Raw genomic sequence first — 277,817 nt, forward strand, 5'->3', positions numbered from 1 at the left:
CCCTGCTGTCCCCCTCGGCCTCTGTGCTGGACTAGAGAGCAGGACCTGCTCTCACATCTTCCCAGCTGCTTCCAGCTCTGCTGTTTGTCTGTGAACTTCCATGTTGGGTTAAGAAGCAGCTGGGTGGTGGAGCAGGAGAAATGACAACCCAAACACAACTTGCCAGGGAGCTGACTCCCTGTCTGGAGATGTTCCCCAGCCAGGGCCTGGCTCGTTTCACGTGCAGCAGGTTATTTTTATCTTTCTCTCTTTTCTGAATCAGTGTGCTGCACGGTACCAGACCAGCATTTCCAGGGCAGCTGGCCACAGAGCTGCTCTGTCACTGGCCAAGCTTCATCCTCTCCAAAAACATGTCAGAGCAGCAGAAGGAAGCCAGTTTGTGTCAAGTGACATGGACTTGTCTCCAACTCCTCATTACATGGCTCCAGCAGCCCTTGGCTTTGCCAGGTCTGGTGTCCAGGGAGCAGCCCAGCAGCACCAGTTCATGCCTGTTCCCTGCTCCAGCTCCTGCCTATCCTGCTCCCTCTCACAGTTCAAATGTGGGGCTGTGAGTGCAGCTGCTTGGACGAGGCTCACGTGGCCATGCTGGCTCTCCAGCCTTCATCCTCCCTAAGTGTTTGGCCCCTTTTCAGCTGAATTGGACAAAACAGTCAGAATCTGAAAAGTGGTAAGAATTTTTGTGAAGTTTAGCTCAGTAAAAGACCCAAATTGCCAAGGAAATGCTGTGTGAAGTCACCAGGACCTCTAGGAGCACCACCAGGCCAACCAGTGTGTGCATGGCCACCCAACCAGCACCACCAGAGATCCTGCCTCAGGTCCTGCAGGTAGGATGTGACAGGGGCAGGAATGGGAAGGTCTCAGAGCTGGGGAAGTGGGTGAATGCATCCTGTGTGTCACAGGACAGAGAGTGCAAAAGTCAGCTGGGAAGAGATTGGGATGTAAACCCAGGACAGCAACTGCTCCCTCTGTGGCTTCCTCCTCTTTAGAGAAACCAAGCAACTGCTCCCACCTTTTTCCTCTTTTCATTTTTAGAACCTCTTTTGCTGGCCTCTGAACCTGATTTCCTCTTTCCCTGGGTGGTAAAAGCATCCCAGACAGGTTGCAGGGGCTTTTACCACTTTTCTCCTGCTGACTTTTAATTTTGTTCTTGTTTTTTCAGCTGTGAGGGGCTCACTCGCAGGTTTTGGCGCTCGCAGCGTGGTGAGGACTTTCCCAGGCGGGAAAGCGACAATTTCAGAGCCTTTTGTCGCTGTTCTCTCCCTGGGTTGGTGTTAATGGCTGTTGAAGGCAGCGCAGAGTAACCCGAGATGGGGCGGGACCGGCGGTGCGGGGTCACTGCCAGGTGTCGCCGCTGTCGCCGCTGTCGCCGCACGGAGCAGGAGGGGCTGCGCTGCCCGCACAGCGCTCTGCTGAGCTCCTGCCTCCCGCTGGCCAGGGACCCGCTGGTCGCTTGGGTGATGGAATTTTGGGTGGAGATACCTGGCAGGTGCCAGACACGGCCAGGAAACCGGGGCAGGGAAACAAGGAGCACAGGCTTGAGTGTGCAGCTGGCAGGGGACACGGAGCTTCCCGGCTCGGCTGGATGGAAGGGGGGACAGAGGTGCAAGTGCTCATCTGGCTCCTCTTGTGGCTTTGAGACTGACAAGCCCCTGCACAGGTGGGAATCAGCACATGGAACAGATCCCTGTGTGTGGCTGGGATCCAGCAAGGACAGTTCCTGCAAGGAAGGGAGATGACACCTCTGCCTGGTCCCTTGTTGGAAAACCAAGCTGTGAGCTCCAAGCACGGAGGGGAGGGCAGGGTGAAGATCAGTTTTCAAAGGGGTCTGGGTATTTACTGGGCTGGTGAAAAGAACTTTTTCCCAAAAGAACAAGTGTGGTGAGATCCATGAGGCAGGAGGGTGCCCATGGCAGCTGTTCTTCAGGGCAAAGAGAGGGAACATCCCAGCAGGAAAACAGCAGGGTCAGCTCTGGCTGCAGCCAGAGTCCTGCAGACTGCTGGCTCCACTGAATCATGGAATTGTTTGGGCTGGAAGGGACCTTATAGATCATCCCATCCCACCCCTGCCATGGGCAGGGACACCTCCCACTGTCCCAGGCTGCTCCCAGCCCCATCCAGCCTGGCCTTGGACACTGCCAGGGATCCAGGGGCAGCCACAGCTGCTCTGGGCACCCTGTGCCAGGGCCTGCCCATCCTCAGGGGGAATAATTTCTCCCTATTAACTAATCTTAAGTGAAAATGGCCAGGCCACCAAGCACAGACCACAGCTCAGTCCTGGGCGAGTTTTGAGGAGAAAGGATCAGCAAGCCGTGGAAAGTCCTGCCAAGGGGAGAGTTATTGGTATGCAAGTCACATGAAATGCTGCCAGCCAAAGACCTGTGGCTACCAGGACATCTGTGAAAGCATTTGACAGTGATGAAACAGAAGATCAGATGGGTAAAAATGTTCCAAATCTCTCTGTCCAGGATAATCTCTTGGAAGACATGGCACAGGTGATGATGTGCCAGGTGAGCTGGATGGGGAAGGTGCTGACTGGGTGCTGTGCAAAGCCCCTCACAGCTCCTGCACTCCTGGAGGGGTTTAGAGAACAATCCCCGAAAAGAAATGCAAAGCCAGGCTCTCTTTCTGAGTCATTGAGCATTTCCTTATCCATCCTGTTACTGCATTTGCTGGGCAAGTGCACATTCTCTGGTGCTCTCAGTTGCCCAGATTCAATGTGAAATACCTCTGGCCACGTGTTTGATACAGGTACAGGATAGAGCAGCCTCACACTAACAGAATGGAGACTTTAGCTTTCCATTTTGTCTTACTCAGATCATTGTTTCAGCCATTTTTGCTCAATTTGGAATTGAGGGCACCTTGATCAGAATAGTTCATGTTTTTTGGAATTACTGGAATTACTTTCCCCTTGAACGCTGCTGTGCTCATTCTTCCCCTCCATTCTTCAGGGTTCCACACCCAAATTAAGATGAGATTTGCTGCTGTTTTGGAAGCTGCTCACAGATCTGCACATCTGTTCTTTGGGGCACCTTTGGAAGCTGCCTGAAGAGCAGGAGCCTCCTGCTGCTCTGGGCCAGCCTTCCTGTGCTCTATCCCTCTTGTGATCATTTGTACATGTTCAAAACAAACACGGGTTGGGATGAAGGGTTTGGCATCCCAGTGCCAGCAAGGCAATCAGAGAAGCTGCAAGATTCATGACATGGAGGAAGTCACTCTTTTAGAGCCTGATTCATGAGGTTCTATCACCTCTGACAGCTGATGCTGTGACTATTTTTGCTTCTGCTCTCACCTTCCCACGTTTCTGGGATAATTTTTATTCCACAGATTACTTTAACTCATCTGCCCTGATTCCCAATGGTCCTTAGTTGGTTAAAAAATACAGAATTAATCCTTCTATAAATGTTTCACGTTTTCAACACTTCCATCCCCTCTGTCCATAAGCAGAGAGCTCACCTCTGCCAGAGCAGTGTGGCTTTTGGTAACTCAGCCACTGAACTTTCTGATTACATTTCTGTGCAACACTCCCTCCAACCACCCTGGGTGCTGGAAACCAGCTGGGAATCACCTGCATGTCTTTGCCATGTTTTCCCTGTGGACACACCTTTCACTGGCATTGCTGGCTGACAGGTTCCTGTCTCCCAGACAGGTTTTAGCTGTGTTCACTGCTCAGCTTGGTGTTATAAATAAGCACTACTATAGATATTATCATTCAAACCCAACAGGAGGAGGAATATGTAGCTTATTCTGGGATTTAAACTGCAATTTGCTCTGATTGCATAGAGTTTTTGGCATGAAAAATGATTGAGATCACTGATGTTCTACATAATGCTCCCTTTTCCCAGCTGGAGGACTCCTCTCCCAGCCCTCTCCTCCCTGCCCCACTGGCTCCACTCCTCTGTTCCCGTGAGCATTCCCAGCCCCCTGCATGGAAATGTCACTGCCTGTGCTTTGGGGACTTTTCAGCAGCTGTGGCAGTGAGGGAGATGTCCAGCTAGTCCTAGCCAGTGCCAGGGATTTCATGCCTCCTTTGCTGGAAAGTTTTCCTTGCAACTCCAGTGAATTCAGAGGAAATGAGAGCTTTGTCTTGCTGAACTATCCCATCCCATCCCATCCCATCCCATCCCATCCCATCCCATCCCATCCCATCCCATCCCATCCCATCCCATCCCAGTCCTTCCATACTGGAGAAAGGACAAAGCTCTCCACAGTCACAGCAGCAGCACTCTGAGCCAGGAAATGCCCCCAGGTTTGGGGAGATGTCTGGCCCAAGTTTGGGATCTGGGCAGGAAACTGGTGTTTTGTCACTACAGAGCCCATACACAGGTGTTGGTTAAGTCTTCTCTCTGCAATGGGTGTGTCCTACTGGAAAACTGGAAATTTCCTACTGGAAATTAAATTGTTCCTGTGGCCCCACCAGTGACCAGAAACAACCATTTCCCATTGTCAGCTGGAATCTGGAGTACAGCTGAGACCATAAAGCAGAAATATCTACAGAGAAAGAACCAGATCTTGGCCTCCTATGCACCTTCTTTAAATTCTGTCCTCCAACCTCCACAGGAGCAAGGGAAGGCTCTCCCCCTCCCAAACAGCCCTGAAGGTGCCTGCACAGGTCCAGGAATGAAGACTGGGCTGCTGCAAGACTCAGGTTGTTGTTCACTGTCAGGGTTGAGCTGGTGACAAGGTGTGTGTGTCACCAATGGCTGCTGGCCTGGAGCTCCTTGGTCTCTGGGAATACATGGATAATACTCCAAGCAGCTTTCCATTGGAAAGACTCCAGTTCATGCATCACTTAGTAGGTAGCTCCCCAGAGTTGGTACAACAATTCCAAGGTTTTAAATTTGTGTTAGAGGATCTCTAAAGATATTGGAAAAGCATCAAAAACACAGGCCAGGTGAGGGGACTGGACTTCTTGGGTATCATCTGAAGGAGTAAGTGGTTTGTATGTACCAAGTGTTTTCCAGCCCAAGAAATCTCCTTTTCAAGCCCATTTGAACAGGAGGAATGAAGAAATTCAAGGGAAGAGAGTGTCCATCACCTTTTCTCTGTTAACCATAAGTGCCTGCTTCAGAAGGATGGTAAAACAAATGCACTTGCTATGGCTGTGATGTCCCACAGCACCAAATTCAGCCAGGATGAAGAATTCAGGGTGGTGGAAAGAAGAGGAGGGGAGAGGAGAGAAGGGGGAGGTGATCTCCATCAGAGGAGGAGAGAGACTGTGCAGCCACGGCCCCAGTGCCCAGCCCACTCCTTGGTCCTGAGCAGCACCAGCAGCTGGGCTGGGGCTGGGGCTGCTGCATCCTCTCCCAGGTCTGCTGCACCTCCAGCCACGCCCTTGGACAAGCCCAGCTGTCCTCCTGCCTCTGCTGTGGCACCACCCTGTGTGACAGCTTTGTGGCATCATTAATGTTCGTGGTGTGGAGCTCCTTGGGTTGGGAGAGCGTGGCCGCTGTGGGGCTGGGAAGCAGCAGAAGAATACAGCAACACAACCCTTTTTCTAACAGCAAGAAGAGATTTATTGAAAAGCTATGGCATTTATATAAGGGAGATAATGAAAAACAAAGTAGAAAAGACTCACTGGCCAAAGAAGGCAGCACCTCTTTGAAAACATGCTTTGTGCAAAATATCACGAGACGCTCACATGACTCGGTGGTCAACACCAGGTGTCCGTCTGTGTTTTCTTTCTACCTTTCCTTGTTTTGTCTCTGAGAAAGATTTCCATCCTGGGAAAGATCCTGGATGGAGCTAAGAAAAGTCAACAACCTGGGAAAAAACATTATTAGGTTCCCCACGAGCCCTCAGCAGTGTCCACCAGAGCAAAGGGCTGCTGTTTAATGGGCATCTCTGGATCGCTGGAGGTGCCAGCACACACCAGCCCTTTGTCACTTCCAGGACATCCAGGACCCCTGGCCCTGCTGGGCTAACGTGTTGCTGCCGTGTTCCCCCTCCCTGGCTCACTCCCCCTCTCTCCTCCCGGCTCTGTAGCAGTTTCCTCGGGAGTGTTCAGCTAGCTGACACATTTGCCACAGATGGATGGTGCACACGGAGACAGCTGTCACTCCCGATTTGTGGCCCACTGCGTGACAGCAGGACTGATGCCTTGTGAGAGGCCGTCTCGAGGAGCACATGCACTCTGACATTCTTCGAGATGAGCCCTGCAGACACCTCTCAGTGGACCTCAGGAGGAGCTGGCAAGCGGAGCCTCCCCGCTGCCCCTCCCCGGAGCAGCCTGCAGGCTGCAAGGCAGCACACACACACACACACAGCTCCTTGGGTAGCTCTGTGCCACTGCTGGTCTGCCAGGTCCCAGCCCGGCTGCTTGCTCCTGGTGCTGGTGTATGAAGTGAGGCGGGCTGAGATTTCCAGGAGGGAAAGGTCACCAGCCAAGCTGCTCTTTTCCCCTTTTCCGCCTTTTTAATTGCAGGAGGGAGGGATGTGGGCTCCAGATTCATTCTGTCATAGCAGCTGCCTCCAGCCTCTTGAGCTCCTCTGTCACAGCAAAAGCTGATGGACTTTGCAGCCACAGCCCCTTCAGGCCTCTGTCTCCCCCATCACCTACGAGGGTCTGCATCACCTCTGAGCCACACTGCAAAATGGAAATCCCCTCTTGGCAGGGGTTTCCTCCCAGCCTCCCACCCCAGCACTGCACAGGGCAGGGGGGCAGCTGCCCCAGCAGCTCCCAGGGAGCTCCTCTGACCAGCTCCAGAGCTGCAGAGGCAAGGCTGGCTCCTTGGAGGACAAGGCTCTTCCCCTCAATCAGCCTCAGGTCCATAATTTCAGGCCCCAACCACACATTGATGTGTAGACACCTGAGTTTTCAACTCTGACACCTTCAGCAAAACCCTTCTGATGGGACTTTCAGCTGAATAGACAAAGCAAAACAGGAAACTGTCTTTAGGTCTTTAGGCAGAAGAAAAAAGCCCTCCAGATTCAAGACTCCATGGGAATGGGAACTGGTCCTTCCTTTGGTCCTCAGGGAAACAAATTCCTTCCAGAAAACAGATATGCACAGCTGTTAATTGTCCATTTGATTTGCTGAAGATTATGATCAAGGGAGTAGGTCTTCCTAAAAGAGGAAATGAACTAATTCTGGAGAATATCATCTGGGTCCCTCTGGAACTGGCCTGAGACTTCCCCATCTTCTCCAGTGTCTGAACCCACCACAGGGGGCACAAGCAGCTGGTGACTGCACAAGGTCATGAAAAATTCCTTCTAGCAAGGTCTCAGGTGGTGCTCAAGAGTGAAAAGGGAGAGGACACAGGCAGAGCAAACTCACAGGAGACTTCTCCTTGTCACTCTCCAAGCTTCCCACTGCTCAAAGCTGGGAGACTTTATGAGCCAGGTGTGATTTCTCCATATCCAGTGACCCCTGCTGGAGCTCCCACCTCCCCAGTGCCTGGCTAGGTCTGCCCATCCCTCCCATTCCAAAGTCCTTGTGAGCCATTCAGCTCCTGAACGTTCCCAAGTACAGAACCACAAGGACATCAGTTTTCCTGGTTGCTTCCATCCCTCAGCTCCTGTTCCCATCCCCTGGGAGCAGGCTGAGTCTGTCAGCAGGAGCTGCTCAGCAAGGACAAGGTGTGGTTTGCACCAGGACTCAGATTCCCTGGATCCTGCAGCAACAGGAACAGAGTCTGGGGTCTGAGCTGTGCTGCCTTCGAGCTTCCCAGATGGATCTGTTATCTGAGCAGGGACACCTCCAGCCTGGTGGGAGGTCATGTCAAAGTGGCATCAGCATGAGAGGAGGGTGGTCCTGGCAGGGGGGATGGGGCCCTTACCCAGCCCCAAAGCTGGGAAAGCATGTTTGTGTATGGCAGAATATTAGGATAAGCGTGGATCCAGTAAGAAATTCCATGATCAGAACCACAAATTCAAGATTGCTGAAAGTCACTGAGAACCTCAGGAAGAGGCTGAATTGGAACCCAAGTGAAGCTCAAACTGAAGAAAAGGAGCAGTGCCATTTCCCTCCTGATGTCTCTGGAATGATTTCCCTGGACTGCTCCATCAGTCCATCCCTGGAGAAGGTGGGACTGACCTGCCCTGAAGATCAGAGCTGTGGCTGAGAGGAAGAGTCCCAGCTGTGCTCCTCAGCTGGAAAGAGCTGTGAGCTCACACAGCCTCAGCAGGTTCTGTCTGACACAGCAGAGTATCCCTGGAGATGGAGATCCAGGGAAGCATCCTTTGCTGTGGCACAGCTATATTAACTGAGGCTGGGAAGGCCAGAGCTCCTGCCATAGCCCCTCTACAGCACCACCACAAAGCCCCAGAGCACACAGAGACACCAGAAGCAATTCTGCTGTGAGAATGTGGCACTCTGAGGAAATCCTGATCCATGTGGACAAGGCATGCTCAGACAGGTGTTGGCCTCTCCATGACTTTGCCTCAGCATGATGAGAAGTGGTGAGGCTGAGTTTTAGCAGGATGGAGGTGAGCTCAGCTCAGCCCAGCTCTGCTGAACCCAAGGCAGTAGACACAATCCCAGCTGGAGTTCTAGGTGCAGTTTTGGGTACCACAACATTAAAAAGATCTAAACCCATTAAAAACCCACTGGGAGAGGGCCACAGGGATGGTGTAGAGGGGAATAAAGCCAGGTGAGGAGTGGCTGAAGTAATTTGGTTTGAAAAGAGGAGACTGAGGGGATATTCACAGGGGGCTGCAGCTCCTCCTGAGGGGCAGCTCTGATCTCTGCTCTGTGTGACAGGGACAGGACCCAAGGGAATGGCTTGAGCCGTGCCAGGGGAGGGTCAGGCTCCAAAGGTTCTTCCCCAGAGGGTGCTGGCACTGCCCAGGCTGCCCAGGGAATGGGCACAACCTGAGGCTGCCAGAGCTCCAGGAGTGTTTGGGCAGCACTGCCAGGGATTGTTGGAGTGTCTGTGCAGGAACAGGAGCTGGACTCATGATTCTTTTGTGTCCCTTCCAGCTCAGGACATTCCATGATTTTATGACTCCAGATGCCTTCTGCCCAGAAAGACTGTTCAGTGCACACACATCACCAGCCTGGCCCTTGGCCCTTCAGCTCCTCAGGTGTTAAAAGGAAATCTCTGCTCATGACCTCACGGGGCTCAGCTCCAGATGCCTGTATTTAGATGGTCCCACCAGATGCCTCCTCAAATTCCCCATGTCTGTGCTACCTGGAGATGGGAATCCCTCACCCAGGTTCAGCTGTGAGTGTACCTAAGTTCCAGAATTGCTTCAATTAAGTAGTGTAACACAAAATTATTTTTCCCCTAATATTTCTGAAGAAGGTAGAAATGCAGTTCAGAAGAAGATGCAGGTTTGTGGGCAGGGTCTGGGACCTTGGGAGCACATTGTCAGGTCAGCCAAAGTTGGAATGTTTGGGAAGGGAGCAAATGAAATTTTTGATGAAAAACTCTTAGGTTTTGAACCTTAAAAACATTAAAAAAATCCCAAACCCCATCACACAAACCCCCCACCATATTCATAATTAAAACAGCAGCCCATGATTACAGACAGAGAAATGACCCATCTGTGCTGTATCTGACCAAGAGCACCAGAAGACATCAGGCTCTGGGTTTGGGAGGGACATCATCACCTGGTGTCCCCTTTCAGAGGACAGGAAGGCCAAGGTTTTCCCAGAGGAGCTCCAGCCAGGAATGCCCCACCCAAAACAGGAGAGTGATGTGCCCTGCTGGGCTCCCAGCCGAGAGACACAGGAGGTGGGCAGGAAAGCAGGACCTGCACATTGCCCTGGGGAGCTGCTGGGGTGGTGGCACTGGTACCAAGGACTGAGAACCACCAGGTAAAACTTGGTGCAGAAGATGGTGAAACTGGGATTTCTGCAGCCTCTGCTCTGCACAAGCAGCTGTGCACCCCTGCTGGGGAGGAGAAAAAGGGGAAAGGGAGGAAACTCCTGCTTCTCCTGGAGAAATATCCTCAAACCATTAGGACAGCTGGCAGGACAGTAGGTGCAGCAGCCTCCTGCCTGTCCCCACCGTGCCTGGCTGTGCCAGGAGCTCCCCATCAGCCCTTTCCCTGGGATGGGTGAGGGGAGCAGCCCCCATGCCAGGCACCACACGGAGCTTTCCTGGCCAGCACCCCACTCCAGGAGATCCCATCTCAGTCACTTTGCACGTGTGATGGCCCTGGTGCCCCAGGATATGTTTGGGGCAGGATGGTCGGGATGGGAGTGCCCCACCCCTGCCCTGCCCGGCAGCACTGGGGCATTGCTGGGGAGGGTAAATGCTCAGCGCTGGAGAGCAGCACTCGGCAGAAGCTGCAGCCCCTCACCTGCTCGGAGGCGAGGCGGGAGAGTGATCAAGGTGAAGGCGCCTTCACATCTCCCAGCCTTGAACAGCAGCTGAAGGAGCCAGGGATAAAAAAAAGGAGAGCAGGGAAAGTTCATGTCAGGCAGGGATTTCTGCCTGGTGGGTTTTCCACTGAGAAATTCTCCCTGCCTCTTTCATGGTGATGAAGATCCTTTTAATTTTTTTTTCTTCCCCCTTTCTCCTCTCCTTCTTTTCCTCTTTTGCCAGGCGGATAGCTGGGAGCCGTGGAGCATGTGATGCATCTTCCATATAGGGGCAGGAGCAAAGCAAGACCAACTGATGGACGCCCTAGGGCCAGACTTGCAGACAATATATAACCTAGTGCATGATCTAAAACGCTTCCCACTTCCACAGAGCGAACATCAGGCAGAGCAGAGCCGCAGCGAGGGCAGAGGAGTCCTGCGTGCAGGTGAGTCCCCCTCGTCTCCTGCTCCCGGAGGGAGTCCCGGGGAGGGGGAAGGTGCGAGGGACGTGCTCCGTGCCCGGCTGCGTGCGGGCAGGTGCGATGGGGCAGTTATTGCTCTTATCAGCGGGGATTTTTAAAGCCTTTTTGGTGCCAGCGGAGTTCAGGACAGTGGTGGAGAGAGTGGGAAATAGAATTTGGCAGAGCCCAGCCACAGCCTCTGTCCCTGCAGACAGGGACACCACGAGTGGGAGAGGGTCCCGGGCCAGCCCACGCTCCTTTACTCGCATGAATTGCTGTCGAGGTCCGCCTGGGCTCCGGGAAGCGCCTGGCTCCTGCCGGCTGCTCTCCGGCATCTCCCGCCCGTCACCGGCCCGTCCCACCCGGCCCCGTCGGGGGTCCCTTTGCCTTTGACAAAGCAGCCAAAGGAATCCTCAAACAACTTTAAAAAGCACTTTTGCTCAGCCCGCCGCCTCCAGCGCCTGCCTGCCTGTCTTCACCTTCCTGCACTGGAATTTCCTTTGCAACTTCCCAGCTGGGACCGAAGGGGGACGTGGGCTGAGACATCGCGGAGGCAAAACACAAACCGAAGTGTGCAGGCGAGGGTTGGGCGGGTGTGGGGGGTCTGTGCAGCCCAGCTGCTGCCGCGTCCCTGTAGCACACGCCCGGCCCCACGGAGGGGACCAGGCTCCGCGCCGGGGATAGCTCGTGTCCTGCTCCGTGGAAAATCATCCTAGCAACAGCTCGGAGCTCCGCGGGGCCTCGCCGAGCTCATGGCAGGGAGGGGTCTGCTCGCTTCGGGGAACCGCCCGCGCCTGGTGCTGATGCGGGGGTCGAGGAGCCCTGGCTGTGTTTGGGGCTGAGGAACCTCCGAGAATTGCCAGAGTCTTGGACAAGCCCTGGCAGTCCCAGGCAAAAGGGGAATTGGAATCCGTAATTGTAATCGGGATAAAGATGAACAAAATCGTTAAAATGAATGTTTTGGGGATTTGGGCTTGTACGCCCGCAGCAAGTGCAGAGATGATAAAACTGCTCTGTGGGTGCAAGGCTGAGGATGTTCCCTTGCTCTGTGCCTCAGTTTCCCCTCTCTGCTCTTCCCTGGGTTCCTGGGTCAGCCCCGTGCAGGGGCAGCGCTCGATGCAGAGCCGCAGTACACGGAGGAAGGGCCAGCCCAGGGGACCATCGGAACTCAGCCACTGAGTGTAATTAAGATTGTGTGTGGTACGGGACTCAGAGAACCTGCAGCACCTCTGTGAGCAGAGCCGGGAGGGAGGAGACAGCTGGGACCCAGCCTGGCACGGGGGCCACACGGCAGCACCTGCACCCTGCTGTGGGCACCGAGGCTGCGGGGTGGCTGGAGATGCCCGTCCCGAAGGCAAGCAGGTGTGGTCAGGCTGGGAAATGGACCCAGGGTGTGCCACGCAGGGCCAGGGATGTGCTGGGCTGGCAGGGAGTGCAGGGTCTGTGCTGGGCGTCCTGCGTGGGATGGGTGACTCGGGCCAAGCTGTCTCTGCTGCCATGAGCTTCTCCTGCGTGAGGGGTGGAAATCTGAGGGCTCTCGGTAGCTCAGCATGGCCGGGGTCAGGCAGCGCAGGAAGAGCCGGCAGGGGCTCGGGGAGTCCCTGCGCCTGGCTCGGACCACAGAGGACGAGAGGAGAGAACACCTCCTCCCCTTGGCTCCGGACCTTTGAAAATCCTTCCTGGTGGCAAGCGATCTCAGATTTCTGTACTAAAATGGGGACAGCTCAACCATTCTCCAGCTTTTGTGAGCCCCCTTGGTTGTGTTCACACCCCAAAACCCCAGCTCTGAGCAGGACACTGAGCTGCTCCCCACGGGTGCACAGGAACGTGGCAGGAGCTGAGCGAAATCACAGCTAAATCAGGCCAAGCTGGAAGTGCTGGGTGCCACATCCTGCTGCCACTGAAAAGCAGGAGGTTACCAAAGCCATACACTAGTGCCCAGCCAGAGGAGGAGGCAAAGATATCAGGGATTTTTCCCCCCTCATGGGATAAAATGATCCCTTTCTCCCACTGCTTTTCTCTTCATTGCTTTTCTCCACTGTTTTTCTCCTCTCCCACCCTTCCAAATCTCAAATTTTGGACAAATTTCAGGGCACTTTCAGCCAAGGCGATGCCTAAAATCAGCCCCTCAGGTTCTCCCAGGCTTCAGAATGGTTTTGGCTAGCAGTGCTGGGTTTGGTGGGGGAGCATGAAGCGTCCACTCCAGCGCCATTTCTTGATGTTCCCATTTCGATGAGCACCATCTGGAGAAGGTTTTACCCCTGCAGTGCCTTGCCCTGTTCCACGGATTGTACCCTGGGTTTCTCAGTGACACAGCTGCCAGGGAATCCTGTGGGAAGCACCAACCCTGCTAGGAGCACCAGCTCCGCCGGGACCAGACAAAGCACAGCTCCTAAGCTGACAGCAGGACTTGTGTCCCTGATGTTCTGCCAGCAGCAGCTCTTGCTGGACCTGGAGATGCCTCAGCTTGCTCTTCTTGGTCCGGGAGGTGGGCTGGGTTGCCCATTTTCATGCTTGGTTGCCTGCCTCGGAGCCCACCCTCGAACGTGGGCTGTGTCCGTGTTTGCATCAGGCTCAGGATCATTATTATTTGCAATTACTATAATTATTTCTGATTAGAGAGAAGTGGGGAGGGCAGGAGGGGTTGATAAGCATATAGGGCAGAGCTGTTGCTCTTCCACAGATCCTCCTTATGGTCCTGTGGAGCTTGGGAGGAGAATCCTTTGGGTCTGGGGGAAAAGGGACCGAGCCCGAGCTGCGAGCCTGGATGGAGGGAGCCGCACACAGGGCAGGGATTGCGGAGGATCCGCTCGCTCTGCGGGATCCAGGGCGCTTTCCTGACACTGAATCCCAAAGCCGGGGCAGGCTCCGAGCCTGGCACTGGCGCTGCTGGAAAGGGCTGGCAGAGGCATCCGATGGCTGCAGCACGGGCTCCTCTCCGGGATGCAGGGGGGTTTCCTGGGCGCAGCATCAGGCGCCCCGTCCCAAAGGCAGGGCAGGCACCGAGCCCGGCCCCGGGAGCGCCGGGAAGGGCTGGCAGAGGCAGCGGGGCTGGCACAGCTGTGTGGCTTTCAGAGATACTTGATCGATAGCTCCTTCCTCTCGCTCCCCCCGCTCCCCCAATCCCCACATGCATTTTTCATGCTAACCCCTCCTGGGCAAAGACTGTCTGCATAGGAAAAGAAACAGAAAAAAACCACAAAACACAACAAACCGCAACCAAAATCCACGTTTGTTTCTCTGCTCCCCAGAGATTGTTGTAGTTTAAGGGCCAATCTATAGATTCAGTGCTGGGAATATCTTTGCTCCACGAACAAAGAGGGATGAAGAAGCTCCCCGGGGCTTTTCTCAACCGTGTTCAGGTTGGCCCAGAGCTGGAAAAAGCTGTGTACTGTGAGGGGTGCAGCTCTGCCTGGGCAAACTGGGGAGGCTGGAAAGGGGAGCTGGGCTCCTCTGCAGCCCCTCCTGGGCTCCCAGCCCTCCCAGGACATGCTGGGATGCTGTGAGTGACAACGCGGGTCCCTCTCTGGGGTACAAAGGGTCTCCAGGGCTCTTTGTGCAGCTGAAAGTCCACCCACGCACGCAGAGCTGAGGCCAGGGTGATCCCAGGCCACAGCGGCTCCGAAGGCTGGTGGATCCCTGGGCTGATCCTGCCTGGTCCTCAGGAAGAGCTCAGATGAAGGTTTGGGTATTTCTCAGAGTTAGGCAAAAAACTGCAGGGTTTGAGCAAAGGGCAGTTTTCAGGGTGAATCCCTTTTTCGGTCTCCTGTTGTCAGTGAGAGGTGTTCCCTTTTCGCTCCCTACTTTTGGGTGGCAGCAGCAAGAGCCGGGAGCATCGGACAGCCCACGCTTCCCCAGCGCTGGGATGCTCCCGGGACTCTCCTTCCCGCCGCCGGCTCCTGCCCGGCCTGGGGAGGGAGCAGGGAGCTGCCCGTGTGTCTGCGCTGAACCACCGGCCCCGGGCGAGGTTCCCGGGATCCCTCCAGACCCACACTCCCGCTACATCCCCGGCACCCCGCTGCAGGCACAGAACAGCCCCGCTGCCCCGGGAGCGCGCCTGTGCCTGTCACACCCGGGGCCAGACGCACCTCCTCCGGGTTTGTAGGGCCGTTATTCCCGCAGCATCCCCAAATTCCCATTATTTCCCCGTGAAGCCGATGGCACACTGCTCCCCCGCCCTCCAGCGGTTTCTCTGGTCCGTGAAGAGCCCGGGCGGCGTGGGCAGGCACAGAGCATCCTCCCCGCAGCTCCCACCGCCCCCGGGACCAGCGCCGGGGACGCGGCAGCACCGAGACGGCGCGTCCGGGGTCCGGCGCACGGGAGCGCTTCGCGTCTGACGGCGAAAGGGCACGGGCCAGAAATAGAAGGGGGAGGAGGACGCCGTGACCTTTCCAGCAGCCGGTGACGAATAAAACTTTCCGGTTACCTGTAGGAAGGCGCATGGCAGGCTCCGTTATCGGCTCATCAAAGGACGACGTCCCCTGCGAGCAGGACAGCCACAGCCACGGCGCCCGGGGGATTCCTGGGATGAGCCTGCCGGTGCCTGGCTGCAGCGGGTGTGGGGCTCCAGACACGCGGTGCGCTCCGGCCGGGAGCTCTCAGGGTGCTCCGAGCTGGGCAGGGAGGGAGGAGAGGATGGTGGCCGCCACCAGCGCCAGCAGGAAGGCAGAGATACCTCTCTGCCAACAGGTTCCCGGAGGTCCTTTGGCTTCTCCCCTCGGGACACCCTTGGACAGGAAGGGATGGGATGTTCCCATGCTCAGCCATGTGCTCAGTGCAACGGGGTCCGGGTTAAAGACACCCTCAAAGACCCACCCGGGATCCACCTCCGCGTCCCTGCACCAGGGGACACCCGGAGGCAGAAGGGAGTGGATGCTGCAGCCAACAGGGGCGGCCGGGGTGCGCACTGTCCCCACTAAAGGGCTCAGAAATGTCCCTGCAAGCCCCCCGGCAGCAGATCCCAGGAGGAACCTGTGGGGGGGCTGCCCCCATCCCCTCCTCTTCCCCTCTCCGGGATGCAGTGGCACATCCCCGGCCGGAGCGAGGCAGCCGCGCTGCCCCACCACCGTTGTCCCCCTGCTCGCTGACCCGGGCGGGGGGATGGCGGCCGCCCCCCCGGTCTGCCCCTCACAGATGGCGTGGGCAGCCAGCACAGGTGGCCCCGTGCCACGGCAGATTGGGGCCGGCTGCCTGCGGAGTGCCCGGGAAGGGCCGAGGCCCTGCCACACTTCGGAGCCCAGAGCAGAGCCAGGCCCCCCACGGCACGGGGGGTGCAGAGCCCAGGGGGCCCACAGTGCTGTGCCCAGTGCTGGATCCAGCACTTCAGCACCAACACCAGAGCCCTGTAAAACAAAAAAACGAGGACAGGGATGGGTGACAGAGAGCTGCTGGGTCATATGTGAGGGAGGACACAGGGTGTCCCCTCTTGGCCCCCAGAGCATCGGGAGGTTTTGGAAGGGTCCGATTTTAAGGAATTGCATTAAACAGTGCCATGCAGGGACAGCCCAATGCAGATGTCTGGACTGGATCCAATATCTTGTGAGGAGATTCTCGGCATATAGCTTCCCACAGTCCTTCCAACAAGGGCAAAGACCCTGCTGGGTGCCAGACACCCCAGCTGGATGGTCTGGGACTAACTTCTAGGAGAAAAGGACCTGCAAGGGGAGAAGAGAAGCACCCAAGCTCCGAATCACCTGTCCCTCTCTGTGGATGATGGTGCTCAGCCCACGGGCCCGAGCACCAGGGTGGGCACTACCTGGCAGTGATGGTACCAGCTCCAGGGTGGGCACAGGGTGGGGAAGATCGCGGGACTGTCCCAGCTCGAGGGGACCCATCTCGTGGCATAGAGGGGGATCTTGAGCCGGAGATGTGGTACAGGAACTATCAGGGCAAGGGTGGTGGCTGGAGCAGGTAAATCATTAATTCCGGAGAAAGCCAGGCTGGCATCCTGCCCATCACTCGTCGATAGGAAAAGTTGATGTTGGAAGGAGAATTTTCACGTGTAACCTTCCCCTCCCTTCTCTGCCTTCCCTCCGGGAGCGGAGGGCTGGAGCAAGGAGCCAGCCCGGAGCCACGCACGCACCCAGCCCCAAACCAGCCTCTTGCCGAGCACGTTCTCTTCCAGCCCAGCTGGTTTTGCTCCCAGCCTGCTCCGTCTGTGCACATTAAAGCTTTTTCTAGGTCTGAACTGCTTTTGGCAAGCCAGGCTCCTGTTGGTCCCCACCACCCTCCCCACGGCTGCTACCCCCCCGATCCGCTCCCCGTCTGGCTCCCGCTCCCCCTCCCCGGTCGAAGCCCTGCCAGGGACATGGCAAATCAGCGCGAAGCCTGCGGGGCAAATCGGTACAAATGAGACCAAGCAAGAGGGTGGGGAGGGACGGCGAGAGGGGGGGCGATGACTCCTGGGTTGGCGCTTCTGTTCCCGAGTTTGATGTTTCCTGCAAACAACCCTGTAAATGCTCAGGAGTGGCCTCGGACATCACCTGCCCCCCGCCTCGGCGGGGTTTGGGGTCGCTGGGTCCCAGACGGGGGGACAGCCCTCACCCCGCTCCCACAGCCTCCCGCAGCCCCCCGGCCCCGAGCAGGGACCCAGCCGGGACGGGGGCCGAGCTGTAAGTCCTGACATTTCAATCTGTTTTGGGGAGGGATGCGGTGGGCGGAGGGTGGAAGGTGCTGGAGGCAGCAGAGGGACTCACTGCGGGTCTGGGCAGGGAACAAACCCCACCAAGGACCTGGAGCAGAAAAAAAAAACCCTGTTAAAAGCTGCCTGCTCCTGCCAGTTTTACCCTCTTCCAAATAGATTTCCAGGCATCTGGCGGTGCCCGGGGAAGCCCTGTGCCACGCCACAGGCAGAGGCTCTGCCGGGAGCAGAGCTGGTACCCGGAGCGGGGATGTGCAAACCCGCTGGGAGCCGGGAGCCGACTGCTCCCGAGTGATGCTCTTTGATCCCGCTCTCCGCTCTCTTTGCAAGCCGTCTAACTCCTGATTATTAAAGGCACTCGGCACCGGGGAGGTCATATGGGGCCTTTCTGCTTGGGTTGCTCTCCTAATGACACGTCCGACTGCCTTCACCGAGGATCTGCTCGCGCGCGTCCCTGACAATAGAAAGTTTGGGGAGGATTTTGGATGTTTTCCCCGTGACCGCGTGGTGGTTGCAGAATCTGACTGCTTTCCCCACTGAAAAATGAAAAGATACACCGGGAAAAGGGAAGCAGCCTGGGAGGACACAGGGCTGATTAATTTTAACGTATTTACCTCTTTGCACTTGGGTAATAATCAAAAAGATCAATGGTTTTCTGCAGGTTTGGAGATGTGATGAGTATTTGCAATTGTGAAAAAATACAAACCAGGGAAAGGGGGAAATTTAACAGTAAGACAGTATTATCCTTGTCATCCATATTTTTTTTTCCTCTTAATCTTTCTTAAAGGAAGTGAAAACTAAACAGAGTTGAATTGCCAGAGGAGGTGAGTTACTGAGATGCTTAATGGTGTCAACTAGGAATATACTTCCTCACGCCAGGGAGTGCGTGTTTGTAGGAATTTTGGCAATTAAATCAAAAGGTCACATAACAAGTAACAGTTCACAGCAGTCAGGGGCTTCTGTAAGGGAAGGTAAGGGAATCAGGTCACTGAGGACCAGCTGTGCATCGGGGTGGTGGCAAATCCTGGGACTGGCACGGGGAGAAGTTTCTGGCACTCACTGGGTGTTGCTGCCCTGCCCTCATTCCTCCTCCATGGTGAGGATTTGGGTTCCCCTCTGTGAAAACCTGGGACAGGAGGTTGTGGATGTGTCACTCCTCATTCCCTTAGGTCTTCACATTCTTTCCTGGAGAACCCAAGGAATTTCAGGGCGCTGCCCCACCCAGAGGCAGTGGGGGGACCCTGGTTTGGAGGAGGGATGCAGACAGACCCCTTTCCTGCGCAGGCACTCCGGGGACTGTCACAGCGTCTGCTCCCGGCACCGTGTGGCCATTCCGCCCGGTCCTGCGGCACAGCACGGGTTAACGAGCTGCATTCCCCTTCCTGCGCCAGCTAATAACATCCCTGCCTCCTCCCGGTGGCTTTGCCTGGGGCCCTTGTTACTCCTCCTGGTCATCCCTCGGCCAGTACAGAGCTCGCTGGGCAATTTGGTGGCCAAGCGCTACCTGCCCGCTCGGCGTCCCTGCCTCCAGCTACAGCAGCATCCTCGGTTCCCATCCCCGCGGTGCGGGGCCGGGGGCTGAGCAGCTCAGACCATTTTTGGGGTGCAATGGAGCTGGAAACACAGGGAGGATCCCAGCAGGCAGCACCACCCTTGACCTGCGTTAAAAGCCCAACCAACCACCACCACCAAGGACCAGGCAGAAGGCAGAGAGCTGCCTGCTGCCCACGGGTCAGCCACAGCACTGCAGAGATTCCTGCCCAAGAATAAATAGGTAAATAATAATAATAATAATAATAATAATAATAATAATAATAATAATAATAATAATAATAATAATAATAATAATAATAATAATGTGGTTTGAAGAAATATCTGCCTGCAAAGAGATCTGATGTGCTCAGGGTGTGATGTGCTGCCTGATGTGCTCCATGTCCCTGTGGAGCAGCCTCCTCCCTCCTCTCTGCTGGGAGCAGGGTATTCCCCAGGAACAATCCGAGTTCCTCTGCTGAAGGGTTTATGGGTGTCCCATTCCTGTGAGAGGGTTTCTGCCTGGCAGAGCTCCTCCACATTCGCTGGAGTCCATCCCAATCAGCTTTTCTGCTCTGCAATTTCCTTGCTCTTCCGAAGCTCTCTCAACCAGCGTTGGACCATTTCCTCTTTAGGTTTTTATTTAGCAGGTGGAATTGTTAGAGCACCTCTAAGGATGGGGAGGGAGAAGCAGGGGATGTTCTACCTAGGACCATTTGGAAATGAGTTTTACAGTTGGCTGGATTTCATGGATGTGCTCACAAAACTGCACCAGTGTTGCTGGTGGATCAGCATAACAAACCCCCCTCCGAGTTTCTTTTATTTGCTTTAACATCAAACATACTGAGTCCTTCACAGGTGGCAGTTCCTTGGTGGCTGAATAGAACTTGTCATGGCTCCATCCCAAAATTGGTGGCTGGAGCCAGTGCTGGGAGCTGGCAGGCAGGAGCAGGGATAAGCCCATGTCCCAGCCCCCCTTTTCTAGGAGTGCTTGAAATCAGGGCCCCATCTTGGCCATGTTTTGGCTAAAGAGACCTGTCCTGTAACTTAGGGGAGGGGGGGATCTTTGGGGATTACCCTGGGAGAACAACATCCCAGCCAAGAAAAGGAAGGGGTGTACTGTGTGTGAAGCAAGGTCTGCTCCCTGTGACCTGTGGTCCCCTTTCCTGCTCTCCCCTGCCCACCTGAGCTGGCAGGAGAGTCCATCAGGAGGGAGGCAGTGATGAGTGTGTCTGCTGGCAGGTCTGTACCCTGAGGCTGTACTGAGCAAAGCTCTTTGGCAGCGTGGGGTGAACCCAAATGAGGGCTGGGTGGCTGCCACCAGCAATGCCCTGCTTTGCAAGCCCTGGGGACACTGACCCACGTGAGAAAGCCCCAAGAGGGCCAGCTGTGGGCACTGCTAGCTCCCTCCCAGCCTCTGCTGAGATGTGCAGAGGCCCCTGCAGGGACACAATGGCCCTGGCCCTGCAGCACACATGGCTCAGACCCATCAGGGAGCACCCAGGGTGAGCCAGACATAATCATGGTTTCTAGGACAGCTGTGAGCCCTCCTTGAAGTCCTTTCCATTCTCAAGGATGGCAAGAAAGTGCCAGGGTGAATTTACTGGGGGCAAATCTTTCCAGAGCAGTACAACTGCCCACTGTGAGGGGAGGACTGGCTGCCAGAACAGGGGAGGGGGAGAAAGGGATCCTGTTTAAGTGACCTTAGCATGGCTCCTGACATGGTCTCCTGCAGTGTCCTCATGGCCACTGGAAATGTTAAGACAAGTGGGAAAAAAACCTGACTGGATTTCCAGGCTCAATTGGCTGTGCAAGGTGCAGCTCCCAGCTGGAAAAAGGGAATGGAAAAGTCCTGCATTTGGGATAACCCCAGTAACCCCTGCAGCAGGGCATGTCCTGGCAAATGGGCTAAAAAGCAGCTTTGCAGGAAAGGAGTCACATCCAAGACACATGCAGAGCCAGAATCTTGACTGCCAGGAGCTGGACCAAGAGAGGAAAGTATGGGAAAGGCTCTGAAGAGAGCAGGAAGAGTGGAGACACAGAAGGGTGAGGGAAATGCTTGGGATGTCCTTGTGTGAAGCTCCTCTCCTGTAGCAAAGGATAAGTGAGGACACAGCAATGGACACATCCAGGAGCAGGAGAGGGCTGGGCTGCAAGGCAGGAGGGGGCAGGCAGAGAAGGGGTGAGCACTCCTGTTCCTGTCCCCAGAGGATATCAGGTGGATCTGAACTGCACGAAGGTGCATCTGCTGGTGGGAAGATGGAGAGTGATTTGGTGGAGCAGGACACCTGAGCAGCAATTACAAGAACAGCAGGTGGGAGAGAGCTCGGGGTGTGAGCAAAGTTGTATCAATATGGGAACCTTTGGTCATCTTTGGTGTGTCTTAGGAGACACAAAAAGAGCTGGGCTCTGCCAAGCCAGGAAAAGCAAAGCAGAGATCTCTTTCCTTCCTTATCATTCCCATCCCCAGGGCATTATGGAACGTGAACTGCCCAAGGATGAATGTAAAGTGGAGGAGAACATTTCCAGTATGAGGAACTGGGCTGTAGAAGTTTGGGGAGCCTCAGGGAGCCTTCAAGTTGGTCAAGGGGTGACTAAATGCACCTCAGTGTCTGATAGAGCTCATTGCTCTGCAGGGGAGGTGACAGAGGAGGTGGAATCTTGCCCATAACCAGACTGGGGATCTGTGCTAGTGTGGGCAGAGAGATGACCTAACCTCCACGTCCACTCTGAGGACACTCATGTGGTTTGGTCTGTGGGGGTGGGATAAGTGCATTTTGGTAATCAGAGCAGAGTTGAGCCCCACATTGCCCATCCTGGACTGCTGCATGTGTGCCACAGCTTACAGAGGGGACAGGTGCCAGTGACCAGAAAGAGCTTCTGTAGATTGCCACCATCCCCAGAGCCCTCCAGATGGAAGACTGAAAGGGAACCTCCCAGTGCAAGTGGTCACAGGCAGTGGGATCCATCCTCAGCTGTCACACCAGCAGCAGAAGGAGAAACTTGTAAATGGGGAAAGGAATTTCAGAGGTCATAGAAACTGGAAGAAGCCATGGAATTCTTTTCTGGGAACAGGAAAGCCCTGCACCTTACAGGCATAACACAGACTTTAGCACAAAGGATGGCTGTGCCTACATTCCTCTTCCAGCTGCACACACTTCTTAAGCCCCCCAAGTTCTCTCCAGCTATCCATCATCTTCCCATGCTCACCATGCCAGCCTGGGCACCACCTCCCCTGCACATCCCTGTGTGCCAACCACACTGTTGATCCTCCTGAGTTGCACAGACACCTTCCCTCTCTCCAGCTGCACGTTGTCATTCGGACACTGATGATGTCTTTACAAATTTGGAGATCATTTTGCCAATGAGCTGCTGACTCCAGGGCTGGGAGCCTGTGGTCTCCTGAGGCTCCATTAGCAGGTAGAGTGGAGGTGGAGGAAGATGCAGGAAGCTCCCACAGTGGGGCTGAGGCAGAAGCTCGGGTGGTTGATATAATGTGGAGAGACAGTCCTATATCTCCTCACCAGGACCTGCCTCTTCCCCTGAAGGGTTCTCAGTAAGAAAGGCTGTGGGAGGAAAGCCTTTTGCGGTGGAGGACCCTCACGTCTCTGCAGAGTAGCCTGGAGGCTGTGACGGCCTGATCTCATCTCTCAAGGAGCCTGTGAGTTGTGCTGTGAGTGTCACAGGCAGACGATGATGACTCCAGCCCATTGCCGCTTGCTTGAATGCTTTTCACGGGGTGCTGGGGTTGCCACAGGGAGCCTTCAGGCCAACTTTTCGTGGGTGGAGGCTAGATGAGAGGTCAGAGACATAGAAACACTTATTGAGCAAGTGCACAATGGGAGGAGATTTGACCCAAAATGAGGGAAAACTTTACATGTGGAGTCGCTGTGACTACAGGGAGTAGGTTCATCATCTGGCCGAGGGACACCACAAGGCCAGGCAGGAGATGCCAGACAACCTGCACATCCAAAGGCAGCAATGCTCACAAAGATGGACTCACCCCATGTGTGGACAGGGGTTTGGGTCTCACCAAAATCCACCTGTGAAGAGAGCTAAGCTTCCCAAACTAGAAACTCCAGATCCCTCCAAACACTGGAAACCCAAAGGCTGGGAATCCTAATGCTGTCAAATTTGTAGACCATGACTCTGTCTTGACCCTTGGGATGTGAAGCATCCATATGGATGCTCCCATACGGAGACACAGAAGAGGTGATGAAGAACCCTCTGAGCAGCAGAGCCACACTGAGCTACAGGGCATGGGCCACAGCCTCTGGCCCTGGACACAAAGGTGTGCTGGGTAGGCAGACATGGAAAGATTGACTGCTTGGAGGAGACAGGAAACCCCAGCTCTTCTGAAGATGCAGTTTTGGGAAGAGATTTTGGTGCAGCAATTGAGAACAAGCTGGAGGAAGGCACAGCTCGAGGTGGGAATAGTTTCAAAGCTGCTGATGGAGGGACCAGGGGCAGAGGTGGTGGGGTGGCCTCACACAGTCACTCACACTGCGGCTGTACATCGAGAGGCTGGAGAGGTGAGAGCTCCCAGCCCCACCAGCCACGCTCCCCTCCTCTTGCCGAGCGCCTGCTGCTTTGCCATGGCCGATTGCCTTCATCCCAGCTCCGATAAACGCTTAAAAGCTCAAATCACACAACTCCAGGCTATGAAAACGAATAGGGACCCGATAGCCGCTAATAGCCGAGCAGCCCCTGCGGCAAAAGCTTGTAGTGTAGGGAAAGTGGTTTGCATTGATCAGTGGCTCCCGCCCCACCGCTCCCCTCCCGCAGCGCTGCCCGGCTGCTCCAGCCACGGCGCTGGGGAAAACGGGATAAAACCCCACGGGAATTTCCAGAAAGGCAGATGTAATTTCCAGGGCAATGGTAGGAGCAGGAAGGTTTGTGGGGTTGGTGTGACATGCCACCAAAAGGCCATCCTTCTGCTCCACACTGTCCTGTCCTGGCACAGTCACCAGGGCAGCGCATCCCTGGATGACAAACAGCAAAGGCAGAGCCACTCAGACTGGAGAGATGCTGAGCCCTGGGAAATGAGTGGCCTGGACAGTCTGGAAGGAAGCACTGGTGGATGTAGGAGCAGGGAAGAGTTGTCCTGTGGTTGGTGCTGGGTGTGCAAGGCACCACCGATGAAATCCCACCTGTGGAGGGTGGGAGCAGCTTGTAAGAGACCACAGGAATCCTCAGCTGCAGGGCAAGGTGCAAGGCAGGAGGTTCATCACCACAACACTGAATGGAGAAGAGCTTCAGTGCCTTTCTTGAGCCCATTCCTCCATGCCGTGTCCTACAGCCATCTGGGAAAGGCTGAGGGCAGCCAATTTCCTCGGGAGCGTTGCAGCTCCCTGGCAGCCTCCCAGTCAGCACTGGAGCACTTGGAGGTCAGCAGCAAAGAAAGGACTTCAGTTTGAGAGACGGGCTCTTTTTTCCAGTCAGAAAAGCTCTTGGGAGTCCACAAAAGCAACCAGGGCAAGTTGCCATGTCCACCTACAGGGGGAGAGGGTTTGTATTGGTACAGGAAACCCACTGGGCTGAGCCCCTTCCTGCAAGTGGCTGCCACACCCCAGGAGCAGGCTTAGGGAAGGGGATGGGATCTGGAAGAGTTTGGCCCTGTGTCCAGCTTCAGCTGGGAAAGGAGATGGTGAAGCAGGGGTGTGGTGGTGAACCATGAGCCTGGAGAGGGGACAGGGACCGTGGCTGCTGATTCTACCACAGAATTGGGGGGTATCAAATGAGACTCGTGGGGACAAGCTGGAGGATGAAGCTTGGGTGGTGTGCCAAGAACTCTCTGCTGCAGAATGCTTCAGGGGCTAAACATTTCCACAGCTTCCAGAGAAGCTTCTGCAGATTCAGAGTGGGGATGTGCATTCTTTGTGCTGCATCCAGTGGCACCCAGTCTACTGGGATGGCTGATGGGTTAGGAACATTGGAGCGGTACCATAGATGCCTGTCCTCCACCCTGGAAACCGAGTTTTGGCTATTATTCGAGACATGAGCTGGATGGACAACTGAGGTGCTGTGGCTCAGCTGCCCCAATGGCCGCGTGCCCTTCCCTGCGTGCCTGTGCCTGGAGATCAGGCTGGGATTTTTTAAGTACTGAAGCACCAGGGACTGCAGATCCCTTTGGTGGGCATCTCTCTCTTTTTCCTTCCCTTTGTCTCTCCTCCTCTTTCTTCTCCCCTCGCCGCTCGGCTCCCTCCATCGGAGCGTGCCCCTCTCCCCTCGGCGGTCCCGGGGCTGCCGCAATTCCCAGGCACAGGTGCGCGGTGCCCGCCGCGCGCTGCCCCCGGGCACGGCCCCCGCCGCCGCAGCTGACAGCCCACTGGAAATAATGTGTTGTGGCAGAGAGAGACTCAGCAGACCACGAAGATCTGCTGGTGCGGGAACTGCTCAGCAACCAGGAGCCACAACGCCTGTCTCCCGACTCCGCAGGGCTGAGCCGGCTCTGGGGATGCCTCCGCTCTGCCTCACACGCAGGGCACCTCTCCACTCTCTCCCATTCTTTCTCTTTGCTCTTTCCCCTTTTCCTCCCTTGCTCTTCCTCTCTGCAGCGTTAAGGATGTGGAAGCAGCTGCCTGTCCCTGCACCAGGGGCAGCTCTCCGCCATCCTCTGCACCACCGGGCACAGGAGGGGAACAAACGGCTCTCGCAGCAGCCTTGGAGGAGGAGGATCAGGTGTGCAGGAATGGAACAACCAGTTCCAGTCTTCCAGCAAAGATTTAATCTGCCTCTGGCATATAAACAGCAAATGTTTGTTCAACTGACCTGCAAACAGGGGACGTGCATCGCAGCGGGGCCGAGGCGCCCAGCTCCCCGCTCCGCCACTCTTGGTTTCTTGCCCTCTAGCAGGGTGACACGGGGCAGGGTACCAGGGACAAGCAGGTCCAGGATGCTGAGGGCACCCCAGGCTCAGTGGCTGGAGCCAGGGAGTAATGCTCGGAGGGGCCCCATCCTGCGCAGCTGCTGCTGTATCCCTTCTGCTCCCCTGGGCAGCGCAGCGTGTGTGGAGCTCTCACAGCTCCCGGGCGTGGCGCACACACAGCGTGACTGAGGGCTGAAGGACGAGCGTGTCCCCGCGGGCAGGCTGGGAGTGCTGAGGTGAACCTGCAGCAAGCTCTGCCTGCACATCCCACTGTGATGGGAGAAATCAGCCTGGGCTGCTGCAGGTCAGGGCTGCACCCCGGGGCTCACCCCCACATCCCAGTGGATGTGGGTTCATTACAAGGGGACATTTTTGCCTATTTTCTGCATGAGCAGATCTTAGTGGCAGGGTCGGCTACCAGCTCAGCCCACAACATGGGCATGCAGGGGACTGTCCCTCAGCCCTGCCTGCAGCTCAGCCTGGCCCTGGGAAAGCCATAGTATGGCTCATTCCCTGTCCCCATGGCAGGTGGGAGATACCCCACTGTTAGACGTCAAACCTCAGAAATAAATTTGAAAGGGTTTTACGCAGATAATTCTATCTCACAAATACTCTCACCATGCTCCCAGGGGAAGGGGATGCCCCTACGTGCCCATGGTGAGGATAGAGGGTGCCAGAGCATGGGAACGTCCTTCAGCTCAGCACAGCCACTGCATGGGCACGGGGCTGGTGGGACTGTCCCCAGGGCCACTGGTATTGCAGGCTGCAGCCAGAGCATCCCTGTGTACCTGGAACAAGATAATCAGGGAAAAAAGCATGGGGCCATGGGGCTGCAGGGAGAGAGGCCAGCCCCAAGGTGTGGGCTCACCAAGGGGAGCAGCAGAAACGTGGCAATCCATCCTCTGGTGTGCTGCTGCTGCAGGAGCCTCTTCCCTGCCCATCCCCCTCTGATCCCAGCCCCTTGGCACTGCTGTGCTGATCCCTCTGCCCCAGGAGCTGCAATGGTCCCCCCCAGCCCGCAGGGAAGCCCCCCAGACCATGTGCAGAAGGATGTGGGCTATGGCTGGCACACTCCAGGCTGCTGGGGAGCAGGGCCCATTGCAGGGGCTGTCAGGCTCTTGAGCCACTGCCTGGACCTGCCCCCAGGCAACTCTCTGTCCCAGCTGCCCAAAGTTGCAGAGACACACACTGTTTCCCTTCTGATCCTCCAAATCTTGTCTCCTTCTTCCCAGAAGCCAGAGAGCAGATTTTTTCCCCAAATGGCTCCAGCTGCCACGTCGGTGCCAATCTGGAGCTGCTTCTGGCCTTCCCCTTTCTGGGCTCTGCATTCCCACACCAGCCTGGCTGCAGGGTCTCTGGGGCAGAGCTCTGCTCTGGCACCTGATACATGGGAGAAGGGTTTGGCCCCTGAGAAATGAACACCAGGCACACAGAATGAGTCCTCAAATTCACTGCTCTGCCCAGGAGAAGCTGGCAAGGTCCTCCAGAGCAAAGCAGAGTCTGGAGGGGTGGCACAGACATTTGAATCAGTGTTGGGTGCCCCATGACTGCTTGGCCACCTGTGAAGGAGCCTAATTTCATGACTGTGGTGCCTGTGCACGTCCGGCTCCTCTGTGAGATGAGGAGTCAGGGGGCTGTACCCATGCCCATCTCAGTGCTGGTGGGGGCCAGGCTGTGGGACAAGTATGACAAGGCTGTCCCCAGGGAGGTTGTGGTGGGAAGCCCAGTGTCAGGGTCCCGTGGGGGATATTGGCTGGACTTTCTGATCTTGGCACCACCTGGAAGTAGGGGAAGTGTAGTTTAGCCTGGATTGGTTTTCCAGGCTAGCTTATCCCTGTTCTGTCACAGGACAGTGTCAGTCCCACAGGGTCAGGGAGGCTGGGCTGCTTTTCCAGCAGTAACACTAGCTTGCAGGCAGTCAGTCTGCAGCCTCTCCCAGCCAGTCTATCCATCCCACTGCCCTCTTTGTACCAGGATCACACATTCACGTGCAGGGTATCAAAATGAATGCAGGTATCAAATTCAGCCCAGCTCTGCAGCAGTTTTGGTGCCAGAGCTTTGGAACACCTTGGTAGGCTCTGTCACTGCTGTACCCCAGGAGATGGCAAAGCCAAATGAGTCTGCACCCAACACAGTGTTGGGGCTGCTGACTCTTTTCTCTTTTTTCTTTTCTCTTTTATCCCCTGCCTTCAGCAGGGAAATGCTCCCTGAGCTGGGCTGGGGCTGCCCCAGAGAGGCTCTGGCTGGCCAGGCAGGTCACCTGGGCACCTCAATGTCAGTTTGAGGTGGTTTAGCTCCAACGCCTTTAATAGTGTTTGTTTTCCTTTTCCTCTGGGGTGGTTTGAGAGAAGAGGGTAGATAATGGGATCAGCGTAAACAGGCATACCTGCAGGCTTTAGCAAAAAATTCCATCACTGGCCTGGGTTTAAATCTCAAAGCTGGGAGCTCCATACTGAGGTCCCAGAAGCTCTACTCTCTGGGGCTTCACTCTGGGGCCAGGAGGTGCCCACAGAGCAGAGCCATCTCCCCAGGAGCTTCAGGCACAGCTCACCACCTCCATGCTGTCCCTCTTCCAGGGCACACTGCGCTTCCCAGAGAGGTGTGGGAAGATCCACCTGCTGTGCCCCTCCATTCCCACCAGGAGCCATCACCAGGCAGCCTCCACCATGTCCAAGGACGACGGGGGCTGCAAGCTGACCTCAGTCTACAAGCACAAGGAGAGGAAGCCGAAGAAGCCTCACTATATCCCGAGGCCGTGGGGCAAACCCTACAACTACAAATGCTTCCAGTGTCCCTTCACCTGCATGGAGAAGTCCCACCTCTACAACCACATGAAGTACAGCCTGTGCAAGAACTCCCTGTCCCTCCTCATCGAGTCTGACTGGCCCTACAAGAAGGGGAACCTGCTGCACCCGGAGCTGCGGCTGCTGCAGGCGGAGAGCTCCCGCCTGCGCGGGCGGCGCGACGAGCACGACACCTGCGACCCCACTGCCCCGGGAGGCTCCACCCGGGCCAAGCAGCTCCCCACCAGGGATGGCCACCAGGAGAAGCCCATCACAGGGGTGGAGATCCTGCCTGCTGAAGGGGCTGCTGAGGAAGGTGGGCAGTTCCAGGAGGAGGAGGAGGATGTTGCTGGCCTGCTGAGGGAGATGGATGCGGGGGAGAAGAAAGAGAGAAACGAAGAGCCAGGTTGCCAAGGTGACCCAGCTGAACCAGAAGTGAACACTTTGGTCTTCGGCTTCAAGAACAAGAGAGACAACAAGCCTTGCAAGGAGGTGGAGCCCGACTTTATCATCACAGATGTCTTCTCCCTCAAGAACCATGTCATGAAGAGCAGGGAAATGGCCTCCCCCGACCTAGATGCAAAGCCAAAGCATTGCAAAGTGCCAAAGAAATGCCTGGCAAGCGGTGGGATCTTGATGGAGCAGTGGAAACTGGTGGCAAATGGGCAAAGGAGGAACACACCTGAGGTCTCCCCACCTTGTACCGACAGCAACATCATCCCGTGCTATCCCCCTCCAGCCTACAGTGACTACCATGAACCTCAGGGCCTGAACCTCTCACTGCTGGGTATTAACTACCCTTTGAACCCCAGTCTCTTCTCCTACCTGAGCCCCACCATGGCCAACAGCACGACAACACACCCTCACTTGGCTCAGCTGCCCTTCCTGGCCTCCACAGCACAGCTGATGCACCCCCATGCCTCCCACTTCCAGCCTCTGCAGAGCCCCGAGCGCTCAGCTTTCCTGCCCCGCTTCTACTACCCCCTGCTCTTTGAGCACACCTTCGGCTCCACGGAGAGCAAGATGTCCTCCAGCAAGCCAGACCCCCAGCAGCTGGTGGGCTCAGTCATGCCCACGCCACCCCAAACCAAACCTTCCAGTGAGCCAAACAAACCCGGGCTGCTGAAAGTTCCTGTGCTAAAGACAGGTTTTCCTTGGTCCAAAGGTGTCCGGGAGGAGCCAGGCTCTGAGCTTGGCCACTCTGCCATGCTGGGGCAGGAAGAAGAGGAGAAATGGCTGTCTCAGGAGAAGGACAGCAACCCAGCTTTGGGCCTCAGCAACCTACACAACAAGTCAGCCACTGATATCTACCAAACCATGGTGGGGATGAAGGATGGTGCTTTCACTCACAGCAGTGTCAGGAAGACAGAGTTGCCAGTGGTGACCTGTCTGGAGACTAGCAGCCCTCCAGGAAACCCATTGAAGAGGAAGTTCCCTGCCAATGGGCTGGATTTGATAGGACCCGAAAGGATGATGCCTGGGAAGCTCAGCTACCAGAGCAGGTAAGGTGCCTGAGATCTCTCTGCCTCTTCCTCACTTCAGGTTGACATTGTTTATCTTCATATCTTGTTGCTTCTCTGTTCCCCTCACTAACCCTGGGATGAGCCCCATGGAGCTGAGCACTCTTCAGACTGGTGGTCCACACCAGTGCCCACCCAAGCAGAGCTCCCTGCCCTCCAGGGCCTCAAAAACCCCCAAGTGCATCCAAGCACCTGGGCTATGTCACACTCACTGTCCCTTGCCTTCCCCAATCTATAGAGAACCAGAGGTGATGAGGTGGACTTGTGCTCCCCAGGCACCAGGAAAGCACCTCTTGTGTCCCCAAATATCCCAGGTTTGCTGGAACAATCGTTGTCTATTTTTAAACATGCACATTTGCATTCCTTTGATTCACCTTCTGGTTTCAAAGCCCAGAAGGAGGGTCACGTTCCCAAACATTTCCTTCTACCTGGGGCTAGAAAAGTGCACAGCTCCTTTAAAGAGAATTTCAATTCCTCCCCTGGTTGTGCAAGTCCAGCTGTGGCTCCAAGAAAAATGTCACAGTAAACCCATTGCTTTGACACTCAGAGGAGCTTTCTCTGGAGTAGATCTCCATGGTTTTCTATCTTCACCTGCCCCTTCCATGCTCCCAGGCTGGCTGGGCAGATTCCCTGCAATTGGGCCTTCAGGACTGTGGGATGGTCATTTCCATTAACATTGTCCAGTGCTCCAAGAAGAAGGGGAATCCAGGCTGGGCTAGCTGAGGTGGAATCAGCACCATCTCCCCAGACTGGCCTCTCCTTTTGTCAGTGCCATGAAACATTGTGTGTCAGGATCAATCCTCCTCTCCTGAGCAAGGAGCAGCTCCAGCCAGGGCTCTGCCTGCTCTGACCAAAGCCCTTCCTAGAAGAGTCTCACGCTGGCAGCAGCCAGTGGAGGAAACCTGGCTAATCTGGTAATGCTGGCCCTGGGCATAAACACGAGGATTTTCCTCTTTTTTTCCCTACTGATTGTATCCACCTCTTCTCTGCAGTGGTTCAAGGGCCAACCCTGGCCACATCCCCAAGGCCCTGGACCACTGGCACTTGGATGTCCTCACAGGCCAGCCTGAGGAGCCAGAGAGAGGCAATGACACTGAAGTCCTTCCCTCTGTGGGTGCTGCCCTGGACCATGGCCCCTGCAAGCAGAGCAGACCCCAAGAGACTTCTGCCATGACAGGCTCTGAGGCCACAACCATGCTTATCGGGGATCTGTCCAAAACCCTGGAGGAGTACCAAGAGGTGGAGAAGAAGCTGTCTGATCTGGCAAAGGAGGACACCCCTGGGCAAAAGGAGCTGAGGGACCAGCTGGTCAAAATCCGAAGGGAGCTGTACCACATCCACCAGGCACTGGAGAAAGCTACAAAACCCCACGAGGGGCCGCTGGACCTGTCGGTGAAGAGATCCTCGGAAGGCCTGGAGAAGGTCCAGCAGGCCAAGAAGGAGCCTTGCAACGCGAGCCTAGGAAGCGAGAAGCTTCACGGCAAAGACCAAGGGCCCCTCAGCAAATGTCCTGCGAGCGGGGAGGCCGCAGACGGGGAGGGGCTGCCCAGCTGCCTGCTGGAGGCCGAGAACAAAACCATCGACCTGCTGATCAAGATGAGCCGCTCCGAGGGCCTGCGGGCGGGCTCCTCCGAGGCCGCGCTGGGGGCCGTGATCAAGGCGGAGGTGCTGCCCCTCAGCGTGCCCCTGGAGCTGCGGCACGCCATGGAGCCCTACCTCAGCCGGCCCACCAAGTGCGAGGCGGACTCCAGCGTGCTGCTGTGCTCGGACGGGCGGGCCGGCGGCGCGCAGGGCCCGCAGCTGCCGCTGGGCGCCGAGGACGGGCCCCGGGGCTGCCGCGCCCTGCAGCGCTCCCTGTCCTGCGGCCTCCCCGGCGACACCGACGCCGTGTGTGTGCACAGCCCCCTGCATGCTGACCCCTAAAGCCACCTTCCCCAAACCTCCTGGATCTCACTGACCGCCTCATTTTCACCTTCCCGATATCCCGCCTCTCCACTCCTCTTCGCCATGGCTGAAAGCATTGCCTGGCTGGGACCGCTGCTGTTCCAGCGGCTGCCCCAGCTGAATCCACCGGGTGTAAAAATCCAGTCCCTGTGCTCCCCAGTGTGTCATAGACAGCGTTGCTGGGCTCTGCATGCTCCCAGCTCAGCACCCCAGGCCTGGAGCTCCCTTCGAAAGGGAAGTCACCAGCAGGCTCCAAGAGAAAACTGCTAAAAGCACCGAGACAAAACTGCCTAAAGCACCAAGCTTTCATCAAAAGGCTCACCCAGCCCTGTCATCAGGGACACTCAGGGACATTTGCAACCCAGTTCCCATAATCTGTGAACAGGGGAGGGACTACAGAGGACCAAGCCTTGCTCCAGGTTGTGCTCAGACTGTCACCTTGTACAGAGTAAAGACACAATGGTTTTGCCCCATGGAGGGTCACAGCCAGGAGCCAGATGCCCAGCTGGACTGACCCAGAGGCCAAGAGTTTTCTGCACTGTGGAGACAAGAACATCCTGCCAGTCACAACAAGTGCGACACAGGAGCCACCTTGCCAGCTCCACACCTGGGTCCTGAGCTCTCTAGCCCGGGCCATTTGCCATGTGTAGGGAATGCTGGGCTGTGGGCATTTGTTCCTGTCCACTGACCATCCAGCGTGCTGGTCTTCCTTTTGCCTTTACACAGAAAGGACCTTCCCTCCCTCTCTCCCCATGCAGACGTGATGCATGTTCCTCACCTGATCCTGCAGAGTTCAGCTCCCAGGAGCTCCTGCCCACTAATCCTTATTCCCCAAACGCTGGCACATGGGACAGCAAAATGGGTGAGAGGATGCTGCTGTGAACCACAGAGCTCAAGGGACACAAACTCCCAAAACAACTGTGAAGAGACAAACTTGTTCTGGCCTAAGCTGGAACAATGCCAAGCAACCACCCCTGAGCCAGAGCACTGGAGATCAAACCACCCAGGCAGGTGCCTGCTGCTTGTGGGATCAGCACTGGCCTTCCCAAAGGCCACGCTCTCCCTGTGTTCACTGGGGACTCCTGACTCTGTTGGGCAGACTGGGACCCGCTGCAGGGCAGTCACATGTCCCTGTCCCCACGACCCTTCTGAGAAACATCTGTTCTGGTTCAGCATAGCCTCATGCTGGGCTCAGGAACTCACGGAGTCCCTCCCTGTAGTGCTCTCCTGGAAAAGCATTTTCTCTCCCATCCACACTCTGTATTCAGGACATAGTGGAGTGTGGGACCTGGGACTCCCAGGTGCTTTGATGGACCCAGACAATATGAAGAATTGGCTCGTCTCACCTGATTGCTCTCTGGACAAAGCTTCCATGTCATCAAAGGGGTTTATTTCTCACTGCAAAAATTTGCTTGGGGCACAGGGCCCTGTGGGGTTATTGGTCTCTTCTCTCTGGAGGAAAGGGTAGGGTGGGGAGGAGGGGGACATTCAGAAGGAAAGATACTCAGCTCAGCAGTATAGCCCTTTTGAGCCAGTTCCAGACCTTCCTGATGGGCCATGTCCTGCTGCTTCCCAGCATGGCATTGGTCCCACAAAGGAAGGTGAGAAGACCCCATCAGAACACAGCCCAGAATCTGGGTGGAAGTTCCTCAACTCCAGAGACCAGGGAGGTGGCATTGCCCAGCCTCTCTGGGTGTGAATTCTGCTGTCCTGGATGCCAGAACACCATCAGCACAGCAGACCCTCCACATTAAGCACCTTGCCCACATCACCCTCCCCCAACAGCCTCCCACTCTCCCTTCAGCCTCTTGTGCCATCCTGTGCCCCTCTGTCACCCCATGCCCTGCTGTCACCTCTTCTCCTGCAGCTCCCTCACTGCCTTGGCAGCCCATAATCCCCCTTGAGCACCTCCCTGTTCCCATATCTCAGGGCTCCCCATTCTTCCCCCTCACCAGCTCCTCTTTCCATGCCTGGACCTTCACCCCAGTGACAGCAGGAAACCCACAGGCACAGCCAGGAAGTCAGACTCCCATTTTCCCATGACATCCTTCTCTGCCCCACCCAGCCTTTACCTCCTCTGAGGAACAGCAAGTCATATAGGTCTCTCTGCCCACCTGGAAACCACATCTCCTCCCAGTTCCAAGCATCATCCCATAGCTCTTAGCAGATCCCCATCTGAACATGGGCACCTTTGAGGTCCAGGACACCAGAGGGGTAGCTGAGCTCTGGGACCATCAGCCCTGAGCTTCAGCAGGAGATCCACACCCAGATCACCTGGCAGTGCTGACCTTCACCCCTTTTTAGCTGCAATGTTGCCTGCACACTGTCACCTCTCTGTCCCCAGACCCTGACTCCATCCTGCTGCCAGAGCTGGGATACTGCCTAGCTCTGTGGTGCCCATGCTGTGAGCTGGGCACCTCCCATGAGTAGAGCAGCCCTTCCTGTGTCACTCACTGTGTCCCTCACCTCTGCAGAAAGCTGGGGGGGCAAGTGGAAGCTGGGGGCCGATCACACAGTATTTATTGTTCACAGTTTTACGAATGTACAAAACAAAAACCAAACCATTAAAGGGAAAACCTTCAAGTGGGAGTTGCTGCTGGCTCTTTTGTTCTTTCCTAGGAGTTCTGCCTGCTCTGGCTGAATCCTGCAGCAGTTTCATGCCACAGTTCCTATCACAGAGCCTCTGTTTTTGAGGTGTCAGGTGAGCCACCAGCAGGATGTGACAATGGCTGAGTGTGGTCTGTGTTTACATGGGTGGGCTTTTATTCTTTCATTCTGCTGGATCAACAGGAGGATCCCACTGGCTTGTCCCATGCTGGGGAGAGGGGCTCCCCACTGTGTCTGACAGCAGAAGTCAGGCTGAGATATGTCGTCACAGAAGCCAAGAGTGTCCTAATTCATAGAATCCCAGAATTCAGAATGGTTTGAGACAGAAGAAAGCTTAAATCTCATCTCTTTGCACGCCCTGCCATGAACAGGGACACCTTCCACTATCCCAGGTTGCTCCAAACCGTGTCCAGCCTGGCCTTGGACACTTCCAGGGATGGGGCAACCTGTGCCCAGCTTCTCTGTACAACCTGTGCCAGGGCTTCACCACCCTCACAGGGAAGAATTTCTTTCTAGCCAGTAATCTAAACTTACTCCCTTGAGTTTGAAATAATTCCTCTTGTCCTATCATAATGCTATTTGCTCCTGCAGAAGTCCCTGCATACACACATGGCCTTTTCCTTCCATCTCCTTTACAATCCACCATGGCTGGACTTTGGGACCACTACACCAGCCCCTGAGTTTTGGTTCAGGGAAGAGCAGAGAGAGGGTGTAGGGTCATATCCCATGTCCCCAGTTCCACCCTGTCCATCAGCCTTTGCACCTGGTCCCCAGGGGTGCAGGTAGCACCCCCACAGAGGGGATGGCTCCCCTTCTCTGCCCTGCCATGGCTGTCCCCAGAGCAGTCCCCTCTCCAGGGACTCCTGCCTGCAGGCCACCAGGGAGGTGGCTGAGCTGGTGGCACCATTCCAATTGAAAAGATGAAAGCATTTACCCTTACATTTAAATAATGGATGGGAGTTGAACTACCACGGTGGCTTATCCGGGCTGCAATCTGCACCCCCAGGGCCCCCAGCCCACTCCAGCACAGGACCCATTACACGGCTATTTGGTCACCCTAAAGGCATCTGGTGTGGAGCCATTACCCACCCTTAATACAAAGGCCCAGCGATAGCCATCGTTCTTGGCCATGGTTGACCACACTCCCCCTACTTGCATGTCCCCCCTATTTTCCTGCCATCCAAGCCCACTCTCAATCAACAGATGGAGGACCCAGCCAAATCCCTCCCCTGCCCCGATGAGGCAGCAGCCCCCCTGCTCCTTGGGCTGGGGGGATATGGGGTCACAGCAGGTCCCTGCACAGCTCAGAGCCCAGCAGCTCCTGGTCAATGGAGCTGCACGATGTTTATGGGTTTCTAACCCCAGGTGGGTGCAGCTGCTCCTGCTCAAGTATTCCTTCTCCTCCAGCTTCAAGAGCAATGGAGAGCTCAGGGATTGGGAGGGAGGGAAATTTCCTAATAAACAAACCCTGAGGGAAGACTTATCTCAGGCAAAGCAGTGGAAGGAACCAGATTCCAAGGTTGCTAGTGAAAGAGGAGGTTGTTACACTACCCCATCCCATTGGTACAAGGACGTGGCCCCAGGGAAGCGGGGAGTGGAGGACACAGAGGGTGGGTTTGCTGCATCCCCAACCAGTTTTCCAGCCACGTTGGAGTGACTGTGAGCTCTGGCTGGATGCCCTGCCAGGGTCAAAAGCAAGGGGAGAGAGTATAGGAGACACCCTGGGACACAGGGATGGGACCAGAGCTCCTGGGGAAGGGTGGCAGAATGCCACATCAGGCTGCTCACCATGAGCAGGGCAGCCCTGAGCACAAGGTGGGAACATCCCAGAGACCCCTGAAAATGCTGCATCCCCAGATTTCCCTGGCTTGGTGGCAAAGGGCCAGTGACAAAATTCCCATGCTGGAAGAGCACATTTGCTGCAGAGGTACAGTCAGCAGGAGCCCCAGGAGTCATTCATCTGCATGGAGGATGGCTGGGGCTGTGCTGGGCATCACCTCTTCCCCCTGCATTCCAGCCTGGCAGGGAAACCATGGTCCAAGGATTGGAGCTGCAAACTCCCTTGGGTTTGCCCACAAGTAAAAGATGTGGTAGAGCCAATGCCATGTCCAGAGTTGGATGCTGCCAAGCATCAGCAGAGTGCTGGATGTGACACGAAGAAATGGGGACACGTTTGTTGCCAGGGGAGGTTCACACTTTGCACACAGCGATGTGCAGCTGGATGGGGGAGATCCAAGTGATTTGGGACCACACAAATCCGGAGGCCGTGGCTGAGATGACCAGGAGGGTGAGTGCTGAGGTGCCCCCACCCCACTGTGCCAGGGCACCCCAGGCCCCACCTGCAGCAGTCTGGGGAGCTGGGCACTCACTCAGAACTGTGGGCTACCAGGTGGAACCAGCTGGGGATGAGAAGTGGTTCCTGCCCAGCACAACCAGTTTTCTCTTACCCCAATGTGGGCTGGCCAGACTCGGAGCAGTGGAAAGTTACCAAACATGGGCTCAAGAAGGGCCAAGGTCGGCCAGGAGATTTCTGAGCAGACATGTGAAGCTGCTAAGACAACGTGGAGCAGAATTGCTCCCCGGCCATGCAGCAGGGACAAAGCAACTTCAACTGTGAGCCAAGGGCAGGGAAAGACACCAGGCTGAGAGGACTCTGGAGCTGGGAAGACCCCAAAGGGGTCTCATCACTGCAGAGGGCCTGTTCCAACCCACCTTGCACCTCCCACCTGGGGAAAGGCTGGGGAGGTTTTCTTTCTGCCAAATGACTGCATGTTGTGGGGTAGTTTCCCCATGAACTTAAGTAAGGACTAGTGTTGTTCTTGGGAGCTCCAAGTAAAGTGTCCTGGAAGGTACTAACAGTGCCAGGAGAACACCATTCTCTTTGCTGCTTCCTCAAGCCTCTTCTCAGCATTGGTCCTCCCTTTGCTTGTGTAAGGAAAATTAATCCACAAACACCAGAGGTTTATGTCCAAAAAGGAGACAGAGGAGTCCTTTTTGCTTTATTCGAATAAAGGGAGAGGCCATGGGGCATTCCCCTGGGATCTCTCGAATTTTTGGAGGACGCAGCCTCCCTTTTTATCCTAATTTCCCGGCCGCTTTTCCCTCTCTCTTTCCCCATTGGCTGAGGTACTCGAGAGGCACAGACTTCCCGGAACGCCTGACACCTGACATTCCCCTCTAATGTATAACCCTCCCTTTTAATTTTTAATTCTTGTAGAATTCATAGTTTCCCCCCCTGTTGCTTCTTTCATCTTCTGTTACCCAGTTTCATTTACCAGCAAACCTACAGTTTGTTTGTAAAGGCAAATCTCTTTTTCCATTCACCAATCAGTGTAATCCCTCCCATTGTTTCTTTTATCTCTAGGTGCTAACTTTATCTACCAACAGATTTACAATTTATTTGTAAAGACAAATGTAACATTCCTCTCAATCCCTCCTCTTTTTTATTTTTAGTAATTGTCTTTACAAACTTTAGCTATCATTGTCTTAATTTCTTGTTCTTGTGTCTTTTTTGGTTTTGCAATTATTTGCAATGACATCAATTTCTGTCCTTTTGTAGCCACCTCTGGGTCAGTAGGCATGGCTATAACCTGCATCCCCTTGATCACATGTTGAATAAGTTGTACTAAGCAAGGAATCATGCATGGTAAAAAGATTAGAGTTGCTACAGCACATAAGAGGAAAAAAAAAGCAGTTGTTTAACCCACAGTCCAGCAGGTAGCCATGAAAACATGTCCCATTCCCATCCTTTCCATGTTTGGACAGGTACATGAGCTAACTTTCTTATTCCTTTTGCTATTTGTTTCACCACTTTTCCATTGTCATCTATTTGCAAACAGCAAATTGAGCAATTTAATTTGCCACACACCCCCCCTTCTTCTGCTAATAAATAGTCTAATACCATCCGGTGTTGAAATATTGCATTTCTCATCTGAGTAGATTGGTCAGCAAGAAGGTCAAGAGCTGTAGCTGTCTGGTTACTTACTATTTCAAAGACAGCTTGTAACCTAATTATTCGATTTAAATTATAAATGGGCTCTCTGGCACCTGATATTAATTTATTAGGATTTTAAGTGGCTGGTCCATAGTGTTGTATGGTTTGTTCAGGTGGCCACTCATTATTACCCACTTTTGGGTGCTACCCCCAGCCAGGGATACATCAATTGACCGCTTTTCCCTAATTAGATTATCATATACCTTGATTTCTAATTGGTTTCCCTGAACCTGTGGTAGCAGAAAGAACAGAGGTCTGATATACCCCACATAACATATCCCCAACCAGTTTGGGGGTAACCTGTGATAGGCGTGTTGGCCACAAATCCAGTAATGCCCCTTTAAGGCCCAGGTCCCATTGGCAAAGGGACCTTCCCAATTTTCATGATCTACTGGGGGGTCAAAATAGAGCTTGCTTCCTGGGCCTAGTGGTCCCCCAACAATAGTTGCCCCACCATAGGAATCACAGTATTTGCACTTCTATGCTCCCACATGAGGTTTCCAGCTGCAGTTACATCCCAGATCTGTCTTATTATATTTGGACCAGAACCTGATAAAAAGAGTTCGAGTTCCATTCCAGTGTTGCCAGTTCCACTGATAAAGTCCAGTCACAAACACTTTTTCCCACGGATTTGCTTCCTGTTCTATTTAGACAATAAGTTCCTCTTTCAGAAGAATGAAGCTGCCATGGACTTCCTTCTTCATCCCAGAATCCTGTTCCATTATGGACCTCACTCAGGGTGCTAACCTACCATTTAGGTTCGACTGGGCTGGCCACCCATGGCCAGTTTTCAGATCCCCCTGGCCCCCCACAGACCCAGCAATTGCTAAGGTTAAAGGTTTTTGCTACTTCTTCTCCTAAAGTTAAAAACTTATTTTCTCATTCCTGGCCCCACACTAACTGACAGTATAAAGGTAAGATTATTAAGAGAAACATTCTGATGGTGTTATGTAATTCCCCAAACCAATTTTGACTTTCACGTTGTTTTCTGCACCTGTGGTTAGTGAAGGCACAGAAACAGCCCAACACAAAGAAAACAGTGACAGCAAAGGGCTGGCCCCCAGCCAGACTGGAGATCCGAGAGGAGGGATGCCCACACAAACTGTTTCAGCAGGCAGTCCGTGGGTGGGCATACGAGGCTTCCCTCGATGTCGACGCACTTGCTACTTCTCCAGTCCGCCCCTGCGGAGTGTTAGTTGCAGCTTCCCGTCCCTCTCCTCCAGCTGAGATGTCCAAATCTCTGGGGCCTCAGAGACCTTGACCTGAGTGTGATGGGTCCACCCGTGATCAGCTGTCTTGACGGCTGTTTCTGTGGTCAGCAACACCTGGAACGGTCCACGCCACTTCACCACCAGCGGTGCTTCTTTCCACTCCTTAACTAGGATCCAATCTCCTGGCTGGATGTTGTGAACAGCAAAGTCCAAAGGCAGGGTCTGTGCCAGCTGAGCCTCCTGTCAAAGAGATTTCACAACAGACAGCATCCAAGCCACACAATGTCTCAAATACACATTACTTATCTCTACCCCCCCCACTAGGCTGAGAATTACAAGGGTAAGGAATTCTAAACATTAATTCAAAGGGAGATAATTGAATATATTTCCTGGGTCTGGCCCTTATTCTTGCCAAAGCCAGGGGCAGGAGCCGTACCCACGGCATCTTGGTTTTTATTACCAGCTTTAGAAGGTGTTTATTTTTCCATTCATTCTTTTAACCCGACCCGAACTCTGGGGGTGCCAGGGGGTATGCAGGTTCCATTGTATCCCTAAAGCAGCCATAGCTCCTTGAAGAATTTTTCCTGTAAAATGAGTTCCCCTATCTGAGTCTATTGCTTCCACAATTCCATATCTTGGAATTATTTGTTCCAAAAATACTTTAACAACCGATCCTGTAGTTGCTGAAACAGTAGGGAATGCTTCTGGCCACCCTGTTAATTGACATACTATTACCAGAAGATATTTAAACCTTGCCACTCGGGGCATCTCAGTAAAATCTACCTGACATCTCTGGAAGGGACGTACAGCCCAAGGCCTCCCTCCCCGGGCAAGTTTCTTTGTAACTTTGTTATTGGTTCTAGCACAAGTCAAACAACCCTCAATAGCCCGTTTTGCCAAGCTAAAAAGACCCACAGCAGCATACATTTTTAGGAAGGCTTCTGCCAACCCTCGAGAGCCCCAATGACTCCCTTCATGAAGTTGTTTTAACAATTGCAAGGCCAGAGCTTTTGGGATCCACTGCCTCCCATCCCTTGCAAACCAATTTCCCCCTCTTTCTTCTGCCCCACTTTTTTTTTTTTTAATTATCTCAAGTTCTTCTGGTGGGAAAGACAGTTTCTCTGGCAGCGGTGCAGTTACTGGGAGTAAGGGGAGGATCTTAGAGATTTTTTTTTTTTTGCAACAATGCAGCTTTCCGAGCTTCTTTATCCGCCAGTCGGTTTTCTATTGCCTCCTCTGAGTACACTGCCTGATGCCCCTTAATGTGGATTATTGCCACCCTTTTTGGTAAATTCACCACCTCTAATAGGTGAGAGACTAAGTTCTCATGGGCTAACATCTTTCCCCCTACAATTTAATAAACCTCGTTCTTCCCACAGTTTCCCAAATGCATGTATCACCCCATATGCATATTTAGAATCAGTAAAACATTCACTGTCTTATCCCGGTATAACTCTCAGGCTCTGATCAGAGCATACAGCTCAGCTGTCTGAGCTGACCAGGTGGGAGTAACCTCCCCCCTTTCTTTAATTGTTTCCCATTCACGATAGAGTATCCTGTAAAACGCTTCTAGTTTATTACTCTTGACGACCCATCAATGAACACATTCTCTCCCTCAGGCCAGGGAGTATCTCTCAAATCTTTCCTAGCTCTAGTTTGAAGATCTATAACCTGGATACAATCATGGCTTTTCTCCTGTCTCCCCCTTGGCCATTCAAACAGGAGGCTGGATTAAAATTTTCCCCATTTTTAAATTCTAAATCTTCCTGTTCCATTAAATAAGATTCATACTGTAATAATTGAGTGCTCGTCATCCACTTAGAGGCTCTCTCAGTTAACAAAGCTTTAATCTGATGTGAAACCTTCGCGATCAGATATCCTCCCCTTGTAAGCTTTCTTGCCTCAGCCACCATCAGAGCTGTGGCTGCACAGCTGCAGACAACGGGGCCAGCCTCTGCCCACTGGGTCTAACAATGTAGAAAAACAGGCGACAGGCCTCCTGTCCCTCATTCTTTTACACCAAAATTCCTCTAGCATGACCCAGCTCAACACCCACATGTAGTTGAAATTCCCTTTCTGTGTCCGGAAGAGCTAAGACCGAGGCACTAACCAATCTATCCCTTAATTTTCCAAAGCACTGCTCCACCTCTGGTGTCCACATCACAACACCAGGACCGCTCTGGGTTAAAAGTTACACAAAGGTCTAGCCACAACAGAAAAAATCCTCGATCCAAGCTCTGCAGTACCCTACCAACCCCAAAATTGCCGTAGCTCCTTTTCAGCCTGGGGAAATGGTGTTTGCAAAATCCCTTTTATTCTTTTTGGATCAATACACTGTAACCCCTCAGTCAGAATGTGTCCCAAATATTTGACCTTTTTTTTCTTTTTTTTTTTTTTCTACTAACTGAGCTTTCTTTTTGGATACTCTAAGTCCCTTTTTTTGCAAGGAAATTAAGCAGTTTAAACCTGTCCCCCACACCGATTAACAGTGGTTGAATAAAATACACTCCCTCATCCTTTCCACTCACTCCTTGAATAACCACAGATCTTTTTGACAATTTTCCCCCCCTAGGTATAAAATTTAAGGTGGACTGGGAGGCCCCTGTGTCTACTAAAAAACACACCTCCCCTCGATCTGGACCCACCTTAAAAGTTATCAAGGGCTTCTGAGTAGTGGGTCCTTGATATAATAGGAGCCCCTGACACCCCTAACAATCCATTTCCATTATCCTCTGGACTTCCTCTTCCTGAGGGTCCAGCTATTTCTGCGGACACTCATTTTTCCAATGCCCTTCTGCCCTACAAATAGCAAACTGGTTCCTCCCCAGCCGCGGTTTGGGTTGGCTTTCCCCTGCCGAAGAGGGGATGCCTCTGCCACTTCCCTGTGGCCAACCCCGTCCCCTCTGTCCCGGGGGACCCCTTGGACCCTGCGGTTTATTCCTCCGGGGCTGCAAAAACTCTGCCATCATCTTTGCCTTAGCCTTTGCCTTTTCCTCATCCCTTCTCACATATATCTGCTGTGCTTTTCTAACCAATTCTTCCAGAGGCTTATTTTGCCACTTTTCATCTTTTTGTACTCCTTTTCTTATATTAGGCCAAGCCTTAGTAACAAATTGCACTTTCAGCAATGTGTCAAAGGCTGGCCCCTCAGGATCCATCCCCCCATGTTTCCTCAAGGCATCCCTAATCCTCTCCAACCAATGAGAGGGACTTTTCTGTTTCTCCTGTTCTAGCGACATAGCCTTAGCTACGTTGTTAGCTTTGAGAGCCGCTGACTTGATTGCCCTGATCAGATAAGCACGGTAATCACGGAGGTGAGCCAGACTAGCCTGGTTATTTGGGTCCCACTGGGGGTCCGCCTGGGGGACGGCACCATCCACTGTAGGTGCATTGGGTACAGCCCCCCCGCTGCCCACGGACTCCCATCCCCTCACAGCTGCCGAGCCCCCCGCAAAACCATTCGTCTCTCCGATGACCCAAACAAAACTCCCAAAAGAAAATTCCAATCCTTCCATGTATAATCCGCATTTCCCAAATATTCCTTTATTTTTGTTCTCCTTTTCTTTATCACACACCGTATACCAGAACCTGTGCCTGTCCTGTCACAGTCCAAACACTTCTCCCCCACCGGTGCTCCCAGCGAGCACGTCCCGCAGCCTCACGGGCGGCTGGGCACCCCGAGCCCCACGGGGACCAGCGGACACTGCCGGCCCTGCCCGGGGGTGTCGGTGTCAGGCACAGCCCGGCACAGAGCCCCGGCAGCCCCACAGTCCCCAGCCCGTGTTCTCGTTCCCGCAGCTCCGTGCCCGGCCCTGCCGCTCATTGCCTCACCCATATCTATCACACACTCCTCTTCAATTCTGTTCTAACGCACAAACACTCTCCATCCACCCGCCGCTGTCGAGACCCTCTCTTGACTCCCGTTTTTGCCCCTCAGGCCATGGACTATCGAGTCCCCTTCTCGATTTCCCTTATTGCCCTCCCAGGGCATCTATATAACATGGCCTTAATAAGCCCCTTTGACAACTTATACTCTGGCCACACAAAATAACAATATTTTACCATAATTTTCATAGTTACCTCTGAGTGAATATACAATCTGTCCCAAGACCCCAGCACTTTCCCCAAGGGAGTCTCCGGGGGTCCTTTCCCGGCTTCACCCTTCCAACCCTCCATGGGTGTCCTGTTTCACCTGTGCAACCAACCCTCCATGGCTGCCCTCCCAGGTGTACCTGTGCGGCCCTCCATGGGTTCCCCGTTTCACCTGTGCTGCCCTCCATGGGCGCCCTCCCAGGTGTACCTGTGCTGCCCTCCGTGGGATCCCCGTTTCACCTGTGCTGCCCTCCATGGGCGCCCTCCCAGGTGTACCTGTGCTGCCCTCCATGGGCCCCCTCCCAAGTTTGCTCCCCGAGGATCCCATTTTACTCACCGGTGAGATTTTCACTGGTCCTTCCCTGCGGACTCTTCACGGACCCCTGGTCCGCCACTCGTCTGTCTCCTGGACAGTCTCGGGAACCCAATCAATCGCCCGGGGCCAGCCGGCACCCAGAGGAGCTGATCACCGAAACTGGGTGAGGCGCGCCTTCAGCTCCACCGCTGCCTGCTGCCCTGGACGGTGGAAATATCCCGGACACGAGCCCCCAAATTGTAAGGAAAATTAATCCACAAACACCAGAGGTTTATGTCCAAAAAGGAGACAGAGGAGTCCTTTTTGCTTTATTCGAATAAAGGGAGAGGCCATGGGGCATTCCCCTGGGATCTCTCGAATTTTTGGAGGACGCAGCCTCCCTTTTTATCCTAATTTCCCGGCCGCTTTTCCCTCTCTCTTTCCCCATTGGCTGAGGTACTCGAGAGGCACAGACTTCCCGGAACGCCTGACACCTGACATTCCCCTCTAATGTATAACCCTCCCTTTTAATTTTTAATTCTTGTAGAATTCATAGTTTCCCCCCCTGTTGCTTCTTTCATCTTCTGTTACCCAGTTTCATTTACCAGCAAACCTACAGTTTGTTTGTAAAGGCAAATCTCTTTTTCCATTCACCAATCAGTGTAATCCCTCCCATTGTTTCTTTTATCTCTAGGTGCTAACTTTATCTACCAACAGATTTACAATTTATTTGTAAAGACAAATGTAACATTCCTCTCACTTGGAAGCTTTAGCACAGTAGGAGCAAGCAGGGGAGGCTGTGACTCCCCTCGAGGCACAAATGTTGCCCCCAGGGCTGGTAGCACACCAGGGAAGCAGCACAGATGTGCTGAGACCTGGCAGGGGCTGATCTGCCAGAGCAATGCTGATCAGAGGGACAGCCCAGCCCGGGCCTCCGCCTGCTCCCACCCAGCCTGCAGCTCCTGGCGAGGAACAGCGAGTCCTCCTGATCCTCCTGGGAGCTTCTCCGTGGGAGGAAGAGGAGCAGAGGCAGCCAGAAGCATCACTCCACACATTGCCTGTGGCTTCTCTTGGATCCTCTGCTCCCAAGCTGTTTGTGGGAGCAGCACTACTGCTCCACACTGCTCTCCCCACCATAACCCTGTGGTGGCATCCCTGCCTTGAGCCATCTCGCTGTGTGCAGGTCACTGTCCCCTGGCTCTGACGGGAACACTGCTGCTGTACTTCGAGTCCCACATGAGCTCTTCAACCCCCTGAAGTGCAGAGCAGTCCCTGAGACTGCAGCTCCCAATCTGCTCCGGCAGCAGCCGTGTTCTCCATCCCCCCACAGCGTGTAACCACTGTAGAGGAGCAGCTATCCCATCTCCTCAGCTTTAAATGAGGAAAAACAGTACAAAAGGCTACAAAATTTCCCTGCTGCGTTTTCCCATCTGTTATTGCAATTGGAGGTTTCCTTTCCCTGATCCTAGACGCCTCCGAATGGATCGTTTCCCTGGGTATTTGCCCAGAGCAGAACCTTTCTAGCTTTGGAGCTGGATCAAAGGCCCATGGAGGGAAGTAGTGAGGGTTTAAGTACTTAAAAGAGCTGGGGCGGGTGAGAGCAGTGCTCTGGCTCTCACCAGGGCTGATGCTTCCAGAGGCAGCCAAGGTGAGCAGAGACAAGGCTTCCCTCGGGCTTTGCAGGCTAAGGCAGGGTAAGATCCTGGCTGCTGCTGCTGCTGTTTGATCAGCCCCTGCCTTCCTGCCCACTTCCCTGCCTGGAAGGGGCCCATGCCTGCTGGGACTGGGGCAACACAGGAGATGCCAAGTGGTACCAGGGCACCGTGGCTGCGTGTTCCCCATTGCTGCCTCGGTGTGCAGGAGATCCTGAGGGTCGAATGATGGAGAGGGAAGGAGCAAACATTCCTGCAAGGCAGAAGCTTCCTGAAGACCCAGGAGCACCTGTGCAGCTGGGTGCTGTGCCTGGGCAGCCCTGGCTCTCCCACTCCAGGCAGCAGCTGCTGCAAAGCCAAAGCACCTACATCACTTTCCCAGATCCAGGGCTTAGGGAGTCAAAGGACTCAGGCACTGTCATTTCCTCCCTGATTTTAGGTGCAGGGTACCCGAGGATGTTGACGGTTTGTGGTTTGGGTGGGAAGTGGGAACAGAAAGAGCAGGTGCAGATGCTTCCTTGCCCACCTGTAGCCAATGGGCACAAGCCTGTGGCACAGCAGCAGTGCCAGCCTGCACCCTTCCTCTCCAGAGGAAGAGCCTGAGCAATCCCTTCTGGAAGACCAATTGGCTGAGTACCATCCATAAGGGAATGTTTTCGGGACATCACTTTGCTCCAGTAACAGCCATGCCCCTGAGATTCTACAGAGCTTCTGGATATCCAGAGCCCTCCTCAGAGGGCTGAGCATGGAGCTGTGTTTGCAGAAAGCTTCTGTTCGTTTCCCACTTCCTGCACAGCCTTGGGATGCTGTTCCCTGCCAGGACAGGAGGATGCTTCTCTTTCATCCCATCACCCTTCCAGACCAGGTGGAGAGGCCAGGATGGAGTGGGGAGACAGCCTGGTGGGACCATTTCCCAGCTCCCATGGCCTGGGAACTTGTGCCCCTTGGGCTTGTGCCCCGGCCAGGGGGAGAAGGGGTAGCAATGGGGACAATCCACCAGCACAGGGATTCATCCACAGAGCTGTTCCTGGCATGAAAGGGGCTTTGTGGCAGTGCCCCACTATGCTTCACAGCTTCTGGCCCTTCCCAGCAGGCTCAACAGCGAGCTTGATGTCCCAAAGAGGATTAACTCCCTAATCCTCTTGTGAGCCCTGTGAGCAAGGGAGGCTGCGGAGGAGGAGGGAGAAAGGGAGAAGCTGAGGCGTCAGCTGAGCCCTTGTCAGACTCTGGAGAATCTTTCCCATTGGTTAGCTAACCTGCAGCAGGGACTCCGGGGTGTCCATGCCGGCCAGGTCAGTTTTAGGGACCAGAGAACAGCTTTCCTTTCTGGAGGGATTTCTGTGAGTCTGAAAAGGAGCTGAGTTCTTGCTCTCACCTCCATGGAACCAAGTTTAGGAAGCCTTAGCTCAGTCTCAGTCTGCGTGGGGGATCAGACTCCAAGAGGTGTGTCCTCCAGTGTCCCCAAGTCCCTGCATGTCCCCAGCTGGACACTGCAAGCACTCCATGGGCAGTGGGGGACCACAGCCAGGACAGAGGCTCTGCTCAGGGTGGGGATCGTGTTTTCTGTGTGGAGATGTGCAGTGGATGCTCCAGCTTTCCACCGAAACCTCTTGGACGGTGCTGGGGTACGGCTTTCCCTTGCGCACACACACACAGACACAGACACGGCGCTTTCCAGCTGTTTGACGGTCAGTGCCAATCACTGCCGGTTGCTCGGACAGACGGGGCCGCCTGGTGTCCGCGCAAAGCAACGACCAGCCCGACACCCGCTGGCTCCCCGCTCCGTTCCCTCATCTCCCTTTCGGTCCCAGCAAACCACCACAGCCCCTGCCGCCACCTTCCTGCGCTGACAGTGGTGTGGAACAGGCTGGAGACTGCTGGGATCCTCGGGGCTGGGATGTTCTGGTGTCCAGCAGGGACCAGAGCAGGCTGGGGACTGCTGGGATCCTCGGGGCTGGGGTGCTCTGGTGTCCAGCAGGGACCAGAGAGCCACAGGAGGGTTTTGCAGTCCCACAATTGACACTGGGCTGTCACATCCCGAGGTGTCTCCTTAGACCTGAGATCACCTCTGGAGGACATGCAGGTGGTTTGGAACCCAGCTCGTTCTGATGCCTGCCGATGAGAGACTGCAGGAGGCTGTTCTTAGAGGTTTTCGTGGTTGTTTATTGTTTCTTATCTCAGGAATGCTTTGTCCAGCGAACAGCAGTCTGCTCGCCAGACGTCCAAGGCAGAATCTGCCTGGCAGAGGCAGGACTGATCTTTTATAGTCTAAATTATGTACTAGGTATTTACAAATGACCCCCAATACACTTCAGTCTTATAGCATGATACAGCTCTGTCCTCATCCAATCTAAAAGTGCCAGCGTGTCACCCAGCATGGATGGCATGGAGAAGAAGGAGGAAGAGGTATCCACACCCCCAATTCTCCATGTTGGCCACGTGTCCCTTATCACAAACATTCCCAAAAGTCTATTTATCTACGTTCTAACAGTCTAATTTACACTCTATTTATTTTTGCGGCTTGCATTTCTTCTCTCAATGTGGGTAAATTGTTCCAAAGAGCTAAATCCAGCCCCTGAGACACCTGGGTCTCATTCGAGGGTCTTTGGGGACCCTGCCAGGGGGGTCTTAAACCTTCCAGGGAAGCCAGAGGAATACTGGCTGACACTGTGGACTTTCAGGGTCTCACCACACTCTCCCCAGTCACAGAGCTGTGCTCTAGGTGGAAAAATATCCTCAGTGGATGGGTTTGGGTTGTTTTCCCACAAGTCTTGTCACTTCCCACAAGTGACTTGGTAGCAATGACCTTGGCTCCTCCTATGGGCTCTCCTGCTGGCTCCCTGCACACTTGGAGTGTGCCAGGCAGGCACCGTGCCTGTCTCCCTGGGCACAGGAACTGGCAGAGACCCAGGGCTTGTGTGTTCCTTGTGGACACACAACCAAGAGCTGCTGACTCTGTGCCAGGGGAGGAAAAGCCACAGGGGTGAAGTTTGCCACTTATACCTGCAAGGAATGTGCTCCAGGAAAGCCTGAACTGAACCCAACCTCTCTTTCCCTTGGTTCATCTCTGGCAGCAGCAGGCTGGCTGTGCTCATGTCCTTGAACCCTGCAGCTGCCAGCAGGCCCAGCTGGCGTGGGCATGGGCTGTGCCAGGCTCTGCCATGACACAGGCCTCTCCTGGGGTCTGGGGTGGCTTCTGAACAGGTTGTGACAGAGCTACGGTCCTGGAAAGGTGAATAGGAGCCCCAGGGCCAGGCAGTGTTTGTTTATCCTGGTGATGGAGCACACAGCAGTGAAACAAAAGGTCAGACCCTGTTGCCCTGGGAGATGGTTTTTGAAGCTGCCTCCCGTCCTGCTGGGGCTAGGATAGAGCGGCCCCAGCACTTATCATGTCAAGTTATTTTTGTAATTTTGGCTGGTAATAGGTCTGAGGCAGGCAGTGTGAGGTTCAGGGATACATTGATCCAGGACCAGAAGGGCCCTAAACACCTGGTGAGAAGAGCACCCAGACCTGGGGCTTTGGAGGCAGATCCCCATCCCACAAGTCCTGCAGCCAGACGGGCCCCAACCTGCTTCCTTATTCCTAAGGGAGACACATGCAGTCCCTCCAAGCATCCCAAAAGGTGGCTGAGTCTGACCAAAACTTCACTCACATTTGGCCCATCTGAATAATGAACAGATACAAACCTCTTCACGACTTGGCCAGGTTTAAGGTGGGTGTTTGAGCTCACTGTGGGCAAAGGTGGAGAGGGCACTCTCAGGAAGCACTGTCAGGAATCAGTGCCAGGGAGGGAAGGCAGGCTCTGAGCAGGCCCTTGCAGGCTGCTCTTGCTCACTCTGCTTTTACTCCTGACCCTCTTTGTTGGGGCAGAACTAATAAATGCCACCATCAACCCCAAGCACGGTTTTGTCCAGTTGTGGGGAGTCTGGGTTGAGCATGGAGATGGAAAGGGGGGCTGTTCCAGCAGTCCTGGCTGATCTGCCTCTTCTAGAGATGCTTCTCCATCACTGCACCTCAAAGCCTGATGTGGCAAAATTCACCAGTCCCCTTTTTGTAAGGGAGGAGACTGAGGCTCACACCTGCACCATGCCCAGGCTGGGGCACATGGGAAGGCAGTGGTGAAGCTGTGAGGAGCCCTGATTCACCATGTGAACGTCCCTGTCTCACCCCAGCAGCTGCCAAGGGTGAGGAGCAGCAAATCAGCCCTTTTGCTTCTACATACAAGCCCCAAATCCCCAGTGCAGCTGGGTACCTCCCTCTGGCAGGATCAGACAGGTGGGACACAGATTGATCCTGGGGGAAAGGCACCTTGTCTCTGGGCAGGAGACCAGTAGGGAGTGAAAACCGTGTGGATCAGCTCTTGTCTTGCTGCTTCTGGTTGTCAGCACAAGGAGTTCTTGTGTTTACCCAGACTTCAGGGCAATCACCCGTCACTAACAACACAACATCCCTGGGTCCCATGCCCTGAGCCCGGCGAGGGAGCAGGACGGAGCTGGTGGGAGGCCAGCACTGCCAGGAAGGACAGGCAGCCCCCAGGACAGCAGGACTAAGGTACAGGAGCTGTGCTGCTGGGCTTGTATCCACGGGTCGGGGACAGTGTCAGAGCTCTCTTCTTGGGTTTGAACCCCAAGCAGCTCAAGCTAGGCTCAGGACACACCATCAAGGGTTTGATGGCAGCTTTGGGTGTTCAGTGCCCAGGAAGTGAGGGGGATGCTCCTGATGAGGGGTGTGGGGCAGACGGCACATAGTGTCCCTGCCAGTGACTCAGTTTCCCCATCTGTAAAATCCAGCTTCTTGGATTGAGGACTCTGTCCAGCTCTGAAGGACAAGCCTGACAAGCAGCCCTGGGATATGGAGGGCTCATTTCCACCAAGCAGATCTCTGCTGCTGGAGACACAAGGCATAACCACCATGGAAAAGATAAAGCTGTTCCCAAAACAGCAGAAATTGGATTTCCATCTGTATTCTCTCATCTCCACAATTGTATATTTGCATTTGGTAATTCTGCAATTATTCAGGGATGGCTTTTAGATAACTGCAGAATTTGCACAAGAGAAGGACCATTTGGCACTGTATGAGCTACCTTTCTTCAGCTGTGGTCTGGAGAAATGTCACTTTTGTAAGCAACATAGGGCACATGATCCAGGCAATCATGGGACATGGGGCAATAAAAGTGGAGTGATGGCTTTCAAACAACTCAAAACAGCCAAGTGTGGCCATTATAATACTAATTATAATCACATTTAAAGCAAAGTAAAGCTGTGCCTCTCCAGGAGCTTTAATGAGGTAATATTTTTTTGACATTTCCCTTGCCAACTCCTGGCTGTGTGTTATAAGCCATGCTCCAGCCAGGCCTGGGGAGAACATAGCAAAGCTGGGCTACCTTCACTGCTGGATTTTAAAACAGGAGAGTGTACAAAAGAGAAATTTGGGTTCTCTTGGTGGCTCTCTGGCCTGAAAAAATGGTGAAGATTGAATGTATCTTTCACAGCAGAACCTCCTTTTTCTTCCTGACAAGTTCTTGGCTACTTCAGAAATAACTTGATCAGCACAAGCTGATCTCTGCTCCCTGTGACAGGACCTGAGGGAACAGCTGGAGCTGTGCCAGGGGAGGTTCAGGTTGGATTTCAGGAAAGGTTCTTCCCCAGAGGGTGCTGGCACTGCCCAGGCTCCCCAGGGAATGGGCACAGCCCTGAGGCTGCCAGAGCTCCAGGAGTGTTTGGAGAGCACTGCCAGGGATGCACAGGGTGGGGTTGTTGGGGTGTCCTGGGCAGGGTCAGGAATTGGATCCAGTGATTCTTGTGGGGCCCTTCCAACTCAGGATATTCTGTGATTCTATGAAACTATTTGGATGGGAAAGGGCTGCCCTGAGGAAAGACATGCACTAACCACGCTGTACATCTGACATGTGGGAGTTGAGGAATGGTCACCCTGAGTGACTCAAGTGTTATTATGGATTGAGCTTGGTTTGGAGGCTCAAAGAAAATAGGGGTAACAAGTGTTAAAGACCTGAAAGAAACCACTGGCTCAGGAACTGGAGAGTCTGAGGTTCCATTCAATATGTTCACACACAGGACTCACCTTTAGACTTAAATCTTCAGGCCACATCTGACAGCAGTTGAGCCGTTGGAGCCGTTAGACTTTTTTGGCTTGCTCCTCCAGCTGCAGATCCAGCTTGCTGACCCTTTTATTTCTGTGCCATGGTCCTTGTTTGTCTTTATTTCTTAATTAGGTGGCAATAAAGTGACGTGGTCTCTCTGGCATGAAGTGAATCCAGACTAGCACCAACACCTTGACCCTGGGTAAATAGCAAGCACCATAGCATGGCCCCAGAGGTGGGACATCATGGTCCTAAATGCTTCCCCCAAACAGGGACAAGAGATTTGTCATGGACTACACGCTGGAGACCAGCCAGCTAAAGCAGAAGCTTCTGAAAACCATCTACAGCCTCCAGCTGAAGTCATTCAGCACACTGCAGTCAGCCAGCCCACTGCTGCACAACCAGCCTGGCATGGGCATGGTGACCCAGCAGCAGGTCCACCAGCTCGCAGATAAGGCCAAAAGCCTCTGTGGAGATCTGGACAACATCAAGAACCTCCTCCACTATTGCCAGGATGCCTTGGTCCGGCAGATTCCCAACCCCACCGGCAGCCGCTATGGAGGTGTCAGTGGAATCCATTGCTCCCTGGATGGCTCCATCTATGTGATAGCTGAGAGTGCTCCCTGGGTGCACGTGCTCAGCAGCACAGGCCACACACTGCACTCCCTGCCCTGCCAGCAAACGGGCAAGGGAGGCAGCATTTTCTTGCCGGAAGATGTGACTGTGACGAGGATGGGGATGGTGGCTGTAGCTGACATGGTGAACGAAGCCATCTGGGTCTTCAACCCTCACAGCAGCCTCTCCAAGGGGGAATGGGTAAAGATCAGGAAGGTTGGTTCCCCCAGGGCTATTGGAGTAGACTCCACGGGCAAGATCCTGGTAGCAGACTATGCACAAGGCCAAGTGCACAGCTTTGCTCTGGACCATGCCTTCAGGACCCTCAGTGCCCACTCTGTCCCCAACCTGCAGGGACCTCGCTACGTCAGTCCGGTGCCCGGTGGGGGCTTTGTGGTGAGCGAGGAGTGTGGAGACGTCAAGGTCTTCATGAGCAGCCGTAAGCTCCTCTGCTCCCTCAGCAGCAAATATGGACACCAGTTTGGCAACCCTGCTGGGGTCTGTGTGGACAGGGATGGCAGCATCCTGGTGGCAGATGAGCAGCGCCGTACAGTCCACTTGTTCCCAGAGCATGGAGCTCCCGTCTGCCTGGTGTCCACAGGGCTGCAGAGGCCTGCTGGCATGGCTTGCTCCTCCTCTGGGCACCTCTTTGTGGCAGACACAGTGGAGAACTGTGTCAAAGTCTTTAAGTACTGTGTGAGGCCCCCATACAGACCCACCAACGCTGGGGCATCATGTGCTGAGCCCAACCAAACACACAGGAGGGGAGGGGCGGTGGTTCCCCTGCAGCCCCGCTGAGCTGTGCATCTGTTGGCAGGCTGAGTGCTCCACTGCTCTCATAGATTCATGGAATAGAATCATGGAATGGCTTGGGAGGGAATGTAAAGACCATCTCATGGCAGGGACAATTTCCACTGTCCCAGGTTGCTTCAAGCCCTGTCCAACCTGGCCTTGGACATTTCCAGGGATGGGACATTGCTCCAGACCTGACTGCCTGATGGCCCCCAGCTTCTCCAGGACTAGACCATCTGTGAACCCACCAGAGTATGTAAAGGATGACCCAGCTACTCAGAATTTGCCTCGCACTGGTGCCTTGGCAAACTTGTTATCACCACACCCTCGATTCCTTGTGTGTTTTCCAAAGCTAATATAAATATGTCTCCTCTCTCCATGTAATTTTGATGTCCCACTGTCCCATCTTCCTGATGCCAGAGCATGACCAGAGGGGTTAGGCCATGCCAGAAGTCCATGGTCTATCACAGAATCGTGGAATCAAACAATGGTTTGGATTGGGTCCTTAAAGATCACCTAGATCTACACCCTGCAAGGTGAGTAGGGACACCTTCCACTAGATCAGGTTGCTCCAAGCCCTGTCCAGCCTGGCATGATTGAGCCAACTGCCCTGTCCTAATTCATACCCAGGCTGTTAGGGAGGGTTTTGCAATCAGAGAACAGCACACTGGGTCTGCAGCAGACTTCAGAAAAGGGTAAGAAGAAGGTAACTCCTTCTGTGCTGCATTCCTGACCTCTACAGGGAAGCAACAACTACTGCACGGAGTAAATTCCATACGAAAACATGGAACTCCTCAGGCTGCCGGAGCTGCCCTGCTGTCCTCGGGAGAGGAGGACTCGGAGATGGCGCCGCCTTTATCGGCAGGGGCCAGGGGCAGGCGGGCAGGGTGTGCCGGCTCAGGGACGGGCGTTCTCCTCTCCCCGCTCCCGCCCTCAGTGTGGGCACGGAGCTCAAGCACTCCTCCGTCTCTGCTGATGTCCCAGACCCAAGTCACCGCCTCTCATCCCAAATGATCCCTGGAGAGGGCCTCGCTCCTCCTGGCCCTGGAAGGGGCACTGAACACAGCAGACCCGCCGGGGTGCCCTCCAGGACCGCTCTCCCTGCAGAGCGAGGCACCAGCAGGGAGCAGAGCTGCATGGTCTGCAGGAACGGGGGGATCAGCCTGCCCCATCCCAGGAAGCTGAGCTCCCTCACACAAGAACAAATCTTCCCCATCTTATTTCCAATTCTGTGCCATCCAACAACAAAAATAAAAACCCCAACTTTTTCTCTAGCTCACCCCCACTTACGCACCCGCTCTCCCTTTCCATGTGGGACCTTCTCATGCTGCCCAGCATCTTCCCAAGCCACTGCCGGCTCACAGGACAAAGCTCTTGGGGCTCTGCTGGGCCAGGCACCAGTCAGGATGGGGGTCAAGAAGCACAGCCGAGCCCCTCGTCAGTGGGATGGGGGACAACAGGGTTCCCCGAGGAAAGGCGAGTCCTTGGACTTTGGGGATGAAGGACAATGGGAAGCGAGTGCCTGGCCTGTGGGATGAGCGACAGCAGGGTCCCATGAGAACAGCGGAGCCACTCGATTTTGGGAACAGAGGCCTGTAAGGACAGGTCCTGTGAGGTCCCCCTGGCTGTTGGGATGGAGCCAAGAGCGTGCCGTGAGCACGGCCGAGCCCCTGGCCCCGCTCCAGCCCGGGCGGCGGCACGGCGGGCGGGAGGCACGGCCGCTCCTTATCGCACGGCTCAGGCAGCCCCGCCGCTCTCGGGGCCCGCGGGAAGGCGCCGGGACGAGCCGGGGGAGCGGCGCTGCCGGAGCGGGGCCGGCGGGGCCCGACAGGCGGGGAGCGGGGAGCCGGGGCACGGCGGAACGCGGGCGGCGGGTGCTGGCGCCGGCCGGGCCCGTCCCGCTGCACGGCCCGGCGGCAGCGGCGTCTCCGAGCAACCGCGGGCGGAAGCGGCGGAGCGCAGCGGCGGTAGGAGCGGGGCGGGCCGGGAGCGGGCAGCGCCGGGGCCCGCGCCGCGCTGAGGGGCTGGAGCGTGTCCAGGGAAGGGAACAGAGCTGGGGAAGGGGCTGGAGCACCAGGGGAGGCTGAGGGAGCTGGGAAAGGGAGAGAAGGAGGCTCAGGGGGAACCTTCTGGCTCTGCACAACTCCCTGACAGGAGGGGACAGCCTTGGGATCGGGCTCTGCTCCCAGGGAACAGAGATGGGATGAGGGGAAATGGATTTAAGTTGTGCCAGGAGAGGTTTAATAGGATAGATGGGAAATTTCTTCACTGTCACAGGCTGCCCAGGGCAGTGGTGGAATGGCAGCCCTGGAAGTGTTAAAAAAGCCGAGTGCATGTGGCACTTGAGGGCCTGGTTCAGTGGTGGTGGTGCTGGGGATTGTCTGGGTTTGATGGTCTTAGGGGGCTTTCCCGACCTTAGCAATTCCACGGTTCTGTGATTCTTTATCCTGGCCCTAACCCCCTGCAGGGAACATGGGATGCTGAGGTGTGGATCTGCTGTGGGGTCACTTCAGTCCCTCTTGGCACCCTGTGGCCACAGGACACCCTCTGGGGTGAGACCATGGCCACATCTCGCCATTCACCTTTGCTTTTCTAACAAAAATTCTGGAATTCATCACTCCTGGGGTCCTGTGTTCACTTGTTGGTCGCATTAACACATTTTAGGTGGTTATTTTGTTTGTTTTGGTGACTTGAGATCATTGCATTTGTACTGCCAGGGAAAAGTGAATGTTTTCAGCAGAAATAGGCAGATATAGAAGATTTTAGGCACTTGATGAACTGGGAACTGCATGAGCATTAGTAAGATTTTTCTGTTAAAATTAGCAGCAGTGAAGCAGTTGACTGTGATGACATTTGATATTTCAGTCTATTGAAATGAATGAGGTGGATGCATGACAAGTCGTGGATTTGGGAATATGAGACACATTAACATAACAATAGCTGATCAGCCAGGTTTTCAACTATCAAGGTATTTTGTACAGCCTGAAAATCATTTCAGAATCTTCTTTGCTATGTCTCCAGCAGCCAAAGGGCAGATCATTTTACCTAAGCTATAGCCGGAGTGGTTGAGTGCATAAAACTATCTTAATTTAAAAAGTTGGGGAAGGTGTAAGAGGAAAAACTCCCAAACTAGAGAAGATAAGGAAGTGTTTCTGCTCCATGAGAAGTTTTCCCAGAGGATTGTGGCTATCTTTAAAAACAATCTCAATGAAAAATAAATATGTGTATGAAGAGTCAGTTGACAATTCCTCTCTGAAATGTCCAGTGGATGACAGACCCTTAAGGACAGCTGTGCACAGACACTGAGAGTCTCTTGTAGCAATACTCACAACAACTTTCCCCTCTTCAATAGGAAAAACACAATGGGGCTGTTTTTGGTGTTTTTCCTTGGATTGCATTTTCCCTTTTACTGCAGAACTGCAAAGTACATCCCAAGGCTTCCCTCTCCTGAGGGGTTTTGTTGGCAGTGTGGTGCTGGAAGCACAGTGTTCGCAGGTGCTGAAAGCAACCAGCACTGGCTCTTGCTGCTCCAGAGATCCTCTAACCCCCAGCAAGACCTGGAGGCCACAGAGGGACTTCATTTCTCCCTCTTTGACCAGAGGGATAACCTCAGAGACCTGGAGGCTGTGGGGAAGCAGGATCTCAGAAGAATCATCACACATCATGGAATGGTTTGGCATGGAAAGGGCCTTACAGATCATCTCGTTTCACCCCCAGCCATGGGCAGGAACACTGACTTCCACTGTCCCAGGTTGTTCCAAGCCCCATCCAAGCTGGCCTTGGATGGCTCCAGGGATGGGGAGTCCACTGCTCCCCAGATTACCTCACTGTGAGTGATTAAAACCCGAGGTTAATCACTCCCCATAGCTGCTGCTCCATCCCTCTGTGCTGTAGGAAATTCCCAGGTGCTGAGCTTTACTGGCTCAGCTCTCCTCTACTAAGGGAGAGGAGAACAAAGCCAGCAGGCCCTTCCTGCTGTGCATCCTGTCTCTGTGTTGTAAATACCCTCTGTGTTCCCTTTCCAACTGACTGGGTCCCTCGCAGAGGAGCAGCCCCGGGGCCCTGCGGAGTTTTCACATCCCTAACAAAGCGCTGAAGGACAGGAAAGGACAACGGGCGCCGGTGCCGCCTGTTCTGCGCCAGCGCCCTCCTTACTGCAATTATATTCCTCTTAGAAACCTCCACCTTATTTAAAGAGACACTGTCAACTGCCTCAAAGCTCCTTTCTGGAAAAGTCTCCCAAGGCCATTGAGATGTGTTCTTAATGATGGGGAGAAAAGCACAAAGATAAAGAGCACTGATAAAGCAGAGATGCTTCTCCTTTTTTAGGCTGTTGAATCTAATGAATTAAAACTACTTCAATTAATCACTATAGTTCCTTCTGACAAAATGATCGTCTCAGTTTCCAGATGAGAGGAGTGAGGCAGGAGGAGCTGAATGATGGGATCAAGGTTGCTCTGTGAGTTTGCTGTACAGCTGAGCTCTGGGTTGTAAGGTGGTAAAGGAGACCGAATGGCATGAACCAGTGTTTGATTGTTGGTAGCAGCAGGAAATACTCCCCAGAGGCATCACAGTCACTGTGATATAGTCACTTCTCTAGGAAGTGCTCCAGCACATCCAGTGTGGGATCCAGGATCTAAGGCTGGGTGAACTCCAGATCTTGGCTGGTCTGATGGGCTGTGCTTATCTGTGTACCACCATGAAAGACCTTTCCAGGACTGGGAGAAGGGCTTTACTGGGAAACTCCATGCTCACCTTCCCTCATTTCAAGGACTGCAGATCATCAGGAACCTCCTGAATGTGTGTATGGCTGTTGGCTGTCACTAATGTCATTACTCAAGTGGTTTGGCTTAGATTTTTTCAAAAATGCTTAGTTCTCCTCTCTGGTAGCTTTGGCCAGCTCAGATTTTCCTTGTGTTTACTCAGCATCCTCAAATTTAATTTCTGTGTTTACTGGCAGGTGCACGTGCTGCAGGGTCCCTGCCATGGTCCTGAAGGTGTTCTTTCCATCGTGCTGCTCCTCAGCAGACAGCGGCATTCTGATCGGCCGCTGGATCTCCGAGCAGAACTCTGCTGTCATCCTTGCTGTGGTGCACTTCCCCTTCATTCCTGTCCAGGTGAAGCAGTACCTTGGGGAAGTTCAGCGTGTTACTAAAGTCAGTGTTTCTGTGCTTGGCTCATGGAGCAACAGCAAACAAGAGAAAGAAGAGAGTCTCAGTGAGTTCTTGGAAGACCTTGGGACCATATTCTGCCATGAACCATGGATCCAGATAAGCAAAGAGGGAGACAGCAAATTCTGGAGCTGTTCTACCCTTCAGAAACACTCTAAGAACCCTCAGGAGGAAGAAATCATCTTGGTGTACTATGACCAGCGCAAGGTCATGCTTTCCCATCTGCACCCCCCTTTGGACACAGCTGGCCAGGGGGCAGAGGATGCCTCAAAGCTCTCAGCCATCTTTGACACGGTGGCCAGGAGCCAGGTGCTGTTCATGACAGACAGGTACGACGAGGGGCCCATCAAGCTGACCCACTGGCAGTCGGATGGGGTGGAGGCCAGTATCATCGTGGAGCTGCTGAAGCAGGCCTCTGTGCCTGCCTGCATGCTGCTGACATTCCTGCTCTCTCTGCTCTCTGGGATCTGCAGGAGCAGGTAGGTGATGTGACATCACCCAGCTTTTGCCTGGAAATGTAATTTGTGTTCAGGCATTGCAGGACTACTGCTCAACCCCCAGTGAGAAATATGATAGAAATTGTTCTGTTAGAAACAGGCTGCTGCGAGAGGTCCTGGTGGGGCTCCACTGAAAACACAAGGCCAGAGACTCCCTCAGAGCTCTTGGTGGAGCTGGGAGGTTTTCTGGGAAGGCATTAATGTTCTCTCCATTTGCAGCAGGGATAGTTCAGCCCTGCTTCAGTTTCATCACAGCTGAAACAGTGGATTTCCAGCTGTTCTGTGGCTGACAGAATGACATCAGGCTCTCCTTAATGGCTCAATAGCTGGGGACTCCCTCCTCCCTGTTTGCTGTGAGTCCCTCTGCAGCTGTGAAACATCAGCAAATACTGTTTCTAAATCCATCCTCTCTCTGAGACACTGTGGTGCTGCAACCTTGGCACTTTATAGAAGTTTAGAGGGATTGCTTCTCATCCTGAATCCTTGATGAAATCCTGTTCTCACAACCATGAGCCTGAATAGAATGCTTCAAATGTAACACGTGGCAAGTGCTTGGACTGAAAACCAATTCTGAGCAGATTTGAAGGGGAGAAACTTAGAATAAAAAGCCACTCTAAGATCATTGAGTCCAGCCATTCACCCAGCACTGCCAAGGCCACCACTAAACCATGCTTCCAAGTGCCACATGTGTTTTGAATAGTTGCAGGGATGGTGATTCCACCACTGCAGCTGCCTGGAGAGGTTGTGACAGAGAAGGGAGTGGAGTTCTGGTTCTAAGCTGCAAGGAGACACTATAATTGATGAAATTTTGATAACAGCTACTACTGTATTCATGGATAAATCTTTTTAAGTACAGCCTAAGGGAATGAAGGTTTTTAACAGATTTCTCATTGTGTGATATGGTTGTAAAAGAATTACAGCAAAACTCATCCCATGCAAAGATTTTCTGAGTAGCAGAAAATTTCTGTGCCTTTGGTACACAAAGGGAAAACTGTCCAGTTTTGGATTTTTGGAAGAGATGGAGGTTCAAACCTGGTATCATTGAGGACCCCTGTGTCCTGGGACTGCTCTGTAGATACTGTGTGTTACTGGTTCTTAATGGTGATTAAGTCACAACTTTGTGGTTGGGCAGAAGATTTGGAGTCAGCTCAAAGGTCCTTTTTCTCTCTGTGTGCCACCACCAACAAACATGATTCTTTTCTGCACAGGCACTTGTTCTCACTTGGTCCCACCTCAGCTTGTGCCAGTACTCAGGCCAGGCTTGGAGTTAGGTTAAGCCCAAGCCTTGCTGGCTTCCAGGAGGCTGCAGTCTAAGCATAAGTTGGGAGCTCAAGCTCAGCTGGCAGGTTGGGCCCAGATAGCTGCTACCCAGCTTGTCAGGAATTCTGACTTCAGCTTTTCCTAGGGCCAGGATGGATGTTTTGAGGTGGAGCAGCAGCCAGCTGTACCTGGCAGCAGGCAGAATGCAAGGCTTGCTGTGCATCAACCTTCACTGAGCCTGTCCTTAGCCTTGGGAGGCAGAGCTTTCTCTCTCCTTTGTTTTATTCACACACACTATCAGCTTTATATTTGCTTATCTCATATGTGTTTTAAAACATCAGTCCTGGAGAGCAGAGATTAGTACCTGGCTTTATAGCAAGTCTCCTGCTTGACCTTTTCTAAGTCATTTAAAGGAATTTGGTTCCATTTTGCACGTGGTGTGTAGTACAACCTCCCTCATGCCAACATAATTGATGTCACATGCAGGTGTCCTTCTAGTCACCTCCTCCCCATGCTGGGACAGGACATCCCATAAAATAAGATCTACTGGGTTTTTTCTCCTTCAGGTCACAGGACTTCTTTCTTTCCGTTTTTATATGATGTTAAAGGATAGTCAGCTTTGAAAGGCTAAAGAAAGAGATCAGCAACGCCCTCTCAGGCCAGGGAGCCTTGGGGATTTTTGGATATGCCCCTGTTGTGTTTTGGCAGAGGAGAAGCAGGGCAGCAGTGTTGGAAATCTCAGGGGGTGAGTGGCTGCCATCCCTCCAAGGTCCCCCAGTGCTCCCAAGTCCTTCACATCCCTAATTAAGGCATTTCTTCAGCACCACCGTGTGCTAAGGGGTGGCCATTGCGATTCTACTTCAGAGGAACTTGGGGCAGCATTCCCATTATCCCTGTATGTCTCTGCTCTTGGGGACATTAGGATGTTTTAGTCTTGAGGCAATAAATTCTGTGTGCTCCTTTTAAAAAGTCTGTTTATAAGTACCTCCAGTTCCTCATGCAAAGGGAGACACTGCTCCTGCAGTTTCAAGCAAGGAGCAAGAAAACATGCAGGAGCTCTGGTTAATGGAGCTTAATATTTCCATGTGATCCAGATTTGGAAAGATTGCTTTTCATCTGATATCTGAAAATTCCCCTCTCACTCTTAGGAAAAAACTGAATTGGAAAATCAAGACTTACTCATGGAGGCTATGTTAATTTAGTGCTAAAATTCCATATATTTGGAAATACCCCAAAGATCTCCTGCTGCTTAAATAATGCAATGACACAATGTCACTGGATCTTTCTTGGGTTTTTTTAATCTGGTTGGTTTTCCATTGAAGTTCTGAAAATTGTTCTATATACTGTGTGGTAAACAAGTGGGAGTATTTCTGGCAATGCACATCCATGTGCAAAGGGGTAGGAGACCACGCAAGGAATATTTTTTTGCTTTCTTCCTCAGTCCTCACAGAGAGGAGAGCTCCCACAGCACATCTTGCAGCTGCTCTGTTGAGCTTTTTGCAGTGTTTGTATTTTTATTTCAATAAGTATGTGTATGTATTTCCTTTCCAAAGAAAGTATGTGAGTGGAATAGAGGTTGTGCTTGTGGTGGTGAGTGAAAAGGGAGTCACTTGTAGCACAGACAAGGACATCCCTCTGATGTGTTTTTGGGCCCATGGTGTCCAGCTGAACCATTGCAGGCTGCACAATCTTGTGGTGCTCTGGGGGTGGGGCTGCTTTGGGAATCATTCTCACTTGTGGAAGACATTCCCCAACAGCAGCCTGTCCTTTCCCTTGGCCTGGGGTGTCAGACTGGGGGTGAGCCAGGGGCTGGCTGCCTCCAGCTTGAGGAGCAGCCATGGATGGTGGGAGACACCACTGCTGAGAGGATGGGACTATCACCCTGTGAGTGTGTAGTGTAGCACAGGGACCCAGAGCTGCTGCTTTCTGCCTGAGCTGACAGGGTCTGGCAGCTGGTGTTTGACCCATAATTCTTCACCTTCAACCATCTGTAAATAATCCCACAGGTAGAGCATTCCTCCTTCCCCTTCTTTACATTTCAAGTGCAATTCTCTGCTCTAGTCAAGTTTTGCCACACCAGAGTTTGTAACCACTGAGCTGGGGTATAATTGGAAGGGAAAACTGGTCTGCTCTCGTGTCTTGGTGAATCTGTGAGCCCAGGTGTGTGTGATCAGTGGCCAGAGCAGTCACCCCCCTGTCCCTCCCCTGCACGGTGCTCTTTTCTCCACCGCCTCAGCTCCCTCCTGACAAGTCAGCTGAGGAACAGTGCATTCATTTGTCTCCAAGGTGGGAGGCTGTAGCACAGAGCTGAGTAACTCAGAGACCTCAAATTAAGAATGATTCACAGTACACTGCGTGTGCTTCAAACCCAATGTGTCTGAAATTTGAATGGAGAGGGAGGAGGGAGGGAGGGGGAAGGGAGGGACTTCAACACTCAGGTCCTTAAGCTGACAAACTATGCACGAAGTGGGGTTAAAAGGGCTCAGGAGCATGCAGGGAGGAAAGGGACAGCAGCCCCAGGGAGCTGAGCAGGGTTTGGAGGAACTATCTATCCCCGTGTGGTTGGTGTGAATTGTGTAAATAGCAGTGGGCACCCCAGTGTGCCCATGCTGGCCAGTCCTGGAGCTGCTGGGCACGGGCTGGCATGCTCCAGGTGGAATCCATGGGAGGTACACACAGTTTGCAGGGATGTCCATCTCCAGGCCAGGGAATGATCCAAGCAGCTGTGCAATTTCCAAAGTGAAGCAGAATATAAGGAATAATGGTAGTGTGTGAAATGAATGTAACTTGAAAGACCCTGCTGAAGCAGCACAGGGGAGTAGGTGAAGTGACTAAAAGTGACCGTGGGTTCCTGGACCTGTAATAAAAACCAGTGAAACGCTGTGAAAGTAGTGCAACAACTGCACTGGCTGGTGTAGGGTACTCCTGTGTACGGGAGAGAAGTGATCCAAATCATGTCCACATCAGAATTTATCCCCCAAACCAAACCTGATGCCTTGTGTTGCTGTGGTTTTTGTGGCCTGCACCCAGTACTGTGTTACTTCAGCCTACACAAATCACCAGCTGTCCTTGCTTTATAGGTTGTGTGGTAATAAAAGTAACTCCTCAAAATAATTAAGCATCATTTAGTGCTTTTCTTCTGAGTCATAAGAAAAGAACCTTGTGATTGTTTCCTCCCCTACAAGCCTAATGTGGATGTTAACTTTGAAACCTAATTAAATGCTAAATGTTGTGTTGTGTACATAATGCTGGTCACTGCAAGGCAGTGGAGGGGAGGTAGAAGTGAAGACCCTGAAAAAGGAATTTGGAAGTAATAAAGAAAAAAAAAGAAGAATCAAGTGGAAGAAAAAAGAAAAGATGGGGGGAAGGGACTGCATGGAGGGCACTGCTGTTTGTTATACCAGGCTCACACCACACAGAGACTTGTGATCACCTCTGCTCTGGAGCCAGGCTGGGAGAGCTGGGGGTGCTCACCTGCAGAAGAGAAGGCTCCAGGGACACCTCAGAGCCCCTTCCAGGGCCTAAAGGGGCTCCAGGAGAGCTGGAGAGAGACTGGGGACAAGGGATGGAGGGACAGGACACAGGGAATGGCTCCCACTGCCAGAGGGCAGGGATGGATGGGATATTGGGAAGGAATTGTTCCCTGGGAGGGTGGGCAGGCCCTGGCACAGGGTGCCCAGAGCAGCTGTGGCTGCCCCTGGATCCCTGGCAGTTTCCAGGGCCAGGCTGGATGGGTCTTGGAGCAGCCTGGGATAGTGGGAGGTGTCCCTGCCCATAGCAGGGGGTGGAATGAGATGAGCTTCAAGGTCCCTTCCAAGCCAAACCATTCCATGATCAATGATGAGTGACACTGGGGTTTGTGCAGCACTTACACTGTGTCGTGTTGTTGCACTGAACACGACTCTGCCCTCCTGGAGATGGGAGCATTGTGCAAGCCCAGTGATGTATCCAAAAGCAGAGGTTGCAGTCAGGATTGCCTTGTGGCTTCCTTGGAGGAATGAGGAGTGGTTTGACAGAGTGCAAATGAGAGCTTGGGTTCTCTACATTCATGTCTTGGTCTGGCAAAGCTGCCTTAATTCTGTTAACCTTTCAGAGAGTCATTAACATCTAATCACCAGCTCTGGTTGCACAACCTTAACTTAACACTGTCTGTTTTGCGTGGATGTTGGATGCTGGCCTGCCTGCTGCATGGCAGAGGCAAGAGGAGACATTCCCTTGTGTTTCTGCAGGGTGCTGAAGTTTTGGCCTTTGTCTTTCTTGTGGAGCAAACTCTCAACTTGTGAGCAGCTGGGACATCGCCTGCAGCACCTCCAGGTCATCAGCAGCAACAAGAAGGCTCAAAACCAAAATCAGCTGATGAGGTATGAAGTACATGTAAAGTTTGGTGTGTCTTGTTCCTGTCTCCTGTGGGAACCCAAACCATGGATCCCATGCCTGGACAGCACTAGGTTCTCACTGCACCCTATCATGTTGCTCTACTCCCTGCTAGTTGACACATCTTTACTCTGGACTCTATTCATATGCATTTATATTTGTATCTTTATATGTTAATTATACCTTTTGCCAGATACCTGACGTTTTCCCTAGCCCAGGAAGGGCAACTGGGATATTGCACCCCAAAAACCTGTACTGCACACATGTGTGAGTGCTGTCACTGCTCCCACAGACTCATTGCTTTCACGTGCTGCTGTCAACCATGGCCATCCATCAGTGTTCAGTGGCACTTTCCATAAGAGCAGAAAGGTTTAAATGCTCCCCTCTTTCACTCTTTTGGGGAAGCTTTTTGTGGAAAACTGCAGACCAGAGACTCCACTTACACTGTTAGAACAGTAACAAAGTGTAAGAGAAAAAGCAAACATGCAGCACAGTGAGAGGAACAGAGAAGAGATCTGAGACAGATATTGGATGCCCTACAGCTCTTCCACAGTCAGTCTTGTTCTGTGGTTCTCTGATCCTGCAGTAATAGACTCCCAGGGAACACTTAAAATAGATTAGCAGATTTGAAGGCCAAAAGTAACTGATGGTTCAGTCTGATTTCCTGAAGAACTCATGTCATGGAATTCCATTCAGAAAATCTAGCCAGGAAGGGGCAGCTCAGCAGCCCTTCTGGCTTTGTGTATGAACCCAAAACCCCTATTTATTTATTTATTATTGCCTTGTCTGGGAAAGCCATCTGATCTCAGTGTGGCTGCACCAAGCACTGGTGCCCTCAGTACTGGTAACTGGTAAATCTCCCCTGAGTATTTTTAAACCTTTCTGTCTAACATTCCTCTTTGGAGCTTCAATCCCCTCTTTGCTCCCTTCTAAGAAAGGTTTTGTGGTGTTGCAGGCTCTGAGTGGCTCTGAGTTTAGAATCATGGAATCACAGAATATCCTGAGTGGGAAGAGCCCCACAAGGATCATGAGTCCAGCTCCTGTTCCTGCACAGACACCCCAACAATCCTACCCTGGGCATCCCTGGTTGTCCAAACAGTCCTGGAGCTCTGGCAGCCTCGGGGCTGTGCCCATTCCCTGGGCAGCCTGGGCAGTGCCAACACCCTCTGGGGAAGAACCTTTGCTGATACCCAACCTAAACCTCCCCTGGCACAGCTCCTGCCATTCCTTTGGGTCCTGTCCCTGGTCACAGATGGGAGCTGCTGCTCAGGAGGAAGCTGTAAACAGCTGTGAGGTCTCCCCTCAGTCTTCCCTTCTCCAGGCTGAACAAACCTGTCCTGTGCTTGGCTACAGAAGGAGCAGCACACCAGTGGAATTGAAAGATTCCAACATTGTTCTTCTTCAGTGAGTTGTCCTGGTGTCCCTGGGACATTAAAGGTGCTACATAAGCAAAGCCAACGACTGTCATTGAAACATTAAACACTGTCCTTCCTTTTTCTCTAATTCTGTTTCTCTCTTCCCTGCCTGCAGGAAAGCAAACATCTTTGTGTCTCTGCTGGTTGATGTGGCCCTGGGGATCCTGCTGATGTCGTGGCTGTACAGGAAGAACTGCATTGGTCACCTTGCTGACACTCTCATCCCTGTGGCTGATGTAAGTCTGGCCAGATCTGATCCCTTTCACCTGCCCTGGGCACTGCCCAGCTCCTGCCTGTGGTGGTTGTAAGGAGGCAATGCCTCACACACAGGGTTTCAGAGAGACCTGTCTGAAGTCATGCAAATTAAGTCTCCTCAAGGACAGTGAAATCTTCAAATCAAGCCTGTTGGGGCTGCTCAAAAGAAACTCAGCTCTGCTTTGCATGTGCTGTGAATAGTAATTAGATGTTTATGGGAGGGCTTCTCCAGCTTCTAAAGGAGCAATTATGGCTTGGACAGAGCTCTGCAGCTGCAGGTTGGGTGGTTATGGAGCCACAGGGCTTTTATTTTTTTCTGGAGTCAACAGAAAGTGTCTTCAAGTTGTTGCTGTATGGGTTGTCTGTGGTGAAAAAAAGCTGTAATCTGGGTTAAATCTGATAAATGGCTGGAAAGTCAAACATGATAAGCAGTGCAGCTGTGCTTGTGAAAGGGGTTTCGTGGGGAAGTCCAAAGGCTTTGCTGGTCAGGGTACAAACACCTGAAATCCTGCTGAAGAGCTCTGGGGTATAGATGCTAAACTAGGAAATCTTGCTGTGTCTTGTGATTTTCTTAAACATAACTCCTCTTGCCCACTGAGATCCTTCAACATCAGCAGAAATTCACAAATAGTGAGCATGACTCACACTGTCCTGCTCTTCTGGTGGTTCATTTTAGGTGCAGAGCTCCAGTGTATCTGTTTAGTGGCAGTAAGGAACATAAAATGTACTTCAGAGGCTGAAGACCAGACCACTAATCTGAGGTCAGCTCTGTTTTAAGAGCTTCTGTGTCGTGGGAATACATGTGCAGCCAATTTTGAGCTGTGCCATGCAGCTGCACAGCCTAATCCTTTCTCTGCCCACTTTTCTTTTGTTTCTGAATGAGTCTTTCCGCTGGTTTCTTTCTAGCAGCTGGAGAATGTCTTCTCTTTCTCCAGTTTCTTGGTTGGGCAGAATTTGATTTTGATCAGAGAATTCCAGCAGTGGTTTATTTTTCCTACTTAGGCTGCATTTACTGGGAAGAGCTCACATTTCTCTTGACAATGATCTTCTTGATCCATGTCTAGCTCTTTAATTATTACAAGGTCTCTGGTCATTATTGCACAGGCTGGACTTTTCAGAAAGCATGTATAGAGTGTCCAGCATGGCTGTGGATCAGGATTATTGCTGATTTTCTTATCTTTCATAGTCAAACTTTTAAGGACAGCATGTTTGTTGCAGACACTACTCAGCAGCCCTGGTGGGTAGGAAGAACCACACTTGCTGCAGGACAATTGCTCTTGTGTTTGAGCTATACACTGCAAATATTCTTCTAAGTCTTATTCCTACATCTTTTCCCTTACAGATATTTCAGCTGGAGAAGTTTAAGTTCTCTAGAGCTTTCCCTTTGGGATTACTAGAAGTGCCCAGCTCTCAGAAATCTGATTTCTTAGCAAATCTGCAGGGAAGTGGCTTTGGCTGCATTCCTGGTTGCACAGGTGGCTTTGGGAGGGATTCCATCTGCCCAGTGTCTTTGGCAGATGGACGCTCTCTGTGCTCAAGGTGTGTCCACCCCCAGCACCTGTCCTGGACAGGCTTCCTTGTGAGGGTTGCTTGTTTGTTCCCCTTTCAGTAATTTAGCTCATCTGTCACTCAGCTTTTACATCACAGTGACAGCTGTGTTCACCACATCTCCTCCATGTGTGGACTCTGTTACCTGGCTATCACCAGGAGCTGTTTGCTTTCTTTCCTGGAAGTGCTGACTCCTCCATGTCTGGAGGGGCTGATAGCCAGTCAGTGCCTTTCTTCCCTGTTTTTCCAGGCTTATCAGTTCAGGCCACTCACAACTCTTCTTTTTTCCACCCTTACTTTCTTCTTTCAGGCCTACAAGATTGTGGACATAAAATCATTTGGAGTCTTTTTACTCCCTTTGCTGGCCATTGATTGATATGCATTATGTGCAGGCCTTAAAAAATGCAGATCTGAGTGATCCCAAAATATACCAATGACTTCAGCATGTGGTGTGCAAGCCAGCACCACTTCTTTTCCAGTATGACAGCAAAACCTCCCCTCAGCCATTCAGCACTAGGTTTCCTCTCTGCTGCTGAGTGTCCATCTGCTCTGCATTATTCCCATCACTGGGCTTTCTCAAGTGCTTGTGTGTTGCCAAGTTCAGTAACTCAGCATTCCCTGTGTGCAGAGAGCTCCTGTTCCTTCCCTAACACTCTTCTGCTTTGAGCTGTACCCAGATATGCTGATAACATTGACCCTACACCTCTGTGTGTGTTGGCAAACAGAACTTTGGATATCTCATTTGCCCCAGAGGGTGCTGGCACTGCCCAGGCTCCCCAGGGAATGGGCACGGCCCCGAGGCTGCCAGAGCTCCTCCAGGAGTGTTTGAACACAGCTCTCAGGGATGGCCAGGGTGGGATTGTTGGGGTGTCTGTGCAGGGCCAGGAGTTGGACTGGGTGATGCTGATGGGTCCCTTCCAACCTATATTGCTCTTATAATAAGATTGTTATGTGTAATAAGGCTATATACATAACCTCACTTTAACCTTATTGATTTTCATATTGACAGGCTACCCTTATATAACACATAAGCTTATTGGTTTGATTGATTGATTTTTACATTGACAAGATCCCAGCTGTGTGGGGCCTAGATACAGTGCTTGGGTTTTTTCCAGCCAGCATCTCTCTGGAAGGAAGGTGGGTTATTGTGACTCTCAGCATTGCCAGGGTCACAAGCTCAGCGTGCTGCCAGGAGTGCAGGCTGTATTCCTTGGCCATCCCTTGTCATCCTCTGATACAATGGATCTCAAATCAGTACTTGGGTGGCAATTGATGCTGCACAAGCCATCACTGAGTGCAGCTCCCACTTTCCCAGCGTGGTGAGCTGTGCTGTGCTGTGCTGGCTGTAATAACAAGTTGCTTTTGTCACTCAGTGAGGCAGATGTGATTCAGAGACACCCAGGGACTAACTGGCAAGGAGCTGTTAGAAAGGACTGATTTTTTGAAGCAGGCTTTCAAATCCAAAAATGGAAAACTTGAATAATCCTCTCTCTGTAGGTGCCCTCACAACTCCTACCTTCCTCCTCCTCTTGATCCCACCAGGCTTCCCAATGGTTGTCCTTGCTTTTGCCTTCCACAAGACACCCTTCTTTCACAAATACCTGAATCAAAGCTCTGCACTGGGTTTTAAACAGAACTGCTTATAGACCATCTCCTTTTTTTTCCCCCTTCATCTCTTTTATCCTTGCCCTGTCTCTTTTTCCTGAGTTGCAATCTATTTGAAACAGTTACATATTTATCATAGATTGTGCCTGTGAAAGCTTTACTGGGGTTTGGAGATAATTGGATGTGTGTTCCTACTCAGTCTTGTTCCACTGATCCATAAACAAAGCAAGCAAAGAGAACACTTCCTGAAAAATATTTTTAGATATTAATTTATAAAAAGTGTATCTTAGAGCCCCAACCACCTGCAACAGACACAGGGCAGGTGTGTGTGACAGGGAGAGCTTTGGAGCATGCTCTGACTTGCAGCAGATAGAGCCCTTAAAGCTGGAAAGGACCTTTAGGGTCACCAAGTCCAACCATCAGCCCAGCACCACTGAGTTCACCACTGAGCCCTGTCCACAAGAGCCCCCAGGGATGGTGACTCCACCACTGCCTCAGGCAGCTGTGCCAGTGCCTGACCATCCTTTCAGTGAAGGAATTTTCCCAGTATCCAATCTAAACCTCTGCTGGTGCAACTTGAGGCCGTTTCCCCTTGTCCTGTCCCTGTTCCCTGGGAGCAGAGCCCGATCCCCCGGCTGTCCCCTCCTGTCAGGGAGTTGTGCAGAGCCAGAAGGTTCCCCCTCCTGGTGCTCCAGCCCCTTCCTCAGCTCTGTTCTCTTCCCTGGAGCATCACAGTGCCCTGTCTGTCCTTCTCCATCCATGTTCATATCAGTGTTAGTCCTCTGCACATGGAAACTGGGAAGAAGAGCATGACAGTGAAGACAGTATTTCCACAGTGAGCTCATCTAACCCTTGTTAGCTGCAGTCTCTCTCCAGTTTGGTCATGTCCCAGCACCCTGTTATGAAACAGTTCCAAACCACTGTATCTGATTTATTAATATGCCCACATTCAGTATTCATGACTGCAGGAGGAGAATCGGACTCACAGTCACCTTTCCTGATTCTGCTTATTATTGATCAGTCCTAAAATATCTGTCTGGAAAACAACCTGCAAGGTTATGCTTCAGTCCTCTGTTTTGAGATGCCTTGCCCAGCTAAATAACAGCAAGGTAGGGCACCTTCCCAGGGCTACGTGCCCCTGCCAGGGTTTAGCAGCACCTCTGGGACTGGCAGCCTCCAGAAATACTCACTGCTAAAACCCAGCCTTGCTGGAGGACTGCTTTCAAACATTTAAATATTTCATTGAAATCCCCAAATGCTTTTTCTAAGTTACCAATCCAATGCTTTAAATATTAAAACCAGTCTATTTATAAAGCAGCAAACACTTCTCAGCCACAGAGGTGAGCTCCATGGGATCCAATCAGTCCTGACTTGCAGTGAGACAGAGGGAAAAGGAAGGAAATAGAAAGACAAGCCTTTTGGAGAAGTAGAAAATGGAGCCATTAATTTTGCCACAGCACTGAAAGTAAATGTTTACAAACTCATTTTGCCAGGATCTGTTGGTTAATAAAGAAAATGAAATCATTCCTTGGAAATAATTTTTCCTTAGGGAAATTATACATGTGAGTGATAAGGAAAGTAGGCTACAGTGCATGGAGCGTGGCTTGGTGGTTCTACACGTGGGCAGTTTTCAGTGCCCTTCCCTTGCATAGGCTGTAAGTGGAATTTTTTTGGGAAAAAGAGGGCTTTTCCTCACAATCTCTGTCCATGTGGGACCTCTTACAGGTCACTGCTTCCAGGTATTTTCCCCACCTGTTTGCTGAAGGTTATCAGCTCCCTCAGTTCAGAACTTGGTAACTGGAACTCAGCAATGGTTTCAGTTCAGGGAAGCAGGGCAGGTGGGAAGTTCTGAGGAGAAAAATCACCCAACTGCAAGGGGAGTGTGGAGAAATGGAATGTAGAGAGAAAATCAATAGACAACACCAACTTGGACTGAAATCACCAGAAATTGAATCACAGCCCTCAGTGAAGGGTCTGGAGCACACATTTGAGGTAGGGAGGAACAAACCCAGAGCTGGGGTTTGGTTTGTCCTGCAGCAGTGAAGTGACAGCACATGGGGCTGGAGCAGGTCCAGGGAAGGGAACAGAACTGGGGAAGGGTCTGGAGCATCAGGAGAGGCTGAGGGAGCTGGGAAGGAGGCTCAGCCTGGAGATGCCTAAAGAGGCTGCCTGGAACAGAGGCTAGACAGTGTTAAAGCAATAAAGTAGGGATTTATTAAAAAGCCTTTAAAAGGATACACCTTGGGCAGCACTAGAGCCCAGTTGTCCACCCAAGATGGACCCAAGACAGATGACTGGTCATGAGTTTTCACACTTTTATAGTTTGGGTCCATTTACATATTTGGGTTAATTGTCCAATTCCAGCTCCAGGTTCTGCAGTCCCACCCTCCCAGGTTCTCTCCTCAATTCGCTGCTGTTTGCACTTTCTGGGCCTGAAGCTGCAGTGGTGTCCTTGGTTCTGGGGCTGGAAAAGGATTGGTTTGTGTGACTGAGCTGTGAGGAGAACTTGCTAACATCATATATGGAGTTCAGAGTCACACACCAATGCAGTACAGAATCTGAAAAACATGAAAGTTTGAACTTAAGGCATCACTGGAGAGAAGGAGGCTCAGGGGGGACCTTCTGGCTCGGCACAACTCCCTGACAGGAGGGGGCAGCCAGGTGACAAAGGACAGGAAAAGAGAAAGCAGCTTCAAGTTGCAGCAGGGAAGGTTTAAATTGGATATTGGGAAAATTCCTTTATGAAGAGGGTGGTAAGGCATTGGAACAGGCTGCCCAGGACAGGAATGGAGTCACAGGAAATGTTCAAAAAGCCGTGTGGATGTGGCACTTGGGGATGTAGGTTAGCAGTGCACCTGGCAGTGTTAGGTTCACAGGAATTGATGTTAGAGGGCTTTTCCAACCATAATGACTTTCTGATTCAGTGGTGTAGGGAGGAGCTCCATTAGTGTTTTTCTTGAGTGATTCCAAGGCTGCTTTGTTGCTGGGATGCCATGAGTACCTGTCCATGAAGCCTGCAGAGAGTGATAGGCAAGATCAGGGCTATTGCTTGGCACACCACAAACTATCAAGAGAGTTTTTGCATTAAATACATTTATATAATGGTGTTTTCTACCCTGCTCTAAACAAATGCTATTTTTTATAAAAATTCACTCTTTTTTGCCCATTAGTGCATCTTCCCCCTTTTAAAATCCTGACAGCCTTCCCTGAACTCAGCTCTGACTTTTCACCTGACTGTCCCCAGAAGTGGATTTGTGCACCAGCATTTGCCATCTATTTCCAGAACCCTCATTACCCCAGGAGATCCCACTGTGCAAGCCTTCCAAAGGTGGCCAGAGGTGACACAGTTCCATGCTCCCAGCACAGAGACCACTGAAGCAGTTCAAGTTCCTCTCAGCTGTTGTGTTTGATTCAGTAAGGAGATAATAAAGGTGCATTTCTGATTTAGGTAGTTGTCTGTAAAGCAATTGTTTGGATTTTTTCCCATTGGTTTGAAGGTTGGGGTGGAATACTTGAGGGGCAGCAGTTACAGTGTAGTGGCCCTGTTCAGTGTGATTGCAGTCTTTTCCTCCATGGCCTGGCTTCCCTGTGTTTGCAGCATGTGGCTGAAGAGCTGCAGGACCTGCTGCAGTGGCTGATGGGAGCACCAGCTGGGCTGAAAATGAACCGAGCCTTGGATCAAGTCTTGGGCCGCTTCTTCCTTTATCACATCCATCTTTGGATCAGTAAGTGAAATTGTTTAACTTTCCAGCCTTCCTTTTCATCTCTTCCCTCTGAGTGTTTAATGTTTGCCTAGAGGTGAGTAATGAATCAAAATGCACTTCTGCAAGTACAGGCTTGTCTGAGAGTCTTCCTGCTGTGGGAACTGAAGCCAAAGTTGGATTCCCACACAAGGAATTCATGCATATTAAATAAAGTGCTGGTATTGATGCTCTGCAAGAAGTGCAGATCCTGCTGGGGCTTAGTTCTTTGGTGTCACTGGTGGTGAGTGTCCAGGGAATGCACTGCTGTAAGGTCTTTTGTAGGGTTTTATGGTCTTTGCCATGTGAGAGGTAGCTCTTGGGATAGGGATGAGAAATGTGCAGGGATGCAAATGCCAACCCTGTCCTATCACCAACTTCAGCTTAGTGCAATTTTATTATTTCAGGTTCTACCTTGAAATAACACACTCCTGTTATCCTTGATGGAGGAGTACAGGCACAATGAACATGAACTCCATAGTTACTTTACAGATTTACTTTGCTCACCAGTCAAGTATGGTCTTGTTTCTGTGACTTTGCCCCACTTTGGTGATGAAAGAGACTGTTTGTCCACACTGCTTTATTTTATAAAAGGCATATGAGGTGGCTTTTGTGGGAAGAGCAGAAAAACAGGAATGGTTGCAGTAAAGGTTGATGTGTACAGTTAAAAATGTGCTTAAGAACCTGGGCATAAATGTAGAAAATCAAATGTTGCATTCCTGGAAGTGTTCAAGGCCAGATTGGATAGAGATTGAAACAAGCTGGTCTGGTGGAAGGTGTCCTGCCCATGGCAGGGGGGTGTCACTAAATGATCTTTATGGTGCCTTGCAACCCAAACCATGCCATGCTAATTCCATGAAATCCCTTGTGGAGAAAGGTGACTGCTGTGTTCAGGCTATGCACACTCCTCCCCATGCTCCCAGTGCTGCCCCACCTTGGGGCAGAAACTTGGGCAGAAAGAGTTTTTGTTTGCCCTCCTGAAGAGAAGGTGGCATCTAAAGGAGTTTCCAGCTTCGCTTCTGTGTTTTCGTGGCTCTGATTTCTGGAGCAGTGTTGTAGGGTGAGGGGAATCAGCCTTTTGAGAGTGTCAAGAAGGAGATGCCCAGACAAGCACTGACCCTCTGCCATGTCCACCAGGCTACATCCACCTGCTGTCCCCCTTCATTGAGATGATCCTGTGGTACGTGGGGCTGTCGGCGTGCCTGGGCCTGACCGTGGCTCTCTGCATCCTTTCCGACATCCTCGCCCTCCTGACCTTCCACATCTACTGCTTCTATGTCTACGGGGCCAGGTGAGTCCCCTCCCTCCCTGGCCTGTCTTTGGAAACACCTCAGGCTGTGGTGAAGCATTCAGTCCTGCAGTAGGTCTCCTAAATTCACAGTTTAACCCACAATTAATTTCTTGCAGTCTTTTAAGCCTGTAGAAATGATGGCCCCAGTAGTACAAGCAACCCATCTTTCATTTCTCCTGCAATTAGATATTTATCTGTCATGGTAGTGACCTGGAAAAATGAAACTACGTGACAGGCAGAGGACAAGAAAGCAGCTCACTCCATCACTTTGATTCAGCCTCATAGTACTCTCCTCCATGTGCCCTGCTAGAGATTTGGAGGGGAACTGGAGAAGAATAGGAGGAGAAGGGAATCCTAGTTTTGAAGAAGCCCCAGAACCCCTGTGTCTGCCCTGCAGCAGAGGTCCTTGCCTGCACTGTGGAGCACAGGTGGCAGGTTTGGGGTTACAGGGGGTCTGTGACACTATCCTGGTGTCATTGTTTGGAGGGTCCTGTGGCCTGAGAGCTGGGCAGAGGCTCAGAATGAGTAGGGGGACTGCAGGGGGCACATCTGGGGCATGTTTGGGTTCCTGTGCAAGAGGTGCCCATCACTGTGCTCTATTCCTGCTCTCCTCTAACTTGTGCTGCACCAAGGAGTCCCACAGGCCACAGGATGTGCTTGCCAGGCAGATGGGATACACTATAAAGGACCTTTTGCCTTATAAAGTACAGAATGGTCATTGTCCCTCCTTAGACTTTACAAACAGCAAACAGCACAAGAACAAGTAAAATCTTTAAGAATGGGTAGTTTAGGGAATGTTTGGAAATACTGAGACCTGATTTATGAGCTGGGTCTGTTGTGAGCATAGATCTTACACCCAGAGTCAGTAATGTCAGGAGTGGGAGGTCTCTTCCCAACACCTGCAATTACTGGAATTTCTGTGTTGGTCTGTGAGGAATGGCCTTGCTCATCCTGGTTGTGCAGAGTAGTAGTAGGAAGTAGGAAAAGCATTTTGTCAGCTGATTGCTCTTCCCTGGAGCTGCAGGGAGCCAGCCTACCTGTCTTGTGTTTGTCAGAAGTACAAAGAGCTGTGTGCTGTCCCCATGGAGAGCCAGGAAGAGTCAGCAGTTACTCACAGCCACCACAGCCCCTTGAATTCCTGCAGCTGGCAGGAGGAAGAATTTGCTGGTTTGGGTGCTGGTGAAGCCTGAGATCCCCTTCTGGAGCAAACCACAGAGTGAAACAAGGGCAGGCATGTGTGTGCAGGCAGCAGGGCAGGTGGGGCAGGTGCCACTCCAGCAACACCCACTGGGTGTCATGTCAGGGGGTGCAGGGAGAGCGTGGCCTTAGTCAGAGCCATGGGCAGGTGTGTGCCAGAACCTGGAGGAGTTGTCCTGGGCTGTCTCCTGCCTAGGCATTAGTGCACCAAGCTGTGCCTGCCAGTCTGGAGGCACCCTGCCAATTCCTTGAAGCAGCTGGTGTTCCTCAAACCAGATTCTTCTCTTAGATGAGACTCCTTGCCTCTGCTTTCACATTGCTGCTGTGAAATCTGAGCAGCCTCTACACCTTAGCTAGCCTGGTTTGCCAGTCTGGCTTTTGTAGCTCAGGCTTTCTCAGACTCTGTTGTGCCCCACACATTGGTCATGTCCCTTTTCATCCCTGTATGCTGGCAGTGTTGCCCAGGGCACTTTGTGCCTCCTCTCCATCCTAAGAGCTCTTTTTTCCTTGATGTTATTCCATGAAGAGATGTCTGTTTCCTACCCCTTGTCACCCCAAGTTTCCCTGACTGTTGTAATTTTTCTGTGAAGGAAGTAGCTCGAAGTTTTGTAACACTAAGTTCTGAAAGCCTAAGAAAGGGGTGCAGTAGGGGCCACAAGGCATTTTGCTGGTCTCTTCCCACTCTTAAGGATTTTTAGACCTGTGGTTGCTAGAGAAGCTGCAGGGGCTCCACTCCTCTCCCTTGTGTCTCTGCTGCAGAGGCTCAATTGCATTGCATTGGCTCAGGTGTGGGGGTAAGACCTTGGCCAGCCCTGTCTGGAAGGGTGTGAAGGCAGGGAAGGGGACAGATCTGAACTGAGGAGACACAGTTGAGCTTGGGGAAATAGGATTGCTGGTTCTTTTCATAGAATCATGGAATGGTTTGGGTTGGAAGGGTCCTGAAAGCCCATTTCATTCCACCCCTGCCATGGGCAGGGACACTTCCACTGTCCCAGGCTGCTCCAAGCCCTGTTCAGCCTGGCGTGGGACACTGCCAGGGATCCAGGGGCAGCCACAGCTGCTCTGGGCACCCTGTGCCAGGGCCTCAGCACCCTTTTGCTGCAGGGAAGGTGTTGCCATGAGGCTGGTGATTGCTGCAGCTCAGGGCATGGCCTGGCCATTGCCCTCCAGTGGCCCAGAGCTGGCTGCAGCAGCCCCCATGCCAGGGGCCAGCCCACACAGGGCTGACTGAGCTCTGAGCCTTTTTCTGCATCGTTGCCAGTGGATTTCTTTTGGCAGCCCCAGCTCTGCAGGTGGGTGAGTGGGCATGGGGCTGTGCTGGTAACAGCTGGGTTGTGCTGGAGCTGGGAGCTGCCAGCTGTGCTGCAGTCTCCTCTTTCTCAGGCTCTACTGCCTGAAGATCTACGGCCTGTCCTCGCTGTGGCGCCTGTTCCGGGGCAAGAAGTGGAACGTGCTGCGGCAGCGGGTGGATTCCTGCTCCTATGACCTGGACCAGGTAGTGCCACAGTCCTGGGGACACCCCAGGGCACTGCCCTCCCCTCCTGCTGTCTGCTACTGGGAGCACAGGCACAGGAGCCTTTGTGGTGCCCAGAACAAGGACATACCTCGACACTGAGCCCATGGCTCTTCTGCTGCCTTACAGCACTGCTTGACTGCCCTGCAGCACCCCTGCATTGCCCTGCACTGTTTCCCTGCCCTCCAACACCACTTGCTTTCCCTGCACCACCTCTTCCCTGCCCTGCACCCTTTCCTTACACCCTATCCCTGCTCTCCAGCATCCTTTCCCTTTCCCTTTTTCTTCCCCTTCCTCTTTCCCAGCCCTCCAGCACCCCTTCCCTTGCTCAGAGGGCCATGTTCTGGCCAGTGCAGAGTTGCCTGAGCAGCTGCCAGGCACCCAGCGAGCTGTGGTGGGTGCTGCAGATGCTGGCAGCTCTCAGAGCCTGGAGTGGGAATGGGGGAGGGATGGAGGCAGTTGGAAATGCGGTGCCCAGCAGTGTTGCCACAGTAACAGCCGTGGCAGCGTTTCTATTAAAAGGCCCCGTTTCATTCACATTGTGCTGGAGCCTGGCCCACACACTCTCACTCAGGCAGAGGCAGTATTTTGTGAAGTGCTATAAGCTCTTTTTAATTTCTGAAATGCCATGCAAAAGTCCAGCAGAGCCTGAACTGCTCCAGGCAGCTGCAAACATCACTGAAATAATACAATAATATTTGGGATCTTGCAGGGTCAGCACCTCTCTCTATTACAACAGATAACCCTGAGCTGCTTGCAGCACAGCTGAGAGCTGGCTTTCTGTTTCTTTGGTGATTAAAAGCCTCCATGCCAGGTTTGCATCAGGGCTCACTCCCTGTGTACTTTGAGGAGAATTGGTTTGGCACTTCAGGCTCCATCCTGCTGCTCTGGAGACCGGTGGGAATTGTGCCACTGGCTGGGTGGGAAGGGATATTCAAAGCAGACCTCAAAAGACTTTTGGAGGTTTGAGCAACTGCAGTGGAGTGACAGGAGAAGGGAAAAACAACTGCTGTGAGGAGAATGGGTTGGGTTGTGATCTATTCCTGGTTACATCCCTAAAGCAATGCTGATCCACCTCTGTGCTGTGGCTGCTGGGTTGTTTTCTTTCAGGATATCCTGCAGCCATGGTCCCTGTTTGCAGAAGTTGCAGTGCCCTATGCTCCTGTGGCCTCTCTGTTCTGGAAGTGGTGACTGCAAATAGAAGAGTCAGGTCCCTGTTTGGTATAAATCTGAATTTCTCCCACTTGGAATTATTTAGACCTATACCAACTGGGCTGGCCCAGAATAAAAATAACTTTTTCTGTGGGCAGTGGAGCTAATGACACCTGCTTCCTTAGGGATTTTTCTCCTTCATCCTCTAAATACTGCTCCCCAACTCCAGCTTCTTCGTCTCTCCCACCTTCCCAATAAGCAAGAGGCAGAATTCCAGTGGCTGGGCAGCTCAGCTGGTTGCTGCCTTGGGGACTGTTTATCACCTGAATTCTGTGAAGTTTGCACCAAGTGTCTGTACTACTAAAACAAGGAGGAACAAAAGTACTTCTCCATTCTTTCCAGAATTCCCATTCAAATTACCACTTCTTTATTCTTTTCCACATTTTTCTGGTAAAATCTTATCAATGGCTCTAAAACCTTTGGGGAGAGAGTGGAAAAAATGCAAGATCATGTAAGCCTTGTTTCCTAAGGAAACCAGCCTGAAATGGGGAATATTGAATGTTGTCTGTAAAGGAAAATTGCTGTCAGGATCCAGCTTTTATTTATCTTTCCAAATGTACTCCCATAATAAGGAGTTTTGAAGAAGGCCCAGGGAGAGGAGAAATACTGAACATATCCAAGGTAACAGCATTATTCACAAAGGCAAGATAAAAACACATTAAGGAGTCCTGCAAACTTCCATTGCCTCAGAGTCTCCAATTTTTTTATTTGTAAGTATTTTATTTTGCCATTGCTCTGCTCATGACTGTGTTTCCTTTTTCCCTAGTTATTTATTGGCACTTTGCTGTTCACAATCCTGCTGTTCCTCCTGCCTACAACTGCACTGTATTATTTGGTGTTCACCCTGGTAAGATTTAACCCTTGAAACAAGTCAAACACTCTTTTCTGAGGTAGCAAAAAATGGCATCCTAGACATTTATGGTCACCCATAAAGAAAACAAAAATGTGGGTCTCTTAGGAAGGATTCTCCCACAGCTCATATTTGTGTTTTTTCCAGAGGGAATTCCCAGCAAATCCTGGCCAGCAGGACAAACTGTTCCCCCCTCTTTCTCTCAGAAGTTGTTTTTTATGTTTCCATCCACATCTATGGTGATGGCCTCTCTAGTCTGATCCAGAACTTTTTTTTTTTATTTTTTTTTCAGCCATTTTCCTCAGAGGCTGGAACTTCTTTATTTTTCTTTTCTTCCCCCAGTATGACCAGTCCTCTCCACAATCTGCCTGGAACCAAATTTTCCACAGACAGTGGCCATCACATGCTTCCAAAATCTTTTTTTTGAGCCCTCTCTTTTCAGATGAGCTTGGCAGCAGAAAATAACTGCAGTGTGACAAAAGGAGGTGCTTTAGTCAGGGACAGAAAACAGAGCAGGAAGCTCATTTCTGCCTGCTCTGCTCTTGCTTAAACTCTATGTGGGGTTCCTTCAGGCTGAAATGAGCTGTTGCAGCTCACTGTTGGAGAGGAAAATTTACATTCACTGGTACACAACGATGGAGTTGACTCAAAGTGGGAGAATTTGGGCTTCTTTTTCAACTGTGGCTGTTGAAAGTGGAATAGTTCTCGTGTCCTTGCTGGTCACAGCATCTCCAGCTGTAAGATTTACATTCCAGTTACCCTTAAACCCAGATTGCTGGACCCTCATGCAGGGTCTGGGTGCTCAGCACTTCCAGACATCACACCTACTTTGGGAGGCTTTAACTTAGCACACAGCAGTGTTAGATCAGGAATTTACAAGTGTTGAATCTCCTGTTTCCTGAGATGCTCTGTTAAACTGGTTTTTGTAGCTGCGGTTGCTGGTGGTGATTGTGCAGGGCCTCATACACCTGCTGGTGGACCTGATTGACTCCCTGCCTCTCTATTCCCTCATCCTTCGCCTCTGCAGATCCTACAGGCTCGCAGGTGAGTCCCTCAGCTCTGCCCCTGCAGCACTTCAAGCATTTTGCACTATGTGCTTGATTTTGGTGCTCTGGGTCACTCCTGAATTGAGGATGCAGTGGGGGGTGGAAGAGCCTGAGGCTCGAGTTGTGCAGGTGTCCCTACTGTGAGCAGGATGAGGATGTCAATGAAAAGAAATCCAAACCTGAAGCAGAGTCAGGAGTACCTTTAGAAAGCCCTTGGCCACTAAAAATGGCATCCAAACAAGCACCAGATAAATGAGGTCACTTTTATTCCAGTTCTAGACTACCAGGTCAGGTAAAACTTCTGTGAGTCAAACATGGGTGGAACTGTGCCAGGGGAGGTTGAGGTTGGATTTCAGGAAAGGTTCTTCCCCAGAGGGTGCTGGCACTGCCCAGGCTGCCCAGGGAATGGGCACAGCCCCAAGGCTACCAGAGCTCCAGGAGTGTTTGGACAGCACTCTCAGGGACAGGGTGGGATTGTTGGGGTGTCTGTGCAGGGTCAGGAGCTGGACTAGATGATCTTTTCCCTTCCAAATCAGGATATTCCATGATTCTGTGAAACAAGCTCATAACTTTGGGTGTTTGGGCTCTGAAACCAACCAAATGACAAAAATACTTGTAATATCAGCTGTTCCAAAGGGTTGGATCTACAGTGCTTACAACTCAGTGAAGCTCTTTCAGTTCTATGCTGACTTTGACTGACTGGAGCCCTGACCTGAGGTGTTTGGATGAATATCAAAGCTCTGGGCAGAGTTCAGATAATCGTTCCCTTTTTGAGACTAATCTGTCACCATTTTGAAACCTGTCATTGTTTTTCCACTTTGGGTAACCATAAACCATGGCTGGCACCAGAGTAAGGACTCATTTTGGAATGCTTTTGACTGTCCACAGCTATGGTTGATCTAGTTACAGTCAAGCCCATCTAAATTATTATCTCCCATCCTTTTAAAGAGCATGCAGCAGGAATTTAGCATAGAAGAAAGAGCTTGATCATCAGTAAACCAAGGCCAGTCATCAAAGCAGAGGAAGCTCGAGGCAACCTCAGCAGCTTTGTCTGCTGGAGAGCTGCCAGGCTCAGTTTTGGGAAGGTAGAGCTGAGCTGTGTAACCAACTCTGTTGCTTTTCCATGGGAGCCTTCAGCAGGTTCCTATGAATTTCCTGGCAGAAATATCTTAAACCCTTCAGGGCTGTCTTTGGAGAACAGGAGATGCTGCTGAAGAAAACTGACCCAGTAATGAGCAGGATGTAGGGCAGGAGGAAATCTTGGTGCCACTGAGAGGTGCAAGACCATAAATTCCTTTAGGTTATGTAAGGCCCCAGGTTACTCCTCCTCATTCCTGTTCAGCCAGGTCCCTGCTGCAGCAAACAAGCCCCCACCCAAACAGGGGATTGACTTCTCAGCTGAGTTCCTTAACTGGCACTGCAGTGCCCTGGTGCCTGTGAGAGGAAGAGGCATCTCTGAGCATTTCTGCAGCCTATGTTCCTGCCCCAGCACAAAACTGTGGCATGGCAACAGGAACAGATGGAGCAGTTGAATCCAATTCAAGGACTTCAGAGAGTACACATCACATGATGTGCTCACTGCTGAGGTGCTGCCTCCCTTGTCAGAGACTCAACTTGGAGAAGACATCCTCTGGCAGGTGTTTGGGCAGCTGGTTTTACAGGCATCACCAAGGTGGTTCTACCAACATGAATGGATAGTTTTTGCTGGTAGGAAGGAGGTGGAATTCAGTTCAATTGTGGTATGTGACCTCCAAGTTCTTTGACTCAGTGTCTGAATTGACAAAATACTCCACCGATGAAGCCCAGGCCAGGGGTAGGTGAATGATCCATCCAGACACCAGAAACTAAATGCATTTTTTCTTTACACATCCAAAGTGAAATATTTGTGACTTCAAAAAGCCTTTTTTTATCTATATCACAGCTGATGTCCTCTGTGCAAGAGTTGTGTGCACCCAGTGCCAGTTCAAGGGGTGCCACTTTGGCTGGAATGTGGATTCACAGCATGAAGAAGGGAACAGCAGGGGTTTCAGGGCTCTCAGACTGCCCACACACAAAGGTTATCAGCATTGTTTGATTGTGAACAGGCCAGCTCGTTTTTCCTGTACTTTCCTTTCCCAATATTCACAGTGGAAATGTTGAGACAGGCTTTGTCATAGTTCTGTAGGACCTGCCACTATTGCTAGAGTACAAACCAGCAGTGCCCACACTTGAGTGTGCTATCATGTGAAAAAAAGCAAATGAGTTCATGTCCTGACCTCTCCTGTGCCATTGCTGATGCCTTTGTACAGGAAAAGCAGACCCCTGAACTCTGGAGTTGGCTGGAAGTCACAGAATAGTTCAGGGTTCTGTGCTGGAGTGATCTGCAGGAGCCTGAGCCTTCCTGCTCTTGCTGTGAGGAGGGAACTGCTCAGAGTCCTGAGCACTGCAGTCATCTGTAGGCCATTCTAAAATGAATTTATAGCCTTTCTGTGCTCCTATTTTCTTAGAAGTTTAAGACTCTTGAGCAATTAAATAATCTAGGTAAGAAAGTGTTGGCTTGCAGCTTTAGAAGGGAGGTGTGTGGCCAGGACCTACAGAAGCAGCATTTGCTGGGATAGTGGGCTGTTCCTGAGGTGAGACTCCAGACATATCTGAACCTTCAGTGCCTGCTTGTTTCTGTCTCTCTCTCACAAAGTCTGCCAGAAAAGTAGTTCCTGGAATGCCTTAGACACTTCCTCATAGCCAAAGCTCTGTGAATCACATTGAGCACTTTGGTCATCCAGCACATTTGCTTGTTGAGGTCCAGGGTACTCAAACATCTATTTCAAGCCACTGGGGAAGCACCTCTATCAATATAATCCAGCAAAATGCAGCTAAATCCCTCCTGCCCAGGACAGGAAAAGGTTTATGATTAGGGGAGAGAGTTTAAACAAGAGCTGTGTGCTAGAGAGAAGTGTTCCATCTCAGGAGTGAACTGTGTGATTTTAATTAATTCAAAGCTTGACAAAAAATAGAAAACATTTTGATTTTTCAGTGTGCAAGAATCACAGAGATACTGCAGCAGTAGCACTTACACTTAGAATGGTGAAGGGTTTTATTTCTGTTTGTGCTCCTGTCAGTGTTTGATCTGTGCCTTAGTCTTCCTTCTCTCATCTTCTTACCTGCAGGAAGGATTAACAGGGCATGCTTGGCTGGAACAGGTTTGCAGAGATGGATTGGTGGTTTTATTCCTCTGAAGTAATTTGACATCTTTGTAAGAAAAAAGCCTCTCTGGCCCAGGCTGTTACCTTTGAAACATTGTACTAAATCTGTGTGTGCACTGTGTCACGCTTGGAATCCAAAATCTTTCCTATTTATCTTTACAGTATTGGCAATCAGGCAAATCCAAGAGGAAATAAGAATGTGGCAGGTTTGATGGGGTCAGCCTGTTAAAAACATGTGGATGCTGGCATTAGTGGGCAGGGATTGCTCTGAAATGTTTTAATGCCTCCAGGTCAGCCACTTCCCTGAAACCAGAACAGATTTGCACATGTGTCCACATAAGCACAAATTAGGCTGCTGCTAACATGGAGTTCCCATTCTGATGGAGGTTTGGGAAAAGTGGAAAGTTTTTCCAGTCCCTCTGTCATCCTCAGGTCTGGCTGATTTCTAGGCTTTGTGTTTACTCTAGGACTGAGTTTTTGAGCTGGATGTGAAGAATTACTTTTAATGGAGCTGTGTCATTAGGCTTAAAGCATTGTAGAGATAATCTATGCTTCCTTTTGAAAAAGTGGAATGTTCCCAAATCCAGAAAGGTTGAAGACAATTTCTAGGGAATCAGGGCTCAGCCAACAGCACTGGGCAGCAAATGCATGGTCTGTGCTCCAGGCATGGAATCATGGAATATCCTGAGTGGGAAAGGACTGCAAGGACCATGAAGTCCAACTCCTGGCCCTGCACAGGACACCCCAACAATCCCACCATGGGTTTGCTTTCCTTGTTTTGTGTCTTTGCAGCTGGAGTGAAGTTCAGAGTCCTTGAGCAGCAGGATGAAAAACCTCTGCGGCTCCTTATGCAGGTAAGGCCCCCGTGCCTTCCATGACAATTCCTTCCCCACAGTGACCCAAATCCATCTCTGCTGCTCCCACTGAAGGGCTCCACTTCAAAATTATCAGCTGTAAAATGCTGAAACAAGGGAAATAATCTCACATTGCTATGGCTGGCTGCTGCTTTTTGTGCTTTTTGATGCTCTTCTTGTGTCCTGTGTTTGGAGAAAATGCAGTGCCCTGGATGGTGTGAAGTGAAATGTGGAAGAAAGGGAGATAGGAGGAACACAGAGCTGTGTTACTTCTGGGATTAAGACCTCATGCCATTATCACCTCCTGGCTCTGTGCAGCTTCATGTGACAATTGCTGAACACTGGGAGAAGCAAAAGAAGGCAGTTAAACCATCCAGAATGAAACAGCAGGAAGAGCTCTTCCCCTCCAGAGTGCTGGAAAGCCTTGGCTGCTCCATGAGGCAAACAGAACAAGAGCCTGAGCAAAATGAGAGACTAAAGGGCCTCCTGCTTTTCTCCTGAGTTGCCCTGGTGAGGGGTATGGGCAAAGCTTACCTGTGTTTTATAACCCCCCATTCCCACACTCTGGCATCAAAGATACTAAAGGAAATTATCCTCTGAAAGGAAATGAGGTGTTGGCAGCAGGGAAGTTCTCCTCACGCTTTCAGGAGTGAAATTTCCATCTCCTGACCCAGCAGGAACACAGCCATGTTCCAGGGTGACTTTTCTTGCTCTGTGCATCCTAAAGAGGAGAGGCTGCCAGTAGTGTATAGCACTTATAAAAGCCCTTGGACACTGGGGGAGTGTGTGGGAAGGACTTAACTGCAGCTTCTCAGCCCTTTTGTTTTTTCCATCACCAGTCCCACCCTATTTCAGCAGAAGTCAAACTAGCAGGGAACCAGCAAACCAGCTAGTAGCAATTCCAGAGGGAATCCCTTCTACAGATGTCTTCTAGGGCAAAACTAGCATTCTTTAAGCAAGCTGTCTTCCCAGCTCCTGCCTTTCAGTAGGATAGTGGTGTTAGAACCAAAATCTGCCATCCTCTGAGGCCAGGAGATTCCAGGAAATGGAAACCTGACACCAGAGATGAGGCACAGGAGCTGCTGAGCAGAGACTTTGGCATCAGTGTGTTTGAGAGATGAGGTGGATGGAGGGAAAAGACCACGACTTAAAGAGCAGAGGCAGTGAGTCATATGACTGTGATGAATTTTCCTTGGACCACTGCAGGAAGATCCATTTCTATCTGGAATATAGCACAAGTCATCACCTCACGAAGTGGAAGTGCTGCAGTAGATGTCTGTCCCAGCCTTCTGTTCCAATAATAATGAGCAGACAGTCAGAAAAGGGACTTTTTTCCTCTCTTTGTGCTGGTGGAAATGAAAAATGGGCTTGTGTCAGAAATCCTGCTGAATATCCCACTTTCTGATAGGCCTTTGAAGAGGGTAATCTAGAAAACCCTTTTTAAATTCTTATTTATTGTACATGGTGATGTGCCTTGAGAATCTGCAGTGGCTTTGCCCCCTCTCTGTGTGGAGCCCTCTTGGAGCAGTGCCTGGTGGAGGTCAGGCTGGATGCATGGACCTACACCCAGAATAATTGCAGCTGTAGAGGATAGTCTGAGCTGTCCTGTGGGGCACTGGTAATGGATTAGAAATCAATAATGCTGGCTTTGAGCATTCCCAACCAGCTCCTGGTTCAGCTAAGGGATTATTTTTGATTTTCTACGATACTATCTCTGGAATGCAAAGTCCAGACCCTGGAGGGGGGCAGAGGATGGGAGATGATATTTCCATTCCAAATGTTTCTTAATATTCTTCAGGAAGTCTTACATAGGTCAGTGTTTTCATTAGTGTTTAAAGTAATTTCTGTTGCTGCACAAGAAGAAATATTTCTGGCAGTGTGGGTCAAGTGAACCAATAGCCCAGGGAGAAAACTGGCTTTAAGCTGAAGGTGGGCAGGTCTGGAGAAAAAATTTGGAAAAAATTCTTCCCTTTGAAGGTGAGGAGCCCCTGGCACAGGGTGCCCAGAGCAGCTGTGGCTGCCCCTGGATCCCTGGCAGTGCCCAAGGCCAGGCTGGACAGGGCTTGGAGCAGCCTGGGATAGGGGAAGGTGTTCTGCCCATGGCAGGGGTGGAATGAGATGTGCTTTAAGGTTCCTTCCAACCCAAACAGTCTGAGATGCTGGGATTCTAGGACATGGTGAGTTTGATCCATTCATGTACCTCTGCTGAGAGTCTCATCTTCTCCAGCAATTGCTTTGGAAAGGGTTAAACAAGAGAAGAAGGGAAAAGGGAACAGCTCCATTGGGATGGACATTCTACCAGGTTTATTATAGCTTTGACCTACAGAACTTTCATAAGGGGAACAAATATTGCCTCTTCACTAATAATGAGTTTTGCCTGCTTGCTTCCATTTGTAACAGGAGAGGCAGGGATGTGAATTGTTCTGGGTATAAGGAGCCCAGGTTATTGCAGTGGCCATCAGCACTCTGCCCAGGGATGCTTCTCAACAAGAAATGTGTGCAGACCCAGCCCACACAGCTAATAGTCAAAGGGACACATGCTGTGTCTGTCCCTTGTAGAGCAGCACTTCCTGTCCTCCTCCCCCAGCATGCTTGCACTTAAGACACTCTGCTTTGCCTGCAGCTGAGGAAATGGGCAGAAATAGGTACTCAGATTTTACAGCTGTTAGTGCTTTGGCCTTTTCTTTTTTTCCCTGATCATTCTTTTCTTACAATTTTTCCTGCAAGCAGCTACCCTGGCCTTTCCCCTAAACTTCTTATAGATGCTTCTGTGTACAGGCATTTCCTCCTTCTGCTTGAGCAATCTTGTACTTTGAAATTAATTTTGACAAAGATCTCCAGGATTAGTTCTAATGAACTCTTAGCTCAGCACCACTTTCCAAGAGCTCCATCTCTGTAGGCACTGGGGGTTCATCCCTCACCACTCCATGAGCTCCAGGCAGCTAAAGCAAGCTGGTGGCACAGGCAAACTCCCAGAAACTCAGATGCTTTTTCAGCTTTGACCAAGTAGTGACTCTGTGCATGGGTTTTGCTGTCTTTCCTTCTGTGGCTGGATTCTGTGCTGTGAATTACAGTTTCCTTTCCCAGAGCTGCTTGGTTGGTTCCAGCAGAGCTGAACTCTTTTACTAGAGAAGGATGTCCTTCCATTTCTCTCCACTGGCCAAGCTTTCCCTGCCTGTGTAAGTCCCCATCCCTGGGCATCTCTCATGGTCTGTGCTCTGAGCCACATCATTTCTGTGCCATCTTTCTGGTCCTTTGGAGGCTGTGCTCTGCATTCTTTTCATGTGTCATGTCTTGCCCACACTGGATCCATCCTGTGGACTTCACCTGTCTCCCTGTCCTGAATGCTTCACTGGGGTGAGCATTTCCAAGGTCTGACATGCTTCTGTCACCCTTTGTACAGTTAATGTGTCTGTTCACATCCCTGTCTTCAAAAGGTCAATGCAGCAACTGGGAACCATGGTCAGATTTTTTGTAGGCACAGACTTGGGGTGGTGGCTGAAGTCAAATTAAAAAAAAATTAACTCGGCCCAAGGAGACTTAATTGAAAATGGTAATGAGGAGCTCTGTGGTGTGATCCTGTCCTGCTGGGACTTGGTTCCATTGGGTGGTTTCAAGTGACACCAGGTTTAACTTAACACACAGCTGTGGGCTGAGTGCTTGTAACAGGTACAGCTAAACTGGTCTATTCCAGAGGAGTTCCTGGAGTGCCAGTGCATCCCTAGTGCAGTACTAGATGTAGGTTTAAATTAGATATTAGGAAACTTCTTCACTGGAAGGGTGGTGAGATGCTGGCACAGCTGCCTAGGGCAGTGGTGGAGTCACCATCCCTGGAGATGCTCAAAAGCTCTGTGGATGTGGCATTTGGGGACATGGGTTAGTGGTGGCTTTGGCAGTGCTGAGTTAAGGTTGGACTCAATGATCTTAAAGGTCTTTTCTAAATGAAAAAATTCCATGACTCTGTGATTCTATTGCTGTGTGCTGTCTCTCCAGCCACTGTCCCCTCCACTCTGGTGTGTAACACGTGCCCCTCTCATTCCCCAGCTCTCGTGCTGCTGCTTGTCTGCTGCTCTGCTTGGGAATGATTCTGGTAACACCCCTTGCCAAGCTCAATTTGTTAATGTTGGGGGATGCTGGAGAAGGATAAGCAGCCTCAGCAAGCCAGGGAGGGATTCTGATGCTGTGTGAGGAGCAGGACTGATGCTTCCCTTGCTGCTGTCCCTCTTTCTCCACACAGATCAACCCCCTCTCCTACGGAGGTGTGGTCCAGACCTACAGACTGCCCACCTACAGCTGCTATCCCAGGGACTCCTGGGCATCTCTCTGCAAGAAACTGTTCCTTGGGGAGCTCATCTACCCTTGGAAACACAAAGGAGACAAGCAGAACTAAATACAGTGGGAAGAACTTAGGAACTTGACCTGGAAAACATGCCAACTCCTAATGCTTTGGGACCAAAGGCTGCTCAGAGCCAGCAGCTGCTCCATCCCTTTCAATAGATTTTCATAACATAGGAAGGGCTGAATTTTTAAAGGCAAGTATTTTTAAACATTATTTTTCAATTTTCTCCTCCCTTACACTGTGTTTGTATATTATGCTAATGATTATTTTGGAAGCAAAAGGTTACACTCGTCAGTGCCTCATGAAATCAGCGCTCAGTGTCATGGAGGAAGCAGCTTCCAAATGTTCTGGTGATGAATTTCTCCTTCCACGTCAGCTCACAGGGCTGTAGCAAAGCAGCCCCTCAGGTAGTTCAGAGCCACAATGCTGTGGTGCCTCCAGCCAGAGCATGTTTTGGACCTTTTCTGCTTCAGCCTTCAAGCCAGCTGATCAAAACCATGTGGAGAATCAGCTCATGAAGTCCTGTGCTGAAAACTGAACAGCTGGGTGTCTGAGTTCATGGGATATTTATTAATTTCTTTTGAGGAGGGCTTGCACTCAGTCTCACTGCAGCACCAGACAAGGTGCTGAAAGAGTGAGGCTGGGAGCCCAGAAGCACAGACTGTTGTATCATGATTCTGTGATTTCTCTTAGGGGAGTTTTTGGCTTTGGATAAGTTTCCAAAGCACATTAGTGCTTGGCTTTCCATGTCCTGGTCTCATTTTGATGTGACTCCTATTCTCTCTCTTGGAAAGGGTGCCTGTGCACTGGAGGGTGATTCCCACTGGGTATGCTGTGGTTGTATCAAATTTAAATACAGTCCTTATCCAAAATACACTTCCTCCAGCTCTGCTCATTCCTCTGCCCCAGCTCAAACAAGGAGTCAGCATCACTGTACCCTGCTTTTTGCAGATGAGGGCTGTGCTGGATCCTTCCCCTTTTGCCCTGGCTAAGGAGCCAAAGATGGAGGAAGAGGAGAAGGTGCTGTGGTTGCAGTGCCCAGCCCTTCTCTGCATGGCTGCCTCTGTATTCCAGTGGGTGTTGGCAGGGCAAGGTGCCCTGGGGCTTTAGGAGCCTTCAGTCAGTACTCCCAGGGACAGGGGCAGAGTTTCCTACCCCAGCCCTGTGTCTCATCCATGTGCTGGCAGCTGTCAGAGAAGAGAAGGGTTGTGCCCCCTGCTTTAAGACATCCCTGGCCAGATGTATTTGGGTTGTCTGGAGCTGCTAAAAGCCTCTCATGGTGCAGCCACTGCCTCTACAGGCAAAGCCTGAGCAGGAGAGAAGGAAGCTCTGCAGGCAGGTGCATGGTCCAGCAGGCAAAGCTCTAAGGCCTTCAAGTTTTCTTTGGGACATGTGAGGGCACTACATGATGCCCTGTCACCTTCAGCCAGGGCACATCACTGGGGAAAGCCAGTGTGGCAAAGCCCCCACCATCTGCCACTGCAGGCTCTGGCTGGGACATCCTTGCCTGCAGAAACTGGAGAGAGCTTGTTCTTTGATGATCTGTGCTTAAAACTGCTGTGCAGCATCTTTTTGTCCTGGAATTATCACTGCCTGAGAGATTCTCTGCACTCCAGTTGGGAATAACTGCAGGCTGTGATCCATTTAGTGGATGAATGGTCTAAATAACATTTTCACTTCAGCTGAAGTCAGAGTCATGAGCCCCATCCTCACCTGACATTGAGCAGGGCAGGTTTACACCTTACCTCCCTCTCATCTTTCCCCTGGAGCTCCTAAATGACATCCCCTGGTTCCTCCCACACCTTCACAGTTCAGTTTGCTGACTGCTGTGAGAAACTTTGTTATTTTTGGTCTTGTGAAAGTAATGTTTCTAATATCCTGCATTTTAAAATCTTTCTGTGAGACCAGACAGTTCATGATGGTCCTTGGGGATCAAATGCCATGAAAGCCCCAGAGACAGCACACAGCCATGAAAACCAGCAACTGTGACCTTCCTATTGGGAACCTGCCAGATGTATCAGATGTTCCAGTGTTGGGTTTGTTTACTAAAGGCTGATACTGACTCTGGGGTGGGGAAATACCAAACGGAGAAAAAGCTCCTCCTCAAACCTGAGATCCTGAGTCTTCTGCAACAGGGAGCCTTGAGCAGCCCAGCTGGGCAGTGGCAGCTCCTTGGGGGGGCAGTTGTCCTGTGTCACCTGAGCTGGTGACTGAGCTGCCTCTCTGCTCCTCACACTGGGTGTTCTCCTTGCCCTTGATGGTATCTGAGCATCTGAGTTGCTTCTGCTGGATGTTTGCCATGTCTCTCCTCTTCCTTTCCAGTCCCTGCTGTGAAGGAGTCTTCCTCCACCCTTTTCCTACTCTGTGCAGAGACACTACAACAACACAGCAGACATCCTGCTCAAGAGCACTTGACCTTATGTCATCTCTCTAATTAGAAGTTAGGATCAGCCTCATCTTCCAGGGCAGCACAGACTGGCCCAGCACTGACATTTCCTCAGGGAAGAGGCTGCTGGAAAGGCTCTGGCTCTGATTTATCCTCAGATCCATATTATCCAGAGCAGCCCTTGGATGAGAAGTAGTTAAAAATTCCAGATCTCCCATTCCTACCACTCACCCCTTATAGCAGGCAGCAAGGAGGCTTTGCCAGCCATCAGTCAAAGACTCTAATCTTACAGACTTTTTTTAATTCTGCATTTCCTTATTATTATTTCTCCCACCTTTTGTTTCCCAGTGCTGCCACAAACCCCCTCTTTACTTAGGCAGGGGGTTTTTGAAGGAAAATGTGATTCACCGTGTGAAAACTCTATCCTAGAGAGAAATTCTGCCTTGGAGAAATCCTTTCTTCCCCTAATCAGTACAGCATGTGACAATGCTGGGAGGAAACCTCAGTGATTACACTGCACTGAAGGCTCTGGTTATGGGTTTGGGAGTTTTCCCTGATGCTGCAGCTGGACTGTGCCCTGTTCAGGCCCACACAAAGACTCTTGCACAAATGTACAACCCATATTTTGACTTTCATTAGTGTAAAGCAGGAAAATCTGCATTTCACCCTGCAGAGAACAAGCTGTTTTCCTTCTGCCCTGTGCTGCCTCTTTCTGCTGCTCCAACAGCATCTTCTTGCTTAACTCTAGCCCTCAGTGATTTATCCCTTATGCTTAGACCTGCTGGTTACACCACCACAGGAAACTGGTGGAGGTTGTGAGGGTCTGTCTGGTTGCCCAGGACTGTGTCCAGGTGGCTTTGGGATATCTCCAAGCATGGCAACTCCAACACCTCCCTGGACAACTTGTGCCAGTGCTTGGTCACCCCCACAGTGAAAAGATGTTCCCTGCTCTCAGGCAGGGTTTGATGTGTTTCAGTTCATGTCCCTTGTCCTTGTGTTGTAACTCAGGTTGTCTCAGTGAGTGTGAACATTAGCAGTCCTATGTCATCTCTGCTCCTGTTCCCCCTCTTCAGGGACTGCTCAGCAGCCCCTTTGCCTTCTGGGGCTAAAGCCTTGGGTAGGGGGGTGCCTGTGTATTGACTCAGATCCCTGACCTGCTCCTTGGTCCTTTTCTGGACTTCATAGCAGAGAGCACTTTCTCTCCAGCCACACTCCTGCCTGTGCTGAGCTCACAGTGGGAGCTCTGGGGGCTTAGGAAGCAGAACCCCAAATTTGGCAGTGTCCAGGTCTGCAGGGTCAGGGAACAGCCTAAGTGTGGAGCTCTGTGGAGCAGGTTGAGTGTGCTGTGCAAGCACAGGGGATGGGTCTGGATCTCAGCTGATCCTCCACATGACAGGAGGCCACAGGGCTTTCCAGCTGGATTGGGAGTTTTGGGTGCAGGAAAAACATGTTCAGAGCAATCCACATAGGCAGCTGATCTGCCTTTCTGGGTGAGAACAGAGCCCACCACCTTTGCCTCTGGCTCACCATTTTGCATTAGGAGTTGCTGCAAGTGTCTGTCACCTTTGGTTCCAATCCTTATCCATGCCTGGGCCTCAAACCAGGAATGCTCAGACTCCCCACTTACCATCCCAGCAAGCTAAATATGAGGAGTGTTCCTGCACTGATGAGTGCTGCAGGTGACAGAACACTCCTGCATTCCCAGGCAGGTGCTGGGGTGGGAGCAGTGGAGGTGTTTGGGGGAAGCTGCAGAACCCAGGCCCAGCTCGGGGCAGGGACAGGCTGCAGCTCCTCTCCCAACCACTGTTATTTAACATCTGGCACTGGGGAAGTTCGTGAGAACTTCTCAGTTCTTGTAATCAATCCTCCTCACAGTGTTTTCTGGTTTTAAGTTAAGTTTAATAAAAGAGCACTGACTCATTGAGAGTTTCATTAAAAGTGTGTGAGTGTTTGTGAGTGAGGTTTGGCAAGGAAGTTAAAACCCAGTGTGCATTTCTTCTTCCCTCACGTGAACCACCAGGCGTTCAGCAGGAGCAAAGTGCTCCTGCAGCAGTGACACAGTTTGTTTGAAATGTCACCACTCACCCCAGCTGAAGGTGACTTCCTTCCCACTGCAGCCCTGATGTGAAATGCAGGCTGGTGATGTGAAACACAGACCAGTCCTGTGCACCAGGCCAGGAACAAGCCCTGGCTCAGGAACCACTCTGGCTGCTCAGGTTGTGCTGGGCAATGGCAGCCAGCAGGACAGTGACAGTGACAGTGCCAGCAATGCCACTTGCAGTGGGGATGAGAGATGCTGCACATACCAGTGCTTGTGTGTGAGTTTAGGGATGGAGAGCTTTGTTCTACTGATAGGTTTTATTGGTTAATTCAACCTTTTAATCATAACTTAAATGGATTTTGATGACACTGGAATAAAGATGTTGGGAGGAAAATCCAGCCCTTCTGTCTAGTTTGACTTGCTGCTGAGCACGGTGTGGCTGTCAGCAGCACAGGGATGGGGCAGGGCAGCTGCTGCAGGCTCAGCTGATCCAGGCAGGCTGTTCATCCCCATCCCAGGCCCTGGCTGGGCAGCTCCTCAACCTCTGCTCTCACACACAGGGGTATTGCAGCACTTGTCCAGCTGTAATTGTTCTGCCGAGGCCAAACCACAAAGCTTGTGCAAGGAGGATCCAATGAATGCCATCTCAGGCCTGGGAGATGGTTGAGGTGATGCTCCTCCAGTTCTGGGTGTTCCTGTGATTCAGAGAGGGGTTCCTTGGTTTCCCATGAGCCTGCCCATGTGGTGTGTCCAGTGTGAGGGGGCAGGATGGGGGACAGTCCTCTGCAGCACAGCACAATCCAACAGGAGCCCAAGCTGGGCCTGGGAATGACTGGTCCTTCTTGCCACTCCTTCCTTCTTCACACCAGAGCAGTCACTCCCTTGAATTCCATCCCTTTCTCCTTTTCCCTCTCCCAGCTGAATGCACGGCTGTGACAAAGTCCCCACACTGCAGCAAGTCCCTGGCAAGGTCACTCCCCTGCTGGGAGCCTCTGCCAGGACTGCCACTCTCCCTCTGCCTCCCACCTCTTGCCACAGTTCCCACCTGTCTGGGCTCTGTTTGATTTCCACCATCCTACCAAAGACAAGAGAAATGCCTTGAATGAATGAGCCATGAACAGGGCTTTGCTGGCCCTGTGGAGCAGCAGGACTGAGACCCAAGGACTGAGAAAAGAGAAATAAAATAGATTTCTGCCCATCCTCCTCCTTTCCATTTCCACTGCTTCAGATCCAATGGACTGTTTGACAGAAATGAGGCTTTTTTCTCCTCCTGGGGAAAAACAAACAAACATAGGTCCCCCCTCTCCCCTTCTGTGTTCCACTCACCAGGCTCTGCCCTGGGGTAGATGTTTCTCCACAGGCTTTACCCTCCAAGCCCCTTTACCCTGGGAATGCAATGGCCAGGAATGGCAGTGGCTGCAGAGGATATCTGCTCTTTGGGTTTGCTTTAGCTGCTGTTCTGTTTTCTTCTGTCAGGGCTCTCACTGTGCTTTGGCAGCAGTCGTGGGAGCTGGGACAGGGCACAGAGGGGGCTGTGTTTTGCCCCTGCCAGTGGAGAAGCCTGAGCAGCTGAGGGTCACAGGTCACAAAAAACAGGTCCCCAAAGGGATTCACAGCTTGTGGCTCCAGGGCAGCACAGGAGCTCAAGCCCTCAGGCTGAGGGAGAGGAGAGGGAGCCAGGCTGAGACCACCAAAGAGGGGACAGCCCCCCCATCCCTGTGAGTGTGGAGGGAATGACCCTGCAGCAAGTCCAGGGAGGCCAAGGGCTGGAGCCCCTCTGCTCTGGAGCCAGCTGGGAGAGCTGGGGGTGCTCACCTGGAGAAGAGAAGGCTCCAGGGACACCTCAGAGCCCCTTCCAGGGCCTAAAGGGGCTCCAGGAGAGCTGCAGAGGGGCTGGGGACAAGGGATGGAGGGACAGGACACAGAGGGCAGGGCTGGATGGGATATTGGGAAGGAATTGTTCCCTGGGAGGGTGGTGGGAGTGGGTGGTCTGTGATGTCCTCTCCAACACAAACTATTCCATAATTCTATAAAAACATTGCCCCTCAATCCATCCTCTCTCTCTCCCCACCCATGAGAGACCCTCTCTTCAGTCACCTGGAACTCCCTGAGGAGCCACAGGATCCTTGCAGGCTGAGGGACACCTGTGGTGCTCACTGGGCTGGGGAACATGGGTCATTGAAACAGGATTCAGTGGAAGCAGCCGGGCTGGGAACATCGATGGTGAAATGCCCAGCTCTGGAAAGAGCAGCAGGGTGCTGTGTTCAGCACAGGGGCGCAGGGAGAGGATCCTCCACACCTCCCCTTGGGAATCCCCTGAGATTGGGTTTGGGTGTGGTTCCTCAGGGCTGTCAGGCCAATGCCAAGGGATTCCAGAGAACATCCAGGAGTTCTTGGTACAGGCTCAGCCTGGCACCTACAGCCCCACTGCCATCCCCATTCCCTAGGGACATGCCAGATGTCACCATGGCTGCCCCTGCCCCACCGAAAATGGGGTGCACACACCTCCCACCCCAAGAACCATAAATGGATGCTCACCCACCTGGATGGCCCCAAATTGTGGGTGCCCCTCTTTCTGGATGCCCATCCCGTATCTGGAGGAGGACACCTGTATGCCTGCCCTCCCTCCCACCCAGCTGGACACCTCTCACACATGGATGCCCCCAAATCCTGGGTGCCAACTCTCCTTGGATGCCCGACATATCCGGATGTCCCTCCCATCTGGATGCTCAGCTCACATCCGGATGACACCTGACAGCTCCGCACACACCGGTGTTCCCCAGTCCCGGTTTCCCAGCCCCGGTCCCCCAGTACCGGCTGCTCCCCCCGCCCGACTCACTATCCCATCATGCCCCGCTCCCCGCAAGGCACGCCGGGAGCTGTAGTCCGCAGCCGCCCAGCCAGCCGCTGGCCCTGCCCCGCGCTCTGAGGGGCGCGTCGGGGCGGGGCGCTTCTGATTGACGTGTGACTGAGCCTATGGATGCAGCGGGTTTGTGGAGGAGGCGGGGTCATTTCTGATTGACGCACGGCTCAGCCTATGGAAGCGGGGAGAGCGGGGCCGAGGCACCGCCTGGGCTCGGGCGGACGCGGCGGCTCCGTGAGGCGGGGGCGGCCCGGCTCGGCTGAGGTGGGTGGCGGGCCCGGAGCTGGGGCCGACCCGGAGCGGTGTGGCGGCCCGGCGGGGCGGGGCGGGCTCGGGGCCCGGTGGGGCGGTGGCGCTTTGTGCGAGTGGGAGGGCGGAGCGGGGCCGTGTCAGCGGCGGGGGCGCTGCGGGGCCGGGCCGGGCCGGGCCCTTCCTCCGCCCCTCCACCTCCTCCTCCTCCTCCTCCTTGTCCGCCGCAGGTCCCAGCGCGGCCCCGGCGGAAGATGCGCGGCCGGCGGTGAGCGGCGGCGGGGCAGAGGCCGCAGCCCGAGGCTGGCGGGCGGAGGATGCGGGCCGGGCCGCCCCGCCGATGAGAGGCAGGATGGGCACCCAGGGCAGCCCGGTGAAGAGCTACGATTACCTGCTCAAGTTCCTGCTGGTGGGCGACAGCGACGTGGGGAAGGGGGAGATCCTGGAGAGCCTGCAGGACGGCGCCTCCGAGTCCCCCTACGCCTACAGCAACGGTAAGGGGGGCTGGGGGAACCCGGGCCGCAGGACCCCCATCGCTGTCACACCCCAATCGCTGTCACCTCCCCCCGCCATTGCTGTCACCGCATCCCGCGGGGACCCCCGAGGGCCGTACCTCAGCGCCGAGCTGGCGGGCAGGGAGGGGTTGTTTTGCTTTTTCCTTTGTTTTTTTTTTTTTGTTTTTTTTTTCATTAACCGGGAGCGCAGCGCGTGGCAGGCAGCTCAGAGGCCTCCTCAGCTCCTCGAAAATCTCCCCAAATCTGGAGGAGAATGTGGGCAGAGGGGCTGGTGTCTGATGTAATCGCTGGATGCGCAGCCGGACCCTTCCCAAGCGGTCCCGCTCCCAGGGCAGGGCTGCCCTCCCTCCCTCTCCCCGGCTGCCACAAGCACCGAGCCGTTCCCAGAGGAAGCAGGGGCTGTAACAAAAGAACTGGAGCCTGATTCCCAGCCCGGAGCCGCTCTGGCTCGGTGGCTGTACCGGGAGCGGCCGGGCTGCCTGATCCACCTCCTGCCAGCATCCAGGTTCCTAATGGAGCCCATGACAGACCATTAAGTACGGTATCACAAGCCCGTAATTAAGAGGCAAGGAGCAGCGCGGTCCATTTCCTGCAGTTACAGTGTAGCACGGCCTGGCGGGGTGCGGGTCCTGCTGTGGGTTTCAATCTGTCATCCTTCCCCCTCCTCCGTGCACAATAACATCCCCACGGGCTCAGACCCTGCATCATCGCTGCGGCCCAAGGCAGGAGCAGGTGGTGCCGAGTTTAGCCTGTGTCAGGAACCCTTTGGGAATCGGGAGCTCCTTGGTGCTGTGCACTGGCCAAATTCGGAGCATGCAGAGCGGTGTGGCTCTGACCACACTCGGTCCTTGGAGCTGCCACCAGCTCTCCAGGAGCTGATGCCAGTGCACACCTGCTCCACGGAGATTTACAGGGAGGTGGTGACTCAGAAGTGGAGCTGCCTGAACTGGGAGCAGCGCTTCAGGAAGGAGAAGGCGTTGGTTTTGTTCATCTCCTCGGGTGTCTGGCTGGGCTGGTGTGGTTTGCCTTCGAGGAGGTGGTGGGTGCTTTAGAGCTTCCCTGAAGAGAGTTTGTGTTTCTGGAGAACCTGCCTCACCTGGGAGCTGTGGAACTTCTCTGTGGGGCTGGTGTTTACTATGCAGAGTGTAACGGGGTGGCTATTTCAAGTGAAGTGTTACGTGTGAATTGTCTCCTGATTGAAGTGGGTTTGAAGCAGACAGAGTAGGAATAAGCAGTGAGTTACATGGGGTCTTTGGTAGAGGCATGAAACCCAAAGAACAGGGATTTTGGTTATGGCTATAGACCTTTTGTCTCAGAGCCCACTGTTCTGTTCATTACCAACTAAATACCTGCATCTTTTTCTTGGTAAAAGAAATCTCAGTGAATAATTTCAGAACCTTCCCTTGTTCTCCGTGGGCAATTGAGCCCATTCCTAATTAGAGAATTAGGTCACATACTGTTGTTTCACAGTAATATATGCTCTGATAGTCTCTGCTTCTGTTGATTCTGGAAAGCGATGCACCTTTAGGATAATCAGCTGGAGTGGCTTTGATATCCAAGTGAATTTGATCCTGCTGATGCTGCTGACAGCCTTGGCAGTGGAACTCCCTGTGTCTCTGGCACAGCTGGGACGTGCTGACAGGCCATGCTGCTCCCCTGCCCTGACATAGCCTCCCGTGAGTAAAGCCTCTTGGATTTTGGGAACAGCTCAAGCCTGGCATCCTCTTTGACACATACCTAATGCCATCCCAAAACAGCAATGCCAGAATGATATGTGGAGGTTCTGTTTGCAAATCTGCTTGTAAGCACATTGTGCTCATCCCCTCCCAGATCTCTCATTCCAATTTTAAAATGAGTGTTGTATCATCTGTCATTATTTTGGTCAGTGCAGAAAGCACAACTTGCCTGTGCTGGTGTGTGCTTTGGGCTGCTCTTGTGGTGGGGACATCCCGTGTGGAGCTCAGGTCCCTGACCTTGGCAGGGAGGGGAGAGAGCATTTGCCTTCTCTGTCTGGTTGGGGTCTGCTGCTTTTACTCTGTTGTGTGGAAACAGTTGTAAGCAGCCAGGTTTTGTGATGCAGCATGGAATGGATGGTCGTTCCAGCTTGGGGAAGGCACACCCTTAGAAGAGAAGCTCTGTAAATGTAGCTCTGTATTTTAGCTGCTGTTACCCAGCCTATTAGAAAAGGGATTGAGGAATTCCTCTCTACTCTGTGGGCATCTGGGTGTTTGATTAGCACACAACTGAGAGATGAAAAGCCCTTTTTCTGTTGGCTTTTAGGTGCTGTAAGCAACCTCTGCCTGTCTCTGTCCAGTATCTGAGAGCCTTGGATGCAGTGGGAGCTGTGTTTGTCACACAGCACTGTAGGTGCTTCTGTCCATCCTTTTTAAGGGTCCCTGAACAGAAGTGTCACTTCTCAGCACAGCCTTGGAGCTTGGCACCTCGTTCTAAATCTGGCACATCTTAAATTAGCCCCTGCAGTTCCTGTGGTGCATAGCAAGGCCTCAGCAATGTCCTTTCTTTAAATTGCTGGCAAAATAAACCTGCTCTGTGGGAGCAGAGGTGGTTGTTACTTCTAGTGCAGGAGGAGATGTGATCGATGCCCTGACCATTGCTGCACCACGCTGTGAGGGCACTGAGTATGGAACTTTTAGTGACATAAGGGTGGCATTTGAAGAGGAATTTGAGGTCCAGTTGTCACTTGTGTGTTCCTTACTAGGTTGATGCTGGAGCTATGGAGTGTATCAGTCTCCAGGAGCATCAGCCAAGTACACTCCCTGAGAAGAACAAGGAGTGTTGTTTTTGTCCTGTGGCTGGATATTGTAACTGAATTGGACTTAGCTTTTGCTTTTTCTTGGCCATCCACAGAAGACCCTGAATGAAGCCTTCCTACTATTGTTTTGACAGGGAGAACATTAATGCTCTTCTGGGCTTCCAGTGTTGTCCTTCTTCCCAGCTTTCACCCTCCCTTTGCCAAAGGGAGTTTGGCTGTAGTTGTGGAGGCAGGATGCTGTTCTTAGAGCCTCACTGCTGCTCTGGACAGCTGGAGGATCTCACCTGGGAACCAAAAATGCTGCATTTTTCCTGAATGCCCTCTACTGTCAGCACTGACTTCTCCCCAGGTGCAGGGAGGGGCTGCTCTGGCCCCTGTGCCATGAGCCATGGGGTTACACCAGGCTTGGAGTGAAACTGTGCTTTCCTTGTGGATATGAGTCCCCTACACAGACCACTTTGGTCTTTAAACAGCTCACTTGGGGTCTCTCCTCATCCGTCCCCAAGTACTGAATGGGGACAGAAATGTCTCTCTCACAGGGTGGTTTGGGACATGAGATGTGGTGGAGCTGCATGTGGAAGTAGGGGCGGTGTGCGTGCCGTGCGTTAGGGGCACGAGCTGCTCCTCACCTGAGGGACCCGTGGCTTTGTCATCACTGTGTCACACATCCACTCTGCAGTAGCTGGTTATTCATGTGCTGAAATTATCTCACCCAGCAGGTTTGTTGGCTTGCTGGAGCAGTCAGCCCTGAGCCCTGGCTGAGTCAGGGCAGTGCTCTGTTCTCAGCAGGTACGAGGGCAGGTGCTGCTCTGTGGGACAGTGCTGGTGTCCCGGAGCAGGGCCAGGCTGCTGAGGGTGATGTGCTCCCTCCTCACATGTTGGAGGGCTTTTTCTGCGGCTGCCTTCCCCCTCACCTGCTGCTGTTCCCACAGGAAAGCAGCAATGTGTGTTGGGGAGAGAGTAGAGCGTGTTTTGGAGCAGATGGCTTTGACTGGGAAGGGGGTGGATTTTTATTTTTATTTTTCCTGTCCTCAGCTTGTATTAAGAAAGTGATGAGGATGCAGCCAATGTCCTCACTCTGATCTTGCAATGAGCACACAAAAGCTGAAATGAGAGCCCTGCCCTGCGCAGAGTTGGAGCTGACACCAGTCCTAATGCACTGAGCCCCAGCAGCTGCTTTCAACCCTGTCCCTTGGCTGCATTTTAGTACCTTTATTCAAGCTCCATCCTTGCATGTTCTGCATCCCACTGCTATGCAGACCCCAGGCAATGTCAGGGAAAAGGCACCTGAAGTGCTCAATGCAATTGCTGCTGCCAGGCTTTATGGCTCAGGTGAAAACTGCATCTTTCCCTAGAGCTCTTCCCCCATAGCAGAAGTGCAGGAATTCAGCTCCTGGGCAGCAGCAGCAGCAGCAAGCCCGTCAGGGCTGGGGTTCTATGCCAGGAGCAAGGGCTGGGGCAGTGCAGCTTCCTGGGCAGGAGGAACAGGAGAGGCAGCTGAAGACACTGCCCAGCCCTCAGAAGTGGTCAGTCCCCTCCAGCCGCCACTGTTTGCCTGGGGACTGCTGTTAAATTACCAGGTGGTTTATTTGAGTGATCTACAGCTTTGGTTGTCTTTTCCCTCTGGTTATTTCTGTGCAGCTGTCTGAATCTGGAGATCCCCAAGATGTCTCTTTGAAGCCTTCCTTTACAACGGTTCCTCTCCCAGAATGTCCTGTTACCCCTCAGGCACCGCTGGGCAACCAGAAGCTCCCCTGGTGATTCCACGGCGGCCAGGAGATAACCTGTCCCACAGCAGCATGTACAGGCAGGGAGTGAAGAGACACTTTGTGTCATCCTCCTTGCTGCTGCAGAGGGCATGTGGAGGGATGTTTCCCAGTGCTTCTGCTCCTTACCTGCTGAGTTTCCAAGACTGACCATGAAGATGGTCTCCTGCTTTTGATCTCCATGGGGCTGCTGTGTTTGGCTGCAGGTCCTGCTGCACTGGTTCACTTTTCAAAGCCTTAAAAAGCGTGTAGCTGAGCAGCTCTGCTCTAAACTTGAACTCGTGTAAGCACAGGACCTCTCCATATTGCCTCACCCTCCTGAGCAGACAAGAATTCCTGGGAGAGCCTGTGTGCAGTAAAACCTCAGACAGGGCCAGTTCTGATGTAGTGGCACCTTCAGGGCATAGACATGAGAGCTACAGGTGATGAGCTCAGGTTTCAGATGGCAGTTGAGTGCTCATCCTGGTGCTGCTGTGCTGTCAGGACTCCATTTGACATCAGCAGGGAGGGAAGCCTTGGTTCTGCTTTGCTGCCTCTTCCTCCTCACCTTGCCCAGTGCCACATGCTCTGCTGGAGCAGCACTGTCCCTGTCGATGGTGACACGAGCTGGTCAGGCTGCCTCCCTGCTTCAGCTGCTGCACACCAGTGGAAACCGCTCTTTGTTTTCTGGCAGGATTGTATTGTTTGGAACAATGTTTCAGTTTGAGGCTTTAGCACTCTGATGCAAGGAGGATTGAGGCAAAGTGTTCCAAGTGCAGCCCAGCCATCACGTTCCTGTAGTGGCTGCACAAGTGATGTGCAGGAAGTGTTTGAGCTGGACTGTGCTGGCCATGCTCCTGGAAACCTCTTTGGATGCCTTGCAGAGTGCAGAGTGGTTGTTGCAGCAATTCCTGCTGTCTGCCAGCACTTGCATCAGTGAGTGTCCTTCAGGGATGTTCACTTCCCTGTCATCAGAGATGCAAAGCTGATCTCATCAGAGCAGGCAACTCAGAAACAGCTCCAGCATCTCTTATTTCTCCAGTGTTTACTACATAACTTTGAGTGAAGAATAGTTCCAAAGATACAGTGCTGAACCTGCAGCTCTGCTTGTTGTGGGACTAAACAGCTGTGGTTTAAACTTGAATTCCAAAACAAAGCCAACAAACAAAAAAAAAATCCCCATCAAGCCAAAACCCAGCCCCCAAACTGAGTGCCTGGCAGGTTTGGTGTCTCTAGTCAGGATTAGAAGTGCACAACAGCATGGGTTGTTATGTGTGCAGGACTTTTGAGGAGGATTGTGGGGTTTTTTGGGTTTTATAAAGCTGAGGACCTACTCTGCAAAGTTCTGGATGGCACTGCAGAGTTCTCACCACTTCTAATCCCTCTATAAAAGCTGTGCTTTTATGGCTGTTAATGTGTTCCAGAGCCGTGAGTGCACAAAGGTGATGTGAGCCGAGCAGTATAAAGCTGAAATGGATGGAATGTTCTTCTAATAACTGGGATTTAAAGTTGCTCTGTGTTTTTTGTTTGTAAAAAGCAGGCAGGTTTTGCTCTCTCCAGATTCCACACCTCTCCTGGTGTGGGGGTTTTTGGTTGGTTCAGTATTTAAACTGCATGGAAAGACCATGGAAATTCATCTCCTCCTTCAGCTTTTGTTTCCAGCTGTTCCCTGGCATGTTTTCCTCTGCAGCCTCGCTCTCTCAGAACAGCAGAGCATCTTTCCATTGCACTTGAGAATAGCTATGCTCTGAGCTGAGGCTTTGAGCTGTGGTTTTATAACCTTGCTGGTTAAAATCTAGCTTGCTTTCCCTTTGCCCTCGCTGTCCCCTGGCACTTCAGCTCGAGCTCTACAGGAGCATTATGTCATATCAATTCCTGTGTGATTGCAGGCAATGCAGGAGGAAGGAAGCTCCAATGTGAAAACCTTCAGCTTTGTTTTGCTAAAGGCTTTGCTGTAAGATGAGACTCACCTGAAAGAAAATTACCCTGGGGTGCAGAGGGTGGTGGCTCAAGGCAAGAAACCTCCATCAAAGAGCCTGTTTCCTTCTGCAAAAGTTGTAGTAAATAGTAAGGTTGCAACATAGCTTGGAGATTGTTTGTTCCTCAGAGATTGTTTGCTCCTACAGAGCTTCTATTTGCTGAAAGTATTTTTACATAGCCACAGCTTTTTAGATTTTCTTCCTCTTTTCTGCTTCATCTTTGTTTCATTTCCATCGGCCAATCTAGACATTGTTAGATCATTTAAAAACTTTGGCACCTGTTCTCCTATAAATACAATACCTGAAATTCTTAATGTCCTGTATGTTCTGTACAGTATCAGGCATTGAACTGGGACAAAAGTCCTCGTGCAATTCAAACATAATATTTGCTGCTTAAACTATCTGTGATTAAGGAGGAGACAGGCAGAAAGGGGACACTGAAAGGCTGGACTTAAATGGCAGTTTAACAGAAGGTTCTGAGAAGCTTTGGGGTAACCTTTTAAATAAAATGCAGAGTTTTTAAAAAAAATTTTTTTAGGGATTTTAACTTGTTTCCAGCCCAGCTGCTGACTTCCTGAGCTCATTTGGAGGTTTTACTGTACCATTTGCCTCTCTGTGCAGGTGACTGCCCCTGCTCCCTGCTCTGTCCTGGGCACAGAAGTTACCCTGCCTTGTTTCCTTTGGTACCAGCTGTAACAGGCCTTCTACCCATGGTTCTGGAGTGCAGGCTGAGTGGACTGGAGACACACCTAGATGGAAAAAACCCCAACGAAACAATGGACAGAGAAAACCCCCCTCACCCCATTTTGCCCATCGTTTATTTAATCTTAAATCCTCTCTTGTCCCAGTAGTTGTTATTTTTCTTACGTTGTCAAACTGCCTGAGTAACTTGGTGGTAAAATCCATCCAGAAAACTGCAGGCCTGTGCTGTGGCACAAGGAGATGAAACTCTGCAGGATGGATCTTACCTGAGGGCCTTACCTGTGCTGCTCATCCTGCAAGCAAATGTGTTTGCTGTGGAACACATCTGTGGGTTGAGATACATTTGTGTTCTTGTAGGGCTCATCTATATTAAAAGGCTGAAATTCAATACTTTCTTCTGTTTTAAAAATGTCAAATGCTGGCTTTTCCCTGGTGGCAGCAAAAGTGCTCCAGGGACACTGCCAAGGTAGCTGGACTGAGATCTTTGTCCTGTAGGCCAGCAGGGGACCTGAGACGCTCCAATTTGGGCTTTGAAAACCTGGCTTCAGGCTGGTGAGAGCTGCTGTGAGGCAGCAGAGTTTGTACAGCTGTGTAGTGAGGTGCTTGCTGTGCCAACAGGGCCAGCCCATCCTTCAAGGACAAGGAGGGAGGAATGAGCACACCTGCCGTGCACTATAGGTCAGGTCCCTGGAGATTTGTTGTTGTTGGAAACAGCACATGGAAAGGTGAAACCAGTGTTAGCAGCCATCCTGGCATAGGGCTTGTGGTAGGTGCAGTGAGACCAAATTTGGGGGCCAGAGAAGTTCCTGGGGAGTGGAATCTCTGTGGCTGTTCTGGGGGCTCTGCAAGTGTCTGCTTGACCTGTCTACACCCAGCTGAAGAGCTGCAGCTCTCTCTGGGTGTTTGGGTGTGGAGCATCGGTCTGGAGATGCTGTTTTGTTGCTGGCAAAACCTGGAGATGCCAGGTGGGGTGTGGATGGGGATCCCAGGGATCAAAGGCAGCCTTTGCAGGATCCCTGAGCAGGTGTGCACCTGAGCCTGGCAGGCACCACAGGCTGCCCAGGCATGGTGTGGGGATGCCATGAGGGTCTGATGCTGCAGAGCAGCATTTCCCTGCACAGTGTCCACAGATATGTAGCTATGGAGGGGTAGGCTATTCGAAGTATTTTGGACAAATGCTTGGATTTTTTTGGGTGTTAGGGATTCTTTTTGGTCTCCAAGCATATCTTGATGTTTGTATGGTCATCCAGCAACAATGCAGACTGTTATGGTGCCCTCTGATTTCCCTCACAATCTGCCTTTGTTTCTGTGTGCAGCTGTGTAATTTTTATGGAGATCTGAACTGCAAGGCATGAAGAAACTCTTTTGTTTGTTGTCGCTTCTGTGCATAAAATAATTCTTGATTTTCTTCTAAAGCACAAATCCACTTCACATCTCTGATTCTGGACTGACTTTGGACTGTTTCTGGGATTTCCCGAGTGTCTGCTGAAATTGTTGGAGCTTTAGGAACAGATTTGCTCCTGGCTTCAAATGCCACTTCCTGATGCAATTGTCCCCCTTAAGTGTGCCCAGAACAGAGTTCCTCTGTGTGAGAACCATATAGCTGCTGAAATGCTGCTGGGCTTGGGCAGGCCGTGGACAAGTGAAAACTGCAAATCCGGGCTTCTTAGAGGTCTCCAAATCAATGTTTTCCTTTTGTCTGGTTACAAAACCAAACAAGCAATTTTTTGCCAGATCCCCACCCACAAGCCCCCTAAGCTGGAGGTAAAGATGCCTGGGAACTGATGTGAGCAGACTTCCTGTGAAAGGCTTCCAGGCTAAATGGAAATCCCTCTCAGTTGAAATGAGGCGAGATGGAGCATGTTTTTCAGAAAATCTACAAATCTGGGTAACTACAGATAATTGAGAGGCGTTTGTTCTCTCTCTCTCTGTTTCAGTGTGTGTCAGTACAAGGTGCTTAGCAGCTCGCTGGATTTCTCAGGAGCTGCCAAGCGCCGGAGCAGCTCCCCGGGGCTGGCAGAGCTGCAGACCGGGCTCCCCTCCTGCCCAAAGCAGCTCCCGCTCATGTGCTGCACACAGCAATAATGGGAAGCTCTTGTTGCCTCCCAGCAGCGAGGGTGATTGTGTGTGAGCTGCCGTGAGCAGGAGGGGATGAAGGCAGGAGCAGGGGGTGGGAGTGGTGCTGGTTTCCTGCATGCCCAGTGGCAACCGAGACCTCTTGATCCTGTTCCCAAAGCTCAGCTGTAGTGCAGGACAGGATCACAGGGGTAAAATCACGTGCTGCTGACCTTCAGTCCCAGCTCTGCAGGCAGGAGCTGGGCTGTTCTGCAGTGATGCTGTTGGGGAACTTCTATCATCCTGCTCAAAACAGAATAGTGATACTGTGAGGTAAGCTGTGACACTGAAAGGCATGAATCCACGTGCGTTTGGTTGACCCCTGTTGTTGGGGATGATAATTTGTTTCTCTCTCTAAAGAGTAGGTAATTGAATGCATGACTCAAACGGATGAGCTCATGTGTTGTTTGGAACGGATTTTTCTCGTGGCTCACAGCTCTGAGCTGACTAGTTAAATTGCTGCTGTTAATGTGCTGCTGTACACACTTTTTAAGGTTGGGTGACTTCATCACTTGTTATTTGAATAGCTGGAATTCTCTTTTTTCATCTGTTATGTTGATGCCCTCATACCACATTTTTTCTGAACGATTTAGTATCACTGACAGATAGAGACAGTAACTACTCCTCTAAGTGCATAGTAGGAGCTGGGGTGCAAGATAATGCACCTGTAGTATCTTCTTACAGATGTGTCCTGTTTTTAAAGTGCTCATGAAAAGAGAGGATCTCAACCCTACATTTGTGGGTGCGTGCATAACCTGGGTGCTGGCCCCAGCAGCTGCCTTCTGCCTGGGAGTGGGTTTTGGTGTTGGATTAGTACATTTGGTTAAACCTGTTTGCTCTGAACATGCTTTCAGCAGCTCCTGGCCACCTGTGATTTCCATGCCCATCTTCCTCGTTCAACTAGAAGTGAAGCAACAAGTCTTCTTCTGTCAGCCTTTGCCCACAACCAACCAATTCTGAGGTGCATTCCGCCCTTTTACTCACTGGGCTGGTGTGGGCTTGTAAAGAAACCCAAAACAACAGAACCCCAAAATAAGACAAATAAGACAAAATAATTTTAAACCACATTTACAGTGTGTACTGGCTTTGTGTTCTGCACTTGGAACAACTTGGTCACTGGCCTCAGTCACTATAGGTGACATTTCATGACCATCCCCATCATAAGCAGTTCTTAAACAAAAATGTGCAGGATGTGGGGTGTGATGAGAGGTTGCAGTGAACATGAACATGGTGTTGGGATGTAGTCACTGTTCTCTGGTGGAATATGGTTCTGCCAGAAAATGAGTGCCAGGAGGTCAGTGCCCACTTTGGTGTGAGGGAAAGCCTGTGGAGAAGCTGGTGAGTTTGTGTGGCCCTGGCTGTGTGGCAGGAACGTGCTGTGGAGCTACTCTGCAGTAGCTCTGTGGCTCCAAGCCTCACCTTGTGTAGTGCTCCCAGTGCACCCCCAAAGCTGGGCACTGGAGAGGCTCTGCTGGAAACTGCTTGTGGGTAACACTTGTGGCTGGGAGGCTGTTTCACCCTGACATAACCTCACCAGAGGGTGTCAGTTCAGGGCTGCTGCAGCTCCTCTGCCAATGTCTGTGCTGTCCAGATTCCTGCTGTGAGCCCCAGGTGTGAGTGTGGTTTGCTTATGGAGGTGATCTGGGGGCTTTGCCTTGATTTTGGGGTGAGATTTTTGCATGCTGGAGACTGGAAGTGAGAGTGATGTTCTTATTCTGTAGCAGATCTGCCAGCAGACCTGGAGCTGTTATGCTCACCTTTTGGCCTCAATTTTTTGACCTCCCAGCATTTCTCCTCCCTCCTTTGTTCTCTTGGGTTTGTTGAGTATGGGAGTTAGCTGGATGTTGTTGCTTCTGCCTTTTCTTCCTACTCAGCAGGGGTGTGGGTGTCTGGCCGCTGGCTGCTCTCCCCCCCCAGTGGTTGCACCTTTCAGGAGGACTTGGGCAGTCCCAGGTGGTCCCTGCACACACAGGGACAAGGCTTTCTATGCCCAGCCACATCAGTCATGACTTGGAAAGGCATGGATCATCTTGTGAAAGGACTGGTAACATCTGTGACACCTAGGGACTTGGTAGAATAAACAAGTCACCTTTGGACACTGCTTGGGTGTTGCTGGCATTTGGGATAAATGAATTTCTGCACTAATGGCCTTAGGCTGGACTTAGAGCTCAGAAGGGCTCCAGTTCCAACACAGGCAGAGGGGCAGCCTCTGCACCGTGTGCAACACAGATTGTTTTTTCCTTTTTTAGTCCAGCAGGAAGGGTGGCACAGGCCCTTTGGAGGGAGAGGGAGGAACCTTGCAGCAGCTTGTGTCTTGCATACACACCAGTAAGATGGCAACTAGTTTTTTTGACAGAAAACATGCTGATGTGTCCCCAAAGGCGTGCCAGGGGACCATGGCAGGGGGAGCCTGAGTGACACCCAGCCAGGGTCTGCCAGCCCTGCAAGAGGGCTCAGAGGAGGGACCAGACCCTCATGGAGAACCTGACCAGAAAGGACAGGGCTCTCATATATAGTTTGTGTTCTCACAAAAATCACATTTTCTGTGGTGTTCTTGGCATCCAAAGCGTTGTCTAAACGGTTGATAAGGTTTAAAACCAAATTTACCCATCTTCTGCTTAGTGGCAGCTCCTGGAGTCCTTGCTGCTGAGAAACTTCACAACAGATTCATCCTTAATGTTTTCCTTTTGCAAACACACAATAAAGGATTTGCAGTCCACTGACCCACTCTAAAGTGTTCCTGGGTGCTTTGTGGCAGTGAGAACATGCTAAGCCCAGCTGCACACTGCGTGATTGTTGCTTTGATCCTTCCCTGTGTAGTCAGGAAGGATTGTCACAACACTGGTTACAGATTCCTGGCTGGATACTCTTGGTGTTGGCCTCTTTTATAATCGTGGCATGTCTTTGAATGTGTCAGCTCCTTGCTCTCAGAGCTCTGCATCCCTTTCTCCCAAGGCTCCTCTCTGGTGCCACGCAGCACAACCAGCCCTTCACAGCTGGTTACTCAAGTTCACTGTGAAATCTCAGCAAGTTAAATATTTCATGTGTATTCTCTGTGCTTTCATTCCAGCCCTGTGCTCTCCCCTCTTCCCAGCAGCCAGTGATCAGTGTGGCACTAAACCTACAAACCTTTAGGGAGAACTTTTAAGAGCCCTAGACCTTCTGCACTCAGCAGAGCTGATGGCCTGTGAGCAAACAGAGAAGGCTGCGGATGTTTGGGGGAAAATCCAACATTTTCAGTTAGACTTTTGTGGTGTGGTGGCTTCAGCTGCACTAATGACAGTCACAAATCAAAGTCTATTACCAGGCTGGCTGGGTGAGGCACTGTGTGACACTCACTGTGGTGTGTTTCTGGTGGCTTCTGAGCTAGTCATAAAATTTCCCAGTTGAGCAGAGCATTTCTGTAGAGCTGCAACAGATCAGGCACAGCTCACTCTCAGCCCTCTGCTGAGTGCTCAGATGCCATCAGAGTTGCAGAATGCAGCCACTCTGACATTATTATGTCTGTAGATAAAGGAACAATCCACTGAATTGCAGCATTAGTCAGGTAACAAAAGTCCACTCGGTTTATCTTATTTCTTATTTATATGATGCATTGAGTAAAGGCTTGGCCTTGGTTCATCATCACTGTACACCTCCAATTTTGCTTGTTGACCTTTTGTATCACTTTGCAAGCAGGTTGATTATCTTCTTTTGAATTATAAATAAATGAAACCAAATTTAATTTTTAAAAGGAGGAAAAAAGCTGAGGTTGCATTATATAGCACACGTCTGTAAGCTGGGGGAACTGAGTTTCAATGAAGTTAAAATAATGTGCACTGTTTTGTTTGTAGTTTTTTTTTTGTGGGTGGACTAACAGTGAGGCAGATTCTGAGCTCCCATAAGCAGAAACGTTTGTGTAAGAAACGAGGTGGCAAAAGTATCTTTGGCCAATCTTGACTCATGCAAACTGGAAATGACTGCAAGTGACGAGGAGTTTCTCTCAGAAGGAAGGCAAGCTCGTCTTAAAACGGTATCAGTGTTTCACTTGACTACATTGATTTATTTTTACTACTTTTAATGTTTTTTTCCTTTGGAAAGAGATTTTTGAGCATCACCTGGAATGTATTTTGCCCCAGATTTGTGAATAAATAATGTTCTTCTTAGAGACACTGCAGATGCAAACTGAAGATGGTGCTGGTAGCTTTTGGGGAAGGTCTCAAGAAAACCTTCTGATGTCTTGGTTAATGTGGGATGAGCCCTTCATCCCTGTCATGAGGCAAGTCCTCGTTATACCTTTGTGATATCTGTGTAGGTACAGGAATTGTTAGTTGAGTCATTAGAGCATCCCTAGAGGAGGGCACTTGATTTGGACCAGTAACTTAAAATGTGCTGTTGGCTCTGGCATTACCCTGGGAGGTGAAATCCCCTTGGAAAGCTAAAGGAGGAAAGAAGCACGTGCTGCTCTTAGGTTTTGCTCAAACCTGCCTTTTTAAGGGGAGGTGCCCTTCTGGCCCCCACCCAGGCATTAGGGCAGAGTCACCTGGTGAGTCTGCAACTGCAGACTTGTCTTCTTTTCTCTGAAACAAAGACCCACACAAAACCCAGAGGCCACTGTGTTTCAGTAGTAAATATTTATAGAACTTGGTTCACTTGAGCTATTTAAAACAATTTTCCTGAGAGATCAAGCTCTTTAAAGGGAGAACATGAAATGCACAATGTCCCTTATGTTTCTCCCTTTTCCAGTGTGACTTCCACGTCCATGGACCTGCTTGGCTGCTGCTCCTTCTTTGTGTTTCTGCCGCTCATGCAGATGCAGGGCAGAGGCTTGGCAAAGTGGGCGTACACCTGTGTCCAAGCCATGAATTCCCAGGGGGAAAGGGAACAACCTGATACAAAGTAGTATCAAGTGCTGGGAAAAAGTTGCCATTTTTCTTGGAAGGGTTTTACTTTACCTATTCACATCATGAATCGTCTTTTGGGTGAAAGCTTTAAATAAGCTCAGGTTGGGTGTGGAGTTTTCACGTAATACTGATGCCGTGTGTGTTGTGCTAGGCATGAGTAATTTGGAAGAGATCAGAGTTTCCTATAACACATCCCGTGGATTCCCATGGGAAAATGACTTGCTTTCTTAGGTTTTCCTTATGTCTACTGGCAAAGGAAAGAAAGGAAGGTTTGAGATTCCCTGGAGCCTTGCATGAAACCCACTTCTGAGGAGGAGAGTCGGGTGCCTGACATCAGGGAGATCCCTCTGCACAGTGCCCTGTGCCAGGTCGGCTCTCTGCTCCAGGAATGGGGCTGGGATGGCATCAGTGTGAGCAGGAGTCTAAAGCAGGGCTGCAAAAATAACACAGGAGTCGACATGAATGCTAAATGCGAGAGAACAGCCCAGACTTGTTCGCTGAGCCTCATTCGCTTTGTTGCATCATGGTAATATCGGTGCAGAAAGAGATCAGTTGATATAAAATAGGCTTCAAACAGGAGAGTTTTCTTTTCCCTCAGTGCCGCTGCCGCGGGGCAGGGCAGGGCCACTTCTCTGGGCTGGGTGTGCTGCAGGAGCATCCCGGTGCTGGGGCTGTCCCTCCCTGTCAGGGCAGAGCAGTGTCTGTCCCGAAATCAGCTGTGCTTGCATGTAAGCAGAGGTGGTGCTCAGGTAGGGAAACCCTGTCACCTGCAGAAAGGGTGTTCTAAAATCTTCCCTTAACTTGTGTCTGAGCTGCCTGAAATGTAAAGATGGAGGGGCAGCCCTGGTGTGGCCGTGGCCATGCCCTGTCACACTGCCAGCAGCCTCAGTGCAGAGGTGGCATCTAGTGGCTGCTGTGACCCTCTGTCCCCAGATATCTGGGACAAGGGGGGAGCCAAGGCTGAGCTTGAGCTGTAGGCTGGGCCTGGGGAAGAGAGCTCAGCTGCTGGGCTTCCCTGTGAGCTGTAGATGGGGGAGTGCCTTGGGCTGCAGCTCAGGACACGGTTGTGTGTTCCTGGGACTGAACTATAAGGGGCCAGTACTGATGTTCACCACCGTGGCAAGTCCCATGATCTGGAGGGGATCTCTAATTGATGCAGGTTTTGTGGCACCAGTGAGCCATGGGAGAGCTGTGCTTGTGAGCTGCAACTCCCCAGTGCTACCCAGCTGAAATAGCACACCAGAACCAGGGAGTGCCTTTGAACTGTCCTGATGCACTGAATGTTTATGGAAAACGAAAGCTGAAATTTTCTCCAAAATATTGCAGTTGTTCAGGCTTTTCATTAATGAACTTGTAGGCAGAGTTTTCCCCAAAACTTTTTGTAAATTCAGTCCTAGTCTCAGTTTGGGTGTTTGCAAGTTAAAAAGTGCAGCCTATTACCAGATACCAACCAGCTTTAAACTGGAGGGTGCGTGACCTCCTTGGGCCAGTGTATGAAACACCCAAAGGTTGGTGTCCCTCTGGATTACAGATGAACACGGATTATTTAAAGCATTTCTCTGGTGACCAAGTCATGAGTTTTGAGGGCAGGGAACCTATGTTCCTCTGGGGATGTAGGCTGGGCAGTTAGTGGGCGAGGAGCACAATGGCGACATCTGCGTATTTGACATTTCCATTAACAAGTTTCCTTCTCTTCCCAGTTAAGCTGAACCTCTCTCACTTTTAAAAGCTGTAGTCAGGCAATTTATTTCAGCTCAGCAGTGGTATTTTTGGAAGTATGTGGCCTCCCTGCCCTGAAAACTGTCCCTCTCCCCCCTCAGTGGTGTTTTCATGCAACTGCTCCCCCCGTGCACTGCTGGCACTGAGGGTGGTTTGGACTCGCTGCTGTCAGGAGCTCTTGTGCCCCAGGAGGTGGCAGAGACTCGGGATTTTGCATCTGAAACAGAGCAATGGGCTTAATTAGCCCCTTCCCTAACAGCCCATCAGATCCTGGTTCAGGAACTGGCAGGGGAAGATGTCTGCAGGCTTCCTTCTGATAGCAGAGCAGCCTTACTCCCACTACTCCCTGCCATCCTGGGGATGAGGGAGATTTATATCTGCCTGGAAATAAATACAGATCATTCACTCGTCTCTGGAGGAAGATTAAATGTAAACTGCCTATTTTCTGTGATACAGCACTGGAAATAGTTAGAATTTAAGATAATTATCTTTATTGCTTTTTATAGCATCCTATGAAGGCTGAAATCTAATTTGTTTTTTATGAACAGGGAACTCCTGTGGGTGACTCAGAAAAATCCATTTGCTTTATTGACAAACTTGTCTGTTTGGTTGTCAGTGCAGTGTTCTCCTTGCAGGAAAAGGGAAATGCAGGTCATAACACAACAGTGTGGGGTTTTAATAGAGATTCAAAGTTTGATATCTCTTGGCAAGAAGAATAACTAAAGTTGATGTAATTAGAGTGAAGTGACTCTGCTTTATTAAAAGGCTGTAAATTAGTTGATGCTTCAGTGGGTGTGCAGTAATGGTGCTCTATGCTTTATTTATGTAACTTCAGTATGCTGGAAGCTTATTAACAAGAGCCAAGAAGCTGCTTTTCCTGGCTCCTGGTGCCCCTTGGCTTTGGGAAGGAGGTGGGAGGTGCAGTTGTGCCTCTTGCCCTGTGCCTGGGGCTGCAGGGAATGCTGTGTTCAGTGTGCCTTGGGCCTGTTGTTTGCAAGGGGAGTTGGTTTTTTTTTTTCAAACTTCTCAGTCTGATTGTGAGACAGGCTCCCAATTTTAACAAATTTATTGTGTATCTGAAGGTAGTGGATCCCCTTCTGTGAGTTGTGAGCTCTAGGAAAAGCAGAAGCAGATGTATGTGCTGCCTCTCAGCTCTTCACAAGGGGGGAGTGTGTTCTGCCTTACCTGGCCCTCTGTAATCCACATCCCAGAGCTGCTTAGAAGAAGAGACTGAAATCTTTGGACAGCCTTCCTGTAACATCTCCCAAAATGTCCTGTGGCTGCAGGCAGTGCAGGCTGATGTAGCAGAGGTGTAACTAAATTGTCTCTGTCTGTGGCTCACCTCCCAAAAATCTAATTTATCACTGAATGTCAGAGAATCATGGAGTGACTTGGGTCAGAAGGAACCCTAAAGCTCACCTTGTTCCATGCCCTGTGCCATGGTCAGGGACACCTTCCTAGGTTGCTCCAAGCAAGTTCTTCATTGGTTTCAAACCACAATGAAGAAGTCAGAAGTGATGTAGGGGTCAATGGTGTTTTCAGGGAGGAGGAATAGAGCTCCATGAGAGCAGTCTTTGCCATGGAGCAGAAATCTCTCCTGTCAGGTCTCTGTAGCCCTCCTCAAAGAGGAAGCAGAGCCAGGAGGAGAAAACATCCCTTTAGGAAACATGAAATGAGAGCTCCATGTGGACAGAGCAAGGTTCTTGTTCATCTTTGAAGATGTTCTCAGATGTTGTCATTGTTTTTCTTTCAGGAATTGACTACAAGACCACTACTATCTTGTTGGATGGCAGAAGGGTCAAGCTGGAACTCTGGTGAGTGTTTCTGAGCCTTTATAACCCAAACCCTGGGATCTCAGGCCAGGTGAGCAGGGACACAGGGCTGGGGGGACACTGTACCAGGCTGTGGAGAGCGTGGACCATCCCTGGGTGTGTGGTGGGACTTCCTGGCTCTTCTTACCAGAAAGTTGCTCTGGCAAACAAGATTCCTTTCTGTCAATCAAGTAGCACAAACACCATGCTGCTCTTTGCTGGAATAGTCCAAATTCAGTCATTGTCATAACTGACTGTTTTCACCATTACTCTGTACTTGAGACCCCACCTGCAGTTCTGTTATCCAGAGCTCTTGGCACAAGAAAGATGTGGCTGTGTTAGAACAGGTTCGAGGAGGCCATGAAGGTGCTCCAAGGGCTGGAGCCCCTCTGCTCTGGAGCCAGGCTGGGAGAGCTGGGGGTGCTCACCTGGAGAAGAGAAGGCTCCAGGGACACCTCAGAGCCCCTTCCAGGGCCTAAAGGGGCTCCAGGGGAGCTGGAGAGAGACTGGGGACAAGGGATGGAGGGACAGGACACAGGGAATGGCTCCCACTGCCAGAGGGCAGGGCTGGATGGGATATTGGGAAGGAATTGTTCCCTGGGAGGGTGGGCAGGCCCTGGCACAGGGTGCCCAGAGCAGCTGTGGCTGCCCCTGGATCCCTGGCAGTGTCCAGGGCCAGGCTGGATGGGGCTTGGAGCAGCCTGGGACAGTGGGAGGTGTCCCTGGACATAGCAGGAGGATGGAACTGGTTGGCGTGTAGCAACCCAATCCAACCAAACTAAAACAGAATTCTGTGTTCCCACACAGCTCTTGATCGCTGAGGGACTAGTATTGTTTTGGAAGCAATACTGGATTTTCCTAAAATCCAAGGATGAGAAATAGAAACAAGAGCAGAAAAGTAGAGGAATAAAACTGGTGAAGCCCTTAGTTCCTCATCAGCTGGATATTTCTCAATGCCTTGAGTAGAAAATTAAAACGAGCTGTGAACAGATGTCACAGCGTCCAGGTAGGGTGAACCCCTGCAGAGCAGGACTGACTGGAGTGACCAGGCACTGGGACAGAGATGGGAGAGCACTGCATGGGAGGAGTAACCCCTGCCTTATCTCTCAGCACCAAAGGGACAGCTGGAGTCCTTCTGGCTGAGCTTTGTCTGAGGTCTGAGTCGCTAAGGAGCTGACACAGCAGTCTGTGGAGATGAAACAGGAAGGAAAGGGAAGGGCAGGATAGGTAAGGATAGGTAGTCTGTCCCTACCTGGTTTTCACAAAGATCTGGTAGGGAATGACACAGGTCCTAAAACATGGATTTAAAGATCCCCTTATAGATGCTTGGTCAAGTAACAGGAATATTAGTAACATTAGTAACATGCCTGAATTGTTAAATACGAATGAGCTCCATGTTCTCAGCCTCAGTGACTGACTCTAACAGTGTGTAGTTTGGTGGTTTAATTATACCCCTGCTCTCTGAAGCTGAATGTCCTCATTTTTCTTACAAAATGAACAGAAGCAGCTAATTTATCTCTTCTAGGCTCCATGTTTTTATGTGCCACTTGCATTCTTGTCTCTTGTAAGACGCCTATTTTAACATTTCAGTCCCTAGTGTGTAGTAACTTAGTGCTTCCCTCTTGAAGCCATTTTTTTATACTGTAATTCTTGAGCTGGAGAACAGGATAGAAACTGTAAAGCTGATAACACAGATTGATGATGCCTTTGTGTAATCTTTTACCATACTTACTCAATATTTGATTGTCTAGGGAGAAGGACATGTAAGCACAGGCTGTTAGATTGATGTCCAGGATCCTACAAAGCTTTAGATCTGAAAAAATGTCCTGCATGTGAGGTCAGTATGTTTTTCCTAGAGCTGCAAATCTGGGGCTGAGGAATTCCTCAGCTTTCTCAGTGGTCATTAAAGTGTCTTTTATCTTGGCCAAGGGAATAGATTTGAGAAACACCATAATGTGTCTCTGATTAGCCTGACACATTTCAGTATATCCTGGTTAAATCAGAGTGCTGGGCTATGGCATCTTCTTCCAGAAGGGCACTGAGAGGTGCTGGTAATGTTGTCAAACTTAATTATACCTTGTCTAGGCAGGACTAATGATAGTGGCTGAAAAGCCCCTTATTGTCACAGTAGTCTAGAAACACTGTGCCCCACTCCTGTTCCTCAGCTGTCTGTAAGGTGTATAGACCAGGTCTGTCAGGAATTAGGGTATAAGGAGAACTCCCTTTATTTTTGGCTAATGTGTTTGAAAATAAGTGAAGCCTAGTGCAAGGCAATTTCTGCTGTGAGTGGTCACATTTAGGTAGGCTGTTCTCCTTGGTGGGAGACCTCTGCAGACTCTGACTTTGAGCTCCTGTGGACTGAAGGGAACTAGGCAGAATATCCTTTGCCCAGGGAAGTAAAATGACATCCTCTCACACATCTTCAGGTAGTGCTGCAGCCTAGTGGTTTGGGCTTGTACCTTCTCCATGGGAAGCACATGACAGTGACAACCTGTACCTAAAGGCAGAGATGTACCCACCAGTTCTTCCCCAGAAGGACCCACCATGCAGAGCACTTTGGGTACCATGCATGTCCTAAAGATCTGACAAGACCAACACTGATCTTTATTTTATTTCTTTATGGCCAGTAGGAGTTGTGCAGTATGGGAGTCAATTCTCCACATCTCATAGCTGTAACTTTTCTGTGTTTTAGGGACACCTCAGGGCAAGGAAGATTTTGCACCATTTTCAGATCCTACTCCAGGGGAGCCCAGGTAAGTGCTGCTCTCTGGGCTTTGATGGGACACATTTGCTTTTCCTTCAGGCTGTGTAAGTCTTTCCTGCCATAGTAAAGAGCTCTGAAGAGGAATGCACTGATCACCAAAAGGATCTCTGTAGATGACAAGAGACACTGAATGTTGCCTTGTTTCCTGGATTCTGTTCTTATGAAGCGGTGGGAGAGAAGGGAGTGAATGGCAGACTTGGCTAAACTCCTCCTGAAGAGATCTGTGCAAACAATATGCAGTCTTAATTTCTAGAGGAGGGTTGAGAGGTTTGGGTTAGAGAGGATGAGGCAATTCTCGCTCTAGATCTGCCTTAGCTTTAGTGTGGGAGCTCCTACTTTCTGAGGTTTTTAGAATTTGTTTAAATATGGCACTGGCTTTCCCAGTGGAGTTCTTCCAGTCTGTGTTGCTTTCGAGTCAGTTCCAAAAATAGGGGTGGCTCCTACTTGCATGTTTGAGGCAGACTTGAAACTAGAACAGCTCAATTGGAACTTAAAGTATGTGTGTTCCTCAAAACATGAGGCAGAATGTTATATTTTGAGTTTCTCCTTTGGGCCCTGCTCCAGAGCAGCATCAAGATCCTCAACAGCACAAAAATCTTGTGGCCCTCTGGAAAATTGCTGTTTAATAGTGCTTTCTCACAGTTCTGCTATTGTCCTTTCAGTTACATGGCAGAGTCCCTCCAGGATAAAATTTACCTAAGTTAAATGAGTTACTTTATTTTCCTTCTTGTTTTCAAGTTGGAAAACTTTGGAGAAAATTCTCCTCTGTTAGACACTAGGAGTCTGAGGCTGTATATCAGCCTCCTGAGCATGCCAGTATCCTGGGAGATTCCCAGCCTTTGGGAAACACTTCTACTCAAGCTTTTGCTAACTGGCAAAATCCATGTTGTTCTCCTTCTCTGACTTCCAGCAAATTCACTTGTGCTGTAGACATAGGAGCACCTCACCTGGGATGTGCTGTAGAGATCTCCCTGTGTCCTGTTTATTCATGTTAGTGCACATCTCTGGTGGTCTGGATGCTTTCAGGCAGCTCCTTTGAAGCAGAGGCAAATTTTCTGGTGCTTGCAGAAAAGTGTAAGGGAAGGAGAGTTGGAGTTCTGCAGTGGGAGAGTGCAGGATCTCCTATTCACATGCTCAGTCCCTTGTCTGAGTTTCTTTCAGCTTCTACATTTCATTTTCTTTCAGCCTTTACTACATTTTAGAAAAATCTGAAACCCAAATCACATAATCACAGTTTGCATTGGAAGGGACCTTAAGGCTCATCTCATTCCAACTCCCCTCCCATGTGCAGGGACACCCTCCACTAGACCAGTGTGCTCCAAGCCCCATGCAGCCTGGCCTTGAACACTTCCAGGGATCAGGAATCCACAACCTCCTCGTGGAACCTGTGGGCTTGAGGCCATGTTGCTTCCCTCAGCAGGTAGAAGTGACCAGAGCTGGTCAGTGTGGTTTTCTGGTGACCACAGAGCTCAGCTTTGGTCAGGCTCTTTCTAAGACCTTGCTGTGTCAGATGCTTGGATCAAACTGGAAGTAGAAAGCAGCAGCTGCTGCATCCAGGAATGGCACCTGGGAGCTTTTAGCCCTGTGTGCAGCCACTGTGCACAGTGGTTACTCCCCTGGATGTGACCTGGGAGCTCCTCAGGGCAAGTGCTGTGTCCTGGCAGGGCTGCACCCTCAGAGTCTGGGCCCACATGCCACAACTTGTACCTGCTGCTGCCACAGGGCAAGCTGGTCACGGGGCTAAGCTGAACTGAGCAGTGATGAGAACATTTAAATTGCATGGGGAGAGAGACACAGGTCTGTCTGGAACCTGCATGGAGCTGTGAGGCACTGGCACAGCACCTCCATGGGATTCCTGCAGCCTGTTCTCCCTGGACTCTACATTTGGGTGCCACAAGGTGTCATGTACCTGGCTGCCCATAGACTTGAAAGGGATTGATTTTCTCTTCCTTTCTCAAAGTGAAGCTCTTGCCCTTCTTCAGCTGTATTTATCAATGTTGCTGGAGGAGCTATCATGTGAACATCAGCAAGGTTTGCCTCATCCATCTCATGGCCTACTCCACCCATGGGCTGAGTCAGACAGTGAGCCTCATCAGCAGGCAGGGACCTCTAATGGGAATGCTTTATAGAATCATGGAATCACTAAAGTTGAAAAAGCTCTCTAAGGTCATCCAGTCAAACCAGTAACCCAGCACTGCCAAGGCCCCAGCTAAACCATGGCTCTCAGCACCACATTCTACGTGGATTTTTTTTAACATCTCCAGGGATGGTGACTCCACCAGTGCACTGGAGAGCCTGTGCCAATGCCTGACCACCCTTTCAGTGAAGAAATTACCCCAAAATCTAGACCTACCCTAGTACAGCTTGAGGTTGTTTCTTTTCACCCTGTCACTTGTTACCTGGGAGATGAGACCAATCCTCACCTGACTCGCAGCTCCTTTCAGGGAGCTGCAGAGAGCAATTCACTGCTGAGTGCTGGGGAATGGAGCCCACTTGCACAGCAAGGTGTAGCAGGTGTAGCTCACATTTTTGACTCAAACCTGCCTTCTGCTCCTGCAACAAATGCCTTTTACAAAGTGCTGAGAAGAGCACAGGGAAGGTGCCTCTTGAAAATGACTGGAGTCCTTTTAGAGTCTTCAGGTGGCTTGGAGTAAAACTCAGATTGTTTTCAGCAACAAGTGCTTGGCTCCCATGTGCTGATCCAGTGTTATTCCTGTATTAACAGGAATACAGATACTATGTCTCTTAAATAACTCACCACAACTTTCAATGGAAGAAGAAAGTATCTAAATTTATACTCTGGTTAACCAAAGCAAGAGGATTATTTGTTTTGAATGACAAATACCTGTGTGACTGCAAGGATGGACTTCCAACACTTCCAGTTATTTTCAGTGTGCAGAAGCTGATTTCTTCTGGCATGGCCTTAGCATAAATACAGCCTAACTTGTGTGGTCTAGGTGGAGAAACACAGAAATGCTTCTGAGTTCTCTGATTCAGAATTCTGGAATGGTTTGGGAAGGGACCTTAAAGCCCTTTCCACCTCCTGCCATGTCCAGGGACACCTTCCTCTATCCCAGACTGCTCTGAGCCCCAGTGTCCAGCCTGGCTTTGGACACTGCCAGGGATCCAGGGGCAGCCACAGCTGCTCTGGGCACCCTGTGCCAGGGCCTGCCCACCCTCCCAGGGAACAATTCCTTCCCAATATCCCATCCAGCCCTGCCCTCTGGCAGTGGGAGCCATTCCCTGTGTCCTGTCACTTCATGCCCTTATCCAAAGTCCCTTTGCAGCTCTCCTGGAGCCCCTTTAGGTCCTGGAAGGGGCTCTGAGGTATCCCTGGAGCCTTCTCTTCTCCAGGTGAGCACCCCCAGCTTTCCCAGCCTGGCTCCAGAGCAGAGGGGCTCCAGCCCTTGGAGCATCTCCAAGGCCTCCTCTGGACTGTTACAAGTTGTCCACATCCCTCTCCTGCTGGGTGCAGTACTCCAGATGTGGTCTCCAGGATGTATTCAAGGCTTGTGCTGTACTGGCTTCCTAGCTGCAGCTGTTTGCTTTCCTTTCTACTGTCTTGGAATCATCAGACTTCAAGACTTCTGCTGTAGGAAGGCTGACGCAAATCCCCTTGGAGGCAAGAGAAACAGCTTATTTAAACTAAAAACTAAAAGCTCAGGAAGAACAAACCCAGCAGAGAAGAGAGGTGCCAGCACGGGAAAAGCTCTATTTGAAGTTCAGTGTGATATTTGTACAAGAACAGATTGGTGTAAACTGGCCTTGAGCACCTTCATGCTGAGAATTAGTGGAAGGTTCTCATTGAGTAGAGGACCAAAGAGCACAAGAGGAGCTTGAAGAACCAGATTTCAGAGAGGACTTGTTGGCTGTGAGAGCAGCCTGGCAGTTGAGCAGCTGGCTCAGCAACCTGGCAGCCCATACCCAGGTCTGAATAGCCACTGCTTAAGAGAATACTTGGTATGAAAAGTGCCTCCAAGCCAGGGAAGCATGCCTGACTTTCCCACACACTCTTTATTGTTTCTCAAGCATAGTGGTAAGAATTGAATTTTCTGAAGTAGACCCTGGACAGGTTGCAACATGGAAAAACAGTTTCCAGACAGCAAATAGACCTTCTTGGGAGTTTTTTTCCCCCCCATGACACAACCTGGTGCAGTGCTCAAGCTGAACTTCTGGCTGGTCCCTCCCCAGGGAAAGGACTCGAGTACCTTGATGCCTTCCCCAGTTTCAACTCCACACCACTGGGCTGGGTCCCAAGCCATGTGACTTTGATGTTCAGCAGGAACTTCTTCCTCTTGAAATTATCTGCAGTGAGACATCCTTGCTGCCCCTGATGAGCTGGCTCTGAGCAAGAACCAGCCCCTTCTTCCAGCATGATTGCCTCAGGGTTTGCTGTGAGGATCACAAGTCTCTCGCCTTCCTCCCTGCTCTGCCTTAGCAGATGTGATCTCATCAGGGACACAATGAGCTCTTGGGCTCCAGGTGGAGGCTTGTGGTGCTGATGTGCCTGGGAACCCTCTTCTTTTCTCTTACTTCCCTAGGTGTTGAGTTTCCACTTCATCCCCTTTTCTTTTGGGGTCTGCTGGGCCAGCAGGACATGAAGACATCACTTTAGGGTCTCCTTTTGGGGCAAAATAGGAGCATTTGTGTCTGGGACAGCAGAGCACTGGCCTCCAGGCACTGATGGGGCAGGAGGAGTGTGCAGCAGTCATGGTGACTGCAGGGCCAGGGAGGAAGGAGAGATGGAAACTGAGTAGTGTTGTGCCCTGCAGAGCCAACTCGGGCAGTCTGGAGCTTGCTGTGTTGCAGAAGGATTTTTATGTTAATTGTCACAGCATGGGGTACAGTGAAAATTATTTAGTGTGCTTAAAGGTGCTGCAGAAATCTTTTTTTCTCTTGGACTTTTGTTCCTTTTCTGCTTGGCTTCAAGGTCTGTCATTCCAGCAGAGCTGGCTCACTGATCTTGGCTGTTGCGAGCAGCTGTGACTGTTCTGGCTGCTGTGAGCAAATGCAAACTATTCCAAGAGTGATCACAGAGGGGAGAAAGAGTTGTGCTGGTGCTTCCTGATCCAGCCAGGAAGAAGCAGTGTTAGGATCATTCCTGATGTCCTCATATGCCAGTGATTTAAACTGTTTCTGAAAATGTGGCTTGCCAAACTCTTCCCAGACAGTGTGATAAAATGCTCCCAAAGCTGCAGCCCTAAAGAAATGATGAATATTGTGAAGGTCTGCTTAGGCAGGTGGTTTGAGGAGTTGCAGTTTATCCTGTTCAGGGCTTCTTAGTATGCAGGAAGGTGGTGGATTTTTGGCAGCTCAGCAGACTCAGGTGCAGATTCAGCCCTCCCTTACGGCTTTTTTGGGTGCTGCAAATACCTCACCTGCCTGGGTCATTTGGATGGGATTGTCCAGCTGCTGGAGGAGCCTGCCCTACCTGCCAAAATACTTATCAAAAGCTCAGTGATAAATACCCACCCCCCCCCACCCAGTGTGCTGTGCTGTGCTGTTGGGAAGAGGTTTGGCAGCAGGATGTCACTGCCCGTGAGCCAAGGTCATGATCAAGTGGAGATGTGAAAGAGCAGGCAGGAGACAGAGTGTTCTGCTTCCTGTCAGCACTGGATCTTCTGTTTAAGGTTTACTTCATTTTGTGGGACAGAAAATTCACTCTGAGGGGCTCTTCAGCTTTCTTCAGCAGCAGCTTTTTTCCATCAGTGGGAAATATCAACAAGTGACACTTTCCTGGCCACCCTGTCACCTGCCTGGGCTGAGGTCCTTGGCAATTGTGCAAGTGTTCCTAGCAGCTTCTTGTGTGCTGGAAGCCCCTAAAGCATCTGGGAAGCCTTTTTAGACAAGCCTGCTTTTCACTGACAGTGTGCAAGCTGATTTTCTCTTACCTTTAAAAGCTTTTTGCTTATAAACCTGGTCCAAACCTGCTGCAGGCAGGCAGAGATGATATTTCCTCACCACCACCTCAGCTATGTGGACAGATCTTTGTGTAAGTTCCTGCTGGAAGCAAATTTGAGTTTTGGCAGAGTTAAGTGTCCACATGTGCTGCTGGATACAATAACTGGTGGTCTGTCTGTGCTCCTTGTTCACTATGCAGGGCACTCATGTGGAAATTTCTGTCACTGGTTGCTAAGGGTTGTGCCAATCCCAGTAGTGGGAATGAACTCTGAAAATCTAACTGTGAAAAGACCCCAGATGGATCTGGGGATGAGTCCAGTCATCTACCTGCACAGCAGTTGGCAGACTGAGGAGGAAAAGAAGGAAAGCTGCTGGAGGGTTGTGAGAGGTCCAGGTCTCCTTGGTCTGAGAAGCTGAGCATGGAGCTTTTCACTCCATACTGTGGGAACCTGGGGTACATAATGGTACAAAAGGGCTTTGTGAAACTAAAAATTGAAAGCTGTGGAGATAATAGGGTGTTGACAACCATCTAAGTACTTGGAGAAGAAATTAGTCTGCAAATGGGAAGCTGTTCATTTGTTGAGTTGAGGAAATTAAAATTCTGTGCACATTATTCCAAAGGAGACTTAAAAAAAGCCTGACAGATCTTACTTGGAACTGACTGCAGAGATGGAGCCAGCTCCCTCCCTGTGCCTGGCTGAGTGCTGTTCTCTCTGGGGCAGAAATGGCAATGACACAGTGGTTTGGGATGTGTGCTCTGCAAACGTGGTGTCTGCAGCATGCCAGTGCTACTTGGAAGCAGAGTGAGCTTCTGGCAGCAGCAGGAGCTGGCCAGGGGTTGAGCAGCCTTCTTCCTCCCCTGGTGAGCTCCATACCTGGGCAGGAGGGGGTGGAGCAAGGCACAGGCAGCTTGGCCTCCTTGTCTTCTGACCTTTGAGAGCCTTTCCTGGACAATCTGCACTCTAAACATGTGTGCTGGAGCTGTGGTGTGGCTTGGGGGCTCAGCTGGCAGACAAGGTGTCATGTTTTGCATTTAGAAATCGTGGTCTTGACCTCCCCCCCTGCTGAGAATGTAGGGGTGTGGTTTTGCTTAAGTTTTATCCTTATTCCTATTCAAAGAAGATCCAGGCAGAAGCTGCCAGCAAGCTTAAAAACTCTCTCCTCCTCAAGCATTATTATTTCCTGGCAGAAATAATAGTCACAAACTAGGTCTTGGGTCTGTTTCTTTTGGCTGAAGGAGCTTGTCAATCCAGAAATGAAGCAAGTAGACTTTATTTATCTTGCTGGCCATTTGTCTTGGAAGGGGCTCATCAAACCCTTTGCTTCGTTATTTCCTGACTCTCATTAATTCTCACACACAGTCTTGGAAGCTGGAAATCAAAACAAATAGAGGAAAAATTAAAAGAAAGCTCAGAGTGTTTTTCTTTCAATAAGCAATTAAAATGTGGTGTATCCTGCTAGTAGGTATTTCCCAGTTGGTCCTTGAGAAGCAATATCTTTGGTTTTGTAGGATTTTTTAATTATGGAAAATCATTACTTCCTTCTTATTTTTCCTCTCTAAATATAGGAGAAAATTATTCTTTTCTCCTTCAAAACAAAAACAACCTCCATTTCTTTTGATTATGAAGTTTTTGGACTGTCCTAGAAATTAGACTACAAAGAACTACGGACTTTAGGAAGGACCTCCAGACTTTCCTTGAAGGAAACTGGAGATGCTTCCCCCACCCCACAGATGCTTCTGCCATTATGCAAACTCGCCTTCAGGTCCTCCAGAACAGCCTCAAACCCAGACTTTGAAGGGTTTACTCTTTGTGTTGGGCTGTCAAACATGAAGCCAGCCCACCTGACTTGCCTTTTGTGCTCTCTGCCCTTCTGTTTTTGTGCATTTGAGCCTTTCTCTGGGGGTACAAATGTAGATGTGGAGATGTTGTTGAGGGCCAGTGAAGATAGAAAAAACAAACTTCACCTGAAGAGTGACTGCCTCTTGTGGAAGGAGTGGGCAGTGAGGCTGGGGGTACAGCTCAAGAATCAGAATTGTTCTACGAGAAAGAATCTGAATTATCATAAAATTATAAAATTGGTCAGGCTCTGAGAGCTGTTTATTCCAGAAGAGCTGAGAGAAAGGCAGACAAGGTCAAGGCACACCCCGTGCATTCCAGGAACGGCTGCTGTTCCAGGAGGGGGGAGCAGTGCTATTGCCAGCTCCAGATGTGGCTTTATTATGAGATTTCAGGTGCTTTTGTGGCCCAGATGCCAGTTTATCATTCCTGTGTGCTCCACGTTTCATGTTAATGATTTTTTGTTGTAAACTTGAGGTATATCATACACAGGCTTCTGCACAGGCTCCTCTCAGTTCACCACAGGGGATGGCAGCAACAAGGGTTGTAAAGCTGGGGTTTGGGAGGACTGGGTAGCTTGTGTTTCCCCTCTGTGTAGCACATCTTCCATTTCAGAGGGTAAAGAAGCAGCTCCACAGATAGATGAGGGTGCTGCATGGTCCCTGACTCGTACAGGACAGGTGCTGGGAGTGTCTCAGCTCTCTCCTTCCCTGTGCTCAGTCCAGGCCTCTCCTAGAGAGGACTGGGCTGAAAGCTGAGACCTTCCTTTGCCAGTGGAAGGTCTCTGCTTGTACTGGTTCTTTGCTATGGGGGATGGCTGTTCCTGGAGGATAGCCCTGATTCAGGGAAGGCTGGTTCTGCAGGACTTGGTGCTCAGTGATCTGGTTTCCTTTCATCCTTGCTTCTGCTGGGTTTCCTTTCATCCAGCACTGCCTTCCCAGCTGGATTCCTCGTCTCTCAGCACAGGATCATCTCCTTCTCCCTAGTTCCCATTCCAGGCATCTTGTACTGTGTTTCTGCCAAGTCAGCTTGCAGTGCCTGTTGTCACTTGGAATGTCTTTGATTGCAAAGAAGAGTGACAAGAAGTCAGAAGAATAACGGGAGGGATGCAGAAAGGCTCTGCTGAGGACAATTCCATAAATGTTGTCTGTGCCCAGCCGGTACCAAGCAGCAGCTCCTGACTCGTGTGCCTGCAGGGCCAGGCACAGCCTACTTTCCTTGTGTCTGTCCTCAGAAATACTCAGACTCAAGAAAAGCTCACTTTTGCTGGGAGATGCTGTGGGTCTGAGTGGTAGCCAACAGTCTGGCCATGCTCCTAAGTCCTGCCAGCCTGGCTGAGGCTGAGATGGAGATTCCTCAGAGCTGCTCTATGTCTTTCCTACCTTGAGCGATGCCTGTGCTGCTACCAGCACCATGTGCTGTTCCTTAGGAGGTGACTGGGAAGTGATTCATGGATGCAGGTGGAGTTCAGGAACAATGGATGTGAACCTGAGGATGCTGCAGGTACCTCTGGCCTGAAGAAAGTCTGGATGGATCCTAGTCCTGAGGGCTCAGTCTGTGGAGATCCTGTGGTGCTTATTGCATTATTCATCTTCTTCCTTGTCAGCAAAGGGCTCACAGTAACACAAGTTTTGGAGAAGAGGGGTGTGCTTGAAAATTCCTTCCTGTCCTGCTGCCACCTCACCACTGACCGCAGCTGTTCTGTGTTAAGGGGATAGAAAAAAAGATGTGTTTCTGCCTCAGTGAGTTTGTATCAGAGTTGTGACAGGAGAAGGGTGTGTTTTGCTCCTCCAGATACAGCCACCAAGACAGTTCCTCCTCCTGTGTAGAGACTGCAGCTTTGGAAATTATTTGGGGGATACTAGAGCCAAAACAGGAATAAAAACTTTCCTAATGACCTGGGACTGCATTAGCACAGCCCTGTTGTCTCAATTTTTGCCCCATCAGCACACCAGTGGTGCAGGTGGAGCAATGTTCTTTCCCTTTGCTTCTTGGTTTCTGCATGTGGGGGTCTTTCAGAGGTGTCCTGCCCCTTTCACATTGCCTACTATGAAACTTCCTGATTGCGTCTGACTGTCTTCCACCAGGGAATTCTCTTGGTGTATGACATCACTAATCGCTGGTCCTTTGATGGAATAGACCGATGGATAAAGGAAATAGATGAGGTAAGTGAATGGAAGAACACATGCAGTGATCTCTAGCAGAGACATGGGGAGGTGTTACCTGATGTGGGGACAGGAATTGCTCTGCTGTGGAGGGGACATGATGGCAGTGCAGTCAGAAGTGGAGCAAAGCCCTCCACCTCAGTGTAAATCTGGAGTAGTAGGAAAGGGCTCAGGAATGGTCAAGAAAGACAGGAAAGTTCCTCAGAAATAAATGGTTGGGGAGGTGACAGAGTAGTCGTCCCCACCACACAGAGGTGCTGCTGGGCAGTCCTTCGGCCACAGAGCACCTTCTGCTTCTTTTCCCGTGGCTGCTATTGCAGCTGAGCAGGTGTAGCTAAGCAGGGTGTAGCTGAGCTGGGTGTAGCCATGGTTTCTCCACCTCTTTCCCTGTTGCAGCACGCCCCAGGTGTCCCTCGGATCCTGGTGGGGAACAGGCTGCACCTGGCCTTCAAGCGGCAGGTGCCGACGGAGCAGGCGCGCGCCTACGCCGAGAAGAACTGCATGACCTTCTTCGAGGTGAGCCCCCTGTGCAACTTCAACGTCATCGAGTCCTTCACCGAGCTGTCCCGCATCGTGCTCATGCGCCACGGCATGGAGAAGATCTGGAGGCCCAACCGAGGTCAGTGGGCAGGAGGCTGCTCCGTGGAGCTGTGGGGCTGTGGCTGCCCGGGTGGGAGGTGTGCAGCGGTGGGAACTGCATCCATCTGACCTGGAGAGATGCCTTGGGCTGGAGTAGCTGGAGCTGAGCCAGAGGCTGCCTGTGCTGGCAGTAGGGATGGACAGCTCAGCGTGTCCAGGACCTGAAGTGCTCCGGGGCATCATCTGCCTTTCCACTTACTCTGGATGAGGCTGAGGGCAATTAAGCTTCCAGCTTGAAAGTACTTCAATCAAACGGCTGTGTGGGATAAATCCAAGTGTTGCCCTTGCCTGAGCCTGTCTTCCTCATTTTGGAGGGAAGCAGAGTGTGCCCAAGGAGCTGAAAGAGACTAAATCTCATCCCTGCTGTCAGCATGCAGCAGTGGGCTGGGTTATTCCATGTATCCAAGCACGTGTGCCACAGGGAGGGAAACCACAAGCAGATTCCATGTTACGTCTCAGCCTGTTGAGTTTGAAGCAGAACGATCTCAGTTCCCACGTTATTCCTGGCTGGAGGTAGTAGTGTGTCCCACTGCAGTCTGAATAGCAGCAGATCTGTGTTTCTGGGGTGACCTACTCTCATATGGACCTTCAGCTCCTGCTCACCAGGGTGAGAAAGTCCAGCCAGCCTCAGTCACCAAATTTTCTGCCTGTGCTCCTGTCCCCAACCTGGCTGCTGTGCCACGATCTGCAGGTCACAGAGGGATGGTGGGCAGGGACTGGGCTGAATGGACAGAACTTTCCTGAACCTTTTCCAGAGGATTTGTAACTGCAGGCTGCCTGCTTAGGAATGGAAAGGGTGAAAGGAAACGGCCTCAAATTGTGCTGGAGGAGTATAGATTAGACATTAGGGGAAATTTCCTCACAAACAGGGTGTTCAGGCACTTAATCAGGCTGCCCAGGCCAGCGGGGCAGTCACCATCCCTGGACAGGTTCAGAAAAGATGCAGATGTGGCACTTGGGGACATGGTTTAGTGGAAGCATTTGCAGTGCTGGGGGAATGGTTGGACTCGATGGTCTTAGAAGGCCTTTCTAACCTAAATGGTTCTGTGATTCCATGAACGGAGGGCTCCCTAGGGAATGGGGATGTGCCTGCTCGGGAATGGCAGTATGGCTCTGGCAGCAGGCAGGCGGGAGGATAACGAGTGCCCTCGTGTGGCCTCCGGCTGCCAATTCCCCGGCAAGGAGGGGATTTGTCGAGGCAGGCTCCCATGCTGCACGCTGAGCTGGGAGGATGCTGGGAAGCAGGACAGGGCAGAGTGCTATTCTGGGTGTTCTGGTTTGTTGGGTTCTCTGTGGCCTGGGAGTTCTGCAGAGGGCTGCCCCCTGAGCAGGTCCCAGGTGATACTGTCCTGTTTCAGGACTTGCTGACACTGTTGCCTCTTTCTCAGGCATAACCTGGTTGCCAATGGATGGGTTGAGAAACCAAGTGTCTGTCAGGAATGTGGGCCAGGCCCTGCCAGCCCCGGGTGCTGAGCAGTGCCTAACCCTGTGTTCACACCAAAGCTGGTGTCTGGCAAAGCACAAACCTCCAACAGCAGAGCTCTCCTTGATTTCCCAAGCTTTTGTCCTAAATATCCTGCTCCCTACTCCCAACTCCTGTGCAATCATTATTGACACATCTCCCCGAGGAGCTGGAGCTGTGCAGCATAAGGAGTAGTTGTGGGGGAAGGGCAGCCCAGGAGATCTGCTGGCCCTTGACTGTGTGGTCCTTTCTCCCCCAGTGTTCAGCTTACAGGACCTGTGCTGCCGAGCCATCGTGTCCTGCACCCCGGTGCACCTCATCGACAAGCTGCCCTTGCCCGTCACCATCAAGAGCCACCTGAAGTCCTTCTCCATGGCCAACGGGATGAACGCGGTGATGATGCACGGCCGCTCCTATTCCCTGGCCAGCAGCGGGGGCGGGAGCGGCAGCAAAGGGAACAGCCTGAAGAGATCCAAATCCATCCGGCCGCCCCAGAGCCCCCCACAGAACTGCTCACGCAACAACTGCAAGATCTCTTAGCAGGATGGGCGCCCTGAGCCTGTGTCGGATCCGCAGCCACCCACCGATGTACAGCTGTTTGCACACCGAACCCTTTCCCGCTGGATCCGTTGGGATGGGCCGCGAGTGCTTTTCCAATGGCACGCACGAGCGTTAGGAATGTGCTCACGTTTTGGCTTGGCATAGGAAGAAGCATGGTGCCGGCTGGATCCCGCAGCGCTGGCGGGGACAGGATCTGCCAAGTGACCCTCCAAGAATGCTTTGGGCTTTGCCTCTTGGCCTGGGGTGGAAAATTCAGCAGCTGCCGGGTTGGGGAGGGGGGAAGGGGAAAAAAAGCTCATCCAGTCTCAATGGAGCAATGGATTTAATGGAAGATTGAGAGGCTTAAGGGAGTAGGCAAGGAGAGTCTGTGCTGCAACTTTAACTCTTGGCCTCCTGAACAGATTGCTGGTGCAACAGTGATCGTTGGATGTAGACAAAAGAAAGAAACAGGGACTAATGACAGTTTTCACCAGGATGTTAACCTGCTGTTGCCAAAAAAACCAGAAAACAAGGCAAGAGTTGGCCAATTGGAAAGGGGAAGGCTGCGCTCCGCTCGCCGCCTTCACTTATTTATGTAAATATTATACATATATATAAATATCACTTGTTTTTTAAGGGTTTTTTTAAGAAGCAGTCAGGGAAAATTTTATGCAGCCATGTAAATACAAGCACTGGATTGACTTTCCCAGTGTCAGCAAAGGGGACAAGTGGAGGATTTTCCAATGAAAACACATAAATGCTTTAAGAGACTTTCCTTCACCTCTGGGCTCGTGCTGGTGTCTTTAAATACTACATGTGCAGAAGGAAAGGACAATTGGTATGGAACATGCCCCAAGCTGCTCTATTCCTATGATTCCCTAGAAGTTGTGAGTGCTGAAGGCAGAGTGGGATGGCAGTGCACGGAGAAGCAGAGTAGTGAGGCCAGGTTCCTGGGGGATTGGAGTGTTTTGGCAGGCAGTAGGAAGAGGCAGCTCTGGGGTTAGACTGATGCCTTGCTCACTTTGTGCTTTCTCGTTGGGGATTTGGGAGCAGGGAGTGGAAGCATTGTGCCTAAAGCAGAGGAAAAATGCTGAATTTTGTCCCTTATTGCTGCAAAGCCTCAGCCATCGCTTCTAGTGCCCTCCATCCGTGACATCGCCCCATGTGACAGCCCCTGGATCGTGGCTGCTTCCAGCTTTGCTTTCCCAAAGATGCTGCCTGAGCTCATGCTGCTGTGGCTCCTCCTGGATGAAGGTGGGAAGGGGCAGAAGTGGCTTTCCCCACTGGAGCATGAAGGAGCAGGGACTGGAAAGGTGGAAGGTTGGGGTGGGGAAACAGCAATCTCCAGGTCCCTCAGTGGCAAAATCACTTGGCTCTTGGGGCACTCCCAGGAAATCAGGAGAGCCAACTGCTTTGCTCCATGGGATGGCTCCTGGATCTTGGAGGGGCAAGAGCTTGGGATGGATCTTCTGTCAAGCAAGTGCACCTGCTTCCCTGGCTTTGTTCCACAGCTGACCTGTGCTGGAAATTTACCTGGGAACTGAGAAATAGCACCCAGCCCTTATCCCAGGCAGCCTGGCAGTAGGGCTGGGCTATAGTGGCAGGTTCTCATAGGTGGCCAGAGCGTGTAGATTGTGAGTAGTGTGGTAACAAGTGAAGTGCACAGTGCTGCCATCTCCTCCTGGATCAGCTTGCTCTGCTCCCCCTTCCCAGGCAGCCTGGGGCACTGCATGGGCAGAATGAAGCCGCTGCAGCTCCCGTGCGGCCGACAGACCCGCTGTGTCCAGGCACAGGGACAGGAGGGACATGTCCCCCCGTGGGGACATCGCTTCCCTTGCTCCAGAGCCGACCTGGGAGGTGCCAGAGGCTTCCCCCTCCCCTCTCTGCAGAGCACAGCACGGGCAGGTCTCTTGGCTCGGTTCTCTCGTGCTTTATCACCCAGCTCAAGTGAGCGAGGACAGAATTAAACCCCAGGCAGGTGGAGGGGGAGAGGAATCCTTTGAAGGGGTGCTTTGGCTCAAGAGCAAAGCTGCAGCCGGGCCGTGCCGGTGGCACGAAGGCCGGGGGATTTGGAGAACCTGTCTGGGATGGCTGGCACCTGTTTCCCATCACTTAACACACGGCCGAAGACAATCGCTGGCTCAGCAGCGCAGGGATATACGGCCAACAGGTGACCGGCCCCGCCGGCACAGCTCCTCGGGAATCGCCCCGGGCTGTGGGCAAGAGGGATAAAGGGATCCTTCCTGAAACCACCAACTGCTGCATGGCTCAGAACGCACCGTACCTCCGCTTTGGTTTGGCTGTGCCACGTGTGCCACCTCCCCACGCTGTTTCCCTGTGGTTGGTTTAGGTTTTGTCACCCTGTAAAGTCTCACCGATCCTGTCTGGAGTGGGGATGGAAGATTTCCCTGGAGTGATTGCCCAGCAACGAACTTTTTTTATTTTTAATTTAAAAGGAAAAGATTCTTGCATCTGATGTCAACACTAGTCTGTAGCTGCTCTCCAACACTTGTACCATTCCTGAGTTGGGTTTTTTTTGGACTATCCTTTTATTTTTTTATTCCTTTGTACAGTCAGTGTTGTTTAACTGATTCTACATGGTTTTGTTTTGTATAAATTAAAGTCTTTTTGTTTGTTTTGAACTACCAATTGAAAAGAGGAGAAGTTGTATCCTTTTTTCTGTGGGCTGGGAAGCGGTTGAAGGGAAAAAAGTGGTGTTTTTGCCCATGCCTGGGGATCTGGGACTTTGTGGTACAGGTGTGTATTCCCATTTCCAGGTCATCCACAAAATAGCTTGAATTACATTTTCTGGGGAGCCGTGATTCCTTTTCTGTAGATGCAGAAGACAAATCTGTTCTTGATTCTCACAGAACCACTGATTTGTGGTAGTGGAGCCCTAAGAAAACACAGACTTATCTCCAACAGGGTGGTCCAGCACCTCCTGTAGCTGGCTGGAGGAAGCCAGGCTCTCTGCAGTTTGCCAGGAATTGTGCCCAGTCCCTGCTCCACAGGAACAGGACAAGTACAGTCAAACCCTAAATCCCTTCTCTGTGTCTGGTGATCCTGGGGGAGCAGCGAGTGCTGTGGCAGTAGTCACCCATCCTGCCCAGACTGGAGCAGGCTGGAAGCCATCCTGGGACAAAGGGGACTGAAAGGGAGAAGATGCTGCAGGGAGCTCGGAGTGCCAGTGTCACACCAGGGTGGCCTTTGGAGGCACCAGGAACCCCAGGGAAGGGGGATTTGATCCTGGGATGGAGAGAGACTTCTTGTCTGATCCCCTTCTCCCACCTCCCTTTGACCTCCCTTTTCCCCTGCCTTCTCACTTCCCTAGGATCAGATTTTCCACTTCGTACCAGACTGGCCACACTTGTTTTAACAGCTTAAGTAGTAATTGCTGGGGCTGGGAGGGGGCAGGGGGAAATGAGATCGTGTCTGCAGCCTGGAAAACCCTGGAGCTAAGGTGAAAGCCTGGTCAGGGAAGAGTCACACAGCCGTTTTTTTTTTTTTTCCTCTTTTTCTTCAGGGGGTTCTGGAAGTGTCTGTTCCCTCTCCCAGGGCCGAAACAAAGGCTGTGTGTGGTTTCAGGTGGGGTCGGGACAGCCGGAGCCCATTAGGGCACAGCAGCGGGGGCTGCGGGGCCGCAGCTGTCTGCCTGGGAAGAGCAGGGCAGCAAAACACTGCACAGCCTGAGCGGGATGGGAAGCCTGGGAGAGCTTCAAGGCTCCCTGCTCCTTGGAGGAAGGAGGAGGGAGCAGGTTGCTCTGGGATGATTCAGGTCTTTGGTCACTGAGTGTGTTTCTCCACATTCACCTTTCTGATACGATGTTTCTTGGGTTGGTCCCACTGTCCCATGCAGGCTGGGAAAAGCCTTCATGTGACCTTCATGAGACTGCAGGATGCTTGAAAATGAGGGTGCAGCTGCCCACGGGTGCATTGGAGGGGCAGGAGCCTGCTGGGTGCAGCAGGTTCTGGGAGCAGGGACACGTGGCACAGGACCCTTCCCTCCAGGACACGGTGCTGAGCCAAATCTTTGTCTTGGAGGGAGAAGATGAACTGTAAAACCCTGATCTGTGTCTGGGATCTTTGAAAGTGAGCCCAGAGATCCCTGTTCTAGGGCACAATTGGTGCCTGGACACGTGGAGGTGAACAGTGTGGAGCTGTTGAGATGATGGAATTACTGTAGGTTTGGTCAGGGTGGGAAGGGAAGAGTTGCTTTGTCATTCACCTTCAGCTGAAGAAGCAGTAGAAGAGACTGGGTGGGGCTCCCAAGGTGTGGATGAGGATTTCCAGTCGTTGGGAGCTGCTTTTCTTGACCTGGTGAGGTGAAGGTTCCTGGCTTGTCCTTGCAGCTTCTGATCTTGAGAACACAGGCATGAGGCACCTCAGGCTCTGGTGTGAGACACATGCCACCCTTTGGGGCTGCTCCTCTGGCTCTGGAAAGGGGCAGTGGGGCAAGAACCAACCCAGCCCCGGCACTGGCATTGTGCTGTGACTACATGGAGTCCAGCCATGGGTATGGGCAGAAGTTGGGCTCCAGGACTTGTTCCCCCTTCCCTCCTGCACCAGCCCCCCTGGAAGGACCCTGGGACACCCCAAAATGGACCTATGCCTCTGAGTTGCATCCCTGGACCAAGGTGCCATGCATTTCCCACGTTGCTTCCAGCTGGAGTTTGTAGGTTTGTGGATCGGGGAACTCCAGGCAGCAGGTGGGGCTGGCTGGGTGGGGCTGGGGGTTTCAGGCTGTCAGGGCATGCAGAGTACAGGCCCCAGCAGCTCCTGGCTGGGCTACCCTGATGAATTCCCTGTTTGCAAAACATCAGCCTCAAAAAACATCAGTGTCCCAGGGCAGCATAACCTTCCCTCAGCATCCACAGCTGGATGGACCCTTGGGTGGCTGCTTGGCTGTGGAACAGGACTCAGGGCACAGCCATGGGACGTGCTCCAGCCCTCCATGCGTGCTCATGGCCAGCTGGTGCCAGACCTGACTGTGCTGTGGGGTTTGGGGCCCCGGGGAGCCCCAGGATCGCCACGGGCAGCGCAGAGGCAGCAGCAGTGCAGCCATGTGCTGGTCTGGGCAGGGCTGGCAGTCACAGCACTGTGTCACTGCTCCTGGCTGGAGGTCACCGTGCCACAGCATTGTGGCTGCAGCCCGCTCACACCAGTGTGGGCGTGTTGAGGGTCCCCCAAATCACCTGGTCTGGGGCAAAAGGGCTTCCCCAAGGAGCCACAGACTCGGGGAGCACCAAACCATTCCATGCGAAAGCAGCTCTGAGGTGAGCGTGGGTTAGATCCCCCCCCACTTCCCCCCCACCCCCCCCCCCCCCCCAAAATAAAAAAAAAAGGAAAGGGCTCCCACCGGAGGTTTTTTTTTGTCCCTTCCACTATCTGCTCCCCAAGAGGGGAGACTGGAGGTGCTGAGCTGCTCCCCGGGGCAAAACACCCTCGGGTTTGCTGTTTCACAGGGGCTGCAGACCCCCCTCGGGGCTGAGGCTCTCACCAGAGCCGGAAGAGTTAATGCTCCCAAAATGCCATGAAATGTTCCTGCTGCAGGTCAGTCTCCATCGGGGATTAGGGGGATCTGGCCGGGGAGCCGGGGCCGGCTCCTGCCAGCTCGGGGCTGGTGCGGGACGTGCTGCTTGAGCCCAAGCACAATGTGCCGGGGTCTGGTGTGGCTCAGGAGACGTCCTGGCTGTAAATCATCGGGGAGGGAGGGCTGCGAGCCCCAGGGGGCTGGGGGGAGCCCCTCCAGGGGGGCTGGCTGGGCACCCACCCCGCCAGGCGAGACACGGAGCGGTGCCAGCAGCACGGCACTGGTGGGATGCGGGCTGGAAAGCGGGGACGGCTCCGTGCCGGTGTCCCGCTCCCGGGCGGGTGCCGGAGATGCGGTGCGGGGTGAGGGAGCTCCGCGCACCTCCCGCCGGCCGCCCCGTCCGAGGGGACCGCAGGCTCCGGCTGTTTTCTCATCCTGCAGGAATTCGGCTCCGTGGGCCGGGCGGGTTTTTGTGTGCCCCCCCGCCTTTCACTCTCCCTCTTTGGAGACTTTCTGAATTCTCCCTTTGATCTCCCCCCGTGTTTGCCCAGGGATCGCCGGGCTCGCCGGGGTTAGAGGCTGAGGTCAGCGCCTTTCCCATTCCAAACACCCAGAAACATCAGTTGGAAGGGAGGGGATTCAGATTACAACCTTCCAGTCCTCCCCTTCCACCCCACTCGCCCCGCTGGCCGTGCCGGGGGTGGACTGAGCCCCGAGAGACACCCGCCGCTGCCGCCGTGTCCCCGGCGCCCCGAGAGCCGAGCGGCGATGGATGGAGGCGGCGGGCGGCATCGCCGGTGGTCCGGAGGGCGCCGGGCGTGCTGAAGGACAGAGGTTTGGTCCTCTCCTCCTCCTCTTTGTCCCCCCGCCTTCTCCCTCATCCCGTCCGTCCTGAATGTGATTTATCCCGAGCCCTCGCCGACGAGCCAGGCCGGCGGCGCGGGGTGGCCCGATGGCTGCTCGCGGGAGAGGCGGGCGCGGGGCCCGGGGCCACCGTGCGGGTGGGCGGCAGCGGCTCCGCGCGGGCATCGCGCTGCTGCTGCCCGTGCTGGCGGCGGCGGCCGGGCTGAGCCTGCAGCCGGGCAGGATGCGGCACCTGGGCGTCTGCCCCAACCAGCTGAACCCCAACCTATGGGTGGATGCCCAGAGCACCTGCGAGCGGGAGTGCCAGGCCGACCAGGTGAGTGAGGGGGCTGCGGAGGCGGCGGGCGGTAACAGGGTTTGGGGGCATCCCCAGGTCCCCAGAGGAGATGCTTTGGGGTGCGGGTCCTGTGCCGGACGGCACAGCCGGTTCGGTTGTTTCCGTGCAACGGGCTCAGCTCTGCTGCAGCTTCTCCCCCTAAGCCTCTCCTGTTTGCTGGGCGCCCCAGTCCCCCACAGGCAGAGAAACTGCTTGTTGCCACCTCACATCCCCCCAGACCGTGTCCCATGGTCAGACCACCCTCCTCGTGCACCCCCAGGATGCTTCCACCCTGTCAAAGGGCTGTCTGGGATGAAGGAAATGGGTGTGCTGGGACACGGACCCCATCAAGCCGAGGACAGAATCCTCTCCCAGCTTTTCCCTGAGGGCTGAAGCCCACCGGGCCGACCGGACCGGGTCGTCCATCCCATAGAACCTTGGCTTGGAGCTCCACCAGGCTGAGCAGGGGCAACCCCACCCCGGTTAGGGCTGTCTGAACCCTAAGGGGAGACTCCTTCACAATTCATTTGTATGAGTTCTGCCTCCCCTCGGCAGCAAAAGCTGAGAAGGGCAAGTTGCTCTCTGCCGTCTGAAGGGACCGTCATCACTGCGGCGCACCCCAAACATCCTGGGGGTGCCGAGGGTGGGCTGGGGCTGGTGCAGCTGCGCCGGGGAGGTCTGGCTCTCACCCGGAGCCCAGTGGTGCTGGAGGTGCACAGGGGGACACACCTGCCCTCCCGAAAGTCCCACGGGGGTGGGAACAGCACCCACAGCCCCAGCACAGCGGTGCCTCCGCGTCCCCCCCGCAATCTCTCCTCCCTCCCCGAGCAGGACTGCGAAGACTTTGAGAAGTGCTGCACCAACGTGTGTGGGCTGCGGAGCTGCGTGGCCGCGCGCTTTGCCGACGGCAGCGTTCCGGCGCTGGCGCCCGCCGCCTCCTGCGAGAGCTTCGTGTGCGCGCAGCAGGGCTCCGACTGCGACATCTGGGACGGGCAGCCCGTCTGCAAGTGCAAGGACCGCTGCGAGAAGGAGCCCAACTTCACTTGCGCCTCCGACGGCCTCACCTACTACAACAAGTGCTACATGGACGCCGAGGCGTGTTTGCGCGGCACCCGCCTCACCACCGTGCCCTGCAAGCACATCTTCACCTGGCCCGACACCAGCCCCGTGCCGCAGGAGACCACGGCGCGCCCCACGCCGGGCGTCGGCCCCGAGGTGCCGGTGCCCCCCGCGCTGTACACCAACCCCTTCCACCAGTCCGTGCGCGCCGGCGGCACCGTCAGCTTCCGCTGCGACGTGAGCGGCCGCCCGCAGCCCGACATCACCTGGGAGAAGCAGAGCGAGCGGGAGGAGAACTTCATCATGCGGCCGGACCAGATGTACGGCAACGTGGTGGTCACCAACATCGGCCAGCTGGTCATCTACAACGCCCGCCACGAGGACGCCGGCATCTACACCTGCACGGCCCGCAACGCCGCCGGGCTGCTCCGCGCCGACTTCCCGCTGTCGGTGCTCAGGCGGGAGCCGGGCGGGACCCCGCGCACCGGCAGCCCCCAGCCCTTCCCCAGCGCCGAGTGCCTGAAGGAGCCGGACCGGCGGCGCTGCGAGCCCACGGAGGTGCGCTGGCATTTCGATGCCAAGCAGGGCTCCTGCCTCACCTTCCGCTACGGCGGCTGCGGAGCCAACAGGAACCACTTCGAGACGTACGAGGAGTGCCGAGCCGCCTGCCTGGGCAGCGCCCGCCCCACCTGCCTCCTGCCCATGGTGCAGGGGCCCTGCCAGAACTGGGAGCCGCGCTGGGCGTACAACCACCTGCTGAAGCAGTGCCACTCCTTCGTCTACGGCGGCTGCGAGGGCAACACCAACAACTTCGAGAGCAAGGAGACGTGCGAGGACGTGTGCCCCTTCCCCAAGAGCCTGCAGTGCAAGGCCTGCCGCCTGAAGAGCAAGATGGTGCTGAGCCTCTGCCGCAGCGACTTCGCCATCGTGGGGCGGCTCATGGAGATCGTGGAGGACCAGGACTCCGGCATCGCCCGCTTCGCCCTCGAGGACGTCCTCAAGGATGAGAAGATGGGCCTCAAGTTCTTCAACATCAAGTACCTGGAGGTGACCTTGACCGACATGGACTGGAGCTGCCCCTGCCCCAACATGACGGCGGAGGACGGGCCCCTGATCATCATGGGCGAGGTGCACGACGGAATGGCCACGCTGGACCCCAGCAGCTACGTCCGGGCAGCCAACGACAAACGGGTGAAGAAGATCTACGAGCTGATGGAGAAGAAAACCTGCGACCTCCTGAACCGCTTCCAGGACTAGGGGACAGCCAGGATGTGCCGACGGGGGGAGCTGCAGACACAGCACGGAGGGGGCAGCCTGAGGGAGCCCCCGCACCAGTGCCTGTGTTTAGAGGTTACCACTGTCATGTAGCTCCCCCAACCCCATGCTGAGCAACAGAGCAGCTCCCACCTCCACTGTAATTTATCTGCCGCATGTTTCCCCCACCGTGTGACCCCCCCCCCCCCGCCCCCAGCCTGTCCAGGAGCAATAGAGAACTGAGTTGGGTTGCAGAGGGGTGGGAGATCTGCCAGGACAACCCCACTCATAAAATCTTCCCACCTCACCAAAGCCTCTGGGCCCAGTGTAACACCCCTGGTGCTGGACCTGAGCCTTTCCTTGGTGCTGGAGGTGGAACTGGGGACCCCCCACCCCCAGTGTTTGTGCTGAAAACATCAGGGAGCTGCTGAGGTGTGGAGGGCAAAGCCACAGGGTTTATTGGGGGGCAGCAGCACAATCCTGGGGAGGGGAAGGGCAACATCATCAACACAGGAAATGGAGCAAGGGGTCTCCCTGATGCCCAGAAGTGTTGTGTCCCCCCCGTGGCAGCTGAACTGCCTCCTGGTCCAGGCTGGTCCCGGCTCCCCACTGCAAAGGGGCCCCCGAAGGCACCAGGGGAGATGGACCCCCCCAGCTGGGGTGAGTCTGTCCCATCACTGCTGTCCCCAGCCCCAGCGGCAGCCATGGTGGGACAGTGCCACCCCTGCAGGAGACATCGGTGGGGACAGCAGTGCCGGGAGGCGCTGGCAGCGCTGGCAGGGCCGGCTACAGCTTGCGGAAGATCAGGCTCTTGTTGTTGGCCGGCATGTCCACCTGGAAGCACAGAGCCGGCTCAGGGGGGCACAGCGGCACGGGGAGCACCCCGTCCCTTCACCTACCATCCTCTCCAGGCACAGCCCGTTGGCCCGGGCCAGCTCCCGCAGCAGCGCCGTGTCCCGCAGCCCCCAGGCGGGATTGCTGCGGGGAGGGAGGCGCGGTCACACTCGGGGACACCCCGCCCCAAAGCAGCCCCAGCTCCCCGGGCTGGGGGGCTGCCCTAGGCCTGGCTTATCTGGAACGACCACGCTGGGAGGGAGCTTCCTGCAGCTGCAGGATGGGCCCCCAGGAGCCTGAGCCCCCCAGCCCCTCCTACCTCTGCCTCAGGCTGCGGTCAAAGTCCACATTGCTCTGGGGGCTGATCTGGCCGTCCACGGCGTAGGGCTGGTGGGACACAGCTGGAGCTGCAGGCAGGAGCCACCCCGTAGCCCCCCAGACCCCCTTCCATGGGCTGCTGTCCCACCAAGCACGGCAGAGACACGGCCCCCAAGGAGTTCCACCACCCACTGAGAGTCCTGTCATATCTGCAGCTCCCCAGACCCTGCCCTGGATAAGGTGAGGGAGGACAGGATCTCTCCCATCCAAAACCGTCCCTTTCATGGCTCAGCATGTGCCCCAAAAGTCAGAGACGCCCCCAAGCCCCTGCATTTCCCAGTTCCCTCCCTAAGCCATGACTGAGCTGCTCTCCCACCTGCCCCCCAGCATTTGCTCTGCACCCCCAGGATGCTCCTGCACCAGGACCCACCCCATAGGTGAAGAGCACTCCTCCGGGTTTCAGCAGCACCCCGGCACCCCTGAACAGGCCCTGGGGAAGGAGAGAGGGCACCGGGTCAGGGGGCCGGGGACACCCCCTGGAGCCCCCCTCGGCCCTGGCAGGGGGCAGGGGCTGTGGGGGCTGCTCACCTCGGTGCACCGCAGCTCTGCGATGTGCATCATGTTGATGCTGACCAGGAGGTCGAGGGTGCCGGGCTGGGTGCCCCCCCAGGTCTCCCAGCCCTGGGACACGTCCAGCAGGATGGGGGGCAGCAGGTTGGGCAGTCCCGTGGCCTCCACGTAGGCAGCGATGCTGTGGGACCACACCCACCTGGAGCCCTGCAGGGATCCCCCGTGCACCCCCCAGGCAGGGAAATCCCCTCACCAGTAACTGTTATTCCCCGTGGATGTGGGGGCAGCACAGCCTGGGGCTCTCTGCCCAGCCCTTTGCTTCCAGCTGCAGATGGAGAACTGGAAGCACCTGGACAAGCAGCAGCAGGAGGATGGAGAGGCCCCAGGGCCTAAACTCCCCGATTTTGGAGCTCCCTCTCCTTGTGGGGCACCCCACTGGCACCACTGCACCAACACCTGATTTTGGTGTTATTTACACCCTTTTGGGCACATTCACCACCCAGGTCTCAGCTCCTGCAGCCTCCCAGCCTGGGGATCATTTTATCCGGGGTGGTGGCTGCTGCTGGGTGGGAAGCCCAAAACTCCCCCTGGACAGGTGCTGGTTCCAGCACCTCCCCACCAGGCTTTTTTTTTTTTTTTTTTTTTTTTTCCCTACAGTGGAAAGCTGGATTTTGCGAGTTTTCTGGGAAAAATAAAGTCCTGAGCTGGGGAGCATGGGTTGCTTGGGAGTTGGATATTGGGGATTTATTGAAAAAAAAAAAATATAGTGAGTATTGACCTGGGGAGCCTGCGCTGGGCAAAAAGTTGAATATTGTGGTTTGCCTGGAAAAAATAAAATGTCAAGCCAGAGAGCCTGGGCTGTCCAAGGGGGTCTTTGCTGGGAAAAAAATACATATTAAGCTCATCTGAGAGCAGGATATTGTGGTTTTCCTGGAAAGAATACAGCACTGAGCGGAGGAGCCTGGGCTGCTGGAGAGGCAAGAGATAGCAAGACAGCAAGAGAGCCTTGGCTGCTGGGTTTTTCCTGAAAAAAGGAAAAAAAAGCGTGGAGCCTGGGCCCGCCGTGGAGTGGGTCTTTTCTGGGAAAAAATACGCATCCAGCTCATCCAAGAGTTGGATACTGGGGCTTTCCTGGAGGAAATAAAGCACTAAGCAGGAGAGCCTGGGATACAGGAGACTCGGATACTGGGGTTTTCCCAAAAATCCCCAAACGAAATTAGATAAATAAATAAATAAAAACTGGGGAGCAGGGAACCGGGGCCGCGGTGCAGGGCGGTGTCCCCCGGGTCCCCCCGGCCCCGCTCACCTGCGCAGCGCCCGCGGGTCGATGTCCGAGGGCTGCCAGCGCGCCCGCGGCAGCGCCCGGGCGAAGTGCGCGGCGTGCAGCCCCGAGCCCGCGGCCACCTCCAGCACCCGCAGCGCGCCCGGCCCCGCGCACTCCCGCAGCGCCGCCAGGATCGGGCCCTTGTTGCGCTCCGCGGCCGCCGGGACCTGCATGGCCGGGCCGGACCGGGGAACTACAGCTCCCGGCACCGCCGGCCCGCCCCGGCCGCGGGTGGAGCTTCCACGGCGGGGAGGGCAAAATAACAGAAGGAAGGAGAAAAATAAAGAAGTGCGCCGCCCGGGAATCGAACCCGGGTCGCAAGAATGGGAATCTTGCATGATACCACTACACCAGCGGCGCGGCCGGCAGCGCTCCCGCCCCGCCGCCCCTCGGCGCTGCCCGGACTGCGGGACCCGGCCGGGCGCAGCTCTGCTCCGCCACCCCCTAAACAGGCAAACTGAGGATTTACCCGGACACCGCAGGAAAATGGGCGTGAGGGGAACCCACCCACCCTTTCCGGACAGCTGTCACTGGTGTGGAGGTCTGGAGGGATCCATCTGGAGCACAAGGATTAGGGGTTCAGCCCTTCCAAGCATGGAAACACTCAGGGATGAACCAACAGCGCTTAGAAACCCCGGGCAGGTCCGCGGGGAAACTGAGGCACAGCCCCCAGCACGTGACAAGGGGGATGGCAGCCGGTGGTGACATCCTGTGGGTCAGGGTTCTATTTAGGCACAGTAACAAGGCTGGGGTGACAGCAGTGGATGCACACCCACGAAGGGTCCACGCGTGCCTGGCACCGACCGGGATCAGGCTCCGCTGGGCTTTTACGGGAGGCACCCTCCCGCAGCCCTCCCTCCCCGGCCAGCACCGTGGCAACGTGGCCGCAAGGCAAAGGTCACCTCGTGGGGCGGCTTTGCAGCCCCTGGAGCCGGGCTGGAGCCTCTGAGTCCCCAGCGTTTGTCACACGATCTCTCCCCAAAACTCTGGGAGCTGCCGCCAGCCCCAGGGGTGGCCTGTGGACGCTGCCCGGGGACTTGCCCGGGGTCATGTCCTGGGTCTGCACCTCCTGCCACGTGGGGACACCTTGGCGGGACCTCCCCGCTCCAAAGGTCACCGTGCTGGCCGGGACGGCGCTGCCCACCCCGGCTTCCTGCGCTGGTTATGGGATGTGCAGCCACAGCGGCGTCCCCTCTGGAGGGGGCACCTCAGCCAATGCCTCTGCACCCCTTACTTCTCCCTGCCTGGGTCCTTCGTGTCCCAGAAATGACCCCTATCTGTCCCCTGTGTGTGCAGTGTGTCCTGCAGTGTCCTGTCTCCTGTCACCGTGCAGGTCCCCTCCGGGTTTCCCGTGACTCCCGCGTCCCCTGCGCGCCTGTTCCATCCTGTGTCCCGCGTGTCTGTTCTGCGCTCTCCCCTTCTTGAGCTCCGCACGTTCCAGTGTCCCTTCTGTGTGTCCTGCGTGTCCTGTGTCTCCCGCATCCTACGTGTCCCCCCCGTGTCCCTCGCAAGTCCCCACATATTCTCCCAGAGTGTGCCCTGCTTGTCGCCAGTGTGTCCCTGCATCCTGTGTCCCCATTAACCTCCCACGTGCACCCCTGACATGTCCTGCGTGTCTCCAGCGTGTTCCCACATCCCCCACATGCCCCTGCTGTATCCCATGAATGTCCGCTGTGTCCTCACATCCCCCGTGTGCGCGACGAGCGTCCCCACGTGTGTCCCTTGAGCGCCCCACGCATCCCACGCACCCCCACACGTACACCTGATGTGTCCCCTGCGTGTCCCACATCCCACGCGTGCCCCCGATGTGTCCCGTGTGCGTGTCCCCTACGTGTCCCCACAAAGCAGACTTGTCCCCATGTCCCAACGCATGTGTCGCCGTGTCCCCGCACGTGTCCCCCCGGCCTGTCCCGGGGGTGTCGCACGCGTCCCCCGAGCGCAGCGCGCTGCCGCCCGTCCCACGCGCGCCGCGCGGTCCCTTTAAGCGCGGGGGCGTGTCGGTGCTGGCGGGGCCGCCCGGCCCGGCCCGGCCCGGCCCGTTAAAGGCCCCGGCGAGGGGCGCGCTCGGCACTCGGGCGGGGGCGGCGGGGCCGTGGGCCGGGCCCGCACCATGTACACGCTGACGCGCGGCCCCAGCAAGCTCGCCACGCAGCGCCGCACAGGTACCGGGGGGCGCGGGGCCGGGGGCGCGGGGGCTCCGTGCGGCCCTCGCTGCCCCCCTGACGCCCCGCGCCCCCCGCAGGTCCCACGCAGCAGGCGGTGGAGAGCAGCAAACTGGGCGAGCTGCGGGGGCGGCCCGGCCCGTGGCCCCCCGCCAGGTGAGCGCTGTGACCTTGGGAAGGGGAGCGGCGCCGGGGCGGCCGGGCCGTGACCTTGGGAAGGGGAGCGGGGACGGCCGGGCCGCCCGGCGGGACGCGGGAGGGGGACCCGGGCTCTCCGCTCGGCGCCGCTCGCCCCGGGGGTCGCAGCCGTGCCCGCGCCCGCTCGCGTCCCGCGGAGCCCGGTACACGCGTGCCGTGGGCCGCCCCGCGCCGGGGACGCGCCGGAGCCGCCGCCCCTCCTCCTTCCCACGGGCCGTCCCCACAATCCGCGAGGAGTGGGAGCGGTGGGGTCACGCCAAGGAGGCGGCGCGGGGGGTCCCGGTGCGGGCCGGGCCGTGCAGCCCCCCCGCCCGCCCTGCGGACGGCCCCGATTGCACAAACGGGCGGCGGGGCCAGCGCCGCTCCGCCGGGAGCCCGCCCGCCTCTGCCGCGCCGTGCGCCCCCGGGGCTGGCGGTCCCCTCTGCCCCCAGAGCCGCGGTGACACTTTCTGGGTGAGCTCCAGTGTCCGGCAGCAGCACCTGGAGCTAGTGGCTGGGAGGCGGCGGTGGGACCCCCAAGGAGACCCCTTTCCCGGCTGGACTCAAAGCACACCCAGACAGGGCAGTGGGACCCCGCTAGTTCTGCACATCCTCTCCTGCTCCAAGAAATGGATGAGCCCCCCCTTCACACCCCCCCCCCCCCCCCCCCAGTTCCTCTCGTTCCCTGGATCCCTGAAATTCACTGGAGTAGCTTCAGCCACGCTTGCCCTCCTCCTGCCTGCCCAGTGCTGCTGGCTGTGGGGGCTCGAGGGTCAGTGCCCTCCCCAGCCCCTGCCTGCAGATCTGCAGGAGCTGCCTGCTCCCAGTCTCTCCTGCTCTCCAAACCCACTCCCAGGGCCCCTTAGACTTTGTCCCGTGAGGAACGTGGCTGTTGCAGACATGTCCTGCCTGCCCTGGAGCTGGGCAGAAAAGTCAAAATACTGGAGTTTTGCATTGAAGATGCTACCAGGTCTCATCCTGAGTTTTGTCTTTAGCTCTGGTGGGTGTTGCTGCATCCAGGGCAGGGGGTGGTTGAAGTGCCTCTCACCAGAAGGGATCCCAGCTCTGAGGAAGCCTGACCTGCTCCCACTTCTCAGTGTTGCATCCCAGTCCTGGGGCATGCTGAGGCCAGAGCTATTCCAGTGAACCTGGGTGATTGATCTGCAGAGGATGGCACATCCCCTGTCCAGTATCTAACTGGATTTCACTTCCTTTTCCTGATATTCCTGCAATTTTGGTGGCAGATCCTTTATCTTAGGGACTGCACTTGGTGGAGGTTTGAGCATGGGTGAGAGATAGGCAGCTGGTGCTTTTCCCCAGGGAGCTCCCCTTGCACCCCTCCTGTGTCAGAATCCCCTATCCCTGGGGGCTGGGTCCCTTTCCATCCCAGTCCTTGGGGACAGGGCTGGGTGACTGCAGCTGTGGATGAGTGTGTGCACTGTGGGGCAGCACAGGACACCAGAACCGCCCCAGTTCTTGCTGGGGTGGGCAGAGCTGCCTGTGCCCTCACCCCTCTATTGCTTCCCTCCCTCCACAGCCCAGTGCAGAAACTCGTCTTCAACAGAGTGAATGGCAAGAGGCCCCCACTGCTGCTGCAGCAGCTCTCAGCCCCTGAAGAATGTTACACCCTGGCCCACGAGGAGAACGTCCGCTTTGTCTATGAAGGTGAGGGCAGGTCCCTGGGGCGGTACCCAGGACTGTTGGGGAACATGGTGGCAGGGGTGGAGTCCCCAGCCTGGGGGCTTGCCCTCCTTTGCTCTGCTTCCTGCCCCTGTCCGCAGCCCCTGGCGCGGGGATCCCACACCCACGCAGTGCTTGTTCCCCTCCCAGCCTGGCAGCAGGTAGAGCAGCAGCTGGACGGGAGCCGGAGCGGGGAGAGCGCCTGCGGCCCCGTGCAGTACGTGGAGAAAACCCCCGACCCCGGACTCAAAGGTGAGCGGGCAGTGCTGGGGGCACTTCGGGGTGCAGTGAGGGGCTGTGGGCTCAGCCTGCACCTGAACTGGGCTGTGGTGGAAGGAGGATTTGGATTCCAGTGCTGGATGTGCCAGAGCTGGGTCTCCTGCCGGTGCTGAGGTCACTCTGGGGCTGCTGGGGGGAGACAGCTGGCCTCAGGCACTGTGGTGGGGATGTCCCTGTGTCCCTTGGATGTTCCACTGTGTTGCTGACCCCTCTGGGATTCAGGCCTCCTGCCACCAAGGGGTTCAGCATCATGCTGGAGAGAGAGGAGCATCCTGTGGAGACCCACTGCTCCTGGAGCCAGCAGGACCAATTGGGCATGGGGACAGCACTTGTCTGGTGGCACCTGGAGACAGGGCAGTGACAGCAGCCTGCAGCTCTTGCAGCAGCTGAGAGCTCCCCAAGGAAGAGAATGTCCCTGTAAACCCAGTCTGGCCTTTTGGGGACATGGCACAGGGGTGGAGGAGACCTGGGGATGTCACTAGATTGGAGATGAGGGACAAGTTCTTCCCCCAGAGGATGTTGGCACTGCCCAGGCTGCCCAGGGAACGGGCACAGCCCTGAGGCTGCCAGAGCTCCAGGAGTGTTTGGACACCAGGGATGCACAGGGTGGGATTGTTGTGTCTGTGTAGAGCCAGGATGACTCCTGTGGATCCCTTCCAGCTCAGGATATTCTGTGATTCCAAGATTATTTTTTTCTGGGGTTTGGAAGACAGTACCCAGAGCTCTGCTCCAGCTCCAGCTGTTCCCCTCTCTCCCTCCCCTCTTTTTCAGACTTTGTTCCCATCGACCTGGAGGACTGGTGGGCACAGCAATTTCTGGCCAAAATCGAGAACTGCTCATAAAAGGGAAGAAGAGGTTGCATTTGGTTTCTGTGTAAGAGAAACGAAGCTGCGAGCACCTGGTCACAGCCCAGAAGCGGTGGTGTTTTTGAAGCACGTTCTGACACGATGCCCGAAGGGGAGTGACCCCGCCCAGCGGGACGGACCACAGCCATGCCCGGCCGAGGAGCGGCGTGCGGCCCCAGCCAGGATTCCTTAAGTGCCAGTTCTCGGACTGCTGCAGCTCCTGCAGCCTCCAGCTCCAGGACACTGTGGTGCCACGCTGGGGACGGGGAGAGCCTCCCCCCTGCAGTCACAGCCACAGGGAGGACAGTGGGGTGCTGTAGCAGGACCGCCAGACAATAAAGCGCTGAAACTGCCTGTGGAGACGCGCTTGTGGGATGGGCAGAGGGGGAAGCAGGGGTGCAGCATCCTGCCCTGGACAGGGGCTGCTCCAGCTGACTCGTGCCTCAGTGGGAACCTGGTTTCTGTGGATTCAGGGCTTGGAGCTCCTCTTCCTTGCAGCTGCATTCTTGCCCCGATGCTGCCTCAGCTCCTCGGGCTCAGCCACGGGCTGGTGCTGTCTTAGGTGGTGTTTGGGATTGAGGGGGGTGGGGGGAGCATATGAGCATCTACAGGGAAGCTGAGAACCCTGGGCTGCAGCACGTAGGTGGGCAAATCTGCAGGAATGGGAGTTGCCAGGTCCAGCTGCTCACTGCCATGGAGGTCAAAAGGCATTTTGGGCACCAGGCTTGAGGTCTCCCTCTCACACGTGGTTGTCTGGGGAAGCTGAGAGAGGATAGTTGTGGCTGCTTGAGGTAGAAAGGATGGGGACCCCAACTTCTGCTTCTCCAAAAGAACTCAGCTGCTAGGCTTTTCCAAGCCAGACTGAGCCTTTCCAGTTCTGGTTTTGTAGGACACCCCTCTGCCCCCATGTCCTTCTCCCCAAGCAGAGAGCAGGAGGCCAGCACAGGCTGAATAGAGTCTGATTCCAAAGGAGGCCAGGAAACACCCACTGGAAAAAAAAAATCATCTTTATTATTCCTATGATGGGAATAACAACCACACTGCAGCCAGTGGGAGGAGAAGCTGCCCAGGAGCTGTGTTGCTTCTCCCACCTGGGAGGCCAGGGCAGTGCCAGCAGCAGCAGCTGTGCCCCTGGCAGAACCTGCCCAGGGAGCTCCTGGGCTGGCATGCCTGGCACTGTGGCTGTGACTGAAATCAGGAGCAGCACCATGCACAGCCCACAGTGCCTGCCTGGCTGACAGGCAGGGTGTTACAGCCCCCCAGCACAAGGAAATGCTGCTTCCATAACATTTCCTTCACTTAGGCCAGGGTGGCCCCAGAGTGATGGAGGGCTGGGGCCAGGGGATGGCAGCCTGGTCATGGACTGTCCCACCAGCTGTGCCATGGCACCAGGGGCAGTGTGGGGGTTACACAGCCTTCCCTGTCCCCACCCAGCACCAAGCCTTGCAGGGGGCACCAGAGCCAGCAGGACATGGACTGCTGCTGCTGTGCTCAGGGCACTGTCAGCCCGTGGCAATTTTGTATCTCACCCCCTCAAACCACATTCCTGCTGTTCCCCTGCTGTGCTTCCCTTCCCAGAAAACAGGTACTGGGAGTTTCAGCACTTCAGCCACCCTCCCAGCAAAAAGCATCCCCCTTTCTTCCCTCCCTGGGGAAGTCACTGGTGCTGGGATTCCCCCTGCATGGTGCCCTGGCAGTGGATGGCTCTGCTGCCCACCAGGATGCTCCCAGGGTGCAATCCCTCCCTGCCAGCAGCTCCAAAAGGCTCCAAGGTGTCCAGGGAGGCCATTCACCTGCTGGCTGCTGACTAATAAAAACACACATCTTTAAGATCCAGGGAAATTCTTAGTAACATGATGCACCATTGCTCTGAACAACAACATTAGGCAAAGGGGAAAAAATGGAACAGGAAAGAATGAGTCAGTCACAAGGAAAAAAATGAAAACCCAACCCAAAAATATAACCCAACCCCTGACAATGCAATCACTGGGAGGGAATCAGCCCCCCTCGCCATAAATATTAATTAGTTATGTGCAATTGTGTGTAGTACTATAGTGCAAATAGCTCTGCATTGATCATGGGGCAGCACCCAAGGGACTGCCCCAGGTGACAGAGGGACTAGTTAAAGACAGACAAGAATCAACACAGATTTCCAACAAACAAACAAAAAAACCCCAACCCAGCCACTGGGAAACTCCAAAAAGAAGTTGCCTCCTCCAACTGGGCCCAGGCAGGACTGGGCAATGCTGGTGCCCAGCAGCATCCTGGAGCCAGGCAGGGGCAGGACAGGGCCTTTACTCCCTGCCTGCTGCTGGCACAGCCTGGTGAGGGGCAGAGGGGATGGGGGTGAGGAGGGGCATGTAGGACAGATACAGTCTGGCTGGAGCTGTGTGGGGTGTAAGGGGTGAGCTCAGCAGGGCATGGGCACAGCAAGGGCATTGCTGGCTTCAAGGCAGCCCTGTGGCTGCCCTGCACAATGGGGCAGTGCTGCTGGCACAGCCCTGCGTGGGCACAACCCCTGCGTGGGCACAACACTGAGGCCAGCAGCATCCCTGGGCACCCTGTGACACTGCACACCCGTCCTACAGAGCACAGCCAAGACCCTGCAGCACCTCTCCCTGTCCCAGGAACTCCCCCAGGGACCCTGCAGCACCTCTCCCTGTCCCAGGAGTGTCCCCTGGGACCCTGCAGCACCTCTCCCTGTCCCAGCAGTGTCCCTGGGCAGCCCTGGCTCCTCCAGCCCTGGCTCCCAGCCGTGCCCATCACGTGCTGTTCCTGGGGCCGAGCTCTGGGCATTGCTCCAGCACCACGTCCTACCTCTCACCCAGTGCCAGCTCCTGGCACCACACAGCTCCCCTTGCATGGCTGGGGTCAGTGCCAGCTCCTTGGGCCAGGACTGGCAAGCAGGCAGGAGCAGTTTTCCCAAGCACTTAAAGGAGACACAGCCTCCTCTTTCCCAGGGCCTGCAGGTGCCAGGCAGGAGCTGAGCTGTCCCCCTGGCTGGACACAAAGTGCTCCCACGGGCAATCCCAGCCCATCCTGCTGCCCCCAGGGATCTGAGCTATGTGACAGCCTCCTGCTAAACCACGAGCAACCACCAAACAACACATGGACATGCGGGTGAGGACCAGGGGCAGCATCCCACAGGGTGTGAGTGGGGCAGGGAAGAGGGGAACAGAAGGGACTCCAGTCCTCCTCTGCCAGCCCAAGTCCACACCCCTCTCCCCATCCAAGGCTCCTCCCTTTTGGGAGGCTTTTTGGGTGGATTATTTTTGCTGGATGGATGGATGAAGGCAGGAGAGTGGCAGTGCCACACACCCACACCCAGAGCCGGCGACAGCAGCAGGAGCACTGCCATCCTCTCACCCCTCCCCGGTGAAAAGTGTTACATTTATACAGTATTTAAGACACGCCGATATATAAATTACTGTCTCTATATATACTATGTATAGGCTGAGGGCCAGTCCGTGAGGAAGGGCACGGGGGCTCATTTCCCTCTGTCCTCTGTGTAGTGCTGGAAGCGAGTGAAGCTCATGAAGACCTGCTCCAGAGAGATCTGGCTCACCGAGTAGTCCTCCAGGCGGTACTTCTCTTTGGCTTTCTCCAGGGCCCCAAAGACCTGCAGGGGAGGGCAGGGACAGGAGACAGCGTGACTTGGTGTGGGGGGACTCCCAGGACCCCAGGGGGAACCCCAGGCTGAGACAGGAACCCCAGGCTGTGACAGGAACCCCAGGCTGTGACAGGGAACCCCAGGCCGTGAGAGGAACCCCAGGCCGTGAGAGGAACCCCAGGCTGTGACAGGGAACCCCAGGCTGTGACAGGGAACCCCAGGCTATGACAGGAACCCCAGGCTGTGACAGGAACCCAAGGCTGTGACAGGGAAAGCAGAGAAAGCTTTTATCTCCAGGGAGACCCAGGAAAATGACACCTTCCCCAGCAGCAGAGTGGAGGGAAGCCAGGAGTATCTGACACCATTTAAAAATATATGCTGTGGATATGATAGCTTTACACGTTTATACGTGATAAATGCATACATATGTACATATATATATATATATATATATATATATATACATATATATATATATATATGTATGTATGTATTTATATATACACACACATATATCTGGATTTGAATCCTTGTCCAAGTTTTCTGCTAATACATTATATATGTAAAATATTTATATAATATAGAAATAACTACATAGGATAATATATACACTATACATAACTATCTGTATCTAGCATACACATAATTTTTATATTGAGCTACATATATTTATAAAGTCACTCTCTCTAGTTTTTATATAATCTGTACCTTTGTACTCACTCTACAAATACTCTATAGACTATACTACACACTTGATTTAAAGAGTATATACTCCAGAGTACATAATCTGTATAGATTACTACCATATACCATATAACCTATAGATAATATATAATATAGTATATATTGTATATATACAATATACAGTATATTATATACACTACATACAATGCATATAATATACAGACATATAAATATATATACATACTTAGATACTACATATGAAAACTATCCGTATGCTAAGAATATCTCTGTATAGTATGCATGTATTTACATACAGATAATGTACATATAGACAGTATATAGAATGAGAGATGTACTAGGTATACTCTACACATGACTGTATACTGGATGCAGAGGGTTACATACTGTATCTCTACTGTGGGTCTTTCTCAGTGTCCCTGGGCTGGGACCCTCAGGATCAGTGGCTGGGGAATGTCACTGCCCCCAGCCCTGCTGGGACCCCACAGTGCCTACGTGGCACCATCTGAAGGCTCTGCCAGGGGGTTCCTGGGGCCGAGGGGCAGGTGCAGGGAGGTGCCAGCATGAGGAAGTCATGCCCACCTGTGCCACATTCCCACAGCAGAATGCAGCGAAAGCAAAGCACCAGGAACAGGGGAAGGGGCAGGAGAAGGGCTCCCAGTGCCCCCTTACCTGTGCCCAGCTGAGGTTCTTGTTGGTCAAGTGGTAATGCACCATGCCCTGGTGCTCGTGCTTCAGGACACTGCCTGGGGAATGGAGCAGGGAGAGGCACTGTGTTAGGGAATGTGCTGATGTTCACACCCAGCACCCTGCCCCTGCTCCAGCAGCTCACAGTACCTGGGAAAGTCTTCTCCACGAAGGCCTTGAAGGCCTGCAGCTCGCCCTCCTCCTCAGCCCGGGTTTTGGCCAGCAAGGTGTATCCACTACCAAACTTGCTTTTGAGGTGCTGGGGGCTGCCCAGGCACTTGAACTGCCCGTTCACCATGATGGCCAAGCGTGTGCACAGCGCCTCGCACTCCTCCATGCTGCAGGAAGGAGAGGACTCGTTCAGAGGATCCCAGCATGGTTTGGTTGGAAGGAACCTTAAAGCTCATCTCGTCCCACCCCCTGCCATGGGCAGGGACACCTTCCACTAGAACAGGCTGCTCCATGCCCAGTCCAGCATGCCCTTGAACGCTTCCAGGGATGGGGCACCCACAGCTTCTCTGGCATGTTAGTACCAGGACACATGCAGAAGCTTCTGGAAAGCGACTGGAGGTGTATTCCCTTCTCTCTGGACTCTTGGAGGAGGGAGATTTGGGTAAAGCCAGCCACTGGCTGCAGGTAGCATATGCCCACCCACCAAGCCCTGGAGATGTGTCCCCACCCCTTGGATCCCACCACTCTCCCTGACCTCTCATGCCAGGCCCTGCCCAGCCAAGTGTCACCTGTGGGAGGTGAAGATGATGGATTTGCCACACTCCCGTGTCCGTGTCACTGCATCCCAGAGCAAGCGCCGGGCCACGGGGTCCATGCCAGTGGAGGGCTCATCCAGGAATATCACAGGGGGGCCACCAATGAGGGCAATGCCAGCACTCAGCTTCCGTTTGTTCCCACCACTGCAGAGCAATCACAGGATCATTAAGGTTGGACCTCCGAGATCATCAAGTGCAATCTTCAGCTGAGAACGGGAGTGAGGAATGGGGACAGAGACCCTGTTCAGCATTGGTTTTTCCTTTCCTCTGTGCCTGTGGAATTTTTTTCCCGTTGACACACTAAGGGACACTGATGCCTGGGTCCATGAGACCTGGAGATGGGGGGAGGGAGAGCCTCCCTGCTTTTTTGGGAGTTTCTCTTGGTGGGCGGGGGGAAGGGGGGGAACACCCGAGATTAGAAGCAGGTGAAGGAGGGTGGGAGGGAGTTGCTTTTGGCTTCAGAGGAGAAAGGTCGTTGCTACCCCTCCACCATCCCAACACCTGGAGCTGCCTCTTCTGCTGCTGGACCCAGCACCTCTGCTTGGACCCCCTCCTGCTTCAGCTTGCTGTTTTCCAAGCGTCCCACCTCTTCTCCATCCCTTCCCATTCGGGACACAGCCACCATCACCCCCAGCACCCCTGCAGCTGTGGGCGATCGTGTCTGCCCTGCCCACCGGGAACCTGCCAGAGCTCACTGCCAGTGACAGTGACATGTGACAGTAACTGCAGCACAGGGGAAAGTGCCCACAGCCAAAAGAACTGTCACTGGGTTCCTGTTCCTTTTGTTGCTAATTTCATAGTTGCTGTTGTTTTATTTGCCTTGTTAGATAGATAGATTGATAGATAAGATAGATAGATAGACAGACAGACAGACAAATAGACAGATAGATAGATAGATGTACTAGTAAAGGACTGTTATTCCTATTCCCGTATCTTTACCCCAGAGCCCCTTAATTTACTTTCTCCATTTCAAGGGAAGGCCCTGCTTTCCCTAGCACACCTGTCCTTTCAGAGCAGGACAGGGCTGCAGTGAGCACAGTGAGCGAGGCAGGGGGCGGGCGCGGTGTCACCTGTAGGTCCTGACGAGCTTGTCGGCGTGCGGCTCCAGGAGCAGCCCGCGCAGCATGTTCTCCACGCAGCTGCCGCCGTAGCGCTCGGGGATGCCGCGCAGCCGCGCGTACATGCTCAGCGTCTCGCGCCCCGTCATGTGCTCCAGCAGGGCGTCGAACTGCGGGCAGTACCCGATGCGCTGCTGCACCTTGGGCCCAGAGGAGACGCCCATCAGCTCACGGCTGGCTCAGCACCCACGGGCTCTGCTGCTCCTCTGGGAGGTTTTGCTCAGAGTGATGGGAGCTGAGCCGCAGCTCTGAAACCGTGGGTGGGATGAGAGGGAAATGCCCCCCTGGAGCGGCTGGGCCGACAGGGATGGACAGATGTGTCTCTGGACAGCAACTGTAGGGCTCACAACACCTCTGCCAAGCTGGTTCCTCACTGTGAGGGACCATTTTGGGGTGCCCAGGCTCTCAGGAAAGCGCTGCAGGGCTGGTACCTCCCCTATGTCCTGGTCACTTCCAGGGACAAGAGCATGAGAGAAAGCAGTTTCAGGGAAGGAAGTAATTTGGGGCATGCTCTCAAGGAATGTTCTTCATATCTGACATTGTCTAGGATCCTCATTCACGTAAGAGTTGGACTTGGCAGTCCTTGTGGGTCCCTCCCAAATCAGAATATTATTTGAAATCTGGGACAGTGGTAGAGGAAAGACTGGGCTGAAAGCCTAATCCCTGCTCATCTCTTCCTCCTCCAAAGGGAGTGGGCAACACCCAGCAAGGAGATCCCTAGAAGAGGTCCGGAAAGGTTTGATACACTCATTTTAGAAACCATCCTCCAGTATTTTCCACATTTCCAACAGTGGAGGTAAACTCTTTGATGAAGGTTTTGCTACCCTCACCAGGTTTGGCCTCCATTTGTACCACATCTGTAATCCCAGTGAAGAGGAGACTGCTTCCACACGGCCACATAACGGAGAGCTGAGCCAGCCAAGGACACAATGTCCCCGGGATATTGTCTCCACCTCTGGAACTGCAACCATGTCCTCTCTGAGGCACCTCAGCTGGCTCAGCCCAGCGAAAACAGGACAGCACCCTGCAACACCACCCTCACCCTTCAGCCTTGGGTACCTTCTTGATGTTGGCCAGAATGCTGTGGCCATCCACAAAGGCGTCCCCCGACGTGATGCTCTCGTCACCCGTCAGCATCTTGAAGGTGGTGGTTTTGCCCGCTCCATTGAAGCCAAGGAGACCAAAGCATTCCCCTTTGCTGACAGCCAAGGAGATCCTGTCTACTGCCAGCAGGGACTCCCGGCTGTCATAGACCTGCAGGAGACCCCACCCCAGCCACGTGTCACTGCCCACGGCACGGCAAGGCAGGCGGTGCCTTTGCCAGCCCCGAGAGGACACGGCTCAGGTGGCAGCAGGATGCTCAGGTCACCTCACCTTGGTGAGCTCCTTGATGACCAGAGGGCTGCTGAGAGATGACAGCAGCTCTGGTGGTGACTCCAAAACCTTCTTCCTCTCATCTGCCACATCCCTGTCCTCTGGCAGCACAGACACCCTGTTCAGTAGGGCCACCTGAACACACAGGGAAGACACACAGTGTCACCTGGCTGATAGGGGATGAACGGGTTTCTCCAGTGTCCCCAGCCCTGGCAGGATCCATCCCTTCCATCAGCCACCTCTGGGCATGCCTCACTCCCTTTGCCAATGCATACACCTAAGAGGACTGGCTTCTCCAGGCTCTGAGGATGCTCCCTGGGAAGATGGTTTAGGTGGTGAGGGCCCGTCTCCAGCTCACAGGGACTCCTGGGCTGGGCTTGGAGGGCACAGCTCCCTCCCACGTGCTGCACTCACCCATTTCCGCCGCCTGCAGATACCACAGAGCAGAGTTCTCAGTCTCCAGAGGAGGTTTGTCTCAATGAGGAAGAGGAGGAAGAGGAAGGAGAAACCCTGGACAGCCAAGGAGGTCAGGTACCGCCCAATCCCAGGGGTCTCCCAGGAAAAGTAGTTCATCTGATAACTGATATCTGAGGAAAGATGAAACAAAATCAACTCTTGGATCAATTCAGGGAAGGGCAGATGAGCTCCAGAGGAAGCTGTGAGCCCAAAGCTCTGCCAGGCTCATCTCCAAACCGCATTGGCTCCCTGCCCACAGCTCTTCCCAATGCTTCCCATGAGAGGATTTGGGCCTGGAGGGAATCTGGCAGAAGACACGCAGTGAAGGCAGGCAGAGGACACCAAAATCTTGGGATTGGGATTTCTTTAGTCATCTGTGAAACCTCCCCTAGCCCACATTTTTCTCCAAATCATGAGTAAGATGATCCATTAAGGAACTTTTTCCTATGTATGCCCTAATATGCTGCCAAGTTTTTGCTCTAAAATGGTTCCTGCAGCTACTGCCCAGGCAGAGGCCCCATGATACTGCCCAGTTCCACCACCCAGCCCCCCCAGTGATGCTGTGGGGATTGGCCAGGTGAGGACATAGAGACTCACTGAAGGCCTTGCAGATGAAGATGGCTTCAACAGAGGAGGTGCAGAACTGAATGAACTCGTAGTTCTGGTAGAAGTCACTGATGCACTGGCCCAAGCAGTAATTGGGTAAGACGAGAAAAACTTTATCCAGGGTTTTGGAGAGGTCCACCAATCCCAGCTCTGAAAGAGAACAGGTGGATCAAGGGATTAGAGACTGCTGGTTTGCAAGAAAAAACCCTGATACTGCCAAGCTGAGAGGGAAATGAAACATTTTTTGTCACTTTTAATGGGTGGGAATGAACTGTTGTAGGGTTTTATGGCTATTGTGGGAATGGCCCTGGAGTGAGAGAGCTCCCTTAGGGGCTGGACCTTCTTGGTGATGGCTGGGCAGGTACAGAGGGTAGTGACCCACCTGGGATGCTCATGATGGTGACGGCGAGGAACGTGGCGGTGCCAGAGAGGATGTTGAAGATGGTGAGACGGGTGTAGGCTGTGGCTGCCACTGAGAAGAAGAAGCTGAGAAGGTACATGAGGGGGATGATGGCCCAGCCATAAAGGAGGAAGATCAGCATCACATCAACGAGGTGGCTGTCTTGGGTGAAGGCTTGCACGTTGAAAGCTTGGAATATCACCTGGGGCACAGCAATGTGGGGAAAGGCACATTTGGCGTGTCCTTCTCCCTGCGCCCAACACATCCCAGAGGAGCAGCACTCAGCACTCCCACCAACAGGGAGGGCATTGGGGTGCCAGGGGTGACTCACCAACATCAGAGCACAAGGGATGAGGAAGTTGATGATGTCCCAGAGCAGGGCAGAAAGCCAGAAGTTGACCACGTAAACGCCGCTGACGAACTGGACGTGCTTGGCCTTGATGGCGCGTTCGCTGACCAGCAGCAGCGCGAAGGTGCTGGCCAGAGAGGCCATCCCATACAGCAGGTTGATGGCAATGGCAAACCCAGTCTGGCCTCTGTGGGGACAGGGGGACACGTGAGGGCAGGGACATCTCAGTAAACCAATGCTGAGGCTACACAGGGACAGCATAGAATCACAGAGTAGTCTCAGTTAAATGGGACACACAGGGATCATCCAGTCCAACCCTTGGTCCAGCACAGACACCCCAACAATCCCTCCCTGTACATCCCTGAAAGCATTGTCCAAATGCTCCTGAAGCTCTGGCAGCCTTAAGACCATGATCATTCCCTGAGGAGCTTGTTGAGTGCCCCACCCTCTGGGGGAAGAACCTTTTCTTGATTTCCAGCCTAACCCTCCCCGATACAGCTTCAGCTGTTTCTTTGGGTCCTGTCCCTGGTCACAGAGAACAGAGATCAGCACCTGCCCCTCTACTGCCCCTCTTTAGGAAGCTGTGGTCAGCACATCCACACTGGGCTTCTTGAAGAGCCTACACTCTGCCAACATGCTGAAGAAATATTCAAGGGAGACAATCATCCCCCAGGCACAGCCCACCCTGCACACCAGAAACCTCCACCTTGCCTTGGTGAGGTCCCAGACATGGCCCCTCTGGTTTAGGTGAGGTTCAGAGGCCCTGGATGTGGAGTTTTGTGAAGAGCATGGCCACATGCCTTCCCCTACGATGAGCACCCGGGAAAAACTAACCCCAACCAGTATCTTGAGGGGAACAGCCAAACCTCTGAGACATACATGGGGTGACATGGCTGCCAGGCTCAGCTTTGCTCCCCTGACCTCCTGAGTGCAATCACAGCTCCATTTGGGTCTGAGAAGCTTCAGCCTGGCTTCTCCACTGACCCCAGTACAAGCAAGCCAACCTGCACTTAGATACTGCACAGGAAAACTATCTATACTACTAATATCTCTGTATAATATGCATGTAGTTACATATAGATAATGTACATATGGACAGTACACAGACAGAGAGATGTACTAGGTATACTCTACATGACTCTGTATACTCTATGGAGAGGGTTACATAGTGTATCTCTACTGTGGGATTTCTCAGTGTCCCTGGGCTAACAAAACCACTGTCCCAGTGTCCCAACCCAGACCCTGAGCCCCAGCAGGAAAGCAAGCCCCGTGCCACCCCCACACGCACTCCATGAGCTGGTCCTTGGCTTTCTCGGTGATGTTGCGGGGCTGGGGGTAGTTGGTGACGGTGATGGAGGCGTTGGGGCCTGCCAGCACCCTGAGGACAGCACTGTCAGCCAGCATGAGGGCGGTGGCCGGGGAGTGGTAGGCCTGGTTGTTGAAGAGCGCCGTGACCAGCGTGCGGTTCCCCGCGTCCTCGAAGGAGGCGGCGGCAATGTAGTGCTCATTGAAGGCTCCTCCTTCCTCCGAGGCTCGGGAGATGAGGTACTCCTCCAGCCCACCTGCCAAACACCACTGCTGTTATGGGTGGGCTCCACCACACCAGAGCTAATTGAGGCCAACTGGAAAACACCCCAAGCAGACTCAGTCCTGGTGGCCCACCCTGAGTTGGAAAGGATCAGCGAGTCCAACTCCTGGCCCCGCACAGGATACCCCAATCCCACCCTGTGCCTGAGAGCATTGTCCAAGATTCCTTGAGCTCTGGGAGCACTGGGGCTGTGATCATCCCCTGGGGAGCCTGTTTCAGTGGCGACAAACATGAGCTTATGGAGAAGACAGCTCTGCTCAGGTGAGGAGAGGGCCTGCCAATGATGCAACACTCCCATGAAGGAAAGAAAAGCATCAGATATGCTGCAGCTGGGACCTAACCACCCACAGCAGTGCCCCCTGGCCACCCTGCTGGGCACCACCTGCTCCAGGGGTGACCCTGAGCCCTCACCCAGCACCTCCAGTGGCGACTGACGCTGGGCATCCAGCAGCTCTGCGTACTGATCCGCCAGCCTGCGCGGCAGCCCCGTGCTGCCCGACACCGAGAAAGGCACGATGGTCTGGCCGTAGGGATCCAGCGTCAGCCGCAGCAGGGACGAGTCCCGCGGGCCCGGGAAGGTCTTGGCCACGACGAGGGCGAAGGCAGTGAAGATGAGAGGCACGAGGAACTGCGCCGCCACCATCTTCCAGTTGCGCCAGCTGTACATGGCGCGCTTCATGAACATGGCGTAGAACTGCTGGCAGCACAGGTAGAACTGCGAGGGGAGAGGCGGCTCTCGGTGAGCCCTGACAGATGTGGACACACCACCCCACGCAGCTGATGTGGAAGATGGCCCCAAAGCACCCCCACCCTGTATGCACCTGCCAGCCCACAACAGGGCCTGCTCTCCAGCTAAGCCTATAAAGGCATTAGCAGGGCAGCTGCCCAGCTCCAGCACTTCCAGCTCCATGGCTTCTGAACGATCACTTTGAGATCTCAGGTGGGAAAAGCAGCTTTAGCCATGACCTTTACCTTCCTGCCCCTCCCAGCAGCTGAGGCTCCCAAACAGGATTACTGCAGGGCAGCTGTCGGCCAGAGCGACCGGGTGAGACACCTGCCCAGCCCAGCCCAGCCCCTGCAAACACTTCTGTGCTTTTCAAACCCAGCAACATCCTTCTCTCCCTCTGCCTTCGAGATGTGCCCTTGAGAAGACAAGCGATATTGATCACAGGCGCTGAGGCAGCGGGGCATGAAGGGCTGCCAGGAACTGGAACACCAGCCTAGCGAGGGGAGGAAGATGGATTTTCTCATCTTCCTTCTGGAAAATCCCAGTGATGGAACAACGGCAGGTGGAAAACCACCTTAGATCACCTTGAAGAGCAACTCAGACCCCAAGATTAACATGAAGACGGTGGAAGTGACCAACCCTAAATATCATTTGTCCTAATGATGCAGATTCCAACTTGATCTTTCAGTTTGATGTTCCAAACCACATGCAACAAGAGCAATCGCAGGGGAGGCTCCACCTGGTAACCCTACTTTCAAAGCCCACCCTTGACATGTGCCCTCCCTGTTCCTGCTGCAGCAGGCCCCCAGCACTGACCCCGGTGTTGAGCTTGATGCTGGAGCAGTCCTCGGTGATGAGCGCCCCGCTGTCGTCCGTCATGTCCGTCATGCCGCTCAGGCTGCTGGAGTCGTCCATGGCCCAGTCGTTGGAGCGCCTCTCGTGCTGGTACTGCAGAGCAGGCAGCTGGATGGCCTGGATATCCATGCTGGAGTCCACCAGCTTCCCAACCCTGTGCCAGGAGGGAAAGTGGGTGATGAAACAGAGATCCAGGCAGGATACAGCTGTTCTGAGCTGGGAAAACCAAAGCCAAGAGACCAAAGCCAACAAGTGCCCCAGAGAGCTGCGCTGGGCATCACCGAAGCACACACAGGCACTGGTCACCCCTCCACCTACCTGAGGAACACCTCCTCCATGGTGGTGACTGAGGCACCATAGCTGGCAATGCCCAGCTCCTCCCGCCTCTGCTCCAGCTCTGTGAACAGGGCCTCAAACCTGAGCGGAGAAGAGACGTGTCAGACACCCACATTCATGGAAGGGGGCACTCAGGGATAAAGACCCTCTGGGACTGCCACCCTCAGCACTGCAGGAGGAACTGAATCCCATTTTCCATGGCCAGTGCTGATGCAGGGAGCAGCTCCCCTTTCCAGCAAGCCTGTGAGACAGTGTGAAGACAAGGGGACCCCCCCAGGGAGGGGCAGCAGAGGACAATGCCATTACCTGTGTGTGCTCTCCTTGGGCAGGATGAAGGACAGCTCTGCCCCAGCATTGCTCTCCAAGGTGGCGTTGGGCACATACTGGCAGATGAGGCGGGAGATCTCTCCCAGGTTGCAGTAGGGCTCCTTCACCATCACCATGTGATATCCTGCCCCTGGGGGAGCCACCAGAGAAGGGAGAGGAGGGTCAATCCCAGCCCAGCCCGGCCTGGGGAGGGGGCTGGAGCAGAGAACAATGCACAGGCACTGCTTTGCACTGGACACGGACACGATGCAAGAGCAAATGTGGGGATGGACCTCAGGAGAGGTCAAACAGCAGGATAGGGAGCAACCAGCCATCAGGCAAGGAGCAGTGGATTCCCTCCCTGCTCTCTATCCCCCTCCTGCTCCTCCCTGGCCACGAGAGGACAGGGAGCACAGCTGCTGCTGCTCCCGTACCGTATTTGCGCTTGAGGAAGAGTGAGGAGCCGCAGCACTGCAGCTCGCCCTTGGCCATGATGGCTATGCGGTCCCCCAGCAGGTCGGCCTCATCCATGAAGTGAGTGGTCAGCAGGATGGTTCTGTTGCTCCTCTGCTGCTGCAGGAGATCCCACGTGGCTCTGCGAGAGGCTGGGTCCATCCCTGATGTCGGCTCATCCAGCATCACCACCTGCACACAGGAGATGGGTGCAGCTCAGAAGGGGCTGGGAGAGGCCCGGCAGCACAGCAGGGACAACCTCATGGCCCAGGAGGAGCCTTGGCCTCACAGCAATGATCCTGGGGAGCAGCTAGCAAACAGCAGAGCCTCAGGGCACAGCCCTCAGAGTCGGGGTGCTCCTGCCTGTTCTCTGCTGTCCTTGCTTCTCCCACTGGCTCACCACTGATGAGGAACAGGCTCAGAGGCACCCCAAGGAGCTGCACTGGTCCCAGTGTGAGGAGAGCCCATGGAATCCACCTGCCTTGGAGTCCCCGATGAGGGCGATGCCGATGGACAGCTTGCGCTTCATGCCCCCGGACAGAGCCTTGGTCAGGGAGCGGCGCTTGTCCTCCAGGCCCAGGATCCTCAGGATGTGGTTGATCTCCTCAGGACACTTGGAGGGTGGGTATCCCTTCAGCTGCCAGACAGAGGAAGGGAGGGAGGGATGAACCCACCTGCAGGGCTGCCAAGCCTCACCACACTCCCTCCTCCACACATAGACAGGAAAGCAGGGAAGCAGAGATGGACTCCTGGCCACCCCTGCAGGAGATGGCACAGCTGGAGGGTGGCTCCATGGAGTTGTGCTGTCTGAGACCCTCCACTCCTCCACCAGCCTGCAGATGAGGTGGGAAGAGGATGGAAGGACTGCTTGCTTATCATGGAAATGGTTTGGGTTGGAAGGGTCCTGTAAGGTCATCCAGGCCAACTGCCCTGCTATGGGCAGGGACACCTTCCACTATCCCAGGCACCTCCAAGCCCCATCCAACCCAGCCTTGGACATTTCCAGGGATTCAGGGGCAGCCACAGCTTATCTGGGCAATCTGTACCAGGGTCCCACCACCCTAACAGGGAATTTTGTGTATATCCCATTTAACCTGCCCTCTCTCAGTGTGAAATCATTCCTCATTGTCTTGTGATTCCAGGCACTTGTCTGAAATCCCTCTCCTGGAACCCCTCTAGTCACTGCAAGGGGCTTCAAGGTCACCCTGGAGCCTTCTCTTCTCCCAGCTCTCCCAGCCTGGCTCCAGAGCAGAGGTGTTCCACCTTCTGACCATTTCTGGAGCCACTCGATAGCTCTCACCATACCTCCCCCAGGGCTGACCCTGCTCAGGGGCAGGCTCACCCCTGCATAGAAGTGGAGGTGCTCTTCCACGGTCATGCTGTCGAAGAGGACGTCGTGCTGGGGACACAGCCCCAGGCTGCGGCGGATCAGCACCATGTCCTGCGAGATCTCGTAGCCGTTGATGTAGGCCTGCCCGCCCGTCGGGGAGTGCAGACCTGGGGGAGCAACACAGCAGCTCGGGGTGACCCCAGGGCCAAAGAGCCCTAAAGGGTCCTGATGAGCATCCCCCCCACCACCAGCTTTCTGCCAAAAAACAGCAAGTCTGTCTCATGCTCAGGCTGGGGTACAACAGCTTCCTTCTGCCCGCAGGATGGGCTGCAGGGCACACACACGTGGGAACTGGGCCTGCCAGTGCAGAAAGGAGAGGAAAGGCAGGCAAACATGGTCCTGAGCTGTGCAGTGTCAGGGCTGAGCTCTCAGGAAGGTCCCTTGAGCCCCCTGAGTTGCCAGGAGCTGCTCAGAGCAAGAGAACAGAAAAGGACCATCAAAGGTCCCTGTGTCCATCATGCCAAATAGGTATCCTGGTGCCCAGCAGCTCAAGAATGACAAACACCAGCTCTACCTTATCTACCTTATCATGGGAAAGCCTACAGAGGGCAATCCTACAGCAGGTCCAGTCTCTTCTCATGGCTCTCCATGAGACAAAACCTGCTGTCATTTCACTCACTGGCTGATCCCACTCTTGTGGAGGGCTAAGCAAGGATCTGCCATGCTCCTCCCATCTCCCTCTCACTACCCTGGCACTCCTGGCCAATAGCTCAGCAAACTGAAGGTGCTCCAAGGGAGATCAAAAACTCCTCCCTGCCCTCAGAGACAGGGTCTGGCTCTCCTTTGAGGGTCAAGCCATCAGTTCCTGAAGCAGGATGCTCCTACCTGTGAGCATGGACAGAGTGGTGGTTTTCCCAGCACCATTGTGTCCCAACAGGACGGTGATCTGCCCTTCATACATGTTCACTGTCAGGTCCTTCACTGCCTCTTTTGTCTTGTTTCCCACTTTGAAGACCTGTGGAGATCATGTCTGTAAGCTGGTGCTGCACTTCAGGCAAGTATCTCAGGTCCACCCAGCAGGCAAAGCCTGGCATGCTCATGGGGTGTTAGCAGCAGACAACAGGTCTAATTCAGGTTAAATTCAGACTTCAACAAGTTAAATACAGATGTCACTGCATCTCTAAGCACCCAGCACTTCATCCCATCACAAAATGCAGCCAGCTCTGGGAAAGAGCCACACCCAGCCCTAGGGCAGCACAAGGATACAGAAGCTGTCTGCAGGCAACAGATTTTACAAAACCAACATTATGGTGTGTTTGTGCCCCGCTGGGCAGCCAGTACCTTGGATAGGTGCTTTATTTTGATGCCTGACACGAGGTCGGCTGGCTCCTCCTCAATGTACTGACTCTTCAGGGCTTTCTCAGGGTCCTCCTCCTCCTCCTTCTCTTTCCCCACAACAGTCCTGGGCCGCCCGCACCAGTAGGAGGGCTGATGGAGGAAGGAGAGACAGAAATCAGGCACAGGCAGAACCCTCTCTTCTTCCCAGCCTTGGTCACCCTCCTCCTCCCAACAGACACCTCCCAAGGATCTCCCACACTGCTCTCCTTGGCCTGGGAATTACCAACCAGAACATCTTCAGCAGGCAGGGCTGACATGATGGAACATCTCCTCCTGCCCTCCTGCCTTGCCCCATCTCTCCCTTACAGAAGTGCTGCCTGTGGTTACACAGCAGCTTTTCCCCACCTTCATCTCCATGGAAAAAAATCCACTGAGAAATAAAATCTCCTGCCTAGGAGAGCCTCCCTCCAAAACCCTTGAGAAACACTAAATTACAGCTTGGGGTCCAGCTGCTGCAGTTACAGCCTCTAGGAATGAAATTAAGTGTTTGGGACCTTAAATCCCGGTGGGAATAACAATTCAATAACTCCTGGATGCAAGATTAGCTTTTGTCAAGGGCTGCATTTCTGTTTCCTTGATCTGACTGCAAGAGGGAGTGAGATGCTGGAGTGAAACCACTCTGGGATGAGGAATTTGGAAGGGAGAAGGAAAAACATCTCTATCAAATAACAAAGGTTTCATCTCCAGTATCCAAACAGAACATATCCTCTCTGCAGCCATGGAGCCACAGAGCCCACTGCAGCTGCAGCTGCTGAGGGTGATGCCAAGTGCTTGTCTTGGCAGAGCAAGGGCGGCTCAGCTGATGGGGTGACAGTTGTCACCCACCCCCTGGCATGTGGCAGCTGGCAGTGGGACACAGGTCACCCATGCTGCCTGCATGGCAGAGCTCAGGGGTGTCAAATAGCTGGATCTGGTTGCCCCCACCTGGGGTTTCTCTCCAATGCCTTTGCTTGGACCTGCAGACATTTAAGAACACCCTGCATGCCAGGAAGTGCTGGGAGAGAGATGTAAAGCCAAGATGACCTTCATCCACAGTAAAAATCTGCAACTGCATCAGCCTTTAGTGAGGACGTACTGCAGAGCCCATGGCTTTGGAGGCCAGATGGTGCCACCCCTGCCCATCAGACTGGCCTGCTGCAGGGCACAGAAGTGGTGACTGCTCCAAGTGAGGCCCCTCAAGCCCAGGGAAGGGGTGTAAGCAGTGCTCACCGTGAGGAAGAAGTACCAGGGCTGTGGCACACCATACTCCCCGGGGAACACGGCCTCCACGTACCAGGCCACCACGCCATAGAGCACCGAGTCCAGCAGCAGCATCCCCAGCACCTGGGCCAAGGTGAAGTTGTCATCCACGCTGATGGGCTTCATGAGGTCCCTCCACTGGATGCCAGTCCCTGCAAGGCACATGGGACACTGCTACCTCTGCATCCCCTGGGGGACCATCTTCCCCAGGACTGACAGAGAGCAGCCCCTTTGCCAGCTCACTGCTCCATAACCAGGAGCACCTGCAGAGCTCTATGAGCCTCTGCACATGGAGGGAAAGGAGGCACTGACATCTTGAGGCTCCCCACCCCACCATGCTCCTTCCATGCCATTCTCTGCCACTGCCTGGGAAGAAACAATCCCTTCTCCAGCATCAGCCCCACATCACTACAGCCACCGAGCTGCTGCCACGCTTAGTCAATGCATAGCTCTGCTGGAACCAACAGCAGACTCTTTTAAATTAAAGAAATTAGAGATATTGAGAAGGAGGAAATGCAATGGTTCCCATCCATTAGAACAGAATTCCTTTGGTAATTAAAGTGAGGATGACATTTTGCACAGCCCAGGGGCACAGGTACAAGGTTGAAGAGCCTGACATGGGAGCAATCAGCTCTACTAAGAAGAAAAGTACTTCTTCCCCTCAATGCCTTCCCACCAAGCCAGTCCCACCAACCCCACCACAAAATCAGGCTGGCAGGAAGGGGATGCTCCTCTCCTCAGGAGCAGAGGGCCCTGCTCACCTTTCCCCTCAAACATGCCGATGAGCTGTGCCCCCATGGCCATGGCCACGTTGGAGATGAGGCAGGATGCCAGCTTCTGGCTGTGGGACATGAGGTCGTAGCGGGGCGATATGAAGAAGTATGGGATGTAGGAGAAGAAGTAGAGGAAGCCACCAGCAGCAGCTGCCACGTTTGCTGCCAGGGAAAAGCGGGAGGGAAAACGTCAGGGTGATGGCAGCCAGCACTCCTCACCAGCTTCCCATCCAGGGACACTCCAGATTTGTGCACAAGCACGGCTATGTGGGGGCAGGACAAGGCCACACCCACATCCCACAGCAAGGCAGGAGCTTGACCCCAACCCCAACCCCATGGTGGGCAGCTGCAGAAGCCCCTGCCCATCCCAGAGCAGAGTCTGGGGCCAAGCCAGCCAGATGAGGCCCTAAGACAGGAGCTGGTCATGGTACCAGGGAATGGTCTGGGTAGGCAGGGACATTAAACATCACCTTGTCCCACCTCCTGCCATGGGCAGGGATACCTTCCACTATCCCAGGGTGCTCCAAGCCCCATCCAGCCTGGTCTTGAACACTGACAGGGATGAGGCAGCCACAGCTGCTCTGGGCACCCTGTGCCAGGGCCTGCCCACCCTCCCAGGAAACAATTCCTTCCCAGTATCCCATCCAGCCCTGCCCTCTGCCAGTGGGAAGCCATTCCCTGTGTCCTGTCCCTCCATCCCTTGTCCCCAGTCCCTCTGCAGCTCTCCTGGAGCCCCTTTAGGCCCTGGAAGGGGCTCTGAGGTGTCCCTGGAGCCTTCTCTTCTGCAGGTGAGCACCCCCAGCTCTCCCAGCCTGGCTCCAGAGCAGAGGGGCTCCAGCCCTTGGACCTGCTCTGGTTTGGGAAGCAACAGTACCCACATCCCTCTGTGCAGTGTGCAGAAAAGGCAGCTAAAACTGGGAAGAAATGACCCCTCCACAAGTTGAAGTGTCAGTAACAAAAGGAGGCAGTGTGGGGGGACTCACCTCGTGAGAAGAAAGTGCTCACCATGAAGTTGAAGGAGATGGAGGAGATGGAGAAGATGGCAAGGAAGGTGAACACCAGCGTGGGGTCACTGTTGGTGAGCACCGCTCCCTGTTCGCTCACCTGCCAAGACAAGCTGGTGAAGCCCAGAGCTGCTGGAGCCAGCCATGGCTTTAGCAGCACAGACCTGATGTTCTCCAAGTGTTGGAGACAAACTGAGATGGGTGAGAACAGAAATTCCCAGACCACTCCCAAGGGATGAAATACAGATTACCCTCGTGTGATGCAGGGTCTAAGGGGAAGAAAACACTCTGGCCAGCACTCAAGACAGGCCCCTCCTGCTTCCTCTGGTGTGTGCACATGCAGAGGGGAGAGCTCAGGCCCTCCAGAGGCTGTGGGAGCAGGGTGGTCCTGCTCTGCATGCAGTGTCCCTGGGGCTCCAATCCCCACCTCCCTCTGGGAGGAGTCACCCCTGCTGTGAATGCGACTGTGGGTGATTTTGGGGTGATTTTGGAGGTGATTCTGGAGGTGATTTAGGGGTGATTTTGGAGATGATTTAGGGGTGATTTTGGGGTAATTTCGGGCAGCACTGCCCGTCTCAGTCTGGGAAACCCAAACTCAAGCCTTTGGAGAAGCCCTGGGACACCAGGACAGTCCTGTGGCAGAGTGCCCCTGCAATCCTGTGCTTGCCAGCACAGAGCTCGTGCCCTGGGGACAGACACTCACCTTGACACAGAAGAGCACAGTGACGAAGAACACGGACACCAGGAGGAAGAGGAAGAACATGAGGAACCAGGCGCTCCAGTGCAACCAGTTGCTGAGGCCCATCATGTGCATGTACTCCTGTGGGAGGTCATGGTGTCACCCAGGGCTGCACCCACACTCCCTGGGCACGGCTGGGGTAAGGTGGAGGTGACTTTGCCCCGTGGCACAAGCAAAGAGGTGCCAGCCCCAGGTACCATCAGAGCACAGCCACCAGCATGGCATGGTGTCCCACACCTTCCCAAACCAGAGCTGCCACCACTGCAGGAGTCCCCAGAGAGCAGAGCTGAGCCCAAAGCCAGAGCAGGGTGCTAGTGGTGCCACCAGGGTCACCCAACGCCTGCTCAATCACATGGCTGAGCTCCAGCCGCCCCCACAGCACACACACAACGGGTTTCTACACGCTAAAGGCAAAAATCTTCCTTCCAACAGGCTGAACTCTTGAATCCATGAACTCTGGAACCCATACATTGCCCTCTCTCCCAGCCCTGGAGGAAAACCATCCCTGTGGTCCAGCACCCTGGGCTGCACAGCAAGGAGAGCTCAGCCCCCTCACGGCAGCAGAATTAGCAACATTCTTCTCTAGGGCTCACTAATTGCTGCCATCCCCACCTCCTGCTCACTGGCTCTACAGCCAGCAGGGATTTTGTTCCTAACCTAAAGTAACCATCCATTGGGAGAGGCTGCAGAGGGAGGGGAGCACATCCCAGCACTCACCTTCAGCTTCTTCTCCTTCTCGTGCACGACGGCGCGGACGATGTTGAGCGAGGTGTAGGTGAAGCTGAGCATGAGCAGCAGGGGCAGCTGGTTCTGGATGGCCAGGAGGAACAGGTCATTGACGTAGGCAGGGAAGGGGAAGCGCTGCACCACCACGGTGATGTTGTCCAGCAGGCTGGCAGAGCTGCCATTGGCGTGGTACTGCATGATGGCCCTGTCCACGGCGTGCTGCACCGCCAGGAATCCCTCCCGGAGATAACCTGCCCACAGTGAGAACAGAGATGGCTCTGGGCTTTGGAGGGACACGCTGCCTTTGTGGGAAGGATTGCATGGGAAGAGGAGCAGGGCTAACACTGGAGTGCAGAGGAAAAGCAATATAAGCATTACTGTGACATAAGGGACCGGGGGAGGACTGATACCACAGCAAATTCATAGAATCGCTGGTTTGGTTGGAAGGGACCTTAAATCTTATCTTGTTCCACATCCTGCTATGGGCCTTCCACTAGATCAAACCAGTATCTCTATTAACCATCATTTAAAAGGAGCTACCAGGAAAACTCTGTTCATGGTCACTGTCCTGCAGCACTGCTGTGGCTTTGAAATGGGGAGATTCTCTGTCACCATCAAGCACCACAAGTCACTGGGCTTGTGTTTCACCCCTTTTTCTTTTTAAACCAAAAGAAGAAACAATACTACACAGGCTGCAGTGAGAAAAAATATATCCTGTGACTCACACATGTGGCTTAAATTTCTGTGCATCAGAAAATACTGAAAATATTTTAATATCCAAACAGCATCTCCCAAGTGGGAAGGGACTCACAAGGATCATGAGTCCAACTCCTGGCCCTGCACAGACACCCCAACAATCCCACCCTGTGCATCCCTGGCAGTGCTGCCCAAACACTCCTGGAGCTCTGGCAGCCTCAGGGCCGTGCCCATTCCCTGGGGAGCCTCTGGGGAAAGAATCTTTCCCTGATACCCAACCTAAACCTCTCTTGACACAGCTTCAGATAACAAAATAAACTTAAAATAGCTTATTTTTAAGTGGAATTGCTGCCAAGTGTTACCTGAATAGGAACTTAAATCCTCTTACAAAACCCCAAATGACCATTTTGAAAGTCAGTCAGCTAAAATGACCCCCAGAGAGAGAAGATAAAAGTGGAATTATGAGATTGGGAACTTTGTTTGATATTAACTCATGTACTGAGCAAACACTCTGGGGCTCTGCTTTATTTACACACTGTGTGCAAAACCTGTTTGCCCACTTCCTCGCCCTCACTCTCCCTGAACACTGCAATGGAATACAGAGGGAGAAACCCCACTGAGGGAAATATTCCCTTTGCCACTACAGGAGAAGTTCCCAAAAATCCAGTCCTAAGCCAGCACCAGCACCAACAACGTCCCTGCTGGCTCCTGCTCTGCCAGTGGTTTGGCTGCCCTTAAACACCTCAAACCACAGAACTGCTCTATTTACTTTTCAAGTACTTAAGCAGTACAATAAACACTGGGCACTTTGGATCGTGAATTAAAATTTCCATTAAAAATCGAAATGGGAAAAAGTTAAATTTTAAAATGATTCACGCACATTAAAATTTATCCTTATCCAACCCTGCTCAGCAAAGGTGCCCAGAGGCCAAGCAGTGCCCATGAAGTTACAGGATAAAATTTAAATAAAGGATAGCTATAATGAATGTAACAAAATTCTAAATATAGTCCAATTATATCTAAGTAATAAATAATAATTCAGCCAAATAAAGACACATTCATTAATATATAAATAAATATTAAGACATGTGACAGTTAATTAATTAATACTCAAATATTAATTTTAAATTGTGTCATTATTTGATGAATTGTTTATATATGCATAAAATGGAATATAAACATATATATAAACACATAAACATTTAACTATTTATGTATTCATAAAGATCTAATGTAAATTAAAAATGCTTAATATCTACATAAATATTTAATTGCTTGCTTGTATTTATTTAAAATAAATAATATGCTTTATAAAAGCTGCTCCTGAGAGTGACAGAAAGCAATGGAGGAAAAAACCTCAGGCCTCCAGTGGGTTTTGGAGGCACTGGCACTCCCAGAGGAGGCTGTTCAAGGAGACAGCTCAAAAAACCCCACACGAGTGGGGTGTGGGTTACCCTGAACAGATGTAAATATGAACAAATATTTAAAATACGAACAAATGTTTAACTGTTCACCTTAGACACAAATGTAATGCTGGTATAAACAGAAATCAATGCTTCACTATAATTAACGGAATTGAATAATTTCTTTTAAATGAACCTATTTCTTCAAAAGCTCAGAGCCCGCCAGCTGCTGCAGAAAGGTGACCCCGTGTCCTCGGGGCGCTCACCTGGTGTGCCCCCATCAGCAAACTTGGCCTCGCGGGGCCCGGGCAGCTGGAAGAGCGGGAACAGGTAGCTGGTGTGCCAGTCGCGGTCCAGGTTGGGGTTCAGCCCCGTCTGCTCGCTGCGCGGGGCGTTCCGCGGGCTGTACTTGAAGCGCAGCTCGTACTCCACCTGCAAGGAGCGCAGCCGTCAGGGTGGGTGGGACAGCCGGTGACACCAGGGTGACACCAGGGTGACACCCGGCTGGGGATGGGCGCCCCCCTCCCAGCGCACCTGCAGCGGCAGCGGGGCCGCGCTGTGCGGGAAGCGGTGCCGGAACACGACGGCGGCCAGCACGCTGCCCGAGCGGTTGTCCAGCCTGACGTACTCCTCAAAGTCCCGCTCCGAGGGGAAGCCCTGGGCTGTGGAGTGAGGGGAGACAGGGAAATGCAACACACCGTGCACTGGTGCTCAGCCATCGCCAGCAGCACTGCTGGCTGCAGGACAGCAGGCATGGGATGTGCCCTGCCTGCTGTCAGACACGGGGGAACTACACAGGATGCTGCTGTGTGTCCTGGGCATGCAGACATTCTTCCTCCTTGAGAGCAGGAGTCAGCTTTTCCACAGAAAATCCCAACAGCTTGGAACACTAAGTGCTAAAATTTTTTGTGCCAAAAGATTTCCAAAAATACTCTTTCACAGGGAAGTGCTGCCACTTTCTTTAACTGTTCTAGGGTGATATTTTTCTATATGGAAACTGCAATAAAATGAGACCAAATTTAAGTGGGAAAAAAAAAATCAAACTATAGCCTTGAAGTTCAAAAAAAATAGTGTTCTGGGAACCTTAGTCACAGAATGGTCTGGGCTGGAAGGGAAATGCAAGGCCATGCAGTTCCAACACGACGGGCAGGGACACCTTCCACTGAAGGAGGCTGCCCAGAGAAAACATTCCCACCAGTTTCTGGGTGGAAGGGGCAGCCCCCGCCCTGCTCACCTCTGATGTTGATGGGCAGAGCTCTCTCCACCGCCTCGGCGATGCTGCGGACGGCGCTGCTGTTGGAGGGGACGTAGGCCAGCTCCCAGGGGCTGCTGGCATGGCGGGAGGAGAAGAAGCTGGGCAGGTCGCTCAGGGACTCCGCGGGGTAGAGGGTGGCGTTGGGGTGGCTGACGGAGTGCACGCGGTGCCGCAGCGCGATCAGGATGGCGGCGAAGAGCAGCGGCAGGCACACCTCGATCACCGTCACCAGGATCTGCCGCTTCTGCCGGGGAAAGATACAATAAATACAGTATGTATCTATATATACACACAGACAATAAATACAGTATGTATCTATATACACACAGACATCTAGATATCGACCATAGGTATGTGTCTATACACGGATACCCAGTACACACTCTCTCAAGAGATAAAAAAGAAGATGCAAACACAGAAGGTAGATGAGCACACAGTCATGGGTTCAGGGCATCAGAACACCAAGGAGCAATAGCATTCTTGCATTCCACAAGGTTTCACAACCTGGGTTTTTCCAGAGGCTGGAAATGACACTGTGCATCCTTCAGGACTCTCCAGCCAAGGTGTCCCCCACCCTAAGCACTGCTCCAGTTCAAACCAGCTTCCATCAGGGCCTTCCTCTGCATGCTGCTGGCTTGAATGACCAGGCTGGTCCTTTGCTCCTTCCCTGTGCCCTGGGGCTCTGCCATGCACGCTGCTGGAACCAGCACAACTTTTCCTGCTGGAGGTGAGCTGCTCTAGGCAGCTGGACGTGGGATCTGCATCCCAGGATGGGGCCCAGCAGAGCCTCTGGCTACAGGACAGCTACAGCACAGCAAGTACATCCACGGGCTTACCCAAGCCACTGCTGCACTACACACAGTGGCTCATTTTTTTAAAATTGAGGTTCAAGCAACTGGAGAATGAACTCAAGCCCTGCACTCTGGAGCTTCATGCATTAATTCCCCCAGTGCTATCTCTCTGCATAATGCCTCCTAGCTAGTAACAGCCCCCACCAACACATGTTCATTAGCATTTCAAACTGGTCTCCCAGGGGAACTGTGGTAATCTGAGCAACCTGGTCTACTGGGAAGTGTCTCTGCCCATGGCAGGGCATTGGGATGAATGGTCCCTTCCAGTCAAAACCATTCTGTGATTCTGTGATTTCCTCCTGCAAAGCAAGCTGCCTTCACCCCAAGACAGGCTCAAGAGTGGCACAGCACACTCAGCCTCAGCCACAGCAGGGACAGCTCAGAGATGTCCCTGGCCACAGGGGATCATGGCTGCTCACTTGGAGCACGTGTCTGGAGCAGCAGCAGCAGCAGCATTAACCTTTTCTGAGGCCTCTGGCTAATTTGGGCTTCAAAAGACATGGGGATTTTCCAGCCTCCCCTTTGCCAGGCTGGAAAGAGGAGCACCAAGAGCTTTAGTCTCACAACTTTGCTGTCTCAGACAAGTAGATTTTTTCGAGCAGCCAGGGGCAGGCTCAGGTGGGCAGAGTCTCCAGTGGGGCAGGTAGGGAGCTCTGAGCACAGCCTGGACATCCTGGGAAGGGAGGCAGCCCTGCAGGAGCCAGGGTGAACGGGATCTTGGACAGTTTGTCAGGAGATGATACAGGGACTACTATTAGCCTGGCTCTCAGCACTCACTGCCAAAGCCCAAAACACCTCTTGGGGCTTCCCCCAGGAGGAACAGTCTGCTCCAGCCACAGCCAGCCCTGGCAGCATAGGCAGGAGGCAGCAACGTGGGGCAGGCAGGGAAAAGGGAGCTCTCCCAAAGCCACGCTCATAAAAGCGAATGCTGCAGATGTGTGATGGGTTTATAATGCAGCCCTGGCAGCCCAGCTGCCTCCTGCTGATTTACTATCATACTGAACCTCTCCCTATCTCCTGGGCTGCCTCCACAACAGCTCCTTGCCTCCCTGAACTTGCAGGCTCATACACATTCAGCAGCCCTGCAGCAGAAGTCATTCAAGTGCTGTACTCCAGAGGTGACAGGGATACTCATCCATAATCCCCACCTCCGCCTGGCCAGAGCACTCTGCAGAGCCACGTGTGCCAGCAGCCATCCTCCCTGCGGGGTGGGGTCACTTGGGAGCTCCCTGTCTATCAGGAACAGGACTTTTAGCTGTATCCCGGCACAGTAGACCTGAGTCAGCTTGTGGCCTTGGAAAACACGCTGAGATGTGTCCCCACCCTGGAGCACACCAGAAAACAATGCTTTTCCCCTGCAGAGGGGATGGGGGATGCTCCTGGCTTCAAATCAGCCCTGCTGCCAGCCCCTTTTGCCCCCTCCAAGCACTGCTCCCTGGTCTGTGCCTGCCAGAAGGCCGGGTGCAGCCAGAACTTCCTTCTTCCTTTGGTTTATTTTTACAGCACTGTGCTGAGCTGCAGACAGTAATTGAAAGCATAAAGCCAGGCTGCAGCCACCCCTGTTCCCTCCTCTTCCCCTGCATGCAGCCAGGCCTGGCTCTGGGTCCCAGCAGAGGCACAGCACCCACCCAGGAACACTGGCACTTGCTTAAAGGTGCTGCAGCCTCGGCCAGCAGCAGCCAGGACCTGCCAGTCCCCAAATCCCTCAGCACCACCCAGCTGCAGCAGGTGCCAGTGGTTTAAGACCTCTAAAAGTTGCTCCTGAGAGTGGTAGAAAGCAATGGAAAAAAAAAAACCAGGGTTCCAGCGGGTTTTGAAGGCACTGGCACGCCCAGAGGATGCTGTTCAATGACATAGCTCAAAAGACCCCACTGTCACACAGGTGGGGTGTGAGTTACCCTGTCCCAGGAGAACAGGAGCTGAGCTCATTGCCAGAGGGCAGGCAGGGGATGCCAGGGACAAGGAAACTGAGTACATAGTAAAGCCCATAAGGTCACACAGCCCAGCACAAAAGACACCAGGTGCACAAATAACCCAGTTTTCCTCCAAGAGATTGCCCTGTGCCCAGGGAGGAGGTTTCCTGGAGGAGCCAGACGCTGGGCAAGCTCTGGTGTACCCCCATTTAGCAGTGTCAGAAGCAGCCCCCAGGTGCAGTGCCAGCCTACCTGCAGGATGTAGTTCTTCCAGAGCAGCAGCCTGAACTGCCTGAGCACAAACATCCTCCCATCAGAAGAGCTCAGTGCCAGCAGCACTGCTCCACAGGACCCTGGAGGAGAGGAGAGGAGAGAGCTGTGAGTGCCAGCTGCTGGTGGAGCTGGGAAGCAGGAGGGCAGCATCCCACAGCCAGGGAACCTCTCTGCTTCCAGCCCAGTGCCACAGCAGATGGCTTGGCCCCAAACAGGGCAAAATAACCATTATGTTCCCTCACCTAAGAGTAAGAGCCCCTGTTTTCTGGCATGGCTGTTCCCAGAGATGGAAGCTGCTGTTTCAATACTAACCTGGGTCCTTCCCAGCAGCCTTCCTTGAACTGCAGGAGCACAGGGTTACAGAACCACAAACGCCACCCCCAGGAAGGCCGTCAAAGCCCTGGCAGCCCATTATTTTGGGATGGGTGGAGATTCCAAGCTGTGCCTCCACCTCCTGCCGTGTGAAGGGTTGGTTCTGCAACACTGCCGGTGCTTTCCCAGCAGAAACTGCTCGGAGAGGCGAGGATGAGAAAAGGGCAGGGAAGCACAAGGGAAGGTCGGTGCCTGAGGACGATCCCCCGCCACCTCCTCCTCCTCCTCTCGGGAAGCATCCGCCCCCTTCAAGTTGTTTGTGTCTCCACTCGCAGTGGCATTTCCTGACAGAGCAGTGCCGTCCCACTGGCTGGGCTTTTGGGCTTGCAGAGCGGCATGGAGGAGCAAGGGGCAGCCCTCCTGCCCTCGCAGCGAGCAGTGCAGCCTCTGAGCACGGCAAATCCCGACGGGATCACCGCGGGCAGCTGGGGGCCAGCTCCCAGCACTGACAGCTGCCACAGGACACGGACAGGCACAGAACCCACCAGCAACGCCCTGGCAGATGCTGCACAGCACATCCTCCAGCCCTGGCTGGGATGGCATCAGCTCGCTGGATGCAGCTGGCACCCACAACCTCAGCAGGGGTTTAGGGTGCCTCAGTCAGAGCAAGGGAGGTTGCTGGCCCAGCCTGCCGACCCTGGCTCCCGGCCGGAGCTGCTGAACGCACACAGCGAGCACAGCTCCGGCAGCAACAGAGCTGCAGCAGGAGCAACCTGAGACTCACACAGGGCTAAAGGCACAGCAACACCCACCTGCCTCACCTGCTCTCTCTCCAGGAGCCTTCTCCAGCCTTGGCACACACCTTCCCAGGCTCAACCCTAAACCCTGGAGCCTCCTCCTGGCTTTGCAAGCACCTTCCCAGCCCCAAGATAAATCCAAATGTGTTCTCAGAGCACAAAAAACCCACCATCTCTTTGCCACTCCATGCACAGAAGAAAGATTCCCACAACAGCAGGAACATCTATGTTCAAGGATCTTTCTCTGGGCAGGAAAAAGCAGAAGAGATCTTATGCTGAAGCCCCAAAAAGTCCATCAAAAGCCCCACCCAGAGCAAGAAGGAAAGGAGTAGCAATGGGGACTTGGCAAAGGCACCTTCAAGCCTCACAAAGTGCCATGTCTCCAGCTGACCTCTGGCCCGCATGTGGCCAAGCAGAACAGTCCATGCCGTGCCACAGCACCTCTTAGCAGGTCCCCAGGCCCACACACACATCCCACGGAGCAGCATCTGAAATGCCCCCACATAAGCCCCCCACCCCCAAACAGAAACCTTTGCCATGCACCCCCTTGAAGGAATCAAAAGCAAACCAAGGGAATCAAAGCTGTGGCTCACTTTCAAGAGGACAAACGCTGCAGGTCAGGCAGGAGCAGGCTGCTGCCCTCACACACATCCCAAATCCTGCTCACCCCACCACACCCTCAAACTCAAGCTGCCCCCCCGACCGCCCCCACAGGTCTTACGGTTGCTGCTGGGAAAATGTCAAGCAGCTCTTGGGTAACACAAACACTATGCAAAGACTGAAAACTCCAGTATTGCAAATAAATACTTTCCAAGTTTTTAAGTGTTTCAAGAAAACTTGTTCTGGACCTTTCGCTTGCTGGAGGATGGGAGGAGGAAGAAGCTAAGTTACAAAAGTCTTTACCGGATTTGAGAGTAAAAATGGTTTTCTAGGCTCTATCTAAAACATGGGGTTTTTTTTTCCAACCCGAAAGAGAAAACCTGTTTTGGGAGGTGCTGCCAGGATCAGCCCTGAGATGCCCATGACCAGAGGCAGCTCAGGCAGGACCCAGGGTCCATGTCTGGGCCCATCTTTGGCAGGAAGGGAGGGCTGAGTGCCACAGGTTGATGATGACCTCTGAGGCACCAAGGCCATGGGCAGCACACTGCGTTGTCCCTGATGGAGATGCTCCCACCTGACCTCAAGTACTACAAGATAAGACTGAATTTCCCACCAAGAGGTAGGGTCAAATATCTGGGAGAAGAGAGATGAAGAGAAGAGACCACCAGCTTCTGGGAGAACAACCCAGTTCCCCTCCCTGCTCTCTGCATCTGACCACAGCAGGAGGAAGGGTCTCCTGAACACGTGAGTGTGAACACACCCTGGCCATCCCCAGGGAGGTCAGTGAGGAAGGAAACGCTCACAGCCTGCAAGAGTGGATACAAGACTGGTCCCCACCGGCCCCTACTGTGGTACCGAGCTGTGCTGGATAACGTGGTAGCACCAGCTGCCAGCCTGGACCAGAGCTGTTCTGGTGGATGTAGATGAGGATGGGCTGAGGATTGGCAGGGATCAAGGCCACAGCATCCCATCTCCTGACCCACTTCCACACTGCCTCATCGCTGGGAGGTGGAAAAGGGAAAGGGCCGAGCAAAGGCCAAATGCTCCCGGGAGCCGGCAGTTATTTTAGAGCACACATCGCATTTCTGCTCTTCTGATGTCCCGTTCCCATAGAAACCAGCCCTGGAAATGGCAGACGTTGCCTTTTTAAATATAAACCCGGCATTTCTTCCTGCTGGTTGACAGAGACACCGTGTCACCCCTACAGGATGAGCTGCCAGGTGCCTGCACCTCCGCAGCTGAGGAGCACGCGGTGCCAGGGTAGTGGCACCACACACCTGGCGAGGGCTGTCAGGCCCTGGGTACTTTCCATACTGTCACTGGAGCAGGAAATTCCTCTGCTACCCACAGTGTCTGTGTTGGAAATTAAGCAGCCACAACAGGGCAAGGACTTTTTATGGCCACTGTTTTCAGGAAGAGCAAGTGATTTCCGATGTGGGTGCATCCAGCAAGTCCCAAAGACTCTGCAAAGAGCAACCAGGGCCAGCAGCCACCAGACCAGCCATGAGTGCTCAGTGACACACAGCTCTCGCTGCTGGGGTGTTTTCACCTTCTCAGTATTCACAGAGATCTGGGAGTCACGACACAGCCAGACCATAAAAACCTCACGTTGGTTGTGCAAACAGTAATAAAACTTTCTAAGAGGCTGCAAGGCTGGTGGGGTGATGGGTGCTGCAGGGACCAGCCACCTCACAGCCCTCTACAAACCCAACCAGTGCCCAACAGATACGTGAGTCTGGGTTTGACCCAGACAGGAACTTCAGGCCTTGAAATAAAGAAGAGAGCTGGGGCTGGATCCTGTTTGCAGAAAGAGGGGTTAGCTTGTGCACAGCTGCTGCCCTGCAGCGGGAGTGGGTCAGTAGGCATAGGGAGCCTGATGGGTTCCATGGCTGTGCCTGTAACTGCCTTGTGCTGGGTCAGGGGAGGAGGGACAAAGCTGCTGCAAGAGCTGGTCAACCACTTTGCCTAAAAAACATCACTGCTGGCTTGCCCAGTGAGTTTGCAGTTCCCATAAAGCAACAAACTCTACAAACTCATTGGCCTCATGGATTTAGCAAGAACAAGGTCTGGAGCCCAACACAGGGGTTTCTTACGGACCCGTGTACAACCTCGCTCCTGCAGTTGCTCAAGGCTGGGCAGGACAGGCCACCTGAGCAGCTGTGAGCAGAGGACAGTGAGATTCCTTCTGCTTCTACTTGATTTTGAACACTTCCAGAGATGGGTACTCCACCACTGCTTTGGGCAGTCTGTTCCAGTGTGTGACCACCCTTTCTATGAAGAAATTTTCCCAATATCCAATCTAAATCTGCCCTGGCAGAACCTGAAGCTGCTTCCTCTTGTTCCATCACTTGTTCCTATGCAGCAGAGTCTGACCCCCCACCTGGCTGCACCCTCCTGTCAGGGAGCTGTGGACTGAGAAGGTCTCTCCTGAGCCTCCTTTTCTCCAGGCTGAGCACCCGCAGCTCCTCCTCATTAGACTTGTACTCCAGACCCTTTCCCAGCTCCGCTCCCTTCCCTGGACACGCTCCAGCCCATCAAGGTCTGTCTTGGCAATAAGAGACTTTCCCATACTGGGGGCCAGCAGATGCTCCCTCGGTCCCCGCAGCCTCGTGTCCGTTCCCGGCAGGGTGGGCTGGCCCGAGGTCCCCCGGGATGCCGGCGGGTCCCAGCCAGGCGCAGCCGCCGCGGCTGCCAGAGCGCGGCCGAGCATCCCCGGCAGATCCCGCGCGGCGCCGCCTCCATCCCGCGCCTCCATCCGCTGCAGCCCACGGGGGACGCGACCCGCGCAGAGCCACCGCCGGCCTCGAGCCCGAGCCGCGCCGGAGCGCGGAGGCGGCAGCGGGAGGAGCCGGCCGAGGGCCCTGGCGCCGCAGCAGCTCCGGGCGGGGCCGCCCCGCCGACCGGCCGAGAGGCCGCGGCCCCGCGCATCCCCCGCGCCGCCCGACCCCCCTGCTCCTGCTGCCATCCCCCCCCGGTGCTCATCACCCCCCAGCGCCCATCACCCCCCGAGCCGGTGCCGGTTCCGCCGCCCATCGCCCCCCGCTCACTCACCGGGCCGGGCGGCTCCGGCTCCGGCTGCGGCTCCGTCCGGCCCCGCCCGCGCCCGCCGCGGGACCGCGGCACCGCGCACGCGCCGGGAGGGGCGGGATCGAGCGGGGCGGGACCGTCGGAGGGTGAGAGAATGTGTGTGTATATATATAGATATATAGATATAGATATATAGACATATAGACATATAGATATACACGCGCGTGTCCGTGTGCACGCGTGTGTGCCGCTGCGTGCGTTCATACAGGTGTGTGCCCGTGTATGTATACACACGTGTGTCCATGTGCACGCGTGTGTGCCGCTGTGCGCTCATATAGCTGTGTGTGTGTGTGTGTGTGTGTGTGATCGTGTGTGTGCGTGAGGCGTGTATTACTGTGAACCTGTCTGTGAGGTGTGTGTGTACATGTCCCTCTGGGTGTGAATTCTCCCTCTGTGTTACACCTCCGCCGGGCACTGCACGCACAGGGCATTGCGCACCTGGGTGTGCCCCAGGCATCGCACGTGTGCCAGGTGTGCGACACACACATTCAGACGTGCCCACCTGGACACCCGAGTGTGTGCGGGGCTCTGTGTGTGCACGGGGCCGCGCGTGTCCGTGACAGGAGCTCACACGCACTGTGGGGGCGGTGGCATGAGCGGCCGTGCTCATGCCAGGTTCCTGGTGCAGGGGCGGTGTCCGTCTGTCCTCCCCGCTCCCGAACAGCAGCTCTCCGCACCGGGCCCTGCCCTGGTGCCCTGGTTTTTGGAAGCAGGTGCCAGCTCCCGTGCGTGGGAATGCGGCACTCCCGGGCCACTCCAGGGGGCAGGTGGAATGTTCCAGATAAGGATGAAAGTGCCGGCGGTGGAGGGGGGGTCGCATTTGCTGGTGTCTGCCTGCCCTGCCCGCTGGCTGCAGGAGAATGTGCTGCTGGTTCTGAGAACACCAAAGAGGGGAAAGTTTGCGCAGTGTAGGGAGGAGGAAGAGAAGGGTGGGGAAAGCCGACTGCAACAGGAACAAGGACAGCTGTGGCTCGAGGCAGCTCTGCTGAACAAGGGACATGGGGTACTCCTTGGGCAGCTGTATGGTGCTCTGAGTGCTGGGGGGGATTTGGGATGCCCCAGTGAACCCAGCTTGCCCCAGGCCATGACAGGCAGGCAGCAGGGTAGCCACTGTCTTTTTCACATGATAAAGAGAAGGAATTCAGGCATCAGAACAGGCTGCTGAGAGAATGTGGAGTCCCTGGAAGTGGTCAAAAATCATGTGGATGTGGCACTTGGGGACATGTTTTAGTGGCATGTGCTGGAGGAACAGCTGAACTTGATCTTATATATGATATAATCATATATTTAATATATGTCTTATATATCTATCTTATATATGACATATCTTATATAATGATTTTATAATTCTATTATTCTATGGATTTTTGGGGTCTCTATGTAGCTGAATGCCACAGTGATGGCTTTGAATATGACTGCTTTGGAAACTGTGTTCCTCCATGATCTTGGGGATTTGTAGCCACTTGCTGAACCCTGGCTGGCCCTGGAGAGGAGGAAATGAGAACCAGGGCAAGGGTGAAGGTGTCTGGGTATGGGAGCAGGAATCAGCAGCACTGGTGTTACAGAGAGTGGCACTTGTGACTGCACTGCTGGGACCCCTGAGCTGGGAGACCCCACTCTCCACCTTGGTGCCTTTGATCCTGGCAATGGCCAAAGCTGAATTTTGGCTCCCCAGGAGCCAGAATTACCTGGAGCAAGTCACAGCTGTGGGTCTGGCCCCAGATGGGGTGCTTGTAGGTGAAGTTCTGACTGTCTGGCCTGTGCCCAGACCCCATCTCCCACTGGGCTGCACTCAGTGCCCATCTTCAGAGCTGCAGCTGGGAGCCCTGTAGCTGCCCTCCCCCAGCTGGTTCCACAGACACCAGAGGAACTGAAGCTGTCTCCCATGGGTGACTGAGCAGCCACCAGACCACAGCAAAGCTTCCCTACTCACACTCACGTCCTTAGCAGCAAACAGCAAAGCTCATTACAGTGCTCAGAGGCAGGAAGGAGCTGCCTGGCTCAGAGCTGTCCCTCACCAGAGCCAAACGAGTGTTTTGTGATGTGGATGATGCAGGTTGGCCAGGCGTGGGGATGGCATGTGCCTTCCCTCCAAGCATGGCCTGGCCAGGGCTTGTCCTCTGTTTGCCTTCCCCACTGTGAGTCACCCTTCTGCATGGCATGCTGCTGTGGCCACCTTGGGAATGGTGTCTTGTCCAGTGTCTGCATCATCACAGGGCCCCTGGCCGTGTCTCAGGTGATGCCAGCAGCCAGCTGAGTAGTCCCAGGTAACTGGGCCTGGGAGGATCTGGGACAGTCACTGCCTGGGGTGACACGCTGCCAGCCCAGGCTGAGCCACCTGTCCACACCCCTGCTCAAGCCTGGGTTTGATCCTCCCCAATTACAGCTGCCTCAGTTCTCCCCGTGACCTTCCCTGTTGCCTCACACAGTGCCTCTCTGTGCCTGCCTTTGAAGGAAGCTGAGCCATTAGATCAAAACAGAAATCTTGCCAAAGAAAGTATTTACAGGCTCCTCATGGTGCCTAGAACAGAAGACGGGAGATGTTGCAATGAGGTGCAGTGGCATTGTAGTGACTCAGCTCACACCCAAGGCTGGGAGTGTGCAGGAGACTCAGCAGGAATATGGGAGAAACCCAGAAAAAGGCAGGGTCAGGCAGTGAGGAATCAAGCAGTGTGGATCAGGCAGAGAGGAGGCAGCAGGGACAGCAGGGATTAGGCAGTGGGGAAGCACTTACCTGGGTGATGTCCCTCTCTGACCTCTCACATCAGCCCCTGGAAGGAAGAACCAGCCCCTGTGCCAAACTTGTCAACTCTACTCCTGCTGCCTGCTGCTGGAGCATCTGTCCCTGAGATCGTGGCTCAAGCTTTTCTCCACCACCTTTCCTTCTTGGCTGTTGTCACCCGCATCTCCCATGGGGTTATTGCCAAGGGGCAGCCACAGGGGCCATCCTGTCAGCAGCAGTGAGAACATCCATCTTGCTGCTTCAGACCATCTGGGTTCAGAAACCCCAGCCCTGCACACCCCATACATGGTTTCAGGGTTTAACCTGTATTAAAGATGCTGGCTGGCTCATGAAACCATCTTATCTCTGTCCATCAAGGACCTCCCTTCCCCATCCAAAATGCAGGACAGGTTGGCATGGGCAATGTGGGAGGGGGGAGGATGCCAGGGAGTCCCTGGCACAGGGTGCTCTGGCCCTTTATCTCTCAGCCAGCAGCCAAACACAGACATTGTGAAGAGGAACTTGGTTAAGTAATTCCTCCTTCACTTCTCTGCTCTCCCCATGGCCCTGCCACCCTGGGCAGTACCCAGGCGAGGATTTTGGTTGGATTTTCGCTGTCCTTGTGTGACATCTGCATTGCTCCTTGCCCTTCGTCCCAGCTTCCTGCTGCTCCCTGCTAGGGGGGAAGGAGCATGAGCCCATGACGCCCAGTGGCACCTTCCTCAAGAGCAGCTGGTGGCTCAGGGACATGCAGTGAGGGCTTCCCTGGACACATCCTGGGAGCTGTGGTGCAGGATACATTGACTTCTGCTGAGAGCATTTCCCATCTTGTCCTCATTTCTTCCCATCCTTAACTTTGCTGCAGTGCTGCATGGTATAGCTCTAGGACTGGCATTTTTAACCCTGGAGTGCCATTGCTCAGGAGTAAAATGCCAGGATAGTGGTTCTGGTTAAAGTGGGTGAGTGGATCCAACACCTTCTCTTGCTCCCCCCAGAGCTGCCAAGGACCAGATCTCTTGGGCATCTTTTCCCCAGGGTGGATTCCCTATTCCCTTTCACCCCAAGGCATCCTAGCCTGCAGCCCCCCAATCTTGGCTGACAGGTTGGAGTCTCCTGATGTATCACTTTGCCCTTTAATTGCTGGGAAGATGCACAGTGAAACAGACTCCTCTTGGAGTGCTCAGACACAGGAAAATCTTCATGGGCTGGGAAGGATGACACAGGAGGAAGCTTTCCAGAATATTAGCACCTGGCAGTGCTCTGCAGGGAGCTGGCACAGTCTCTGCCCACACCACTCTCCAGCAAAGTGTCCCCAGAGTGTCCCTGCTCTGTCCCTGTGTCCCTGCTGGGGGTTACAGAGATCCAGGCCCTTGACAGACCCTGGTGCACCACCAGCACCGAGAAGATGTGGCTGGGAATTTCAGCTACCGTTGCTGCTCTGTGCTACCTGCTGTGGTGGGAGCTGGGGAGGCAGCACGGGCTGGGACACACGGGTAGGCTCTGCCTGCACTGCCCAAAGGCAGCCTAGCTGTCCCTTCAGCCCACAGAGGCAGCTGTGTCCCCAGGGCCGCTTCCCACAGGTGTGCCAACAGCCAAGACCTCTTAAAGCTGCTGGATTGGACCTGGCTATCTGGAGCTGAAAGGGTTCCAAGGCCTCTCCCAGCACTCTAGCATGGTTTCTCAAGAGGCATCACTTCAGGATCCAAGAGGTGTGTAAATGAAAAGGAACAGGCTCATTTCATTAAGCGGCTGAAGAACTGGCAGCTTTGGGCATTCTGTCAAGCTCAAAGATCTCTGCCAGCACCTGAATGCGATAAGTCACGTGTTTGGGCTGCTGGCAGTGTGCTGGGAAGCCAGGGGTGAGATAAGGGAGATGTAACTGAGCTGGCACCACAGAAACTCCTGCAGGGGGGAGACAGGGATCTTTCTGTTGCCACCCAGCTGTCTGCACTATCCTGGAGGGCACAGCAGCACAGACTTGGAGTTGTGATCCTTGTGGATCCCTTCCAGCTCAGGATGTTCTGTGACTCTGTCAGACCATCCTCAACACACAAAGGCCACAGGAAGACAGGTCTTCTCCTAAAAATCTATACTTCTCCCTCTTCTGAGAGCAAGGTAGAGTTAAAAATTCACCTAACCCACTGCTTTAGAGGAAGCTGGAACAGGGCAGGCAGTACTGCAGGTTGCTCCAGGGGCTCTCCAGTAGCCAGAGGCCTCTGCAGCCCAAAATCCACACTGATTTTCAATGCCTGAGGTAGGAAAGAGGGAAAAAATTCCTGCTAAGACCAGGCAAAAGGTGCAATGCTGCAGACACAATCCCCTATGGAGTGACTGCAGGCACCCAGATTGCCCTGCTAATGCAAATTACCAGTTATGAAATGCAGAAATTTGTTAATTATTTCCCTTTTCATCTATTTATTACGGGTTTCTTTTTTGTTGCTAATTATTACTTTCAATTCAGCACTAAGTAGGATACAGCACTAAGTAGGATGGAGGTTTCTCCTCTCTGATGATAGCTTGGTGGCTCTTGAAATAAATCTTAAAGAATTGTGTTTTCTCACTATTTTCTGTCTGCCTTTCCCTATCACTCTGTTTTCAGTTTTTCTTGTATTTATGGGGTCTGACTTTTTAAAGCACCCTGTATGCCTGTTTACTGCATAGATTCTTCTCTCCCCAAATTGAATGCAATCAGGTCGTGATCACTGTTCCCTAGGTAACTACCAACAAAATTATAGAGCTATGATCAAGAATTAACAGCTTAAGAAAGTTAAAAAAATTAAAATGGTAATTGCAAGACTTCATAAATCTGCTGAACCAAGGCATTCCCAGCTGAGCCACTGGTCACTGTGGAGGGCTTGGGGACTAAGACCTTGATTCAGGAATTAGGGGAAACAAAACACCATCCACCACCTATTAAGGTAAATTCAAACAAAATCTCATAAAGGGCTGCTTCTTTTCTGTCAAAATTCTGAGGAGATGTTTTGGTTAACGAATAAATTGGGGCTGTACCTGTATGGGATGTGAGAAGAGCTGAAACTAAAGTGGTTGTGCAGGGGGCTGGCAGTGGAGGTGAAGCAATTCAATGTTCTGCTGCTGCCTGCAATGCCAGGGGAAGTAACAGAGGGATTGTGGAGCGCAGTGTCCTGATGGCCATGGTGGGCAGGAATGGTAGAATCTCTCCAGCCTACCCTGTCACTCCTGACAGTGTCCAGGTGCTTCAAAAAAATCCCAGCAACAGGCTGCAGAAACCAATTCAAACATGCCAAGCTTCCCAGAGTCTTTTGGCAGAGTTCTGACTTTACTGGGACTTTTTGTGTGCTTACTGAATGTTAGGAACATGCCCTGGCATTTGGAGCATTTGAGAAGGGGTGACCAGCCTGGGGCAGGATGACGTCTGTGCAGGACACCCTATCTGGAGATGGTTCTTCCAAGCCCTGCAGCCCCCTGGTGTGTTCAGTCCATACCCCAGGTGTTATTTCATGCTGCCTTCCAGCACTGCTCCATCTTCCACCACTGGCACACAGAGCTCACTCCTGCTTCACGCTAAGCTCTGGTGGGAGCAGCTGCTCTACTCAGCTCTTCATGCAATGAGCAGTCACCTTCCAGATCCACTCTGCTCCTGCTTGTGCTCAGTGGCTGGTGCTCCATGGCTCACTGGGATGGGCTTTGGAAAACATCTTTATGTGTGAGATGTTCTGTGGAGCAAGAACCAGGTCCCTACTGCCCCCCCCCGCCCTCTGCTACCCCTTGCTGTGGGGACTCAGGGGCCAGGCACCTTCCCCAAGCAAACCCTGGCCTCGTGATGGGAAAGGTTTAAGTCTACATATATAAGTCTTTTATGGAAATGGTGCCTGCCTGAGGTGTAGAACGTACGCGAGGGATGGGATACACAGGTGAATACGCTAAATACACAGCCCTGTGCCACACATTAACTCCTGCACTCATTAACCTGGGAGCGCCTGCTCCGCCGTCCCAGGGTCCTTTCTGAGTAGTTTCCTGATGTCTTTTATGAAGTAATGTTAAAACAAACACTCGGCCCCAGAAGGCAGCGCTGAGAGTACAGCCTGAGGGGATCCCCCATCAGGATCCCCACCGGGGCGGTCTGAACACCCGTGTCCCTGCCCGGCCCACGGGCCGCGGGACCGTCGTGAGCCCCGGTGTCCCCTCACAAGCGCGGTGTCTCCTCAGATCCCCAGTATTCCGTCACAGCCCCAGAGTCCCCTCAAATCCCCAGTACTCCCTGACAGCCCCGGTGTCCCCTCACAAGCGCGGTGTCCCCTCACAGCCCCGGTATCCCCTCAGATCTCCGGTGTTCCCTCACAGCCCCGGTGTCCCCTCAGACGCGCGGTGTCCCCTCAGAAGCCCCGTGTCCCCTCCGATCCCCGGTGCCCCCCTGCAGACCCCGCGTCCCCTCAGCCCCGCTCCTCCATGGCAGCCCCGCTGTCCCGGCAGGCCGAGGCGCGGCGCATGCGCGGTGGCGCCGGGCCCGGTGCTGTGGCGGGGCCATGTCGGGCCGGAGGGTGCGCGGGCGGCGCGGGACGGGGGCAGGGACGGGGACAGGGACACAGACCCCGGAGCGGCCGCGGGCGGACGTGGCCGGCGGCTCCCCAAGGTGCTGGGGGCGGCGGGAGCGGGGCGGTGGAAGCGAGGCGGCGGGCGGGCTCTGACGATGTCCGTGTCCGCAGGCGCAACAGGTTCTGTCCGCAGTGCGGGCTCGCCGTGGAGCCCGAGTTCCGCTTCTGCCCGGCCTGCGGCGGGAGGCTGCCCGCGCCGCCCGAGGAGCACATCGAGCCCGCAGCGCCGGCACCGAGCCCGTCGCCGGTCCCCAGCCCGTCGCCGGTCCCCAGCCCCGTCGCCTCCCCCTCCCCGCGGGCGGCCGCGGCCCGGCTGGGGCCCCGCTCGCCCCGCAAGTCCCGAGCCGGTCCGGCCGCGCCGCTCCCGTTGGACACGGTGCTGACGGACCAGGCAGGGCTGCGGTGGAAGCTGGTGCGGCTGCTGGAGCAGGGCGGCTGCGGGCTGGTGTACGAAGGTACTGCGGGATCCGGGGCGGGCGGGCGAGCGGCGGGGGTCCCCGGCTCTGGGTTCGGCGATGGCGGTCGGGGCATCCCGAATGCCCCAGAGCCCGCGGAGTGGGTGATAGTAAGGTGTCCGCCCGGCTGGCAGTGACCCGCAGGCTTCAGGATCTGTCATTCATAGGGTATTCTGAGCTGGAAGGGATCCACAAGTACCCTGGAGTCCAGCCCCTGTCCGTGCACAGACACCCCAACAACCCCACCCTGTGCATCCCTGGCAGCGCTGCCCAAACACTCCTGGAGCTCGGGCAGCCTCGGGGCTGTGCCCATTCCCTGGGCAGCCTGGGCAGTGCCAACACCCTCTGGGGAAGAACCTTTCCCTGATACTCAACCTGAACTTCCCCTGGCACGGCTCCAGCCGTTCCTCACTGGGCATCTGCCTGTCAGCCACTCTGCCACCAGCATAATATGAAGCGGAGGCCAGGCTGCTCTGTTATTATGAAATGGTCTTTGTTGGGGCCACACTTCCTCTTTCTGTTCTTTTAGGTCCAATAACGATTTGCTGGCTCTGTACAGGAGTTCCTGTGTTGTAAGTGGTGTCAATACCCACTAAATGTCAATTCTCAGCCTGTTTTGAGGCCAAAGAAAGCAACTACACCACATAGGCTGCTTCTCAGCCATTTAGTAAGTGCTGATCTTTTCAGTCTAGTTGTAACCATCCAAAGGGGAGTTTTTGATCTTCTCCTCTCTTGTTAATTTGGAAACTGTCCAGGAGGAATCTTCTCCATCACTAGGTTTTGCTTAATATTTGGGTTTGCTTTCTTTTTCAATATTCAAGCTGTTGCATAACAAAGTCTGAGCATCCATCTATGTTTTAAAAAAATTTGATAAAAAAGAAAATCAGTAGTGCAGGGTGCTTTTATAGAAAAAGGTTTTAGCTGGTGAGCAGCAGGTAACCTGTGAATAGCACTTGGTCTAAGAGCAAGAGAAGAGGAACTGCCTTGAGGCCAAGTCATGGATGCAAATCCTTTTGGAGAAGAGAAGCCATATACAACTTTAACATCCATACCGAGCAGAGGGGCTTGGCATCCCTTACAGACTTGTCAAACCATGGAGTGAGCTGGAAGGAGTGCACAGCAAATGAATTTGGGGATGCCTTTGAGGTTGTAGTAATGATCTATTCTTTACATACCCCTCAAAGACCCCCATAATGTAGCCATGCCCAGATGCTTCCGTGACTTAAGCAGAGCTGCACTTACAGCATGTCAGGGTGCTGAGCTCCTGAAGCAAGGTAAGAATTATTTTGTAGTGATGTAGGAAGGCTCTGTCACAGAGGCTGCTTTGCAAAGCTCAAGGGAAAGAAGCAGAGGATGAGTTAATCCAGCTGCACAGGCTGCATTTAATGATGCACAACCTCTTTTCCATGCTCCTGTAACCACATCTTCCATCCTTCCACAGCGCAGTCAGCATCTGGAACCTGTCCTCAAAAGCAAAGCTACTCCCTCAAACTTGTGAGTTTTGATCTGTTTGGGTAAGGAATAGTGCATAGAGTACTGTGTCCTGACCTGTTTGGCTGAGAGTATCTGAGGAATTTGGAGAGAGTGGTCATAGAGGCCCCTGCTAACTTAGGAGATGGATCTGACCTCCTGAGGGTGTTGTGCTGGGATTTCAATTGGCTTTCCTGCTAAAGGTGTGAAGAAAATACGAGGATTAAAAAAACCCCAAAGCCTTAATCACAGAAGGCTGCTGCTTTGATTGACCAGGCTCAGGAACCTGCAGGACTGAACCTGGTGACGTGAGGTGAAGATCTTGATTCAGGAATGTCAGACCAACTTTTCTCCTCTCTGGCTGGTGTGCACACACCCTGCTGAAGTCTGGGGAAACTGGAAAGGTTGAGATTTGGTGCTGTGCTGAGGCTGTATGAGAGCCAGCATGGAGAAACTGTGTAAAGCCAGAGCACACTTTGAAATCAAATAGGAACTATAGTTGGAGTTCCAGGTCAGCTTTCCAGCTTTTTTATTTTTTGGCAATATCTTAGGTTCTCCAGAAATGTGTTATTTCCAGTAACAGCTGTTCTGTGATGGAAATTTAGTCTGTTGATTTTCAGTAACTCACAAAGAGCTGAAAGCTGTTTTCTTGTCTCCTGTGGCTCTTGGGGGTTGCTGGTCTGTAGGAGGACCAGTACTGACCAATGTGACTCTGTGGGGCTCTTAAAGGCACTTAGATAATCCCTCTGCCTTTTGTCAGAGGAGACATATGAAAGGATGGAGAAGGAGTACAGTGTGGATGAGAAAAATCTGCTAAGTGCCATAAAAATAAAACCAGTAGGTGGGAAACTGTAATAACTTCAGTAGGCAACACTTCCAGCTTCTCTGTTTTGGACCTTTTGACTGCTTGGTGGTCTGCTGAGCACTGTGGAGTGTGATATAGCATGAGAGCATTTTGGCTCTGGGGTTTGATGGCCCACATGGGCTCACAGGCAAAATGCAGTGAAATACCCTCTGGGACATGGTCTGTGTTCTCTGCAGCCTGCTGTTCTCCAGCTGTCTTTGATACCAGTTTTGGATCAAACCCGGTAGAATATAACACTGCTGCTTTCTGCACCATAGCACCTGTCCTGAGTTAGTGCTGAATAGATACAGTGTGTAGGCAAATAAAGACACACTGAGTGTGAACTATGTGCACTTGAGACAACAATACCTCAAATGTTACTAATAGAGACTTTCTTGTCTCACTTTCTGACAGCTAGAATAAATGTTACAGCTCTCTGTTGAGACTTGTGTGTTGGTAGAAATGCCCTCATCCCTGCTGTGGCTAAGGTCACCTCTGGCTCCCATTAATGTATCAGCTGTGGGACCAGAGCTCTCTCCATGCTGCACCTGGGCTGCACTGCCTGGCTGTTGTTAACCCTCAGACAGCTGTAAATTGGCTGCTGGAAAGGCCCAACCTGAGATGGCCCCTCTCCTGTTCTGTGCTGATACTGAGTTTATGTGGTTGTTAGGGGCAGCATTAAATAGGGAACCAAGACAGCTTAGCTCTGCTCTCAGCTCTGTTAGTTGATATTTGCTTTCTTTAAAATGAGTAGTGAAGGTCTTATAGTAATCTTACCCAAGTTTCCTTTTCCAGCAGGATGTGTGTGGCTGAAGTAATGATCCTCCCTGTTCCCTTTAGGATGCCAAAGATGGGAGGATCTACAATGAACAGAATTTCTTCCAGCGAGCTGCAAAGGCAGGCACAGGTTGGTGCTTCTTGGGAGGGCAGGGACTAAGGATAACTGGCATTCCTCTCTCATCAGTTATGTGAATCTCTTGGAAGGCCAGGCTAGGATAAATTAATCCTCTGCTTGGTTAGTGCCAGAGTGCTGAGGAGTTTGGTCAATGCCTTTCTCCCAGCAGTCTGTGTGCTGTAGGACAGTGCAGTATGAGCACAGCTGTCTTGTGCTCCTCACTCTGTCTTGATGTGTCTGGGAGCTGTCCAGCCCTGCAGCCTGACTCACCTTGGCTCACCTGTCCCTCTTCCATGGGTAGTTCTATCTGCTGCTCTCTGATATTACTCCATTGCTGCCCCGAGAATGTAAGCAGAAGGGATGGAAGAATTTATGTCAAATCTACACTTCTGGGAGAAGTGTAAAAATGCCCCTCCACTTGCTTTCCCCAGCCCTGTAGCAATTCCATGCCATAGCTTGCTCTGGTATTCCCAGAATCTTTGCTGTTCAAATCTTGCCCTACAGTGCTATATGCATTGACATGCCAATGGACACAATCAGACTGGAGTACTGGGGACAGTCAGCATGAGAGGCCACTGTCAGCTGTCCAAGACTTTCAGAGGAGGAGCATCCCTGACTCCTTCCTCCTGGAGCATCTCAGCAGCATTTGCTGCACTGTCCTCTTCTCTTGTAGTGGAGAAGTGGAAGAAGTGGCATTCTGTGCCACTGCTGGGCATCCCCAACTGCGTTGGCTTTGGACTGCATGCAGACAGCTACAGGTGAGGTGACTGAGCTCTTGGACTCAATCTGAGCATCTCTGGCTTTCCCTCTCCTCTGCTTGCTGTCTGCTAGTCCTTCTGTCATTGTCCCCTGGGCTCCTGACATTATGCACTGCTCCTGTCATTTGTTAAATGCTTTGCCTCTTACTGCGTTGTTTCCTTCAGTCCTTGTGCTGCTGGTGAAGTTACTGCTTTTGCTGCTGCTACCCCTCAGGCAAAGGGACACGTTATTCTGGTCCTTGACACTTAACACAAAGGGGAAACTCAGGCTGTGTGTCTGCAACAGCTTTCTCTTATCAAAAGTCAAGGAAGTGTTTGCCCAGGTCATCTTGAAGTGGGATCCAATGGATGTGACGAGTGTCTGTTGCAGGGTCTTTTCTCCTGCAGGTTTTTGGTGTTCTCTGACTTGGGGCGATCTCTTCAGTCGGTCCTGAGTGATGGCCTGCACCTGCTGAGGGAGAAGGCAGCTTTTCAGATTGCAATTCGTGTGGTATGTGGAGAACAAATCCTTCTCAAGAGATTTTTCAGAAAAGACTATTAACTTCCTTCTGGATCTCCCAGAGGTGTTTTAAAGCTGCTCCAGGGGCTGGGGTAAGGTCTCTAAGTAGCATCTTTCAAGCCTGCTGTAAATTTTAGTAACATCTTTTGAGCACTGTGTCATTTTGAAGAAATTTGGGATAAGAAGAATGAGAAAAACCTGACCTTTGAACTTGAAGGCTGTGAGACATGGTGTTTTTAGTGCTCTTCTACATGGCTGCAGGGAGCTGGGGAAGATCCAGCTCAGTGATAGCCAGGGTGCTGCAGGAGCCTGCATGCATCTGATATGCTCCCCATGTTTATTCCCAGCTAGACTGCCTGGAATACATTCATGAGAATGAGTATGTGCATGGGGACATCACTGCTGAGAACATCTATTTGAACCCAGCAGACCTCACACAGGTAGGGAGCAGGAGCAGTGCTGCCAGGAAGGGGCACTGGAGGTGGGATTGTGACATGGGACAAGGCAGCCTCCAGGTCCCTGCCTCGGGCAGGGCAGCAGAGCAGGCTGGCAGCGCTCAGGCAGGGGCTGTGGGGCAGCACTGGGGGCTGTTCTGTGCTCAGGTGCGTGCTCTGTGCTGCCCTGCAGGTGACCCTCGCTGGCTATGGCTTCGCATTCCGGTACTGCCCCGGGGGGAAGCACGTGGCTCGGCGTGAGGGCAGCAGGACCCCTCACGAGGGCACCATGGAATTCATCAGCCTGGACAGCCACAAGGGCACAGGTGGGTCTGGCTTTGTGACACTTGCTGGAGCTGCACCTGTGGTGGTGCTCCCTGGAGCTGGGGCTCCTTGCTGGCATTGCTGGCACTGCTGCTTTCCAGGCATTCACATGCACCAGGAACCAGGTTCCTGTTTGGGCTGTTCACTCCTGCCTCCTGATGGCTGCTGTGTTGGGACTTGCCAGGTCACTCAGTGATTGCAGCAGGGATGTTCCTGCTCCATCTGGAGCCTTGGCTGCTGCAGGCGTGTGGGGAATAGAAAACAGGGCCCTTCGTGCTGGCTTAGCACAGATCTGTTTCAAGCTAGACTGGATCCCTGCCCAAAACAGATTTGCAGCAGGCTCTGCTCTGACCTTGAAGCAATGAGAACTGGAAAGGCATTAAAATCATTGAATCACTTTGGTTAGAAAAGACCTTTAAGATCATTGAATTCAGCCCAACACTGCCAAGGTCACCACTAACCCAAGTTTCCAAGAGCCACATCTACGTGACTTCTAAATCCCTCCAGGGATGGGGACTCAATGCTGTCCTCTGCCAAATTCCATCCTTCTGATTGGGATGTGACTGCTCTTTCAGTGTTCAGGAAATCTTCCTCCAGAGGCTGAGAGATGATTCCTGAATTATGTGAGTTAACAAGCTCCCAGGAGTATTGATAGCCCAGAACACATCCTCATGAAGCTCTTGGATTTCTTTACTTCTGCCCCTTCATGAGTGACACGTGAATGTTTTGTGCATCCCATCAGGACCATCTCGACGGAGTGACTTGGAATCTCTGGGCTACTGTCTTCTGAAATGGCTCTGTGGCATTTTGCCTTGGTCTGATGAGCTGGACAAAGTAAAAGCTGTGGTAGAACAGAAAGAAAGGTAGGAGAAATCATCTATTCTTCTGGGAAATGCTCAGCAGTAAGCAGTGACTTCTGCTTCATCTAGAACACGGCCAGCTGAATTCAGTCTTCGGGGATTTTTTTGGTCTATTGTTAAAGCCAGGTGCTCAGGTGCCTGCTCCATTGCTTCTCACCTGACAGGACTCTGCTGACTATTCCAGGTACAGAAAGGATGTGAGATGCCTTCTCCAACTGTGCTTCAGGCAGAGATCCGTTCCAGGTATGGGCTTGCTCTCAGTGGCAATGGGACTCAGGGATGGAGGATTGACTGTACCTGAAGCCAGAACTTTCTGTGCTGGGGTACTGGTCCAGAGTGCCTTCCCATAGTGGTGGTGATCAAGCATTGCATGAACTGTTTGGCAGGCTGGGAACAAATCCCTTGTTTTCTGTAAAGAAGAACAAGGGCTGCTTTCCATGCTTTGATCTCTTGCTGAAGGGACAGCTGTGCTGGTGGGTTTAGAAATGGAATATCTGGGGCTAGAGGTCACTTCCCCATCCCATTTTGTTGCCCAGAGAAGCTGTGCCTATACCATGCATGAAGTGTTCAAGGGGTGGAATGAGATGGGCGTCAAGGTCCCTTCCAACCCAAACCAGTTGGTGAATCTCTTTTATTGTATAATTCTGTGATTGAGCTTTGGCTTAGCCTTGGCTTGGTTTTCCTCTCTGCAGCTGCGTGGGGCAGTGGGTGAGCTGGCTGCAGAACAAGCAGCCTGAAATGGCCATTTGGCATCTGGAGTCTCCAATGTGAGCTCCAATGTGAGTCCCTTTCTTTGCAGATGCCCTGGAGAGCTACCTGGAGCAGGTGCTGGCACTGGAGTACGAGGAGAAGCCTGACTATGCAGCCCTGCGGCAGCTCTTTGGGAAACCACTGGAAAAGATGAAATCTTCAGCTTATGACTCCGTGGATGTCCGAGTGGTGCCCTGAGGTGAGTGCTGGGACCTGCTGCCTGTGCCCTGTGCTGCCACAGGCAGGTAAGGACAGAGCAGGCTGGGCTGTGGCAGCTCTCCAGTGAGACTGGTCAAGTAATACACAGAGCCAGGCTGTGTTTTCTCTGGAAATACTTGCCCATAAAGGAATAAAATAAGGGTGAAATGCAGATCCAGGCCATCTGGTAATTTTTTCTTTTTTTAAATCTGAAGCTCTGTACCTTTTTTGCTTTTCTCTCTCAGAAAGCAGCCTCTAGTTCTGGTTTTAGTGCCTCAGCCCTGAGGCACTGGCTCTCAAGGCCAGGTGCTATTTTAGCCCTGAGGCACCTCCAAGAGTGAGGCTTGATACAGAGCCAGATGTGGTTTTAGTACAGGGCTGAATCAGCCAAGGCTCTGCATCCAGCAGCAGGAACACAGAGCCAGCTCTCCACCTAATAATTTCCTCTTGCTAGGAAGGAATTAAACTGATTCATCTTCCCCTTCTCTGCTTTTATTTTTTTCAGATCAAGGTTGAGTTGAGAGCTTTCTGCAGTGAGGCCTTTGCCAGATATATTTTCACTTTTACCAGTTTTAGAATGAGAGAGGTTTTTATAAGTTTTCTTCCCATGTTAATGTGACCCAGTGCTGAAGTCTGAGCTGCTGCTGTACCAAGTTAATGTGAAGACATTCCTGCATGGCAGATCAGGGGAAGCAGTAGCTGGAGAACTGCAGTGGAGCCACTGTGAGCCAGGAAACTAAATCAGGGATTTTATTATCTCTTTTGAACAAGAGCAGCAGTACATGGTTTTGTAATAAACTTTGTGGATGAGTACCCAAGGCTGCTGTTGGTTATTTGGCAGATTCAAGGCCTTTCTGGAGCTGCTGTAGGTTTGTGAAGGTGATTTGAGCCCTGTGCTCCTTGTGAGATTTATGTAAATAGCCTTCAGGCAGTGCCAATTTAACCTTCAGAACTCCGCTCAGAGGTAAACCCTGACCTTATCCCAGCACTTGCCAAGCCTCAGGCCAGGGGATGAGGGGAAGGAAGACCAGGACCCATCTCTACTAACACAACAATTTTATAAAAAAAAAAAAATTTCAGTCAGTAAACAATCACTACACTGTGTGTATCTGAACTGTTGCCAATGCCACAGTAACTTCTGAACAGTCCTGGAGTCCAGTTCCAATGTTAACTTCAGTGACATCTTACTGAAGTCTTGTACCTTGGTATTCCAATTCCTATGTGTTAAGGCACAGAAGGATTTCTCAGGTGAGGAAAACATGGCAACTAAAGAGGCAAATGGAGTTTAAACCATGTGAGAGGTAGGTGAGAGAGCAGCTCAGACCTGCAGTGAGCCTTCATTTACCTCTGGGTTTTTCAATAAAAACCTTGTATCAGTGCAGCAAATGCCACAGACAAGAAGGGAGCTGAGGGAGACCTGGACAGAGTAAAAAGGCAGCACAACCTCAAAATAGGTCTTTCAAGTGGAAGAATTGAAGCATAGTGTTACATTCAGAAACTTGAGAACCAATGTCAATTCTTTTCATTCAGTGCCAGGCCTCAGAGGAAGCAAGGGACAGGACAGTTCTTTTCTATCACTAAGAAGGATGATAAAACTGGGCTATAAATTTTACAGAGAGAGCAGAAGCTTAGCAGAGGATCAGACAATAAGAGATACATAAAAAGGCAGCTGTGAAGGGAGGAAATAGCCCAGATAGACAAGGTTGAAGGAAAGGCATTTTAGAGGTATTTACAATTATTCACTATCATCCCTGTAAGACTGCTAGAGAAATACGGTTTCCTGGAATCCTGGAAAAGTGAAAAGCATGAAGAAATCAGAGGCTTAAGAAGCCTAAGTTCAGCCTTTCCTCAGTGTGTTCTGCCATGTTTTTTCTCTTGACTTGCCTCCTATGCAGGTGATGGGGCTGGCACGGCTCCCTGTTCATGGAATTGCTGTGGGGCAGTGCTGAGGTAGGTTTGGGAGGAGCTCCAGGGCTGCCTTCAACAGAAGATGTAGGACTGGCAGTGTTGACAGAAGAGTAGCCCGAGCTCCCCTCTGGGTTGGGATTCCTTGGGGTGAGATATGCGCTTGGCAGCTCCCCCTCCCTGAGGGGTGCCCCAGAGCCATCCCACTCCCCAGGCAGACTGTCCTCGTCACTGGAGTCCTGGCCACAGTGCTCTGCAGGGTCCAGGTACAGCACTGTCACATCCAGGATCCCACTGGGGCTGGTCACTGCAGGATGGGAAAAGAGAAACCTTAGTTTGTCCTAGTCCAGAACCAAGCAAGCACTCAGCAGAGTCAAGCAGAAAAAAAGCCAAACAAGAGTCAACTTTCTGTCTGTTCACACCTGGAGGGCAGGGCACTAAGTTCTTCCTGTACTCACATAGCATCATTTCTTCCCTCAGACTATCTGAACAGGTACAAAGAGCTGTTACAAAATTAGCAGCCAGGCCCAGGGTCAGCAAAACCCAATAGCTAATTACTGTTTCTAAGACAGTGGCTCATTCATTACATTTGGTGCACTGCAAACAGCCTGACTTTGAAATGCTGAGCAAATACAAAACCCCTCATCATGTTCTGAAGCAGTGCAGAGAAAGAACTGATAGATACCTCTGAGAGAGTTTAACAATTATAACCACAGGGGAAGGGGAAGAGTTTTTCCAACTGGTCTTCAGCTGAAAGTTCAGGCATCTGGTGCCTGAGAAACAGTTTTAAGCAAAAATGAGAAGACAGTTTTAATCCTCTTGACTGCTTTTGTGAAGAATAAATTGCTCACCATCTCCTTCTCGCTCGCCTTCACTTTCCTGATCACCTTCATAACCAGAGCAGGAATCTAAACTCCAGTCAAGGAAGTTGTCCAGCAGACTTTCTTCCTGGGAGGACAGCTCTGCTGTGGGGGTAGTCACAAAGCTGCCTCTGTCATCCTCAATGCTGTCTTCCCTCCTTCTGTAGCAAAACACCCCAGAAACCCCATGTTAAAAGCCAAGTCTTTTCCTGCTCTTTTAATACATATGTCAAGATGGTGACAGGAAAATTGATTGTATTTAGGAATGGAACCTCAGGATATCAGAGAGGAGGAAAGGCTTTGGCTGATCTTTATAGAGTTGCTAACAGCCACAAGTTATACTCACCTTTTAGCTCTCTTTCCAGAGGGAGAGCTGAGGAAAGTCTGAATTTCCACTACATTCCTTTGCAAGGGACTGGGCTCTGGGTCTTCCTGTTTCACACCCAACAATGAGCAGAGCTGGCTGTAACTCATAACCTAAAATATTCAATAAATAAATAAATTTTTAAAAATCAAAGTACCTGTAAGACCATGAGACTCTTATAAGAACTAAGCAGCCAGAAGGACACTATTTATTTTCTAGGAGAAATCTAACTCAGCAAGTTCTTCCCACAGGCACTCAAACATCAGCTTGAGCCCTGCAACTCAATTTTTAAGCTCCCACTTTTTTCACACAGCCTGCCATGGGGCAGCAGCTCTGCTCACCCACCTGTTCTTTTCCTATTTCTTCATAGCGCTCATCTTCAAATCTCTGTTTCACTGCCATTAGGGACACCTGCCTATAATCCTTTGGGACATCATCATGGAAGCTGGAAAGAAAGATGAAAACCCCTATCTTAGAATGGATTCTATGAAACAATATTAAGAAAACCTGCCAAGTTAGGTAATTTCCCTCTGTCCCTCAGTGCTGTGCTAAGGAGTTGGTGCTTCAGCAGCTTCATCAGGACACCTGGTGGCTTCTGAGCACATGAGCATCTAATTCCTTTTCTGTCCCTGTTTTCTGTGATCCTGGGGCCAGACCAGCTGGCAGAAATAGAACAGCTGTCCCTGAACTGGACCTTAGTGCCTTGTGGCAGGGGAGCAAGGCAGTTAACCAAAGGCTCCTCCTTCACTGGGAAAGGCTGACTGTTCAGGTGCAGCACATTTGCAAGAGCTGCAATCCAAGTACTCATATGCCCCCCTGAAGAGTCCCAAAACCATTACCACTTTTGGTGGAGGCTCAGCACACAGGGCAACAGGTCTTCTTGAGAGAAACCAGTGCACTCAGACAGCTGGCTGGTCCAGGGATGTGCTGGAGAAGAGAGTACAGATACATATACTGAATTACATACTAATAAAGTGTAGTAGTTCTGTAGTAAGCTTTTTTTTTTTTTAATAGGATAAGGATCATTAATATTTACAAGCTTATATCATAGTTTGTTCAAGTTCACAAATGGCTTCAAGGATAGGTTTATCTGCCAAATGGATGTTATACATAAAGATAGAAATCTTCAGTCTCATGTAAACACAAAGCTTGCATAGCCTGAGCTAATGCTCTTGTTCATCACTGCTATTAAGAGGTAAAATAGAATCAGAGAATCATTGAATGGTTTGGGTTGGAAGGGACTTCAAAGCCCATCTCATTCTACCCCCTGCCATGGGCAGGGACACCTTCCACTGTCCCAGGCTGCTCCAAGCCCCATCCAGCCTGGCCTTGGGCACTGCCAGGGATCCAGGGGCAGCCACAGTTTCTCTGGGCACCCTGTGCCTGCCCACCCTCCCAGGAACAATTCCTTCTCAATATCCCATCTAACCCTCTGGCAGTGGGAAGACATTTACCCTTGTCCTGTCTCTCTAGGCCCTTGTAAATAGATTGCCCATGTCTCCTGTCATCTCCTTTTAGGTACTGGAAGGCCACAATTAGGTGTCACCCTGAAGCTTTTCTTCTCCAGGCTGAACAATCCCAATTCTCCCAGCCTTTCCTTATAGCAGAGCTGTTCCAGCCCTCTAATCATCTGGGTTGCTCAATACAGCCAGACAGGCTGAATTCAGCTCTTCATTCTTCATTCTTATACCTGTCCCCCTTTTCTCCACTTCCCCTAGCAAGTGATTGGGACATCTTGCCTAAAGACAAACTAACACCCAAAAACCCCCCAAAAATCTCCCTAGAATGAGAAGGCAGACTGGCACTCTGTGCTGCAACTCCACAAGGTAAGATTGGTTACCTTGTCCATGCAATATCTGGGTCAGCAGCAGTGCAGCAGCAGCCAGCTGGGCTGGGGAATACACACTGAGGCTTGTGTTCAGGAGGGACAGCTCACAGATGAAGCTGTAAAGGTGAAGAGTTCTTCTCTCCAGTGAGACAATGCTTGACAGAACTTCTTTGTAGTCCAAAATGGTGGGTATCTAGTGCAGAAAAGAGAACAGATGTTGGAAATATAACACCAGCACAAAGTGTTTAAACAGCTATTTCCAGGTGCTGGGTTTTGTTTATTTGGAGCTTTTTTTGTTTAACTACTACATTGACATTGAAGCATTCTCCAGTGAGAGAATAAATGGCCTAGTAAAACTGAAGTTTTAATCTCTACAGAAGGCAGAGGGTTCTGTATCTGCATGCTCTGCAACATGCACAGGCTCCACAGTTCACTGAGAACACTGACATAAACTGACTGGTAAGAACTGCTACAGCCTGACTTGAACAGCAGCCCAAGGGGGGGAAATAGTCCATCCACTTTCCAAACTCACCCTTATCTTCCCTTCTAAGGCAGAAATGATCTCTCCCATCATTCTGACCAACTCTTCATATTTGTAGGAGTTGTCTGTAAGCCACACAGCTTCCCGTATTGTCAGCATCTCTTTGCTGATGAAACTGTAATATTAAAGAGTAAGTTAGCCCCAGCAGAAAGGGGATTTGTGCATTTATGAAGGTAACTGCACCCACAATGACCAGAGTTACACAACTTCACAAGGTACTTTCCCAGGAAGACCAGCAAAGAAAGAACTGCAGCTCTATTTCACCTGTAAGATGGTACCACTTACTTGTAGTTCCTAATGCAGGAGAAATTCTTGGCTGTGAGAGTGGGGAGGCCCTGGCACAGGATACCCAGAGAAGCTGTGGCTGCCCCTGGATCCCCGGAAGTGTCCAAGGCCAGGCTGGATGGGATTTGGAGCAACCTGGGTTAGGGAAAGGTGTCCTTGCCCATGGCAGGGGGTGGAATGACACAATCTTTTAGGTACCTTCTAACCCAATCCAGTCTGTGATTCTCTGATCCTAATTCTTCATCTATGAAACCTCTCCTACGTTAAGATACAAGCTACTTAGGAAATTAACACGGATAATCTTCCACCACACTGTGCAGTTCATCTGAGTGTAAACAGGCTCAACTATGGAACACTGCTGCTGTTATTCCTTTCCAGCCTTCTCATGCCAATATGGTGTGAAAGACTCCAGTTGCTGATAGAATGCATTTAGAGCAATCCATAACTATGTATTTAAATAAGAAAAAAACCTGTAAGGAACTACCATTCTTGCCTCATTTACAGAGTCTGTGTTTGTATGTAAACACAGTTAAACAGCAGTCAAAGAGCCTTTCTAGTTTTACAAGCAAGGGACAGGGTTGGGGGAGAAGTTTGAGCTGCAGGAAGGAATTTGGATGATCACAATGACCACCTCTGCTCACCAGGCAGAGCCCTCACCGTGTGCAAATGACCATGCAGGCTATTCCCAAAAGCTGGAGCCGAGCACGAGGGACAGGTCTCAGCTTCAAGTAACGGTCCACACATCCCACTGTCATGTGAAGGCACAGGCTAGAAAAGTCCTTCATGGTAGCCACTTCCACCAGCCAATCCACCAGGATATACCTAGAACAGGGAGAGAGACTTAAGGAAGAACTTGGGAGGTGATGTCCCACACTATGACATCCAACTGGGGAATGAGCCAGGCCAAGCAGAGCACTGACAAATGTTCCTGAGAGGCCTCACAAGAGAGGAGCCAGCTCACTCAAGTGAGGCTGTGGCTGTGATGTATCCTCTTGCAGCCCTCCTGGAAAACCTGCCTGCTCCATCCCCTCTGCACACCAACACACACAGTGTGGGGAATAAACAGGAGGAGTTGGAGATGTGTGTGTGGTCACAGGGCCATGATCCCACTGTCATTACAGAGCCATGGTGGGACACCCATGTGGCTGCAATGCTGCCATGGATGGTAATGTACTTTTTTAGGAAAGCAATGCCAGCAAGGGGAGAGCAACTGGAATGTATTGAGGTATGCCTATGGAAGGATAAGGAACTTATCCACAAGGATTAAGGGGCAGGCTAGCACAGGTGACACTGTTGTGGCTATTAATTTAGGGAAAGGGAGTCAATAGGGACTTTGGACAAGGCATGAAGTGACAGGACAAGGGAGAATGGCTTCACACTGACAGATGGAAGAGCTAGATGGAATACTGGGAAGAAATTCTTCTGGCGCAGGTTACCCAGAGAAATTGAATGGGTATTGTAGAGATGTAGAGGGAAATAGGGAATGGTTTCTGCTGTGGGGCCTCACTCTTGGAACCAAGTTCCTACCTCATTATTTCATTCATTCCTTTCTGCACAGTGAAGATGCTTTGCTTGCTGATAGGAAGGGAAGCTTGAAAGATTTGAGAAACCATTTCCCTGGAAGACTTTGCTTCTAATCCTAGTTGGCTTCCATTCCCACAAGCTTTGGCTAAAGCTATCTGTAGTAGAGAGAACACAAAAGAAAGTATGATTATTTTACCAAATGCAAACTAAGGCAGCAGAGGATAGTCCTCCATTTCCCCTGCTGAAAACCATGCACATGAGAAACTACTTGATCCAGCAGTTCTTAGTTTAGTTTAAATATTGAGCACACAGATTATTTGGGGCCAGTCCCTAAAGTCCATCAAAAGATGCATCTTTACTCCATTCTGCCACAGGTACACAGAAGTTTTCCAAAGAAAAGAATCTGTAGAGAAGATACAGACGTGCACATAAAGACATTACTCAGCAATGCTGGTCCTGCTTCTGAAAAGAGAAATCTAAACCTACAATGGCAGCACAGGAAGGACCAAATAAAGACTGTTTTTCTGGGAAAACTCAGTCTTACCTGTGCTTCCCAGCAGCCCTTGGCTGCGTAGTCTCGTAGCTTCCTAAGACTTTGGAGGTATCTGCCAGGATCCGACATCTACAGAGAGGAACACAAGCATTTGTAAAAACTCATGGGTTTTTCACAACAAACAGAAGAATTGTAGCACCAATATCCAGAGAAAAAGCACTGCCTGCAGGTGCAGCTATTATTTCAGCAACAAGTCTGTTTCTCATCATGACACCACTGTTTTTAAGAACCTTTTTTCAGTTCCTGCCCAAGGTCTCACAGGAAATGAGAGCAGTCACTCATGATTCCAAGGGGACAGCTTTGGCAGATCTATTAATGGCAAGGCAGGAGCCTCCCCTTCCTCTTCCCCAGAGCCCTGGGAGCACTGGCCAGCAGTGCCCAGGCCTTCAGCAGAGTTGGAGTAAAGCAGCTTCTGGGGCACCTTGGCTACAACTGCTCATAGCCTCACTTCAAACACCCAGGCAGACACCAGAGCTCATTGCAGAGAGTTCTCAGCACCCTCCTTGTTTATGAAGAGGGTAAGCCCTGAGGAACAGCAATTCCTTTCTGAGGACATTCCTTGCACATAACAGAGTTAGTGTAAAGTTAGTGTAAAAGTTGTTTGGAGACAAAAAAATGACTACTTACAGCAGCTTTTCTGTTGTTTTCCCAAAGGAGGTAGGAGCTGATTAAACAACCCTGTTTTGATGATTGTTCAAGCAGTTCAAGGGATTCTTTCTTTTTTCCTTCATCCTAAAAACAAAAGGCATATATTGGTATTTTTTCTGTCCAGACAAGTGCATGCCTCAACACTTCAGAAGCCACAGAACACTGTGCTAAAGATACAGAGCAGAATCCATCCCTTGGGAATGCCATTCAGCCTCTGAATGGCATCTCACATCCACTCAGTGCTGCCATTTGCACATGCAGGCTCTGAGAGCAGTTAGTGCTTTTCCTCAGCCAGACAAATACTTTTTGGCTTGCTTGCCACTGAAGGCTTTTTATTTTACTTTTTGTTTTGCTAAGCATTACAACTGCAAGGTTTCCTTTGAGACATCCAAGCCCATGATTAAGCCAAAATTAATTTCACTGTTTGTACAATTCAATAAAGTAAGTTAATAATGTTCTTTTAAACAACCAGTAAATTAAACTCACGAGAACAGAAACTCCTGGGCCATTTGAGGAGTAAAAGAGCATCTGGCTGATTTATGTTTTTAATCAAGGTAAACAGCATTAGCATCACCAGAAAAAAAACCCAAATCCAAACCCATCAAATCAGAAATACTGCTCACCTCAAAGAAATTCAAAACCTTAGCCAGGCTGTGGAGGATAGATCCCTTCTGAGCCTGAAGAAAGCATCAGAATAAAGCATTGTTAAACCACAGCAATTCTTGCTAGTAATTTCAGACTACAGTTTTGGTTTATCTTTCAATCATTCCTCCCCCCTTGCTTTTCTCTATATTTTGTTATCCCTGAGATAGCACTGAACCTCTCTTAAGAGACAGTACAGGCCTCCAGCACCCATGATCTATCACGTGCAGGTTCGGCAATAAATTCAATAAAATGACTGAGCCACAGTCATTGAAACAACAAGAGCACAGGAGGCTCCTTGGGGAAACAAAAGTATTTTTTCCAAAATAACGAGATGCAGTTAGTGACGTAGGGTAAAGCCAAGGGCAGAAAGAAACCTGACCTTGTCAAGCTGACACTCTGCCTTGAGACTCTCATAGACCACAGCTTTACAGCAGCTTCCAGAGAAGGACCAGGGAGGACGGATGAAGAGCCAGATAAAGGGGACTGCACACACATTCAGGTGCTCTGCCAAGCTGAAGTAGTGAGATGCCTTTATTCCATTCACTTCTGCACGCCCATGGCCCGTGATGGACACTGAACCAGAGAGAAAACCAGGAATCAGGTAGCGTTTGGAGTTTGTTCACAATGCCTGCTTGGCATTCAGTCAGGCCAAGACAGACTAGAGGAAACAATCAGGAAGAAGTTGAACTGTCTCTGTCATTTAGAGCCTTAGCAACCATGGAGATTGCTAAAGAAGAAAAATCTTACTACAGTCAGGCTTTAGGAACACATAACCTAATTTGAGGGGTTTGTTCTTCAGATACCAACTGCCTTGCCAGGACCCTGTGTCAGGAGGCTCCTCCTCTCACTTGCCAGGCCCTTTGGATACATTTGTCCCACTACCAAAGTAGCAGAGTTTGATCACAAGTTTGACAGAGGACAACTCCCAACCCTGAATCCCAGGATGACTGAACACCTGGCAGCCTCATGGCCAGTGCCTAAGCAGAGCAATGTAAAACTTCCTTGTGCTATGCCATGTTCCTCAAAGCCCCAGGACAAGCTCCCACACTTACAGCCTTCGTTGTACAGGTACGCCAAGCTCAGCTTCACTGCAGCTTCAAAATTACCACATTCAGCAGCCCTGAAGGGCAAACAGAGAAAGCACTTGAGGCTGAAATCCTTCCTAGCACCAGAATCCATAGTTTGGTCTTTGTGCCCTCCAGGACATGCATCAAAACATCGAGCTCTTGTGTTCCTCCCTCCCAAACTGATGTGCACATAGTGGTCTGCCTCAGAAAGAAGTGACAGCCAGAAGCAAAACTATTATCATGGCATTTCAACCTGTTAAAGAATTCTCTGACACCAATGGATCCCCTTCAAATCAGATGGATAAAAAGATGTCCCCGTCATTTTAAAGCAGCTTTATTATTACACTTTCAAACTTTGTGGCTGAAATTCACCTGTTTTTCAATACACTGTTTGCACAAGAAGTGACCAAGCCAACTCAGAATTAGAAACAGGATTATTCTCTGGAGCCCCCGACCTCATTTGTTCACTCACATGGGAGCACCAGAAAGAGGTTTTAGGGAATGTGTTACGTTCCAATCTGGAATATTAATGCCTGTGAAGAGAAATAACTTTGGTATATGCAATAGGCCCTGCTCTGGTTAAAGAGACAGCAGTGACCAGCTGCAGCTTAGACGTGACATCAACCATTTTTTCATTCCCAAAGCAAATATTGCCCCTCTTTGCACAACTCAGATCCCTCAATTACACTGAGGGCTTATTAGAACAGATAATCTTCCTTCAAACATCTAAACATCTTCTAAAAGGCCAGACAAATTTGATGTTTCAAACTTACCTTTCAAACATCCTCAGATGGTTTGGAGATGGCCACAGGTCTTGGAAACTTGCATGTGCCCAAACACTGGAATGATTATCCACAAGGTATTTAAGATGTGAGTGCACCTGCACAGAGGAAACACAAAATACTGATTACCAAAATAAAAGGATCAACAGAAAAACAGATCTTTGCAATCTTATTTTAGAGAAGTAACTAATTAAACACAAGTTATGTTTAACTTGCCTGCTTGATAACCAGTAAGGCAAGAGATGCCAAACCAAAGTGTTCAGCCACAGTAATCTGGCAGGACAACTGTCATAAAAAAGGTACAAAAAACAGTCAAACACTGCTACTACTCTTGAGCAGTGAGAAATGAAACTGTCCCTGGGATAGCAAAAATCTCAACCCTGCAGGCACTCTTTGGGTTTCTTCAGGCTCTGTGATGTGAAAAGCCTGTTCTGTGTGCAGCCCAGGCTCCTGGAGGCAGAGCTGAGCACTGGTGCCTGGCAGAGGTGAAGCTACAGCACTTACAGCTCTGACTGAGAGGATGTCTGCAGCAGGGAGGCCCTTTAGGATGTGAAACAGAACATCCTCGGGGAGGTTCAAGAATGTCAGGACTCGAGGCCGTTTTATTATCCTTCGTTTTGAAGGGAAAGAAAAACATCTGGAACATCTACAGTGAACCACTGCAAAAGAAAAACACAGGACACCTCAATTAGTGATAGAACAGCACAAGGAAAAAAGGTACTACAAAGTATTACACACGTAGACAGGTGTTCACTTGAGCACCTCTTCACTGCAGCACAGGACACTGCAAACACATTAACCAGGGAAATAGAGCTCATGCCTCATAATGCCACAAGACTAAGCTACAGAGCAGAAAGGGCTTGTTCAAATTGGTTAATGAAGCCAAGAGACTCAGAAGGGGTGGCTCAAGGTCAAGTGCTCTTCACCAAGAACCCCTCTGAGTCCTGACTCCTGTGACCAAGTTTAGTAGTGACAAATAGTTTAACTGTCACTACTGTCACTTCATTTACCTCCCTCATGCCCCAACTTTTTCTTCTCAACTGACAGCAGTCCCTGGAACACAACCAGAGATACAAGGAAGACCACCAAACCTACTCAATCCTATCTTTCCAAGCAGTTGCTGCCAGGGGTGCTAATGGAAGATCCATTGCCTATATCTTCTGGACTATTCTTTCAATGCAGTATGTATCTATACACACACACATATATATGTGTATACAAAATGTATTATATATCCTCAGCAGTATTATTGCCATGAAAATGGACACCCAAACTGGGATGCCAGTTCAGCCTATATGAGCATCCAAATAGGGACCGGGGGTACATGAGCAACTCAGCAAAGAGAAAGCTCCATTTCTACAGACATGAAGAGGCACAAGTTCATTTCCAATGTGCTGCTTCACGAAACCAGAATGGTTTAGGCTAGAAGAGAACTCTGGGGGCCACCCACGACAATTGTCCCGCCAAGTGGGGACAAACTCCAGGGGAGTTTGAACAACGCCAAGGATGTGGATCCCACAATCGCTCTGGGCAATCAAGTACCATCAACCACCCATACGGTAAAAAACTTTCTCTTACTTTTGAATGGAGTTTCCTGCACATTCCTGTACACCGTGCAACCTCACAGACACCCGAGATGTTATCCCACGCGCAATACACATCTTGACCCCCGGGCTTTGAGGCCAGGAGAGCTCAGGCACAGCCAGCAGCCGCAGCCAGGGAGCCCGCGGTGGCAGAAGGGCTGAGGCACGGCTCCGGCGGGGAGCAGGGCACGGCAGAGCCGGCCCGAGCCCCGAACCCCGAGCCCCGAACCGAGCCGGGCCGCGCCGCCCCCGCCGCGTTTGAATTTGGGCGCGCAGCCGTCGGCCCGGCCCCCCATACCCGCAGCCGGTCCCGGCGGTCCCTCAGCCCGGGCTCGGTGTATCCCGTTAGCCCCCGCCCTCAGACCGCCTCAGGAGCCGCCCGGCGGGCAGAGCCCGCTCCGGAGCCGCCCCTCAGCGCAGGAGAACCCGGGAAACAGCGGAACCCGCGGGCAGAGCCACACTCACCGCCCGCCTTCATCGCGGCACGTCCGCGGGGACAGAGCGCACGGCCACAGCGCCCTGCCCGGCTCCCGGAGAGCGGCGCGGGCGGAGGAGGGCCCGGAGCGCCGGGGGCGGGCGGCACTGCGCGGCTGACCCGCCCCGCTCGCAGCGCGGGCGCGCCCAGTGGGCGCCGGGAGCGGCGGGAGCCCCGCCCGCCAGCCCCGCCCACCGCCCGCGCGCACTTGTTTTAAACACAGCAGGCGCTGTCATTGGCCAGGAGGCCGTGGGGGCGGGGCCTGCCCGCCCCGCGCGCTGCGATTGGTCGGCGAGAATGCGAATTCGAATTGGGACAGTTGGCGGTTCGAACCTCTGGGGCAGCGGCGCATGCGCGGGCGGCACGGCGCCCCCTGCCGTGCGGGCGGTAGAGCGAAGTGGGGGTGCCGCGCCTCCCCTCACGGTGTGCCCGCCATGTTCCCGTGCCTCGTTACCCTGCGCCGGCGGTGGGTTTGGGGCACAGCGGCGCCCTCGGCTTCCCCGGGGTCCAGGAATCCCTTCTCCTCCTTTGGCCCTAGCCGGGAGCAGCCGTCCCTTCCGATGCTGTGTCTCTCACAGTGACCTGTGCTCAACCAAGGCTGCCTGGCCAAGGGAGCTGTTGAGGGGGGCAGTGGAGGCTTATCTGCCTGATGATTTCCAGCTTGAATATCCAGCGCCTGAGGGTGTCCGTGCTGAAGCTAAAGCATCAGGGAGGTTGTTGCATGTCCCAGCCCAGGCTGGACAACAGCTCTGCCGAGAAGGGGGGTCACAGCTGTCCTTCACAAGCCCTGTGTCCTGGGGGCAAGGTGGAGGATTCTGGGGTGGGAAGGGCATCGCCAGCAGGTCAGGGAGGGGATCGTGCCCATCTGTTTAGCCCTGGTAAGGCACATCTAGAATTCTGTGCCCTGTTCTGGGCTCCTCAGGACGGGAGAGACATGAAGCTCCTGGAGTGGGTATAGAATTACAGAATGAAAGGGACCTGAAGGACAATCCGGTTCCACTCCCTGCCATGGGCAGGGACACCTTCCACTACCCCAGGTTGTTCCAGCCCCCGTCTGACCTGACCTTGGGCGCTGTGAGAGATGGGGTGGGCACAGCTTCTCTGGGCAGCCTGTGCCAGGGCTCACCTCCCTGGCAGCCAAGAATTTCTTCCTAATAAGCTAAACTTGTCAGTGTGAAGCCATCCCCTCTTGTCCTCTGTCTCTAGGCCTGTGTCTCAAGTCTCCCTCCAGTTCTCTTGGAGCCCCTTTAAGCACTGGAAGGGACTCTAAGGTGTCCCTGGAGCCTTCTCTCTCCACGCTGAACACCCCCAGCTCTCCCAGCCTGGCTGCAGAGCAGGAGGCTTGCAGCTCTTGCAGCATCTCCACGGCCTCCTCTGGACCTGCTCCAGCAGGTCCACAGAGGGAAGGTGATGAAGGGACTGGAGCACCTCCCTGACGAGGAAAGGCTGAGGGAGCTGGGGCTGTTCAGCCTCAAGAGGACACACTGCTGAGAGTGGCCCTCATCCATATCTGTCAGTGTCTGCAGGGAGAGGTCAGAGCATAAGACCAGGATCCGCTCTGTGGGGCCCAGCACAGGAGGCAATGGGTAAAAAGTAAAATACAGCATATTACATCTGAACACGAGGAAGAACTTTCCTGTGCACAGCTGAGCACTGAAGAGGCTGCCCAGAGAGGGGGTGTAATCTCCCTCAGTGGAAATATTCAAAACCCACATGGACACAATCCTGGGTCATAGGACCCTGCTTGAGCAGGGAGGTGGGACCATTTCATCCACTGTAGTCTTTTCCTGCCTAAACCATTCTGTGATTCCTGCTGGGGGAAGGAGCCAGGGATTGGCTAGACAGTCTGTTCCTGTTGTGCTGAGCTGTAACCTTGCCCCATCCCTCCCCCGCACACCCCTATTCCTGCCCCTTCCTGGCCTTGTGTGGGGATGAGGGGGAATTAGGCAGAAAATTGGGAGTCAAAGTTCAAACCCGAGTACAGGATTCAGAGGAAAGCCCTGATCCTCACAAGGCAAAGGGCAGAGTGGGATGAGGAGGTGTATTGAAAAGGCTGGCAAAGCCATGTAGGGAAGAACAGATAGCGAGTTTGCTCAGCTGAAGACTTTTATGAGTCTTAAGACTCACAAGACTTAAAAACAGTGAGAAGAGGGGCTCTTGTTTTCTAGGAAATGAAATGACTGCACCCCAATTAGTGGTAGCTGGAAACTTACTCGGCGTTGTACCTTGAGTAAACATCATCAATCCCAGCAGAGCTGAGGTTTCTTCCTGGTAGCGTGTATGAGATTTGTTTGAGGATTTTACAAGCACTTTTTATTGTTAGAACATGAACTTCTGGATGCTTCTCTGTATCTGCACCCTTCTACCCCACAAGGGGTTGGAATAGCTTTGAAATCTCACCAGAGATCTCATTTTGTGGTTGGGGATGCTGAGCTCAGGTAGCCTGATGGCTTCTCTGAGCTAACCCCATGCGTTGTCCCCCAGTCCCGTGAGGTGACCCCAGAGGGAGGAGCAGCTGTGGGCAGTCTTTTCCTGTGTAGCCCCACCTCCACCTCTATCTGCGAAACTGTGTCGTGTTCCTGGGGACACAGCAGCTGCCAACAAGGAGAAGTGGCACCAGGAGCACAGGGAATATTTAGCTTCTTTTAATTGAGAAGCAATTTGAGTTAAAAAGTTAATTATGCTGTCAGCTTTTGTTTCTCATTTCTTCTCCCCCTCACAGCTGTTTCTGTCAACTAAAAATAAATTGAACCAGCAAACAAAACATGAATAATCAGCTGCCTACAGAGAGCTAAGAGATTCTCCTTGGGTGGTCTGCAGTGCAGTCCCCTCAGGTAGATCCCATCCTTCCCAAACATGGCAGCAGCAGAGGAAGGCAGGACATAGAGAGGGTTGTATTTGAGGGACAGGTATAACCAAAACCTGGATGGGCACTGGGAGGTGGGAGGTGAGATTCTCAGCAGCAGTACACCTTGGCCTGTTTTGTTCTCTCCAGAACTGGATGGCAGAACATCCAGGTGGCTTTATCACTGACAGACAAACCAGAGCAGAGGCTGACTGGTGTGAAGTGGGACTTGTGTTCCTGAACACGGCCATCTGACTTTTGTAAGGCTGGTTTGTAACCCCTGCCAGAGATGGCAGGCAGGACAGGAGTGGGACCTGCACCATCACCAACAGGCAACCGGATGCTGGGTGGGATACGCCATCCCAAACACAAATGAACCAACTGGGAAGAGTCAGTCACTAGAGAGAGAAAGCCAGATTTGTGTATGTTTTAATCTGTATTGCCAAATCTTGAGCTGGATTTCACATCAGTTTAGAGGGATTTTTCACAACAGAGAATGGCCTTAAGCCATTCTTAACCGTTGTCATATCACTGTCCTATCACATTGTTCAGGGTGAGGGTGCTGAGGCCCTGGCACAGGGGGCCCAGAGAAGCCTTGGTTGCCCCATCCTTGGAAGTATCCAGGGCCAGGTTGGAGAGAGTTTGGAGCCACCTGGGATAGTGGAAAGTGTCCCTGCCAATGGAATGGGATGAGCTTTAAGGTCCCCTCAACTCAAGCCAGTCTTGGATCCTATGTGATTTCTTTTATATGCATTTTCCTCCACTGAAGAGCCTGTGGAGGGTTGTGTTTCTCCTCAATCTGAATGGCTCCTCATTTCCTTCTGCTGGCTCTGGAAATGAAGGTAAATAGAAAAAAGTCATTTTGTTTGTCTTGATTGTTGTGATTTAAGTAAAACTCAACAGAGGTGTAACACGTGGTTCTGCCAAAACTGAGATTCTCTGGGGGCAAGAGCTGTTACCAGCTTTGGTTTCATTCAAGGTGTTGATCCCTCCTGAAGAGAGCCAAAGGCCTGAGACCATGGCATCTAAAAGACATCCAATATTCTCCTAGGAAAACTGAAATTTTGCTGAAAATATCTCTTAGCCAGGAAATATCAGCTCCCACTTTTCCAAGTCCATATTTGAGAGAAAGAGGTTCATTGCTACACAGATCATTGCTCACTCACTGCCTCCGCTACTTCAGCCTTTAAAACCTCTTCAGATGGGCATGTGTGAAAAATCTCTCCTATTTTTCCACTCAATTTGTATATTGTGATCAGATTCAAATGTGCTGATTTTAAGGAAAGAGCAAAGATGATGAATTTCAGTCAAATAGGTTTTGGAGAGTGATATAAACAAAGGTTAATGTAACACCCCCTCTTCAGACAGTGAACAGCTTAACAAACAGCTGTATTTAGACATTTGAAGTGTTCAGTCTGGTGAAAACATTGCAGATGAGCCTCTGAACACTGCAGATTGCATTACACACCATTGTCAAAGTAATTTCATGTATATAGATAGTGAAATGACACCTGTCTCATTGCACAGCAGAGCTGCATGATTTGCAGAGGCTTTTCCCCCAGATTAATGCTGTCCAAGATAGTTCCAGGATTGAAAACAAAATGCCTTGATATTACAGGGCTACATAAAAGTTAATCAGCCCAGCTGAAACCTAGCAGTAATTAGCTCAGCTGCAGCAACGTCCCAGCTATGCTTCAGGATCCAGCACTTCTGGAGGGCCTAACATGATGCTGTCATGGATATGAGCATGCCTGAGGCTTGGGGAAAAGTGAGGAACAGGGAGTCATTTCAGTACAATTTGTACATGGTCTATGATTATTCAGTCAATGAGCATCAGAGTTTTATATTAGCACGGCCCAAGAATGTGTTCTGGCAGCTGTAAAGTGGTGTCTTTCCTGCAGTTCAGAGGGCAAACAAAAGCAATCTGGGCCATTTGCTTCATGAAAGGCTCAAAAGCTCCATGAATGCACCTGGCAAATCACTCTCTGCTAGAGTGGTGAGAGGGGAGCAGGAACAATTTGCTTTTGAAAGAGCCAATTCTTGGTTGAAATATTTGTTCCAGTCCTAGTAATTTCTGTTCTCTTTTTAAAGGGTGAGATAATTCAGCTCTTTATTATACCCTTAGCACAATATAATGACAACTGGGTTGGAGAGGGAAGTTGCTCTCCAAGGGAGGAAAGTGCTCCTCCAAATTTGAAAATCTAACTGTGAATTCAGTAGAAGTGTTTGTCTTGAAGTCCCAGGATGATGAGGCAACTATGGCTGAAGTTTCATGTCAGGACATCTCAGCATATTCTGTGAGGGCCACTTCCATATCCTGAAGGTGTTTCTACAATACTTTACAGAATAATGTGCAATCTCTCTGTTTTACACTCATACTAACATTTATTAACAGCGCTGTGGAGCTGCAAATCAGCAGTGAAGAGCTGGACATCTTCATCCTTTCTCCAAACTCTTCCTCTCTCATAAGGAACCTGCTTGGGAAACATCCCAAGAGTGAAACCTTTGCCTTGCAAATCATGACATGGAACTACCACGAGGTGGCATCAAACCCATGTGATGGGACATCAAACTTTCAGTGTCGGTGCATTTTTCCAGTATGAGGACATCTCAAGGCAGGACTCCTAATCCAAAAGGGCTGCACTGATATTTTAGAAGCTCCAGTTTCACAAGTCTTCTTCATACTTATTACTGCTGTGTGTAATTTGAGTGTCTTCCATGGTACTACATGAACAGGGATCAGGCAATTTGCACGAAGTAGGTTAATGCTGTGCTTTCCAAAATCCAGGGCTGGCCCCACCAAGGAAGAGGCAGGGTGAACATGGCTTTTAGGAACAAATGATTTAGCAGAAGTGCCATGCAGCAAGTTTCTTTTTCGCAAAAAAGAGGGCTGTGAGTTCTGCTGGTGCTCTCTGCCACCTGCCTCTGAAGGCTTGGCCCAGAAGGTGAAATCAGCACATGGCACCCTGAGCCAGCTCACAGATGTGTGCCTGACCCGTGTGAAGCGCTCATCCTGGCAGGCTGTGTGACAGAGTAGAGCCCCAGCACCGTGTGGGAGGTGGTGGGTCACCCAGGAGGACTCCCGGGGGTACTGCAGGATCCAGGGTCACACTGCACAATGCACACTCAGCCGTGAGCAGCAAGGGGGGACTGGCGTGGGAGAAGTGCAATGGTGCTGCAGGAAAGGCATGAAAAAGGGAGCACGAGGAGTAATGCTAATGGCCCATGGGAGCTGACAGCTTCATGGCTGTGGTGGTGTGGGTGAAACCAGTGCCTTGGCTCAGCTGAGGTCCAGTGCCAACCCACCAGCTGTGATGGCCAGACACAGCTTGGGCAGCCCCAGAAAAGGCTGAGGAGCAGTGCCTGATCTCCAGAGGTTCTGCAGTGAATTCCAAAGGCTCTGAAGGAGGTTCTGGAGGCTCAGTGACTTCACTGTCAGCCCAGGCCTTTGCCTGGTTCCATGTCTTCACTTTGAGGGTCTCAGCAGGGCAGCTATTACTTTCACTCCATGCAAGTGGAAGCTTATCTCCTCCCCAGCCAGGGAATATGGAATTTGGCCAACTTCTAAACAACATCAGATTCTCTTTAAACCCTTGCACTTTAAACAGTTGAGAAGTACTACTTCTTTAATACCCCACACTTCTGTGGGAGCTAGGCACCTGGAGCAGAGCCAGGGAGCTGTAATTGGGAAACAGGATTCCAGGAGGCAGGGAGAGGAAGCAGGGATGTATCTGCCAGACTGGCACTGGCTGTCATAGCACAGAGCCAAAGGCTCTCACTATCACCAGACATTTTCCTCCCAAGCTCTTGCTGATACGAGACATTCAGTTTATAACTTTTTATTTATTATTTATTTTTATTTATTTATCTTTTTGTGCCATGTTACTTTGAGGCAGATCCTCAGCACCCTAGAGGCTGAGGTGCCAGGAAGGAGCCATTGGGCCCATGATAGCCAAAGCCACTGACACTACTGGGTAAGGTGAGCAATAATCTGGCTCTTGTCTGTGTGAGCACTTCTTTCCTACAGGTCCTTAAATGCCACGAAAGAGGACTGGCCTCACAACTCCAGGACAAGTCTTCAGAATTAAAAGCCCCTGGATACCTCTTTAACCTTTTTACACTCTTTGCTCCTCTCAAAACAGTGATCGTGAGCTGGGTCTTCCTTATATTGCAAGGCTGAAAGCACAGCTTCCCTTCTTGTATAAACCCATCCCTTGAGGACTTCTCACCTCCTCCCTTCCTTGGGAACCCCTCACTGTGTCCCCCCACCACAGGATTTAGAGGCACCCCATCTTTCTATTTCCCCCCATCCTCCAAAGGACTCAATTCCTCACTCATCCTCCAAGAGACTTATTTTCTTTTTGCCTTCTTTCCCCAGAGTTAGGGAAGCACAACTCTGGTTCCTACTGGAATGGTGTGGGAACATGGGATAAGAGGGATACCTGGATCACTGATCACAGCTCCCAATGTACACAGCACCCATGTACTAGGCTTGCTTCAGGAGAAACCCTGGAGCTTCTTCACTGCACATTCTGTGGCACTATGGGCAATTAAAAATTCTTCAGGACATTACTGTGTTTTATAGGTACAGGTAGAAAATGAAAACTTAGAAAGTAAAATAACCAGGTACTTAACTCCAGTATACACAGGGAGCTTACAAGACAGCTGAAGAGGGACTGGGGACAAGGGATGGAGGGACAGGACAAGGGGGACCCAGGGGGCAGGGTTAGATGGGATATTGGGAAAGAATTCCTGGCTGTGAGAGTGATGAGGCCCTGGCACAGGGTGCCCAGAGAGGCTGTGGCTGCCCCTGCATCCCTGGATGTGTTTCAGGCCAGGTTGGACAGGGCTTGGAGCAGCCTGGGATAGTGGAAGTTTTCCCTGCCCATGGCAGGGGGTGGGATGAGATAAACTTTTAGATCCCTTCCAACCCAAATCATGCCATGATTATGAGCCTGGTGCTTGAAGGCCACACCACAGCTCAGTTTTTCCCGACAGCTCTGGGTCCCTGAGAAGCCCATGGGAAATTTAAGAATCAAGTAATGAATAGCATCATTAGAGCTGAAGCAGTTTTCCATGATGAGATCCACACAAATGACTGAAGGAACCGCTGGGCTCCAGCTCTTGGTGTGCACGGCTCCTCAAGCTCAGCCCCCCTGTGCTGCTGACCCCTTACAGCCAAGCACTAATTCATGGCAGACACTGGCATCTGTGTCACCCCAACCTTTGGGACACATCAAGGAATACAATCCCAGTCCCATGGTTCCATGTTAATTCCAGTGCCTCAGCCACTTAATACTGGGTATAGGGTTGTTTTTATTTCCTGTAAAGAACAGAATGTTTGGCAAAAGAGGAGAGTGAGAGTGACAACTGTGTACACATTTCACATGTTTCTAGTATTATTTATCCTCCAGAGAAGAACAGAGGTGTTATTAATAATTACCTTGCCAAGTTTCTGAATTGATATTTTGAAATGAGCTGGGTATATAATTTAGAAACCAAAGGCAAGGGAGAAAATGTGCTTTCAATTGAGTTTGAAAGGGGTGGAGAGTTGATGATGCAGTGAGATAAATGTTGGCGATTCTGGAGGGCTAAAGCTGAATGAAGAAAGCTGTTCAATAGATAGAAGACAGAAGTTTTGCAGATTTTGTGAAGTCAGGGGCATCTCAAGGACTTGGGAAGTGAAAGGAGGTGCAAGTAGGGGAGACACAGGCAGAATCTGTGCAGGTGAAGTCCTTAATCTGGAAGGGAAAAGGAATTTTGTGGAGCTGAGCATCATGAGGTTGTGTCTGTGCACAAGCCAGACACAAGGGCTGGGGCCTGGGAGGTTTCAGGTGGGAAGGAGGGAAGGAGGCTGCAATGATGAAGACTCGTGGCAAGTATGTTGTTGCTTAGGTAGAAGCAGAGGTTGCAAGGCACTGCAAGGAGTAAGCTTTGGGAGTGTGCATTCAGCATGTGAAGGATGCCAGGTGAACTGAGGGGTAGAAGTACTGGGCAACTTAGTCAGTGTTCCCTCTCTTGTCATCTCTGACCTCCTACAGAACTAAGCTCCTGTTTGAAAACAGGAAATTAATGAGCTGTTGAGGCATTACAATTCCAGTGTCTCCGGCCATGACTCAGTGTTGCAATGTCTGCATGAGCCTCCCTCCACTTAACACGAAACAAGGTCTCTGAAGGAGAAATTGTGTGTGGTTGCTTGCTCCCTGTAACTCCAGCAACATTAAATCTCTTTCCTGCAACAGACAAAATCCCTTTAAAGCCCTGCTCATGGCTACCCTTACACCAGAGGTTTCTCTTCTTGCCAGTGTCCCAGCACAGACTGCTCAGTAGCAGAACTGGGATTCATTTATCTCAGCAAACCCATCTCTGCCAGCCTTAGACCCAGTGCTGCAAATGTTCTTGAGTGTTTCCTGCCTCCTGGCTACCAACAGGCCCCTCGTCAAAGGACAGGCAACAAATGGGTGACAGAAACTCCCGGGTGTGCACTACAACCACTGGCCAGCTGTGGTCACAGAAAAGCTTCATTGTCATAGAGCAACCATTTAAAGAAGACCAAATGCCACATTAGGAAGTGTGGCATTTCCAGCCAGCAGACTCCCAGCCCTGGGGACCCCATGATCCCTCAGAGACCCCCATGGCCCCCCGAGCCTGAGTGGCCTATGCCTGAAGTGCACAGATCTCTGGAGCTGCCCATGGTGCATTCCCTCCTGGCCTGCACCCATGGTTTACATAGTACATGGATCATTTTCCAGGATGTGGGTCTCCAAACAGAGCTGCCTCCCTTCCTCAGGTCTCACCAGGCCAGCTCTGGTGTGGGTGTGCATATCCCAAATCTGGGACTGGGGTGCTGCAAGGGCAGGGCAGTGAGAAGCCTTGTGGGGTCTCCAGAGCTGCCTTTAAGCTCAGGCTCCTGTCCTTGGGGCCACTGCATGAGCCACATCCCAGCCACGGCCACACTCCAGTGTGTCTCTCTGGTTTGGTCTCTGGCCTCTGGTGGACTTTGTGGCTTGACCTTGGGCCAAGTCCCGCTGCAGGAAGAGATGCTGTGCTCTCCCTTCTCCAGCAGGCAGGGTTTTCTCTGCAGTAGCATATATCACCATGGAGTCTGGACCGGGATGAGAAGGCTGGAGCACAATCTCCCGTGACCTGACTTGGATTAAGCACAGCCCTGGCAGGCTGAGCCCTGTAAACAAGGCAGCTTCCAAGGAGCTCTCAGTGGTGCATCTGCACTCCTTGTGAAATCTAAGCCTCAAAGCCCTGCGCACACACGGCATGGAAACGTCAGTCATTCCCAGGCTCAGCTTCACCAAAGAGCAAATTTATGCAGAGCCACGATGGAAATTCATTTCCCTGAATTTTGCAGTGCTGGAATTTCACGGCATCTCCTGTTACAGTTCAGTGGCAATTTTATAAGGTAGATCTTTAGAGACTTGGATTCTTAATATGAAAGAGAAGTAGAATATGAAAGGTTGAAGAATATCTTCTCAGCTTTCTGCAGACTGAAAGAAGCTGCTTTCCCTCATGTCATTTCTCTCTTGCAAATAGCTAATGACATGCATTAAATACAGGCCCAGATCCTCAAATGTATTTTCCCAAATGCCATCGATTTTCTTTCTGGATCCATGACTGGTTTCTCTGTACTGTGCTCCTCTTCACAGCAAACTTTGCAGAAGTGTAGTAAAGACTCTGGCTGCTGAATCTAATTGCATGAGAATGAATCATTAGCACATTTCCAAACAGTTTAACTAGAAAAGAAAACAGAATCAAGCTGTAAGACCATCATCTGATTAATTAGAAGGGCAAGGTTCAGGAATTAGGCTGGAAAAAGTTTCCCATATGAATTCTTTTGCAATGGGAAGTTAACGATTGCAAAGCAAAATCGAATTAGGCAAGCTCTGACAAAATTATTTTAGATTGCTTGGGTTTTGTTTTGTTTGTCTTTTTTTTTCCAATTTGGGACAAATTACCTGGTTTGTTCTTTTGAATACAATAGTATTCAGACACAACTAAGCAGGGGGATAAATTGCAGCTCCCCCTGTATTCCACAAGGCAGGAAAAAGTCTGTGCCACTGTGGGACACTGTCAGTTTCTTTGCTGTCTGTTAATTGCAACATAAAAAGTTGGAATTAATACAAAACCTTTCTGTCTCCATCCCAATTGCCTTAGTTTCAGTTTGCCTCCCCCAAATTGTCTGAGGGAAATGTCTGTGTCCTTCATTGAGAGGCACCACTGAGCACTGAGGCTGGAATCTAGGCTAGAACAGAAGAATTGATTCTATATTCAATGGATGTTTCTTAGTCTTCTCTAATGGATCAGTATGGAGATTCCCACATGTGGATTTAAAACACAGGGTGTGAATACCTGGGCAGCCTTTGGTGAGCATGGGGGACCCCACGAGGTGAGGGGATGGGTACAGGGTAACGTTCTTCTGCCTTTGAGGCTTTTTAGCTTTTGAACAGCTGACCTGCATGCTGGAATGACATCTCCTACATTCCACCAGTTCAGAGCTTCCATGCTCACAGAAGAAGCTCTGGATCTGCCCTTCCTGAATCAATCAGCAGAGCAAACCTCAGCCAGGGGCAGAGAGCATGTGGGAGCTCCTGCCTGGCACAGCCTCTCTGAGATGTGAGTAGCCCCAGGCTGGTGGGGATGTGCTGGGGGCTTGCATGAGCTCTGGCTTCCAGCAACACTTCTCAGAGAGCTGACCTTTTTCAGTGCCTGGCATGGACAGGTGGGAAGGCAGAGCTCTGAGGAGGAAAGACTTCCTAGCAATTCTTTCTTCAACAACTATGATCTTTAGGAGTGGATGAACACTCATCTGTGAAGGAAAACACAGCCAGCAGAGCTGGTTGATGCTTGTCAGTCACACAAGTCAGCTTTGGGTTTTCCAGTCTGTTCTTGGTCATGGGATTAGCTCATGGTTCTGGTGGTACCTGAGCCACTCAGCTGTGCAGCTGGGGTGTCACTCCCAAAGCAGTCAAAATCCCATGAAGTGGTAAAGATGCTCAGGTTAAATGGCAGGAGTCATTGCATCTCCTTTCTGCCACGAACAAAGCAGCAGAGGCCACCACAGAAGGCACAGACAGTGTTTGGAGGGCTGAGCAGAAGTCCCAAAACTCCCTGGTTGTTTGAAAACCAACCTTGTAAAAGTGCATTTTCCCTGCACAGCCTCACAAAGCTGGGGAAGGGGCACAGCAAGGGGGAATGTGGGCACTGACTGCATGGATTACATGAGCCTGAGCCCTGCAGAAGACTGCCTGTGGGTCAGGTACTTCCACTGCAAGATGTGGATTTCCAAGCAAGAAATTTGTCATCCTGCTTGTTTGTACCGAGAAAAGTAGACTTTGGGTGTATTTCCTGTGCATGTGTCCCATCACACTGAGGAACTTACCTGACTGATCCTCACTCTCCCTCCAGTAGATCCAAATCCCACCTGTTCACAAGGCTCAGCAGGAGGCACATTTCCACTTCCCAAATCCCTAATAAGGTGAGTGAAATTTTCCCTTTGTTCTGTGATGACTGTGATGAGAAAGAAGAACTAACACTCATGCAGCCTACATTCAGACCTTGATTAAATCACCTACCCTGAGTCTTGGTGCCTGGTGGAGCCTGCAGTGAAGGGCTAGAGCCAGGGCTTCTCTGGCATGTGGGTCACACACTGTGTGGGTGTATCACCAAGACAAGCCCCATTTTTTAGGCTCCAAATGCATAAAGTGGGATGAATTCAGGCAAAAGGGACATTCTTGATGTTGGAAATAAGATCTGCAGCAGGTGACCACAGGCTGGAAACTCAGCTTTGGAACTGCCTTTCTCTTGCTCTGGTGTAAGTCAAATTTAAAGACTGCTCCTGCAAAATCACAGCCCTGCTGTATTTCTGTTGTTGGCATTACAGTAGCCCTGAGTGGTTGCTGCTGTGTGTGAGGCCCCTCATGTTTCAGGCTCTGCACAAGTGCTGTGAATTGGTTCCTACCAGAAGCGTGTGCTCGCTTGGCACTGCATGGCAATGTGATAAATCCAAAAAAATTGTGTCCAGGTAGTCATAGACACCAAATTTGAAGACAACATTTTTCAGTTTCTGCTGTAAATCAAGATATTTTTTAACATCCTGTGAAATAAAACATTTGCAAGGGAGCCTTGGTGTGAGAAAAGGAAGTTACTGATACTCTGGTAATCGCATTTCTGGCTTTATGAGCTACAAAATTACCAGCGATTTCTGTAAGTGGGCTGAGGGTGTAACAGAGGAAGCTTGAGCAAGCAGATCAGAAGAGACCATCATGGGAATGTGTTCCAAAAGCTGCCGTGGGCTCAGCCTGCCTAACGTGTCTGACAGCTGGCCAGGAATACAGCAGGCACGGTGCAAGGGCCAGCCTCTGTCCCAGGAATCTGCAACCCAACACCGGCAAACTCAGAGCCAGGACATCAGCAAGGAGGAAGGGGAGAGTGTCTGCAACAGGAAAGAAGAGAAGAGCAATAAACACAGTTGCAGGAGCAAAAAGGTTGGTGGAAGACACTGGAGAACAGGGAGTGACTGGAAAAGAGGGGACAGGATGGAGAAGAGGCAGCCTGCAGGACAGCGAGAGGAGACAGGACAGACAGTGGGAAGGAAAATAAACTCCATTTTTAATATAATTCGCTGTGCCCAGGCCTACAGGCATCAGCCCACGCTGGGTGTGGCACACCAGGAGAGCTCTGTACTGCTCCCAGCTGGCACAGCAGCACCTCTCTGTGATCCTGAACCCTTCCTGGTGGCAACAGGAGGGTAAAGAGTCAGGCCAAGACCTCTGAATGTGCCTTCCTGGCATTGCCCCAATGCTCCAGCAGGTCTACAGTTAAGCTATTACCCTCTGCTGGTATCTGTCCTCAATAATTACAAAATTTCATTTTCTTTGTGGTGATGCTGTAACTGAGTGAGCTGGAAACATTCCCAGAGAGAGAAGAAAACTGTATTCTGAAGACATTTATTTTAATTGTTTTATGAGGCGCTGTAGAAAACGACACTAAGTTCTCTCTGAGAGGCAGCGTTAAAGCGTGGGAGTCTCTCCTGCCAAGAGGCACCTCACGCTGAGGCTCTGACAGGTCCTCTTTGCCTCTAAAGGGCTTCTTCGTGCTGCTGTGTGCTCTTTGTGGATAACTGATGGCTTGATTTTCTGCTCTTCATCTCTGATAATAGTTAGTCAGCTTGAGCTGGACTTCTCCAAACTGAGATAAGCGCAAAGTTGCCAGGAATTCAGGTGATCTCAGAGAAGGTCTCCAAGGGATAAAGCTTTCCTGATGGGGTTTCAAGATGTCAGTGCTGTCCAATCTTTCTTCTATTTTGGCATCCAAAACTGCACACACGTCTCTGAGGTATGGGGCCACCACCATCCTTTGGGTGCACCTGTGCATGCACCACCACAATGCTGATGGTCAGGAATTTCTCTTAGCTCAGCATCACCTGGGGACATTTTGCTGATACCTGGCTTGAAGGTGTTCTGTCTTCATCAAGGCTGTGGAGGGTCAGATACCCAAAATCTGTGAGGCTAAAAATTCTGTAATTGAAGGAAAAGCCAGGGCATTGCCAGGGATGGACACTGGGAACAAAGCACGTAGGACTGCCCAGGCAGAAGGCGTCTGTGACACAGCATTTACAAAACACATATAAAGTATCAGATGAGATGGGAACCCTGCTGCAGCTAAATAACAGTATCCAGTACAACCTGCGTAGGCAGAGTATTCCTGTGTTGATTGAAATCAAGCCAGGTCAATGGGATTAACAGGCTCCTCCTGGGAATGTACCAAGTAACTCTGCATGACTGCAGGCAGGCTGAGCCTCCTCTCTGCTCAGTTCCCTCAGGGGGACAGCCTTGGGCACAGCCTCTGCCAGCAGTTCTCTGATCCCCTCAGAGAATCATCTCATTTTGGGCCAAAATTTGTGCTGTTTCAGTTTAAGATCTGGCATAGGTAGCCCCCAATTCAGGCAAGTGTTAGAACTCCAGTGAAAGCATTCAGCTGAGCCATCCAGCTGGAAACTCCAGATCCTGCACCAACACCTGTGACCTGGGCAGGGGCAGGGCCTTGGGCACCCCCTGGAGAACTCAATATATTCTGTGTTTCAGGAGGGATTGCCTACAGATGCTGTGCTGTCTGGCCAGCCTGAGTTTGCTACCACCACAGAGCAGTTTGTGGTGAGAAATATCTGGCACAAAGCTGCCAGGAAAAAACCTGGAGGCTTGGGAAGCCCCACCAGGAAAAGGAAGGCTGTTGCAGTACATAAATGACCTCCTAATAGCCACCCAAACGAAAGCAGCATGTGTGGCCTCAACAGTAAGCCTCCTAAATTTTCTGGGATTCCAGGTGTACAGGGTATCAAAGAAGAAGGCTCAAGTAGTAAAGCAAAAAGTAATCTAACTAAAATACGAGATCACTGCTAAACAACAAACCTTAAGGCAAAATCATAAAGAAGCAATTTGTCAAACTCCAAAATCTAAAACAAATCAAAGAATTGTGAGCCTTTTAAAAAAAAACAAAGTAGTGCAAATTGTGAATCTGTAATTATAAACTACTTATAAAACCACTGTATGCTCTCATTGCAACTAAGAACAAAAGCCTTCAATAAACAAAGAAGACCACACGAGCCTTCTATCAACTTGAGAAGGCTCTTATGTCGGCCCCAGGTCTGGACTGCCAGATGTAAGTAAACTATTATTCCTATTTTCCCATAAAAACAAACAGTTGCCCTAACGATACTAGCCCAAAATCTGGGCCCATATCCAAAGGCCGTTGCTTACTTTTCTAAAAAAGCCCTGCTGCTGGGTTTGCTCTCATCCCTGGTCGATAGCACTCCTCTGCAGCCCAGCAACCTATGAACATTAGAGTGATGGCACAATGCACAATAAACATCCTCAAGGCTGCATTAAATACCAACTTGACATCTTCTTGTCAAGCAAAAGTGGCAAACAGAAAATGAATACTGACAATGTGGGCATCAAGATGAAGAGGAATAACATACAACAGCTCCTATAATGTGCAGTGGGCTTATACTATCATAGTTTTTAGACACAACTGAAGTTTCCTCAGGTACCATTTGAGAAGGTAAAACAGCCACTCCTAGCTCATCCACCTCACCTTCCTTCCATGCTTTGACCAGCAGAGGCTTGGATAAACAGATGTGCACAGATCAGTCACTCACCCCAGCCTCTGCATTCATTCCACCTAGCTAGGCACAGTGAGGCACATCAACTGTGCAGCCTGGAGACAGACACTGATGGATCTATTTACACTCTATTCCACATTTAGAGCTTTTTTCTCTAGAGTCTGAAGAATTGGAGACTGAGTGGTTTAATTAGGATGTAAGGCTGGAGGTTCATGGAGGAAGGCAGCCTCCAGAGCAGCAGGACAGACTGAACTGCTACAAACCTACCCTGTCTCCAGCTCTGCCAGAGTTCAGGCAAAGCTGGCACCCACAGATTAAAAGTCTCCTGATACTGAACATCTCCAAAGTTTGCAACTGAACTTTTTACTGAACTTCACCTGTCCTTACACCACAGGGAAGAGTGAGACAGGAGCAATGAGAAGCTTTTAGAGAGCAATTTTCAGCCTTTCCCAGCCAATTGAAAAGCTTTACAAATTGCAAGTGAGGGTTGTGCCACAAAAACTTCCTTGGTGTTAGTCCTGTCTCCCAGAGAGCACGGGTGAAGAGGTGCATTTCAAAGGGCAGCAGCTGTGCCACCTGCCAGGCAGGGATGGCTTCCATTTAGGATGAATCATCACCAGACCTTATCACAGCATCCAAGGACTGCCTTTTAAATCATCATCTCCTGACACAAGGCACTGCAGTCCCTGGCCTAGTGTTCAGAGCTTCAGCAGGAGATGTCAAGATGAAAAGCAAAGGCTTTGGAAAAGTCACATGTGGGATCTACAGCAAAAATGGGAACCAGTTCCAGATGTCCAATTCTAAAGGCAAAGCATCTGCTTTAAAGCCATCTTTTGTCTTCCAACAGGAAAGTCCTCTACTTTTACTGCTTCTCATCATGGAGAAATTGAACCCAACACCAGCTGCTAGCAACCAGCAGCAGAGTTTCTTAGAGAGCAAAACTTCCACGTCAGATCTTCAGATCTCTCTCTCATAGCCAAGGGCTGTTTTCCATCTGCTTATTGCACAATGCCTAAAAAAGAGGATGGCAAGATTCCTTTCTCAGCGAGAAACCAAGTGAAATGTCAAGAGGAAAATGCCTGCATATTTATAATTGAATGTAAATATGCATGGAACCCCAAGGCTGAGTCCTTTCCTCTAAGAAGATGTTAATAAAACTTTACCCTTCAGCTCACAAGCCTGAAAAAAGATGAATAACAGCCACATCCTGGTAAGCTCCAAAAAATTTCATAACAGAAACAGAAGAACCTTCTGGGCAATCTTTCTTTAAAACATGAAAAAAATATAGTGTTTTTTTTAGTGAGACTAGGAATGACCTCCTTCCACAGTCCAGCTGCTCGTGCTCTGTGCTCTGAGGAGTGGCAGCCTGGGTGAGCTGTTCCCTCCTCCTGCACCGGGGCCAGGTCAGCCCTGGGGCAAAGAGGAATTCCCCCAGCACACGAGTCCGAGTGGCTGCCTCCCAGAGGGGTGGTGTTATCCCCTGGATCCCACTGTGTGTGACAGCCCAGGGCTGCTCCCAGCTGAGATTTACACCTGCAGAAGGCAGGAGCTTTCCTCTCCTTGCTGGGATTACCTGAGTGTGCCCAGGGGATAACAAGTGTTGGTGCTCTCTGCTTCTGAGGGTCTGCATGTGCTGGGAGCCAACTCTTAATTCACTTGTCCTTGGTTTCAGTATATTGCAACATATCTAGAAGAGCCTGAGTTTTCAGCACAGGGACGTGTCTCATCTGAAATTGAATTTCACCTTAGGTGCTATTTTAATAAAGAATAAGACAAATTATTTCTATGAATTTGCAGCGAAATTACTGAAAACTCTTCAACATGTGAAGCCACAGGCCAGCACACCTATTGAGCTCCTGTTCCTCATGGCAGAACTCACTGAATTCACACCAGAATTCACACAGCCCTTTGTTTTTACTAAATTAATCTGGGATCTTTTGAGGGATTTGGCTGTTAACACATTCTCCTTCCTGCAGAAATTACACATTAGCATTTCTCCATTCCAATGAATTCCAGAGAAACAAAGGCTTAAAATACAGACACCTCCACCTACATTAAGCTGGTGTTGAAGAGAAATGAAATGCATTTATGAGTGGAAGGAGAGAACAGGAGTTCATGAGTAGTTCCTGGAACCAAAAATCCTGTTAAATTCTATTTGTCCAGCAAATACTCTGAAGCAATACATCTGACCCAGAAGCTGACTGTGCTGGAAACAAGGGCAGCTGTCAAGGACACAGAGAGAAGCAGCAGCTCTGCAGGGATGAGGAACTGCTCAGAAATAGAAATGGTCCCTGTGTAAGGGGCAAACCCCAGCAACTTGATGTGAGATTAGAGGAAAAACTTTCTCATCATCACAGCTGAGGCATCTGATAGCACTTCAGAGTGGGGGCACTGCACTGCTGCACAGATGTTAGAAGATTTCCTTTAAAAAGAGGAAGGAAACTGTTCCCTTTAGGGGTGGGAAGCAGCTCTTAGGGAACTGCACAGTTGTGGCAAGTGATGTTCTCCCCCTTGGCTCATGGCTCACATGGCTCTGTGCTGGCTCAGCCCTTTGTGGGCACTGTGCACCCCAGCACCTGCTGGCAGGGCCAGAGGAGCAGACAGGCTCAGGACAGGCCCAGGGCAGGGCTCAGCTGCAGGCTCGTGGCAGGGTCAGGGCAGGGCTCAGGTCAGGGCTCAGGGCAGGGCTCAGGGCAGAGCTCAGCTGCAGGCTCAGGTCAGGGTTTAGGGCAGGGCTCAGGACAGGGCTCAGGACAGGGCTCAGGACAGGGCTCAGGGCAGAGCTCAGGTCAGAGCTCAGGGCAGGGCTCAGGGCAGGGCTCAGGGCAGGGCTCAGGTCGGGGTTCAGGGCAGGGCTCAGGGCAGGGCTCAGGGCAGGGCTCAGGTCAGGGTTCAGGGCAGGGCTCAGGGCAGGGCTCAGGGCAGGGTTCAGGACAGGGCTCAGTTCCAGGCTCAGGACAGGGTCAGGTCAGGGTTTAGGGCAGGGCTCAGGGCAGGAGGCTTAGTTCCAGGCTCAGTTCCATGCTCAGTTCCAGGCTCAGTTCCAGGCTCAGCTCAGGGTGTTATGCTGGCCAAGGGAGGCTCTGGCTGCACATCCCCTCGGACTCTGCTCCCAGGTCTGGTGCTGCACTGTGCTACACTGTGCAGGCTGTGATGCACCAGCTGCCTTCCTACAGCCCCTCTCTGACTCCCTGCAGGGAAATGAGTCATGGTAATGAGTGGGGGGAGAAAAAAGTAGTAATTGAGTAAAGGTACTTCCCTGAAACTCTCTGTGAGCCTGAAGGGAAAATTTAACAAACTTACCTGGGACTGAGTCTCTTCCTTCCCCTGGACCTTCCCTGCACTCAGGGCTGGCACAGATGGGATGATGGTGGTGGTGGATGCACGACTGGCATGGTCGACAGGCACAAGGCAGCCCTGGCCAGCCTGCACCAGGAGAGAGTGGAAAACTACAGAACAATCTGAAGAGCTTTCTATAGCCCCAAGGAGGCCAACGAGGCAATCTTTAAAGCCCTGTTACTATAGCAGCCCTGATGGTAATTTACCAGAACATCTCCTTTTCTCTTCTTCACACCCTTTTCACAACAAAAAAAATGAGATTAGGCTCATCTTCCCCAATTACCTCACCATGTTCCCTCTCATCCCTCAGCTAACAGCTTTCCAGAAAAAGCCCCACAACATCTCTGCACAGCCCAGGGCCCCTGTTGTTCTCCCCTAGAGCCGTGAGGAAAACAGCTTGTACCAGGAATGTCCTGTGGGGCCAGGAGGATGGCACAGGAGAAGGCATGTGGCACTTGCACCGCGGGCTGCCACGTGGTGCCTCTGCCTGCCAGCCACAGCTCAGCACGAGCTGATGCATGAGCAGGAGAGAAGTTTTGCTGGAGGGGTGGGCAGGAAACATTCCTCTGTCTCAAACCCCACGAACTTTTGGGATTAGGAGTAAAGACACAGGCCAGGGCCAGATTGCCACTCTCTGGTTTTGCCTGTGATAATCAGTTAAATTTCCCTGTTCCAAGCCAGGCTGGATGGGGCTTGGAGCAACCTGGGATAGTGGAAGGTGTCCTTACCCATGGCAGGGAATTGGACTAGGTGATCTTAAAGGTCCCTTCCCACCCAAAGCATTCTGTTACTCTATAATTATATGATAATGTGCTCCTCCTTAGGGAGAAGAATGAGGTTTGAGGTCTGGTCCCACTGCAGAGAAAGGGTTTTGAGATGTTTTCCCACTTGAGGAAGCTCAGAGAGTATTTAATGCCTGTTAGAAAGCAGGTGCTGGGTGCCCCATTCTCTGTTGCTGCCTCCTCTCAAGAACACCCTATGCCAGCTCACGCCTGCCTGGTGCCATGTGGGGCAGGGCTGGAGGGGCAAAATGGGGGTCAAGGTCCTTGGGGACCCTCAGCCAGGGCAGTGATGCTGCAGCCTCCTCGTCTGCCCACTTTTCCAGCAGTGGGGCTCTCTTGTGGCACACTGTTGGGTTTTTCTGTGCTGATGGCACTGTGAGTGAGGAGCAGAAGCCCCGAGTAAAACTCCAGCAGGACAGCCAGTGCAATGTGGGGCAGGTGAGCGTGACCCAGGCTGGTTCAACCACTTCACCATCCTCCTCTCTCACCTGCACTCCCAGCGTGGGCCTGGGGACCACCCAGAGCCAGCCCCTTACCTTCTCCTGCTCTCCCATCCTTTCCATGTGGCAGTGGCTCCAGAGCCTGTGAAGATCTCCGTGGCAGAGCTGGAATCTCACATGCTATTTCTTCCTCAGTACTCTTCCTTTATTCTGCACCAGAGGGGCCATGGGAGCTCTCCCTTCTCTGTTGGTGGTGCCTGAGGAAGAAAGACTGTTCCGCTGTGCTTCCTGCACAAATCAACCCGATTACTGTTGCACTGGCAGCTAATGAGCTTAAAGCTTTCATGGGCAGCGCCTCCTCCCCGCCCTGCGGGAGAGCAGCTCCAGTCGGGCCTGTCCTCAGCTGAAGGGCTTTGATGGTGCTGGAGAACGGGAGGAACAATCCCTGAGGCTGCTGAGCACAGAGCTGTCAGCCCTCTGGTGTGCCCCAAAGCCTTGCCATGGCAGCGAGGAGCAGTGCTGCTGGAAGGGCTCTGGGGCTCACTGCTGCAGGTACCTCCCTGCTCCCAGTGGCCTGCAGCTCCACATGGACCTGGGCACACATTCTCAGATTTGGTACCACTAACCCCTTCCCCACAGTGCTGGTGTGGTTGGCAGCACAGGCTGCTGGGACATGAAACCCCTGTGATGGAGGGAGACAGCAGCAAGTGCTGCTCTGGTGGTACCTCTGGGTGCACAGAGGTCTGGCTGCTTGCCCATGCTGGCTGTCCCCACACCAGCTCTTCTGGGCAAGGCCAGCCCATTCCCACCACCAAATACAGTCACAGAATCATAAAGCCACAGAAAGGTTTGGGTTGGAAAGTACCTTAAAGATCACCTCTTTCTATCCCCTGAAACCTTTCACTATCCCAGGTTGCTCCCAACCCCATCCTATCCCATCCTTGAACACTTTCAGGGATGGGGCAGCCACAGCTTCTCTGGGCACGCTGTGCAAGGGCCTCCCCCACTCAGTACAACAGCCTTCTCCTGGTGCTTGTCTTCCCAGTGTCACCTGTGCCCCTGAGCCTCCCCAGGATGAGCCAGGTGGAGCTGAGGTCCCTGTTGTGTGCAGTGCTGTCACAGATCAGCAGCACAGTCTGGCCAGGCTCTGGGGTCCCCTTTCAGTGCAGCCCCTCGCCCCCATGGGGCTGTTCCAGCCCTGCAGACTGACCCCTCTGGGTTCTGGGCTGCCAGCAGTGACTCACATGTGTGCATGCAATGTGCTGCACAGAGGCAGTAATGCCATTTTTTAAAACTATGATTGGTTTCCCAGTTTCAAAAAAGCTGTCTGGCACTCTGGGCCCCTTTCCAGTGTTTCCTGGAAATCTGAAGATGTGAAGAAGGTGCTGCTGGCAGAAGTGCCAAGCCAAGATGAAGCCCAATGCTCAGTCCAGTGTTGGCTGGTGCTGCCAGGCCAGGACTGTGCCTTCCTGAAGTGCAGCCAAAGCCACAAGGGCCAGCTCGCTCACAGACCCAGAGCTGAGGAGCCTGTGTCTGAATTCCAGCTTGGCTGGCTCATCCCACACAGCCCAGCTTATTTTCAAGCCAAGCCCAAGTTTATCCTTCTCTTCCAGGCCTGAGTTGTTGTGCAATGTTAGGTAGTGTGTGCTGCCACGCTCCTCCCACCCTCACAGATGTATTTTGGGGCTGAGTGAAGTGATTGCTGTACACAGAAGAATGGGAAGTGCTTGGGCACCTTGGATGTGAAAGGATGAGAGCAGAAGAGGGGAGAAATATTCACAGAAGGGGGTGAGGAAAGAAGGATGTGCAAATGTCAAGCGAAAGCTCCAGCCATCTGTCCAGTCTGTCCTCCAGCTACTCCGCAGATTATTTATTACCTTTATTAACTCTGTGTTAAATTACCATTTTCCTTTATTTTTTTTTCCAAGAGGTTTATTTTTTAATTTGTCTGGTTTATCTTTAAAATTACTTCTTGTAAAAGTAAAGCTTTCAGGAGACACTGGCATGAAAGAGCATCTATCTATTCCCAGCATGGGCCCAGAGCAGTGCCAGAGGACAAGGTGCCCTCTGCCCTGGTGCAGTCTGGGCAGCATGGCAGGCACCTGATGCAGGTGAGAGCACATTTCTTCCCTGAGCCTGATCTCATCAATTAAAATAAACACATTAAAACAAGAATCAGAAACGTGAAATGCCACCCCAGCTGAACCTTTCCTGGCAGCCATGCTGCCCTCAGTGCCTGACAGGGGAAATAGTTTTTTTATCAAGTTCTTAAGTAAAAAAAACATCCATTTCTTCTGTGATGAGGTGCTGGCTCTGAGGCTGAGGGACCCTAAAGGGCCACATGTCCTCACAGCCTGTTCTGTTCAGCTGGGGAGAAGGGCTGGACTGCATTGGGGAGATGAACCAGGGGACAGAAAGGGTCCCTCTTGCAGGTGGGATCTCAGGCCTTTGGTGTCTGAGATGGAAACAGATGCCAGTTTTCATTTCTGCATGGATTTACAACCATAGAATCACAGAATGGTTTGGGTGGGAAGGGACCTTAATGCTCATCTTGTTCCAGTCCCTGCCATGGGCAGGGGCACCTTTCACTAGCCCAGGTTGCTCCAAACCTTGTCCAGCCTGGCCTTGGACACTGCCAGGGATCCAGGGGCAGCCACAGCTGCTCTGGGCACGCTGTGCCAGGGCCTGCCCACCCTCCCAGGGCAGAATTTCCCCCCAGTACCTAACTTAAATCTCTGAATTTCAGTTTAAAGGTGTCAATGCACGTGGTGGGTGTGGGCAGCCACCTCTGCCTGGGGATGTGCCTGGTGTTCCTCCAGCACAGGGCAGAGGAGCTGCAAGGACAGTGCCAGAGCCTGGCAAGGGGCTCTGGAGCAGCGAGGGCACCTGCAAGAGTGGGTGCAGACACTGCAGGAGGGAGGGCACTGCAGGAGGGATGGCACTGCAGGGGCACTGGCACTGCAGGGGGGATGGCACTGCAGGGGGGATGGCACTGCAGGAGGGATGGCACTGCAGGAGACTGGCACTGCAGGGGGGATGGCACTGCAGGGGCACTGGCACTGCAGGGGCACTGGCACTGCAGGAGGGATGGCACTGCAGGGGGGATGGCACTGCAGGGGCACTGGCACTGCAGGGGCACTGGCACTGCAGGGGGGATGGCACTGCAGGGGCACTGGCACTGCAGGGGGGATGGCACTGCAGGAGGGATGGCACTGCAGGAGCACTGGCACTGCAGGAGGGATGGCACTGCAGGGGCACTGGCACTGCAGGGGGGATGGCACTGCAGGGGCACTGGCACTGCAGGAGGGATGGCACTGCAGGAGGGATGGCACTGCAGGAGCACTGGCACTGCAGGAGGGATGGCACTGCAGGGGCACTGGCACTGCAGGGGGGATGGCACTGCAGGGGGAATGGCACTGCAGGAGGGATGGCACTGCAGGGGCACTGGCACTGCAGGAGGGATGGCACTGCAGGGGCACTGGCACTGCAGGGGCACTGGCACTGCAGGAGGGATGGCACTGCAGGGGCACTGGCACTGCAGGGGCACTGGCACTGCAGGAGGGATGGCACTGCAGGGGGGATGGCACTGCAGGAGGGATGGCACTGCAGGGGCACTGGCACTGCAGGGGGGATGGCACTGCAGGGGCACTGGCACTGCAGGGGCACTGGCACTGCAGGGGGGATGGCACTGCAGGAGGGATGGCACTGCAGGGGCACTGGCACTGCAGGGGGGATGGCCAGGCCGGGCCAGGCGGGTGCTGCTGAGCGGAGCTGTGCTGGTGACTGTCAGTGTCACCGTCACTGTCTCTGTCTCTGTTTGTACCTGCCGGTGACTCACTGTCACTGTCACTGTCACTGTCACTGTCACTGTCACTGTCTCTCTCACTGTCACTCCCACTGTCACTATCACTGTCAATATCACTGTCACTGTCTCTGTCTCTCTCCCTGTCCCTGTCCCTGTCCCTGTCCCTGTTCCCTGTCCCTGTCCCTGGCTCTCTCTCTCTCTCCCTGTCCCTGTCGCCCTGTCCCTGTCCCTGTCTGTCTGTCCCTGTCTGTCTGTCCCTGCCGTCACTCAGCTCTCACCCGGCAGAGCTGCGCTGAGCTCGGTCGCTCCGGCAGTGCCCGTGTCCCACCCCGCGGGTCCGGGCCATGGCCACCCGCTCCACCGCAGGCTGGGGACACTGCCCCGGCTCACGGGGAGCTCCTGTCAGCTGGGCACGGTTCAATGCCACTAAAACCGGGCCCAGGCTGCACTGAGCCTGGTTTGTGCCCCGGCCCTCCCTCCCCAGCTCAGATCTGCAGCACGGTCTGTGCTGCTCCGGGTGAGCAACAGCAGCACGCTGGAGACACGCTGCTGGAAGAAGGTTCATGTGGTCTCTTCCAGCTGCTTTCTTGGAGCTCCTGACTGTAAAGGTCGGTATTTTTGCCTTGGGCTCTGGCTTGCTCCTCCCCTCTCCCTCCTGAGACACCTCCTGAGCTGTGCAGGGCCATGCTGAGGGATGTGCTGGACCTTGCTGCTCTTTCTCTGGACACTGCCCTGACCCCTTCGGGGAGGAAATACCTTTTTTCTCACCACTTTCTCCTTCACAGCTCTCCTCTTCTCCGTGTCACAGTAATTTTGCACCCTCCCTACTCATGCCTCAGTTTCTCTGGCCATGGATGCTGTGTTCTCTGATGAGATCTCACTGGCATCTCAGCCAGGCTCCCTGCAGAGCAGAGACCAACTTTGGGTGCAAAACACGCTAGGGATTTTACTGTGTACCCCCAAAATGCTGCAGTGCTGCTTTCCCACAGTGCCTATGGCTGCAGGTGAGGATGTAGAGCATTAATGCCCCAGAGACTCCTCCAGGGAGCTTCTGTCCCAACAGACCAACTCTGTGAGAATCCCACTGAGGAACACTGAGTAAGAACAGGATTTTTGACACTGCACAGCCTCTTTCTGCTAATATTCCCACAGGAGATGGTCTAGATCACTGTACTTAAAAGAAGTGGCTCTGTTCTCCAGAAAAAAAGGGAACAAGAAGTCCAGAAAGTATTTCTATCAGAGCCTCACCAGGAGGCCTTGAATGGGTGGCTCTGTCTAGAAGGACCCTGGACACAAAAATGAGAGTCCCCCCCACCACGTGCAATGACAAAAGCTCTGAAATCCCCAAGCCAAGGGACACAGTGCCCCAGGTCCTCCAGAGACCCACTCTGCAGGCAGCCCTCACCCCTGGGAGGGGACCTCTTCAAATTGCCAGCTCTCCCCAAAATGTCAGTCTGAGGCCTTTGGGATGTGATGTTTTGGAAACAGCCTTCAGATTGATGCCATGTGTTTGCCCTATTTTTATCTCCTGTTTACAGGCCAGAGGCTGTTCATTGCTTCATGCTCTTCTGTCCCTCATTTCCACTTTACATGATTTATTACTCCATTTTTTATTTAATTTAGCTGATATTTTCTGCTGGAAGGCTGGTCATAGAGTTCAGTGCCTTCTTAACCTTTTCAGTACCACTTCCTCTGTTGTTAAGAATGTCCCTTAATATTAAGGTTAATGCATCCTTAGAGGATGAGCTGGTAACTGCCTGTGTCACATCAGCACATGGCAAGGTTCTGTCCCTCAGCCCAAGCAAGGTGTTTTCCAGGTGACTTCCATGGGCTTTCCAGTCACTGACTGGCCCCACTGGAGTTACTCTGGATGTCCAGAAACCCCAGACAAAGGCCCCAGCATCCCCAGTGCCAACAAATCCAGCTGGTTCTGGTGATCAGCAATGGAACCTGAGTCGGGGGAGGAGGTTCAGGTTGGGTATCAGGAAAGGTTCTTCCCCAGAGGTGCTGGCACTGCCCAGGCTGCCCAGGGAATGGGCACAGCCTGAGGCTGCCAGAGCTCCAGGGATGCCCAGGGTGGGATTGTTGGGGTGTCTGTGCAGGAACAGGGGCTGGACTGGATGATCCCTGCGGGTCCCTTCCCACTCAGGCTGTGCCTCATGCTGTGGATGCCACTTCAGACCCAGGTTAGGTTAGCCTAGTGCACGGGGGTTTAGTCTTCAGTTAGGAGCTCTCTTAAAACCAGTCTGTGCATCAGGTTATTAACTTTATCCTGTTCTTCTTGCAGTAAATATGAAGATTCCCAGTAATGGCATGATGATATTTGGCCTAAACAGATTGGATTTAAGTCTGTGCCCCAGAACTAGGAGCTCTTCACTGGTCAGTTCTAAAAAGTATTTAGGAAAAACATTCACCTTCTATGTATTCTGCCACTGAAGGCTGTCCTGCTCCTGTGAAGGTCTGCAAAAAAAGGAGCCAACCAAGCTACAGGCAACAGAGTGTTGTAAGAGGATTGTTTTGCTAATGAGATTGCAGAAGGAACATCAGCCAAGGCTGGAAGGCACGACATGGAAAAGTGATGAAAACAGTCTGCTAACACCTGGCCACAATCACTCCATTTCCTGCCAGGGTTGTTGTAGGAGGGGATATTCAGCAGAACCGCCCCAAAATAACCCCCCAGCTTGACAGGGGAAGGTGCAGGGCTGCTGTGGGACTTCTACTGCCAACAGCAAATTGTCCAACTTTTTAATTTCTTTCTCAGTGCAAAATGCCTCGGGCTGAGGAGGAGGCACAGGAGAGCAATTGGCGGGGAGTGAACCTGAGTGTGCCTCCAGACCTGAGCTTTCCCCAGTGGATTAAACCTTCAAATGCCTCTTCAAGCATCAGAATCCCCCTGCAGACACTCTCAGAGGCTGGGGTTTAGCTCCTGTGCTTGGTTCCTGCATCCTGTGGTTGGTTTAACTTGAGAACTTTTCCATGCTGGCTCCGAAGAGAGCTGGGAGAGCCAGGGACAGGATAAACATGCACACAAACAGGCTGGGCTGCTGAACACTGCACCTTGAGCAGGCTCTGCACCTCAGAGAGAGCAAAGCTGGCACCTGGGGACACCTGGGGACACCTGGGGACACCTGGGTGTGGCACAGACACACATGGTGCTTTAGGGAGCTGCTGAAGTGGGACCCTTGGATCCCATCCCTGGTATTTTCCATGTCTGGCAGCAGAGCCCCACAGGCTCATGCTCAGCACCAGCCAGGCAGGCAGAGAGCCAAGCACTCCACACATCCAGGTTTGCCCTCACCCCAGCAGACTTTGGGGACAGTACAAACCAGCCCAGCTCAGGGCAGCCCTGCACTGATGTACTGCAGGATTTCATCACAATCCTCCTCGTTATCCTGTCCTACCCTGATATGGTCTCATCCAAAAATTAAATGCTTATATTTAACAGCTTTAATATATCTTAAATCACAAGAAAACCACGGGTAGATTCAACAGATCCTTCCTAGAAAAATGCCACCCATCATAGATCAGAATGACAGAATGGTTTGAGTTGCAAGGACCTAAAAGATCATCCAGTACCAACCTCCCTGCCATGAGGCTGGACAGGGCTTGGAGCAGCCTGGGACAGTGGAAGGTGTCCCTGCAGGGATGGAATGAGATGGGCTCTCAGGTCTCTTCCAACCCAAATCATTCCATGAGTCTATGATTCTATGAACTGCCAAAACCCAAAAGACATACAAGTGCAGTAATGTTGATTCAGGGTTTAGAAATGCCAGTCAGGTCCTCTTAGCTCTACCCCCATTCCTCTGCTCTCCCCTAGGGTCATGCCATGACCAGTGCCATGACCAGTGTCACCAGACAGCCCAGCTCTCTGGGAGGGGTTGGGCACATGGACAGCAGGGATGTTGCTGTGGAATTTCTAATTATTTGTGTTTGTTCACCTAATTTAGCCCAGAATTTTTAGTCAAATTGAAAATCTCGATGTAAAGGTTTGGTAGTGTTGAACATTTTTTAAAGCTGAAAGCCAACACTTGTGAGGAAGAACAGATTTTGCATGATTTCTTGTCCCAGCAGATCTGGGTCTGGTGTAGCAGGCTGTGAACTAACCCACCTCAGACTTGACTTAGGGATTCACTTAAGAATGTGTGAAACTCAACAGTTCAGATCCTTCTGAGCTCTGGAAAAACATTCCAGCTCATGGTCTGGAACACAGATAAATAAATAAATCCCACGGGAATGCTCCAGCAGGCAGGAGCACTGCCATGGGCCATCAGCTCCCACCTGGGAGCTCTGCAAATCCAGCCTTTATTGGCAGTTTTCAGGCCAGCAGAGACAGATATTGCAAATAAAACCAGGCAGCAAAAACCGACCCACAGGGCCTGAGCTGGAGCATGGGACTGTGAGTCTGGTGAAATTCAAAATTCATCATGGTGAGATGGATTTTGCTGGTGTGTATTGTGCTTTTCTTCCTCCAGAGTGCCTGATGGGTGCCGTGGGAAGAGTCATTGTAACAGCTCAGTGTAATGAAAATCCAGCGAAAACAACTCAATTGGTGAGTGCCCTGTGGGAAATCAAATCCCCGAGCCAGCCCTGGGGGATTTCTGCCAGGCAGCTCTTCAGGACAAAGGACTCAGAATAAACCCATGATTTTGCTGTGACCAGAACACAGAAATCAGAATCATGGAATCATTACATTTGGAAAGGACCTCCAGGATCATTGAGTCCAACCATTCCTCCAGCACTGCCAAAACCACCACTAAACCATGTCCCCAGGTCCAAGGTGCCTTTTGAACACTTCCAGGGATGGTGACCCCACCACTGCCCTGGGCAGCTGTGCCATGCCTGATCATCCTTCTGGTGAAAAGATTTTCCCAATACCCAACCTGACCCTCCCCTGGCACAGCCTGAGGCTGTTCCCTCTCATCCCGTCCCTGTTCCCTGGGAGCAGAGCCCGACCCCCGCGGCTGTCCCCTCCTGTCAGGGAGTTGTGCAGAGCCAGAAGGTTCCCCCTGAGCCTCCTTCTCTCCAGGCTGAGCCCCTTTCCAGCTCCCTCAGCCTCCCCTGGTGCTCCAGCCCCTTCCCCAGCTCTGTTCCCTTCCCTGGTGAGAAAGCTGCAGTGGTTTTGCTCACAGGGAGCTGGGTTTGGGAAGCAGTGAGGATCCAGGTGCAGGGGGTGGAACTCTGCCTGTGTGGGGCTGGACCAGACCCACTGGGAGATGCCCCCAAAAGCCTCCGTGGCATCTCAGCAGAGGACAAACTCACAGGCATAATGTTTTTGAGTATCTAAACAGAACGCTGGAAAATGGAGAGTTAGAAAATTCATAACTATAATCCAAGAAGTGCTTTTAAAGATGGTTTTTTAAAGAAATGTTGCTGCCTTGATCTCACTCAGTCAGAGAGTTCACCCGTGAGATCTGCAGTGAGAGCTCTCCAGCCCTGACACCGGGAGAAAAAAACACTTCAGCTTCAACAGAACTTCATTATTGCCTCTCTTTATTCCAGCTATTATTATTTTTCCTGACTCCCTGGTTGTTATCACCTCTCCAGAGCCTGAAAGCAGCCTGTGCTTTCCACCCTCTGCTGTGCAGCCTCCAGCTAGAACAGCTTTCACTGTTCTTTTTCTTCCTGCTCTCCTGGAGGATCTTGCTGCTTCCTTTGCAGTCCCACTGTGTGACACCTTCACCAGGGGGATGCAAACCTATTCCTGGCTAACAGGTGCTACAGAGTTCCCCAAAACATCCTCATTGCCCACCTAACTCTCCATTTTCATGATTTCCAAGTTAGCTGCCGTTAAATAGCTGGGGTTTGCCTGGATTTTTAATGTATTTCAGAGTGTGCTTGATCCTGTGTGGTCACAGTGGAGAATGATCACATTTTTGACTTAATGCATCACAGAATCACAGAACAGCCTGAGTTGGAAGGCAGCTGCAAGAATCATCCAGTCCAGCCCCTGTCCCTGCAAGACACCCCAACAATCCCACCCTGTACATCCCTGGCAGCGCTGCCCAAACACTCCTGGAGCTCTGGCAGCCTCAGGCTGTGCCCATTCCCTGGGCAGCCTGGGCAGTGCCAGCACCCTCTGGGGAAGAACCTTTCCTGAAATCCAACCTGAACCTCCCCTGGCACAGCTCCTGCCCTTCCCTGGTCCTGTCCCTGTCACAGAGCAGAGACTGGAGCTGCCCCTTGGGGGAAGCTGCAATCGCTGGTGTGCTCTGCCCTCAGCCCCCTCCTCTCCAGGCTTCTCCAGGCTGAATGTAGTTTTCCTTTAAAATATGAAAGTGAGATTCCACGTCCTATTCAGAGCTGGGAGTGCAGGAACAGCCTCTGTAAGCACAGTGGGGTGAGGAGTCACTGCCTGGCCTCCAGTGGGACCTGATCTCAGCCTGGCAGGAAGCCCTGACGCTGGAACTGTCCCTGGCATTTTACCTTGCTGATGCCATGGGATTTACAGCCTTCTTCCTACACTTTGTGACATCCTGCTGCTTTGTACCTGGTGTTCAGTGAGTGGGAATAATGCCTTCTGTCTTTTTCTTCCATCTCCACATGTTCTCTGTGCATGGATTTAGGAAAAATGGGGTTTGCATCTTGCCAGATGGGAAACACAGCCCGAGGGTCGTGCAGAGAGTCATGGAATCATTTAGGCTGGAAAAGCCTTCTGAGATCAGCAAGTCCAACTGTTACCCCAGGGCTGCCATGTGTCTTTTAATTCCCTCCAGGGATGGGGACTCCACTACTGCCCTGGGCAGCTGTGCCAGTGCCTGACCCTCCATTTCAGGAAGACTGAGCAATATCCAACCGAAACCTCTCCTGGTGCAACCTGAGGCTGTTTCCTCTGTTCCTGCCTCTTGCTCCCTGATCCCAAAAAGGGTAGTGGGGAACATGCAGGTTTCTTGTCATGTTGCATCTCAGTCCCACATTAAAACATCTCCTTCCTCCTGCTGAGTTGGAGTGAGCTGGGGAAGGCTCTCTCCTCAGCACTGCCCGCCAGGCACCAACATATTTTCATTTTGAATTAAAAAAACAGTAGAATTTTGTTTTAAGATTGGCAGTTGGCATTCCATGGGTGGTTTAGCTGCATCCTGAATGTCTGAAGTGCTGTGCTTTCCTATTTCCCTAGGCACAGCACAGCCTGTATTTGTCAGATGGGCTTTAAATGGAATTGTTGCTTGTGGAATGAGCAGCCGTGGGCAGCTTCTCCCTGGTCTCAGAGGCTGTAGGACAGGGTGGGCAACTGACACACAGACCTAAAATGGAGAAAAAAAAGTGGGGCCATGGGCAGAAAGGTCATGGGAGAGATTTTCAAAGATTATAGAGCCCATGGGTCTCATTCTTGAATGAAAACAGAGTGTTTCATAATGGGCAGAGAGGACCTTGGAGGAGAGCTGTGATTTAACCCCAGCCAGCAAGGAAACAACAGAGAGCTGGCTCAGACACTTCCCCCTACCTCTGTGGGGGAGAAGAACCAGAGAGAAAAGAGAAACCTGGTAGATTAAGAGCAGTTCAATAATTAAAATAAAACATAGCAGAAGTACTACTAGTGAGGATAATGCAATGAAAAGGAGGGAAAGAGCAATAAAGGCCAAGACAGAGAAGTGATGCAGTTGCTCCCCCCCATGCCTGATGCCCAGCCCATCCCAGCAGCTGGCTCCTGGCCAACCCTCCCAGTTTCCATACTGAGCATGATGTTCCATGGTCTGGAATATCCCTCTGGCCAGTTGGGATCAGCTGTCCTGGCCATGATCCCTCCCAGTCCTTGTCACCTCCTGGCTGGCAGAGCATGGGAAATGCAAAAGTCCTTGACTTAGGGAGAGCATTTTCCAGCAACAACCAAACCACCAGTGTGTTATCTACATTGTTCTCATCCTGAATCCAAACCACAGCCCTGGACCAGCCAGGGGAAGAAAATTAACCCTATCCCAGCCAAACCCAGGACAGGGAGCCCGTGCCTTGGCTGCAGACCCACATCCCACTGCTCCTTCCCAGGAGGGTTCAGGAGGGTTTCCCAGCCATCTCTGTGCCCTCCCCTGGCAGCAGGATGGCAGGAAGGAGCCACCTGTCCCTGCTGTGGCGTGTGACACTGGCACTGCAGCCCATCTGCTCCCAGTGCCAGGGCTGTGCCAGGGCTGAAGGACAGACACTGTCCCCTGGGCTCTGTGTGTGCCACAGGGCCACTCTGTCCCTGGCATGTGCCAAATGTGGCAAATCCTCTGTGCTCCCCCTGCCCTGTGCCAGCCCCAGCTCGGGCACAGGCTGCTGCCAGCTCAGCACAGCCCTGGGGACGGTGACATCCTGGACAAGGCTGAGCCTGGCAGCTCAGAGAGCTGAGCCCCAGCCTCAGCTTTGGAAAATGCCCTGTGGGAAGTGAGATCAAATCACAGCCTTTCTGTGCCTCAGTTCCATTCTGGCTGGAGAAGAAAATATCTCCCAGATTTGTTCACAGCATGAGCATCTCGAGTGGAAGGTGTCCCATGGCAGGGGTTGGGATGAGATGAGTTTTAAATCCCTTCCAAACCATTCTGGGATTCCATGATCTTCAGGCAGCTGCTTGCACCAAGGATGACTGCCCACAGATGAGGCTCCAGACACTGCTCCAAAACCTTGCAGCCAGCAAAAACACACATAAAGACTTTCTTTTCAGCCTTGTGGTAAACCCACATTGTTTCTGGTCCCCACGTGGGTCACCTGCCATCAGTGTCACCAGAGCTTTACTCCTGGGCACTGAGGATGTCACATGGTGCCCTGATGATTTGCAGGAAGGATAAGCTGTTCATTTAAGATGTGCTCTGATGTCATGGTGACAAACAAGGTTAATAAATTTTGGGCTGATGCAGGAGATGCCTGAGCTGGGAGCACAGCTGTCCCAGGGCTCTGGAGGGGCCTCTGAACTGAGCCTGCACGTGATGACACAGGGAGAGAGCTGCCAGCCCCAGCAGAGCTCTGGGGAGGGATCAGCAGAGCTTGCAAAACTTCAGTGGGAGCATATGAGAGCCTGGGGATAGTTTTGGGACACAACATTGGAACCTGGACCAGGGAGCAGAGAAGCAGGCACACAGATTCTTGGAATGGTTTGGCTTAGAAGGGACCTCAAACTCATTTCATCCCCCTCCTGCCATGGGCAGGGACACCTCCCACTGTCCCAGGCTGCTCCAAGCCCTGTCCAGCCTGGCCTTGGGCACTGCCAGGGATCCAGGGGCAGCCACAGCTGCTCTGGGCACCCTGTGCCAGGGCCTGCCCACCCTCCCAGGGAACAATTCCTTCCCAATATCCCATCCAGCCCTGCCCTCTGGCAGTAGGGAGCCATTCCCTGTGCCCTGTCAAGCTTTGCCCTCTGACCATCACCAGCACCTCTGCTGCATGAGCCCCCATCTCTCTGGGATACATTTTATGCTTCACGATTTGCAAAATCCTTCTGAAGCTTATTGGATTTCCAATCCATGTAAAACCCCAGGGGAGGATGATATAAACCCAAAGCAGGGCCCAAGCAGGCAGTGGTGAGAGGAGCTGAACCTGTGATGAAGGTGTGGACCAGCTGATCTCATCCTGGAGATGAGCAGTGGCCTCACCCACAGTCCCTGCTCACCCCAGGTGTCCCCTCCACTCCTGCACAGTGATGGAGCAGCACCACATGCTGCAGCTCTGTCTGCTGGGGAACTCCACATTTAGGATATGGCCACATTTGAGAGACAGCTTTGGGTTGTTCAGAGCTCCCAGGAGGAGCTGGAGCTGGCTGGGACAGCCCTGCAGCAGGGACACAGGGCGGCTCCAAGGATGTTTCTGTGACAAGTCCTGCATGCACACATCAGAAACTGCAATTATTTGGAAAAATATTCCATAATTGTCCATTTGGAGCTTCCTAAACCAAGATTAGAGCAACCCCTGGGAGGGAGTGCTGGATAAGACAGTCTGTTGGTCATTTCCATATTCCCAAAGGTCTGCTCCCAATGCCCACCCTGTGCCTGGCATCCTGTCCCTTGTCCCTGCCCTGGGAAGACAGAGTTGTCCATGCACAGATAGGGAAAAAACCTGTTAAAATTTCCACTTTTGTCCCTGCACAACAAATAACTATCAGAGGAGTAAATAAATTAGTTGATTAGCCAGGAATTCAGCCCAGCTGTCTCAGAGTTACTCATTATTTTGCTGGCAGCTTTGGGGTGGAGCCAAGTAGCTGGGCTTGGCTGTTCCCACACCTCCCTGGGCACATGAACGTGTTTTTGAAGTGCAGGGAATGGTGATTTTTTGGTAGGGATGAATGTGCCAGGCTGTGCCAGTTTCCCTGCTCCTGGCTGGATAAGGAGACCTGCACTAGGCTGTGAGCTGTCCTAGACCTGGATTCTGCCTGTGGCTGGGAGAGATTTGTTCCTCTTTCCCAGGAATTTCCAGACCCAGCTGACACCTGGGAAAGCAGCAGAATTAAATGTGGTTTTAAGCCTGTGTGGCTTGTGTAGGAAGGTGAAATGTGTGTGTTTTTGGGGGTGCAGCACAGACACAGTTGTGCAGGGCTTGGGTCACTTCTTCCACCGGCCACAGCTGGTCCCTGGCACCTCCATCACTGGAGAGAACATGGCATAGCTGCAGCTGATGGAACCTGTGTGACCTCAGGTGCATGCCCAGCCCAAAATCCTGTCCCTGGGCCAGGTCCTTGGCTGCCACCATGGCAGTGGGAGAGCAGAGTGGGCAGAGCAGGGAATGTCCCTGTCACAGGGAGAGCTGCAGGCACCTGCTCTGCCACAGCCACCTCAGCTCCCTTCCTCCATCAGCCCTGCTGCCATCCTGAGGCTGCCAGCAACAACAGTCCCTCTCCAGCTGTCCCTCTGCCACTGCTCCTCTGAAGGGCTCCAGGCTTCAGTTCCCACAAAAGGAGTGGGAATGGGGTGCCCACGGTCCTGGTGAGGACTGCAGATCCCCTGAGGAGACCCAGGCACCCTCTGCAGCCAAACCCGGGCAGTGGGAGCAGCCCCACGTGTCAGCCAAGAGAAGAAATGAATGTCAGGTTTATTTTAGGGATGCATGTTTTTATTTTTATGTTCCCCTTTTGCAACTGTTCCCAATCTGGCAGCAACAATTCTTAACCATTCCCCCTCCAGTGCCACAAAACTTACATTTTTCCCCAGAATCCTGTTCAGAGTTGAAAGGGGGTTGGGGTGGATCTGTCAGAAACAGGGCCCAGGGCTGTCATAGCAGCTGGGATGGGTGTTTGTGGGATGGGACAGCCTTGGGGAGGCTGTCACTGGAGGAGGGTGTCCCTAGGGTAGGGAATGTTCTCCCCACACTGGTGCAATGCAGGGGCAGGTTATATCGAAGCATGACTTTGGATGCCTTGCTTTGAGCCATCTTTGCTCTCTCAAGAACTCCTGCCAGGGGCACAGAGGCCTCTGGAGGGTGCAGGTCCCTGGGCAGTGGGTAGCACAGCTGGGCCTGGCTGCAGCTCCAGGCAAAGCAGATGAAAACCAGTGTTTGAGTGAGCTTGACAGGTTTATTAATATTTGGTTCCCCTGAAAAGGCTGAAGAGTGTCTGTCAGCCCCAGACTGTGGTAAGGCAGCCACAGCACTGCCCACCCAGGGAAATTCCTGCTGGGGGCAGAACGGATCCCTGTGTGCACCAAGAGCTCCTGTGCCAGCACCTCAGCTGCTGGGTTTGGACAGCACCCACAGGATCCAGGTGAGCTGGGGTGGGACAGATGGCCTTTGGCCCTGCCAGGATGCAGGGCTGAGGCACCTGGAGCAGAGGGTGATGCTGGCAGGAGCCCAGGAGCAGGGCCCGTGTGCAGGCTGGCTGCAGTGCCCAGCTGGGATGTGCAGATGGGATGCTGCAGTGGGGTGCCTGGGGGGGGGTGTCCTCTGGAGCCTCTCCAGCTTGCACAAGGAAGGGAAGAGCTGGGGCCAGGCAGCTCCCACACATCCACAATGCCACCAGTGGCACCAGATGCCACTTGAGGAGGGTGTGATGGTGGCATTTGCCAGCAAACACAGAGCCATAAAAAAAATATCTGTGGGCAAAGATAATCAAAGGTAGTCTCTGTTACACAATTCACATGTGCCACTGGCTCCAATCCTGCACTGCACAGGGAAGAACAACATGGGATGGCTCCAGCTTGTGGCAAATCCTGGATCCCCACTCTGTGAGTGCAGACTGACCATGTGGCTCCTTTCATCTTCCTCCTTCCAAGCTCTTTGCTGACCTGAGTGTAACTTTCCAGCCACCTCTTCTTGCAGCACAACCCCCACTCAGTGCTGTTTAATTTCCCCAGGACTTGCTCTCAACCAGCTCAGTCCTGTGGGGGAACTGCCAGAGTCTCTCCATGTAAATAAACCCTCAGAGGCAGCAGGGGGGTGGTTGTGACTGTGCCTCTCACGGCAGAACTCAAATCCCTTCAAGCTTTTAACAGAAACAAAACAAAATGTTGGCCTGTGCAGGACTGGCATTCCAGCTCATCCAGGCTGTCCTGGGAGGGGCTCCACTCCTCCAGGTCCTGCTGAGAGCCACCTTGAGGGAGCTCATTGGGAGCAGGAGAGAGGTGATCTGGCTCTCTGGATTTCAGGATCAAAGAAGGGTGAGATGTAACAGGGCCTGACGCCAGAGATTTTGGGCTGGCTCCAAGGCTTTCCTCGGGTGCACCTGGACAGCCATCTCATCATCCTGCTTAGATGGGTTTGGTTCAGAATGGGGGGAAGAAGGGCTGAACACCTGAAAAGTGAGATCAGTTGGACAGGATTAGGAGCAGCACTCCTGGTCCTGGTGGTGGTGATGGGCAAGGTGAGAGCAGAGGGGTTTGCAGGCAGCCACAAACATGTTTGCTGAAGTATTATAGCAAGGAGAATGAAATATAAAATAATAATAAAATTGAGCTGGCACCTCAAACCTTCAATAAATGAATTTATCACTGAGCATCCCTCATACCACACACCCACCACTGAGCCCCCATGGCTGGAAACCCTTGGTTTGCTGACCCTGACAGGCTGAAAGCACAAACTATTTAAACACCTCAAAACAGTGACCAGGCTTACAAGGAACGGCCTGAACTCATTGTCTGCTAAACTCATCATCTGCCACAGAGCAGGGCTCTGTGACACTGTCCCAAAAAAAGTAAAGCTTTGGTCAGATCTGAGACTGAAAGTGTCTCCAAGCCTTCCAAACTCTGTGGGTATTTGAGCCCAGATTTGTAGGACTGGGCCTCCAAGCCCTGGTACCCCAGTATCCCACTGTCCTGAGGATGGTGGCTTGGGCCACACCTGCTGTGACAAGCAGCAGCTCCCGGGGCTGAGGAATGCGATGGGGTCATGAAGGCGAGTGGGGATGCGAGAGGAGCACGATGGGATCATGAAGACGAGCTCGGGATGTGAGAGGAACGCGATGGGATGATGAAGACGAGCTGGGGATGTGAGAGGAACGCGATGGGATGATGAAGGCGAGCTGGGGATGTGAGATGAAGATGATGGGATGATGAAGACGAGCTGGGGATGCGAGCTGTGACACGGCACAGGAGGAGCGCCCCGGGCACTCGGCACAAGCTCAGCTTTGCCCCCGCTCGGGCTCCCGGCTCCATTCACGGGCTGGGCTGTGCCTGGGACGGCTCGGGGCGGTTTTGGGAGGCCCCTGAGTGCGCGGGGCCAGCCGGGCCAGGGCAGCAGCTCGGCTCTGCCGCAGCCTCCGGGAGCAGCCAGAGAGGGATCCCCGTGCCCAGGTCTCCCACTTACTCTTACAGTAATGAGTTCAAAGCTAAATTCAAAGAATGGGAGCGTGGACTTTTTTTTAAAAAAGAAAAATAACTGGTAGAAGTGTATTTGCTCCTCTTGGATGAACCTCCAGCTCCTTCTCCACAGCAGCACTGCTGTCAGACTCCCACACCCGGGGGATGCTCACAGCACGAGCACTTCATCCCTGCATACCCGGGCACACGGAGCCCGGGCACCACCGGGCTGGGTCACCCGCAAGGGCACGGAGAGAGCCCGAGTTCCTCCCCCGCGGACAGCAAAGCCCTGAGAGCCGCCGCCCGCCCCGGTGAGCCCCTCCACTGCCCTTTCCCCGCTGCCCCGGCAGGCTCCGCTCCCGAGCTGCCCTGGTCGCGGTCGCCGTCGCTGTCCCCGGCGGTCCCTGCTCACGCATCTCTGCTGCGTCCCGGGCCCGCACACCCATCCTGCCACGCAGCTCCTCGGCTGCTTCCCGCACCCCGACCATTCCCTCCTAAACTCCTTCTGTCCTGCGCCACGCGGTCCTGGCCACGGGGAAAATCCGCAAGGGGACACAAGTAACGCTGGACTCCTCCAGCACCCGGCAGGGGCCGCGGGGCTGCCTCGGGTTCCCCGGCACGGAGCAGCGCCCGGGCTGGCTGCGGCTCCCGGGGCGCTCGGCAGGACAGGCAGCGGGTCCCTGCCGGTGACTCGCTCCTCCGCCACTCTCCGGGCTCTTTCCGTGCTGGTCGCAGGCAGGCGGGCAGGAGGAGCCTCTGGCGTGGCCGGGCTGCCCCTACCCCAGGGAGCGGGGATGGCCGGACACCGGCGCGGGCGGGGTGGAGAATGACGGCAAGCTGACCTCGGGCAGGGTCCGGACCTCCTCGGATGCGACAAAGCCGGTGCTGTCACCCCTCTGCTCGCGGAGGGGCTGTGTGAGCAGGGGGCTCCGGGCGGAGCTGAGCTGTGCCCCCAGCCCGGCTCATAGGGCTCCCTGCTCCAGCGCCACGGGCTCCTGGCGCTGCCGCTGGCGCTGCCGCTCCCGCTTGGCCCGCCAGCACACATAGGCAGCCACCAGCAGGCCCACCCCGAAGATCAGGGTGGCCACCGAGACCACCTTAGCGATGTCCATTTGCGGGCCATTGATGGTGAAGGTGATGCACGTCGCTGCGACGCCGATGACCACGGAGACGATGCCGAACGGGAAGATGCAGCGGTACCAGGATTTCTCGGTCCCGCCCGTGGCCAGGGCCAGTTTGTTGAGCGTAGCCGTGGAATCGGTGGCCGTGGCCAGCGGCAGCCCTGGTTTTCCTCCCTGCAGGCAAGTGAGTGAGTTGGACTTGCAGCCCATCATGTTGGCAAGAAAACCCAGAAGGAGCGGCACAAGGCGCGCCTCGGATGGACGAGAGGGGCTGCGGCGGTGATGGAGGGAGGATTCCGGATCCTACATGGCCACTTTGCCCCGCGGCCCCAGGTGCGGACGGGCCGGGATGTTGTCTCTCACTCGCAGCTTTGGCTCCCGGCTCCTTTGCTGCCAGACTGAGCGAGGCTGGAGGAGGATTGCAGCGAGGATTGGCGCTGGCGGCGGTGATCTCATGGCGGTGGGAGGACCGGCTCGGCCTCGCTGCCTGTTAACTCTTTCGGGCTGTGAGCTGCCTGCAGCCCAGCTGGGATCGTTCTTGGGATGTGTTTTTCCAACTTGCACCTGTTTCCGGCAGCGCTGGGGCAGGGACGCTGCCCCGATTTCCCAGTGCCCCAGAGCACACTGCTGCAGCCCCACGGGCAGCGGGACTTCAGCCTTCCCTCGAGCCCCTCTGCCTCCTCCGTGGGCAGTGCCAACACCATCACCTCCTTCCAAGCTGCTTTTTCTCCCAGGGTCACTCACTCCAGCTTTGTCCCCGGGCACAGGGCTTGGGGTGGCCTCCCCGGGAGCCCACGGACTGGTGATGCTGGTGGGACACAGCTGCGGGTGACACAGCGGGGAACAGAGGGTGACCAGTCATGGGACCTGGAAGGAAAGGGGCTGGAGCTGAGGTGTGGGAGGATTTGGGATGACTGCTGAGCAGGCAGGGCTGCAGCAGGGGGGCAGGGTGCTGAAAGGCAGCCGTGAGCAGGAGGGGATCAGCAGGGCCCCAGAAACTCTCCCAGGAAGGAGGGGTGGGCTGTGGCAGCTGGCACCGTACCCCCCAGAGCCCCTGGACACTGCTTCCTTTCCCTTCAGTGCCCACATCCTGACTGTCAAGACTGACATTTTCAAACAGCAATGTTGAGCACAGGTAGGTGATGTTGGCTCTGCACTGCCCCAGCACAGAACTACACATGGGCAGCATGTGCCCAGGGATGCCACCCAAGGCTCCTGGCCAGGGAGGAGGGAGACACAAACAGCCTGGAGAAAGTTAAGTACAAAATCCTCCTGCCCAGATCTGAACATCAGTGGAGACTTATTTTTGAGGGCCAAAGCTTTTCATGCCACCTTTACCATGAGTGAATCAGAGACTGGAGAGGGCACAAACAGTTCACGTCTCCTCTGGCTTCTCTTGCACTGTTTTATTTTTTAATTGGTTTTCCTGAAGGAGAGAGGAAAGGAATGAGCTATTGCAGCAAACCTGAAGATCTGGAGCCTTTCCCAGGTCAGAGCTTCTCCCGAGCCATGGGGCCCAGCTGTGTTTCTGCATCAACCGAGAGGAAGCCAAAAACGAGGAAGAAAATCCACACTGCAGGAGAAGCAGTGAGCAGTGAGAGGGGGGCTTTGTGGAAGCTGAGATGGACAATTAGGAGCTGATGGGACTGACTCAGGAAAGGGGAGCTTTGGGCATTAGTCTGCACAGGGGATGTATTATCCTCCCTTTTTTTGTGGGCACTGCTCTTCCTACAGCATCCCCAGGAAGTTGTGCCACTCTGGCAAAGAATAAAGCTGGTTTGGATCAGACTTCTCCCCTCTTGAGGTTTGGCCTGAAAAGCTGTGTGCAACCTGTGAGCACCAAAACAGAGGGGGCTGGGTCTGCAGGACTCCTGGCATTTCTTTTTGCTCCCAGTTTCTTAAATTACATTCAGAAACAACAAAAGTGGAAGTTGATCAGGTATCAGCTGAATTCCCAAAACTCCCATGGTATGGGCAGAGGCAGGCATCTGCAGACACAGGGACCTGAGCACAGGGGATCTGGCTCTGCACAGAGATATCAGTGGGAAAATAACTCCAGCTAAGGCAGACATGCAGCACACGGTGCTCTGCAAACCAAGTTTTGTTATTTACTCTCCTGATTGCTCATTAGAGGGGAAGAAAAGCAGCAGAACTCCATGAGTCAACGCCCTCTGAGCAGGGCAGAAGGCTGACACCACCCAGCACAAGCTCCAGTTTCAGCTTTGACTTTGTCAAACTTGAAAATGTTCAGGCTTAAATTTACCCTGAGCTGAACCCTCAAAGAAAATATCAGCTGAAATAGTTCAGCTGCTGCTGACAGTGGGGTCTGGAAGAAAATACTCCGTGGATGAGCCTGGAAATAGGCCACTTCCCAAACTCTTTCTCAGGAAACTGGTGATGTGGTGCCACCCCTAAACACAGCTGCAGCCCCCTTGCTGGCTGTACCCCCCTGCAGCATCCCCACACCTACAGCCTCCATTCAGAGGAAAAAGGACTCCTGGCTTCCATCAAAGCCCAGCAGCATTTGTGGATTGACAGCTGTACCTGTCTTTAAGTGGTGCTGGAGAGCAGTGACTGGTCTTGAAACAGCAGTAGGTGAGGAAAACAAGTCCCAGCTGGTAAGAAAAATGCCCATTTTCATGTCCTTGTTCTGATGCATGAGGGCTTTGAGTATTTGACTCAGCAACACTGATGTGATCCTGCTGCAGCAGCCTGTGTCTCCTGGGACCAGCCCTCACACCTGCCACTGCTTGAAGTCACACAGGAGTAAAGCACAGGTGCACCCCATCTGCAGGAAATGGGGGTGTATCAAGCTGCTCCCCCCTTCCACTGAGACACAGCCCACCAGAGTGTTCCCAAAGCAGCAGGGCAGCAATGCCCACCCAAGGACCTCTACAGCTCCACAGATGCTTCCAAAGAAATCACCTGCAGAGAGCCCAGTGCATGCCACAGAGCCACGCTGGCTTTGCTCCTGGTTTGAAAAAAAAATCAGAACAACCCTGCACAGGGCTGGGATAGGGTCACCACCCTGAAATTTCTCACACTCATGTGTGGAAGGCAGCTGGATGAATTTTCCTTCATTCAGAGGCCAAACTTAGGCAACTTTCTCTGATTTTATGGTTGTTTTCTGTAACTCACAAATGTGTAATGGGCTGCATGGTGTGAGCCCACATTTTTGGGCACTGAACCTTCCACCTTTGGTGGGGCTGACAGGCTCCTCTGCCTGGGTGCTCCACTCTTCCCCTCCACACTCCTTCTGTAACCAACCTAAGGGTGTAATTTTCAGAGCAGAAATAGAGACTTGTGAATCCTCCTCCCTCTTCCCACAAGAGATGAAAGTGCAGCTGGGACTGGATGAGTCACTTTGCAGGAGCAGAGGAATGACACCACCTCCACACACAGACACTCCCAGTGACCCTGGGGTGATGGATGGGCCACAGGAGCTCTCACTGCTGTCAAACCCTGCCCACAGCCTGCCTTGGTGCCCTGGGCTGGGGAGAGCTCCCAAGCCTGGCAAAGAGCTGCAGGAAGGAAGGAAAACCTGGAGAATTCCTGTTGAAGAGAGAAGAGAAGAGAAGAGAAGAGAAGAGAAGAGAAGAGAAGAGAAGAGAAGAGAAGAGAAGAGAAGAGAAGAGAAGAGAAGAGAAGAGAAGAGAAGAGAAGAGAAGAGAAGAGAAGAGAAGAGAAGAGAAGAGAAGAGAATGGCTTGGGTAGGTGATAGAATGGTGTGCTTGAGCAAGAAACCCAGACTCCTAGAAGCAAATGAGGAGGAAAGGAAGGATGAGGAAGCCAGGATCCCTCTAAAGCAGATTAATTTCTGCAATTTTGAAGTAAGGAAGGCCAGAATCAAATGTCATGCAGAACACCACTAGGGAATCCCAGAAGAAGCAAGGTGGAGGAGGAGATCCATGCTCTCTAGCAGTGCCCAGCACTGTGGCAGGAGGAAGGAGTCCCATGGTCCATAACTATGTGAGTGACCAGAGACACTGACACCACCCTCTCAAAGCAGACATTAGAGCCAAAATAATTTGGGGACCACGTGGAAGTGCTGCAGCAAAGAAGGCAGGGCCAGGATGTAGAGACACCCTCGTGCCACTTGCTCTGCTTACAGCTCCAGGTCCTGCTGTGCTCAGGGTGAACACACTCCCTGCTGGAGCTAAACCACTGCACAGGGAATTTAGTATATGAAGGAATTATCCCTTATTTTCTCCAGAACTAGAAAGTAATGGGGCTGGAAATAAGAAAAGAAAACTACATATCTGGCAGAAATATCTGTGGGCAAAGATAATCAAAGGTAGTCTCTGTCACACAATTCACAGGTGTCCCTGCATGAGTCACTTGTGCCCACCTCACTGCTCATTTTTGGGACACACAGCTCAAAACTGGAGTCTGGGTTGTAGAAATCCAGCAACTGCCAGCCCTGAAGCCTTCTCACACAGAGAACTGTGCTCTCAACAAGTGACTCTCAGTTAAAAATTAAATGTCAACAGACCACAGACATTGACTTTTAGCACAGAAGAACAACTGGAAAAAGCAACTAACCCCACCAGTTTGTAATAATTTAGAAATCCCCACAAGGGTTTTTTCCTTTGGCTCTGTGAAGAAATTAAAAATTCTGCCTTTATTTGGCTAATACAGAATCATGGAATAGTTAAGGTTGGGAAATCATCAGTTCCAACCACTAACCCAGCACCACCATGGTCACCACTAAACCATGTCCTCAGGTGCCATATTCACATCCCTCTGGGGATGGTGCCTCCACCACTGCCCTGGGCAGCTGTGCCAGTGCCTTATCCCCTTTTCATGATGAAAATCTGGAACCATTCATGCAAGAGCCACATGACAGATTAAGACTGGGGTAGGAAATACTGAATAACAATTTATTGCACAACTATCCCCCACCATAAATAACCTTTGACTGCAATGAAGAGCTGCAGAGAAATGAGAGCAGGTGAATGTGGCACCAACAACCACAGCTCACTGTGGAAAAAAAGCCCTGGCAAAGCCAGTGTTAAGCTTTGAGCAGCTCCATTAATTTTAAGATAAAAAGAGCAGGGCAGAAACTCATGCAGCAGGCAAGTGTCATTAAAGAAGCACAGGTGGCATCTCATAGTCCATTTTAAGCTGCCTTGTGCCAAGTAAAGCTGGAAACAGGCAGCAAAATAAATCAGGAGGCACATTCTTGGATCCTCAGTGACCTAAGAAGTATTTTCCAGGTCTATGATTCAGCAAAAGGGAAATAAATAAATAATCAAAGCGGGGGAATAAAGCACCAACAGCTATCAGGAAGTGTGGGGCTGAAAATAGCAGCCAAGTGTCACCTTGATCCACTCCAACAAAGACTTTGGCAACCCTGACAAGCTGCTGGGTGACATCTCTGAGCTATTTTGAGCCTGTGGCTTTGCACTGTGTGGGGAGCCCCTCTGGGCCACAGGCCTGGGGAGAGCAGCAGCCACAGCATTCCAGAGAACTCCCAAACCAGGGAGGGGGCTTGCAATGAGGGACTCGCGTGTCTCACCAGAAGGATGCTTCCCTGTGGATTCAAAGATGGATGGGAGCAGATGGAAAAGGATCATTACATCATCCCCCAGCCTCAGCCACGTTAGGGCTGAGCTCCTACAGACCTTGCCACCTTCTGCTGCTCAGCGCCCAGCTCGGGCCACAGCAGGCACCCAGCACACACAGAACTGACACCAGCTGTGACCCAGAGACAGGAAAAACTGCAGACTGGGAGAAGAGATCCTCAGCAGCTCTGCTGACATCCTCTGCCCTTGGAGAAGGAGCTGTGGGCACTCCTGGCACTGCCAGGGGAGCTGGGCAAGGCACCAGTGGAGCCGAGTGACTCATACACCAGGCACACTGCTTCTAAGGATCACAGATAAGAAATGCACCTAATACATAGAAACAAGCTATTTTAATGTAATTAGTTCTTAAAAAAAACCAACAAAAAACCCCAAAAACCAAATCAAAAGCCCCACAACCTAATCAAAAACCCAAACCCCAAATAATGCTGCTTGCATTGTTATAAGCATGAACTCCTCCCTGCAAATGGAGACCACGGTGCTCTCACTGGTAGGAGGAAGGGAGATGGAATCACACAGGATTCAAATCATTAATGCTTTGTTCAGTCAAACTACTCTATTAAATCTGGTGAGTTTGCTCTTGCAAGGACAGCAGGATCTCTGCCGAGAGCTCTGTCACCCTCGAGAAAACTCCAGAACAGAACAGAACACAACAAACACCATTTAAAACTGAGACAGCACCAGGTAGTCAAGACTGAGAATAGTTGAAAGGATATTGGCAAACACACTAAATTTCCTAATGGCCCTAGAAGTGAGCCTGGAATGGTCACAGAAAAATGTGGCTATGTTTAAATTTATATGCCCGAACTTGCTTAAATATAAAAAATACTCTCTGATTCATCCCTGCATCCAGTATCCAACCATTTGAATTCTATCCCATTACACAGTCAGAAGAATATTATAATTAAAGCACTATTTATGGTTTCACCAAATTTTTAAAAGTTTTTTTGTTGTTGTTGAGTCACCATCCCTGACAGGATTTAAATGATTTGTAGAGATGGTTTAGTGGAGGTCTTGGCAGTGGGGGAACATTTGGACTTGAAGTTCTTAAAGGTCTTTTCAACCTAAGTAATTCTGATTCCTGTGCTCTCTCCTTTGTGTTCCTATGCCAGGTTGGTACCCAAAAGTCCCATCCTACAACCCAACATCATCTGCAGGGCAGGAAGGAGCCCCACTGGGGTCCAGCTGACCTGCACATCCACTTCAGACCTCCCTTGAGTCTTTCTTTTAAGCTGGAGCTGAGATGAGACAAATAAATTGTTTCCCTCTACAACATGTAAGTGCTGAGGACAAACCTAACAGCAGCATGAGCACATCTGGGAGCTTGTGTTCCCAGAAACCAGGAGGGAAGGCTCCAGACAAGGCTCTTTCACTGATTCACACCTTGCTTCTAGTTGCCTTTTCTTATCCAAACTCCTGACCCACTGGTTATCTTTCTTGTTCTGGCTAAAAATAAGTCAAACATCTTCATTTGTGTGCCTAAATAACCCATTATTGTAAACTTCTGCCTTCTGAAATTACAGTTCAGAACTCCCTTTTAATTTTTCCCCCTCCCATTCCCAGTTCTTTGCTCCATGGCACATGTGGCACACTGCTTCCTGCCTTCTTCCTTCTAACTGAGCTCAGATTAATTAACCAGCCATAGATTTTTCTTGACTACAATGCTAAACCCCTTCTTTCTCCACAAATTAAAACCAAGATGATAAATCTTTTCTTCTGGGTGATGGTTATAAAAATAGTACTCAATCTGCATGGTGGATGGTAGGAACTTTAATACCTATTTAATGAATTTTTTTCATGTCAGACTGAGCAATGGTTAGGGTTTTTCTTTTGTGAGGTTGTTATTAGTGAAGGAGGACTAGCTAGTGAAACCAGATGTCAACTGCACCAGTCCCAGTGTACAGCTTACAAAAATCAACCAAAATCCACCAGAACAAGAGGCCTTGCTGCAGAGAGCACAGCCATACAAAACTAAGCTCATGAGCAAGTGAGATAACATCAATCTCTCTTTTACACATAACAAGTGACAAGCCCTGCTGTCAGATCCATCATCTGCTGCAGCCTCTTAGTGACTCCACAATGGTGACAGGACTCAGGACTGGAAATGCACAGCCATGAACTGGCTGCCTGCCCACAAAAAATCCCTGCTGGCTCCTTCTCCTGGCATTCATAAGGCTATTAAAGCATTTCCCACTCACTGCTTACAGTATACTGATAATTAGACACCCTGGGACAGTCTGGAGGAGCTCTCTGCATCCTGCAGTTCCCACATCCAGCATCCTCAGAGTGCTCTGCAGAAACCCAAACACACCCTTTCAGATTTAGCAGAAGTGGACAAAATTTCTCAGCAGACCTTCAGCTGGAAATCACAAACTCATACTGAATTCTGTTACATTTGGGTAAAAGAATACACAAACTTAAAAATGTGTGTGGAGGACATACAGCTCCCCCCAGGTAGCTTCCCTAAAATCCAAGAGCTCTGTCCCAGCATTTTGCAGCTCCAGTGCTCCTTCTAGAACTCTAGACTGGCACAGCAACTTGCTGAGTCAGGTGTTAATGCTTCAGGCTTGACTCACACACAGTTTTAATCAAGTAACCTGCTCTCTGGAGCTCACAGAAAGCTCATTTAGAGATGAACATCAACAGCAAATTTGTCATCTTCAGAGGGGGCTGGGAGTCTTCCTCCCACTTCAACATTTACCATCTTAAACTGCTCTTTGATGAAATTCCCTTATCCCTCACACAGCTCATCCAAAACCTGTTCTCCTGGCCCAGGGGGCTCCTCCTGCCCTTTTCCCAGGGCTGGGAGTGTGCCATGGACAGCCACAGCAGCAAGGCACAGGCTGTGATGCTCTGTCACCACTCAGACACTGCCAGACCCCTCAGAAGGACTGGAAGAGGCAGGACATTCCTCCACACCACTGCTCCATCCCTCTTGCTATGACTCAAGCTATTTCTGTTTCAGATGGGAGCAGCCCTAAAGCCCCACTGTTGAGTCTCTAGATGTGGAGGGGCTTCAGCAGCAGAGAGATCTGGTGGTAGATCCGGCAACACATGCAGGATAAACCCCTTGGAAGGCTCAACAGAGCTTCAGAACTAGGCACAGCTGAGGCTGGGGCTGCCCCTGGACCCCTGGCAGTGCCCAAGGCCAGGTTGGAAGGGGCTTGGAGCAGCCTGGGACAGTGGGAGGTGTCCCTGCCCATGGCAGGGGTGGGACTAAATGATCTTAAAGATCCTTTCCAAGCCAAATCTGTCTGTGATTCTATTATTCTCTAATGCTAACCAAAACCAGCTGGTGCATGTGAAACCCTCCAAGAGGCTCTGCTGTTTGCAGTGTGCACTAACAGCAGCACTGCTGCTATCCCTCCACTGGCCAAACACATTTGCAAAACAAGCACAATCTGTGGAGAAGTTGCAGAGGGGAATGAGAGAAGAGAGTCAGGGGAAAAGACAATCTGTAGCAGTTGGAAATACTGGAAGTCACAGATTTTGGAAAGAAAAGAAAAAACCTGCCTCCTCCTCAGGATCCCATTCTTCAGAAGGGAGAACCCAAAAACTTTTACATGCTACTGCAGGGGACAAGGAAGGAATAAGAACTGCTAATCCTCCCTGACTCTTGCTGTGTTTTCTCAGCTCATGTCTACACAACACTGAGATCATCTATCACTTTCCAAAAATACTGCTCATTTCCTGTATTTCTGTAATTCTATCCCCTGGCATCAAACAGTACTTCACATCTTTGTTTCCTCATCTCAGATGGAGGAACTTTCTTCCCATAACAATGGCACATTCTATAACCCAGGCCCTGAGTTCAGCTGCTGTTGAATCTCTCTAGCTCTGCTCTAGCACAAGACTGGTTTGTAAGAGTGACTCATTCAAATGATTAAAAGTCTTAACACATTTCTGAAAATTTTAAAATGTGGTGTAGGAAGAGAAACAAAACCCCGCTGCACCCAGAGGCAGAGAAGAGCCCAGCTGCCTGACACTGCACCCCTTCTGCACAACTTCTACAGTGTCAGCTTGTCCTCTGAGTTTGCAACAGCCCTGTGAACCCTCTCTGTGGGCTGTCTCCTCTTGCCAGCCCTTTCCCACCTCTGCAGTCCGTGCTGTGGTGCTGAGCTGCTGCCAATTTACACTGGCCTGCTCTGTGCTGAGCAGCAGATGCTCCATGACTCATGCAGTGCTTGCAGACACAAGTTATCCATAACAGCAGCCAAATTAACAATTCCAAATGTCAGCTCTCCCATTCAAACGTGGACATGTTCATGTGTATGACCACTGGTTTAGGAGGCAGTGTCTGCTCCCTGGCAGTGTCCAGGGCCAGGCTGGATGGGACTTGCAGCAACCTGGGATAGTGGAAGGTGTCCCTGCCCATGGCAGGGGTGGGATGGGATGAGGCCCCTTTCAGCTCAACCCATTAGGGGATTCTATGACAAAAATACAAAAGGAAAGCAAGAGATGCTGATTTCCACCTGTCATACAAACGATTTTTATTGAATTTTGAGTGCCAGAAAGAGTCAGACAGCAACCTAGCCTAGGAAAAAAGATAAGGAAAAAATAATGAATGTCTTTGCACTGCTAAGAGCTAGATCACACACACACAAGCAGAGTCCAGCTCAGAGATGTGGTCTGGCTCCAAGTGTACTACTAGGCTGGGGTACACTTCCTGAATGGAATTTTAAGAATACTCACAAGCAGAGGTTTTCCACCTCACTCCAAAGCTTTACCTGCCACTGAACCGCAGGCACTTTGGGGATTCCGTGCAAGCACGCAGCAGGAAGGAGAAGGGCAGCCGGCCTTTCCCGCGGAGGGGAGGGGAGGCGGCAGCTGCGGCAGGAGCCGGGCTGTTCCCTCCGGCTGCAGCGCGACCCGCCCGCCACCTGCAGGGCACAGCCAGACCCGCAGCGCAGCCTCCTGCCCTCCCTCCTCCGTCACAAACCATGAGTGAACACTACATCAATAACCCTACCCTCCGTGGGAGCAGGGGAACAGAGAACTAGGGAAGCAGCAGCTCAGGTTCTCGGGATTTCTGGATGCTGTGACCCATGATGCTGTGGCTATCTGATCATTACAAACCAGATTTTATTCCCTCCTTCACTGTCAGCATCCAGGAGCCTGGTGTACTGAGGCAGTCATGAATCTAGAGCTTGGCAGAGATAGCCTTGGAAGAAAAGCCACAATCAGAGTCTCTGAAGCCCTGAGGGGGATTCACAAAACCTCAGTTAAAAGGTCAGGAAAGTGATATAGAACAATAGAATCAGACTGGTTTGGGATGGAAGGGACTTTAAACTCATCTCATTTCAGCCCCTGCCATGGCCAGGGACACCTCCCACTGTCCCAGGCTGTTCCAAGCCCCCTCCAACCTGGCCTTGGACACTTCCAGGGATCCAGGGGCAGCCACAGCTTCTCTGGGCACCTTGTGCCAGGGCCTGCCCACCCTCTCAGGGAACAATTCCTTCCCAACATCCCATCCATCCCTGACCCCTGGAAGCAGAAAGCCATTCCCTGTGTCCTGTTCTTCCAGGCCCCTGTGCAAAGTCCCTCTCCAGCTCTCCTGGAGCCCCTTTAGGGCTCTGAGCCTCCTTTAGGAAGGGGCTCTGAGGTGTCCCCGCAGCCTTTTCTTCTTGGAGCTGAACAACCCCAGTTCTCCCAGCCTGGCTCCAGGACTCCTGATACAAAAGGAAATTTAAAAAAAAGAAAATAACAAAAACTTGTAACAAAAACAACCCCCTGGGATTTAGCTGAATAAACAGGCAGAGTAAAGAAGTTCCTAGAAAAGATTTATTGCTTAGAGCAGCCTTTGGCTCTGTGCAGTTCCAGCAGGAGGCCCCCCAGCTCAGTCCAGCTCGTCTCTCACCAGCACAGGGAAGCGCCGGCCCCCCTGACAGAGCTGGGTGTGGATGGCCCGGAACAGCCCTGCAGAGCCCTCCAGGAAGGGCCTGGCCTCCAGGACAGGCAGCAGCTCTGCCATCATCACCTGGGCAGGAGCAAAGGACACACTGTCACCTCAGCCAGCAGCACTCCAGTATTCCTTGAGGTGCTGCATAACAAGTGAAATCTAATCAGAGCAGTATGACTAATAACAGACTAAGCTATTGATGGATACTTTCTTTTGTCATATTTAATAAAGGCAGAGTGGTTCATTTTCTGTTTGTGAGCTACCTCAGCAGCCACCCAGCATTTCCAGAGCAGTGAGACAAGTGGCAGTGCTGCTGCTCTGCTGCAGGGAAGGCTCAGTACTGGCATGAGATCAGCATCCTGCAAGAAACTGAAGCTGGTGTTGGTTCAGGAGCTCTGCAGCCACACAGTGAAGTGATCACTCACCCAAGTTCAACCTTGCACTCAGGACTGCTCCCATCACCTCCCAGTTAGGCCAGAGGTGCAAGTGGCCAACTCCAGCCCAAACAGGCTGCAGGGACTGCTCAAGCTCTCCAACATTCCTTGGCCTAGCTGCTGCTGCTCTGTTAAACCTATGCTGGGATCTCAGCTCACGCTGTCAAACAATCCAGTGCAACATCAGTATCAGCTCTAGGATTAGTACTGACTGACAACCCAAGCACATCTCACTTCAGTAACTGGACAAAAGCTGGTCTTTGGTGCCTCACTCTTGAATTAATGTTCAGACAGACATTTTGCCTGGGATTTTATTTTTTTTTTCCTCTTTTCATCTGGCAGGAGGTTATGAAGTCTGAGCAGTCTGTGCACCAAAACCCACCCAGCCTGCTGCACAATCTGCCTGCCCAGGAGAGAAGACAACTGCACAGGTCAGCCAGCTCCCTAAAGGCTGCCAGAGCTCCAGAAGTGTTTGGACAATGCCCTCAGGCATAGAGTGGGATTCTGGGGCTGTCTGTGCTGGGCCAGGAGTTGGACTTCCAAGTCAAGTTATTCTGTGATTCCATCATTGTTCCCTGGTCGATACAGAGGAAGACCCAAACAGAAGAGAGTACAGGGTACCTGCAGGAGGCTCCCTCCCCTGTTCTACACAAGTCTCTGTGCAGGGACAGGGAGCAGCACACAGCTGCTCATCTCTGGGAAGCCTCTTTCTACAGACATGAAAGCTACCTAGGGGAAAACTGGCACATGAAGGAGTGCTGCAGTGCTCCACTTCCATCCACCTGCTCTGCTCCTGACACCTAAGAAGAAACTCTTCACCATCAAAGACAGGCCAAGAGCTACCAGGAATTTCTATGATACTTGGCATTCCTCCATGGAAGGGCAGTGGACAGGCTTGGCCCAGAAATAGGTACATCCTTTCCTGGGGTATTTATTTTGTTCCATGTCCATTCACTTCACCTATCCCAAGAATTCCACTTCCTGCACACTCTGCACCAAGCTGCTTCAGACCCCCAGGGCTCACCTGGCATAAAGCACCTATTTGGGTACATGTGCAGAAGAAACTGAGACAGCCAACAGAGCAGAAGGAATCAGGCTTTGGTCACCACTTCATTTTGGGTGCATTAAAAAAAACAAAACCCTAAACCCTTCATAATCCATAATTCAGGATTATAATGCTGAAATCCCATTTGAAGTTAGGCAGCAGTCTGTCTTCAGCCACAGGGCTGCAGACAGTTATTAATAATGCCTCTCTGGCTTACAAAAAATTACTTTTCCAAAGCCTCTATCATTCAGGCCAATGGCAAAGAATAGGTCAAAGGAGTAGATTTGATTTCACAGATCTTCTCTGCCCTTTGCTGCTGGCTGAGAAGAACAAATAATCTCTGTGTGCCAAACTCTCTGCTCAGGCTACTGAAGAAGCTGACACCTCCTACCCTGTTCTTACAGTCTCAGAACAGTAAAAATAGGATTAGCAGCACAGTGGTTAGAGATTTAAAAGGAAAGCAACAGAGAGAACAGAGGAGCTCACCAGCTGGAAGTCACACGAGAAGGAATGAGGGAGTGGGTGCCCTAATAGGGCTGTGAAGTCCTGACAAAAGGAGCATTACATCCTCCACTGCCAAACTCTTTCAGAATAGGTAAATAAAATCTTTTCAGGAGAGGGTGAGGCAGGTAATGGCCTCTGCTCTGACCCTAACAACAACAAAAGTCCCTACACCAACAAGAGAACAAAGCAAACACAGAAACATCACTGGGGGAACTTACTATGCTGCTGCTGCACTTGTACAGCAGCTGCTGCCCCACATTGTCCCTTTCTGCTTCGGGAGCACTGACACTTCTCCAGACTCACCTTTTGTAAGGCAATCTCTTGGTGCAGCATTGACACTTGCAGCTTCAAGGCAAACAGGTCCCTCAGCTCCTGGAGACTGGAGTAACAGAGGAGAGGCACAGCCAGCTTGTCTGCACATGTCTGTCCCCTGGCAGGGACACAGGCTGGAGAGCAAATAGCCACATCCCCAGGGCAGTCTGGGCACAGCCTCAGCTGGGACTCCAGAGCTGCCAGGGCAGAAGAAAAGGCAGGAGACAAAAACATACAAGTTAAATCTGTACTTGCAAACTTCATGATCTACTTACTGTTCCCAGATATTAATGACTAAAGACACTGTAATCACACATGGCACCATCAGGACACCCTAAGCTGTGGCCTGCATTGTCCCCTCCCCAGCCCTCTTCAACTGCAACTGCAGTTTAAAGCTCCAAGTCTCTCCTGAACACAGAGGGGTGGCACACAGGTACCACAGATTTGTTTGCCACCAGAGAATTAAGTGCTCCATTACCATAAAGATAATCAGGAGAAAAATGATCTGGGTCCAGAGTCCTTCCCACAGAAGGCAAAGGACCACATTCCCAGCTGGCCACAGGCACAGGGACTGTCTCACCTGCTCGCAGCAGCTGCAGCTTCTGCAGGCACTGGGACACTGTGCTTTGCAAACCCTCCAAGGTCAGAAGGCTTTCATACTCTCCTTGCAGAGTGGGAGGGTCTACAAGAGAAGCAGAGAAAAGGTGTGAGCATTGGAACCTCCCCTCCTCAGATGGCTTCCACAGTGGCCTTGGGTTCACCAGCCTTCATTTCAGGCAGAGAATGCTCCTGTCCCTCGTGTCCAGCACACACCAAGAATACAAAACTCATGGAACTGGAGCCCAAATCATCCTTATTCCACCTTCTGCCCTCCCACTGCCTTCTCTTCCTCCTTACCTGCAAGTTCAGCTTCCACATACTGCCTCAGGTGGGAGGGGACATCCTGGAGGGCCCTTAATTCCTCCTCTATCTCTGCAGGACTGGGGGTCAGCTTTGGGGAGCAAAACTCAAAACAGCAGCAGCTTAAGGAAAGTTCCACAGCAGCATCTCTGTGCAGCATCCTGAGCCCCAGGCCAGGTCAGCTGGGTCAGGGCAGAGGGGGACCAGGCTGGGAAGTGGCACTGCAGGGGGAAGGTGAGGACAGCACAGCACAGCTTGCCTTGTGGCCATGTTTGGCTGGATCAGAAGTTTTATAAGTGCTCAACAGCTGTACTGTGAAAAACCCACTGCCTAGAGACCCAACTGGAACTACTGTTATCCAAGGCATAACTCTCTCCAGCTGGGAGCTCACTGCAGAGCAATTGCACCCTGTGCCTGCTAGGAAAGGATACAGTTGTCTGGATCCTCTCCAGAAAACGGGTCCTTGCAGCTTCTGCATCTGCACTTGTTTGGCACAGACGACATCTCTCCCATGCCCTGAAATTCCAAAGGGGCAGCAGGTGGAAGTTACACTCCTCTGTACCAGACAGTGCTCATGCTGAGCTGTGACACAGCAGTGGGGCATATCAGTGCTTTAATTGCTAGTGCCTCCCTCCCCACTCTCTCTCACAGGTTATTTATCAGCCATTCCCAATTCATTCCCATGGCTACTATCAGATCAACAAGGACACCCTGCAGAAAGCATCAGATACTGCAGAACACCTGTTACTCTCTCCTTTTGTTTTGAGAGGAAGGATCAGAAGACAGACAGCACATTTCCATAAGCAGAATGTGAACTCACAGCACATCCCTCATTCTGTTGTATTGTCCTGCCTGTGTTTATACCCCATAGGAAACAACAAATACTCCCTTCCTTTCTTAAGAGTAAGTAATTTGCATTTCTGTACATTTATTCTGTTAGTGTAGGTGTACAAAAAAAAAAAAAAAAAAAAAAAAAAAAAAAAAAAAAAAAAAGAGCAGACAGGACAAATTTTCACCCCAACTACTTCTTATTCCAAACTTCCTCAAGATTCTTCTTTAATAATTTTTTTGTGGGGGAAAAAAGTAGTATGTTTGGCAAACAGAATGACAGCAGCATGTCAGGGATGTAAGACAGAGGTTTAAGTAGAGTATCATGAGGAATCTGGCCAGGACTTCACACCAGAGTCCACCAACTGATAAAGGATTGCACAAATAACAGCACTACCAGAGAGAAGCATTTCACTCACAGAGCTCAACACCCTCATGGATGCACAGGCCCCATAATATCCTTTCCTTAAGGACTGTCTCCCAAAACCTGCTGCAGTAAGTGAGAGCCATCAGGAGGAAGCTTAAAATAGTTCTGCAGTGCCTAACTCGAGTGTGCATGTGTCTTCTTTCTAGCCTAATGGGTCTTTTAAATCATGTTAGAATCTGCAGATTTCAGAAATACATTATGCAAAGAAGTGGCAAGGTTAATGGAATAGGAAAGAACAGAAGTTCCCAAGCAAGATGCAAATCCTCTACAAGGGATCTTCAGCACAAAGGTTATTTTCAATCTGTTACTGAGTTGAAAGCAATAGTGAGAAGTATAAAATTACACCAGAGATTAGAATGCTGAAAGGCTCAATTTAGAAGTGAAAAGGGTATAAAGTCTTTATAACTGCAGAAGGGCAACTAACAAACTGTTTTCTGATAAATGACAGTTTCCAAGAGGAGGAGGAATTCTTGAGGGCAGAGCAAGGGGCTATAGTTAGATTTAAAGAAAGGGTTTATGCTTAATATCTGAACAAAGCACACAGTGAGCAATCTGCTGAATTATGGCAAGACTTCTCAAAGGAAATGTGGGAAACCTTTCTAGAAGTCTGGAGAATGAACTACAGCATGCAAACCCCAACCACCTGCACCATCCCTGCAGTAGCACTGTAGCTGGCTGTGCGTAAGAGTTCAGCAACAGAACCAGGCTCAAAAACACACAGTTGTGGTGCTTCCAGGCTGCAAGTCAGGGCAGAGATGGTTTGGGGAACTCTCACTGGATGTGTATCCAGACACCCATCCCACAGGTACCCTGCCTTCAACAGGTGTATGGCACCAGCAGAGACTTCTGCTGCACCATTAAACCCATGATGAAAGCATTCCAGGAACTTCACAACTCAGTGGCTAACAGTAATTAGCACTCAGAAATGAAAGTGGTACTAGTGGGTACCACAGCAGGAGAACACATCCTCAGCAGCAGCCTTGCAGTATGGGAGCTCTTCCTGCTCCCAAATCAGGCCCACACCCTGTGGGGCACACAGAACAGCCACACCTGAGCCCTCCTCACAGCCCTGCAGCTGAGGGTAGTTCTGCACTGAACTGGTCTGACTGGTCTCACCTGGAGTTCCTGGAATAGGCTTTCCTGTAGAGAAGGGGGAGTTTCAGCTGGCATCTGCAAAACAGGAGAAGGATCAATCCTGGAAGCTGGAAAGCAATTGTCTTCCAACAGGGAGAATAATGTTTAGCCAAAATCTGAGATTAATTTAGCTGCAATGGGAGATGTCAGCAGCTCTGGAGATTGGATCCACCACTGTCTTCAGACTGTCCTCAAGGAAAGAAGATTAGGTCGCTAATTTGACTCCACAGGCACCGTGGAGCTGAGCTGGGAGAGCTCCTGCATCCTGCCACCAATCAGAGGTTCATCCAAGGTGGGCAGCTGGGAGCAAAGCCATGGCACAGCAGAGTACAGACATGGAAACACCTTCAGGAAGCTGCTCTGCCATGCCCTGTTACCCCTCCTGAGCAGGACAATGCAGCTGTGCTCAGCACCATATCACACTCAAAGAAACAGAAAAGAGACATTCCAGCTTCCACTGGGAATATGAATCTTAACCCTGAAGTAGAATAATCCCTAAATTGTTATTACAAAAACAGGAGGGTTGGCAGATGTTAGTCACATGCAGACCAGGAATGCAAGGCCACAGCTGGGAATTTAAGTAAATGTTTGAATTCAGACCCCTGTTCCCACAGCAACTGTCACTAAAGTGTCCTGGGGCCCTTCCAATGCCCATGAAAAGGAATCATTTCCTCCCTGCACAAACACAAGAGTTAGGTTGTGGCAGCTGAGAGAAATATCCCTCAAAACTTTCCAGGGATATCAGATCGAGTTTCAATATTGTTTTAAAGCAAAAGAGGAAAAAATTACCTAAACAAGACAGACTGGCATGAATGCAAAGGCAATCCTCCAAGTATTATTTTGCCACTTTTCCACAGAGAATCTCAGTAACATTCCCTTCATAATTATTCCTGCACCAAACCTTTGCACCCTAGTCAGTCCTGATTTGTGCAGTTACATGGGCAGTATGTTACAGGTTAACAGGGACAGTATTAAACCCAGATGCCATCACTCCAAACAGCACCAGGACAGCTTTAGAGAGAGAGAATAAATTCATGCATTATGTATTATCACTGTGTAAAAAACAGAATAAATAAAAAAATCAATATGCTGTAATAGAGAGAACACTCAGAGGAAAGCTAAGGCTAAAGAAAGCTCTATAGAGACTGCTTTCCAAAACACTCACAGGGGACTATGAAACACCAAAACTCTTAATTGAAAGGCTTTCAAAGTCCCAGCCATCCAAGAATAAGCCCTTAAAATGAAAACACTTACTCAACCACAATAAAGGCTTTTAAACTATATAGGATCCTTCCTCTTGAGAGGGATGTGAGGAAGATGAAGGCAGGCTGGGACCCCCAGAGCAGCCACAGGCAGCAGGATCTGTACACATCCCTGTAAGTGTGGAGCAGAACAGGAGAGGTGCCCACCTCCCACACTTACCCTTTCTCCTGCAGGGTGCCTGTCCCTGGTGAGGTGTTCCTTCCCCATGCAGCTGCAGTGCCATCCTTTTCACTGGACTCTCCCAGAAAACTACAGCTTTTCTTCTCTGCATCAAGTAACTGGTTTTTGGCAGCTATGGAATTCTTTCCTGCAGCTGAATCCCCTCCAGAAAAGCTCGGCTGCTCATCTGGGGCAGATTCAGACAAGCCAGGTGTCTCCTGGGGTTCAGCTGCAGCACAGGCACCAGTTGCTGTCCTGTGACCCATTCCTCGTTTGGAAGTCATTCCTTTGGAGGAAATCTTCCCAGCTGTCCTGGGGCCTTGAGAAACACATCTGGCTGGGACTTTCCTTTGCAGTTTCTTCACATCTGGGTCAGTCCTGTAAGGGGCTCTTAACTGGTATGAAAAGGGCTTTTTCAACAACAAGGGCTTTTTGCTTCCAGCTCTCACCTTCCTGCACTCAGGAACATCCTTAACAGGTACAGGCTCCTGCTGCTCTTCAGCTTTCTTGGGAGCACATGCCTCACCTGCCCCCTTCTGTCCTGCTGCTCCCTGAGCCTCTAATGGGGTTTTCAAGATGCTTTTCCTGACTTTCAGTGCCTTCTCTAAGGCCCTGTTCAGCAGTTCCAGCTCCTCTAGCTCCTTGGGTGAAGGCCTGTCTTCTGCAAGAAGAGAAAACATGTCAGAAAGCTCAAACCTGGATGTTCCCCATTTGACTCTTCACTAACTTGCTCTTCCAGGTGGCACAGAAAGGAACGAAACCCAACAAATGGTGCAGGGGGTATTTTTTTAGCTTTGGGAACAGCCACTGCACAGAGGATGCAAGCAGGATTGCCAGAAGCTTTGAAGACTCAGGATGGATGTGAGATCTCCTGAGTCAACCTCAACAAGTGACATTCTCACACTCGGGTCAGACCCACAGTCACTTTACTGCCGGCCTTGGCTAACGAGGCACGACTCCAAGCTAACCCCAAGGAGGAGAGCCGGAGGAAAACGGCAGAGGCAGCATTTAGGAGGATGCAGAGTACTGCAATGCCTCCTAACACTGCACAGATCCGGGGCCAGTGTGGCACGAGCGGCAGCGGCGCGGGAGAAGCGCTTACCATGTCCAGTGCTGGAGCCCGGCTGCGGCTGTGGCCGCTCCGCTTCGTCATCATCCCTGCAGGGAACAAACGGGGCCGGAGCTGCTTCCCCGGGACGGGACCAGCACCCCGGCCCGCGGGGCCCCGGACACGGCTGGGGACCGGCCGGGCCGCCCGGGGTGGAGGGGCTCGGAGGGGGTGACCACACAGCGGCTCCGCACTCACCAGCGCCCCAGCAGCGCCCGGCTCCGCGCCGCCCGCCGCTCCAGCTCCCGCCGCCGCTCCGCGCCCTCGCCCAGCGCCGCCCTCAGCGCCGCCGCCGCCCTGCAAGGCCCAGCGCGGTCAGCGCCCCGCGGGACCCGGCCCGGCCCAGCCTGGCCCCTCTGCCCTCACCTGTGGCCGCGGCCCGCAGGCAGCATCAGCCCGGCCGCTCCCGCCGCTGCTCCCGCCGGCCCGCGCTCGCTACCGCCCTGCCAGGACCTGCGGCGGGGCGTGTCCGCGCGGGGCGGGCGGGAGCGCCGCGGCCTGAGGGCTCCGGGTGGCGCAGGGGACCCGCTCCGCCGGGCCCGCAGGGTGCCGGGCAGGGAGAGCCGTGTGCTCGCTGTGCTGCGGGGGACAGTGCCGGGCAGGGAGAGCTGTGTGCTCGCTGTGCCTCAGTGGGACAGTGCCGGGCAGGGAGAGCTGTGTGCTCTCTGTGCTAAGGGGGACAGTGCCGGGCAGGGAGAGCCGTGTGCTCGCTGTGCCTCAGGGGGACAGTGCCGGGCAGGGAGAGCCGTGTGCTCGCTGTGCCTCAGGGGGACAGTGCCGGGCAGGGAGAGCCGTGTGCTCGCTGTGCCTCAGGGGGACAGTGCCGGGCAGGGAGAGCTGTGTGCTCTCTGTGCTAAGGGGGACAGTGCCGGGCAGGGAGCGCTGTGTGCTCTCTGTGCCTTAGGGGGACAGTGCCGGGCAGGGAGAGCTGTGTGCTCGCTGTGCTGCGGGGGACAGTGCCGGGCAGGGAGAGCCGTGTGCTCACTGTGCCTCAGGGGGACAGTGCCGGGCAGGGAGAGCCGTGTGCTCACTGTGCCTCAGGGGGACAGTGCCGGGCAGGGAGAGCCGTGTGCTCGCTGTGCTGCGGGGGACAGTGCCGGGCAGGGAGAGCCGTGTGCTCGCTGTGCCTCAGGGGGACAGTGCCGGGCAGGGAGAGCTGTGTGCTCGCTGTGCCTCAGGGGGACAGTGCCGGGCAGGGGGCTCTGTGCTCGCTGTGCCTCAGGGGGACAGTGCCGGGCAGGGAGAGCCGTGTGCTCGCTGTGCCTCAGGGGGACAGTGCCGGGCAGGGGGCTCTGTGCTCGCTGTGCCTCAGGGGGACAGTGCCGGGCAGGGGGCTCTGTGCTCGCTGTGCTGCCCGCCGCGGGCCCGTCCCTCAGCCCGAGGTACCCGGTCTCTCCGGACAAAGGGGATCGGTTCCCCTCAGCCTTGGCAGTGGAGCTCCCCGAGAACACACAGCCCCGGGCCGGTGCCAGCCCGGTTCTCCTGGCGGAACCACCTTCATCCGAGCGGACACAGCCGCCCGTGCATCAGCGTAAGAGAATTCGTGTGGTTTTTGATGGAGAGAGGAATCTGCCTTGCCCAGCCGGCTGTGGGAGCTGCCGGGCTGGTACCGCGGACTCCGAGTGCTGCTGGAGCCCGTCAGCATCAGCTCTTGCTGCGGAGCAGTGCAGTTCTCCAGAAGAGCCCGTAGCTGGCACTCGGCACTGTCTGTTCAGGCAGCTGAGGAGCAGAAATCCAGTCCTCCCCCTGGCACAGCAGAATGAAAGTTGACAAAAGTTAGAAAGTAGGAAAGAAGCGGTTCTTGGCCTTCAATGGCTGAGTCTTGCGGTCGAGATGCTTGTGATTCTCCGCAGCTGTGTGACCACAGACTTTAGAAGTTGAGAATTCCAGGTGAGTCATTGGGACAGGACTTTCAAACCCCTTATAAAACATTAGAAAGTATCAGAAAAATAATCACACGTGATTTCCACATTCACGAACTCAACGTTCTTCTAATTGTAATTTGCACATTTGGCACAGACATGAATGATTTCTCTCTCTGTGGACTTTGCAGCTGAATCTGGCAAACAGGCTGGCTCCTTCCTGCCCTGAATCTTGTAAAAAAGTGTGAGTTCACTGTCAGAACACTGAACAGCTATGCTTCTGAGGCATGAGCCAAGGTAAAGCCCAGCCAGATACCCCTGGGCTCAGCAGGGCTGACTGGGATATCAGACACTCAGAAAATGGTTTAATCGACAGTCACCAGCTGCAATGCTGTGAGACCCTGGGAAGCACAACAGTGGGACAAGAAGAGCTCATTTTCAGACAGTTGCTTCTCTAGAATAATGAAATATCCTGAATTAGAAGGGACACAAAAGGATCATGAGTCCAACTCCCAGTCCTGCACAGACACCCCAACAATCCCACCCTGGGCATCCCTGGTGTCCAAACACTCCTGGAGCTCTGGCAGCCTCTGGGCTGTGCCCATTCCCTGGGCAGCCTGGGCAGTGCCAGCACCTCTGGGGAAGAACCTTTCCTGATATCCAACCTAAAACTCCCCTGGCACAGCTCCTGCCATTCCCTCAGGTCCTGTCCCTGGTCACAGAGAACAGAGATTGGCGCTGGGCCTTGGGATGAATCTGCAGCCCCTGCTGAGTTCTGCCATCAGTCTCCTCCAGGCTGAACAAACCGAGTGCCCTCAGCCACTCCTCACCCAGCTCTAGTTCCCTCAAGACCCTTCATCATCTTTGTGTCCTTCCTTTGCTCCCCAGTAAGTTTAGATCCTTCTGACACTGTGGTGCCCAAAGCTGTGCCCTGGGTAGGTGGATTCTTGCAGACTGGGACTGGCCAGGAGATGGAGCCCTGGACTCCTGGAGCCTCTAGCATCACCTGCTGTACCAGGAGAGCACAGCCTGGGCCGTGAGAGTGACACCTCTCCTCAGGCACCTGCATGCTGTTGGCATTTAAGTATTAAAAACAACTAAAAAAGGAATCAGGCTGCTGTAATCCAGCAGAATCACCTGAGGCATGAAGGCTGATGGAGCAGCACTTCTGACATGGATACCTTTTGCATCAAGTCTCTGTGGTTTGGCAGTGCTAAAAATGATCCCCAAAACCCAAGGATCTCTTTGTACAGGAGATGGGAAGAAGGAGAGATGACTTCTGCATGTTGGCTTAAATTTTAGGTGAGGCAAGGACTGCTGCCATCACAAAATCAGGAGGGGCAGTGTGGTGGTGAGGGCAAGGCTTTACCTTGCCCCTTCCAGCTGCAGGGAACACTGGTTAAACCATGGATGAAGCCATGGCAGAGACATTGGGATGAGGTGATAATTGGCAGGTGGAGAGCTGACAGAGATAAAACCACTCCTCTGCTGACACTTGGGGCTCAAATGTGCCAACACTGGACACTACAGCTTGGCTGTTCCCATTGCCCTCACCTGCTTCCCTGCAGCAGCCTTGCAACAAAGCAGCTGCTGGGTAAATCAGTTCCTGCCTTCTCTTGTGGTGCTTGGGTTTCTTGTGGATCATCTGACAAAACCAGTTGATGAAAAAGTCCCAGATGTGTGTATCTGACTCTTCACTGAGAGCAGCTTGTGCTGGTAAATGCAGTGAAGAGCTGTGTTCTGTTCATGTAGCACAGGCCCTGCACTGGTACAGACCTGGCACAGGGGACATTTGTGCCAGGGCCTGGATTTTAAACTAACAGAGTCTGAACTGTGTTTCTGCTTCATGACATTGCTGGGAAAATGCTGGGTACCTCAACCTGGCACACATGCTAAGTAACATTTCAACTGGTTTAGTAACATTTCAAAAGTTTAGTTACAAAAGACAGGTTAAAATACTTGTGTGATGTACAAGGGACAGCTCTGGCACCAGTTATTTTTGGGCCTAAAGTCATGAGAATCTTGCACTGGAAGTTACACTGTCAGCACTTATTCACTGCTCAGGCTGACAGGTACCAGGTGATATTCCACAATCCATAGTTTTATTTTCCTGAGAGCCCAACTTTCAAATACCAGCTAATGTCAGCTAATAAAAATAACTGTCCAGGCATTGGAATCTCCTGCTGGGTGCCTAAAGCTCTTGGAAAGTCTGTGCTGGTTTGAAAGCAAAACCAGTCAGAGACTCCAAGTCAGAAATACAATTTAATAGGAAAAAAGAGAAAAAATAAAATACATGCAACAGTACAAAAGAAAAATCACTGTCAGAGTCAGAATACAACCTGACACCCTGCTAGTCAGGGTGGTGGTAGCAGTCCAGATGAAGTGCTCTTGTTGAAGCAGTGATCCTGTAGAAAAGGTGTGGTAGCTCTTGTCCTCTGGAAACCAGTGGGTGAGGGCTGCCTTGGTGTTCCAAATCTCAGATTTTATCTAGGTAGGAAATGTTTGACTCCTCCCTCTGGGTGAAGCATCTCACAATGGGATGATGGAATTTTATCAGTCATGCAGAGGGATCAATGGCCATTAACAGAAGATAACTTCCTGGAGGAAGGGTGGGAAAGATAAAGAACATTGCCCCACCTGGTTTTTAACAGATGGCCCATTAGCAGAGGACACCTCTCACAGAGATAAAGATCACTGCCCCACCTGGTTTCAGCAGATGGTGATAGAATACAGACTTTTGGGCACATCTTACATTGTAACCTGTGACAAAGCCATGCCCATAACCCATCGTGGCAGGATTCCTTGGGTAAAATTCAAGCAGGCATCACTTAGCAACAAGAAGAGAAAAAAATTAAACCAGGAGATAAACTTCATCACTAATACACCTCCCCACACTTTCTGTATTATTGCTATATTATATTATTCCATGAGCTGTGCTCCTCCTGTGTGCTGTGTGCTGCTGTTTGCTGAGCTGACACAGGAAAATTCTCCCTATGTACATGGGCATGTTGTGGTTTAACCCCAGCCAGCAACTCAGCTCCACTCACCCCTTCCCTAGTGGGATGGGGAGAGCATTGTAAAAGTGAGAGAACTCATGCATTTTTTCTAATATTAAACCTTCCCTGGCAGAACCAGAGGTTCCTTCAGCTTCAGCTGGCTAGGTGAAAAATGCTGACAGCAGGAACACTCTCACTGGGAAATATACTGAACCCTACCCTCTTCCTGAATATTACATTGGATCAGCCCTGTTTGAAACGAAACAGGGAGGGCAAAGGAAGCCTCCTGTATGTGAAACCATGAAACAGATTGTCAGGGAAATTAATCCACAGACACCAGAGGTTTATGTCCAAAAAGGAGACAGAGGAGTCCTGTAACTTTATTCAAATAAAGGGAGAGGCCACAGGGCATTTCCCCTGGGGTCTCTCAGATTTTTGGAGGACTCAGCCTCCTTTTTATCCTAATTTCCTGCATATGATTATTCCTAATTTTTTCTAATTTTATCCTAATTTATCCTGCAAGTTTCCTCTCTTTCCTCATTGGCTGAAGTACTTGAGGTACAGACTTTCTGAAACACCTAATACTTAAGACCCCCTTATAATATATAGCCCCCTCCTTTGTCTGTTCCTTGTATCACTCAGTGAAATTATTTATTGAATTTGTGGTACTTCTCACTGTTTCTTTCATCTCTCAGTAATCAGTTTTATTTATCAGCAGACCTACAGTTTATTTGTGAGGACAAATTTCTCATTCCATTTATCAATCAGTGGAATCCTTCCCATTGTTTCTTTTATCTCAGTATCTAGCTTTATTTGCCATCAGAGGCACAGTTTGTTTGTAAAGACAACTCCCTCATTCCCTTCACGATGGAGGTACAGATCCAAAAGAAAAGGAACTTCTTTCCAAAAGCCTTTCCTCCCTTGTTTCTGTAGAAAATGATGCATTTAAGTCATGCCTGTGCCCATAAAGCCGGGCCAGGGGTTTATAAACCACGGGGAAAGCAGTGGATTAATGCTGCCCCTGGTGACTGAATGTGTTAAGGATCATCACATTAACACATCTTCCAAATCTCTTTTGGCCAAGGAAGGGCCTTGCCCAGGTGTTTGCAGAGTCACCCAGAGCACTGAGGGATTTATTTGCCCTCCAGGTTTCTCACTACCTGATTTACAGTCTGGGAAAATGCAGCCAAATGGAAACCTGAGGGATCTTTCTTTTTTTTTTCCTCTCTGGCCTTCTCACAGGACAGACTTGTGAAAAGGAGATGAGGTTCCTGTGGGACAAAGAGTACCCACCCATTGACCAGGGCTTCTCCTGCTGAGCCTTCACACAAGGCCTTAAACAATCCTGGCACCAAGTGTGGCTGTGAGATTTGCATGATCATTTCATGCTCTGAGTGTTTGCACAGCACCATTCATTCCCTGGAAAGTGCAGCTTCTGGCAGTGGCTCATCACCATTGGAGGCCGTGGATACTGAAGTTTGTGTGAGTTAAAAGGGGGAAAAATTAAGGTATTAGCAAAACTCGAAGGAAAAAAGAACAAAAACCAAACACCATCAGAAAGGAAATTCAAAGATATGAGCTTTGGGGAAGTTTGAGCCCCATGGAGGATGGAGAGGAGCAAGGACCTCAGAATTGCTAAAAAAGTGTACAGCAAATGTATTTTCTTGTCTTCTGTTATAACATTCCTGGATAAAAGGAAAAACACTGCTGGCTGCTTCTTGGAGAAAGTTCAAACATGGGGTGTGCACACTTTGGAGAGGCAAGGCAAGACTCAAACACATCTGTTCCCAAAAGTTTGCCTTTTACCTGAGGAAAAGAGCACCAAGCTTTAACTTTGTCAGGGCCTAGATTTGCCCTCTCAGGCCATTTTGAGCCAGCACAGTGAGGGTTGTTTGGGAGGTGTCTGTGCAGAGCACAGCTGGGCTCAGCCCGAGCATCACAGTGCCCCACTGCCTCTGCCAGCTCTGCAGGCACCTTCCCACCCTGCCATGGCCCCTCCCTGCCCACTGGCAGCAACTGGGCAAACTGGGCACTGCAGCAGGAGCTCCTTCTGGCTACTGCCCAGGTGCCAGCTGCCTGGTGAAGGAGCAGATGCCTGTGCAGGATGAGCAGTGCCTGATGGCCTGTGTGAGGTCCTGGGGGGGGTGGTCCTGTGGTACAGAAAATTAAAACCGGTGAAAGTCCAAAAGTTTGGGAAACCACGTGGTGCAAAGGCACAAGAGAGAAGTGAGCTGGCAATAACTGTACAAATAAATCTGAAAAGGAGTAAAAACTGGGAAAGAAAAACCTCTGGGTACTCCTGTAGCCAGAGATCCACAATCAGTGTCCACAGGGCCCTGCTGGTAGCAAAGAAAGGACAATAAGCCATGGCTTTTCTGATTGCTTCTCCTCCCTTTTATTATTTCCCCTATTTAGTTAGCAATTAGGAATTAGATGAGAAGGGAATTGTCAGCTCTGAATCTGGGGTGTGGTGACTGATGCTAGAAGAGATTGCAGTAATATATTTAGATTTCACTAAAGCACTTGACACTGTGTCTCAGTCTTCTGCACAAAACTTGATTAAGTCAAATTATACATGAAAGCTGATGATGGAGAAGACTGCATCAGGTGGAGGAATGTATCTAAATTTCTGCAGACATCACTGTCAGATTAAACTCTGATCAACCAATGCAGATTAACATCATCTTTATCTTTGCTCCTGGTCTCAGATAAGACCTTTCAGCTCCAGGCCATCACATCATCTATTGCTCAGGTAAGAGCATTTGATGAGCTCCATCCTGTTCCCTGTGGGCAGCAATCAAGCTCAGAATTGAGCTTGTTTTTTTTTATTCAGTTTCATCTTCTTCTTCTAGAATTCAGAAATTACTGCAGGTCTTCATGTGCTGGAAACCTCATTTTCATTACTCCTGAACTTGATTTAAGACCTAAGTTGGAGTTTTTCAGGGCAGTCAAAATTCACTTACAAATTCATCTCTCCATTTTGCATCTCTCTGAGGGCATTCAGCTGAAACTGAGTAAAAGTCTTTCATATACAGGAATCTTGATGTGCAAACACATGCATGTCATATCTGGAAGGGCTTCTGATTCCTGCTTGTATCTCACACTCAGTTTCTAACTCACATGTCTGCTCATCCTTTCTTTCTCTAGTGATATTTGTACTAAAATCACATTCCACTTCTCATCCTTGTGGAGAATGTCAGTGCTATCAGACAGGTCCAGCTCCCAGATTTTTTCAGGAAAAAAAAAATCCCCATCTGCTGTTTTTGGTGCCATAGAAATAAAAATTCATTTCTTGTATCATCATTTTAATGCCTCAAAAAAAAAAAAAAAAAAAAAAAATTAGTGGTGGGCACCTAGATAATCTAGGAAGGTCTTTGTTTCCACACCATGTCATCTGCCCAAAGCAGGAATTCTCCATGTCTTGAGCAGCTCCACACTTTGATAACATCTCCACTGAGTGCTTGAGTTTCTGTCTGACAAGAGACAGAAACTCAGCCAGAAGCAGAGGTTGTTGTTGGTCCCTAGCATGGAGCCAGATCAGCCTGCAGAGCAAAAAGTTGCTTCAATTCTCCTCTGTGCTTTCAATTCTCCCTTGTGCTTTGAAGCAAGGACTGATTATGAGCCATCAGAGGTGCTGTGTCCCAGTCAGCAGCTATGGCTTTTAAAAATCAGCTTTTTTAGGATAGGTCAGCCATGGAGCCCCTCTTCCATAGCCTCCTAATTTCCCCAGGCAGTTTGGTCATGCCTAACTCTCTGGAAGAGCACGGCAATTTTGAAGAGGTTTTGTTTCCAACATAATAAATCAGATACCTCATTCCAGAAGGCATCACAGATCTGCATCACATCCGTTTGTAAAAAATACAAGGTGAATTGTGTTTTGTCTTGATTAGAGCTGAACCCAACTTTGGCCTGAATGAGGAAGGGTCTGGTCCAGCTTCTGTAAGGTGCAGAATCAGTGCAGAGCTGCTGATGGGATGGCTGAGACGTCTCAGAGACCCTGATGCCCCCAAAACATCCTCCTGTACTTTATCCTAGAATCACAGGATGATTTCCTCTGCAAGGGACCTTAAGCTTCATCTTGTTCCAACCCTGCCCTGCCACAGGCTGGGATATCATTCACTACATCAGGTACCAGGAAGTTGTTTTAGCGTCTTTGTTTTCAGTTTTTATCTTTAATTTGACCTGACAAAGTTGTCCTGTAGTTCTCTTACTACAGGGGCCGAGTGGCCCCGGCCTCCATTCGGATTCAAAAGCTCTGGATAAGGAGCTAATTGTGGCTGTGGTGATGTTGTTTGTCCAGACGTTCCCCTGACAATGAAATCATCTGGGGAAAGACTGCCGTCCTGCAAGCTGGAGCAGGGTGTGGACAGAGAGGGGGAGGAGTACTGGAAACTGGGAATGAAGAATTTTCTTGTGTCAGGTGAAACAAGCTCTAGCTGGAGCTGAAGGCAGGAGGGGCTGGCCAAAGCCCTGGCTCTTTTCCCAAAGCAGAACAGATGCACAGAGAGGTGCGTTCAGGTGCCTGTGATTTTCTCCAGTGGCTCTCTCTCCCTGACAGGCTTGGGAGGTGTCAGTGATGTGCTCAGAAATTCGTTGCAGTGCTGTGGCTGGGGACTGTTTGCTCAAATGTCTCTGTGCATTCTAGACCTCAGATGGCTGAGGAGTTAAGCAGGAGGATCTCAAGGTGAAGTGAGAGTCCAGAAAGGGGGATTAAGCCCCTGTGTCTTGCAGGAGCAGGAGTAAACCCCGGGAGTTAATGGCTTGAACATAACCTGGGATCTGTGGCCTGGCAAGAACTGCCCAAAGAGCTGCCTTAACCTGGTTACCTTGAAGATTGAAAAGGATGCAGCAGCTCTCATTCCTTTCATTTCTCTTCCTCTGAGGCAGGAATCCCCCAAAGCACTACAAAGACTGTCTGCTTTTTGGAGCAGGCTCTCCACTTTGCTGCTGATGACATCAGGCCCCTCCATCCCCCCAGATCTGGGGATGCACCAGATGTGCCAGACCTCTCTGGGGCAACACAAGAACCTGAGTGCCTGCTGCCCACGGAGGGCTGTCCCACAGCCCTGTGAGCCCTCCTGGGGCAGATCCATCACCCTGCAAAGCCAAGGGACTGAGCCTGCTGGGAAAGGAAGGAAAGCCCTTCTTCTGCCTGGGGAGGAGGGACAGACACCATGCTGGGTTTATGCAGTGTCTGTGCAGCAGATCATGAGACTTTGCAACACTCTTGAGCTGTCAGATGGCATTTTTAATCAACCCAAACTTGACTTTTTGGAAATTGTTGTTAATTATGCTCTCCAACCAGAAAGCACAGGGCTTTGATCAGTGCTTCTCAAAGCGAGATCCAATGCTGCATCTTGTGTCAGCTCATTAGGAGCTGCTTTCATTATAAATCCTGTTTGTTAGCTGTGTCTGAACTGGGAGTCTGTGAATTAAGAGAGGAGTTAGACAAGGTTTTATAGCTGGCTCTCAAACCATAGACAACCTAAATATAAACATGGTTTATACTTTATAGACACACAAACATAAACATAGTTCATAGGAAGGAGCCCTTGTAGGAAAGGTGCAGTCACTGATGAGCAGAAGAAAAGGCCCAGCAAGTGTCCCAGAAGTGAAGCAAGTGTATTAAAACAGGGGCATTTGTCATTGTCTCATCTGCAGCCCCAGGCCACGATAACCAATACCATGTTTAAAGCAGGATAGATAAACAGGAGTGCACGTGCACCAGGTTCCTTGGAGCTGAACTGCCTGGACTGGACTGGAGGGAAGGGTTTGGCCTCAGGGGAGCAGTGCCAGTGTTGGTGTTATCAGCCTCACTGACCACACAGACAGGGACTTGAAGCACAGCTGGTGTCTTGACCCTGGAAAAACAGCTTACTCCAGGAGGCTTGTCCATGGGGCTGCCCTGCCATGCTAAAGCTTGTAGAGGACTGGAAAGTGAGAGATGTTCAGTGTTAATTATAGTTCATTTTTCTGGTAACCCACTATTCCATGGAAGATTTAGAGCTGCCTGGAGGGAGGTTAAGAGCCACTCTGTCCAACTGTCTGGAGAATCAATCTAAAATAGTGTGATGAGGGAGTGTTGTGGAGGCTTGGAAAATTGAGACACATATTCAAATATTTCTATACCAGTTAAACCAGATTAACTGGTTTTATTAAACCAATTCAATAAATTAACCCAATTAAACTCCAATGTCCAGCATTTGAATCCAGCATCGTGATGTCCAGTGGAATTGGTTCTACTTGAGTGACTTCTGATTTCTTAAGGTTTAGAAGAGTAGCTCAGAATGAGCAGTTACCCCAGTGAGGTGAGGGATCTCAGCCTCACGAGTTATCTGAGCAGCACCCTGACACAATGGAAGAATCCCAACTGCAGAGCAACTTGCTGCCCCCGGGGGGTTGACTCAACAGACCTCCCAACACCCACACCCCAGCTGGCTCTGATCTTGGAGAGACACCTGAGCCCTCACTGGCTGGGGTCTGATGTGCCCCCACAGCCACCACACAGACCTGGTGGGGTTTAGCCTGCCCAGGAGAAGGGAAGGGAAGCCAGCCAGGACTGGGCAGACTGGGGCAGTGGCAGTCACTGACTGGAGGGAGAAGGATGCCCATGATACCATGGCAGCCCTTTGCAGCAGCC

General features: G+C 52.3%; 10 protein-coding genes, 1 long non-coding RNA gene and 1 other non-coding gene across 17 annotated transcripts; 6 read left to right on the forward strand and 6 right to left on the reverse strand.

Moving 5' to 3' along the window:
• Nucleotides 1-37,560: 37,560 nt before the first annotated feature.
• On the reverse strand, nt 37,561-44,951 carry LOC130259419 (uncharacterized). Its single transcript, XR_008841631.1, has 2 exons — nt 44,234-44,951; nt 37,561-40,044 (listed from the first exon to the last, which is right to left on the reverse strand). It is a non-coding gene; the product is annotated as an uncharacterized LOC130259419 (long non-coding RNA).
• Nucleotides 44,952-50,319: 5,368 nt separating this feature from the next.
• On the forward strand, nt 50,320-53,733 carry NHLRC4 (NHL repeat containing 4). The gene is made up of 2 exons (XM_056502927.1): nt 50,320-50,395; nt 52,077-53,733. The coding sequence occupies exon 2, from the start codon at nt 52,200-52,202 to the stop codon at nt 53,355-53,357; it is 1,158 nt and encodes a 385-aa protein (XP_056358902.1). The 5' UTR covers nt 50,320-50,395; nt 52,077-52,199; the 3' UTR covers nt 53,358-53,733.
• Nucleotides 53,734-55,102: 1,369 nt separating this feature from the next.
• On the forward strand, nt 55,103-91,383 carry PIGQ (phosphatidylinositol glycan anchor biosynthesis class Q). Its single transcript, XM_056502925.1, has 11 exons — nt 55,103-55,318; nt 58,312-59,001; nt 64,509-64,640; nt 66,184-66,304; nt 73,075-73,201; nt 74,354-74,507; nt 77,088-77,199; nt 79,196-79,276; nt 80,209-80,323; nt 84,300-84,361; nt 88,599-91,383. The coding sequence occupies exons 2-11, from the start codon at nt 58,337-58,339 to the stop codon at nt 88,749-88,751; spliced, it is 1,722 nt and encodes a 573-aa protein (XP_056358900.1). The 5' UTR covers nt 55,103-55,318; nt 58,312-58,336; the 3' UTR covers nt 88,752-91,383.
• A 4,802-nt stretch (nt 91,384-96,185) lies between these two features.
• RAB40C (RAB40C, member RAS oncogene family) lies at nt 96,186-132,448 on the forward strand. 2 transcript variants are annotated; one of them, XM_056502928.1, is made up of 7 exons: nt 96,186-96,254; nt 96,470-96,733; nt 114,424-114,484; nt 117,174-117,234; nt 127,072-127,149; nt 127,546-127,768; nt 129,510-132,448. In XM_056502928.1, the coding sequence occupies exons 2-7, from the start codon at nt 96,580-96,582 to the stop codon at nt 129,788-129,790; spliced, it is 858 nt and encodes a 285-aa protein (XP_056358903.1). In that variant the 5' UTR covers nt 96,186-96,254; nt 96,470-96,579; the 3' UTR covers nt 129,791-132,448. The 2 variants fall into 2 exon arrangements, with proteins under 2 accessions (XP_056358903.1, XP_056358904.1); XM_056502929.1 differs by lacking the exon at nt 96,186-96,254 and having other exon boundaries at nt 96,403-96,733.
• A 3,576-nt stretch (nt 132,449-136,024) lies between these two features.
• WFIKKN1 (WAP, follistatin/kazal, immunoglobulin, kunitz and netrin domain containing 1) lies at nt 136,025-139,340 on the forward strand. The gene is made up of 2 exons (XM_056502926.1): nt 136,025-136,500; nt 137,332-139,340. The coding sequence occupies exons 1-2, from the start codon at nt 136,273-136,275 to the stop codon at nt 138,814-138,816; spliced, it is 1,713 nt and encodes a 570-aa protein (XP_056358901.1). The 5' UTR covers nt 136,025-136,272; the 3' UTR covers nt 138,817-139,340.
• Nucleotides 139,249-142,092, reverse strand: METTL26 (methyltransferase like 26). Of its 3 annotated transcripts, XM_056502930.1 has the most exons (7): nt 141,842-142,089; nt 140,789-140,884; nt 140,554-140,716; nt 140,396-140,455; nt 139,967-140,034; nt 139,713-139,791; nt 139,249-139,647 (listed from the first exon to the last, which is right to left on the reverse strand). In XM_056502930.1, exons 1-7 carry the CDS (start codon nt 142,030-142,032, stop codon nt 139,600-139,602), a joined length of 705 nt encoding a protein of 234 aa, XP_056358905.1. In that variant the 5' UTR covers nt 142,033-142,089; the 3' UTR covers nt 139,249-139,599. The 3 variants fall into 3 exon arrangements, with proteins under 3 accessions (XP_056358905.1, XP_056358907.1, XP_056358906.1); XM_056502932.1 differs by lacking the exon at nt 139,713-139,791 and having other exon boundaries at nt 141,842-142,092; XM_056502931.1 differs by lacking the exon at nt 140,789-140,884 and having other exon boundaries at nt 141,842-142,087.
• Nucleotides 142,093-142,148: 56 nt separating this feature from the next.
• Nucleotides 142,149-142,219, reverse strand: TRNAG-CCC (transfer RNA glycine (anticodon CCC)). The gene has a single exon. It is a non-coding gene; the product is annotated as a tRNA-Gly (tRNA).
• Nucleotides 142,220-143,873: 1,654 nt separating this feature from the next.
• Nucleotides 143,874-147,356, forward strand: MCRIP2 (MAPK regulated corepressor interacting protein 2). Its single transcript, XM_056502933.1, has 5 exons — nt 143,874-144,021; nt 144,102-144,177; nt 145,736-145,863; nt 146,029-146,130; nt 146,929-147,356. Exons 1-5 carry the CDS (start codon nt 143,970-143,972, stop codon nt 146,997-146,999), a joined length of 429 nt encoding a protein of 142 aa, XP_056358908.1. The 5' UTR covers nt 143,874-143,969; the 3' UTR covers nt 147,000-147,356.
• Nucleotides 147,357-148,827: 1,471 nt separating this feature from the next.
• Nucleotides 148,828-179,760, reverse strand: ABCA3 (ATP binding cassette subfamily A member 3). Of its 2 annotated transcripts, none has more exons than XM_056503355.1 (31): nt 179,697-179,760; nt 174,916-175,016; nt 171,879-172,143; nt 171,179-171,306; nt 170,911-171,076; nt 168,537-168,796; nt 167,784-167,900; nt 167,060-167,180; nt 166,065-166,238; nt 165,274-165,455; nt 164,008-164,154; nt 163,552-163,681; nt 162,679-162,833; nt 161,818-161,973; nt 161,318-161,528; nt 160,884-161,034; nt 160,560-160,658; nt 160,203-160,395; nt 159,071-159,374; nt 158,360-158,633; nt 157,054-157,258; nt 156,705-156,924; nt 156,314-156,472; nt 155,675-155,847; nt 155,261-155,395; nt 154,946-155,140; nt 153,839-154,026; nt 152,742-152,912; nt 152,152-152,339; nt 151,987-152,060; nt 148,828-150,621 (listed from the first exon to the last, which is right to left on the reverse strand). In XM_056503355.1, exons 2-31 carry the CDS (start codon nt 174,967-174,969, stop codon nt 150,490-150,492), a joined length of 5,127 nt encoding a protein of 1,708 aa, XP_056359330.1. In that variant the 5' UTR covers nt 174,970-175,016; nt 179,697-179,760; the 3' UTR covers nt 148,828-150,489. The 2 variants fall into 2 exon arrangements, with proteins under 2 accessions (XP_056359330.1, XP_056359329.1); XM_056503354.1 differs by lacking the exon at nt 179,697-179,760 and adding an exon at nt 175,249-175,342.
• Nucleotides 179,761-186,959: 7,199 nt separating this feature from the next.
• VRK3 (VRK serine/threonine kinase 3) lies at nt 186,960-195,231 on the forward strand. Its single transcript, XM_056503434.1, has 12 exons — nt 186,960-187,066; nt 187,140-187,483; nt 188,925-188,977; nt 190,638-190,704; nt 191,366-191,450; nt 191,838-191,940; nt 192,297-192,389; nt 192,577-192,709; nt 193,450-193,570; nt 193,752-193,810; nt 194,367-194,516; nt 195,021-195,231. The coding sequence occupies exons 1-11, from the start codon at nt 186,960-186,962 to the stop codon at nt 194,513-194,515; spliced, it is 1,314 nt and encodes a 437-aa protein (XP_056359409.1). The 3' UTR covers nt 194,516; nt 195,021-195,231.
• A 325-nt stretch (nt 195,232-195,556) lies between these two features.
• On the reverse strand, nt 195,557-210,025 carry CCNF (cyclin F). 2 transcript variants are annotated; one of them, XM_056503432.1, is made up of 17 exons: nt 209,789-210,025; nt 206,022-206,176; nt 205,509-205,615; nt 204,721-204,788; nt 204,048-204,241; nt 203,647-203,700; nt 203,003-203,107; nt 202,367-202,444; nt 201,826-201,977; nt 200,956-201,120; nt 200,005-200,128; nt 199,485-199,665; nt 198,484-198,571; nt 197,990-198,089; nt 197,627-197,757; nt 197,272-197,441; nt 195,557-196,727 (listed from the first exon to the last, which is right to left on the reverse strand). In XM_056503432.1, exons 1-17 carry the CDS (start codon nt 209,814-209,816, stop codon nt 196,330-196,332), a joined length of 2,298 nt encoding a protein of 765 aa, XP_056359407.1. In that variant the 5' UTR covers nt 209,817-210,025; the 3' UTR covers nt 195,557-196,329. The 2 variants fall into 2 exon arrangements, with proteins under 2 accessions (XP_056359407.1, XP_056359408.1); XM_056503433.1 differs by lacking the exon at nt 209,789-210,025 and adding an exon at nt 207,566-207,725.
• A 47,943-nt stretch (nt 210,026-257,968) lies between these two features.
• On the reverse strand, nt 257,969-266,752 carry TEDC2 (tubulin epsilon and delta complex 2). The gene is made up of 10 exons (XM_056503559.1): nt 266,686-266,752; nt 266,518-266,616; nt 266,314-266,369; nt 265,212-265,872; nt 263,772-263,825; nt 261,832-261,916; nt 261,398-261,506; nt 261,081-261,182; nt 260,492-260,697; nt 257,969-258,283 (listed from the first exon to the last, which is right to left on the reverse strand). The coding sequence occupies exons 1-10, from the start codon at nt 266,709-266,711 to the stop codon at nt 258,143-258,145; spliced, it is 1,539 nt and encodes a 512-aa protein (XP_056359534.1). The 5' UTR covers nt 266,712-266,752; the 3' UTR covers nt 257,969-258,142.
• Between the last annotated feature and the right edge of the window lie 11,065 nt (nt 266,753-277,817).

Source organism: Oenanthe melanoleuca, chromosome 14, assembly GCF_029582105.1.
Source record: "Oenanthe melanoleuca isolate GR-GAL-2019-014 chromosome 14, OMel1.0, whole genome shotgun sequence".
Lineage (NCBI taxonomy): Eukaryota > Metazoa > Chordata > Aves > Passeriformes > Muscicapidae > Oenanthe > Oenanthe melanoleuca.

Coding starts and splice junctions, on each gene's coding strand:
- RAB40C (XM_056502928.1), top strand. CDS start 96,580: ATGAGAGGCAGGATGGGCACCCAGGGCAGCCCGGTGAAGAGCTACGAT. Junction 96,734..114,423: donor CCCCTACGCCTACAGCAACG/GTAAGGGGGGCT, acceptor TTTTTCTTTCAG/GAATTGACTACAAGACCACT. Junction 127,769..129,509: donor GATCTGGAGGCCCAACCGAG/GTCAGTGGGCAG, acceptor TTTCTCCCCCAG/TGTTCAGCTTACAGGACCTG.
- METTL26 (XM_056502930.1), bottom strand. CDS start 142,032: ATGCAGGTCCCGGCGGCCGCGGAGCGCAACAAGGGCCCGATCCTGGCG. Junction 140,885..141,841: donor GACCCGCGGGCGCTGCGCAG/GTGAGCGGGGCC, acceptor CTGCTTGTCCAG/GTGCTTCCAGTTCTCCATCT. Junction 140,717..140,788: donor ACGGGGAATAACAGTTACTG/GTGAGGGGATTT, acceptor GTGGTCCCACAG/CATCGCTGCCTACGTGGAGG.
- TEDC2 (XM_056503559.1), bottom strand. CDS start 266,711: ATGCTGCCTGCGGGCCGCGGCCACAG. Junction 263,826..265,211: donor GGCACCCTGCAGGAGAAAGG/GTAAGTGTGGGA, acceptor CCTGTTTTGCAG/ATGCCAGCTGAAACTCCCCC. Junction 261,917..263,771: donor GCCTATTCCAGGAACTCCAG/GTGAGACCAGTC, acceptor TTGGAATTTCAG/GGCATGGGAGAGATGTCGTC.
- NHLRC4 (XM_056502927.1), top strand. CDS start 52,200: ATGCTTCCCCCAAACAGGGACAAGAGATTTGTCATGGACTACACGCTG.
- CCNF (XM_056503432.1), bottom strand. CDS start 209,816: ATGATGTTTACTCAAGGTACAACGCCGA. Junction 198,572..199,484: donor CCAGATATTGCATGGACAAG/GTAACCAATCTT, acceptor TCTCTTCTCCAG/CACATCCCTGGACCAGCCAG. Junction 197,442..197,626: donor TCTGGAAAGAGAGCTAAAAG/GTGAGTATAACT, acceptor GTTTTGCTACAG/AAGGAGGGAAGACAGCATTG.
- ABCA3 (XM_056503355.1), bottom strand. CDS start 174,969: ATGTTTGTGCTCAGGCAGTTCAGGCTGCTGCTCTGGAAGAACTACATC. Junction 164,155..165,273: donor CCTGGTACTTCTTCCTCACG/GTGAGCACTGCT, acceptor TTCCTCCATCAG/CCCTCCTACTGGTGCGGGCG. Junction 160,396..160,559: donor ATGGAGGAGGTGTTCCTCAG/GTAGGTGGAGGG, acceptor CTCCTGGCACAG/GGTTGGGAAGCTGGTGGACT.
- VRK3 (XM_056503434.1), top strand. CDS start 186,960: ATGTCGGGCCGGAGGGTGCGCGGGCGGCGCGGGACGGGGGCAGGGACG. Junction 191,941..192,296: donor TTCAGATTGCAATTCGTGTG/GTATGTGGAGAA, acceptor GTTTATTCCCAG/CTAGACTGCCTGGAATACAT. Junction 193,811..194,366: donor CAGGCAGAGATCCGTTCCAG/GTATGGGCTTGC, acceptor CTTTCTTTGCAG/ATGCCCTGGAGAGCTACCTG.
- PIGQ (XM_056502925.1), top strand. CDS start 58,337: ATGGTCCTGAAGGTGTTCTTTCCATCGTGCTGCTCCTCAGCAGACAGC. Junction 66,305..73,074: donor CTCTCATCCCTGTGGCTGAT/GTAAGTCTGGCC, acceptor CTGTGTTTGCAG/CATGTGGCTGAAGAGCTGCA. Junction 84,362..88,598: donor CTCTGCGGCTCCTTATGCAG/GTAAGGCCCCCG, acceptor TTCTCCACACAG/ATCAACCCCCTCTCCTACGG.
- MCRIP2 (XM_056502933.1), top strand. CDS start 143,970: ATGTACACGCTGACGCGCGGCCCCAGCAAGCTCGCCACGCAGCGCCGC. Junction 145,864..146,028: donor CGTCCGCTTTGTCTATGAAG/GTGAGGGCAGGT, acceptor TTCCCCTCCCAG/CCTGGCAGCAGGTAGAGCAG. Junction 146,131..146,928: donor CCCCGACCCCGGACTCAAAG/GTGAGCGGGCAG, acceptor CCTCTTTTTCAG/ACTTTGTTCCCATCGACCTG.
- WFIKKN1 (XM_056502926.1), top strand. CDS start 136,273: ATGGCTGCTCGCGGGAGAGGCGGGCGCGGGGCCCGGGGCCACCGTGCG. Junction 136,501..137,331: donor GGGAGTGCCAGGCCGACCAG/GTGAGTGAGGGG, acceptor CTCCCCGAGCAG/GACTGCGAAGACTTTGAGAA.